This window comes from Spodoptera frugiperda, chromosome 24 (assembly GCF_023101765.2).
Source record: "Spodoptera frugiperda isolate SF20-4 chromosome 24, AGI-APGP_CSIRO_Sfru_2.0, whole genome shotgun sequence".
NCBI classification, from domain to species: Eukaryota; Metazoa; Arthropoda; class Insecta; order Lepidoptera; family Noctuidae; genus Spodoptera; species Spodoptera frugiperda.
In genome coordinates, this window is record NC_064235.1 from 1,084,879 (window position 1) to 1,363,303 (window position 278,425).

The 278,425-nt window shown below is 40.5% G+C and overlaps 10 protein-coding genes and 1 long non-coding RNA gene across 17 annotated transcripts; 7 read left to right on the forward strand and 4 right to left on the reverse strand.

The window, feature by feature from the left end:
• Positions 1–2,189: 2,189 nt before the first annotated feature.
• On the reverse strand, positions 2,190–95,938 carry LOC118278394 (leucine-rich repeat serine/threonine-protein kinase 1). Of its 2 annotated transcripts, XM_050703392.1 has the most exons (57): positions 95,617–95,938; positions 94,251–94,442; positions 93,175–93,340; positions 77,869–78,028; positions 76,958–77,123; positions 76,219–76,334; positions 75,245–75,416; positions 73,739–73,858; positions 71,625–71,792; positions 70,991–71,108; positions 69,850–70,013; positions 68,666–68,826; positions 67,869–68,015; positions 62,353–62,503; positions 61,621–61,794; positions 60,297–60,410; positions 59,483–59,589; positions 58,652–58,840; positions 57,810–57,900; positions 56,737–56,904; positions 56,109–56,213; positions 55,487–55,628; positions 54,348–54,550; positions 53,918–53,992; positions 53,060–53,208; positions 52,136–52,243; positions 51,690–51,759; positions 51,107–51,223; positions 50,217–50,295; positions 49,530–49,654; positions 48,972–49,059; positions 48,405–48,527; positions 45,723–45,904; positions 43,161–43,278; positions 42,132–42,301; positions 40,266–40,456; positions 39,443–39,572; positions 38,474–38,573; positions 37,494–37,609; positions 36,583–36,688; positions 35,979–36,154; positions 34,391–34,609; positions 33,275–33,442; positions 31,924–32,064; positions 31,532–31,622; positions 30,428–30,537; positions 28,622–28,744; positions 27,929–28,115; positions 26,848–26,964; positions 26,091–26,181; positions 20,740–20,868; positions 19,640–19,750; positions 17,524–17,675; positions 15,661–15,794; positions 6,553–6,672; positions 5,135–5,239; positions 2,190–4,424 (listed from the first exon to the last, which is right to left on the reverse strand). In XM_050703392.1, the coding sequence occupies exons 1-57, from the start codon at positions 95,665–95,667 to the stop codon at positions 4,350–4,352; spliced, it is 7,641 nt and encodes a 2,546-aa protein (XP_050559349.1). In that variant the 5' UTR covers positions 95,668–95,938; the 3' UTR covers positions 2,190–4,349. The 2 variants fall into 2 exon arrangements, with proteins under 2 accessions (XP_050559349.1, XP_050559350.1); XM_050703393.1 differs by lacking the exons at positions 93,175–93,340; positions 94,251–94,442; positions 95,617–95,938 and adding an exon at positions 78,848–79,118.
• Positions 95,939–96,389: 451 nt separating this feature from the next.
• Positions 96,390–100,395, forward strand: LOC118278696 (protein PFC0760c-like). The gene is made up of 5 exons (XM_050703357.1): positions 96,390–96,542; positions 97,042–98,436; positions 98,851–99,045; positions 99,434–99,670; positions 100,262–100,395. The coding sequence occupies exons 1-5, from the start codon at positions 96,398–96,400 to the stop codon at positions 100,393–100,395; spliced, it is 2,106 nt and encodes a 701-aa protein (XP_050559314.1). The 5' UTR covers positions 96,390–96,397.
• A 134-nt stretch (positions 100,396–100,529) lies between these two features.
• LOC118278376 (uncharacterized) lies at positions 100,530–173,798 on the forward strand. The gene is made up of 25 exons (XM_050703358.1): positions 100,530–100,716; positions 101,300–101,386; positions 101,731–101,863; positions 102,266–102,385; positions 102,745–102,921; positions 104,809–104,904; positions 105,487–105,585; positions 106,067–106,161; positions 106,626–106,718; positions 107,939–108,007; positions 111,370–111,609; positions 145,624–145,823; positions 146,617–146,685; positions 147,490–147,560; positions 148,222–148,354; positions 149,159–149,228; positions 149,709–149,886; positions 151,348–151,464; positions 167,146–167,262; positions 167,634–167,741; positions 168,285–168,353; positions 168,828–168,968; positions 169,817–169,918; positions 170,703–171,026; positions 172,772–173,798. The coding sequence occupies exons 1-25, from the start codon at positions 100,631–100,633 to the stop codon at positions 172,832–172,834; spliced, it is 3,057 nt and encodes a 1,018-aa protein (XP_050559315.1). The 5' UTR covers positions 100,530–100,630; the 3' UTR covers positions 172,835–173,798.
• A 9,493-nt stretch (positions 173,799–183,291) lies between these two features.
• On the forward strand, positions 183,292–215,771 carry LOC126912295 (uncharacterized). The gene is made up of 2 exons (XR_007706925.1): positions 183,292–183,392; positions 215,572–215,771. It is a non-coding gene; the product is annotated as an uncharacterized LOC126912295 (long non-coding RNA).
• On the forward strand, positions 198,473–209,414 carry LOC118278375 (uncharacterized). Its single transcript, XM_050703780.1, has 8 exons — positions 198,473–198,546; positions 201,777–201,875; positions 204,795–204,923; positions 205,573–205,647; positions 206,351–206,421; positions 206,943–207,036; positions 207,849–208,008; positions 208,627–209,414. Exons 1-7 carry the CDS (start codon positions 198,475–198,477, stop codon positions 207,984–207,986), a joined length of 678 nt encoding a protein of 225 aa, XP_050559737.1. The 5' UTR covers positions 198,473–198,474; the 3' UTR covers positions 207,987–208,008; positions 208,627–209,414.
• On the reverse strand, positions 211,824–220,670 carry LOC118278397 (pickpocket protein 11-like). 3 transcript variants are annotated; one of them, XM_050703622.1, is made up of 11 exons: positions 220,302–220,670; positions 219,487–219,646; positions 218,489–218,680; positions 217,832–217,959; positions 217,149–217,245; positions 216,408–216,593; positions 215,445–215,535; positions 215,062–215,206; positions 213,613–213,716; positions 212,662–212,810; positions 211,824–212,185 (listed from the first exon to the last, which is right to left on the reverse strand). In XM_050703622.1, the coding sequence occupies exons 1-11, from the start codon at positions 220,466–220,468 to the stop codon at positions 212,075–212,077; spliced, it is 1,530 nt and encodes a 509-aa protein (XP_050559579.1). In that variant the 5' UTR covers positions 220,469–220,670; the 3' UTR covers positions 211,824–212,074. The 3 variants fall into 3 exon arrangements, with proteins under 3 accessions (XP_050559579.1, XP_050559580.1, XP_050559582.1); XM_050703623.1 differs by lacking the exon at positions 218,489–218,680; XM_050703625.1 differs by lacking the exon at positions 212,662–212,810.
• Positions 220,671–224,063: 3,393 nt separating this feature from the next.
• On the forward strand, positions 224,064–234,431 carry LOC118278493 (modular serine protease-like). Of its 2 annotated transcripts, XM_050703627.1 has the most exons (10): positions 224,064–224,146; positions 224,552–224,621; positions 225,163–225,282; positions 225,794–225,987; positions 226,985–227,197; positions 228,193–228,354; positions 229,953–230,071; positions 230,814–230,990; positions 232,402–232,561; positions 233,624–234,431. In XM_050703627.1, exons 1-10 carry the CDS (start codon positions 224,113–224,115, stop codon positions 233,896–233,898), a joined length of 1,524 nt encoding a protein of 507 aa, XP_050559584.1. In that variant the 5' UTR covers positions 224,064–224,112; the 3' UTR covers positions 233,899–234,431. The 2 variants fall into 2 exon arrangements, with proteins under 2 accessions (XP_050559584.1, XP_050559585.1); XM_050703628.1 differs by lacking the exon at positions 225,163–225,282.
• A 1,555-nt stretch (positions 234,432–235,986) lies between these two features.
• Positions 235,987–239,141, forward strand: LOC118278656 (uncharacterized). The gene is made up of 2 exons (XM_035597966.2): positions 235,987–236,345; positions 238,335–239,141. The coding sequence occupies exons 1-2, from the start codon at positions 236,075–236,077 to the stop codon at positions 238,877–238,879; spliced, it is 816 nt and encodes a 271-aa protein (XP_035453859.2). The 5' UTR covers positions 235,987–236,074; the 3' UTR covers positions 238,880–239,141.
• A 1,169-nt stretch (positions 239,142–240,310) lies between these two features.
• On the reverse strand, positions 240,311–244,317 carry LOC118278628 (uncharacterized). The gene is made up of 2 exons (XM_035597927.2): positions 243,910–244,317; positions 240,311–241,689 (listed from the first exon to the last, which is right to left on the reverse strand). Exons 1-2 carry the CDS (start codon positions 244,238–244,240, stop codon positions 241,145–241,147), a joined length of 876 nt encoding a protein of 291 aa, XP_035453820.2. The 5' UTR covers positions 244,241–244,317; the 3' UTR covers positions 240,311–241,144.
• A 9,061-nt stretch (positions 244,318–253,378) lies between these two features.
• LOC118278497 (uncharacterized) lies at positions 253,379–254,953 on the reverse strand. The gene has a single exon (XM_035597713.2). The coding sequence runs from the start codon at positions 254,813–254,815 to the stop codon at positions 253,889–253,891; it is 927 nt and encodes a 308-aa protein (XP_035453606.2). The 5' UTR covers positions 254,816–254,953; the 3' UTR covers positions 253,379–253,888.
• Positions 254,954–255,523: 570 nt separating this feature from the next.
• LOC118278781 (uncharacterized) lies at positions 255,524–275,925 on the forward strand. Of its 3 annotated transcripts, none has more exons than XM_050703505.1 (15): positions 255,524–256,261; positions 257,914–258,038; positions 258,450–258,565; positions 259,281–259,397; positions 260,807–260,926; positions 261,807–261,922; positions 262,748–262,975; positions 263,845–263,979; positions 264,437–264,574; positions 265,797–265,909; positions 267,326–267,437; positions 268,682–268,775; positions 269,445–269,527; positions 271,112–271,180; positions 272,301–275,925. In XM_050703505.1, exons 1-15 carry the CDS (start codon positions 255,830–255,832, stop codon positions 272,430–272,432), a joined length of 2,130 nt encoding a protein of 709 aa, XP_050559462.1. In that variant the 5' UTR covers positions 255,524–255,829; the 3' UTR covers positions 272,433–275,925. The 3 variants fall into 3 exon arrangements, with proteins under 3 accessions (XP_050559462.1, XP_050559461.1, XP_050559463.1); XM_050703504.1 differs by having other exon boundaries at positions 255,525–256,261; positions 267,317–267,437; XM_050703506.1 differs by having other exon boundaries at positions 255,525–256,261; positions 267,317–267,437; positions 271,116–271,180.
• The last annotated feature ends 2,500 nt before the right edge of the window (positions 275,926–278,425 follow it).

Sequence of the window (278,425 nt, forward strand, 5' to 3'; positions counted from 1 at the left end):
TAGTTTGTTTTGGGTGATTTTGTTTTTAGATTTGAGTAAAGATATTTGCCATATTTGGGTAGGTAATAAAAAATGCTAAGGAAGGCCCTACCTAGGAATGCTAAGGTGACTCCACTTTTTTTAAACGAACGAAATAGCTAGATAGAATTTGTTTATTTTTAGTTTTCGGCCAAGTTCCTCTTTAATATGTTATTAGTTAGTTTAGCTAAGACTGCAATTAGCAGTTATGGTTCCAACATGGAGCTGTGGACTGCCTAGCAGGTTTACCGGAACTCCGGCTCGAAAAGCAGGAGTAGGAACGGGGTGGGTTTTAGTCACCAAGAGTTTGACACTCTTTCGCCTCACCCAAGACAGGAAAAGGCATTGTATAGATTTTACCGCTTTAAAAAACGGATGCTTACACACTCAAAAAACAAGAAATAAAACAAAATTTTAATTTGATTAATTTATTATTATGTATTCATCTTTGGTTTTTAAATATTATCACTTAATAACTATTACAAAATAATAGAATAAATACAAATAAAAATGTGTTATAAAGCTGTTTGTTCATTTACTGCTAGCGGGACGGTAACGACACGACAACGACTTATTACAGGACTAAAATATACATTTATCCCCACCATTACTCTTCCCGCGGGTGTCATATACCCGACTAAGGGACTACACATTTGATAGAGACCGGGCAGCAGCGCTCTCTGATAAACCTGAACCTTTTACACTGCGATCTGCTGGTCAAGCGAGATTATGGCAAACCCCTCTTATGTAGAGGAGGCTCATAGTCCAGCAGTGGACTGTCACGGACTATTCCCTTAGTACCAGTTTGTTTTACGGCGAACGAGACCGCGTTCGGCGCTCTGATTGGCCATCTCAAATGAATCAACCAATCAGTACCCTTAGTACGAGTTTGTTTTACGTTTAACGAGATCGAAACGAAAGCGCGTTCGGCGCTCTGATTGGTTGATTCATTCGCGCCAGCCAATCAGAGCGCCAAACGCGCTCTCATTTCAATTACTTTAAACGTTAAGCAAACTCATACTAAGTGTACTGCTTGGTTGGTTATGAGGTGCTGGCCCATCTGAGCGCCGAACGCTTCATTCGATCTCGTTCAACGGAAAACAAACGCGTACAAAGCCTTCTGTTGATATGTGATATGTTTGATCTACCTTAAAAGTCCCTTCCGATCCTGTATATTAAGTCGTCTAACGAATAGCCAGTTTCAAATTCATTAATATTTTGCCACATTCATTCAATTCATAATTTTCGTCAGACATAATAAATTAATTATGACGTTTTTCGGCTTACACACGTAATTAGTAGCAGTGCGACAGTCGCGGAAAGCTGCTTATGAATATGAGTCTCTAGCATGGCTTGAAACTAGTCGAGTTCCTCGTCAAACAGTTACGTGAGTAAGCCGATAACATAATAATTAACAGTGTATTTCTAGTAAGCCAATAGATAGATAGGTTAACTAAAAATCACGGTTTTTAATGGAGAAATGCTCTACTAGTTTCAAGTCACAAAGGGACTCTTTATCATGAGCACGCGTAGGCGCGGCGATGTCGCTTATAGCTTAGCTCTGGTGGAAACGCATCTTTTCATATAAAAACATAGCTTAGCGTCTCAGCTAAGCTATGTTTTTTGTGTGTGCTCTGGATGCGTGCTATGGATGCGTGACGTCTGCGCACGCTTGAAGCATGTATAGTACCTCTGTGACTCGAAACTAGTAGAGCTTTTCTCCATTAATGTACGTGAGTAACCCGTGATTTTTAGTTAATTTAGTATGTCTCACGATAGTTATTATAAAGATAGATAGGTCATTAAAATCAGCCATAAGTCGTATATCGATCCGTTTTGTATATAAAAAATGCACAAATAATACATTATTTTGTCCAGTGACGATTGATTACATACATACATAACTTCACGCCTGTCTCCCATGGGGGTAGGCAGAGACAATGGAACGCCAATTGCTACGATTCTTACACACCTCTTTCACAATTGCTTATTAAACTAAAAACCTGATACATAATATCTAATTAAGTTGTTATTAGCATAACTGACATATTTCATAATGAAAACTATTTTTTATTAGGCAAACGAGCAGACGGATCACCTGATGGTAAGCAATCGCCGCCGCCCATGGATACTTGAAACATCAGACACGTTGTAAGTGCGTTGCTGGCCTTTTGAGTGTTAGACATTTGAGGATTGTTGGGGAATCGGGGTTTGGGAAGATGGGGGAAGGGTGGACTCACACAACGCAAGCGTTGTTTCACGTCGGTGTACTGCTCGGCCGTGGTATCACTTCGGTCGAGCCGGCCCAGCAGTGCCGAATTATGGCTCTCCCATACTTGAACTTGCACACTTGTAGGGTGGAACAGCATGTATATTTGCCACCGATAAGCAAGTTCGAGCTGCCGATTAGATCGCTCTCTGGTTTATTCGAGCCGGCCAATCATAGAGCCGAACGCGCTCTCGTTTCGATTAGATACTTTAAACGTAAAGCAAACTCATACTAAAGATACAGTTAGTTGGACTATTAGCAACTTTATTAGATATTTTGTAACAGGTCCTCTAAGGCAAGTTAAAAAGCTTCGCTAATATTATATAAAACATCTCATTATCTTTTTCCTATTTGAAAATGTTTTGCTTAACCCGTGAATCGTACCCCTTCGATTTATCGATGAAAATCATGAACAAACCTTATAATAATTTGGCCAATTCGGGAATTGAACCTCTTTACATAGTCTTTAAGACCAGTCTGCACAACATTTAATACATATAGTTAAAAAACATAAGAATAAAAAAAAACATTTTGCAAAAAAGCGATATTTGATCCAAAAATCACATGATTTGTTCTTTATTACTTAAGCAGTAAGGTTGAGATTTACAAAGCAAGATTCTCCTAGCGACCTAGTATTAAAAAAATGAGATCTGAATTTTCCATAAAATTTACAGATTTCCGAAACTACATACTTACAAAAAAGACAATACTAGGAAATTCATAATATTTGGAAGTTGAAAAACTTAATAATACTTTTTTTATCGACTCGGGAATCGAGTCTAGGACGACGTGCTACCATACTAGACTAATTTAAACAGTCTAATAGTTTTATTCATAATGTTCATATTTATAAAAGTCCATTTCAGTTATAGAGGACAGCGACATCTATCGTCACTTACACTAAAACAAGGTTTCGAGTTAGTTCGAGCAATAAATCAATAGATGGCGCGCTTAACAAATTAAACGCTACACATAAATACATACATAATTATCGTCACGCCTGTCTCCCATTGCGGTAGACAGAGACAATAGATAGCTAAATGCCACAAAACTGACATACCTCTCTCGCTACATCTACATTCATCAATTTTTTCATGCATGCTTGTCGATTGAGTGCAAAAATCTCCTCTATAACTAAAATACACTTAAAAACAGGTAATTAATAGTAGACAATACAGTGTAAATAAAAAAAAAAACACTTTAAAAAATAATAACACAAACACATACACAACCTAATTTACAGCAAAATCACAAAATAAATAAATACAAAATTAGTTCATAAATCCATACGATAGATGGCGTTATCCCATCTTTTCAAATATACATATATTCTGTTATATCTCATCTTTAATTTAGAAAGGCGTGTTACCTTTATTGTATAATTATATACTTTATTTGGAGTTTACATTTTAGCAATGTAGGCATATTTTCACCGAACAAGATGTAAGAATATTATACCCATAATCGATATGAACGCCATCTATGGAAAGCAAAAAATATTATGCACAAGTTCTAAAACACGTGCGCGATAACTTGAGACACATCTAGTAAGAAAGTTGAGATTGCTCTAGTAAGAAAAGTAAGGCAATGTCTTACTTTTAGAAAGAAATAAAGAAAAACTGTTTATTACGTCAGGATACGGGAGAAAATCTTAGTGTGGGGCAACGTTAAAACCAATATTATTATAATACTAGCGACCCGCCCCAGCTTCGTATGGGTGCAATGGTGATATATTACACATGTATTATACATATAAACCTTCCTCTTGAATTACTCTATCTATTAAAAAAAACCGCATCAAAATCCGTTGCGTAGTTTTAAAGATTTAAGCATACAAAGGGACATAGGGACAGAGAAAGCGACTTTGTTTTATACTATGTAGTGTTTCAAAGTTATCACACACGAATTACGTTAAAATTCGAACCAAAATACTTATATGAAACAAAAAATAACTCCATATTGTTCTTCCTTTATCTACTTCGCCCATGTCTTACCATCGATGCCATTACTATGCGCATGGGCAACGCTTTGATATTTAGTCCAGCGCTGGGCTGGTGTCTGTTTAGTCGGGCAACCAATGCTGTGTCCGCCATAGTAAGCAGTAGTAGCCATTATGTGTGTTTGTGGTGTTGGAATTCTGAAAAAAAAGAAAAAGATAGTTAAATTCGAAGTATTTATTTTAAGTAGACCATATATGGGTAATTTTATTTTGACGTTAAATAGGGTGACTGGTAATTAGTGAACGATATTTAAACACGTGATTGTATTCATGATTACAAACAACTTTCCCGAAGAAACTTTTTTTGTATAGTCATTAGTTTTATTTTTATCACAATAACAAAACAACAAAATTTCGCGCGCGTGCTTTCGCATGATCAGCTGTTAGCAGCGAGGCGCCCGCGTTATCGGAAGACTAATAACTAGATAGATATTTTAGAACTTAACACGCGCGTCCTAATGAAATTTTATTTACAAAGTACAGTGACTTAGGTCGAGTGCGTCTACTGAGCAAAAAGTCTCTGGTTCCATTCTGGATCTTCTCCATTTTCTAACCGGTTAAAGCGATACTTAACTTTTCCGACTTTTAGAAATTCTTAGTAGTTTTAGAAATTCTTATTAAAATTGTGGGTTTAAAATTCAAGAACCAACAAATCAGTGATAAAACAATCGAATTTTAAGTACCATTTTTTTTAATGGGGTCAATTAATGTCATCCGTTCAGTTCTCAACTGTTCAACAGTTCATCCGTGATCATGGCGCTTGCAACAGTGCCGAAATATCGGAAACTCATAGAAATAAAATAGAATATCCCGTTTTGAGTTCTATTACTAATGACTGTTTTACTTACATGTGGCGCATACCGCTGCAACAGTGGTCGGTACCCGTGTCCGAATGTGGCTATCATACCGGGCTCCTCTTCTCTATGTGGGTGTAATGGGATGATCAATTTTACCTGTAAACATAATTCACTTTTAGTTTTATACAGCTGAGCTGATTGTAAACTGACACATGCGTGCTGCCACCTGAACAGGTCCGCTCAAACTGCTGTGGTTCTTTCCTGTAAAGACCACTACAGAATCAACTGGCACGATTCGCTCACATTATCCTCTATATCATTGTCTGGACTTTAAAAGAGACTATGACCTCTGAGTTTGTTTCGGCATTTCTTCTCATAGTAGTCGGATAGGAAATGCCGGTCTCATCTAACTATTTGAAATATTGACGTGTAAAAGTGTTATTTAATAATCTATTTACAGAAATAAATATCACTTATCATTTAAGAGAGGTGAATGGGTACAGGGAAATTCTTCATAGTATCTATTCACCCCTCTTCTGTCCCTTTTCACCTCTCGATCCCTATTCACCCCGTTTTACTTTTTACTGTAATTGTCTACTGCTGACCAAAGTCCTCTTCTCACGCGGAGAAGGTTTGAGCATTAATCACCACGCTTACTAAATACGGGTTGGTGATTTCAAACTTATAATCGGAAATTATAAGGTCAGGTTTCCTCGCGATGTTTTCCTTCACCGTTTGTCAGTGGTGTCTAAATAATCTTAGAAAGTACATATAACTTGGAAAAAGTCACACCACGGCCTCACAGAAAACCGACGTGAAACAACGCTTGCGTTGTGTTTCGTTGTGTAAGTGAGGTTACCGGAGACCCAATTATCCCTTCCCAATCTCCCCAATCTCCGAATTCTCAACAATCCTCAAGTTCCTAATAAAAGCATAACTTTCTGCCTCGCACAGCGAAACTATGGAATGAGCTGTCGTTGGCGGTATTTCCGAACCGATACGACCTTCAAACCTTCAAGAAAAGAGCGTATACCTTCTTAAAAAGCCTGCAACGCACCTATGTCTGCTTTGGTGTTGCGGGTGTCCATGTTAGCTTACCATCAGGTGACCCGTCTGCTCGTTTACCACTTATACCATAAAAAGAAAACTTGGCTGGCTGTACATTGGAATATAGCACTTACGTCCTCCTCATAAGGTCGGAACACGGTGAGCGGGCGCAGCGTGGTGGATGTACATTGGAATATAGCACTTACGTCCTCCTCATAAGGTCGGAACACGGTGAGCGGGCGCAGCGTGGTGGATGTACATTGGAATATAGCACTTACGTCCTCCTCATAAGGTCGGAACACGGTGAGCGGGCGCAGCGTGGTGGATGTACATTGGAATATAGCACTTACGTCCTCCTCATAAGGTCGGAACACGGTGAGCGGGCGCAGCGTGGTGGATGTACATTGGAATATAGCACTTACGTCCTCCTCATAAGGTCGGAACACGGTGAGCGGGCGCAGCGTGGTGGAGTCGGCGACTATGATGCAGCCCCAAGCCGTGCCGATGTACAGCTCGCCGCGGAGAGCGCACAGCGCCGTCACCTGGGGGGGGGGGTGTAATATAAGTATACAATATTAATAAAGCTAAAAATTTATTGTATTCGAAATTAATCTCTCTTTCTCTTACTCTCTAACTCTCTCTCTCTTACACTCTCACTTTCTTACACTCACTCTCTCTCTCTCTCACTTTCACTCTCTTACGCTATCACACTCTCTTACTATTTAACTCTCTCTCAATCTGTCTCTTACTCTCTAACTCTCTTTCTCTTTCTCTCTAACTCTCTTTCACTTTCTCCCTCACTCTCTAACTCTCTTTCTCTCTCTCTCTCACTTTCTTTCTCTTTCTCTCTATCACTCTCTCTCTCTTTATCTCTCACTCTCTCTTTCTCTTACTCTCTCTTTCTCTTACTCTCTCTTTCTCTTACACTCTCTCTCTCTCTCTCTCTCTCTGCCGACTCACCCTGCACTTGTCCTCGGTGAGATGTTCGTCGAGCGCGATGGACTGCAGCGACTCGGAGCACGGCACCAGCTTGCTGCAGTCCATCGCTCACTCTCTTTCACTTACTATCTCTCTCTCTCTCTCTCTGCCGACTCACCCTGCACTTGTCCTCGGTGAGATGTTCGTCGAGCGCGATGGACTGCAGCGACTCGGAGCACGGCACCAGCTTGCTGCAGTCCATCGCTCACTCTCTTTCACTTACTATCTCTCTCTCTCTCTCTCTGCCGACTCACCCTGCACTTGTCCTCGGTGAGATGTTCGTCGAGCGCGATGGACTGCAGCGACTCGGAGCACGGCACCAGCTTGCTGCAGTCCATCGCTCACTCTCTTTCACTTACTATCTCTCTCTCTCTCTCTCTGCCGACTCACCCTGCACTTGTCCTCGGTGAGATGTTCGTCGAGCGCGATGGACTGCAGCGACTCGGAGCACGGCACCAGCTTGCTGCAGTCCATCGCTCACTCTCTTTCACTTACTATCTCTCTCTCTCTCTCTCTGCCGACTCACCCTGCACTTGTCCTCGGTGAGATGTTCGTCGAGCGCGATGGACTGCAGCGACTCGGAGCACGGCACCAGCTTGCTGCAGTCCATCGCTCACTCTCTTTCACTTACTATCTCTCTCTCTCTCTCTCTGCCGACTCACCCTGCACTTGTCCTCGGTGAGATGTTCGTCGAGCGCGATGGACTGCAGCGACTCGGAGCACGGCACCAGCTTGCTGCAGTCCATCGCTCACTCTCTTTCACTTACTATCTCTCTCTCTCTCTCTCTGCCGACTCACCCTGCACTTGTCCTCGGTGAGATGTTCGTCGAGCGCGATGGACTGCAGCGACTCGGAGCACGGCACCAGCTTGCTGCAGTCCATCGCTCACTCTCTTTCACTTACTATCTCTCTCTCTCTCTCTCTGCCGACTCACCCTGCACTTGTCCTCGGTGAGATGTTCGTCGAGCGCGATGGACTGCAGCGACTCGGAGCACGGCACCAGCTTGCTGCAGTCCATCGCTCACTCTCTTTCACTTACTATCTCTCTCTCTCTCTCTCTGCCGACTCACCCTGCACTTGTCCTCGGTGAGATGTTCGTCGAGCGCGATGGACTGCAGCGACTCGGAGCACGGCACCAGCTTGCTGCAGTCCATCGCTCACTCTCTTTCACTTACTATCTCTCTCTCTCTCTCTCTGCCGACTCACCCTGCACTTGTCCTCGGTGAGATGTTCGTCGAGCGCGATGGACTGCAGCGACTCGGAGCACGGCACCAGCTTGCTGCAGTCCATCGCTCACTCTCTTTCACTTACTATCTCTCTCTCTCTCTCTCTGCCGACTCACCCTGCACTTGTCCTCGGTGAGATGTTCGTCGAGCGCGATGGACTGCAGCGACTCGGAGCACGGCACCAGCTTGCTGCAGTCCATCGCTCACTCTCTTTCACTTACTATCTCTCTCTCTCTCTCTCTGCCGACTCACCCTGCACTTGTCCTCGGTGAGATGTTCGTCGAGCGCGATGGACTGCAGCGACTCGGAGCACGGCACCAGCTTGCTGCAGTCCATCGCTCACTCTCTTTCACTTACTATCTCTCTCTCTCTCTCTCTGCCGACTCACCCTGCACTTGTCCTCGGTGAGATGTTCGTCGAGCGCGATGGACTGCAGCGACTCGGAGCACGGCACCAGCTTGCTGCAGCATCGCTCACTCTCTTTCACTTACTATCTCTCTCTCTCTCTCTCTGCCGACTCACCCTGCACTTGTCCTCGGTGAGATGTTCGTCGAGCGCGATGGACTGCAGCGACTCGGAGCACGGCACCAGCTTGCTGCAGTCCATCGCTCACTCTCTTTCACTTACTATCTCTCTCTCTCTCTCTCTGCCGACTCACCCTGCACTTGTCCTCGGTGAGATGTTCGTCGAGCGCGATGGACTGCAGCGACTCGGAGCACGGCACCAGCTTGCTGCAGTCCATCGCTCACTCTCTTTCACTTACTATCTCTCTCTCTCTCTCTCTGCCGACTCACCCTGCACTTGTCCTCGGTGAGATGTTCGTCGAGCGCGATGGACTGCAGCGACTCGGAGCACGGCACCAGCTTGCTGCAGTCCATCGCTCACTCTCTTTCACTTACTATCTCTCTCTCTCTCTCTCTGCCGACTCACCCTGCACTTGTCCTCGGTGAGATGTTCGTCGAGCGCGATGGACTGCAGCGACTCGGAGCACGGCACCAGCTTGCTGCAGTCCATCGCTCACTCTCTTTCACTTACTATCTCTCTCTCTCTCTCTCTGCCGACTCACCCTGCACTTGTCCTCGGTGAGATGTTCGTCGAGCGCGATGGACTGCAGCGACTCGGAGCACGGCACCAGCTTGCTGCAGTCCATCGCTCACTCTCTTTCACTTACTCTCTCTCTCTCTCTCTCTCTCTGCCGACTCACCCTGCACTTGTCCTCGGTGAGATGTTCGTCGAGCGCGATGGACTGCAGCGACTCGGAGCACGGCACCAGCTTGCTGCAGTCCATCGCTCACTCTCTTTCACTTACTATCTCTCTCTCTCTCTCTCTGCCGACTCACCCTGCACTTGTCCTCGGTGAGATGTTCGTCGAGCGCGATGGACTGCAGCGACTCGGAGCACGGCACCAGCTTGCTGCAGTCCATCGCTCACTCTCTTTCACTTACTATCTCTCTCTCTCTCTCTCTGCCGACTCACCCTGCACTTGTCCTCGGTGAGATGTTCGTCGAGCGCGATGGACTGCAGCGACTCGGAGCACGGCACCAGCTTGCTGCAGTCCATCGCTCACTCTCTTTCACTTACTATCTCTCTCTCTCTCTCTCTGCCGACTCACCCTGCACTTGTCCTCGGTGAGATGTTCGTCGAGCGCGATGGACTGCAGCGACTCGGAGCACGGCACCAGCTTGCTGCAGTCCATCGCTCACTCTCTTTCACTTACTATCTCTCTCTCTCTCTCTCTGCCGACTCACCCTGCACTTGTCCTCGGTGAGATGTTCGTCGAGCGCGATGGACTGCAGCGACTCGGAGCACGGCACCAGCTTGCTGCAGTCCATCGCTCACTCTCTTTCACTTACTATCTCTCTCTCTCTCTCTCTGCCGACTCACCCTGCACTTGTCCTCGGTGAGATGTTCGTCGAGCGCGATGGACTGCAGCGACTCGGAGCACGGCACCAGCTTGCTGCAGTCCATCGCTCACTCTCTTTCACTTACTATCTCTCTCTCTCTCTCTCTGCCGACTCACCCTGCACTTGTCCTCGGTGAGATGTTCGTCGAGCGCGATGGACTGCAGCGACTCGGAGCACGGCACCAGCTTGCTGCAGTCCATCGCTCACTCTCTTTCACTTACTATCTCTCTCTCTCTCTCTCTGCCGACTCACCCTGCACTTGTCCTCGGTGAGATGTTCGTCGAGCGCGATGGACTGCAGCGACTCGGAGCACGGCACCAGCTTGCTGCAGTCCATCGCTCACTCTCTTTCACTTACTATCTCTCTCTCTCTCTCTCTGCCGACTCACCCTGCACTTGTCCTCGGTGAGATGTTCGTCGAGCGCGATGGACTGCAGCGACTCGGAGCACGGCACCAGCTTGCTGCAGTCCATCGCTCACTCTCTTTCACTTACTATCTCTCTCTCTCTCTCTCTGCCGACTCACCCTGCACTTGTCCTCGGTGAGATGTTCGTCGAGCGCGATGGACTGCAGCGACTCGGAGCACGGCACCAGCTTGCTGCAGTCCATCGCTCACTCTCTTTCACTTACTATCTCTCTCTCTCTCTCTCTCTGCCGACTCACCCTGCACTTGTCCTCGGTGAGATGTTCGTCGAGCGCGATGGACTGCAGCGACTCGGAGCACGGCACCAGCTTGCTGCAGTCCATCGCTCACTCTCTTTCACTTACTATCTCTCTCTCTCTCTCTCTGCCGACTCACCCTGCACTTGTCCTCGGTGAGATGTTCGTCGAGCGCGATGGACTGCAGCGACTCGGAGCACGGCACCAGCTTGCTGCAGTCCATCGCTCACTCTCTTTCACTTACTATCTCTCTCTCTCTCTCTCTGCCGACTCACCCTGCACTTGTCCTCGGTGAGATGTTCGTCGAGCGCGATGGACTGCAGCGACTCGGAGCACGGCACCAGCTTGCTGCAGTCCATCGCTCACTCTCTTTCACTTACTATCTCTCTCTCTCTCTCTCTGCCGACTCACCCTGCACTTGTCCTCGGTGAGATGTTCGTCGAGCGCGATGGACTGCAGCGACTCGGAGCACGGCACCAGCTTGCTGCAGTCCATCGCTCACTCTCTTTCACTTACTATCTCTCTCTCTCTCTCTCTGCCGACTCACCCTGCACTTGTCCTCGGTGAGATGTTCGTCGAGCGCGATGGACTGCAGCGACTCGGAGCACGGCACCAGCTTGCTGCAGTCCATCGCTCACTCTCTTTCACTTACTATCTCTCTCTCTCTCTCTCTGCCGACTCACCCTGCACTTGTCCTCGGTGAGATGTTCGTCGAGCGCGATGGACTGCAGCGACTCGGAGCACGGCACCAGCTTGCTGCAGTCCATCGCTCACTCTCTTTCACTTACTATCTCTCTCTCTCTCTCTCTGCCGACTCACCCTGCACTTGTCCTCGGTGAGATGTTCGTCGAGCGCGATGGACTGCAGCGACTCGGAGCACGGCACCAGCTTGCTGCAGTCCATCGCTCACTCTCTTTCACTTACTATCTCTCTCTCTCTCTCTCTGCCGACTCACCCTGCACTTGTCCTCGGTGAGATGTTCGTCGAGCGCGATGGACTGCAGCGACTCGGAGCACGGCACCAGCTTGCTGCAGTCCATCGCTCACTCTCTTTCACTTACTATCTCTCTCTCTCTCTCTCTGCCGACTCACCCTGCACTTGTCCTCGGTGAGATGTTCGTCGAGCGCGATGGACTGCAGCGACTCGGAGCACGGCACCAGCTTGCTGCAGTCCATCGCTCACTCTCTTTCACTTACTATCTCTCTCTCTCTCTCTCTGCCGACTCACCCTGCACTTGTCCTCGGTGAGATGTTCGTCGAGCGCGATGGACTGCAGCGACTCGGAGCACGGCACCAGCTTGCTGCAGTCCATCGCTCACTCTCTTTCACTTACTATCTCTCTCTCTCTCTCTCTGCCGACTCACCCTGCACTTGTCCTCGGTGAGATGTTCGTCGAGCGCGATGGACTGCAGCGACTCGGAGCACGGCACCAGCTTGCTGCAGTCCATCGCTCACTCTCTTTCACTTACTATCTCTCTCTCTCTCTCTCTGCCGACTCACCCTGCACTTGTCCTCGGTGAGATGTTCGTCGAGCGCGATGGACTGCAGCGACTCGGAGCACGGCACCAGCTTGCTGCAGTCCATCGCTCACTCTCTTTCACTTACTATCTCTCTCTCTCTCTCTCTGCCGACTCACCCTGCACTTGTCCTCGGTGAGATGTTCGTCGAGCGCGATGGACTGCAGCGACTCGGAGCACGGCACCAGCTTGCTGCAGTCCATCGCTCACTCTCTTTCACTTACTATCTCTCTCTCTCTCTCTCTGCCGACTCACCCTGCACTTGTCCTCGGTGAGATGTTCGTCGAGCGCGATGGACTGCAGCGACTCGGAGCACGGCACCAGCTTGCTGCAGTCCATCGCTCACTCTCTTTCACTTACTATCTCTCTCTCTCTCTCTCTGCCGACTCACCCTGCACTTGTCCTCGGTGAGATGTTCGTCGAGCGCGATGGACTGCAGCGACTCGGAGCACGGCACCAGCTTGCTGCAGTCCATCGCTCACTCTCTTTCACTTACTATCTCTCTCTCTCTCTCTCTGCCGACTCACCCTGCACTTGTCCTCGGTGAGATGTTCGTCGAGCGCGATGGACTGCAGCGACTCGGAGCACGGCACCAGCTTGCTGCAGTCCATCGCTCACTCTCTTTCACTTACTATCTCTCTCTCTCTCTCTCTGCCGACTCACCCTGCACTTGTCCTCGGTGAGATGTTCGTCGAGCGCGATGGACTGCAGCGACTCGGAGCACGGCACCAGCTTGCTGCAGTCCATCGCTCACTCTCTTTCACTTACTATCTCTCTCTCTCTCTCTCTGCCGACTCACCCTGCACTTGTCCTCGGTGAGATGTTCGTCGAGCGCGATGGACTGCAGCGACTCGGAGCACGGCACCAGCTTGCTGCAGTCCATCGCTCACTCTCTTTCACTTACTATCTCTCTCTCTCTCTCTCTGCCGACTCACCCTGCACTTGTCCTCGGTGAGATGTTCGTCGAGCGCGATGGACTGCAGCGACTCGGAGCACGGCACCAGCTTGCTGCAGTCCATCGCTCACTCTCTTTCACTTACTATCTCTCTCTCTCTCTCTCTGCCGACTCACCCTGCACTTGTCCTCGGTGAGATGTTCGTCGAGCGCGATGGACTGCAGCGACTCGGAGCACGGCACCAGCTTGCTGCAGTCCATCGCTCACTCTCTTTCACTTACTATCTCTCTCTCTCTCTCTCTGCCGACTCACCCTGCACTTGTCCTCGGTGAGATGTTCGTCGAGCGCGATGGACTGCAGCGACTCGGAGCACGGCACCAGCTTGCTGCAGTCCATCGCTCACTCTCTTTCACTTACTATCTCTCTCTCTCTCTCTCTGCCGACTCACCCTGCACTTGTCCTCGGTGAGATGTTCGTCGAGCGCGATGGACTGCAGCGACTCGGAGCACGGCACCAGCTTGCTGCAGTCCATCGCTCACTCTCTTTCACTTACTATCTCTCTCTCTCTCTCTCTGCCGACTCACCCTGCACTTGTCCTCGGTGAGATGTTCGTCGAGCGCGATGGACTGCAGCGACTCGGAGCACGGCACCAGCTTGCTGCAGTCCATCGCTCACTCTCTTTCACTTACTATCTCTCTCTCTCTCTCTCTGCCGACTCACCCTGCACTTGTCCTCGGTGAGATGTTCGTCGAGCGCGATGGACTGCAGCGACTCGGAGCACGGCACCAGCTTGCTGCAGTCCATCGCTCACTCTCTTTCACTTACTATCTCTCTCTCTCTCTCTCTGCCGACTCACCCTGCACTTGTCCTCGGTGAGATGTTCGTCGAGCGCGATGGACTGCAGCGACTCGGAGCACGGCACCAGCTTGCTGCAGTCCATCGCTCACTCTCTTTCACTTACTATCTCTCTCTCTCTCTCTCTGCCGACTCACCCTGCACTTGTCCTCGGTGAGATGTTCGTCGAGCGCGATGGACTGCAGCGACTCGGAGCACGGCACCAGCTTGCTGCAGTCCATCGCTCACTCTCTTTCACTTACTATCTCTCTCTCTCTCTCTCTGCCGACTCACCCTGCACTTGTCCTCGGTGAGATGTTCGTCGAGCGCGATGGACTGCAGCGACTCGGAGCACGGCACCAGCTTGCTGCAGTCCATCGCTCACTCTCTTTCACTTACTATCTCTCTCTCTCTCTCTCTGCCGACTCACCCTGCACTTGTCCTCGGTGAGATGTTCGTCGAGCGCGATGGACTGCAGCGACTCGGAGCACGGCACCAGCTTGCTGCAGTCCATCGCTCACTCTCTTTCACTTACTATCTCTCTCTCTCTCTCTCTGCCGACTCACCCTGCACTTGTCCTCGGTGAGATGTTCGTCGAGCGCGATGGACTGCAGCGACTCGGAGCACGGCACCAGCTTGCTGCAGTCCATCGCTCACTCTCTTTCACTTACTATCTCTCTCTCTCTCTCTCTGCCGACTCACCCTGCACTTGTCCTCGGTGAGATGTTCGTCGAGCGCGATGGACTGCAGCGACTCGGAGCACGGCACCAGCTTGCTGCAGTCCATCGCTCACTCTCTTTCACTTACTATCTCTCTCTCTCTCTCTCTGCCGACTCACCCTGCACTTGTCCTCGGTGAGATGTTCGTCGAGCGCGATGGACTGCAGCGACTCGGAGCACGGCACCAGCTTGCTGCAGTCCATCGCTCACTCTCTTTCACTTACTATCTCTCTCTCTCTCTCTCTGCCGACTCACCCTGCACTTGTCCTCGGTGAGATGTTCGTCGAGCGCGATGGACTGCAGCGACTCGGAGCACGGCACCAGCTTGCTGCAGTCCATCGCTCACTCTCTTTCACTTACTATCTCTCTCTCTCTCTCTCTGCCGACTCACCCTGCACTTGTCCTCGGTGAGATGTTCGTCGAGCGCGATGGACTGCAGCGACTCGGAGCACGGCACCAGCTTGCTGCAGTCCATCGCTCACTCTCTTTCACTTACTATCTCTCTCTCTCTCTCTCTGCCGACTCACCCTGCACTTGTCCTCGGTGAGATGTTCGTCGAGCGCGATGGACTGCAGCGACTCGGAGCACGGCACCAGCTTGCTGCAGTCCATCGCTCACTCTCTTTCACTTACTATCTCTCTCTCTCTCTCTCTGCCGACTCACCCTGCACTTGTCCTCGGTGAGATGTTCGTCGAGCGCGATGGACTGCAGCGACTCGGAGCACGGCACCAGCTTGCTGCAGTCCATCGCTCACTCTCTTTCACTTACTATCTCTCTCTCTCTCTCTCTGCCGACTCACCCTGCACTTGTCCTCGGTGAGATGTTCGTCGAGCGCGATGGACTGCAGCGACTCGGAGCACGGCACCAGCTTGCTGCAGTCTAACCGTGCGCACTGCTCCTTCGTGCGCACCGACCATTGGTACACGCATACTCCTGTGCATGGGGGGTTTGTGAGTGTGGATGTTTGGTGGATGATTGGTGGTTGATAGTAGAAGATGTTGGATAATATATATATACAGTGTAGTCCGTTTAGTACGACTTCGCATATAGCGACCGACCGTTTTTAGCGACGAAAGTTTAGGCATTTGTTTGGTTTTAGTATAAACTTGCATAAATTTTTTTTTTTTTTTTTTTTTTTTTTTTTTTTATAAAAACGTTGCCCCACACTAGGATTTTCTCCTGTGTCGTGGGTGCGTTTACAAACATATAAGTTCACATACACATGACACCCAGACCCGAAACAACAATTTGTGGATCACACAAAGAGTTGCTCCGTGCGGGAATCGAACCCGGTACCCGTTGCGCGGCAGCCAGTTGCCCAGCCATCGCACCAACCGTGTAGTCAATCGTTTATTACGACTCCGGTTACAACGACCGTCCGCTTTTAACGACCGAATTTCACACATAATTGTCCGGTTACAACGACACAACGACGAGGGTTGCCGTGTTTACAAATAATTCATACAAAATAATGAAATAAATGAATAGCTATCTCAACTCTCGCCCCGCGCGACGCCTCTGATTGGAAATTGACTGTTTATTTTATGGCAGTACGAATTTGTAGGTAAATCCAAGTGACGCGATATAACGCGAATAAAACCAGAAAACAAACAAAAATTACAGACTTTTTGCATTAAATGTAAAGTTGTTAGAATAGATTTACACTTACATATAAGAAAGCGGTACATTATGTACCTACGAACATTACACATTCTTACATAATTTGAATCTCGCTAAAACTCGAAAAAGGCTGGATCGGTTTGGTTATATTTATTTGTTAAACTCCAGGGAAGGTTTAAAAGGTGTGAAAATAATGTTTGAGGCGGTACGAAGTTTGCCGGGTCCGCTAGTAATTAATAAATAACTATTTTGATTAAAATGAATTTTCTTTTATCTGTTCATCACCTAAACGGGCATTTAACTGTAATATCTGTTATATAAAAACAATTTTTTTCTGTTCGTTTAATACGACTTCCGGTTAGTACGACGTAATGTCACCGGTCCCTTGGCAGTCGTTATAACCGGATTCTACTGTAATATAAAAATAAAAATTTTGAGTGGTGTAGAGTATGACTGTGGATGTTTATGGAGACGTTTGATGGATGATTGTGGATGTTGTACGTATGATAGTCGGTATCCAACATACAAAAATTTACGATAAAAATCCGTCCTGTCAGTAAGCGGATTGGTGGCCAAACGCAGACTTATTGACGTTAAAAAGAATGTTTGGGTATCAATAGGCCTCCTCCAATGACATACAAATTGGACGCCGATGGAATAATGAATTTGATAGTCTAAATAATACACGTTCGTGTATGATTAATATAAAAACTATGGTGGATTTACATCCAAATATCAACAACATCCAAATTAACCTATGTTTTCATACATACTATAGATTGTATGTTGTGGTGAGTTAGAAATGAGTTTGGATGTTTATATAAAATGAGTTGATAATAAGTTTTACGAATCGCTATTAATGACTTTGGATATTTAACAAACTTATGCCTGTTTTCACCGTCCTCCCACAAATTTTAAGGAACCCCCAAGGATAGGTAACATTTAAAGATTAATTAACTCGCATTAAGTATCTCTTATTTGAGTAACTCTTATATAAGAGATGGTGGGTGAAAATAGCTATAAATATAGCCCATATACATACCAGGATCACAATATACGACAACAAACGGCTCGTCATCGGAGGCAGCGATGAGAGTGACGCGGGAGGACGCAGGGAGGACGTCCGCCGCGCACACTCCGCCCTCGTTCACTGAGTACGAATACAGGCCGTCCCCTCCCGCCCATACCTCCCAGCTGTAGGATAAAGGGGGTAGGTAGAAGAGACTAGTTTTTGGTAGTTATTTGGTAGCTTGGTTCGACTTTTGAGTTCAATCCTGACGCCCCCATTTCCAATTTCCCAATCTTCAAATTGTATCCTACCTCTAAAAGGCCGTAAGTGTGGGAGAGCCATGCTTCGGCACTACTGGGCCGGCTCGACCGGAGTGATACCACGGCCGAGCAGAAAACCGACGTGAAACAACGCTTGCGTTTTGTTTCGTTGTGTGAGTGAGGCCTAATTATCCCACTTTCCGATTCCCGATTCCCCAACAATTTAAGGGTTTAAATTCCTAACCCCCAAAAGGCCGGCAACGCACTTGTAACGCCTCTGGTGTTTCAAGCATCCATGGGCGGCGGCGATTGCTTACCATCAGGTGATACGTCTGCTCGTTTACGGGCTTATAAAGGGTTTTTCAACAAGAACTTTGTTTTTAATTAGGGCAACACCAAGAACGTGGCAGTTCTTGACATTTAATTTTTGGCGGTATTCGTAGTAGGTGCTTTGGCAATTGCTACAATAAATTCAATTTCGCTCCAAAATTGCATTAAAATATTTCAAATTCACTATGAAAATGGTCGTTCTGTTAAAGTTACATTTTGTAAACTTCGTGATATTTTCGGGCAACATAATCGTCCTTCTGAGATTGCTATCAACAGACAGGCTCGGTACAAAATGTGCCAACACCTACACGTGTTCGACCGGGTCGTTCAACAGAAAACATCGCTACCGTGAGCCACAGTGTTGAAGAAAATCAAAAGTTATCAATTTCACGATGTTTTCAACAACTGAGGTTATCCAAAAGCACAACATGGCGAATTTTGCATAAGGATTTGGCTTTGAAGCCTTACAAGATTCAACTGGTGCAGGAATTGAAGCTGACCGACCATTCAAATCGCCGTAGATTTGCTCAGAACAACCTGCTGGTTTTTCTCAAAAAATCATTTTTTCAGACGAAGCACATTATCATTTGTCAGGGTATGTCAATAAGCAAAATTGCCGCATTTGGGCTTCTGAAAATCCTAAAGCAATTATTGAGAAGCCTTTGCATGCTCAACGTGTCACTATGTGGTCTGGAGGTGTGATTGTTAGGAAAGTGATTAAAAATTTTGATGAAAGAATCAACACCTGTCAGCGTGGTCCTGGTGGACATTTGTCAGATATCATTTTTTATTCATAATTGCCAAACTTTTCTCTTTTTAATACAATAAAAATTTTATTCATTTTCCACCAAATTCTTTATTTTATTTTGTTTTAAAAAACAAAGTTCTTGTTGAAATACCCTGTATCATCAAAAAGTTAGTTAGAGAATTCCAAACGAGTAACGTTGTCAAACATCCGCTAGCCCCAATATTTAACCCCCATCCCCTTAAAAGGCGTCCTCGATATGAAATAAGAAAAAACGATCACTACATAGTATAAAACAAAGTCGCTTTATCTGTCCCTATGTCCCTTTGTACGCTTAAATCTTTAAAACTACGCAACGGATTTAGATGTGGTTTTTCTAATAGATAGTGATTCAAGAGGAGGGTTTATATGTATAATACATAATAAATAGTTTATTTCCAAAAACTTAGTCACAATACATAATACATACATAATGCCTTTTTATCCCCGAAGGGGTAGGCAGAGGTGCACATTACGGCACGTAATACACAATGTACACCCACTTTTCACCATTTGTGTTATAAGTCCCATGTAATAGGGGGTGAGCCTATTGCCATATACTGGGCACAATTCCAGACTCCAGATTTAGTCACAATGTACTTAAATATAGCATCTTCCTTAAAATAAACACACATCTTACAGGGGTAATTTGCCTGAACTAGGTAGTCCTGTGTTTCAGGCGATATACATGCATAACATATCACCATTGCACCCATGCGAAGCTGGGGCGGATCGCTAGTAAATAATATAAGCAAAACAAGAGTATTGAACTCACCCATGCGGCGATGGTACGGCGGTTAGACAGCAGAGCTCAGTAGCCGTTCCCAGTTCAGTCAATACGAAGCTGCCCTCAGCCTCCGGTCGACGAGACGATACTAGGAAGAGTCTGAAAAATACAACACGACGTCACGCCTTTTTATCCCAGAAGGGGTAGGCAGAGGTGCACTTTACGGCACGTAATGCCGCTATACAATGTACACACACTTTTCACCATTTGTGTTATAAGTCCAATGTAATAGGGGGTGAGCCTATTGCCATATACTGTACACAATTCCAGACTCCGTGTTACTAATGAGTTCGAAAAACCGAAGAAAGCCTAGTAATACTTTGCCCGACCCGGGGATCAAACCTGAGACCCCTTGTCCGGCAGTCGCACTTGCGACCACTCGACCAATAAGGCAGTCCTACTCTCATATAGTCGTCCCGTTTACCGACGTACACCATAAAAAAGTTAGAGATTTTTTTGATAATATCGGAATCCTGTAGCCAAATAGACTAATTATTATTATTTTACCGGCTTACTGACGTAACGGTTTGACGAGGAACTCGACTAGTTTCAAGCCATGCTAGAGACTCATATTCATGAGCAGCATTCCGCGACACACGACGCGGCGACTGTCGCGCTACTACTGTCTACTACTACTAGCATGACTTAAAACTAGTCGAGTTCCTTGTCAAACAGTTACGTGAATAATGCCCGAATACTAAAACGCTACTCAATTTTAAGACGCGCTCAAGAATAGTTCTGTCCCTATCAATTCTTTATAAAATGACAGAGATAGCACGATATTTAAGTGCAACTTAAAATTGAGTAGCGTTTGAGTAGTCGGGCGTGAGTCGATAACATAATAATTAATTTAGTATGTCTCACGAAAGTTATGATGAAAGCCAAATAGACTGTTTGAATAGTATTATAATAGTAGTGTTACCTCCGGAGCTGCGGACAACGTAAAAGGTTACCGGGGCTCCGGCTCAAAGCAGGAGAAGGACCGGGGTGGTTTTTAGTCAGTAAGAGTCTGACACTCCTTCCCGCCTCACCCAAGGCGGGAGAAGTCATTGGATGATTTTCAAAAAAAAAAAAAGAAAGGGGGTTACCTGCCACAAGCGAGTGCGAGCGCGACCCTGCGTAGCTGTTGTAGCGGGTGTAGCGCCGCCACCGGGGACGGAGACCCTCCCACCGACTCCTGTACGCGGACCGACCACTCCTGGGCACAACTGGACGCACTGGGTAGGACAAACATACATAAAAATCGATATAACATATTACGTATACATATCACAATAGGAGTGGAATTCCTTGCCGGAGTCTGTGTTCCCTGATGGGTATAACCTGGGTGTCTTCAAAGCCCGAGTGAATAGGTTGCTTATGGGCAGACGTGCTCCATCGTAGGCCGCATCATCACTTACCATCAGGCGAGATAGCGGCCAAACGTCGACCCATCAAATATTAAAAAATAAATAAATATGGTAATGTCCAACTAGTCAAATTCAATATTTTATGAAATGTCAAAAACATGAAGCAAATGCAAAGAGATGTAACTGAATTTCCCTTTAACATAACGCGTGACGTTGTACAGAGAGCGCGAGACGTTACAAACCTTCCCCTCTTTATTCTCCTTCAAAAAGAAGAAGCAGTCATTTTAATTTACTTTACAGAGCTCCGGCTCAAAGAGTAGGAGTAGGAACGGGCAGATACTATCATACTCAAAAGACATTTAAAGATTACTTAAACTATTCCTTAGTAACGGTTTTGTTCTGTAAACTTTTGCTAAGAACTGAGTTAAGTCCTTGTTATTTATTGATATCGAAATAATATATTTAATTCAAGTACTAGCGCCATCTGGTGGCAACACTAAATAATTTGGTTATGGCTAAAATAACATTTGTCCAAGTTTATAATAATTTTTTTTTATCTATGCTCTCTCTGTTCTCTGTATTCCGTTGTGTGTGAGAAAATATAAGCTGCGTGTTTTACTTACTTACTCTTTTGTTTTAATTATAAATAATAGGTTATGGGCCCAGCTTGGCAATAATTTAGCTAGGGACAGTCGTAATTTCCAGTTTAATTCATTTTTTAGCGTAGGTAGCAAGTGATAAACAAAAATATGTCGACAAATTACTTGGTGAATGTGCCCAAGCTAAAAGGGCGGGAAAATTACACTGAATGGTGCTTTGCCGCGGAGAATTTTCTGGTCTTGGAGAACATGGAGCATTGCATAAAACCTGTTCCCGGGAAGATTACAGAAGCCGCTGATGATGCAAGGACTAAAGCTAAATTGATTCTCACAATCGACTCAAGCTTGTACGTGCACATAAAGGATGTCAAAACGTCGTTGGAGCTGTGGAATAAGCTGAGAGCTTTATTCGATGATGCGGGTTTTACTAGACGCATCAGTTTATTGAGAAATCTTATCTCAATTCGTCTCGAAAATAGCAGTTCTATGACAAGTTATGTGACACAACTTGTAGAAACCGGGCAAAAGTTAAGCGGAACGGGTTTCGCAATAAGTGATGAGTGGATCGGATGCCTATTGTTAGCTGGCTTAACAGATAAATATGCGCCAATGATAATGGCGATCGAGCATTCGGGGATCGCAATTACCACCGACGCCATTAAGACAAAGTTAATGGATTTGGATGAAAACAATGATGGCGACGCTAGCGGGGCATTCGCAAGTTTTAAAAAATACAAGGTTGGCAGCACTTCCGGTCAAGGCGGAACCAAAGACAATGGACATTCGCAAACGTCAAAGTCGAAGAAGGTACCGCGGTGTTATAAATGTAAACAAACCGGCCATTATCGCAATCAATGTACTGTTGAGAAGGATTCATCTAATACCAAATCAAATGTGCGTAAACAAACAAACGCATTCAATGCCGTTTTTCTTAATGGTAGTTTTTCGAGAAATGATTGGTATGTTGATTCGGGAGCGAGCGCCCACCTAACCTCAAACGAAAAATGGATGAAAAATGTCTCGACTGAACATGTTATCAAAGAGATTGTTGTGGCGAATGAAGAAAAGCTCAGCGTGAAGTGCTCAGGAGACGTGCAAATTGCGACGGTTACTGACGACAGTGAATACGACGTGATTGTCGAAGGAGTGTTGTGTGTGCCGAAGTTAACCACAAACTTATTATCTGTCAGCCAGTTGGTTAGAAAAGGTAACCGGGTGGTGTTTACTACCAGTGGATGCAATATTTACAACCGAAATGAGCAGTTGGTCGCCATGGCGTCATTGACAAATGGTGTTTACAAGTTGCGAAGGCCTGAGAACTCACAGGCTGCAACTTTTATATCTGTAGATACATGGCATCGGAGATTAGGCCATGTAAACAGCATGTATTTAAATAAGATGCCTGATGCAGTGAGTGGCATGGAACTTGAGAAGAAAAGTGACATTTCCCAATCTTCATGTATTGTCTGCTGTGAAGGCAAGCAGTCACGCCTTCCTTTTGGACATGCTGGTTCAAGAAGTGGTGAATTATTGGGTATAGTTCACAGTGATGTATGTGGTCCAATGGAAAATGAATCGATTGGTGGAAACAGGTATTTCATTTTGTTCATTGATGATTATAGTCGGATGACATACATATATTTCATGAAACAAAAAGGTGAAGCTTTTCAACACTTTCAGAATTATAAGGCGAAAGTAGAGAACCAGTTGAACAGAAAAATCAAAGTACTACGCACTGATAATGGGAAGGAATTTTGCAACAGAAGTTTCGATGATTTTTTGAGGAAAAATGGTATTTTGCACCAGAAGTCTAACCCTTACACACCGGAGCAAAATGGCCTGTCAGAACGTTTCAATCGCACTATAGTTGAGAAGGCTAAGTGTCTATTATTTGATGCCAAGCTAGGTAAAGAATTTTGGGCTGAAGCATCAAATACAGCTGTCTACCTGCATAACCGTACTGCACTTCCAGTATTGAACAATAAAACATCTTATGAAATCTGGACAGGATGTAAGCCAGATATAAGCCATCTGCGTATTTTTGGCAGCCGTGTCATGGTACATGTGGCAAGGGAAAAGCGCCAAAAATGGGACAAGAAGTCAGAGGAGCAGATACTTGTGGGCTATCCAGAAGACATAAAAGGATATAGAGTTTATTGTCCTATCACTAAAAAGGTCAGCACCAGTAGAGATGTCATTGTAATGGAAGAAGTGTCTATGCCTGTTGCAGAACACAAAGAAAGCACTGAAGAGAGCCTAGGTTCAGTGGGGGACATATCTTCATGTGATTCAGAAGATACTATGATTGAGAGTTCTGTTGACAAGTCTGATGTAACTTATTTCCCAAGTGAGCATGAAGGTTCTGAATCTACTGAATCAGGTGAATTTGAACATGTAAATGAACAAAAACCTGTCAGGTTACGGAAGAAACCAGACCGGTATGGATATTCAAATATGTGTGCTGAATCTACTGTGGTAGAGTTGGAGGATTCTGGTGATCTGACTCTACAGGAAGCATTGGCAGGGCCAGAAAAAGAGCAGTGGTTGAGTGCTATTAGGGAAGAACTGGACTGTTTTAGTGAAAATGATGCGTGGGAGTTGGTAGATGCTCCTAGTGCGGGTACAGTAGTGAAGTGCAAGTGGGTTCTTAAAAAGAAATATTGTGATAAACAAGTGAGATATCGTGCACGGTTAGTCGCGAAGGGATTTACGCAAAGACCTGGTGTGGACTATGACGAGACATTCTCTCCTGTTATAAGACATTCAACTTTACGTTATTTATTTGCATTAAGTGTACAGCTTGATATGGACATTACTCATCTTGATGTAACTACTGCATTTCTTAATGGTCATTTAAAGGAAACTATATTTATGCAATTACCTGAATGTTTTCCTAATGTTGATTGTAATAAGGTTCTTAGATTAAAAAGAGCTATATATGGCCTAAAACAGGCTTCTCTAGCCTGGTATGATAGAGTAAATGAAACTTTATGTAATTTAGGTTATGTGAAGAGTGAAGTTGAGCCTTGTGCATTTTTAAAAGATTGTAACAATGGTAAAAAGGTGATAGTTGGTCTTTATGTTGACGATTTCCTTATTTTTTCAAATGTAAAGTCGGAAACTAATAAACTTATTGAAACCTTAAGTGCTCAATTTAAAATTAAAAATCTTGGTGATGTAAAACAGTATCTAGGAATGAGAGTTAATGTTGATAGAAAAAATTGTGTAGTAACCCTTGATCAGGAACATTATATTGAGCAGTTGATGCAAAAGTTTAACATGACAGATTGTCACACAGCAGAAACACCTATTGAATGTAAACTAAATGTTGAAAAATCTAGTGAGTGTAAAGATAATATTCCTTATCAAAGGTTAATAGGATGTTTAATGTATCTTGCTGTGTTGACTAGGCCAGACATAGCATACTCTGTCAGTTACTTATCACAGTTTAACAATTCCTATTCAGATGTTCATTTTACTTATGCTAAAAGGGTTCTAAGATACTTGTATAAGACTAAGAATTACTGTTTGAAGTACTCCCAAGGAACAGCGGATTTGATTGGTTATGTAGACGCCGATTGGGCTAGTGACGCGTTAGATAGACGGTCATATACAGGTTTTTGTTTTCTAAAAAATGGGTCTGCTATTTCTTGGGAAAGCAGAAAGCAACGCACAGTGGCATTAAGTAGCTGTGAAGCAGAATATATGGCTTTATCGGAAGCGTGTCGAGAGGCCATATATCTGCGTAGATTAGAAACTGAGATGGTAGGGTCTTGTAATAAAATAATTTTGTGTAATGATAGCCAGAGTGCGTTAAAACTTGCTAATAGTCATCAGTCTCACAAGAGGTCCAAACATATAGATGTACGTTATAATTTTATAAAAGAAGTAATTGATAATGAGATTGTTGAAACTAAATATGTTGGGACTTCTCAGATGCCTGCTGATTTATTGACGAAAGGTTTGCCGAGGGCGAAACATTATAAATTTATGGAAACTTTGGGACTTGTAAAAATTTAATTTTGTTCTTTGTACACTTTTGAGTTGTAAGTTTCTATGTTATTTCTTTATCTTTTATTTCGATATAGTGGGGGTGTTATTTATTGATATCGAAATAATATATTTAATTCAAGTACTAGCGCCATCTGGTGGTAACACTGAATAATTAGGTTATGGCTAAAATAACATTTGTCCAAGTTTCTAATATTTTTTTTTATCTATGCTCTCTCTGTTCTCTGTATTCCGTTGTGTGTGAGAAAATATAAGCTGCATGTTTTACTTACTTACTCTTTTGTTTTAATTATAAATAATAGTCCTGACACTCCCTCTCACCTCACCCAAGGCGGGAGAAGGTATTATATTATTTTTGCCCCTTAAAAAAAGGGGGATATTTGATTACAATATTTTTCAAAGTTCACACTAGGATTTTCTCCTGTATTGTGGGTGTTTTTTTTCTTAGGGAACTTTACTCACTGTTCCCTAAATACTCACGAATATACGATGATCCTGCCGGCGGAGTCGCCCAACCAAATCTTGTTGCCGACCCGACATATTGCGCTCACCATCACGGGGTCCGCTTTATCTGAAAACAATATGAGTTTACACTAACAATACAGTAAGTTTTTCTATAAGCGGAATAAAAATTAAAAAATCTTACTGTATTGTTAGTGTAGCTTGGATTTCCGCAAAGTAACGCCTGATTCTTTCTATATATTATGTGTTTAATTATGAACAAAACCGCCGCCTCCACCACAAACTCATACAAAGTTTGTGGTGGCGGGCTCGACCGGAGTGATACCACTCTTGACACTCGGCTTGACAGAAAACCGACGTGATACAACGCTTGCGTTGTGTGATTGAGATTATCGTGGGCCCAATTACCCCCATACCCAATGTCCCCAATCCCCGATTCCCCACCAACCCTTAAATTCCTTATCCCTAAAAGACCGGTAACGTACTTGTAACGCCTTTGATGTGTTTCAAGTGTCCATAGGCGGCGGTGATTGCTTACCATCATGTGATCCGTCTGCTCGTTTACCGGCTTATTCCATACAAAAGTTATGAAGCTGATTATAAAAGAGCTACAGTAATATCGGGTTTCTTTGACCCAAGGAGGTAACTTAAGCCCAAATTCTACAACCAATAGGAATCCAGAATAAAACGTATATTAGTTTTTCATTGGTCTAAAAGTTCGGATCAATGTTACCCTCTAGGGTCAAAGAAACCCGATGTTACGGTATGTAGTTACCCGGCGGCACCCTGACGGTGTGGTGGTGCGTGAAGCTGGTGGCAGTACTCAGCAGGGTGTGGGCCCGCTCCGGCTCCCCCCCGCCGTACCATATCTCCCAGCCTGGGACGCCTTCCTCTGGGGGATAACGTTAATTTTGCATAAACACACATCAACAGCCTATAAGTGGTCACTGCTGACCAAAGGCCTCTTCTCACACGGAAGGTTTGAGCATTAATCACCACGCTTGCTCAATGCGGGTTGGCGATTTTAGACTTATTATTACAAATTATAAGCCCAGGTTTCCTCACGATGTTTTCCTTCACCGTTTGTCAGTGGTGTCTAAATAATCTTAGAAAGTACATATAACTTTGAAAATGTAATATTGGTACTTAAAGTTGGTAGGTTTCGAAATTTACTCTCGTTTATGAGAGGCGGGCGTCTTAAACCTCCGGGCCACCTAGCATAGTAATAGTAACAAATCAAATAAGACTAGAGTCATTTTTTTTTAAGGGACACACACACACACACAACGTCACGCCTTTTATCCCCGAAGGGGTAGGCAGAGGTGCACATTACGGCACGAAATGCCGCTATACAATGTACACCCACTTTTCACCATTTTGTGTTAAAGTCCCATGTAATAGGGGGTGAGCCTATTGCCATATCCTGGACACAATTCCAGACTCCGTGCTACCACTGAGAAATTTTTCGAAAATCCGAAAAAAGCCCAGTAATACTTTGCCCGACCCGGGAATCGAACCTGAGACCCCTTGTTCGGCAGTCGCACTTGCGACCACTCGACCAACGAGGCAGCAATAAGAATTATTCAATTCGGACCAGTAGTTCCGGAGATTAGCGCGTTCAAACAAACAAACAAACTCTTCAGCTTTATAATATTAGTATAGATTTAGTACAGATATATAAAAATCAATTGCTGTACGTTTCTCTCGTTAAAACTCGAGAACGGATGAACCGATTTGGCTAATTTTGGCCTTGAATTATTTAAGTCCAGGACAGGTTTAAAAGGGCAGAAAAGATGTTTGAGGCGGTACGAAATTTGCCGGGTCAGCTAGTCATCAATAATAGTATGGCCAGTTACCGCTAACATTCCGTATGGGCGTCCCCGCGGCGGCGGCGGCCCGCCTGGCAGCGGCGGCGTCGGCGAGCGCGCAGTACTCGGGCGCGGCGGCCACGCTGACGAGGGCGGCGGCCGAGGGGCGCAGCGCCGGCGCGCCCGCCCAGCACCGACGCATGCTCTCCAGCATGCAGCACGGGTACTCCAGGTCCTGGTGGTGGGTACCATGATACATATTATAGTAACGTCAGATTTTTTATGTAAAGGGTAGTATTCTTCAACCGACGAGCATGGATAAAAAGACTGAAGACTACTGATGAAACGAAAGAGTGTAGAATGTAAGATTCGTAGCAATTGGCATTCCATTGTCTCTGCCCACTTCCATAGGAGACAGACGTGATGCTATGTATGTATGTATGTTTGTATGTAGGTGGTATTCTAATTTAACACCCATTTTTTATCAATTATAAGATAAATAAACTTGTTTAAAAAAAGGATCCATTTTTTTAAGTCAGCCTAATATACCAGTGATCATGGCGCTTGCAACAGTGCCGAAATATCGGATACTCATAGATATTGAAAAACATGGTAAATATCGGCGTTTCAAGTTCTAATACTAGATAATCGCGCACAAACATCCATACAAATCAAACATCAAACTGAAACCCTCCTCCTTTTCCGAAGTCGGTTAAAAAATCACAAGACACTTTAACTCACCCTAGGAGACAAGGAAGGCCTGGCTCCCTCTAGAATGGCCTCCTTCACCGCCTCATGACCTTCGAAGGGCTGCCGGACGGTCACGATCTCATACAACAGCATGCCGTACGAGAAACAATCCACCTGCAGACCAAAATCACCTTTATGTCTTATTTAAGAGAACTAATCTACACACACATAACGTCACGCCTTTTATCCCCGAAGGGGTAGGCAGAGGTGCACATTACCGCACGTAATGCCGCTATACAATGTACACACACTTTTCACCATTTTGTGTTATAAGTCCCATGTAAAATAGGGGGTGAGCCTATTGCCATAATATACTGGACACAATTCCAGACTCCGTGCTACTACCGAGAAATTTTCGAAAATCCGAAAAAAGCCCAGTAATATGTTGCCCGACCCGGGAATCGAACCCGAGACCCCTTGTTCGGCAGTCGCACTTGCGACCACTCGACCAACGAGGCAGAACTAATCTAACGCCCGAATACTCAAACGCTACTCAATTTTAAGTTGTACTTATATATCGTGCTATCTCTGTCATTTTATAAAGAATTGATAGTGACAGAACTACATTTGAGAGCGTCTTAAAATTGAGTAGCGTTTGAGTATTCAGGCATAAGTGTGGGAGAGCCATGCTTCAGCACTGCTGGGCCGGCTCGACCGGAGTGATACCACGGTCTCACAGAAAAACCGGCGTGAAATCGTGGGTTAAGAACTAGAGTAGCGTAAGGGCAAAAACGGGCTTTTTTTTTCACTATTCGCTTTTTCAATCCCCATATTTGTATGTGCCGAAAAACTGGAACGATGTAGTGTGTAGATTGCTTAGTACAATAATAACGCATAAAAAGAAAAGAAGTTTGTTTATTGCTAAAAGGAAGTATTTCTACTTACAATAATCTTGACATTATTTTGTCAATAAAGTTATGAGCACAACGATTGTAACTCGACTTACGAGCGAATAGGACACCGAATTATGCCTTCAATGTAATCGCTCAAATGGCGTATCTTGTCATACGTTATTAACGCAGAAAGTTTGATTTTGTAGCCTTGTAATTTTTCTCCGTGCCAAAAAAACGTAAGGGTGGGTTACGCTACTATTGCACTAAATAATTAAAGTAATGCAGTCCGTTATTATGACGTATGTCAACCAGTTTTAGAAAAAATATATTTTTAAATGAAACCGTTTTTTTATTGACCATGAATTTACAGTATTCTGTAGCCAATAAATAAAGCTTTATTTTAAGTAAAAAACAGATATACAGATACTATAGATTTTGCCAGAAAAGACCTACAAGTTGACGGTAGGTAAATTTGAATTGTTTTTCGGCTCTCCTGAGAAGTTGTCATTTTGCCCTTACGCTACTCTAGTTCTTAACCCACGAAATAACGCTTGCGTTTTGTGTTGTGTGAGTGAGGTTACCGGGGCCCAATTCCCCCCCCTTTTTGAGGTGGGAAAATCATCCAATAACTTTTCCCGCCTTGGACGAGGCGGGAGGAAGTGTCAGTCTTACTGACTAAAAACCACCCCGTTCCTCCTCCTGCTTTGAGCCGGAGCCCCGGTAACCTTTAACGTCGTCCGCAACTCCGGACCCATTACCTCCATTCCCAATCTTTCCAATCCCTGATTCCCCAACAACCCACAAATTCCTAACCCCCAAAAGGCCGGCAACGCACTTGTAACTCCACTAGTGTTTCGAGTGTCTTTTGACGGCGGCGATTGCTTACCATCGATACAGGCGATCAGTCTGCTCGTTTACCGGCTTATACCATAAAGACGCTTAGGTATTTTATTCAAAGACCCACCTTCTCATTATACTCCTCTTCACCATTATACCTCATGATCTCAGGAGCCATGAAACCTTCAGTTCCACCGAATCCCTTGGTGCCTGATGGGGGAGCTAGTCTACTGATACCTGTAAGAAAAATATATAAAATTTATACTAATATATAAAGCTAAAGAATGTCGTTTGTTTGATCGCGTTTATTTTAGAAAATACTGGTTCGATTTGAATAATTCTTTTTGTGTTAAATAAAAACTATACTATACCACATACGTTACTAGGGTAAGAGGTCTTTCATACAACACGATACGTGACATAAAAAAATATTATTAAGAATAGCTAAAATGGGATTATGAAGGACAAAAACAAGATAAAAACTATAGCATAACGTTTTGCAACTTTAGGGTAAAAAGGGGGTAAAGAATAACGTTCCGTTGCGTCTTGAGGGGCGGGGAAGGGGCGGGGTCGAAAATCTTCAAATTTTGTGTAACGTAATACATACTTGAAAACTCCCTAGTGCATTTATCGAGTAAGGTTAAAGGGTATAAAACATCACGCTACGACCAATAGGAGCTGAGCAGAGCGAGAAACCGAGCTGGAGTATCTAGTGAATAAGTGTTTGTATGTTTGTTACTCAAGCACGTCAAAACGTCTGAAGCGACCGAGATGAAATTTGGAACAACGCGGGCAGAAGCTTATAAATTTATATAACACCCTTGCAACGTCACGCCTTTTATCCCCGAAGGGGCAGGTAGAGGTGCACATTTCGGCATGTAATACCAATGTACATCCACTGTTCACCATTTGTGTTATAAGACCCATGTCATAGGGGTGAGCTTATTGAGACGAGAACGATAAAACTATTCTATGTTTAAGTAATCACTGACTGTACAAAGTACATAATTTTGCTGAATTACATTTTTCTACATATTGCAATACATTTTACTTAGCAAGAACCAGTTCTCAGTTGACCGTACAAGTGTGCACACAAGTTATTTTAATACCTATCAAGTTGAATTCTAATTAAATTACTCTATTTTCTGCAAGTCATCAAGTTTTATTTATCAAGTGTTACTCCATCAAGATGATCAATACTTCAAGCAAGAGCAACAGCTCCAACACTGACCGTAATCTCCCAACTTGACGTGTACGTTGAGCGTAGTACCGTTGACTTCTTCTCCCGGGCGAGGCATCTTCCACACTAGTACGTTTTCAGACTGCAAAGGAATAATAAATTTGTAATGAATGCTTCGGCATTGCTGGGCCGGCTCGACCGGAGTGATACCACGGCCGAGTAGAAAAACGACGTGAAACAACGCTTGCGTTGTGTGAGTGAGGTTACCGGAGACACAATTCCCCTCTTCCCAGTATCCCCAATCCCCGATTTCCGAACTACCCACTTGTAACGCCTCTGGTGTTTCAAGTGTCTATGTGCGGCGGCGATTGCTTACCATCAGTTGATCCGTCTGCTCGTTTACCGTTTTATATAAAAAAACATCCGTGTATATTGCTACATACCTTGAGGTCCCTGTAGACCACCCTGCGCGCGTGCAGGTACTCCAGGGCCCGCGCCACCTGCAGCGCCAGGGCGCGCGCCAGGCGGGGGCCGCAGCGCGCCCCGCACGAACGGTAGCTGCGGAGCACGCCGTCCAGGGCGCCCTGGGGGGAGGGGGGGGTTATAATTAGGCTTAATGAGGTTGAAGCGTCTGTATGTTATAAGTCCCATGTAATAGGGGTAACCTATTGCCATATACTGGGCAATATTTTCGAAAAACCGAGAAATTTTCGAATAGCCCAGTAATACTTGTCCGATCTGGGAATTGAAACCGAGACCCCTTGTGAGTAATACGGTAATCGCACTGGCGACTATTCGACCAACGAAGTAATAGGTGAGCCTATTACTTCGTTGGTTGAGTGGTCCCTTTGGGGATAAAAGGCGTGTCGCTGCATTTATATATTACTAGCGACCCGCCCCAGCTTCGCATGGGTGCAATGTTGATATATTACGCATGTATTATACATATAAACCTTCCTCTTGAATCACTCTATCTATTAAAAAAACCGCATCAAAATCCGTTGCGTAGTTTTAAAGATTTAAGCGTACAAAGAGACATAGGGACAGAGAAAGCGACTTTGTTTTATACTATGTAGTGATAATACAATTTAAACTTCAAATACTCAAACACACAGTATTGTTCTTATTTTTTTTATTATCGATACGTCCACGCTTGACCGCTATCTCACCTGATGGGAAGCGACGATGCGGTCGACGATGGAGCGCGCTTACCTAGAAGTAACCTATTCATTCTAGATTTAAAGATTCCAGGGTTGTAGCATTCAGGAAACACAGACTCCGGCAGGGAATTCCATTCCTTAGCTGTACGTATGATGAATGTACTTCCAAAACGTTTTGTGCGTATACAATGTGATAGGGGTGGGACTTCTAACCCGTTAAGGCTGAATACTACATCAAATTTTATCGACAAAAAAATAATAATATGGGGTGTTGAACACCCAATTGAAAATATTGAAAAATAGCGATTTTTTCGGTAAAAATAATTCAGAAATTATTTTTTTTCTCACGCAAAACATTATAAAACATATGAAAAGAGTAATTAAGTAGTTAGCTAAGGTTATTAGCTACCGTTTGTAGTTTTTTTGTTTCTGCGACATACATCCTTTGATAGCACATAAAGTAAAAAAAATATTAAAATAGCCATAATTTTTAGGGGGAGAGGGTTCAACCCCCCGTATTATTTTTTTTTGTCGATACAATTACATGTAGTACTCAGCCTTAACGGGTTAGAAGTCTCACCCCTATCACATTGTAGATAGGATATCCAAACCAAATAAAACACAGTATACATACAGCGGGCGCCAGTGCCAGCAGTAGCGCGAGCGGCGCGGCGCAGACAGCCAGCAGCGGCAGCACGTGCTGGTGGCGCAGCTGGCTGAGGATGCTCAGCTCCTGCCGCAGCCCGCAGTACGCGCGGCACGCCGCCGCCGTTGGTTCACGCTCCCAGCGGGATAGGGCGGCCTGGGGGGAGCGAAGTAAAATCATCAGCAATTTTTTTTTTTTTTATAACGTTGCCCCACATTAGGATTGTCTCCTGTGTCGTGTGTGCGTTTACAAACATACAATTTCACATGCACATGACACCCAGACCCGAAACAACAATTTGTGGATCACACAAAGAATTGCTCTGTGCGGGAATCGAACCCGCGACACGTTGCACGGCAGCCAGTTGCCCAGCCACCGCGCCAACCGTGCAGTCAGATTGGATGAGATGAGGATTGAGTATGATAAGAGAAGTAGGGTATGATAATATCCCAACTTCTCACCTAATTTTCATCTTGTCATTCCTAATGCTCATTCCATCCAATCTCAATTCGCATCCCATTCTCACACCAACCAGCCCCAAATCATTTCTTAATTTAATGTGTACTGTTAGGGGTCACTTATATAGGTTGGTGAAAATTAAAATGTCGTTAAGTATCGCCTATCATTAGCTTAGGTATTGCTTAAAACTTCAAAGAGGTTGGTGAAAACGGGCATCTTGAACTGAAATAAGTAAGGAAGCCCATTTATTCCCCTCATCAATCTCTTCAATCCCCAAATCCATATCTCCAATCTCCGAATCCCTCTCCCCAACCTGTCCAATCCCCGAATTCCCCTTCCCAATCTCTCCAATCCCCGAATCCCCTCCCCAACCTCTCCAATCCCCAAATCCCCTTCTCAATCTCTCTAATCCCCAAACCCTCCCCCCAATCTCTTCAATCCTCGAACCCCTCTCCCCAAACTACTTAGTTTACCCAATTATCTCATAAAAAATATCGACCTAATAAAAGCGTGTCTAACAGGGGCCTTAGTCTGCTATTACAATAGTGTCACAATGGTCGATCACTGAGCAGTGCAAGAGGGACGGAGCTATACAACATACATAGCTCCGTCCCTCTCGCACGCTCGCACATGCGTTTTACGTACCTTATAAGCATGATGAGCAGCGGTATCACTACTAGGCGGCGGTGGTACAGGCTGCAGGGCCTTCAGAGCTACGTGTACAGGTTCCCCGGGCCCCTGGGCTCCGGGCGGGGCCCGCCAGGTGGCCGACAGTACGGTCCCGAAGGCGCCCCGGCCTGCCACAGCGCCCCGTTGTATGTGTTCCCAGCGCGCTCGCTTTGATTCCTCTACGTCTAGTAGGAGCTGGGATTTAGAAGGGGGAAGGAATTAAAATACGTGTTATATTCAATTATAGTTACTTAATAAACATTAATTTATACTTAAATAATAATACCAAAACATACTTAATAATTTAACTAAAAACTACGCTAAAACCAGGAGTGAATCTCCTTCTTTTTTTAAGTCGATTAAAACTTTTTTGAAGGGGGAATATCATCCAATGTCTTCTCCCGCCTTGGGCGAGGTGAGAGGGAGTGTCAGACTCTTACTGACTAAAAACTACCCCGTTCCTACTCCTGTTTTTCGAGCTGGAGCCCCGGTAACCCGCTAGATAGTCCGCAGCTCTGGAGTCGTTTAATACTAAAACCGCATCAAAATCAGTTCAGCTAGTCGCGAGATACTCCCGGACAAAAACACATACATACATACATACATGTCAAACTAAGAACCGCTAATTGGGTAGTATCCTCGGTCAAAAATAAATTATTACAACTTTTCAATACAATAAAATATTAAAAAATAATCACACTCTCATTCATAAATTTTATGAACTATTTAATTTTCGATTTTTTCTAGCTAAATTTCTAGAAATAAGTCTGCTATTTGACGTAAAAATCTGATGACGTCATAACGCACTATTTCATACAAAGTTCATAGAAAATATCGTTTTTGACGTTTCGAAAAAAGTATTGAATTTGATTAGTAGGAAACTAGCCTATTAATTTGGAACTATTGATACTATTATGGCCTTTACTCACTCACTTTGACTGAATATTAGTTTTATATTGTTTTCACTTGTTCTACTACACTTTGGAACGAGCATATAGAGCAACTAGAGGACTGACCGGCAGACAGACGTTAGTAATATTACAGTAGAAGCTCCTTATTCACGCTTCCTTCATTCGCGTTTTCACTATTCGCGGATTGAAAAAATGCGATCCAATTCCCACATTCGTGGTTTAGATTTCTTTATTCGCGGATCGTAACCTAAAAAAATACATTCGCTATCCTTTGTCAACGCGTCAGTAGAAGGATTCAAAAATAAAATACACCTTATTACAGCTACGTCTAGATTGTGACTTCTGCCTAAACCTAGTGTGACCTAAACCTGATGATAATAATATTATCATCAGGCAATCTGTATGATCAGAAAGTTCAATTAAATATTTTTTTTATCTACTATTTGCTTCTTGATTTCGTCATCTAGGAACGTATCCCCTATAACCCCATACAAATTACCATTCCATATTCACGGTTTCTGTATTCGCGGCATATTTACGGAACGCATACCCCGCGAATAAAGAGCTTCTACTGTATTTTATTTGCTTTGGCGTTCAAAAGTGCCTTCCTGGTCTAATTGAAATAAATGATTTTGACTTTGACTTTGACTCACGGTATCAGGCGCCACCAGACGGAGCTGCACGAGACTGTCGTTGTGCAGGGGGCAGTGCAGGCGGGAGTTGGTGCAGGCCGCCAGGATGCACTGCTCCACCGTCCACGCCGTGGCCAGGGTATACGGGGCCGGCTCGTGGGGGGCCACGCCCTCCACTGAACCCAGGCGGGAGGACGCTGGGGGGGATTGTTCAAATAAGTAAAGTAAAAATCTTGAGTATGAGTTCAGACATGGCTTGAAACTAATCGAGCATCCTTTGATATTACAATATGAATCTAAATAGACCCGTCTCCACCATCGCACATAATTATTAAGAGGACGTCCATTAATCACATGAGTTTTTTTGGGTGTTTATTTCGCTTCCCCCCCCACCTCGTTGGGGATAAGTGGTGAGGTTTTAGATCATACCTCAAGTACCAGTTAAGGTTAAGTAAAGGTAATGTAAAAAAGAAAAACACCTGATATTTTATTAAGCCCCCGTCGCTCCTTGTAATGTCTCGTGATTTTGTGTCAACCCCCCCACTCATAATTGAACTTTAAAGATCAATGGACATAACCTTACAAGTACATAAAAAAAACCTTTTCAAAAAATTATAAAACTGACCATTAGACTCGGCCCCGACGCCGCTGTCTCCGTCCGAAGTCCTGGACTCCTCGGAGAGACGCAGCCGGCGTGGTTCAGCTGGACCCAGCTCTAGGCGACGGAAAGCCTGGGGAATGTAATATTATGAGTTTTATACTGAACAAAAAGGGTGGATGGTGATGACATTTACGTAGAAACGACAGAACCTTTAAAATTTTGAAGTAAATTTGTAGCAAAAAATATGAGAGGTTATGCATGAGGGTAAACCTGGCAAGTACTAAAGTGACGTTTTCCAACTTATAGGTATGTAGTTTATTTATAATAACTATAGTTTTCTTCCCCTAATAATATCTTCTGATTTATTCCGTTGCGGGATCTAACACAGTCATTCATGTCTCTGGGACGTTGGACTTCAGTGTTCCGCTATTTCCATGGTTGTATCTACTGTAGATCCTGGTGCACAGGAGTTGTAGCGGTATGGGAGGTTGTGGCGGGCTTGTCCCAATAAAAATAAACTATCGTGCGACATACTAAATTAACTAAAAATCACGCTTAGTAGGCTGCGCGACGTCGCTGCGTCTACGCACGCTGCTCATGATTCGAAACGCTTTTCTCTATTAATAATACGTAATTCATGATTTTTAGTTCATTTATATGTACTTTCTAATATTATTTATACAGCACTGACTAACAGTAAAAGAAAACATCATGAGGAAACCCGAAAAGTTTGATATCACCAACCCGCATTGAGCAAGCGTGGTGATTAATGCTCAAACCTTCTCGCGAGAAGAGGCCTTTGGTCAGCAGTGGCCACTTATAGGCTGATGATGAAGTGATTCATGGGCAGACGTCCATCGTAGGCCGCATCATCACTTACCATCAGGCGAGATAGCGGCCAAACGTCGAACCATCAAATATATAAAAAAGTATACCTGTGCGAGATGGTCGTGTTCCTGTGGCGGTGGGGGGGCGGGCTGCAGACACTCGGGGCACGGCACCACGCGGGTGATCAGGCATCTACCCTCCGACGTGTGCACGAAACGGGTGCCTGGGGGGACACGAATGTAATGTTGAAACAATAGGGATGATGACTGGGTCAAAAATAAATTATTACAACTTTTCAATACAATAAAATATCCAAAAATAATCACACTCTCATTCATAAATTTGATGAACTACTTAATTTTCGATTTTTTCTACCTAAATTTCTAGAAATAAGTCTGCTATTTGACGTCAAAATCTTTGAGGGGGATGATTTTCCAATAACTTCTCCCGTCTTGGGCGAGGCGAGAGGGAGTGTCAGACTCTTACTGACTAAACACCACCCCGTTCCTATTCCTGCTTTAAGCCGGAGCCACGGTAAACCCGCTAGGTAGTCCGCAGCTCCGGATCGGCATCAGCCCTACTGGGCCCCATCTGTGGTGGTCTGATGGCTCTTTGAGGCGCGCGCAGAACGCTCGGCGCCGCACGCACGAGTTTGCAGACCCTACTCTATGATCGTCTCCTGTATCGTGGGTGCGTTCACAAACATACAAGTTGGCCGGCAACGCACTTATAACGCCTCTGGTGTTTCAGGAGTCCATGGGCGGCGGCGATTGCTTACCATCAGGTGATCCGTCTGCTCGTTTACCGGCTTATACTATAAAAACAAAATCACTCCGGTCGAGCCTGCCCATTGTTGACGTATGACTCTTCCACGTAAAAATATTATGACAATAAAGCTAAATCTAAGAAATACTCTATATTTATATTACTCTGTATTTCCTGATGGGTATAACCTGGGTGTCTTCAAAGCGCGAGTGAATAGGTTGCTTATGGGCAGACGTGCTCCATCGTAGGCCGCATCATCACTTACCATCAGGCGAGATAGCGGCCAAACGACGACCCATTAAATGTAAAAACATATACTCACCAAGTGAAGGGTACCAGTCTTCAAGGAGTAGGTCTACGTGGTCGGAGACCAGAGCCAGTACCTTCGCCAGTACCTCAGGACTTGGCTCCAAGCTGATGCTCTGGAAATAAGGAGTGTTTTAATATAACAATTACCTCCCTTCCTAATCTTCTCAATCCCCGATTCCCCAACAACCCCATAAATTTCTAGTCCCCAAAAAGCCGGCAACGCACTTGTAACGCCTCTGGTGTTTCGGGTGTCCATGGGCGGCGGCGATTGCTTACCAACAGGTGATCGGTCTGCTCGTTTAAACGCTTACACCATAAAAAAAGAGATATATAATAATAACATAAGAATTGTCGTCGTCGTATCGTCACACCGTTTACCCTTGAAGAGGTGCACATTACGGCACGTAATGCCGCTATACAATATATACCACTTTTCACCATTTGTGTTATAAGTCCTATGTAATAGGGGGTGAGCCTATTGCCATATACTGGGCACAATTCCAGACTCCGTGCTACTACTGAGAAATTTACAAAAAACCGAAAAAAGTCTAGTAATACTTTGCCCGACCCGAGAATCGATCCCGAGACCACTCATCCGGCAGTCGCACTTGCGACCACTCGACTAACGAGGCAGTCATACCTTCTTTTATAAGCAGCAGTTATGTTATAACCATAGGTCGGAGTTAGGTAGAGTTATTTATGTACTTGCATCGAAATGTGGATATTAATGTGGATCTTCCTGAGATTTCTAATGGGCAACAATATTACAACTATATAAAAGTTTAAATTGTGTAAAAGTAAAAAACTTTTTATTAAAAAAAATAAGGGATTCTTTTTCTGCTCTTTAAAATTAATCTCGGGATTGAGGCATATCTACTTTATTGTTTCGCTGTATGAAATCAGTGTAAGTACATGAATAACTCTACCTAATTCCGACCTCTGGTTATAACTTTATAAGTCCCGTGTAACCAAGGAATCGTACCTGATACCCGGCGATGGGCAGCCCATCATCCCTCCTGATGACACAGACTTGTGCCGGCAGCAGTATCTCCACGCAGGCCGAGGACTGCACGTCCAGCTCGCTCCAGGCACCTTCTTGGCGGACCCTGAACCTAGGGGGGGGGGGGAGAAAAGTATGCTTTAGAAAACTGACTGACTGCACAGTTGGCGCGGTGGCTGGGTAACTGGCTGCCGTGCAATGTGTAGCGGGTTCGATTCCCGCACGGAGCAACTCATTGTGTAATTCTGGGTGTCATGTGTATGTGAACTTAAATGTTTGTAAACACACCCACAACACAGGAGAAAATCCTAGTGTGGGGCAACGTTAAAAAAAAAAAAAACACTAGAATTTGGGTTCACTTGTGATAATACTTATGCCCGAATATTCAAACGCTACTCAATTTTAAGTTGTACATAAATATCGTGCTATCTCTGTCATTTTATAAATAATTGATAGTGACAGAACTACATTTGAGAGCGTCTTAAAATTGAGTAGCGTTCGAGTATTCGGGCATTAGAGTTTTAAAATAACTGTATTTATTAAAAGCCTTATTTTCTTTTAAGACTGGTAACATCGCTAAATCCTTTTCTTAAGTTTATAAAACACTCCCCATGGATTTTCCCCCCTTGAAATAGGGGGTTAGTTATGCTGAGTAACTCTTAGTTACGGGATAGTTTAGGGGTGGGCGGTGAAACGGCCATCACTGTTTAACACATTGAACGCCGTGGTGGTCACCGGTGACCGACGTTAGCGGAGGATTTGTCTTCAACAGTTTTCTATTGGCAGTCAAAGACTTAATTTTTACCTAATATTATGATACAGATCATCGACAGGTTCATCGTCAGCGGGTCCTGGCAGCAAGGCGTCCCTCCTGGGAGGGAGTTCCCTCAGCGCCAACATAGTGAGGGCTCCCGTCGACACTCGGGCTCCGCTGCGCCACAGTCTCCAGCCCCAGGACAGTTCTAGAGCCTTCGTAAGGGTGTCGTCTAGTTCCATCTGGAAAAAGTAATACATACATAGAAATATTTTCAAGTGTGGGAGAGCCATGCTTCGGCACTGCTGGGCCGGCTCGACCGGAGTGATACCACGGCCGAGCAGAAAACCGACGTGAAACAACGCTTGCATTGTGTAAATGAGGTTACCGGATATAAATCCCTAACCTTCCCAGTCCCAGATTCCCCGATAATCCTTAAATTCTTAACCCCAAAAGGCCGGCAACGCTCTGGTGTTTCGGTTGTGAATGGGCGGCGGCGATTGCTTACCATCAGGTGATTCGTCTGCTCGCTTACCGGCTTACACCGTAAAAAAAATATTTTCGATATAATCTCCGAAGGCGAATCAAATATTCAATTGATTTACAATTATGTTATAAGTTCCATGTAAAACTAGGGGTGAACTTCCCTTCACAATCCCTAAATCCCCAACTGCCTCAACCCTTAAAAGCTCATAAAGCGGTGGTAACTCCACTAGTGATTTTTTTTTCGAGAGGATAAATCATCCATTGTCTTCTCTTGCCTTTGGTAAGGCGAGAGGGAGTGTCAGACTCTTACGGAATAAAAACCACCCTGTTCCTACTCCTGCTTTTCGAGCCGAATCTGCAGTAGTCCTCAGCAATTCCTCTAGAGTTGCTTGTATCTCTAGTGGGCCGTGGCCGACGTAAAATATTTATTTCTGCTATGTGAAAATCCATGGACGGTGCCGTTTGCTTACTATCAGTAGGGCTACTCCGGTTCTCGAATGAGAAGTTTCGTTTAATCTTCGGCCGTAGATTTTAATGATTTACTAATGAAATAACTTAAAATAACGTTTTAATTTAATTTTTGTATCAAAGCCTATTTATTTATCTTCATTTCATTTGTTCATTTTTGTTTACAAAGGTTCGCAATAAACGGAATTGTAGTTTCGAAGGAAATTGGCTTTTCGTTGAATTAGAGTAGACCTCCAGGTGATCCGTCTGCTTTTTTACCGACTTATAACACAAAAAAATCCTAAGAGTCTAAACACACTATGCCGAGGATACGCGATCGAAGTTGGGCATGATTACGCCTGCAATGCTATTTGAATTACTGGTGATATATTATGCCGAAATTACGTTGCATTATGGCGTAAGTTCAGTGGCAATTTGGTAGCAACGTATTCTGTAGAACAAGAAATCAATCGACTATAGAAGAATATACGCACAAAATCGCGCAACTGAATTTCTGCCGCGTAAGTTCGGCACTTATGGTGTGTCATATCAGCCGAATACGTTGGAACGTAAAATCAGCCGCGGAACTTCGGTGGCGTACGTTCGGCATAGTGTGTTTAGGGTCCGTTCACACAGACCGGCTCGGAGAGGAGAGCAAATTTTTGTCACGTTGAAAATAGAGATTTAAGCATTTGTATTAAGGTTTATTTTTTAATGTGCACTGATTTTTTGTTTAAAAATGCTTGACGGCGCTTGGTGTGAAATAATAAACGGAGCTGATCGGCTCCGATCGCGTGCTCTTTCTCGCTCGTGCAGCCTATCGGCTCCGAGCGCATCCGCTTCTAGCCGGTGTATGTGAAATAGTTGGCGACTCTAAGCGACCGACTCCAAGCGTATATGATCCGGTTTGTGTGAAAAGAAAAATGCGCGCCGATGCTCTCCGAGCCGGTCTGTGTGAACGAACCCTTAGACACTAGAACGTACCTCAGCGGGCAGCTTATACAGCGAGTATGGAGCGTCAGCGAGTTGCTGGTCGGCCAGTAGTCGCGCACACAGGCGCGGCCAGAACCCGCACGGCACGTACGACAGTAGCAGCAGGCGCCGCAGGGGGCGGCCCCCCCGCCCGGAGACACATAGCTTGGGGGCGCTGTCCTCTGCAAGTTTAGGGGGGAATAGGGATGATGACTGGGTCCAAAATAAATTATTACAACTTTTCAATACAATACAATATTCAAAAATAATCACACTCTCATGCATACGTAAATTTGATGAACTACTTAACCACTTGTATGTCGGTATATAAGACACAATAGAAAACACATTGTGTCTCGCGTAGATTTGCGTTCCGACAGACAACGGGTTAATTTTCGATGTTTTCTAGCTAAATTTCTAGAAATAAGTCTGCTATTTGACGTCAAAATCTGATGACGTTATAATAGAGTATTTCATACAAAGTTCATGGAAAATATCGTTTATGACGTTTCTAAAAAAGTATTGAATTTGACTAGTAGAAAATATACCTATTTAGAATAAGAATAAGAAAGTGTACAGCATACAGAATGAAAAAAAAAATACATGCATGTGAGCTTGAATAGTATCGGATTCCCGATGCGTGAGTTGGGATTGGATTCCCAATACTTGATCTGGATATATCGGATACCGTATGCATGATCCCAAAGATCAGTTTCCCGGTGCGTGATTTGAAATCGGGTTTCCAAAACAAGTTGTCGTCAGCAGTATTTCCGAACTGATACGACCTTCAACCCTTCAAGAAAAGAGCACACTCCTTTTTGAAAGGTCGGGAACGCATCTGTTACTCGTCTGATGTTTCAAGTGTCCATGGGCGGCGCTGATCGCTTATCATCAGGCATGTTATTTATAAACTGAATAATGTATCGAAAATCCGATCCTTAATACAAGTAACATTATTATTCCCCGATAAAAATCACAAATTTTTGATCTCTAAACATACATACAAACAAACAAACAAAAATATAAAAACAATTTACTCACGTATCAGTGTAGGGGAGTCAGTCCCCCTGCTGTCGGGTAGAGGGGTGAGCATCGGAGGCCAGGCGCGGCGGGGGGTGCCGCGGTTGGAACTGCTCCAGGAACGGGAGCGGACTGGCAGCTGAGGGGAGATAAATGATGAACTGACGTTATACAGGTTAATTATTATGTTAAAGTCAAAGTCAAAATCATTTATTTCAAATAGACCAGGAAGTCACTTTTGAACGTCAAAGCAAATATAATAATTTTAATAACGTCTGTCTGTCGGTCAGTCCTCTAGTTGGTCTATTTGCTCGTTCCAAAGTGTAGATTCCTATGGAGAAGAACGAGCAAGAAACTCCATAGGTTACTCTTTTTCAATCAGGTTCACAATACAATACTTGGTTACATTGTTTCGATTACTTCAACTATGTTAATTTCAAGCCATGCTAGAGGCTCATATTCTCCTATGCTGACCCTCTAGCCTCTAGCATGGCTTGAAACTAGTCGAGTTCCTCGTCAAAACATTACGTGAGTAAGCCGATAACATAGTAATTAATGTAGTATGTCTCACGAAAGTTACAATAAAATTATAGTTATACAGGTTGTTTGAAACTCAATAGTTAAGTTTCATTAAAAACATTACATTAAATAATGACTAAATCATTAGCTACTAAAAGATTTGTAACTCGAATGAAGAAAAAAATATCACAGTCTAACGTAATATATTATTTATTCTCTTTATAAACATAAAATCATAGAAAAACCAAAATTAGCTAAACCAAAGTAAGCTTGCCTATCATGTAGAGAATACAATCCCGAGCATGTTTTTCAATCCCGGGATTACGGGATTTTAAATGTGTAATCCCGGGATCCCGGGGCTATCCCGGGATTAGACTTTGTGGTTTCTAATTGGGCTCAAATGAAAACAGAACTTGAGTTATTTAAAAAAAATGATTTTAATATCGTTGCACAATATAAATCACATCACAACACAATACAGTACGAAACGAAAATTGACAAAACAATCAAAATACTTTTGCAAGAAATTTAAAAGACAACACAACAAAACTAATTAGAATTTCGAAAATACAATCGCGGGAATATCAAAGCATCCAACGTTTCACTTCCAAGCCTGCTTCGTAGTTTATTGCCAATATAAGCAGCAGCTGAAAACGCTCGCTCAGGTTCTACGCTGGTTGGAGGAATAGACATTAGATATTTATTTGCTATTTCTAAGTGATATCCACGAGTTCCTCCATTTTCGAACAGGCTCATTTCACGTCTAATACTATTTGCCAACCCTGATTCATTTTGTATTTGTACTTTAGGATCTGGGGAATTCATACTCTTATCAATTTCCAGCTGTAACTTTTCCTTTAATGTCAATCCTAAAAATCCCGAGATTAGCCAAGTACAGTCCCGGGATTTTCGGGTCAAGAAAACGGCCGGGATCCCGGGATCCCGAGATTCGGGATCCCGGGATTGTATTCTCTACTATCATGGCTTATAAAACAACGGATAAATGAATAGATTTTAAAAATGCTCGACCTCTATAATATCTCAAACTCAGGCATATGACACCCACGGAAACAATAGAGTTGCCTACAAAATGTATACAACCTACCATCACTGTACGACCAGCCAATAAAAAAGAAACACAAAAAATACCAAAAGTTAAGCATCCCCAACCCAAGGCATAGAATCGGATGGGTGACCAACCTGAGGAGTAGCAGGCTCCAGGGCCGGCAGCAGCGGCGGCTACCATCACTGTACGACCAGCCAATAAAAAAGAAACACAAAAAATACCAAAAGTTAAGCATCCCCAACCCAAGGCATAGAAGTGTGGGCTCGCCATGCTTCGGCACTGCTGGGTCGGCTCGACCGGAGTGATACCACGGCTGAGCAGAAAACCGACGTGAAACAACGCTTGCGTTGTGTTTCATTGTGTAAGTGAGGTTATCGGAAACCCAATTCCCCCTCCCCAATCTTCTCAAACCCCGATTCCCCAACAACCGTTACATTCCTAACCCCCAAGAAACCGGCAACGCACTCGTAACGCCTCTGGTCTTACCATCAGGTGAAACGTCTGCTCGTTTACCGGCTTGTCCCATAAAAAAGGCATAGAAAAGGATGGGTGACCAACCTGTGGAGTGACAGGCTCCAGCGCCGGCAGCAGCGGCGGCTACCATCACTGTACGACCAGCCAACAGAACAACAAAAAATACCAAAAGTTAAGCATCAACCCAAGGCATAGAAATGGATGGGTGGCCTCACCTGTTTTTTTTTGAGGGGGGAAAATCATCCAATGACTTCTCTCGCCTTGGGCGAGGCGAGAGGGAGTGTCAGACTCTTACTGATTAAAAACCACCCCGTTCCTTCTCCTGCTTTTCGAGCCGGCGGAGCCCCGGTAAACCCGCTAGGTAGTCCGCAGCTCCGGATCAGGCATCAGCCCTACTGGGCCCCATCTGTGGTGGTCTGATGGCTCTTTGAGGCGCGCGCGGAACGCTCGGCGCCGCACGCACGGGTCTGGTTCAAGTTAAGCAACCCCCAACCCAAGGCATAGAAACGGATGGGTGGCCTCACCTGAGGAGTGGCAGGCTCCAGCGCCGGCAGCAGCGGCGGCACCAGCAGGAGCCGCGCGTCCCAGCACAGCGCCAGCTCGAACTTGTTCAGCAGGGACACGCCCAGGGAGCTCGCCTCGTCGCCTCGCGCCAGCATCGGGGATGCTTTGAACACGTGGGCCAGGTCCTCTATCTTCATTATGCCTGGATAAAGAAAGATGGGCATACAATAATGTATCTTCAAGTCTAGAGAGAATAGGCTCTTAGGCCGCGAACGCACAGGCAGGTGGCTTGCTTAGCGCCTAGTGTCTAGCGCGTCACCTAGCGAGTAGCCCTGTAAAACGAACGTTCTAAAATGAACGCGACCGGCTGCACTGCGCGCTTAGCGCCTAGGTAGTCGCTTGGCGTGCATCCATGTTCATTTTAGAACGTTCGTTTTACAGGGCTACTCGCTAGGTGACGACCCCCTAGGCGCTAAGCAAGCCACCTGCCTGTGCGTTCGCGGCCTTAATAAACTAGTGCGCCTCACCATCATCGATTACATCACTACTTACCATCAGGTGGGATTGTAGTCAAGCATTAGTTTCTATCAAATAAAAAAAAATTACATGCTTTTTAACCGACTTCCCAAAATGGAAGAGGTTCTCAATTTTTTATTTATATATATATAGGGTGACTGGTAAATTAGTGAACGATATTTAAACACGTGATTGTACTCATGATTACAAACAACTTTCCCGAAGAAACTTTTTTTGTATACTCATTAGTTTTATTTTTAATAGCACACATCCATAGCACGCATCCATAGCACACATCTATAGCATGCATCCATAGTACGCATCTATAGCACGCATCTATAGCACACATCTATAGCTCGCATCTTAAAAATATATAAAGAAAGAAAGAAAAACAGTTTATTTGCACCATTAAAGAAGAAAAAAAAAACAATAAACATAAAATTAATAATTATGATAAAAACAACATAAAAATATAAAACATAGCTTAGCTGAGTCCGTTTCCACCAGCGCTAAGCTAAGATGTACCAACGAATATGATTGGTGGAATCCAAACGCATCCACAGCAACGTAGCATAGCACATCTCTGGTGGAAAAGCAGGCTAAATCTTGACAAGAAACGGTCACCAATCAGAACCCGACCTTAGCTAGCATTGCTTAACCTACTCACTCCCAAGCTACTTTACTAACTCCTAAGCAGCAAACATTACTTTTTAATAAATCTAACCCGTATCAGTAGCAGCGCGACAATTGCCGCGTCGTGTGTCGCGGAATGCTACTCATGAATATGAGCCTCTAGCATGGCTTGAAACTAGTCGAGTTCCTCATCAAAACAGTACGTGAGTAAGCCAACATAATAATTAATTTGGTATGTCTCACGAAAGTTACAATATTTTTTTTTTTTACATTTAATGGGTCGACGTTTGGCCGCTATCTCGCCTGATGGTAAGTAATGATGCGGCCTACGATGGAGCACGTCTGCCCATAAGCAACCTATTCACTCGGGCTTTGAAGACACCCAGGTTATACCCATCAGGAAACATAGACTCCGGCAAGGAGTTCCACTCCCTAGCAGTTCGCACAAGGAAAATCATAAATCTAACCCATCTAATACGTGTTGCTTACCATTGTTAGCGAACGGGTTGATCTCCCGGACGGTGACGACGTGCGCCAGTACATCACACAGCCACTGCGGCTTCAGGAAGTACAGCTCCTTGAGGGTCGCGTCGTTGTTATAATGACCCATCTAATTCCAGTCCTCGCCTAGCGTTGCTTACCATTGTTGGCGAACGGGTTGATCTCCCGGACGGTGACGACGTGCGCCAGTACATCACACAGCCACTGCGGCTTCAGGAAGTACAGCTCCTTGAGGGTCGCGTCGTTGTTATAATGACCCATCTAATTCCAGTCCTCGCCTAGCGTTGCTTACCATTGTTGGCGAACGGGTTGATCTCCCGGACGGTGACGACGTGCGCCAGTACATCACACAGCCACTGCGGCTTCAGGAAGTACAGCTCCTTGAGGGTCGCGTCGTTGTTATAATGACCCATCTAATTCCAGTCCTCGCCTAGCGTTGCTTACCATTGTTGGCGAACGGGTTGATCTCCCGGACGGTGACGACGTGCGCCAGTACATCACACAGCCACTGCGGCTTCAGGAAGTACAGCTCCTTGAGGGTCGCGTCGTTGTTATAATGACCCATCTAATTCCAGTCCTCGCCTAGCGTTGCTTACCATTGTTGGCGAACGGGTTGATCTCCCGGACGGTGACGACGTGCGCCAGTACATCACACAGCCACTGCGGCTTCAGGAAGTACAGCTCCTTGAGGGTCGCGTCGTTGTTATAATGACCCATCTAATTCCAGTCCTCGCCTAGCGTTGCTTACCATTGTTGGCGAACGGGTTGATCTCCCGGACGGTGACGACGTGCGCCAGTACATCACACAGCCACTGCGGCTTCAGGAAGTACAGCTCCTTGAGGGTCGCGTCGTTGTTATAATGACCCATCTAATTCCAGTCCTCGCCTAGCGTTGCTTACCATTGTTGGCGAACGGGTTGATCTCCCGGACGGTGACGACGTGCGCCAGTACATCACACAGCCACTGCGGCTTCAGGAAGTACAGCTCCTTGAGGGTCGCGTCGTTGTTATAATGACCCATCTAATTCCAGTCCTCGCCTAGCGTTGCTTACCATTGTTGGCGAACGGGTTGATCTCCCGGACGGTGACGACGTGCGCCAGTACATCACACAGCCACTGCGGCTTCAGGAAGTACAGCTCCTTGAGGGTCGCGTCGTCGTAGTGCAGGAGGACGCCTGAGGAGGGAACATTGAGTGTGAAAATGTATTTTTAAAATAAAGTCAAAGAATTGGAACATGAAACGGGATATATTATATTACCATGTTTTTCAATTTTTATGAGTTTCCGATATTCAAAGTAGAGATAATAAAGTCAAAGAAATCAGATTTTTATTATAAGCATTAAACTATTTAGAATAGTTAGTGTATAGGGTGACTGATAATTAGTGAACGATATTTAAACACGTGATTATACTCATGATTACAAACAACTTTCCCGAAGATACTATTTTTGTATAATCATTAGTTTTATTTTTATTGTTTCCCATCAAACTTTTTTTAAAAGGGGGAAATCATCCAATTACTTCTCCCGCCCTGTGCCAGGCGAGAGGGAGTATCATACTCTTACTGACTAAACACCACCCCGTTCCTAATTTTGTGTAAGTTTTAGTTATGTCGTACCGTTTTCATGCAGGAACATAGTAGCTTGATGCAACTCTGCAGCATCACGGAACATGCGATGATTCTTCTGTTGCATGTATTGAGTTACCTGGGACAAAAGAAATAATTAAATAATTGAAGAAATGTGGTGGCCTTGAGGTTTAAGACGTCCGATTCTCATGCATAAGGGTGCGGGCTCGAAACTTAGCAACAGCAAGTATTAATGAGACTTTTTCCGAGTTATGTGTAGTTTCTAAGACGTACTAAATTAATTACTATGTTATCGGCTTACTCACGTAACTGTTTGACGAGGAACTCGACTAGTTTCAAGCCATGCTAGAGGTTCATATTCATGAGCAGCATTCCGCGACACACGACACGGCAACTGTCGCGCTGCTACCCAACAAGAATGTGAGCATGAATATGAGCTTCTAGCATGACTTGAAACTAGTCGAGTTCCTCTTCAAACAGATACATGAGTAAGCCGATAACATATTATATTAATGAAGAATTTTGTTTCTTTCCTTTTAATTAACTTTTCTTAGAACAGCTAAACAGACAGACAGACAGTATACCCACCAGCTTCCTATACTCGTCATGCCGGAGGACCGGCTCCCGGAGGTCGGCCGCGAGGGAGGTGACACACTCCTCCAGCGCCAGGTACGTCGCCGGGATACGCTGCTCTAGCAGGGGCTCCTTACTGCCTGGGGGGAGGGGGGGATATATTCATAATGGATGGGGGGGATATGTAAGTAATAATAATAATTTATAAATTTCACATTATTATCATCATCACCATCAGCCGTGCAACGTGCAGCGGATTCGATTTGCTACACGTTGCACAAAGCAAATCTTTTTGTGATCCACAAATTGTTGTTTCGGGTCTGGGTGTCATTTATGTGAAATTGTATGATTGTAAACACACACACGATACGGGAGACAATCCAAGTGTGGCAGAGTTTTATTAAAATAACTTTTTTTTTTAATGGGAACCTACTCCTTTTTTAAGTCACGTAATATACCTAAAACTTTCTTCTAAGTCTTCTAAGAAAACCGCATCAAAATCGGTTAAGCCAGACGCGTTCGGTCAAACTGAGATCCCCCGAGAGAGATTTTTTTAATTCGTTTAAAAATGCCTACTGCGTTGCATAAAGTAGAATAGTCAATACTAATGCTCATGAGCCAGCGTGGTGATTAATGCTACGCCTTTGGTCAGCTGTGGCCACATATAGGCTGTTGATGTGATGATGATTAAAAGTTGCTTACCTGGTGGTTTGACACTGAATGCTACCGAGTAGATGATGTCAGCTAGTAGTCTGATGTTGTGTCGAGTGCTGCAGGATACCTGTAACAAGCATACGTACACACATGTACAGACAATTACATTCAGCATAATGTAACTACCCTCATTTCTCTTTAGCAAATGCAATTTCAATCTAATAAAATCTCAATAAATATTTATTAATTCAATGTCAAAACTATATAACCCAAATCGTAGGATTTTTTATGGTGTAAGCTGGTAATTGAGCCGACGTATCACCTGATGGTAAGCAAGAAACACCAGAGGCGTTATAAGTGCGTTGGCGGTATTTTGGGGGTTAGGAATTTAAGGGTTTTTGGGGAATCGGGGATTGGGAAGGGGGTAACTGGGCCTCCGGTAACCTCACTCACACAACGCAAGCGTTGTTTCACGTCGGTGTACTGCTCGGCCGTGGTATCACTCCGGTCGAGCCGGCACAGCAGTGCCGAAGCATGGCTCTCCTACACTTGAATTCAAAGCCAGTTATTGTAGTAAAACTTGCACCTATTTGTAACACATAGTTTTCTAAAAACCGCATCAAAATCAGTTCGGCCAATCGTGAGATAGTCGTACACAAACATACAGACATACATACAGGCCAAACAGATAAGCTCCTTCAGTGCCGGTGTAAGGGCCACTGACACCCCGGGCGAAAATATTGTGGCGCCCACTTGAGGGAAGCAATATCAAGTGTTAGTTTTTTGCGGATCCCATCGGCGGCGGCATTGGCGCCCCCAGAATTTGTCGCCCTGGGCCATCGCCCCATCACGCCCCCTCCTAACGCCGGCACTGCCTTTGCCCTCCTCTCTCCTCCTAAACTATGGATACTGTTGTACTGTCTGCCTGTTGTACTTACCTCAACAGAATCCAGTACGCGAGGCAGTCCAAGTTTGTCGGCATCGGGAGCGCCCATAATGGAAGACCTGATCAGGCGTTGGAGGACCTCCGGACTCTCACTCTCTGGGAGATTGCTCTAGAAGGAAGAAAGAAGAAATATTAAAAAGAATAAAATAAATGAAGAATTTCTTGAGTTTTAAACGTATACATGTTATGCTTTTTCTTCTATTCTAATAATTATGTTCTGATTTATTTCGTTGCGGGATCCAAGACAGTCATTCATGTCCCTGGGACATTTGGACTTCAGTGTTCCGGTGTTTTCATGGTTGTATCTACTGTAGATCCTGGTGCACAGGAGTTGTAGAGGTGAGGAAGGTTGTGGCTTGAGTGTCTCAAAAAAATCTACATATTTTGCCGTGCCAATAAGACAATCGGCGGCCCTCATAAAAGGCTAGATAAATAGTGGTAAACGAGCAGACGTAACACCTGATGGTAAGCAATTGCTGCCGCACACGGATAAGGACATCCATAGCTCTAAAGGAGTTACTGCGTTGCCGGCTTTTTGTGGGTTAAGGAGTTAGGGATTGTTTTTATATACTTACGTTAGCAACTTGATCGTAATGTGTAGCTACCATGATGACAGGCGAACCCGGAGCGCGAGCTTGTATAGATCTGCCAATACATCATTAATAATAATTTTACTTAGTTTCGGAAAAAACATGCTATTTGTATTTCATGTAAGTTTTAACCATCAGGAGAAATAGATCTATCTAATGAGCCCAGATTGCGGAACTTAGGGCTCTCGGGTTCGATTCTCAGGTCGAGCCAAGTATTGCTGGGCTTTTCTCGGTTTTTCGAAAATGTCTTAGTAGTAACACGAAGTCTGGAATTGTGCCCAGTATATGGCAATAGGCTCACTACCTATTACATGGGACTTATAACACAAATGTTGAAAAGTGAGCATACATCATACAGTGGTATTTATGTGCCGTAATGTGCACCTCTGCCTACCCCTTCGGGGATAAAAGGCGTGGCGTTGCATATATACCTGAGCCAGTTGAGTGCGCCGGCGAGTCCCTTCCTCCCGTCCGTGACCCTCCACACCACGAGGTACAAAGACCTCCGGGAGAGGAAGTACTGGTGGGTCGCATAATACCTGTTTTGTGAGATTCAATATTTATAATAGCTTTTTTTATTATAACTTTCGTGAGACATACTAAATTAATTATTATGTTATCGGCTTACTCACGTAACTGTTACAATCACTCAGAGTAGCAGCGCGACAATCGCCGCGTCGTGTGTCGCGGAATGCTGCTTATGAATATGAGCCTCTAGCATGGCTTGAAACTAGTCGAGTTCCTCGTCAAACAGTTAAGGTGCTCCCACACAGCAGTTGTATAACGTTAGAGACTGACTTAACATTTGTGTTTAAACAAATTATAAGTAGTTGTAGAGTATGTTACACGCTATTGCAAATATTATATTGTTACACATTGTTGTATATAACGTTATATAACCGCTGTGTGGGAGCACCTTTACGTGCGTATTTATGTTATCGGCTTAAAGCCGATAACACAATTATTGTTTTGTAATAGCCTTTTTCCTACAAAACAGCTTTTTCCACCAGAGATGTGCTATGCTACGTGGCTTCCACCAATCATATTCATTTGTACACATAGCTTAGCATTGGTGGAAACGGACTCAGCTAAGTTATGTTTTTTATATGGAAAGATGTGTGCTATGGATTGCTTCCCTACTATCGATACATCACATACTCGAGCTGCACATCTTCCTCACACAGCTACATAGATTATTTATCAGTGGAAACGGTCACATACTTTCATAGCTTAGCTATCACATCTTCGTAGAGGACATCTCTGGTGGAAAAGCACCCTGAATCTCACCAGTGCTATCTTAATCTCTCTATAAAATTGTAAACCTCTATATAGATAAATAGATTGTCAATACTCACTCCTGCTGCCCCCCGAAGTCCCAGGTGCGGAAAGTGATGGGTCCCCGCGTGGAGCGATGCTTCTCATACACCCAGGTGCCGATGTCCACCCCCACAGTGGACACGTTGCCGCGGCGGGACGACTTGTTGCCCATACGCTTTGCCCAGTGCTGGGCAAAATAGACAAAGTAGTAGTTAGTCCAGTTTGTCGCAACGGTGAGTGCAAAGCAGTGTTCGATTCCCGGTTCGGGCAAAGTATTAGATTTATATTTCAACCATGATCGTCCACTGCAGGGGAAAGGCCTCCCTACCCTCCTTATACTCCTCAAGTAAAGGCCAAAGTATTGCTTTTTGAGTTTTTCCATATTCTCTGTTATAGCACAGGGCGTGGAGTCTGTAATTTAAAATCGGTATTTGGTAACAGACTCATCCCTTATTACATGGGATATATAACACCACTAATGAAAACTGGGTATAACATTGTATTATTGGGTGATATTATTAAGCACATTCTGTCTACCCTGTTTTAGATTAAAATTGAAATTATACAAATAAAATATGTTTGCAAATAATAGTATGTGAAAGTCAAATCAAAGTCATCATTTATTCCAATTAAACCATAAATAGGTACTTTATGAAATGTTAACAAAATATATACAACCATGCATAGCATCACACCTATCTCCCATGGGGGTAGGCAGAGACAATGAGACGCCAATTGCTATGAATCTTATAAAATGTCAACAATTAAAAAAATGAATAATAGTCTGTCAGTCTATCCGTCAGTGAAGCTGCTGAAGGTGCTCGTTCCAAAGTGCCTACCTAATCTTTTAAAACAATGTGAATGTAGTTTTATGTAAAAAATACAATGTGACATACCTCCGTAGGTTTCCTTCGATGTTGTATAGAAGACTCTTGCCTCAGACATTCCAGTAAGCTCGTCTTGCCGATACCCTGGGTATATACAAACAAAACATATACAACGTGTAACAAAATTACCATATACATACATCAAATTCTACACGGAGCTTTAGCTTAAAATATGTTTTAAAAAAATTGGCATCAAATACTTGGTGTCGCATGGTCCCAGATTTCAAATCATATAATTGTGTGACAACACTACAAGGGTCACTCGCTAATATTACGAAACATTGCTTCTGTAAATCTGATCGCCTAGTACCAGTATCTACCTAATTTTGATTCGCACGGCGGCGCGAATGGAAAAATTCATAACTTCGTTGTGGACTATCGTCTATCGTTCGATTTGTATGGTAGCATCCTAAAAAAACAATAGCCAACCGAATCTCACCTGTAATCCAACGAACATAAGCTTCATTCTCGTGTACGGCCGGGCCTCCTGGAGGACGGATTTGAGGTACCCCACTATATCCATGCTCTTATACCGACCACATTGCAACATGGAGCGCAGAGGGTCTTGGAGGGAACACCCCACCGTGTTGAGGTTCCACAGGCGGGATAGGAGGCCCATTTGTGGGGGGAGGTCTGTTATATCTGTTAATAATATATTAATTAATAAATACAAATATGTATTGTGTTTATGTCGGTCTATCTGTTTTGGAGTTACGGTGTCTTAGTAGACTAGACTAGTTACGGTGATAGGTAGACAGACAAATATCTCGTTATCTTTCTCTCTCTTTCTCTCTTACTCACATACTTTGCTCGCCTCATACTTTTTCACTCACTCTTTTTTCTCTCTATCACACACTTTTCTCTTTCTCACACACTCATTCTTTATCTTTCACCATCTTACACAGAGTAACACACGGGGAGTATGATAAATAAGATCAAAATTCAAGTAGGCCTGGAAGAATCCTCTGTTTTGGGTACACTGATTGACTGTCATAGGTCAGTCAAGTCTCACTCTCACCATAAAGTAACGAACAGTCACTAAAAACCCCATAGATCACCAAAAAGCCACATAACGTCACCAGGAAGTCACCAAAAGTCATATCATGCAAAAATCACCAAAAACTAACAAAAAGTCACGAAATCCCCTTAATATCACCACAGAGTCACCATCAGTGTTTGCCTCCTGCCCCGTAGTGTGACTTAATCCTTATTAGTTATTACGTATTTAAGTATTTAATCCTTATTATATATTAATTAAGTGGTTTTTTAAACAGGCGTTTTCATATATGAATTCATACACTGAATGTTTTCACTCATGTTTGATTGAATTGGATTTGGCGTTAAGGTATATTTTCATGTGGACACTATTTTGGACTATGTATTATTTAAATTGCATGTAATTGTTGTACATAATTCTGTTTGTTTCCCAAATAAAATAAAATCATGTCACTAGAAGCTATAAGAAAATCACTAAAACCCCTCAAACATCACCAGAAAGTCACAAAACCCCCCACAATTCCACCAAAAACATACAAAAAACCATCACACACTTACAAAAGTCTATAAAACGTCACTAACCTTTATTCCCGCTGATGTTGAGTACGGACAAGTTGGTGAGTTCATGTATAGCTGGTGGTATACCGCGGAGCAGGTTGCACGAGACGTCCAGCATCGAGAGTAGGGGGAACAGGAGCCGGCCTTTGAGGGGGGAGCCTGTGTTCTGTGGGGGGAGAGAAGTCAATTATTGATGTTTATCGGCTTATTAAGAATTTGATGACGGGGTAACTCGATTAGTTTCAAGCTAGGCTAACGTCTTAAAGAAGAATTATTTTTTTCATTAAATGTCTTCTCCCGCATTGAGCGAGGTGAGAGGGGGTGTTAGAATTTTAAAATAAATAAATATATCACTAGATTTTTCTCGCGATACCGTTCGCACTGAATTCTGTCGTTCTGTCGTTCGCCCTAAACTCATCCGTGTCGCGCTTTTTCGCAGGAATACAAAATGTTCTTTATGTCTATATCCTATCTCGTTGTCTAGTCTATCTCTGTATCAAGTTTCATCAAAATCAGTTCAGTAGTTTACGCGTGCTTGTAACGCCATAAGCGGCCGAATATTTGGTAGCCAGATATCCGGCCTCGCAGCTAACCGAATATCCGGTATCGGGGCCAAAGCACTATCATTTTCATCCCTAAATCTCACCCATTCATCGTCATCGTCAGTAGTGGAGTCCTCCTGTGCAGCTGACGACAGTCCATCGTCGTCTGTCGTCAGTTGGATACGAGTCAGGAGGTTATTGGCTAGGATCTGGAACAAACAGATTTTTTTTAACATACAAGTTTCGGGTTTGGTTGTCATGTGTAGTCTACACATACACAACACACACAGACCCGAAACAACAATTTGTGGATCATACAAAGAGTTGTTCCGTGCGAGGATCGAACCTGGTACACGTTGCGTGGCAGGCGGTGTAGTCAAATTATAAATACCAATCAGTTTGATGACAGCCAGACCACGCATCGTGTAGTCAAATTATAAATACCAGTTCTTGTAGTATGTAAATAGTCCAAAACATTCATAGTATCATAGATATTTATCAGGAAGATCATTTGGAGCGTAAAGAGGGAGGGGGTAGCGCAGAGAGTTAGAGGTAAAGTTCCTCCCCCTCCATCTCTTTTTTCTCGCCTTCCACTTCACTTACACTATCTCCCTGCCATTTCCTTCAAACAATCATCTCATTTCACACACATTCTCCTCAACCCCCGTCCCCTATTTCAAACCCCATTCCCCGTCACCCCTATTTAATACCAACAACAACTTCTCTACTCACTAACGTCCTCAGTCCCTCCAGCCTGAGGTGTCTCCTGGCGACACATGCAGCGCTGAGTAGCTGGGACCTCACGGAGCCTCCGGAGCGAGGTCGGGACCTCACATTGTTGCCCGAGTTGGGGCAGAAACAGGCCAACGGATCCCCCTCCGTCGAACCGAAACTTTCCACCTGGAAACAGTCAAAACATTTATTTCAAGTAATTTATGTGTTGCCAACTAGTTTTGTTGTATATTAATTTAATAGGTTAGTAATACTGTTGTTATAAAACTAAAAAAGTGTGTGTGTGTGTGTCTCTTCAAAACTACTGGATCGACTTTAATCATTTTTTCAGCGAGTGACATAGGCTATATATGTTATACCCTTGCGAAGCCAGAGCGGGCTGCTATGTTTTTATATGTATACAACGTTACACAGTTTTTCTGTAGTATATTTAGTATCAAGATTGCACCCGTGCGAAGCCGGAGCGGGTCGCTAGTTTGAAATAAAACAATATAGCTCTAAACTGTTTTCACGTAGTTTTACTTATATTTCAATAAGTTTAATTAGTCATTCAACTGACTGACTAGCCATTTGATTGAATGGCTGAATTTCTCGTTCAGGCTGTTAGTTTAAAAAGTGTTATTAAGAATCGAGTTGTTACTAGTATGATAAATCATCGAAATAATCGCAATAAAAAATAAACAGCTATCACAATTGTACAGCGACGCCATTTTTACCGGCAATTAAATGTCTTATTAAGCGTTCTCTTTTGTACTACAGTTTTAATACATCATGCATTTTTACTTTTTATTTTTTTAAAACTTTTCCTCACATTAGGATTGTTGTAGATGTGTCGTGTGACAAACATACAAATCCACATACACATCACACCCAGACCCGGAACAACAAATGTGGATAACACAGAGTTGCTTCGAACGGGAATCGAACCCGCTACACGTTATTTGCCGGTTGTCCAGTCACCGCGTCCACCGTGCATTTGTAACAACATCGTCCAACAAACACGATTCCATACAAAAAAACAGCTCTTTCAAACGAAATACAACCTTATTATAACTACAACATAGAGTACTTACTTGCGGCAAACTGGGCCAGCATGTAATCTCGTTGTGACTAAGATCCAATTGCCGTAGACTAGTAGGGTATGACGTCACATAGGACATAGATCTGCGAAATAATGAAAAAAATATCAATTTCTTTATTTATTTAATTCAAAAGTTACAACGGTAGATCGGTATCCAATTATAGCAACTTACATACATAACTAAAACATAATTAAAGAGGAATTAACAGCATTCATAAGTTCCCCTCGTAGTACTTCTGGCATTCCGACAAAATCTCCTTCCATCCATCTATTACTTACTTACAATAACTGACACGACAAAAAAATATAGATAAATTATTTTCAGGGAACAGAGAGTAAAGCTCCCTAAGTAAAGCAGTATCCTCCGACCAGGCGAGGTGATCGTGTCTGGCGGGCTTTCTGCCCAACTGTTGTTCGTTGGGATTTTCTATCCGTGTTTATTCGCATGTAAACTTCATGCGATGTAGGATTTATGACGTCATCCGTTGATTTGTTCATCGATCATCTATGTGCGACTTCTGTCATCAAGTGCAGAAAAAAATCTGTTTCATTTAGGAAATTTTCAAGACTTTGTTTAAAAATCAGACGAAACGTTAATTTACGATTTGACGAAAAATTAATACACTATAAAGATCCCCGATCCCCTTGTGATATGTCATGATTTTTTATCGCATTTTTTAAATCGGTTCAGTAGTTTCGGAGCCTATTCAACGCAAACAAACAATCAAAACAAATATTACCTCTTTATGCAAATAGAAATTTATCCAATTTGGTCGAGTAGTTCTGAAGTTACGTGCTCACATACATTTTCAATTATATAGATTTTTGACTTACCTAAGCGAATTATACGCCATATTCAGCCTGGTCAAGTTGGGAGCCCTACAGGCCAAGGCGACGGGTACACAGGTGAACTGATTGTGTGCTAGGTTGAGGGCGGTGAGGGCGGAGCCCCCGCGGGCCGTGGAGGGCGGAGCGCCCTCGACTACACCGCGCCACGTGTGAGCACGACGCGCTTCCGACCAACTGGGGAAAGGTGATAAGAATTAAGATGTTAGTAGTCTGGTTCAAAACATATTTCGACAAAAGTTTTTAAACTGACATGGTCACTAACACTAATATTATGAATGATGAACCAGTTCATCCGTGATCATGGCGCTTGCAACAGTGCCGAAATATCGGAAACTCATAGAAATAGAAAAACATGGTAAATATCCCGTTTTGAATTCTAATAATATATTGCGATAAATTTCTAAGCATTTTGTATGGTAATGGGGGTGTGAAAGAGCCATGCTTCGGCACTGCTGGGCCGGCTCGACCGGAGTGATACCACGGCCGAACAGAAAACCGACGTGAAACAACGCTTGCTTGTTGTGTGAGTGAGAGCACCGGAGGCCTAATTGCTCACTTCTCAATCTTCCCAATCCCCGATCCCCCAACAACTCTTAAATTCCTAACCCCCAAAAGGCCGTCAACACACTTGTAACGCCTCTGGTGTTTCAAGTGTCAATGGGCGGCAACGATTGCTTACCATCAGGTGATCCGTCTGCTCGTTTACCGGCTTATACCATAAAAAATGGCCTAATGACATCTTGCTTTAAACGAAAATCAACCGTCAATTATATTACTCGCGAGCTTCATAACTTTGTTTCAGATATTTATACTTACACAGCATTCCCAGCGCGGTTGGCCAGCACGGGAATCGAATCGTTCTCATCGTCGTCCGCTGCCTCCGACTCACTGCGCTCTATCGACGGGCTTCGAGATGATGATTTCTGAATAAAGATTGTTTTGATATTTAAATCAATTTTAGTTCCTGTTATGGGTCTCACTCAGTGACTCACTCATACACTCAGCCATTCATTCACTAACGCACTCACTAATTCACTCACACACACACTTATTTACTTATACAATCACCCACCCGAAGTTAAATCATTTATTTCAATTAGACCAATATAAAACAATTTTGAACATCAAACAAAATATTGAAAGACATGTCTATACAAGACATCGCTGCCGCCGGCTGGAGGCGCTGGACTCGCTAGCGTCGCTGCGCACCAAGCTGCGCACTTCTCTTTCTTTCCACGGCGGTGACGCAGCAATTTTGTTATAGTTTCTTTTATTATTCTATAATAAATACACAATTGTCTTATTTGCTCTATATTTCGAGTTTTATTCGCTGACGCTATCGAAGAATATCATTAACAGACAATAAATTGTCATTCAGTGTCTCAGTTAGTCCTATAGTAAAGTTGTTTTTCTCATTCCAAAGTGGAGATTACTATGCAGAAGAAGAGCTTACTTATTCACTCACTTCACTCAATTATTCATTCACTCTCAAAGACAAAAAATGACAGTCAGTCTTCAAGTGAAGGTGTTGATATAAAGTTTTAAAATGAAGATTTTTATGAAACAAAAATTACTCAATCCACTCACTCAGTTCACTTCACTCACTCACTCACATCACTCAGTAACTTACCGACTGCATAGCCATAGCGAACTGCGCGCTTCCAATGGAGGGCGAAGCGCTGAGCTGGGGCGAAGTCTCCGAGGGAGACGCCAGCTGCTGCGGGCTGCTGCATTCTGAGTTACTCTGTACAAACATAGTTTTACTAATACATATTATAAATGCGAAAGTTTGTGTGTATGTTTGTTACTCAATCACGTTAAAAGGGCTGAAGGTAGGATCACATACCCATACCATAGGTTTGATACACATAACATTTTTGCGTATTAACTAAAATATGAAATTCAAATTTGAATTTGAATTTTGCTTGCGTTGTATTAGTGAAGTTACCGTAGGCCCAATTGTATTGTTGTTATTATTTGAATTAAACAACTTGATTTTGTTTAATTAATATTTTACTTAATGTTTCACAATTCTAGTTTTTTTTTAAGAGATGCGACTGCACTCCACACATACCAAGAATGACAGTGCCGTCGACTTAATATACTGTTGAAGAAGTGTATGAAGGGGTATAACATAAAATAAAGTGTATACAAGAATAGTATGATGGTAAGCACAATCCCTACCTGAGGTCCAGTAGGGAGGTCCCGGAGGTGGTTGAGTGCGGCGTTGAGGTCCCGGAGTGCCGGGGCGGTCCACAGCGCGGCGGGACCGGAATAAAGAAGACTGTATGATGGTAAGCACATAGTATCCGTACCTGCGGTCCAGTAGGGAGGTCCCGGAGGTGGTTGAGTGCCGCGTTGAGAGTGATGAACACAGCGCGGCTACCGTAATAAAGAAGACTGTATGATGGTAAGCACATAGTATCCGTACCTGAGGTCCAGTAGGGAGGTCCCGGAGGTGGTTGAGTGCGGCGTTGAGGTCCCGGAGTGCCGGGGCGGTCCACAGCGCGGCGGGACCGTAATAAAGAAGACTGTATGATGGTAAGCACATGGTATCCGTACCTGGGGTCCAGTAGGGAGGTCCCGGAGGTGGTTGAGTGCGGCGTTGAGGTCCCGGAGTGCCGGGGCGGTCCACAGCGCGGCGGGACCGTAATAAAGAAGACAGTATGATGGTAAGCACATGGTATCCCTACCTGAGGTCCAGTAGGGAGGTCCCTAAGATGGTTGAGTGCCGCGTTGAGGTCCCGCAGTGCGGGGGTGGTCCACAGCGCGGCGGGACCGTAATAAAGAAGACTGTATGATGGTAAGCACATAGTATCCGTACCTGAGGTCCAGTAGGGAGGTCCCGGAGGTGGTTGAGTGCGGCGTTGAGGTTCCGCAGTCCCGGAGTGACCACAGCGCGGCGGGACCGTAATAAAGAAGACAGTATGATGGTAAGCACATGGTATCCGTACCTGGGGTCCAGTAGGGAGGTCCCGGAGGTGGTTGAGTGCGGCGTTGAGGTCCCGGAGTGCCGGCGCGGTCCACAGCGCGGAGGGCAGCGCGCGCAGTTTATTGTTCGACACGTCCAGGGTCGATAAGGAGGGGAGACGGAATAGGGATGCTGGGAGCTCTTCTAGGCGGTTGTCCTAGGTAACATCATATGGGTTTTTAAACTGACATGGTCACTAACACTAATGCTAGAAGTTAAGACGAGCTATTTAGTGTTTCATTTATGTCTATGAGTTTCCGATCCAATACAATCCGAGATCAAATCAAAAATTAAATAAAACAGCACCGAACTTAACCGACTGGTCATTTGGAAAGGAAGTATACAGGTCAAACTGACTACCGTATGTATTTAAAACCCTTCCCTAATTGAGCCTCACGTAGTACGGTAGTTTCTAACTAGTCAAATTCAATATTTTTATCGATATATCAAAAACTATACTTTTCTATGAATTTTTTGTAGGAGATCGCTACTACGTCATCAAATATTTGCGTCAAATATCATACTTACTTCTCTAAAATACTCACCCTCCTTCTGGCGCAGTCGGGTACTTATGGGAACAAAAATGATGAAAATTTATTATGTCATCAAATTAATAAATGAAAGTACGGTTATACGGGCCGTATTCTATTGTAATGAAAAGTCAAAATAATTTATTTTTGACCTAGGAAACTACTCAATTAATGAATCTCCTCACCTGCAAGTAAACTTCTTGCAACACAGGTGCGGAGTACACCTCAGGTCTACTCTTCTGTTTCTTTTTCTTCTTCTTGCTGTCCAAATCTTCTTCGAAGGGATCTTCTGCTGTGGGCAGACGTTCTAGCTTGTTCTGGGCTGCGTTTAAGTACCTGTAGGGTTTTGGAAATTTGGTTTTTTAGAGTCTTGAAAAGCCTCTTTTTTGACGGGGGCTTTCTGGGGATAAAATACTAGGGCGTGTGAGATTTTTACCTCATTAATCCACCCTGGTGACCACCCCCAGTACAAGTAAGGGGCACTGGGTCCTCTAATACACCTGCTCCGAAGCCCACACGATGCTTTACCAATCTTGAAGAGTCTAAAGACTGAGGAGTCTGGATTAGTCGAGACTTAGTCGGTTATAAATAACAAACCGAGGGGGAAGAGTAAGGGTTGTCAAACTCTGACTCATCGTTATGCATGATGTTTTTTCGCCACTCACCTTGAAACTTTAGCTTAGTGTTTACATTACATCCCAACCTCTACACTTACCATGAGTGTTACATACCAAAAGTCTCTCGATGCACTCTATGACACCCAGACCCGAAACAACAATTTGTGGAACACACAAAGGCGTTTTGTACGAGAATCAAACTCACTACACGTTGCACAGCAGCCAGTTGCCCAGCCATTGCATAGTGCGTAGAGCGTAGTCAAGACCATTAATAAATAATAATGATAAATGATATTTATTTTTGCAATGTAACTCTTTTACACGTCAATAATTGATGATGATGACTGTGAAATTTGTATCAAAACAATATTATTAATTACTAATTTAACAGTATTATATTACTTGCGTTCCTACAACAACATTGTTTACTTAGTGCTAAAATGGAACGTTAAAATAGTATGTATGTATGTTGTGTAAATTGGAATGTCTTTTTAATATATTTTTCTATTGTAACTTTCGTGAGACATATTAAATTCTTTATATTTATTTAAAATTCTCTAAATTTACATTTTTAAATAGTATACATACAAAATAAAATATTATTTAAAAATATAAAAATAGGAGCCGACCAGTAGCGGGAGCGTGGCCCAAGCCACCGGTGGTTAGGGCTCCAGAGACAGAAACCTCCTCACAATACGTGCCGTTTCGAGGAGTACTGCCTTCTGCATCAGGCCCTTGATCCATCCGCCCAACCCCAGCCTCCTAAGGTGGTTGTCAAGGCTGTTGGGTATTAATCCGTTGGCCGACACGACTATCGGCACAACGATAGCCGAATCCACATTCCACATGTCGACAACCTCGTGAGCCAAGTCAAGATATTTTATTTGTTTATCTTTTTCAGCTTTCACGAGGTTCTCGTCATGAGGGATGGTGATATCGATTATCATCGTGCGGCGCGCTTGTCGGTCTATCACCACTATATCAGGTTTATTGGCTACAATAGTCCTGTCAGTGATGATAGATCGATCCCAGTACAACGTGATATGGCCGTTTTCGAGAACTGGATCGGGCGCATACTTGTAGTATGGAACCTCAAACTCAACAAGTTGGTAGTGCAAAGCAAGTTGCTGATGGATAATCTTGGCCACCTGATTATGTCTATGCAAATATTCACCATTAGCCAAACGACCACAACCAGAAATTATATGTCTTATGGATTCACCAGGACTATGACATGCCCGACATATGTCAACGGTCCCATCCCTAATAATATATTTCCGGTAGTTATTCGTAAGGATAACTTCGTCCATAATTGCACAGACAAATCCTTCAGTTTCTCCAAAGAGATTACTGAATCGTAGCCAAGATACGGACGCCAGAAAATCTACACTGGGTCCATGTAGGGCCCGGAAGAAGCGTCCGTGGAGCTCTTGCATGCCATACCTCCTTGCGGTCATTGACGGTTAGTACCACAGGTTTGCGCCAGTTCTCTTTTGCTAAAGATAGTGGAGTGAATCCATTGTCCACTGCTGCTACTTCTCGATGCATACCCTCGTTTACTTTCAGGAAATATTCCCTGAGGTTGCACACCTCACGGTTATGAAGGGTCTTAGCATTTAATAAGCCTCGACCCCCACACTTCCGCGGGATGTACAACCTCATGATCGATGAACGAGGGTGATGCATACGATTTGCAGTCAGCAGTGTTCGGACTCGCCTATCCAGGGTGTCAAGTTCAGTCTGAGTCCACTTGAGTATACCAAAAGAATACATCAGAACCGGCATGACCCAACCGTTATAGGCTCGCACCTTGTTTCCGCCTGATAATGAACTTTTCAGCACTTTATTCAGGCGGCCAAAGAAGCGTTCCCGTAACGATTGTTTCATGTCCGGTCCATTAATGCCTAATCCCTCTGACATACCCAGGTACTTGTAAGTATCATTTGCGGAGAGCGCTCTTAGTTTTGTGAAATCTGAGAGTTCTAGACCCTCAGATTCCACAATCCCTCCTCGCTTCACATGCATGACCGCACATTTATCTACTCCAAATTCCATTCTGATGGAACTACTAAATTTTTCAGTTATTTTCAGTAGTTCCATCAGTTGTTTGTTATTTGGAGCAAACAACTTGAGGTCATCCATGTAAAGTAAGTGGGATATGACTAGACCCCTTCTCCGCAAAGGATAGCCTAGCCCTGAAGCCTCCAATAAAGTACTGAGAGGATTCAAGGCCAAGCAGAACCATAGTGGGCTCAGACTGTCACCCTGGAATATTCCTCGCACTATCCTTACAGGTTCTTCACTCCCTTGGATTTGTCTACATCCCGGATAGCAAAGCACAGTACTCCATTGCCTCATACATGACTGCAAGAAGGCGCGTAGAGTTGCATCTATTTTATACAACTCCAGCACCCTCATGAGCCATGTATGTGGCACAGAGTCATATGCCTTTTTATAATCTATCCAGCATGTAGACAAATTCTTTCGGGACCGACGAACCTGTTGGCTTACAACCATATCAATGAGGAGTAGCTCCTTAGTTCCACGAGACCCCTTCCTACATCCATTTTGAGATACAGACATAATGGAATGTTTTTCAATATGTTTTGTTATTTTTGTTCTCAAAATAGATGTAAGAAGTTTATAGACCGTTGGTAAACATGTTATTGGTCTATAATTTTTGGGTTCAGTGGAACTACCTGATTTATGGAGCAGATGGGTAACGCCTGTTGTTAGAAATTGGGGCAACGATCCAGCTTCTAAAGCTGCCTGGAACTGCGATGCTAAGCGAGCGTGTGAACTGGTGAACCATTTGAGCCAGAAGTTGTGCAGCCCGTCTGGCCCCGGTGATTTCCAATTTGGGACCGAACAGGCTGCACTGCTCACATCAGAGGAGGTGATTATCACCTCCTCCATCTCTGGCACAGTTTCACACCCTCGCTCAACATCACAGATCCAGTCATCCTCTGTGTGGCTGACAGGCACCGACCAGATGTTGCGCCAAAATGTGTTAGTGGCTTCATCATCCGGTCGCCGCCCATCAGTCACATCTTGGTTGGATCGTTCCCAATTTCTATATACCCATCTCTGATCTCTTTGGAACATGCGATTCTGAGTATATCGCTCAACTCGCTTTTTGTATCGCCTGATACGATTTGCCCATGCGTAGACTTTTTGCTTCAGGAAGTCGATGCGCTCTGTAACACGTGACATGTATTCATGAGGACTGGTTTCAGTCCCCACAAATGCACGTCTTACAAAGCGCATCACTCTAGGACGAGTATTGCCCTCCCTGAAGCAGGATAGTTTGCCGATAAGCACCCTGGCCTCACCGATACGACGCTCAATCCTGCACTGCCAGGCTGGTACTGCTGGTTTTGGTCGGACTGCTGCGTCAAGATTCGAAAATCTGACGTTAGCCACTCGACAAGCTGCTACCGCCCCACAGTACAGAATCGAGTGTGTATCATAGAGGTTTTCGCTACTTTCAAAATATGTTTTAAGTAGCGAATCCAGAGCACTTACCAGTGCCCTATTTCTTCCACACATGGGCAAACGTGGCAGTTTTGGTTTTAAAGGAGCAAATCTATACTCACGAATCGCATCCTCCAAAGCACTCCTCAGTCGTTCATTGTACTGAGTACTTACTTGTTCAACCCTGTCGTCCTTCACTCTAGCGGTAGGAGTGATTGGTATCACATTTTGTGACACTGTAGGTGTTTGTGCCACCTCTTGTGGTGGGACGGGGACGACACGGTTGTGCAGTGCTTCTGAGCGTAGCCGATCAAGTGCAGCCTCATCCAATCTACGATTGCGTTGGATGACCCGCACCTGATCCGAGAGTCGTTGAGCCGAGACGTTGACGGATGGCTCGAGTACCTGAAACATCGACAGCATCCTTTCACGGTACGCAGTGAGGTTGGTTCCTCCCTCCGTAGCACCGTAGTACGCGCGCATGACGTTCTCATTTATTGTTTGAGACCATTTCATGCGCCGCGCACAACCACCGGCAGCGGGGACCCGTCCCGGGGTCTGTTGACCCCTGGCTCCCAAGCCCGTCGGTGGCCGGCCTCTCCTCGGCCGACGTACAGGTGGCGGCGACGTCGGTGGGGAGAAATATTCGTCGCTCGAGCTCGACGCTACTGCTGTCACCGGTTCGTGGTTGGGTTCCGGCGACGGCGAGGCGGAGCTGAGCGACGAGTCCGGGGATGGTGGGGGTGCGCCTCGTCTCCTCCTGGCTCTCGTCAACATGGTTTTATATAGTTTTCTTCATTTTAGTATATAATATTAGGTTTTTCTTATTTTTGTCACTGTCACTGTGATGTCACTGTTTATTATTATTTTTATAATGGTTTTTTTTTGATTTTGTAAAATATTTATGGGTAGTATAAATAGTTCTGAAACGGTGTTGATTTGATTTGATTTTAAAAACAATGTATAAATTATAAATATAAAAAGCAGACAGAATTTTTCCATGTTGACGTCATGGTGTTGCCAGGCGTTATTATTATTATTAAATTAATTATTATGTTATCGGCTTACTCACGTACTGTTTTGACGAGGAACTCGACTAGTTTCAAGCCATGCTAGAGGCTCATATTCATGAGCAGCATTTCGCGACCCACGACGCGGCGATTACATAATAATAATAATAGTAAGCCGATAACATAATAAATTAATACTAGTGGTCGCCTAGTGGTCGAAATTCAACCATATACGATTTACAATACCACTTAACATACTTTCAAGGATAATTTTTATTTGACTAAAACTCAAACAAACTCTTTTATAAAACTCTTTTCATATGAGACGTGAGAATATCATCGCAATGTCTATCGATTTTGACGTTTTGTCAAATACGATCAGATACTATGCATGTGTGTGTAATGTTTTATTTATTGATTTAATGTACTTTATAAGCATTATTTTTGAAAAATATTAGCGTTCTGCACTTCTACACAAAACTATAAGTGTACCAACTTTTATGCTCCTACGTCCGCGCAATTTTCGTAAAAAGCGGTCCAAAGTTTTTGCATCACATATTAATATGTAGATGATGATGATGAAGAAGCTCCCCGACTGACCTGAGACTCAGCATGGTGAAGAGTTCAGGCGGCAGCAGGCGCAGGTCGTTGCTGGACAGGTCGAGGCGCGTCAGGCCGTGCAGCGCCGCCTCGCTGCTGGACAGGCGAGAGTTCACGCGGAGACAGGCTGCGCGCACCCACGACATGCTGGGGGGAGGGGGGTTAGATTTAGGGGGGATATGGTTCATTTTTGTCTAGAAGGATTGTGTTGAAATTACCAGTACCTTTAGTATAATTTCTCAGCTCTGATTGGCCGGTGCAAATGAAACAACCAATCAGAGCGCATACTGAGGTACTGATTAGTAAGTGCGAATGAACCAACCAATCAGAGTGAAAAACGCGCTCTCGTTTCGTTTTCGTTCAACGTAAAACAAACTCGTACTAAGGGTACTGGTAACAATGAATAATGTGAAAACAACCTAGTTTTTAGAGAAGCAGGGTTCAGTCGGTACTTTTTAATAATCATTCATAGACTTCTCCCGCCTTGGGCGAAGCGAGAGGGAGTGTCAAACTCTTACTGACTAAAAACCACCCCGTTCCTACTCCTGCTTTTCGCACCGGAGCCCCGGTACACCCGCTAGGTAGTCCGCAGCTTCGGATCAGGCATCAGCCCTACTGGGCCCCATCTGTGGTGGTCTGATGGCTCCTTGAGGGCGACGCGCCGTACGCACGGGTCTGGTTTAGGTCGGGCGGCGAGCTACCCTTGCTCGCCGTCCGCAGGATCGCACACTTTTGGAGATGGTAAAGGTCATAGTAAGGGTACTAAAGACCCAATGACCTAACCCTATAGCACATACCGTATAGTAGCGAGCTGGGCCCGCAGCTCCCTCCAGTTGAGCATGACGGCGGTGGAGGGGCAGAGCGCCGAGTACGTGAGGGCGGAGTCCCCGGCGCGCTCCGCGAACAACGCCTCCGATATCGTCGACTTGTTCAACTTGTAGTCAGGGTCGGGGTACGCCTGGGGGGATAAATGGAGTGTTAAGTTTTTTTTTTTGCCCCATACTGGGTTTGTCTCCTGCGTCGTGGGTGCGTTTACAAACATACAATTTATGAATCACACAAAGAGTTGCTTCGAAAGGGAATCGAACCCGCTACACTCTGCACGGCCTGTTTATAATCTATCTAAATGCACATCACACTCAGACCCGGATCAACAATTTGCGGATCACACAAAGAGTTGCTTCGAAAGGGAATCGAAGCCGATACAGTCTAAGCGTAGTCAAAGTATACAATGTGATAGGCGTGGGACTTCTAACCCGTTAAGGCTGAGTACTACATCTAATTTTATCGACAAAAATAATAATATGGGGGTTGAACCCCTAATTGAAAATATTGAAAAATAGTGATTTTTTTCGATAAAAATATTCAGAAATGATTTTTTTTCTCACCAAAATATTATCAAACATATGAGAAGAGCAATGAATTAGTTAGCTACCGTTTGTCGTTTTTTTTGTTTGTTTATACGACGCATATAACCTTTGATATCACATAAAGTAAAAAAAATATTAAAATAGCCATAATTTTTAGGGGAGGGGTATAACCCCTAAAATTAGATAAAATTAGATATAGTACTCAGCTTTAACGGGTTAGAAGTCTCACCCCAATCACATTGTATAGTCTTTCTACACTAAAATATATGAATGTTGGAACGCGCTAATCTTCGGAATCACTAGTTCGATTTGAATAATTCGATTAATACATTTTCTGTTGGATAGACCATTTATCGAGGACTAAGCATTTCAAGATTATCAGTAACATGTAGTTCCTCAATCGGGTATACTACACCCACGGTAATAAAAAAGGTAGTGAGATTGAAGATCTCACTTTAAATGGACTAAAGGATATCAGAAATGTGCACTGTATAAGTCGGGTATACGACACCCACATGTAGAGAGGCGGTGGTATAATGTATAATATTACTCTCTTAATCGGGTATACGACACCCACGTCTAAAGAGGCGGTGGTATAACATGTACAGTACCTTGGTAGCCAGCAGTTTCGCCAGTAGCTCAGTAAGGCCATGGCGTGCACACTCCCTGATGGCGCGGCAGTGAGGGTCCGTGGCTCCGTGCTGCAGGAGTAGCTCCACCACCTGGATGTTCTTCGCGCGAGCTGCTATGGCTAATGCTGTCCAGGGGCTGTCTCCTGTGACAGTAACTTCAAGTTAGTAAACCAAAACTGCTAGAAGGGATTACAATGAAAGGGGATTGACCAACTTGTATGGGACTTTGGCTATTTTTGAACAAGCACTTCAGCTAATAATATATGTTTGATTTATTAGTTCATATCAGTAAGAATGAAGATACAAACTTAGTTTTGTATCAAGATTTATATTTAGATACTTTTTTACATTTTATTGAAACTGGTTATGCATGAAATAAAAATTTTTTTTCTATTAAAATGCATTATTAATCCGATTCATATGTAATTAAAATATGGTCAAGGAACTTAGCAGGTGGATTCATAATTTTCTGGTACCTTGCCCAGCTTAAAAACCAAATAATAGTTATTATATGTGCACATCAACCTACTGTTCTATGACCCACCATGCAGTTGCAGCAATAATGTTTTATGGCTGTCCTGCCTTTAGTGTTATTTTCATATAATATATATACAAAATATGTTTTCCTACTAATGTGTCTACTTTGTATTTTCTCACGCAATAAATTGGAGTTTCAACACTCACAATGCAAAAGAACAAAGCGAATAATATTTTGACGAAATTTTGACGAAAAACACAACAGATTGACAAATAGCCAGATTTGGACAATCTCCTTTGGCCTGGAATAACAAACAGGGCACTTTTTATCCCACAGAATCAAGGGGCAAAGCCGCTGGCAAAAGCTACTGAGTTGTAAATACAATACTATGAAATACTAAAAATTCTACGTCTTGAAAGTCTATCAGAATTAGCCTTAAAAGTCTTGTTGAATTTAACGTGAGGCGACACATGACAAATGACAGATAACAGAAGTCGCACATAGACGATCGATAAACAAATCAACGGATGACGTCATAAATCCTACATCGCATTTGTGAAGTTTACATGTGAATAAGCCTACTTTTTAACCCATGGGAACAAGGGTAAAGCCGCTGTCTGAAGCTAAATATATAATACTCACTATCATTATTGTATCCCCCCCTTGCAGGGGAAGGTCCGGAGGTCCCCCTCGCGCCTGTCATGGCGGCGGACGCCGAGCGGGAGCGGCGACGGTCGCGGGACATGTCGCCGCTACCCATCTGGTGAGACACATGTTACATTTATATGGTATAAGCCGGTAAACGAGCAGACGGATCACCTGATGGTAAGCAATCGCCGCCGCCCATGGATACTCGAAACACTAGAGGCGTTACAAGTGCGTTGTTTGTTTTTTGGGGATTAGGAATATAAGAGTTGAAGAGAAATCGGAGATTGGGAAGATTGGGAAGGGGGGGGGGGGTAATTGGATCTCCAGTAACCTCACACACACAACAGATGACGAAAGCGTTGTTTCACGTCGGTGTACTGCTCGGCCGTGGTATCACTCCGGTCGAGCCGGCCCAGCAGTGCCGAAGCACGGGAGCCTCAAAAGGCCAGCAACGCACTTGTAACGCCTCTAGTATTTCGGGTGTCCATTGGCGGCGGCGATTGCTTACCATCAGGTGATCCATCTGCTCATTTAGCATAAAAAAGAGCCGGGCTTTGCGATGAGAGGTGATTTTATCTTTTGCCAGCAGTAGCCACTTATAAGCTGTCAATGATGACGACCAGCTTACCAGGTCGCTAGGCGGCAGTGCCTCTGCGTTGGCATCAGCCCCGGCGGCCAGGAGTCGCCGCAGCAGCCGCAGGTGTCCCCCGCGCGCCGCGCACGCCACGCACGAGTCGCGGCCGCGCCCCGCCTCTACGATCACTGGGCGGATACGACGCTCTGAGGGGTTGCGCTCCTAGGGGGGACATGTCAAAGTCAAAATTATTTATTTCAAACTAGCTACTTCCGCGAGCTGCGGACTACCTAGCGGGTTTACCGGGGCTCCGGCTCGAAAAGCAGGAGTAGGAACGGGGTGGTTTTTAGTCAGTAAGAGTCTGACACTCCCTCTCGCCTCGCCCAAAGTGGAAGAAGTCACTGGATGACTTTTCCCCCTCAAAAAAAAATTTTGTTTGTTTGAACGCGCTTATCTCTGGAAATACTCGTCCGAATTCAATAAGTTTTTTTGTGTTAGATAGTCCATTTATCGAGGAAGGCTACAGGCAAAACATCACGCTATGACCAATAGGAACCGAGCAGAGCGGGTGAAACCGCGCGGAAGTAGTTATGTATAATACATGCATAATATATCACCATAGGGGCGGGTTGTTTTGGATATTGTTAAATATTAAATTGTTAAACAAAACTAATTTTCACAAATTCTCATGTTAAAGCTACAAAAACTACACTCATTAGCACTATACATTAAAAAATCAAGCATTAATTAATGCAACGTCACGCCTTTTATCTCCGAAGGGGTAGACAGAGGTGCACATTACGGTACGTAATTGCCGCTATACAATGTACACCCCCTTTTCACCATTTGTGTTATAAGTCCCATGTAATAGGGGTTGAGCCTATTGCCATATACTGGACACAATTCAAGACTCCGTGCTATTACTGATAAATTTTGGAAAAACCAAAAAAAGCCCAGCAATAGTTCGCCCGACCCCGGAATCGAACCCGAGTCGCATTTGCGACCTCTGAACCAAAGAAGCAGTCATTAATTAATATAATATTTACAAAGAAAACCCAAATTTCTCAAACTCAAATAAAATATCATACTGTTCCTTCTTGCACAGGAATCGAACCCACATCTTGCTCGTGCGAGTTCTGTCGCATCACTGCGCCGTAGGGATAGCTAACGAACTAGACATATAAGGAACGTTAAAAGTATCTGCCACGGCTTTAATGGGAGGTAGTGTTGTGTTTGAAGATTACAATAGTGAATGTAAATTGTTGATTATGAGTATTTTTTCATACAAAAGGGCTATAAAAAAAGATATCAAAGTTCCTGCAACCATTTTTCGTTAAAATTTAATTGTTTGCAAGATAGACGCTTCCAAAGTTGTAAAATTTGTGTCCCCTCTAACTTTCAAAATAAGAGAGTGAGAAAACTAAAACAATATATGCTGTAGATTTCAATAGCGACTTTCAACGAAAGTCGCGGGCAGAACTAGTACTTCTGCCCGCGACTTCGTCTGCGGTAAATTAAAAAAAATAGGGTTGTACTACCCCTAGCATTTAGGGGGATGAAAAATAAATGTTGGGCGATTCTCATAGAGATACCGGATAAGCACAAAAAATTTCATCAAAATCGGGCAAGCCGTTTCGGAGGAGTATGGCAACGAAAACTGTGACACGAGAATATTTAATCGACCGTTAAAAGGAAATAGGGTATAAGCGAAATTTTGGTCAAAAATGAGTTTATTATGCTATCCTACGTAAAATTTTCCGCTCTTTCGAATGCGCTTACTCTCATGGCTCTACGACGACATTTTTGGCGTTTATACCCTAGCAAAAAAAAACTTTTTCCTAGTATTCTTTCGACGACCGACGAGTTTAAACGGCTCTCCTGAACATTTCATTTTTGTCGCTTATACCCTATTTCCTTTTAACCGTCGATATATTTTATTTTCATTTTGTTTCTGTATGTGTTTAAAAATATTAGTTTTTTTTTAATTTGTGCGATCTGCGATCAGTCGGCTAGACTATAATCAGGTGAGTTGAATGATTATGAGGTTAAGCGAGGCAGAGCCATTGTTCATTCTCCCCATATTAAGGCAGCACGTCTGCTCTCTTGAGTCTCTTAATCTGGTTTGGTTGCAAGAGAAAAATATAAACTTAATTTAATAAAATACTCACATTATTCGCCGAAGACCCAGTCAACTTGCTGACAATAGCATGTATACCTAGAGATATACCGCCACGCTGTGGACTGAGCGCCTGACTGGCTGGGCTGGTGGTGGGAGCATCTTCTGGTTCCTGAGGAAAGGAAGTAGAAGGGGAAGTTCCATTAGAGAAGATATTCATACGGCAAGGATTAACACGTTGAACGCCATGGTGGTCACCGGTGATCGACGTTAGCAGAAGATTTGCCTTCAACAGTTTTCTATTGGCAGTCCAAGACTTAACCATTAGAGGAGACATTAAGTCGGGTATGTCACACCCACATAGATATAGCTTAACTAAAAATCACGGTTTACTTACGTAAATTATGATAAAGAGTTCCTCTGTGACTCGAAAATAGTAGTGGGGTCTATCTTTATTAGCAGATAGACCCCACTACTAGAATAGTAGAATTTTGTTGGTCGTAATTTTATTTTTCATAACAACGCATGACAGAACCTTCATTTCGCAGAAAATCATTTGGTATACCATCATTTCGCTTTCCATCAGGTGCCCCGTCTGCTCGTTTGTAAAAAAACCCATAGAAAGAGTAGGTGTTGCTAAATTTTCTGTACTACTTACTACCTTCGATGTTAGATATTAGGAGATCTTATCGTCGGGTATGCGACACCCACGACAAGAGTAGCGGTGGTTATATTAACTGACCTGGTGTTACTCGGGTATGCGACACCCACTTGAAGAGTAGCAGTGGTTACACAAACTGACCTGGTGCGTGTCCCCAGTGTGAGCCGGCGTGGGTATATGACACCCACGACAAGAATACCGGTGGTTACACAAACTGACCTGGTGCGTCCCCCCCGTGTGTGCGGGGGTGGCGGGGACGGTGTGTGCCAGTAGCGCTGCGCCGGCGTGGGTATGTGACACCCACTTGAAGAATACCGGTGGTTACGTAAACTGACCTGGTGCGTCCCCCCCGTGTGCGCGGGGGTGGCGGACACGGTATGCGCCAGTAGCGCGTCCACGACGGCCAGGTTGCCGAGCGTGCAGGCCACGTACAGCTCGCTCTGGATCTTACTCGGGTATCTGACACCCACGTCAAGAGCCGCGGTGGTTATATAAACTGACCTGGTGCGTCCCCCCCGTGTGCGCGGGGGTGGCGGGGACGGTGTGGGCCAGTAGCGCGTCCACGACGGCCAGGTTGCCGAGCGTGCAGGCCACGTACAGCGCGCTCTGGATCTTACTCGGTTATGTGACACCCACGTCAAGAGTACTAGTGGTTAAATAAACTAACCTGGTGCGTCCCCCCCGTGTGCGCGGGTATGCGACACCCACTTGAAGAGTAGCAGTGGTTATATATATTTTTTTTTTTTAATATAAACTGACCTGGTGCGTCCCCCCCGTGTGGGCGGGGGTGGCGGGGACGGTATGCGCCAGTAGCGCTGCGCCGGCGTGGGTATGTGACACCTACTTGAAGAGTAGCAGTGGTTACATTTTTTTTATTTTTTTTTAACATAAACTGACCTGGTGCGTCCCCCCCGTGTGCGCGGGGTTGGCGGACACGGTGTGGGCCAGTAGCGCGTCCACGACGGCCAGGTTGCCGAGCGTGCAGGCCACGTACAGCGCGCTCTGCCCCGACACGTCGCGCGCGTTCACGTCGAACGCCGCGCGCCATTGCCACTCCCCTGTCGGGTCACTGGGGGGAGGGGGGTAGAATAAATTAATTTGGTTTTTTAGACACTGCCCCATACAAGGGTTGTGTCTATTATGTTTGTAAACGCACACCCACGACACCGTGGTGTTCTAAAAGTATCCGTCACGGCTTTCATAGGAGGTAATGTTGTGTTCAAAGATTGCAATATTTTATAATTCAATCCCTTCAGCCATTTTGACGTGATTGAGTAACAAACCTATACACAAACACAGGAACAATCGCATTTATAATATTATTAAGAGAAACACATTAGGTAATTATTAAGCACAACTAATTGTAATATTGTTTTCAAAGTAAAAGTTAAAGCATTTATTTCAATTAATCCTCAATTAGGCACTTTTGAAACGTCAAATTGAATTGTTCGGCAGTCTGTCAATCAGCGAAGCTCGTTTCAAAGTGTAGCTTCGAATAGAGAAGAACGAGTTTAATTATTTTGTTACTGGCTTACTCACGTAACTGTTTGACGAGGAACTCGACTAGTTTCAAGCCATGCTAGAGGCTCATATTCATGAATAGCATTTTGCGACACACGACGCTACGAGCAGTAGCAGCACGACAATTGCCGCATCGTATCGTGAAACTAGTCGAGTTTCTCGTCAAACAGTTACGTGAGTAAGCACACAAATAATTAATTTAGTATGTCTTACGAAAGTTATAATAAAACAACGAGTTTGTAATGTATGTATAGCATTTATAAATTTTAAAGTATTAGTTTAAAGTATTTGATATGGGTTTGTGAAGCCTGAAATAAATGAATAAATAAACACATAAAACCTCGACTTACGTATAAGTAGTGAGCACTGTCTCAGGGTACGGATACTCCAGCAGTAATGTCACCAGCGCAGCATGACCGCCGATACACGCCGCGTGGATGGGCAGCCATTTCTCCACTGTCTCTTGCTGATAATGGGAGAAAAAGAGAGAAGATTAGATTGTAGGTGTGGGAGAGCCATGCTTCGACACTGCAGGGCCGGCTCGACCGGAGTGAAGATTAGATTTCAAATGTGGGAGAACCATGCTTCGGCACTACTGGGCCGGCTCGACCGGAGTGATACCACGACGGCCGAGCAGTAAACTGATGTGAAGCAACGCTTACGTTGTGTGAGTGAGGTTACCGAAGGCCCAATGCCCAATTGCCCCCCTTCCGAATCTTTCTAATCCCCGATTCCCCAATAATTCTTAAATTCCTAACTTCTTAAAGGGTGGCAACGCACTTGTAACGCCTCTGGTGTTTCGGGTGTTTATGGGCGGTGGCGATTGCTTACCATCAGATGATCCGTCTACTCGTTTACTTATACCATAAAAAAGACTAATATTTATAGGTGAAGATTGGAAAGGTGGATATTTGGGCTTCCAGTAAGCTCACTCACATAACGAAACACAAAGCAAGCGTTGTTTCACGTCGGTTTTCTGTAAGGCCGTGGCATCACTCCGGTCGAGCCGGCCCAGCAGTGCCGAAGCATGGCTCTTCCACACTTAAAATTTATTTATATTAAATATTAGATATATCTCCAACTCCTCACCTGGACAGCTTCAGGAAACGAAGCCAACAGTAGCTTAGCAATCTCCACGTGTCCATGGTAGCTGGCGATGTACAGGGGACAGTACTTGGTGACTGGGTGCGCTCGCCCATCAGCGCCCGCGTCCAGGAGTGAGGAGACCGCTGCTGTTAAACCTGCTTCCGATGCCCTGCGGAAGAGTTGTGGTGGTGGTTTTCAAAGTGTCGTTATAGGATATCCGCTTGAAATCATGGTGTTTGTGACCGGGTGCTGGTTCGAAACTACACGTACCAATGTGACTTTTCTTGAGTTATATATAAGTCTAAGATTATTTTAGGCACCACTGACAAACGGTGAAGGAATACATCGTGAGGAATTTCTATATCTATCTCTTACTTGCACAGCTACATAGCTTAGTATCTATGGCAACGGTTATATAGTTTCACAGCTAATCTTCGTAGCATAGCTACATAGTACATCTCTGGAGGAAAACCCCCGTAAAGATGGTTATAGTGGAAAATCTATCGATTTTCAAACTTTTAATTACAGTTAATTTATCAAAACAGGAAAAATGCCGTTTCAAAAGAGCCACTCCGATCCTACCCATCCACTTTCAAACCTTTACTAAAGGTAAGCGTCCACAGGCCCGCATCGCACGCATCGTACGCATTCCGTATGACGTCATCAGCACGCATCGCATGTAGGCATTGCCGATGATGCGGTCCGTACGATGCGGATCAGTGGACGCAGTTGTATCAGTTTCTATACAAGACAAACTAAAATCCGTTGCGTACGATGCGTACGATGCGAGCCTGTGAACGCGTACCTTAAAACAGCTTAACTTACTGCAATTTTTTTAACAACGTTGCCCCACACTAGGATTTTCTCCTGTGTCGTGGGTGCGTTTACAAACATACAAGTTCACATACACTTACACATATAACAGAGTATTAGCTCCACCGGGCGTCAAGTTGGCGATGAGGCCGGCGCTGCTGCCGAGCGCGCTCAACCGAGCCTTCAGCTGGACGCAGTCGCCGCGAGACACCAGCTCACGGAGAGCTGCGTGCTGGGACAGACGCTCTCTTTCTAGCGCATCTGTAATGGAGGAAACGGATACATTAAAATTTTTTATCTTATCAGCCACACTCATGCCCGGAAAGGCGAATTAAATTAAAGGCCCGCATCGTACGCATCGCACGCAACGGATTTTAGTTTGTCAACAGGGATGATGAGGGGGTATTAAAATTAAAAATCTATTAAGTCCGACAGTTAGGTAATGAAAAAGGCGCACGGCACTTGACTAGTTTGTTAGGGATAATACGACACTGCATTTCGGTTGTTTTTTTAAATCGTCCAATTACTTCTACGGCCTTGGGTGAAGCAAAAGGTAGTATCAGACTCTTACTGGCTAAAAACCACCCCTTTTAAACTCCTCGAACTTGTGGGAATCTTCTTTCGACCCTGGTAGATTATAATCTATACTTAATATCTATACTAATATTATAAAGCTGAAGAGTTTGTTTGTTTGAACGCGCTAATCTCTGGAACTACTGGTCCGAATTGAATAATTATTTTTGTGTTGGATAGTGCATTTATCGAGGAAGGCTATAGGCTATAAAACATCACGCTATGACCAATAGGATCAGAACAGAGCGGGTGAAACCGCGCGGAAGTAGCTAGTCTATTATATAAAAATAAGTCAAGTTTTCCTTCCTGACACTATAACTCCAGAACGCACGAACCGATTTCCACGGTTTTGCATTCGTTGGAAAGGTCTCGGGCTCCGTGAGGTTTATAGCAAAGAAAATCAAGAGAAAAGCGGGAAAACAGGGAAAATCATTGGTTTCATTCATTATTCAACTCGTAGTTTCCTACTAATGTCATTTAACCAGGTCCTTCAGTCTGAAAACTCACCATGCTGCCTCCACGGATCAGCTACATCATCGCTGAAGTAGTGTGACACATCATACGCAGTGTCTGCCTCGGCTTCCTCCAGTTCCCGCTGCGCGCGCGCAGCCTGGCGGGCGGCGCGGCGGAAACGAGCCAACATGGCTGCTTTACGCGTCCGTATTTATTTTTGTACTTCACTTGTCACATTTTTGTTACTAGTTAGATTTTGCTCGAGGTTTTGAATGCTTTAAATATGGAGTTATTGTTATAAATGTAAACTTTTCACTTAAATCAGCCTACCTATTAAAAAAATCCCATCGAAATGTGTTGCGTAATTTTAAAGATCTAAGTACCTATACAGACATGCACTCGGCGGAAGGCGACTTTGTTTCATATTACATACATACATACACAATATATTGGGGATGGGGGTAATTTGGTCGGGGATTGCGTAACCTCACTTACACAAACAAACACAAATCAAGCGTTGTTTCACGTCGTTTTCTGTGAAGCCGTGGTATCACTCCGGTCGGGCGACCTATTCGTACCGAAGCATAGCTCAACAATTAAAATTACAATTAAATAAACCAATATATTAATACTTGGTAGTTTAAACCGTCGATTTGTCACCAAATACAGCAATCAAGCGTGGGGTATCGGAATTCATTACCGGTTCGAGTCTTGTAAAAGAACCAGTTTAACTTTATGATTTTAGTGTAGAAACTACTAGATATGTATATTTTATCAGATTGTAGAAAAAACTACGTTGGCGATAAACGAGTATTTTGTCTTATTTTGTCATACTAAGGATGCTTTTCTACCAGAGATGTGCTATGCTACGTTGCTGTGGAAGCGTTTGGCTTCCACCAATCATATTCATTGGTACACATAGCTTAGCACTGGTGGAAACGGCCTCATCTAAGCTATGTTTTTTATATGGAAAGATGTATGTACTTCTTAACTATCGATACATCTCATTCTCGAACTGCGCATCTTCCTCGCAAGACTACATAGCTAAGTATCAGTGGAAATGGTCATATAGCTTACTGCCGCACTCAGAGACATTTAATGATTACTTAAACTATTCCTTAAAAACGATTTTGTTCCGAAAACAATTGCTAAGGACTGGGTTAAGTAACCATTAAATTACTTTGAGTATGGCGTTTAGTATCAGTGGAAACGGTCACATAGTTACACAGCTTAGCTATTACATCTTCGTAGCATAGCTACATAGCACATCTCTAGTGGAAAAGCACCGTAATTATTATGTTATCGGCTTACTCATTCAAAAGTGCTATTATTTTTATCGTAAAAGTTGTGCATCTGACTTTTCTCGAGACTTCGAGAGTTATAAATATTGTGACATTATTATGCAAAAACAACTAAATTAAAAGATTTCATTTACATAAAATCAACATTTTAATTGATCAAGATAAAACGGTTTCTCTAAAAATATATTAACATCTGTTTAATAACTGTATTTATTTACATAAGACACTTCTTTCTAGTAAGTAAAGGTCTAAAAATTCTGGACTGATTTGGAAAATTCTTTTTACAGTGTAAGGAAGTTTTCCCACCAGAGATGTGCTATGCTACGTTGCTATGGATGCGTTTGGCTTCCACCAATCATAGTCATTGGTACATATAGCTTAGTACTGGTGGAAACGGACTCAGCTGAGCTTTGTTTTTTTTTATATGGAAAGATGCGTGCTATTGATGCGTGCTATGGATGTGTGCTATGGATGCGTGCTATAGATGCGTGCTAGGGATGCATACTATGGATGCGTATTATGAATGGCTTCCCTACTATCGACACATCACATACTCGAGCTGCGCATCTTCCTAGCACAGCTACATAGCTTAATATCAGTGGAAACGGTCACATAGTTTCACAGCTTAATTATTACATCTTCGTCACATAGCTACATAGCACATCTCTGGTGGAAAAGCACCCCAACTGTCCACGTCGCGTCATTTGACGCTTGCCTGCATCCTTCACAAACAATAAGCGGCCTACAAATAACAAGTTGTTTCACGTCGGTGGTACTGCTCGGCCGTGGTATCACTCCGGTCGAGCCGGCTCAGCAGTGCCGAAGCATGGCTCTCCCACACTTATCTACAAAGTAACTACAAAGTTATTCCTACTTGTAATCATTGTAACCTAATATCGAGCATGTGCGGCTTCTCAATAGCCTAGTTAGGTCTTAGCTTACATAACAAGACCTAGGTATATCCGTAACACTAGATAATCTGACTTCAGACTGTTATGTCATAGGTTTTTGTAATATGTATATGTATTTCAATTTTCGGATAATCAACTTTAAGTGTGGGAGAGCCTTGCATTGGCACTGCTGGACCGGCTCGATCGAAGTGATACCACGGCCGAGCAGAAAACCGTTCCAGCATTCCCGTTTTGCCAGTTTCGAATTGTCTATGAATGAAAAACTCCATGCTACTTTTTTTGGAAGAATCGATGAATTTCACAACAAAATACTCTGCTCGACACACGATTCGAAGCCGTAGTTACGATCTCAAAATCTTAATTCCAAATAAACTCTTTTTTTTTGAGATAATCATCCAATGACTTCTCCGGCCTTGGGCGAGGCGAGAGGACGTTTCATACTCTTACTGCCGCACTCAGAGACATTTAATGATTACTTAAACTATTCCTTATTAACGATTTTGTATTGAAAACAATTGCTAAAGACTGGTTTAAGTAACAATTAAATGACTCTGAGTACAGTGGTTACAGACTTGAAACCACCCCGTTCCAACTCTTACTTTTCGAGCCGGAACCCCGGTAAACCCGCTAGGTAGTCTGCAGCTCCGGATCAAAAACAAAACAAACCTAGAATCTTCGATCCATTTGAGTCTATCAACAAAGGTTAGACCTAGCAATTGACTTGATTGACCAGAATTGATCATTTCCTGATACGAACAAAAAGTACCAAGTACCAAGTACAATGGCATCACGTTATTCTATATAGAATGGTAGGCAGAAAGGGAGGTATTGTGTGTCGCTGACAACTTTGTTTTTTTAAACGGTGGAAGAGCCATAGGTCATGAGCAATCAGCACTATACAATGATATACGTACATACATGCATTAGGATGTTTTTCCACCAGAGATGTGCTATACTACGTTGCTGTGGATGCGTTTGGCTTCCACCAATCATGTTCTGTTTGGAAATGTACGCCGCCAAGATATGTTTTTATATGGAAAGATGCGTGCTACAGATGTGTGCTGTGGATGGCTTCCCTACTATCGATATATCGCATACTCGAGCTGCGCATCTTCTTCGCACAGCTACATAGCTTTCGTATCAGTGGAAACGGTCACATAGTTTCACCGTTTAGCTATTACGTATTCGTAGCATAGCTACATAGCATCTTCAAACACAACACTACCTCCCATTAAAGCCGTGGCAGATACTTTTAGAACACCTTATATAAAAGTTCGTAAAAAATCTCACACATGTCCTATCTTTGACCTTTACGAGAGCTAAAACTAGATTTTAAACCTATAAATACAGATTGTAGATCTATGACGATACGCCATTGGAATGCGTAATGTCTGGATTTCATCTAGACTTAGATTTTATTTGCACTTCCAAGTCAAAACTTAGGTATCATTATCAATAGTCCACGGTCGAACGGGCTTCTTCAATACATACGCAACGCAACGTCACGCCTTTTATCCCCAAAGGAGTAGGCAGAGGTGCACATTACGACACGTAATGCCGCTATACAATGTACACCTACTATTCACCATTTATGTTATAAGTCCCATGTAATAGTGAGCCTATTGCCATATACTGGACACTATTCCAGACTCCGTGCTACTACTGAGAAATTTTCGATAAACCGAAAAAAGCAAAAAATCTATTACCTATACTAATATTATAAAGCTGAAGAGTTTGTTTGTTTGAACGCGCTAATCTCCGGAACTACTGGTTCGATTTGAATAATTCTTTTTGTGTTGGATAGTTATTGAGGAAGGCTATAGGCTATAAAACATCGCGCTATGACCAATAGGAGCCGAGCAGAGCGGGTGAAACCGCGGGGAAGTAGCTAGTAACTTAATATAAGATTAAAAGAAATATGCATAAACTTTTAGAATTGAACTAAACGTATAAGAACTTCTCAAAATAAAGACCCCTCTCAATAACTGATTGAGCAACAGTTATTTAAATATAAGATAAGTTATAAAACAAATATTTCTATAGATAAGCTGCTCACGTGTTTATCATTAGTTTTGGGGTCCTGTATGTCAAAATCGATGAGAACTATCGGGTCTGAGTGATGAGTCACTTGCCCTAATCAGAGTAACTGAAAAAATTTAAAGTCTATCACCTCTCATCATATTGTAAAAAACATTTTAAAAAAGAGTAACGATGGAGTTTCTTGCTCGCTCTTCTCCATTCGAAGCTACACTTTGGAACGAGCGCCTAGCTTCACTGACGGACAGACTGACGGACAATTCAATTTGACGTTTCAAAAGTGCCTAATTTAGGATTAATTGAAATAAATGCTTTGACTTTGACACCATGTCGAGCACTCGCAGCCACTCCGGGCGTCGGGGATCGCGTGACGATCTCCGGCCACCGTAAGTGCGGGTCTGGGGACGGCGAGCAAGGGTAGCTCGCCGCCCGAACAGAACCAGACCCGTGCGTATGGCGCGTCGCGTTCCGCGCGCGCCTCAAAGAGCCATCAGACCACCACAGATGAAGCCTAGTAGGGCTGATGCCTAATCTAGAGCTGCGGACTACCTAGCAGGTTACCGAGGCTCCGGCTCGAAAGGCAGGAGTAGGAACGGGGTGGTTTTTAGTCAGTAAGAGTCTGAAGCTCCCTCTCACGTCGCCCAAGGCGGGAGCAGTCATTGGATGATGTGCCCCCCTTAAAAAAGAGTCTGGATTAAGATACAGAACCCCAAACCATGATCTCCTCTCCAATTTATAATTTGTTTTTTCTTATGATGACACAAGAAATCTTGGTATGTATTAAAATGAGATAAAAATTCAAGATAAAGATACATTCCACTATTTTATGTTTTCGTGATGATATAAATACAGTTGTAGTCATAACATTATGGCTTCTAATTTCTGAAGGGGTAGACAGAGGTGTCTAATTATACAATGTGATAGGGGCGAGACTTCTAAACCGTTAAGGCTGAATACTACATCTAATTTTATCAACAAAAGTGGGGTCGAAGGGGTCGAATGGTCCCCTAAAAATTATGGCTATTTTAATATTTTTTTTTACTTTTTTTTGATATCAAAGGTTGTATGCGTCGTAGAAACAAAAAAAAAACGACAAACGGTAGCTAATAACCTTGGCTAACTAATTCATTACTTTTTTCATATGTTTGATAATGTTTTGGTCAAAAAAATCATTTGTGAATTATTTTTACCGAAAAAATCACTATTTTTCAATATTTTCAATTAGGGGTTCAACCCCCCATATTATTTTTTTTGTCAATAAAATTAGATGTAGTACTCAGCCTTAACGGGTAAGAAGTCCCACCCCTATCACATTGTATACAATACAACATCCACATTTCGTGAGTCCCATGTAATAGGGGTTGAGGCTATAGTTAGCTCTCACTCATATCGTCACGCGTTTTATCCGTAGGCAGAGTACGTAGTACGTACGTACACGTAATGCCACTTTACAATGTACACCCACTTTCCACTATTTGTGTTATAAGTCCTATGTAACACAAATAGTGGAAAGTGGGTGCTATTCCTCAATAATGCTTTGTTAAAATTAGTTTGAAGACCCCTAGATCGATAATCGGAGTTTGGGCCCACTCAAGTACCGAGATGAGACAGTAATTGTTATAAAGTGATAGCTGTTTGCCTACGGCACAAGAATCACTGTAATACCTAAACCCATCCTAAATCCGATAAAAACCGTATGATAATCCGTTCAGCATTTTACCACAAACAGATAGAGGCGACCGGAGACATTAGTTCTTTATTACATGTAGTGTCTAGTATAATATTACAAAAAAAAACCTACAATACATAATACCTATATACCTACCATTGCGACATAAAGCGACTATATAGGTTGAAACGTGATCCATTGCCGGTAATGTGCGCGGTCGTAAACGCTACGGCCTTGAGAGTACCGCAGTGGAACGCGAAGCTATTGTTTTTTATCGTTGCTTTTAAATACATACATATATTTTTATGAAGAATACGTGCGGAGTTTTTTAGTGTGTTATTTTCATTTTCTTTTTCTATGGTATAAGCCGGTAAACGAGCAGACGGATCCCCTGATGGTAAGCAATCGCCGCCGCCCATGGACATGCGAAACACTAGAGGCGTTACAAGTGCGTTACCGGCCTTTTGGGAGTTAGGAATTTAAGGGTTGTTTGGGGAATCGGGGATTGGGAAGATTGGGAAGAGGGGTAATTGGGCCTCCGGTAACCTCACGCACACAACGAAACACATCGCAAGCGTTGGTTCACGTCGCTTTTCAGCGAGGCCGTGGTATCACTCCGGTTGAGCCGAAACACATTTAAATTTCATGTTAAGAAAGTGGTGTGTAGAAGGTCTTTTAAACATTGAAGACACAGGCTTTTCGAAAATTTCTCAGCAGCACGGAGTCTGAAATTGTGCCCATTATATGGCAATAGGCTCATCCCCTATTACATGGGACTTATAACACAAATGGTGCAAAATGGGTGTACATTGTACAGTTGCATTACGTGCCGTAATGTGTACCTCTACCTATCTAACCTACCCCTTTGGAGATAAAAAACATGATGATACACCCAGAGAGAGAATATACTGAAATTATTTCGGAATCGGAAAATACCGTGAACGAGAAACAGACGGGAAATCCGTTTTTTTATAATACCGAAATCATTTCGGGATCGGAAAAACCGTGAACGAGAAATAGTTAGATGGGAAATCCGATTTTTTTTATCACAATAATATGTCACATGCCGATGTTAATAGTCTACAATAAAGTACAGTTTACATTAGTGTTTTTTGTGTGATAACAAAAATAAGTAAATCTATTTCATAATATAAAAATAAGTCGGGTTTTCCTTCCTGACACTATAACTCCAGAACGCACGAACCGATTTCCACGGTTTTGCATTCGTTGGAAAGGTCTCGGGCTCCGTGAGGTTTATAGCAAAGAAAATTCAAAAAAACTTTAACAGTGGTGTGTTTGACTGCCTTGTTGGCCGTATGTGGAAAAATGCGTGCTATGGATGGCTTCCCTACTATCGATGCATCGCATACTCGAGCTGCGCATCTTCCTCACACAGCTGCATAGCTTAGTATCAGTGGAAACGGTCACATAGTTTCACAGTTTAGCTATTACATATTCGTAGCATATGCTGCCTCGTTGGTCGAGTGGTCGCAAGTGCGACTGCCGGGCAAGGGGTCTCGGGTTTGATTTACGGGTCGGGCGAAGGATTACAAGGCTTTTATCGGTTTTTCGAAAATTTCTCAGTGGTAGCGCGGAGCCTAAAATTGTGCTCAGTATATGGCAATAGACTCACCCCCTATTACATGGGACTTACAACATACATTGTTAAATGTGGGTATAGATGGCATTATGTGCCACAATGTGCACTTCTGCTTACCCCTTCGGGGACTAAAGGCGTGACGATACAGGAAAAAATTAAGAAAATACAGGAAAACAGACAAAATCATTGGTGGCGAAACGGAGTTCGCCGGCTCAGCTAGTGTTACATAAAATTGCTGAATACACAAAAACCAATACGGCTTCTATGTCACATTAGGTAGAGTGTGTCGGCAAATGCTTTGTGTGAATTTGCTGAAGGTCACTCCTATATACATTGTCATGTAACCTGACTACCGTGAAACAGTGCGACGGACTGTCAGGGTTATATTTTAACTGGTGTAGTTAACTATTGTATTTTTTAAATGGGACAAGCCCGCCACAACCTCCCATACCGCTGCAACTCCTGTGCACCAGGATCTACAGTAGATACAACCATGCAAACACCGGAACACTGAAGTCCAACGTCCCAGGGACATGAATGACTGTCTTGGATCCCGCAACGAAACAAATCAGTTAATAGAATATGTTATTAGAGGAGAAGAAAAAGAATATAACTATTGTATGATGCCTATGTTACAACATCAACCTGAATGCCAAATTTCAGCCCGATCCAGACAGTCAAAATAAAAAAGAAGTCAGTCAGTCAATAAATCCATAATTCAGTCTGCTCTTTTGCCACCTATTCCATAAAAAAGAAAAAATAAATCCGTCCAGTGGTTTGGGTTGCGCGTTGATAGATCACTATGTCAGTCAGTTAGTTAGTCAGTCAGTCAGTCAGTCAATCAGTCACCTTTGAATTGTATATATTTAGATTAGATAGATATAAAATTTGAGTCCTGTTACTAAGAATTTTCAAAAAAGTACAGTCGACTCAGGAATCGTAAGTTGCTATTTGCTATCTCGTACTCATAGTACCAGTTGTGATTTCTCCTTATAAGAGTATTTAATTTAGGACGTATCTACTTACTATTAACCTAAGCTATTGTATTTTTGTCAAATTTTCATTAGTTGGTGGCCGGAGGTTTAAGACGCCCGCTCTTCATGCATGAAATTGCGGGTTCAAAACTTACCAACGGCAAGTACCAATGTGACTTTTTCCGAGTTATACGTATTTTCTAAGATTATTTAGACACCACTGACAAACGGTGAAGGAAAGCATCGTGAGAAAACCTGGGCTTATAATTTCTAATACCTAAGTTTGGAATCGCCAACCCGCATTGAGCAAGCGTGGTGATTAATGCTCAAACCTTCTCCATATGAGGAGAGGCCTTTGGTCAGCAGTGGCCACTTATAGGCTGTTGATGTTGGCCGATCATAGTACGAAGTTCATCTTGACATAATTAAATACCTACTTGTCTAAAAACTTGTTGATTTCACAACTATAACAAATACGAGTAAGCCCACGCAACCGGTTTACTTTACCGTAGGTTTATGGCATAAAAAGTATTCTAATATGGTACGTCAAATTAATTATTTGATGTCTGACAAGCGTCTGCCAACGGCTTTGCCCGCGTTGCTGTGATAAAAAATGCACCGTGTTATTCTCTGTCTATCTAAACACATAGGTATATAAAATTCAAAGGTGACTGACTGACTGACATAGTGATCTATCAACGCACCGCTCAAACCACTGGTCGCAAGTGCGACTGCCGGGCAAGGGGTCTCGGGTTTGATTTACGGGTCGGGCGAAGGATTACAAGGCTTTTTTCGGTTTTTCTAAAATTTCTCAGTGGTAGCGCGGAATCTGGATATGTGCCCGGTATATGGCAATAGGCTCACCACCTATTACATGGGACTTACAACATACATTGTTAAATGTGGGTATAGATGGCATTATGTGCCACAATGTGCACTTCTGCTTACCCCTTCGGGGACTAAAGGCGTGACGATACAGGAAAAAATTAAGAAAATACAGGAAAACAGACAAAATCATTGGTGGCGAAACGGAGTTCGCCGGCTCAGCTAGTGTTACATAAAATTGCTGAATACACAAAAACCAATACGGCTTCTATGTCACATTAGGTAGAGTGTGTCGGCAAATGCTTTGTGTGAATTTGCTGAAGGTCACTCCTATATACATTGTCATGTAACCTGACTACCGTGAAACAGTGCGACGGACTGTCAGGGTTATATTTTAACTGGTGTAGTTAACTATTGTATTTTTTAAATGGGACAAGCCCGCCACAACCTCCCATACCGCTGCAACTCCTGTGCACCAGGATCTACAGTAGATACAACCATGCAAACACCGGAACACTGAAGTCCAACGTCCCAGGGACATGAATGACTGTCTTGGATCCCGCAACGAAACAAATCAGTTAATAGAATATGTTATTAGAGGAGAAGAAAAAGAATATAACTATTGTATGATGCCTATGTTACAACATCAACCTGAATGCCAAATTTCAGCCCGATCCAGACAGTCAAAATAAAAAAGAAGTCAGTCAGTCAATAAATCCATAATTCAGTCTGCTCTTTTGCCACCTATTCCATAAAAAAGAAAAAATAAATCCGTCCAGTGGTTTGGATTATGCGTTGATAGATCACTATGCCAGTCAGTCAGTCAGTCAGTCAGTCAGTCAATCAGTCACCTTTGAATTGTATATATTTAGATTAGATAGATATAAAATTTGAGTCCTGTTACTAAGAATTTTCAAAAAAGTACAGTCGACTCAGGAATTGTAAGTTGCTATTTGCTATCTCGTACTCATAGTACCAGTTGTGATTTCTCCTTATAAGAGTATTTAATTTAGGACGTATCTACTTACTATTAACCTAAGCTATTGTATTTTTGTCAAATTTTCATTAGTTGGTGCCCGGAGGTTTAAGACGCCCGCTCTACATGCATGAGAATGCGGGTTCAAAACCTACCAACGGCAAGTACCAATGTGACTTTTTCCGAGTTATACGTATTTTCTAAGATTATTTAGACACCACTGACAAACGGTGAAGGAAAGCATCGTGAGAAAACCTGGGCTTATAATTTCTAATACCTAAGTTTGAAATCGCCAACCCGCATTGAGCAAGCGTGGTGATTAATGCTCAAACCTTCTCCGTATGAGGAGAGGCCTTTGGTCAGCAGTGGCCACTTATAGGCTGTTGATGTTGGCCGATCATAGTACGAAGTTCATCTTGACATAATTAAATACCTACTTGTCTAAAAACTTGTTGATTTCACAACTATAACAAATACGAGTAAGCCCACGCAACCGGTTTACTTTACCGTAGGTTTATGGCATAAAAAGTATTCTAATATGGTACGTCAAATTAATTATTTGATGTCTGACAAGCGTCTGCCAACGGCTTTGCCCGCGTTGCTGTGATAAAAAATGCACCGTGTTATTCTCTGTCTATCTAAACACATAGGTATATAAAATTCAAAGATGACTGACTGACTGACATAGTGATCTATCAACGCACAGCCCAAACCACTGGACGGATCGGACTGAAATTTGGCATGCAGGTAGATGTTATGACGTAGGCATCCGCTAAGAAAGGATTTTAATCAATTCCATCCCCAAGAGGATAAAATATGAGATGAAAATTTATCTAAAACTTAATAAATTTTAAACCGATCGAGCTCACATTTTGCATGCATAAAGCTACTATGACGTAGGCATCCTCTTAGAAAAGATTTTGATAAATTCCGTTAATAATAATTAATATTTCTTAACGCGAGCAAAGTCTCGGGCAAAAGCTAGTACTATTAAATAAATCTTAAGAGTTTGTTTGTTTATTTGTTTGACCGCGCTTATCTCCGAAACTACTGGTCCGATTTGAATAAATATTTTTGTGTTAGATAGTCCATTTATTGAGGAAGGTTATACAAATCACGCTATAATCAATAAGAGCCGAGCAGATCGCGTGATCTACATTAATAAATTAAATATTTTAATTGTATTAATATAATAAACGCGAAAGTTTATAAGTTTGTATGTATATTTGTTACTCAATCACGTCAATCAAAACAGCTGAACGGAACAAGACAAAATTTTGGAACAGGAGTAGATTATGGTCTAGAATAACACTAGAGGACTGACTGACAGACATACGTTATTAATATTATTATATTTGCTTTGACGTTCAAAAGTGCCTTCCTGGTCTATTTGAAATAAATGATTTTGACTTTGACTTTGACATAGGCTAACCCACAGAAACGCAAGCAAAGCCGTTGGCAGAAACTAGTATATTAAATAAAAAACTAGTATAGATATAAATGTAGATAGGTTATGTTTAAACACATCACTGGTTTGATACAAATAATAATAAAATTGCACATCACATTTAACAGACTATATTTCTATTATTATTACCACATAAGATTTTAATGACAGACACACTTTGAACAACACTTTAAAACCTTTTAAAACATACTCTTTTAACACTGAAACAGACCGATATTTACACTATATAGTAACATAACTACATTTTAAACACAGATTTACGAAGTTTCATCGCGTATTATTTTTGTTTTATCACACGCGGTCCACACGACCGGTCACCGCGAGGCGCGCGGGATTACTAAATAAACATAGTCATAGTATATGTTGATACATAGATAGATTAGTCATATAATAATATATATTATGTATTTATTGGATTGCTGTTCTCCGGAGCTGCGGACTAAAACTTTCGCTTTAACAATATTAATAAAATAACCCTTATTACATGGTACTCATAATATAACATTTTTCTATGTTATAGCACAGAATAATAAGTAAAGTTATAGTTCAGTAAACGAGACCGCCTGAAACACCAGAGGCGTTACACGTGCGTTGCCGGCATATTGGGGGTTAGGAATTAAACGGTTGTTGGGGAATTGGGGATTGGGAAGATTGGGATGGAGGGGTTTTAGGCCTCCGGTCTTCCAAAGATTGTGCAGAAGTTATAAACCTTCCTCATTTACGTGTTGAAAACTTGAAATACAACGCAAGCGTTGTTTCACGTCGGTTTTCTGTGAGGCCGTGGTATCACTCCGGTCGAGCCGGCCCAGCAGTGCCGAAGAATGGCTCTCCCACGTGTATTTTTTAAACTTTTATGTATGTTAAAGACAATAGATTGATAGATTACAGTTTGCAATGTATTATAGACGCATCGCATCGCATCTGCGTAGGTTTTGACCCTGTAATACTTATTAAAGATACATAAAAAGCCTTAACGTTTCATCATCCGGAGCTGCGGACTACCTAGCGAGTTTACCGGGGCTCCGGCTCGAAAAGCAGGAGTAGGAACGGGATGGTTTTTAGTCAGTAAGAGTCTGACACTCTCTCTCACCTCGCCCAAGGCGGGAGAAGTTATTGGATGATTTTCCCCAAAAAAACTTTTTATCATAGCAATATTAGCTAAAGAATCATGTAAGGATCGTAGTATGTGGCTTTCTTATTCCGTCTACAATGGGACAAAGCATGGAACATCAGCTCTGTAATTTTTAGTATTTCTATTAGAGATTGTTTTGACTGCACAGTTAGTGCGGTGGCTGGGTAACCGGCTGCCAAGCAACGTGTAGCGGGTTCGATTCCCGCACGGAGCAACTCCAGACCACACCAGACCACTGCGTGCAGCGGGTCGCGTTCCACACGCGTCTCGAAAGGCTGAATCTTTGAGGACAAACCACCACAAATGGGGCCCAGTAGGGCTGATGCCTGATCCGCAGCTGCGGACTACCTAGCGGGTTTACCGGGGCTCCGGCTCGAAAAGCAGGAGTAGGAACACTCTCTCTCGCCTCGCTCAAGGCGGGAGAAGTCATAAGACGATAAAATTTTAACCCTCGAAAAAAAATCTGTTACAATAAAGTAGGTATCTATCTTGTCCCTGGGACGTTGGACTTCAGTGTTCCGGTGTTTGCATGGTTGTATCTACTGTAGATCCTGGTGCACAGGAGTTGCAGTGGTAGGGAGGATGTGGCGGGCTTGTCCCATAAAAAAAAGTATCTATCTTACCTCTAGCTTAATCCGGAGCTGCGGACTACCTAGCGGGTTTACCGGGGCTCCGGCTCGACGGGCAGGTGTAGGAACGGGGTGGTTTTTAGTCAGTAAGAGTCTGACACTCCCTCTCGCTTTGCCCAAGGCGGGAGAAGTCAATAGATGATTTTCCCCCAACTAAAAAACCTTTCATCATGGTAATATGGTGATGATGGCGACAATTCCGGCGGGCGCCAAAAACAAAATGTAAAAAAAATATAAAATAAAAAAAAAGAGGAGCTACAAATCTTTCTACGTCCGCGTCGTTAGCTAATATTTTAATTTTAATACTAGTGGTCGCCTAGTGGTTGAAATTCAACCATATACAATACCATTTAACATACATTCAAGGATAATTTTTATTAAACTCAAACTCAAACTCAAACAAACTCTTTTATAAAACTCTATTCATATGAGACGTCAATATCATCGCAATGTCTATCGATTTTGACAAATACGATCAGATACTATGCATGTGTGTGTAATGTTTTATTTATTGATTTAATGTACTTTATAAGCATTATTTTTGAAAAATATAGCGTTCCGCACTTCTCCTACACATAAACTATAAGTGTACCAAATTTTATGCTCCAACGTGCGGGCAATTTTCGTAAAAACTGTTACAAAGTTTTTGCTTCACGTATTAATATATAGAAGATATTTCTACTTGGGATCCGCAAAAAACTAACACTTGATATTGCTTCCCTCAAGTGGGTGCCACAATATTTCCGCCCGGGGTATCAGTGGCCCTTACGCCGGTACTGAAGGCGGGAGAAGAAGTCATTAGATGAATATTACCCCTCGAAAAAAAATCTATGTTACAAATAAAGTATCTATATCTTACCTCTAGCTTCCCTGAGCACGTTAGCAGCATGTCTCCAGCTGTTCCTCTCGGCCAGGGCGAGCGCCGTGTTGCCGTGGGCGTCCAGGGTGGCCAGGCTGGCTCCGGAAGACAGCAGGGTCTTCACATTCTCCACGTGGCCGCGCTCCGCTGCTATGTGGAGGGCTGTCTGTTGGGTGGTAGATGGGATTAAGGCCGCGTTTAAACTAACGCGGAGCGGGGTGGAAAGGAGCTTAGCGGTGCACGAATTGACCAATCACTATGCTCGAAATCTCCGCTCCGCTTCAATGGAAACAGCATGATTGGTCAATCCTGATCAGGCCCAGTGGAAACGCGGCCTAATATTTTTATAATAACTATCGTGAGACATACTAAATTAACTTAAAATCACGGTTTACTCAAGTACTTTAATGGAGAAAAGCTCTACTAGTTTCGAGACGCAGAAAAAAAAGAGAAAGAGTGAGTGTATTGCCATATATTGGCTAAAATTCCAGACTCCGTGCTACTATTGAGAAATATTCGAAAAGTCGATTAATTAAAAGTTCAGTAGCAGTACTTTGCCCGACTCGAGATTCGAATCCTACCTCCTGTCCGATCAACGAGTCAGTCCTCGTCAGTCAAAGTCGGACAAAGTATTATTGTACAGTTTTTAGTAATTTTCTCAGCAACTAATAGAGTGGTTTTTGCAAGGTTAGGGCACATCCACGTACCCTCCAAAATAAAACTACCAAAATCCCCTCGTCCCCTCCTGACGTCGCGGCAGGCCCAGAAGGAGATGGCGGGATGAACTCGACGCCTATGAAAAGGATTGGCCGCAGAAAGCTCTGCATAGAGACGAGTGGAAGGAGGGTAGCTCCGGCTCGATACCGGGGCTCCGGCTCGACGGGCAGGAGTAGGAACGGGGTGGTTTTTAGTCAGTAAGAGTCTGACACTCCCTCTCGCCTCGCCCAAGGCGGGAGAAGTCATTGGATGATTTTCCACCCTAAAAAAAAAAAAAAAAAAAAAAGGGAGGCCTTTGCCCTGCAGTGGGACGATCATGGCTGAAAATAAATATTAAATAAATAATAAAATCCTCTCACCTTGCCCCCAGTAGCCTCATCAGACTTGGCATCAATATCAGCGCCGGCAGCACACAGCGCGGACAGACAACGGCTGCGCTCCGCCAGCGCTGCAGCGTGGAGCGCGCTGCGGTTGGAGCCGTCGCGAGCGTCCACTGCTGCTCCGCTTGCTATTAGCTCTTGAAGGAGCTCTAAGTTGTCCCATAGGGCAGCCTGGTGGAAGAAGAATGAGTTATTATAGAGAAATAAGTCGGGTTTTCCTTCCTGACGCTATAACTCCAGAGTTAACGACCCATTTACTCGGTTTTGCATTTCTTGAGAAGGTCTCATGCTCCGTGAGGTTTATAGCAAAGAATATTCAGAAAAAATTTAACATTGGTGGCGAAATGGAGTTTGCCGCGTTTGCTAGTTATATATAAATAATAACCTGTAATTAATAGATATCTCTAAATAATAAATAAAACAATAAATGCTGTTCATTCTTTAGTTTCGCTAAAACTTGAGAACGGCTGGACTTGCAGGGCAAATTTTGGTCTTGAATTATTTATGGAAGTCCAAGGAAAGTTTAAAAGGTGAAAAATTTTAATATTTGATGTGTTACAAAATATGCCAGGTCAGCTAGTAATATATTTGAACATGTTAATCTCTGGAACGACTGGTCCAATTTGAATAATTATTTGTGTGTTCGATAGTGTATTTATTGAGGAAGGGTATAGGCTATAAAACATCTCACTATGACTAATAGGAACTGAGCAGAGTTAGTGAGAGTAGCTATAAGATATATAAAGCAGAAGAGTATGTTCGTTTGAATGTGTAAATCCCCAGAACTACTGAACTACTGATTTGAAAAATTATTTCTGTGTTCGATAATAATGTATTTATCGAGTAAGGCTAAAGCCTCACTTTATATAGCCTTTAGGCTATAAAACATCACACTTTAGACCAATAGGAACCGAGTAGAGTAGCTAGTAAATAATAATATGGAGACACCAATATGTTTGTCTCCATTCAATCCATCCTATTCCATATGTTATTGAAATAAATTAATATTACTGAGTATTATATACTTATTATATTTTATTTAAAACTCAAAAATAGTTAATATTTCTTACCATTTTAAGTTTACATTTAATTAAATACGATAGAATAAATTATTAGGTAAATACTTAACATATTTTCATAAATAAAACTTTTACAAAATACTTTCAGGCTTTGTAACTCGCATAATTAGTATATATTTAATTTTATAATATACTACAAGGCCTTGTGCAGCCAAATACATTCACAACACATAAGTTACAGCAACGAAAACTGAAAAATACCGCTGTTTTCACAGCTCAATGCCGAAGTGTAACAACTAGAACATATTACAGAATAATTAAGATACCTGATGCAGCAGACGCCCTTGGAAGTTATCCTCGTCCGGAGACAAGTCCATTGCGTTCTTATTTAAAAGAAATACACGAATCAAGCCAACATTTCCGGCCTAAACAGCCGCTCAAGCGTTGCGAGAACTACTGTAAATTAAAACGGCTACACACACAAAATTCCTCACTAAAACTACATTTTAAATGCAGTAATGTGTGCACCATATAATTTTTTCAACCGGCATTGCGGATAGAAAACGTTAATTAATTCTAAATAGCGAATTTATTATCGAATACGATTTATTGATTTTGTGTTGACAGCTGTACGAAACTGACAGGTTTTGACAGCAATTTGACACAGGATTTCGTTCGTTAACGAGATTAGAAAGATAAAACAAAATGATTTTATTAAAATATATCTTTATTCAATTCTAAAAAAAGCTAAAATGCAGCAGATAATCTTGAAAATAATGAAATTGTACACAAAATGAGAATTACGGTTATGTTTTGTGCTAGCAGTTACTTTCTTCAGTGAATCACGATTCACCCGTGCCCGTGAGAACGGGGTGAAACGAAATTGCATTGTTCCTTGGTATAAATGTTATTAGTCATATTTTCTCAAATATTTAATTACTTAAGTGATATGCAGAAAAGATTAGATTTATTACAAGTTAGAATAGATATAGAAGATAACTTACCAAAAACTAATATTTTGTACCATGTGAACCTAATTTTGTAAACTCTCTGTGATTTTCTGAAACTACCCACCAGCTACTAAAATATAATACAAAATAACCTAATATGAATATATATTACGCACATTGTGCAGTGTTGATTAAAATAGCTGAATTTAATTTGAAAATGTCTCGAAGCTACTGCAGGTACGATGAAGACTGGCAAAGAAGAAAATCGATATTAATTCGGAGTCTCTTCCATGATCTTCCAAGTAAGTTTTACTTAACACTTTGAACGCCGGTGACCGACGTTAGCGGAGGATTTGCCTTCAACAGTTTTCAATTGGCAGTCAAAGACTTAAATACTTTATTCTTGAAACGTTTTAGCCATGCTTCGGCACGAATGGGCCGTGTCGTCTGGAGTATTACGGCCTCACAGAAAACTGACGTTGAATAACGCTTGCGTTGTGAGAGTGAGGTTTCTGGAGGCCCAATTATCCCCTTCCCCCCCTTCCCAAGCCCCGATTCCCCAACAACCCTTAAATTCTTAATCCCCAAAAGCAACGCACTTGTAACGCCGCTGGTGCTCCGAATGGGCCTCCATGTGTGGCGGCGATTACTTACCATCAGGTGATCCGTCTGCTCGTTTATCGGCTTAATATCATAAAAATTTACATCAGAATCAAATACAACCCTAAAAAAACAAAACGTTATCTAACAAAACTACTTTTAAATACCTACTTTACTATGAAATTTCTTTTTCTATTTCAGTTCTATCTCCAGTCACAGAAGAACCTGATGACTCGTTCCCTCCAGTGAGGTCTTACGAGCCTCTGGAGGAACCACAAAGACCTTACAGTCCTCTCCCTCCTCTAATAATAGAAAGAGTACCAAAAATAAATAAACACGACGAACCAGAAGAATACTACAAGAAACTTTTAGTAAAAATCAAAAGAATATATCGTAGATTGTTCATTTTGAATAGAAATTTAAGTAGTGATGAAGAATTCTTTAATGATAGTTATATGACTGATGATGATGATGATTTAAACATCTCTCTTGCTAACAAAAATGAAAATAATCATGATTTAAATAGCCCAGACAACCCTATTGCAGCCAATACTAATGATCATGGTTTAGACAGCCATATCATTGATGATATCAATGACCCAGTTGATCAACCTGAAGAATTCAATGTTTTAGATGACAATAAGGATGATAGTCAAAATCAAGTTAATGATAATACTAATTCGAATGAAGACAATGTAAGGAAAAGTTCTGATTCTAACGTGTCTAATGGATATAGAGCTGATTCCGAATCTATAGACACTGTTATTGTTGATATTTTGAATTATACTAAATCTACCGATGGAGAGGCTTCTACAAATACGAAAGAAGATTCAAAAGCTTCCAAAGATTTGGAAGAAGAATCAGAATCAATAGGTTCAGAGGGAGAAGATGAGAGTAACACTGATAATAATGAAGAAAGACTAAGTGCTAATGAGAAGGCAAGTGATAATGAATCATCTAGCACAACCAAAGAAGATTATAGTGAGGAATTAATTGTAGAGGAAGAAGTAAATGTATCATCAACTTCTAATCAAGAAACGAATGAAAACTTTATTACTGCAAGAAGAAATAAAAGTATCATTGGTAATATACAAGAAGTAAATGAACAGGAGATGATTGGAGAAGAATCAGACGATAAGTCAATTACCAATCAAGGAGTAAAGACTAAATCTAGCAGTAATACTGAAGAAAATATACTAGAAAGTCATCAACAAGAAGAATTAATAGAAATCAGAATTGAAGAAGAAATAAGAGACAAAAGTTCTAAATCTATTCCTATTACAGAAGAGAGTAACGTATCTCATCAAGAAGGAAGTAATACTCTAAGAAAAGAAAAACAAAATAGATTTGAAGACTTAAACAAATCAAGAATGAATATAAAAATAGCGAACGAAGAAGAAACTGACAATTCTTCTACAAGTGACGAAGAGTGGGATGGAGAAGAAAGCCTCGAAGTAGAGATCAGTGTAGAACTAAGTGCTTCTGCTCTAGAAGAGATAGAGAACGCACAAGAATTAGAAGGAGAAGGAAGAAGAATAGCGGTGGTGTCACCTGAAATAATGGATGACGATGCAGTTGAAGTCGTGTCAGATATAGGTATGTATTTATAAAACTCTGTAGGTACAGTATCTTGTGACGTCATTGTTTCCATGCCTGCATAGTCGGATGCTTGACTGCTAAGCAAGGAGTATTTATGGCATATTGTTCTGTTACGTCTGTTAATTTCTGCTTTGCCCTTTAGGAACAAAAAGTGTTACTTTTATGATGACTACACGATTGGTGCGGTGGCTGGGCAACCGACTGCCGCGCAGCGTGAAGCGAGTTCTAATCCCGCATGGAGCAACTCTTTGTGTTCTCCAAAAACTGTTGTTTCAGGTCTGAGTGTGATGTCTCTGTGTGAATTGGTATGTGTAATCGCACCCACGACACAGCAGAAATCCTAGTGTGGGACAACGTTTTATAAAACAGAAAGAAGGAAAATGTATTATACATATTTTGATTTATTCCCAGGTTCACACTACAGGCAAATCACAACAGTAGCAATGGTCCACGCCGCTGTTTCTCCAGATCTACACGACATAGAGAGTCAGGTCTATGAAGGTTCTCCAAAGAGTATCATACTGCCCGTGCGACGGATGAAGAGGACTGCAGCTCAAGCTGTGCTGGATAGAAGAGAAGAATCAGTGGGAAATGGAGGAAATAAAGGTAAAAGTGCTACAATCTTAATATGATTCTTCTGCTTTCGTAACTCTGATGCATTTAGTCATTCAAGTATTGTTTCACGTCGGTTTTCTAAGTTAATTTTTATAGCACGCGCGTGTAAAGTTCCAAAATACCAAGTAGTCTTCCGATAACGCGGGCGCGGGTGCCTCGCTGTTAATAGCTGATCATGCGAAAGCACACGTGCTTGAAATTTTGTTGTTATAAAAATAAAACTAATGAGTATACAAAAGAGTTTCGTTTGGGAAAGTTGTTTGTAATCATGAGTACAATCACGTGTTTAAATATCGTTCACTAATTACCAGTCACCCTATATTTAAGTACCTGACGTCTTCGTCATAGTTTTATTAACTGTTTTTCTTTTTATCCTTAGAACCTAGGGCTGCAGCCACAACAAACAGCAACGGCGAGTCTTCTGAAAACATTGAAGAGATGAGAAGCCATACTCGAAAATTGTCGCAAGCGACAAACCCAGAAATATCTCAAGAAAGCGTTTCAGAAAAAAACAATGAATTTATTAGAAGTTCACATGACGTAACAGACGTGACGACATCATCACAAGATGGCGGCAATTTCAACATTTCTAAACGGAAGACATCGGATGATTTAGGTGATATTTTAGCACGAATCTTGAATGAAAGTCGAGATAATGTTGAAAATATTAATTTATGTAGAAAAAGAAAGTATTTTGAAGATATTTCCGTTCAGACTAGTGAGAGTGTATCTTGGGATGATATTCGTAAAGAGTTGTTTGTTGGTGCGCCGAAGATAATGCGACTTTGCTCCTGTGTTGATCATGTTTGTCAGTAAATTTAAATTAGAAAGTACTTTGGTACATATATTACCCATCTGAATTATGTTTTGAGAACATATTATCAAGTTTAAAAACAATTATTTTATTAATTATTTTTTGTTATAACTATATTTTTTATGTTTTATTTGTTTTAATTATGATACAAGTTACTAAATTATGTTATGTTATAATATGAGTAGCTTTTGTGTTTTTTCTTTATTATACAATAAAAAGTAAAGATTGTTTGATTTTTTTTTAGCCCCTTAAAAACGACCAAGCATAATAGAATAAGCTAATGCTTACTAATTAACGCTGCTCCTTGGCATCCGCAACACAAAGAGTTCAAGTGCTGCAGTAAACTTTTTGCCATGACAATTAATTAATTGTCTGATATAAATTTATCTGCAGGGCCAAAGATTCCAGACCCTCCATCCCCGCCTCTCTGTTTAAAGCTTTTTGTGGTCAATCCTTGTCGTAGATGTCGAATTCGTCCCGTCACCATCTCAATGCCTTACGGTGGGAAGATCATGGCTGAAATCTAAATCTAATTTCTAAATCTAAATAAAAGGGCTCATTCAAGATGAGAACAGCATAGGAACAGGCTGATGATGATAAGCCCTCTTAGACGTTTCTGAACGACTCACCTAAACGTCATTTACGTCATTAATAAGTAAGGTTATGTTGTCAAATCTAGATTCACGTATTATTTTTTGTTTAATTCTATGAACGTGCTATATTTCCTTAACAAATCTTAATTTAATAGTATAAATACTAAAAATGTTTCTCTACCAAGGCCCTGTGAAGGAATTAGACGATAAATTCGTCACTTTGATTGGGAAATTTGTAGCTGACATCAAACATGGGTAAGTTGTTGAAAAAAATCTCTTTTGTAATAGTTTTACTGAGTAAAGTATGATATTTGTGTATGTAAACAGTATTTTTGTACTATCTGTCGTCCTCACTAAACATAGATACTTCTTTTAAACGCATAAATATAGCTTTGTTAACTATAAATATGTACTATAAATATGTTTTCTCTCATTGATTGCATCAGAAAATTTATATTGCTGTGTCAGCAATAATATCTACAGACTGAATAATGCCAATTATATCTTAAAAATAGCAAATATTGTAATTTTAAGATGAAAATAAAGATATTATCTGAGTGTCATATGTATGTAAACTTGTATGTTTGTAAATTCACCCACGACACAGGAGACAATCCTAGTGTGAAACAAAGTTTATTTAAAAAAAATGCAATATTTACTATGTCTCACTATAGTTATTGTAAATATATAAACCTACAACTTAATATTTCAGCAGTTGATAACCCATTCATCTACAAAATGATCAATACCTAGTCTATTTTGAGTGAACATTAATTTTGTGCAGTTGAACACAGTACTTATAACTATAGTCAAAGTGCAAGTGAATTTAATGTTGCAGCAAGATCCGAGGGTCTACCAACAGAGTGCTGGCGATGGTGACACTCCTGGAGACCATCATCACGGAGTCTCAGTATACCACAGCAGTGTAAGTGACTCGACTTACAAAAATAGAGACTTTTTTTATGATATAAGCCAGTAAACAAGCTGACTGATCACCTGATGGTAAGCAATCGCCACCGCCCATGGACACCCGAAAGACCAGAGGCATTGAGGGTTAAAAATGTAAGGGGTTTTTGGGGAAGGGGGAGTAATTGCGCTTCCAGTATCATCACTCACACAACGAAACAAAACGCAAGCATTGTTTCACTTCTGTTTTCGGTAAGGCCGTGGTATCCCGCTAGGCAGTCCGCAGCTCGAGATCGGGATTCGGAAACTCCTGATTTTATTAACCTCTATGTGTTGATTTATGAAGAATAACTTTTTCTACAGTGAACTATGCGGCGCCATCCGTGCTGCTGGTCGGCAGGTGATGGCTGCTCTGCCCAACGAGCTGGTGATAGCCAACGTGGCCAGGAGGCTGCTCCGAGCCATCCGCGACGAGAACAGAGCCCAAGGGAACCAGGTATAATATATAACTACAACTGGTATTACTACTGTCTTAACACTTTAAACGCCATGGGGGTCACCGGTGACCGACGTTAGCGGAGGATTTGCCTTCAACAGTTTTCTATTGGCAGTCAAAGACTTAAGTGTGGGAGAGCCATGCTTCGGCACGAATGGGCCGGCTCGACCGGAGTTGAAAGAACTCTATGCTGTGCAGTGTACACCAGTGTATAATATAAGCCGGTAATTGAGCAGACGGATCACCTGATGGTAAGCAATCGCCGCCGCCTATAGACACCCAAAACACCAGAGGCGTTACAAGTGCGTTGCCAGCCTTTTGGGCTAACTCCCAATTTAAGGTAAGGTTTGTTGGGAAATCGGGGATTGGGAAGGAGGGTTAATTGGTCATTATAATTTCCAGGGCATAGAAGGGTCTGGAGAGAGTCTGCAGCGGTTGGTCCTGGCGGCGAGCGCCCGTCGCGCCACGCTGGGGTCGGCTCAGCATGACCTGAGGGAACCCTTGAGAGATTATATTGCTGAGGTAAGTTCACTATATAATATACATAATTACTTAACCTGCTACATAATTTTAACTAGGTATACTAATGTAATGCCTTTTATCCCTATGGGTGCACGGTACAATGTACACCTACTTTTCACAATTTGTGTTAAAAGTCCCATGTAATAGGGGGTGATCGATACCATGGACGAGTCCAGATTCCGTGTTACTACTGAGAAATTATCAAAATAAGCAATACTTTGCCCGACCCGGGAATCGAACCCACTACACTACACGTTGCACGGCAACCTGGTTGCCCAGCTATCGCGCCAAGACAACCAAACGCCTACCTATCACCAGAAAAAAAAACAAAAATAATAAATCCACATCCCCCTCTCCAGCTCCGAGGCGAGCTAGAATCCAGCATATCCAGCATATGCGGGCAGGCACGGGAACACGTGCACGGCGACGAGCTGATCCTCACGTACGGAGCCAGCGCCATCACGGAGCGGTTCCTCCGCGCCGCAGCCCCTCGGAAGTACAAGCTGATACTGGCTGAAGGACCTGATCCTACTGAGGTATGTGGTTATTTTTTTTTAAGGGGTTTAGAGTGAGTGTCTGGAGTTTAGAGCAAGTGTCTGGAGTTTATATTGTATGTTGGGATACCTGATCCTATTGAGATATGTGGTTATGTCATATGTGTTTATTTTTAGGTGTTTTATTGGCGGCGCATTCAATGTTACGCTACTTAACCTAGTGCTTAGCAAGTCGATAATAATAATGACCATTACTAAGGATCAATTAAACGCTCTGAGTGCGGTAGTTAAAGTGAGTGACAGGAGTTTAGAGTGAGTGGCAGGATGTTTAGTGTATGTTTGGATTAGTAGAGCATTTGTCAGGAGTGTAGGGCGAGTGTCGGGAGCTCCGAGTGTCAGGATTTTAGAGTGAGTGGCGGGTGCGTATTCAAGTGTCAGGAGTGTAGAACGGGTGGAAGGACTTTAAGAGTAAGTCTGGATATTTAGAGCGTTGGTCGTAGAGTACGGCGACGAGCTGATCCTCACGTACGGAGCCAGCGCCATCACGGAGCGGTTCCTCCGCGCTGCAGCCCCTCGGAAGTACAAGCTGATACTGGCTGAGGGACCTGATCCTACTGAGGTAACTATGTGGTTATTTTTTTTTAAGGGGTTTAGAGTGAGTGTCTGGAGTTTAGAGTGTATGTTTAGAGACCTGATCCTATTGAGATATGTGGTTATGAGTTTATAGTTAGGGGTGTTTAGAGGGAGTGTCAGGTGTTTAGAGTGAGTGGTAGGATGTTTAGAGCGTTTGTCAGGAGATTAGATCGAGTGTCGGGAGTTTAGAGTAAGTGTAAGGAGTTTAGAGTGAGTGGCGGGTGCGTATTCAAGTGTCAGGAGTGTAGAACGGGTGGAAGGACTTTAAGAGTATGTCTGGATATTTAAAGCGTTTGTCAGGAGTGTAGCGGAGACGAGCTGATCCTCACGTACGGAGCCAGCGCCATCACGGAGCGGTTCCTCCGCGCTGCAGCCCCTCGGAAGTACAAGCTGATACTGGCTGAGGGACCTGATCCTACTGAGGTAGGTGGTTAGTTTATTTGGGGGTGTTTAGAGTGAGTGTCTGGAGTTTAGAGGGAGTGGCTGGAGTTTTAGTGTGTTTGGATTTTTGGAGTGTTTGTCAGGAGTGTAGAGCGAGGCTCGAGTATCTAGAGTAGGTCTCAGGAGTTTAGAGCGAGTGTCGGGAGTTTAGAGTAAGTGTCAGGAGTTTAAAGCGTGTGTCAGGAGTTTAGTGTATGTTTGGATGTTGAGAGCGTTTGTCTGGTGTGTAGAGCGAGTGTCTGGAGTTTAGAGTGAGTCAGTAGTTCAGAACTAGTGACAGGAGTTTCAAATAAGTCTGGATTTTTGGAGCGTTTGTCTGGAGTGTATACCGACTCTCAGGAATATAGAGTATTTGACTGGAGTTTAGTGTGAGTGGTCAGTGGCAAGAGTTTAGAGTACCTAAATCTGGATGTATAAAGTGTTTGTCAAGAGTGTAAGTCTCGGTAGTCTACAGTAAGTTTCAGTGATTTAGATAGTGTGTCAGGAGTTTAGGGTCCGATTATGTGATGTCTTGTAGTTATGCTTGTTGTATGTTTTTTTTTTTGTATTAGTTGTTGGTTGTCTTAATATAAAATTAATATCTATGGAGGTATGATCACAACACATGAACACATGAGTGTCTTCCAGAATGTATGTCACAAGCATCATTCGTATGCTCCCGAGTGTCTTATGGTAGTTTAACAATACTTGTAGATGTATTGTCAGCATACGGTGTGCCCCCACCTAATAAAACTAATTAGTATACAAAAAAAGTTTCTCTGAGAAAGTTGTGAGAAATCATGAGTACAATCACGTGTTTAAATATCGTTCACTAATTACCAGTCACCCTATATAGTTTTTATGTCTCCCCCACAGAGCCATGCGATGGCCAACCGATTGAGTGCGGCTGGGGTACCTGTGACCGTCATCAGCGCCGCTTCCATCTACGCTGTCATGTCGCGAGTTAATAAGGTAATGCTTAACAACATCACTACACTACACTACACTACACTAGACACAGCTCACACATAGAACCCACTTAGTTTTGAGTAAAATTTCCGTGTTGCTTGGCGATTTGGCTTGCCCCAGTTGTGCAGTCTCTTTTGTTATTTAGGTTAAGCCTAGGTCATTCTGTCTCCTGCATTAAATTCACCGAGGGAAGTGAAAACTATCGTTTTCTTTTTCTTCTCTTCTAATAATATCTTCTGATTTATTTCGTTGCGGGATCCAAGACGGTCATTCATGTCCCTGGGACGTTGGACTTCAGTGTTCCGGTGTCGGTATGGGAGGTTGTGGAGTTTTAGATACAACAGCGGTATGGGAGGTTGTCATGGTTGTAACTGTAGATTCTGGCTTATAGGAGTTGCCGAAGAGTTAGTTTATTTGAACGCGCTAATCTCCAGAACTACTGGTCCGATTATAATAATTCTTTTCGTGTTAGATAGTGCATTCATCAAGAAAGGCTACAGGCTAGACATACTTAGATTCATTACAAACATACACCCCTTTTATTAGTTAAATTGTTTTTAACTCTTTCCTTGCCATAATCCCCAGGTGGTGATCAGCGTGAAGGCAGCGCTGGGCGGTGGCGCCGTGCTGTCTGAGGCTGGCCTGTTCTCCGTCACTCTAGCCGCCAGGCATTACAGGGTGCCTGTAAGTAGTCTAGTATATATTTGCTTTTTTAAATTCCTTACATATTATTTAGTGTGGGAGAGCCATGCTTCGGCACTGCTGGGCCGGCTCGACCGGAGTGATACCACGGGCGAGCAGAAAACCGACGTGAAACAACGCTTGTGTTGTGTGAGTGACTTTACCGAAGGTCGAATTCCCCCTTCCCAATCTTCGCAATCACCGATTCCCTAAAAAACCTTAAATTCCTAGCCCCCAAAAAGCCGGCAACTTAATATCTTATATAAGTATTATTGTAATAATTTTTTTTTGTTGGATAGTCTAGTTATGGAAGAAAGTTATAGGCTATAAAACATCACGCTACGATCAATAGGAGCCGGGCAGAGCGGGTGTATGCGCTAGTGTATGCATGTATGTCAAGAATTAAATCACCCTTTAGTCTTTGCCATTCGGTACTTATTTATATAATCTATTAATAACATATGTCGTCTGTCTGTCTATATAGGTGCTGGCACTAGTACCGCTGTACAAATTATGTCCGATACACGACTTGACTCCGTTCAACTCATCCGGCTCGCCTCATACCGCATTATCTTATGAGTAAGTATTTAATTATAATACTAACTAGCAAACTAGGCGAACTCCGTTTGGCCACCAATGATTTTAAGCCCTAAGTAAAGCAGTATCCTCCGACCAGGCGAGGTGATCGTGTCTGGCAGGCTTTCTGCCCAACTGTTGTTCGTTGGGATTTTCTATCCATGTTTATTCGCACTTAAACTTCTTATTATGTGGAATTTATGTCGTCATCCGTTGATTTGTTAGTCGATAGTCTATGTGCGACTTCTGTCATCTGTCACTTGTCGGTTGTCGCCACACCTTGTTTCATAGTTCTTCCTTAATTTGCTTAGCCATAAACCTCACGGAACCCGAGACCTTTCCAATGAAATAAAACCGTGGAAATCGGTTCGTGCGTTCAGGAAGGAAAACCCGACTTATTTTTATATTATAGATAGCTTATTTTTTTATAAAGCCGCTAATAACATTATAAATGAATGTGCTTGCAGCCGGCACGAGGCGACGAGCGACAATGTGCACGTGTACGCTCCGATGTACGACTTCGCCCCGCCAGACCACGTCACGCTGTTTATCACCAATCTGTAAGTATGCCACATTAATCTGACACTCCCTCTCGCCTCGCCCAAGGAGAGAGAAGCTATTGATAAATGATAAATGATATTTATTTCTGTAAATCTTTATATATATAATTCTTCTGTAAGTGTGTATGTCACTGAACTTCTCTTAAACGAGTGGACCGATTTTGATGAACTTTTTTGTGTGTGTTCAAGGGGATCTGAGTATGGTTTTGATTCACAATTTTGTCCGCTGGACAATGTTTTTTTAATTAATTTTTAATTTATTAGTAGTTGTTGATTTTGGAATGTTTTACATTGGATCCGACAGACGGCGCTACCATCGCAGTGTCAAATATTAATGACGTTAGATATTGTCATAACATTTGAATAATAATTTTCATCAAAAAGGTCCAGAATGTTTTAGCTTATTAAAAAAAGTTTAAAATTTTCAAATTAAAGACGTGTAGACAGGACAACGTCTGTCGGGTCCGCTAGTAGGTTATAAAATAACACTTTTACACGTCAATCTCTTAAATAGCTAGATGAGGCCGGCATTTCCTATCCGACTACTCTGAGAAGAAATGCCGAAACAAACTCAGAACTCTTTTAAAGTCCAGACAATGAAATAGAGGATAATGTGAGAGAACCGTGCAAGTTGATTCTGTAGTGGTCTTTAGAGGAAAGAACCACAGCAGTATGAGCAGACCTGTTCAGATGATTCATCATCATTGGTTGATTTTCTCCCCTTAAAAAAAAGAAAAAAGAAGTATGCAATATGATGTTTAGGAGGGTAAACGAGTAGACGAATCACTTGATGGTAAGCAATCAACCCATGTACGTCCGAAACACCAGAGGAGTTACAAGTGCGTTGCCGGATTTTTTAGAAAAAGAAAAAAATTGAGAAATTCACTGTTTTAAAGCTTGAATTTTTATTAATTAATTCGTTGTTAGATCCATTTTGTGTCAAGTTAAACTACATATTAAATTCTGAGCCTAAAATTAAATTGGTTAGATTGAACTACGACTTTATCACGTAACTATTCGATGATGATACTCGATTAGTTTCAGTTAGTTAGCTGCTCATAGTTATGGGCCCCGTGCGTGTTTTGAAATTGGTCGATTTGTTTTTTATATTTTGTTAAAAAAAAGTGTTTTAAACAATAAATCTTCACTTTTTAAAATAGATGGTGTATTTAATGTATGTATTATGACTATTAAATAATAACTCTATTGCTTGTCCACAGCGGCGGCAGTTCTCCATCGTACATGTACCGCATGCTGTCAGAATTATACGACCCGAGCGACTACGCGTTGTAGCCGACTTCCTACGCCGACCGACTTCTAGACGACTTCCAACGAAATTGACTGACTTCTTAATGTATTGGGTGACTTCTATACCCTTAGTACGAGCAGGGAAAGAGATACAAGAAAGGTGTGAATAGATTCAGAAGAGGGGTAAAAAATGTTGGGTATCTATTCATCCCTTTCCTGTATCTATTCACTCCTTTTCTGTATCTGTTCACTCCTTTCCTATTTCTATTCACCCTTTGAATTCTATTCATCATGTTTTACGGTAGGTACTATGGAGTTTTTGTTAAAAACTTAGACATATAGAGATATTTATATAACAATCGACTTAGTTTCGGCAGTAAACGTAATCGGATGACTTCATTGTAAAATCGGATGACTTCGTGAAAAGTCGGAGGAAGTCGGAGTGCTTTCGTTTAGATATATGAATTGATCCATCTTATACGTGTTCAATGATTACTTAGATATTAAATAAAGGATATAGGCGTTAGATAATTTTATTTACTAGTATAAAGTAGTATACAACGTGTAACTAAAAGGGGGTGAACATATCAATTGCACGGTTTCTAGATAATTATCTTATCTTATAACATAATAAAGGATACGGGAAGGGTTTTTTAAATTCATGTTTTCATGGAAGGAAGTTATGAATTTTTCCAATACATAAAATTCCAGAAACCGAACATCAAAATTAGGTAGACGGGTACTACTAGGCGATCAGATTTACAGAAGAAATGTTTCGTAATTAGCGAGTGATCCTTGTAGTGTTGTGACACGTTTGTATGATTTGAAATCTAGAACCATGCGATACCAAGTATTGGTACTATTTTTTTTAAACGAATTTTAACATGATACTTCGTATAGAGATTCTATTCAACCTGTATTCATTAGTGCTTCTTCTTGATGTATATGTTCATTTTGTTACACGTTGTATATACTAGGTGGGGAGACCACCTGATATAGGTTTTTAATTTTCATACCCCGTCATCATCCCTATTCTATAGGTGGACTCGTGGGTTTAGTATTTAGTAAAATTTATCTTTCGACCTATAAATATTTCCATTGTACATAATAAATGTATAATAATAAATATATGTTTTTTTATACAATATGTTGTTTTTTATTTTACCTAGTATTAGACGCATTAAGGTTTACACAGGGAGGAGTGGAAGGAGGGTAGGGAGGTCTTTGCCCTGCAGTGGGACGACCATGACTGAAAACTAAACAAAACAAAATAGTAGACTGTCTTTTTTTATGAAACACGCCGGTAAACGAGCAGACGTATCACCTGACGGTAAGCAATCGCCGCCGCCCATGGACACTTGAAACACTAAAGGTGTTACAACAAAAGCGTTGTTTCACCTCGGTATACTGCTCGGCCGTGGTATCACTCCGGTCGAGCCGACCCAGCAGTGCCGAAGCATGGCGAGCCCACACTTGAAGTCCCAAACTTTGTCTTAAACATAACTGTCAAGTAAGATTCGTTTTCGATTTTTAGCATGTAAAAATCGGATTTATAAATGCGTTTAGGACTTATAATAATTATTAAAATTAGGTATGGAATACGATAGAGGGCGCCCTAGACATATAGTAATTAACAGATTGGCGATATATTAAAAAAGGGCCAAATTAAAAGTACCCTTAATCGACGAGCATGCATGAAAAGACTGATGACTGTTGATGAAGCGAAAGAAGTGTGTAAGATTCGTAGCAATTGACGTTCCATTGACTCTGCCTACCCCTATGGGAGACAAGCGTGAGGTTATGTATGTATGTATGATACTATAATGCTACTTTTTATGAGGGAAAATCATCCAATGACTTCTTCCGCTTTGGGCACGGAGACGAGACGAGAGGGAGTGTCAGACTCTTACTGACTAAAAACCACCCCGTTCCTACTCCTGCTTCGAGCCGGAGCCCCGGTAACCCGCTAGGTAGTCCACAGCTTCGGGTCGGGGGCCATAATGTTGTTCTTTGTCCTATATAAAAATTAGGATATATTACGTCATTTTTAAGTATATATTTGTTAAAGCAAATTTGTAATCGTAAGTGTTGGACATAGTTTTACGAAGTGACCTCATAAACAACTTGACCGAATTAGATTAAATAGTTGAGTAGCTACTTAAATAATTATTTAATTAATAAAGAAACAAATGAGGCTATCTACGGTACCCAATTACAAACGAGTACATCGATTATTATAACATTTTTTATTCGTAAAATGTTCGTTTTTAAAATCTTATAAGATAACGAATTCTATTTAAACTGGATTCTAATAAGAAAAATACCGTAACTTTACAATATTGGTGCCCGTTATAACAGTCACCAGTCGCTTCTGTTGCAAAATAAGACGAAATTAAGTGAAAGTCGGTCTCGCAGTTGTGTCATCGCAAAAATAGCATCGCGAACGCTGCATGGGTTGATAGGCGCCATAACGCGAGCGAGCCACGCACGCCGCGCCCCTACACACAAGAATACACCGCCTCGCTCGCTCCCATTGGCGCGACAGAGACGCAACACGTGGCCACTCGTCGCCAACTTCACACTGCACTATGTGCGTCATGTTGGCTGCATTATAATAACAATGGGCGGACCAATCCGTCCCTCAAGCGCTACAGCGCTACCCACTCACACCAGTCCAATAGGAATCGTCAAAACACGGCTGAATACAGCGAACAAATCGCACAAAACACGAGTTGTGTAAACTTTTTTTAATGAGGCTTACGTATCGGTCGTCCGGACTGGGCGCATAGCGTTACATTATCTCGGATTTTTTCTTGAAACTGCTGGGTTTTTGTCGTTTCTATGTTCTGTTTCTTCATGGAAAAACTGTTTTGCGTTAATAGTGTGCGTTTCGCGAGATTGTGGTATGCGCCAGTGCGTGACGACCGAGGCGAGATCACCGAGCCTGATTCACATTAATTATGTGAACGGTGACGAACCATTTTAAGTGCGCGATAACACGCCCGTTGTTCTCGGACATCCAGGACATTTTATTATTAGCTTGTGAAGAACTATAATGCGATGCATACGTGCCGCTAATATAAAATCAATACTGTCTGAAGTGTTAATCCTTACCTTGCTTTGAACTGGATTCTATTGCACTAACGCATTAATTATTCTTAAATGTTAACTCCAAGCAGTGCCATTTCATTTTGTGACTATTGTGTGTATCAAAAAAATATTTTTAACAAAATCATGAATTTCGCGGTCGTTTTTGAATGTAGTGCGTGGCGCATACACTAGGCGGCGCTGCCGACATACAGACTTGGTGCGCTTGCGTGAGCTCAGTCCGCGCGAGCTTCGCGTCGTTGCAGTAGGTTCCAAAACAAGAGCGTAGGGCTCAGTGGGAGTCCTAGAAATAATAATTTGAAATAATCATTGTGCTTGTAAAAGTGTCGCAGTGCAGTGTGTCAGTGTTGTGTTGTTTGGTGTTAGTGAGGCGGAGCGGAGCGTTAGGCTCCGGCGTGTCGGCGCGGATCGATAAAACGAGCTGGTATGGCGCAGAGGTCATGAGCCAGGGGGGCTCAAGAAGGCCCTATTCGCGCGGGGGCCCGCGCTGGCACCCGCGCTACAAGGACTACTGGGACTACGAACAAAACTATAGGTACAGTCTTTACCAATAGCATATTGTTACCTCGCTATACTCGTTTCTAATATGTCACGTCGCATCTGGCCACTTGTGTGTTTATCACCGAGGCATGTACTCAGGGCCGGACTGGGCTAGTTGGATTTCGTCACGGAACCTTACAAAACACCATGCTGTTTACATAAACCACGTTATTCAGTGTTTAAAGTTTACGTAACTGCAATGACGTAGCTACTTAAGTTCTCAAGAACGCTGATCATTCTATCATGCAAAGTTACAATGAAAAATCGTAAATTTTATACTTCAAAATGCGTGTCTGTACATGGTAATTTTTGTGTCGATATTTAGACTTATTGGAATTCGATGTAGCGTAGTTTTAATACTTGATTTTCCCCTGGTTTTTCTCGTATTTATGCAAACGTTTTTCATAAGACTGGTTTGCGGGAGTTTACCTTAGTTTCCTGTTCAAATTTTAAGTATTATTAAAGAGTTATTAGTTTTATTATTTATAGTCACTATTGTGATTTGTAAACAATAGTGTTACACGTGTTTTTTTTTAATCCAGTAAGAATTTTATAGTTATGGAAACAAGAATATGTTATAAATAGCAAAAAATAGGTATTCTTGTTGAAAATATTGTTATTTCTTTATAGACAAAATGGTAGGTAGGTATCTTATTTTTACACAAAACTAATACTTTTACTAAAAAGACATACACACAGACTGACTGGTTATCTAAGAAAAATAAATAAAAAACATTTCTTCATGCCTACTCGAATCTACAGATTACTTGTGGGATTACTGGGACTCTGTCTCGAAGAGCAGGAGTAAGAACGAGATGATTTTTTTTTGTCAGTAAGAGTCTGACACCCACTCTCACCTCATACCCTAGGCGAGAGAAGTGATTGGATGATTTTTCCTCCCTCAAAAAAAAAAAAACATATTATCTTCACAATACAAATAAGGAAATACTGTGAATCAGATTTAATCTTTAATGTTAGATTAATATAGAATTTATTTAATGATAAAAGTGTGAACTCATATTTTATTCTAAGAACACCTGTTTTTATATGACTATGATGAATTTTTAATGGTATAAATAAGCAAACGAGCAGATGGTTCACCTGATGGTAAGCAATTGCCACCACCCATGGATGCTTGAAAGACCAGAGGTGTTACAAGTGTGTTGCCGGCCTATTGGGGTTTAGAAATTTAAGGGTTGTTGGGAATCGGAGATTGGGAAGGAGGTAACTGATTAATTGATAAATTTATAAAAGTCCTTTAGATATTATATATCTATGAGCTATAAGCTATTCTAATAAACTTATGTCTATCTGACTTAAAAAAAATGGAGATGGCAAAGAAAATTTAAGACAAAGGAAATAAAAACCTTGTTTCATTCCTAGATTCATTTTACCTATGACTTAGGTAGGTACTTCCCTACAAAACTCAATTGAATCTTATCCTTATGCCCATACCAATAGAGGTGCCATTCAAGTGGTGTCTATTTATCATTCGTATAAAGATGACCTATGCTTTTTTCGTCTATCTAATCTTTATGACATTTCCTCTTTCTGTTTTTGAGTTCGTAACATCACATTATGTCTTGTTTCCCTTGAAATGATAAGCAGAAAGTTTATAGAGGAAGTTCCTAATTTATTATGAATACATACGATACATAACTTCATGTCTTTTATCCCCATAAGGGTAGGTAGAAGTGCACATTACAGCAATGCCACTATACAAACTACACCAACTTTTTCACCATTTGTGTTGTAAGTCCCATGTTTCTTTTTATACCACAACGGTGGTAAAGCACACAGCCCACCTTTGCCAGTGGTTACCGTGGCCTATGGGCTTGCAATGCTTTTCTGACTCCTTAAGAAACCTACTTCTTGAAGTACTTCTTCCAAAAGCCTATTGCCATAAAAACAATTCCCGACTCCATGCTACTACTGAGAAATTTTCTAAAAACCGAACTTTAGAGAATCGAACCAGAGATCTCTTTTCAGCAGCATAGTATGGCTACCAAACCAAAAACCGTGAACTGAATTTCTACCTTATATCATGATACAGTAATATCTTTTTTGCTTATCACAATCTTTAAGATTACTAAGTATCTACTCGTTTTTATCTAGGCAGGTTGTACTCATAATCTTTAAACAACACCTGGTATACACAATCGTCATTCAGCCATCATCCCTAAGAGGATTTAAATATGAATCATCAATAATTAATGATTGTATTATCTTTCTACAATAGGTAATCAGCCCACGGTCGCCAATCATAGATAGGAGGCGTTGCAAAATAAATTATGCCTAGTCATTATTGCAACATGCGTGTCAATCTTTTGCTGAAAAGGTTTCGAAAAAACCTTTACCCACTATCAATGATATGTTTTTAAGGGGGTCAAAATCATTAAATGACTTCTCTCGCCTTGGGTATGGCGAGAGTCGGACTGTTAGACTCTTCAAACCGGAGCCCCGGTAAACCCGTAAGGTCGAAGGCAGAAGCGGTTGTGAAAGCAACAGGGTAGTAAACAACAGCTCATGTAATGTACATTTCCAGTCAACTGATGGTAGCGAGGTTCACTGTCCAGTGACACACGTACGCTGGTATCGTCATGAGCTAATGTTGCCATGTAAACTGTGACTCGTGTAGTGTAGATGACCAGTCAACTGATGGTAACAAGGTTGTTACACTTTCAGTCTGCTGAAAAGCTATATAAATGACAATTATCAGTTTTACGCTGTTTGCAAAACAGCCACCCATGACCAAACTCCTTAATCATCGGAAGTTAAACTCTAAAGTTCCACATATAAAGTGCAAATTGATATAACAATATTTTTATAACCTTTTCACACTGCAAATTTTCATCAAATCGACTTTATATGTTTTTGTTTTGAGTCTATATTTGTTTGACTGCTATTATTATGCATGGTTTTCGCACTGTAGAGGTTATCAGCCTTCTCTACATTGCCCTCTAGACGTAGGTATAAACGCTTATATGTTAGGTATAAACAATTATTCCAAAGGTGACTCGATAAGGTCAGTTGTACGGAAGCGTTCGCCGCCCGACTACCAAAAGATATCAAGAAATATACGTACGAATCGTGATAAAAACATATAACTATAAACATTATCTAATATATAAAATTCTCGTGTCACAGTTTTCGTTGCCGAAACGGCTTGACCGATTTTGATGAATTTTTTGATGGTATCTATGAGAATCGGCCAACATCTATTTTTCATCCCCCTAAATGTTAGGTGTAGTACAACCCTATTTTTTTTAATTTTCCGCGGACGAAATCGCGGGCAGAAGCTAGTATACATATATATAACTATATGTATACATATACTCCTCTCGTCATGTAGTAAAAAAAAACCAGCTTGCCTTGTTTTTAATGTAACTAGTGGCTTTAATTTGCGGTAGGAGTTGGTGTTTTAAGTACCTAGTTTCTGCTGCCAAGCTCTGTACTCTTAGTACGAATTTGCTTTACGTTTTAAAGTAGTCAATCGGAACGAGAGATGATTGGTTGGTTCGTTCGCGCGGCCAATCAGAGTGCCGAACGCGCTCTCGTTTCGTTTTCGTTCAATGTAAAGCAAACTCGTACTAAGGGTATTGGTATCACACTAATATTATAAATGTCACATCAGCAACAATAGAAAAGCTAAAGGTGCGCTGCCGCCGGAGCTGCGGAGTACCTAGTGGGTTACCGGAGTTCCAGCTTGAAAAGCAGGAGTAGGAACGGGGTGGTTTTTAGTCAGTAAGAGTCTGACACTCCCTCTCGCCTCGCCCAAGGCTGGAGAAGACACTGTGTGATTTTACCCCATAAAAAAGTGTGTTGCCGACCTTTTAGGGGTTAGAAGTTTGTGGATAGAGGAGATTGGAATGAGGAGGAATTGTAAACATGTCTTTGACCTTATAAAACTCCTCATAAAGGTGTCTTTCCGGAGCTGCGGACAACTTAACATGTTACCGGGGCTCCGACTCAAAAAGCAGGAGAAGGAACGAGTGGTTTTTAGTCAGTAAGCGTTTAGCACTCCCTCTCGCCTCGCCCAAGGCGGGACAAGTCTCTGAATGATTTGCCCCCGTAAAAAAACATCAAAATTCGTCAGATCACAGATTTCAAAGTAAGTTTGACCTACCATGTGATTAAAGAAAATGTAATCAAAAAGTGGGCGTATCCCTCTAGGTACAGACTTAACAAGTGACCTTTTCGTAAATGTAACTGTCATGTAAACCCTGCCCACATACGATTTCATTTTAATGTAGTTTTTTGCCCTTTTTAATATAGATTAAATAACTTATTTTAGGTACTAGCGACTCTGATACGGTTTCAACCTTTCTACTCGGCTCCTATTGAACGTAGCGTGATGTTTTATAGCTTATAACTTTCCTTGATAGATGGGCTATTCAACACAAAAATAATTATTGAATTTCGACCAGAAGTTTCGGAGATAAGTGCGTTTAAACAAACGAACTCTTGTCAGCGTTCTTATAATAAAAGTATAAGATTCCATTTCCAAGTTCCAATGTTTTTTTCCTATCCTTACTAAGTACTTACTTGCTTAAATAAGTACTTATCCCAAATGAGAACATATATTGTATTTTTTGATGTCTGGATTGGGTCTGGTATGGTCTTTCATTAATCGGTTTTGTTGGAAGATAATTCTCTGCCTTCCATCTACATTTTAAATTCTTATTAGAAAACTTATAGAGGACACGTGCATGCATTGTATTAAAATACCAATATAAAGAAAAATATGCTGCATCGACCACGAATAATAGCGATCGACGCCAACCGAATCAATCCTTTGTCCGTCCAAAATACCTATTCACCATCTTACAGCTTCTCTGTATAGCCACAGCTTTAAATGTCCCAGGCAAAATTATAAGAAATAGCACACGCATGTGTGCGTAGGGAACGAGTGCGTCGGCGCAGGTAGCGACCTTCGAGTTCAACGTACTACCGCCCTAAAATATACGCGGATGTCGCGGCGATACGGACGGGTGCGGGGTAAGGGGGGGAAGTACACATAGTGCACAAAAACTGTGCACAGGTGGCCCCTGCCTCTGCAGCTCTTTTGAGACAGTTTTTTATGTTCCTATGTGTATTTTAAATAGGTGATTTTGTAGGAAATGTAGTTTTTGTGTCATATTTTGAGGTAGGGTCTTTTTCTGACTAAGTTTGATGGAATTTGGAGCCGTGAATGCTTGATTTTTTTTTTGATATTGCATTTTTGGTGAGAGATGGTTTCGAAAATTTTGGGTTGTATTTATTAAAAATCACGGTTAAGTCTTTGACTGCCAATAGAAAACTGTTGAAGGCAAATCGTCCGTTAACGTCGATCACAGGTGACCACCACGGCGTTTTATGTAAATAACATAATGCAAGCTTTGTTTCACGTCGGTTTTCTGTGAGGCCGTGGTATTACTCCGGTCGAGCCGGCTTATTCGTGCCGAAGCATGGCTCTCCCACAGTTTTGCATGTAACTATAATACATATTTGTTAGTAAGATATAGTCACCAAAAAAACTTGACCGCAAAAAGTTTTACCTCCAAAAAGGTTGAATCCTGACATGAGGTCATTCTTTAAAAATGCTGCAAGCAGGAAGCAAGGATATCTACACTACATCACGTCATATCGGAGCTGTCGACTACCTGGCGGGCTTACCGGGGCTCCGGCTCGAAAAGCAGGTGTAGGAACGGGGTAGTTTTTAGTCAGTAAGAGTCAAAGTCAAAGTCAAAGCATTTATTTCAATTAATCCTAAATTAGGCACTTTTGAAACGTCAAATTGAATTGTCCGTCAGTCTGTCTGTCAGTGAAGCTAGGCGCTCGTTCCAAAGTGTTGCTTCGAATGGAGAAGAACGAGCAAGAAACTCCATCGTTACTCTTTTCAAAAAATGTTTTTTACAATATCTCTGATACATTATTTGATCATTTACCTATTGTATATATATGTAGGAACAATGTAACGACAATACGACGTCAAAACTATGGGACAATAAAACCAATTTGTAAAGCATATAAATTAAAAAAGCGGGTTGTTTCAAACATAGTGCCCACATATGTACACTTACAATTTGGAAATAATGCTTCTATACAAATAAAAAATAATCATTAATTTAATTTTTCACATAATAAAAACAAAAATAACTGCTTGATGCCACAGGATCCCTAGACTACATTGGAATAAATTACTACTTTAATTTAACGTGTAACTAGTGATCGTATTAGAGCATTGTCTAGTGTGAGCGAGTGTCCAGTGGAGCCGGACCAACATGCTGCCACACATTTTTATCTTCAATATAATCTGACAGTTTATAATATGCCTGTTTACACAGTTCACGCTTTATACAAGATTTAAATTTTTTCTCGTTCAGATTCAGTATGGTGGTTGGTAGTTTATTGTAACACTTAACACAAAATCCCATGAAGGATTTCTGCACTTTGGACAATCGGAATTGCGGTATAGCCAACTTATTTTTACCTCTCGTATTAAAATTGTGTCTGTCGCTTCTTTTTTCAAACAATTGTTGATTTTTTCTCACGTACATAATATTTTCGTAAATGAATTGAGAAGGCACTGTAAGAATGTTTATAGTTTTAAATAGTTCTCTCAAAGATTCGCGACGGGGCAAGTTATATATTGCTCGAATAGCTCGCTTTTGCAAAATAAAAATTGATTCTACATCCGCTGCTCGCCCCCACAGCAAAATGCCGTAAGACATTATGCTGTGAAAATAACTAAAATAAACAAGCCTTGCCGTACCTACGTCCGTTAGCTGCCTAATCTGTCTAACTGCATAAGCAGCTGAGCTTAGTCTCCCCGAAAGTGCTTTTATATGGGGCCCCCATTGTAACCTGTCATCTAATGTGATACCCAAAAATACAGTCTCCTTAACAAATTCTAACTTTTGTCCGTTCAAAGCAACATAACATTCATTATTTTGTACGTTTGGCAAGCAAAATTTAATACATTTGGTTTTTTTCTCATTAAGCGCCAAGTTATTAATAGTAAACCACTCATAGACTCGAAGAATGGAGCTGTTCACGTCGTCAAAATTATTCGTACGTCGACCTATTTTAAAAATCAGTGATGTATCATCTGCAAACAGAACCATTTTTGGTTCATTTTCGAATATGAGTGGCAAATCGTTTATGTACACTAAAAAGAGGAAAGGACCCAATATTGAACCTTGAGGAACGCCCATTTTTATCTCAGACCCTTGTGAATTAACACCGTTAATATGAACTTTTAGCTGCCTATCTCCTAGATATGATTTCAATAGACGGAGCGCAGTGTCTCTAATCCCGTAATGATTTAGTTTCAGCAAAAGTGTCTCGTGGTCAACGCAATCAAATGCTTTTGAGAGGTCACAAAAAACACCTATGGCATCCTGTGCTTCCTCCCAGGCACCAAATATTTCTTTCATTAAAGTAACACCGGCGTCAGTTGTACAACGACCTTTAGTGAAACCATACTGCTGATGGTGGAAGATGGAGTTTTTATTAAAATGATGAAGCATCTGAGACAGTATCAACTTTTCAAACACTTTGCTAAGGACCGGCAAAATAGATACAGGCCTATAATTATTAGGTTCTGTGGTTTCGCCGCTTTTAAATAGTGGGATAACCTTGCTATATTTCATAAGGTCAGGAAAAACACCGTCATCTATACTTTTATTAAAAATCATAGCCAGATAGGGCGCTATAGTTTGAATAATTGTTTTGCAGACTTTCACTGATAGTCCCCAAAGATCTTCAGTTGATTTTATTTTAATTTCTTTAAAGACCTTTACGATCTCTAGAGGATTCGTATATTGAAAAATAAAGTCATGTTGACATGATTTTACATTTTTTTTAAGCAAACTAGCTGAGAGTGTAGCTGAAGAATTTAAATCTCTAGTTATTTTAATAGGAATATTAGTAAAAAAATTTTCAAACTCCTGTGCTACATCACATTTTGAAGAAATTTGTCCAATTTCAGATCTTAATTTAATTTCTGAATTATGTATTTTTTTCCTACCAGTCTCATTTTGTATAATTTTCCAAGTTGTCTTTATTTTGTCATCAGCTGATTTTATTTTATTGCTGATATAAAGACGTTTTGCGGCTTTGCACACTAATCTAAAAGTCTTTGAGTACGATGTTACATATTGTTGAAAATGGGGGTCGTTATTATATGGTTTCATGCCATAAAGATCAAAAAGTTTATTTCTACTCTTTCGAATACCTACAGTAGCCCAATCGCTAAATACAAATTTGGTATGAATATCTTTATTTTTGAGTGGCAAAATATTGTTAAATTCCTTGTTTAATAATTCAAAGAAATCGTTGTACAACTTATTCACATTACTAATATCAAATGTTTTTATACTTAATTTACTAGCTAAAGAATTGTTCAATTTCTCCAAATTTCCAAATGTAGTTTGTCTAAATCTTATTTGAGTTTTTAGCAAAGGTAAATAAGAGCTACACGCAACCATCAGTCCACAGTGGTCGGATGGCAAGCTATTTATAATATGTTTTTCTTTGTAATCACAATTACAAAAAACATTATCAATGCAGGTGGCGGTCGAGGATGTTATTCTAGTTGGTTCTAAAAAAACATTTTTTAAATTAAATGATCCAAACAAATTTAACAATTCCATACTGCTTGTACTATTTTCTAATAAATTAATATTGAAATCGCCACAAACAATTATTGACTTGTGACTAGTAGAAACCTTTCTTAAAACATCCTCCATGACAGAATCAAATAAAGGAAGATTCTGATAATTAGGCGGTCTATAAACACAAACTACAACATGTCTATCCAGCTCAACACAGGACAACTCAATGGTGTGTTCAACTGACAGTGCTACAATGTCTTTCCTTTCTTTAGATTTAATACTATTTTTAACTAATATTAGGGACCCACCATGTAATATTTGTTTTCTACTGAAATTACTAATTACATTGTAGTTTTCTAGATTTAAAGATGTTAATTGGTCCTCCTTTAACCAATGCTCTGATAGACAAATTAAATCAAACTTAGTTTTTTCTAAAAACAGCTCTAATTCTAAGATTTTTGAGGAACAGCCTTGAATGTTAATATAAAATAATTTAAGGTTGTGCTGCTCCTGTGTATAATTATTTTGAAATAGTTTTATACTGCCAGAATTTACCTTATCATTCATATGATTTATAAAGGTACCTTCTGTTGTCTTATAATCTAGTTTAAACCTAGTGTCTCTGTGCTGTTAGACACTCTAGACAGCACAGATTTGTCACTACAACTACTATCTGTTATATTACTTATAACAGTGTTAATATTATTTGCTATAAGTATAGCAATTTTCTGTCTACATTTTTTTGAAAGGTGTATACCTTTCTTGTTAAATATAAGATTACTAATAAATTTATTAGTATCAAAAAATAAAAGTCTGTCATTTTGACATGTCATTTTGTGTAGTATGTTATTGAGTACACCTATGTACTTATTCTTTGAAGAAGAAAGTGTATTTGAATATGGGAAAGCACACACAATTATTTTCCCACTATTTGATTTTAATAAGGTGTCCACACCATTCACAACATCCCCCTTGTTCAACCTAAACTGTTGCCTACCATTAAAACTAAAACTGATTCTTCATCCAAGTCAGTATGAGTTATTTGTTTTATAATTTGAGTCTGACACTCCCTCTCGCTTCGCCCAAAGGAGAAGACATTGGATTTCCCCTCTTTAAAAAAAGTATACTTTTTTAAATTATTGCTACGACGCGCAACAGAAATTGTAGAACTTACTAAGTTAAGTCTTTGACTGCCAATAGAAAACTGTTGAAGGCAAATCCTCCGCTAACGTCGGTCACCGGTGACCACCGCGGCGTTCAATGTGTTAATATACTTACTGAGGGATCCTTTAATCTAACATGGTCCTCACATATACATACTGACAATCTGAAAGAGTGCTTCTATACAAAAAAAAAGAATCTCTCTTTCAATAATATGTTACGTACAATATTTTACACCATTTTTTTCTAACCGTTATTCAACAACCTTTCGAAATAGGGAAAGTTTACCCCTCTTTTGTTAACCGAAATGAAAGGATATAAAACAATAAAAATTAACATTTGTAAAGGATATTTCAACATTTCAACAAAGTTTTTCAAAATTCTATAGGCGTTATGCCGCCTGACTTGAAGAAAACCTACAAAATTGTTTGAAGGCATTGTATAAGCTAACTTTTCATACGTTTCTTTAAGGTTCCAAAAAGGTTAACTTGTTTTTCTTTACCATTTCTTTTTTGTGAAGGTTGTTTCTGCTGTTGGTAAGCGAAATTCAATCTTGAATAGTTTACGTAAGGTTTAGTTATGAGTTTTGTGTTTGTTATTTGAGTGATTTTCCACCAGAAATGTGTTATGCTACGTTGCTGTGGATGCGTTTGGTTTCCACCAATCATATTTATTGGTAGCAAGGTATTAAATTGATTAGTAGGTACTTGGCATGCGAGTATGGATACCAAAAACTTCTATCCTTAAAGATTATCATATCCGCCAGTAAAGAAATGAACCCAACAAACCCTCAGGGTTCTTTTCCATCCACCAGAGATGTGCTATGTAACTAAGCTGACGTAATAGCTGAGCTGTGAAACTATGTGACCGTTTCCACTGATACTAAGCTATGGAGCTGTGCGAGGAAGATGCGCAACTCGAGTATGCGATGTATTGATAGTAGGGAAGCCATCCATAACACGCATCTTTCCATATAAAAAAAAACATTACTTAGCTGAGTCCGTTTCTACCAGTGTTAAGCTATGTGTGCCAATGAATATGTTTGGTGGAAGCCAAACGCATCCACAGCAACGTAGCTTAACACATCTCGGGTGGAAAAACACTGTAATACATATTTGGTGGGAGCTAAACTCATCCACAACAACGTAGCATAACACATCTCTCGTGGAAAAACACTCTAATAACGCTTCTATCAACTCCTATACAACCTAAAAGCATGATGATACATGTATACATACACACTTAAATAAATTACGTCAAAATGTACATTTTAGAGGTTGTTCAAAACCCGGCAGCGATAGGCGTATGCATAATTTGTGTGTGACCTCGCTGATACTTTATACTCCGTACCTCCCAGAAACGTATTAAATTAACGAATTCCACTTAAATTTTGTAATTAATTCTTTTAGCTGCCACATGCTCGGCTCCTTTTGAACGTGGCGTGATGTTTTATGTGCCATATTCATCGTTGGTTAATGGGCTATCCGATGCAGAAAGAATTTTTAAATTCGATCTAGTAGTTTCGGAGATTGGCGCGTTTAAACTAATAATGAAATTCTAGCTTTATAATTTGAGCATAGATTAGTATATAGTTATTTAGTTGCCTCGTGGAAACTTAGTCGAAAACAGTCTCCAAGGTCCCACCTATATCTGTGTCGAATTTCATCGAAATTGGTATAGCGGTTTTGGAGCGAAAGCGTGACAAATTAAGTTGTTTTTTTTTTGTCGTTTAGATTAGTTTGACATTTGCTGCGTTGGTGCTATGCTAGTGTGAGCTACTGCTTCATGTGTTGAGAATAGTAATATTGCGCTTTTTATAACTATTGTCAGTTAGGAGCTTAGAAATGAGAGTTTTTTTCACTCCTGGTGTGGTTTAGGGTCATATTTCCCAATATATTTTTTTGCTAATTACATTAGAACCTGTTTGGTTCACTCTGGTTGACCCAGCCTACTTGTATGGCACTCCCACGTAAAAAAATAACATTAAAATGTCCCCGGTCCCAGAATGATGATAATTAATAGCTTATCCTATAAAGCAAATTTTATCAAAATCAGTCAAGCCGTTTTCGCGTGAGATAGTAACAAACATCCTCAGAAACTTTCGCGTTTATAATAGTAGTAGGATAAGTTAATAACTTAATGATGTATGAGTAGCTAAGCTAGCTAAAAATGCAATTGACTGCGCAGGATTTGAAACTGCGACCTACAGCGTAGTTACTTATCAAGTTCATTTTTTTTATGTTAAAAGTCGGTAAACTAGCAGACGGATGACCTGGTGGTAAGCAATCGCCGCCGCCTATGGACACTTGAAACACCAGAGGCGTTTTTGGGGGATTAGGAATTCAAGAGTTGTTGAGGAATCGGGGATTAAGAAGGGAAGATAGGTAATTGGGTTTCCGGTAACTTCACTCACACAACGGACGGTTCGGTTTTTTGTGAGGCCGTGGTATCACTCCGGTCGAGCCGACACAGCAGTGCCAAAGCATGGCTTTCCCACACTTCAATACTTACATACTTCTTTAGCTTCAATCATATTCAAGCACCTGGTTATACAAGCACGCCGGTTAAGGCGTAAGGGTGCTCCACACCTGGCTTTTTATTTGTATCACTTCTACGTAGCCCGCATACGTTTTTCAAAGAAATCAAACATTAAATAACACCTTGTTTGAACACAACTAGACGGTTTAACCGCTTTTTTTAAACACCACGCGTACTTTACTAGGTTTTCTCTTGTGTTTGGAGTGCTTTTTATCGTCAGTATCACCAGCTTGCGACTAACTATTCCGCAGCTGGCAAAGACCTCTCGTCACATGGAGAAGGGTGCTTTTCCACCAGAAATGTGCTGTGCTACGTTGGTGTGGATGCGTTTGGCTTCCACGAATCATATTCATTAGTACACATAGCTGGTGGAAACGGACTCAGCTAAGCTACGTTTTTTATATGGAAAGATGCGTGCTATAGTTAAATGCGAGAGACGCTTCGTACGTTTCCGACCTCTTTAAGAAACTCGTCTCGAAAGATACGCTTCGTACGTTTTTGACCGCTCTTACTCCTAAGAATTGTTCAACTTGCTTCTACACAGCAGTTTTCCAGTCACACCACTCAACCGGCTAGTAATAAGTATTTATTATTATTATTTAGAACAATGCATTCAGAACAAACAGTGAAGATATGCAAGTGGCATGGCCGGAGTGCAATACATTGTATACTGACCCTAGTTAACCGATTCGTTGCGGATGGCACGACAGGCGTGCCATCCAATTTTTACATATGGCGTATGACACGCGTGTCGTGTCATTAAATGTCTTTTATCTCGCTCAAATCGAAATTTCTCGAGGTGCTTCTTGAAAAAAAGAAAAAGAACATTTTATTCTGTACATGGCTGATGGCACAATAGGCGTGTCATCAACTGATATGGCGCTTGACACGACTGTCGTGTCACGAAATATTTGTTCGTCGCCACGCATAAAAGTGCACCAAAATGGGCGTCGCAACGAATCGGTTAAGATAACACACACTTAAATGGAACCCGTAATCAGTACTTAACTCTTCCGTTACTGACTCGGTGACTGAGAGACTGCGTACAGCTGAAATGAATAGCTATAGCAAGCTATGCGACATGTAGAATGAAACGACATGATAAAAAGCGTAGTAGTTAGGTGGCACTCTGTAATTAATTTTATACCCCTATTTGATACTAAGCCCAGGTGCATCAAACGAGGAAGTAGATAACTACATAAACAACATAGTTTCATTACCCCCTACGACAATGCCATTTACTTTAACCGTAGAAATAGTTCGTTAAGTCCCTACATAGTTAAACACATTCAGTGCCACACGCCCAGAGAGTCCACGTAAATTTTATTCCAGAACCGTAGAGTCGCACCCTCTATGCAATTCTTTAGATTAGGGTATCTTTAGTCTTCAGTATTATTTTAAGCATAAAATACACCATGCATTTTGCAAAGAAAGAGCATAAACACTGAACCCGCCGGGCATGACTACGGCACTGGAATAAAATTTACGTGGACTCTCTGGGCTTGTTGGTGGCACTGAATGTGTTAACTATGCAGGGACTTAACGAACTATTTCTACGGTTAAAGTAAATGGCATTGTCGTAGGGGGGTAATGAAACTATGATCTTTATGTAGTTAACTACTTCCTCATTTGATGCACCTGGTCTTACAATCTAATGGGGGTATATCTCCGGGCGAGTCGGTGGTACTGAATGTGTTAAACATATTTTCTACCCGACTATGCGGGCGTACAACATTTTATCAGCGCCACTCAAGTGGGGGCCACGATTGACTGGTTACCGATACAAAAACGCCTGACATCTGTTCAAACAGGAAACTCGAGCGACATGAAAAATAAACTACGGCAGAACGGAAAAAATGTTAAGAAATTTCACACCGTTTGTATTCGTATTCGTTCAACCGCCATGTTGAAATTTCTGGTACCACCTTTTGTGTGTGTTGTTCGGATATTTTCGATTCGGATATGATTTTTGTAAAATTGAGAGTGATAACACGGCCTCACAGAAATCCGACGTGAAACAACGCTTGCGTTGTTTTTCGATGTGTGAGTGAGGTTATCGGAGGCCCAAATACATTCATACAAGTGTGGGAGAGCCATGCTTCGGCACTGATGGGCCGGCTAGACCGGAGTGATACTACGGCCAAGCAGAAAACTGACGTGAAACTATGCTTGCCTTGTGTGAGTGAGGTTACCGGAGGCCCAATTGCCCCACTTCTCAAAATTCCTAACCCCCAAAAGGCCGGCAACGCACTTGTAACGCTACTGGTGTTTCGGGTGCTCATGGGCGGCGGTGATTGCATACCATCAGGTCACCCGTCTGCTCGTTTACTGGCTTATATTAAATAAGAAAAGCATCGTGAATTATTTTTTTCTCTCACCAAGCGACAAAGAACATTACTGCCACAACTATCTCTGCCTACCTCCCTAGCTGTGTTTAGTTTTAATTACCAACATACTCTGACGCAGTGCAGAGCATACATTTGTTTTGAAACGCGTTATCTCTTAGATTGTAGTACACACACTGGTCGTTGTACTGGGGCCATGGCAAGCTGAAAGGATAAGGCAGAAGTCCCAGTTGTATTACATACTAGCTGGCCCGGTAGACTTCGTACCGCTTCAAACATAAATTGTTCTTACCTTTTAAAGGCTCCCCCACACGGTTTTATTGCGATATATATTCTGTATTAGGATGGTCATGTAGTTACACACTGCTGCGATAATAACGCCGCAAGAAGTAGGACGTTGCGTTTCTCCGTCCTGCGATATTCCGATATGAGTTCTAGAATGTTTTGTATCAGGACGCAAACGACCGTACACACATCTGCGAGAATAACACGCTCTCTCGTAAGAAATATCGACTGATAATAATGAGCCTTAAACCTTCCGTGGACTTTCTCAAATAATTCAAAACCAATATTAACCAAATCGGTCCAGCGAAACTCGAGTTTTAAGGAGACTAACGAACGGCAATTGCTTTTTACTATATTGAGATTAACTATACGTTTTTTATACTAGTTAGCCAAGTTAGAGATATAGTTCCATTAACCTCACTCACATAAAGAAACACAACACAAGCGTCATTTCACGTCGGTTATAAGCGTACCTAGCGATTTTGTTCAGAATTGGTCTTCTGTATTTTAACTGTTTTGTAAACGGAGAGGAAGGATATACGGTCGACATCAGGCATACCCAGTTTGTTGTATTTATAATGTAACATAGCATTGCGCTTGTTGTCCTCAAAAGGATAGGCAGACAGAATTCCGTTTTAAACTTCCTTCCAGTCATCAAAAATTGCGGCCCAGCGGACAACCTAGCGGGTTTACTGGGGCACCGGCTCGAAAAGCAGGAGTGGGAACGGGGTGGTTTTAAGTCTATAAGAGTCTGACACTCCCTCTCGTCTCGTCCAAGGCGGCAGAAGCCATTAGCAGATCTTGAGCTTTCCCTTTCGACTTAGGCTAGACTTGTCCGATAGTATAATGTTTATAATGATCACATAACTACTTTAATTCCTAAATTGACATAGACATTCCAAGAAATCCTCAGGCTAACAGATTTATTTCCTCTACCTTCATAACCCTGGGGCCTAGGGGAATAACACTTAAAAACTTTTAACACAACTTATTTTGTAGTAACTAAGTTTTTCATTCCAATGAAATACTCAGCTTAAACGAGACGAAAGTCAGACTCTTACTGACTAAAAACCACACCGTTCCTATTCCTGCTTTTCGAGCCGGAGCCCCGGTAAACCTGCTAGGTAGTCCGCAGCTCCGGTTTTAACACAACTTCGATCAGACAACAACTTAACACAACACAAAATAACGCATAATAAACGATACGTCCTACCGATGACGTAGACCGCGGAAGCGCACACAAGGCCGAGTCTCTCAGAACAATGCGACGCAGCGTGGCCTGATCGCGAGGCTTGCAACATTGTATTGTGGTGTGAAGGTCTTGAGTAACGCTGTGCATGACACGCAGGCGCTACTGATAAGGCTTCTGTTCTGTGTGCCTTTCTTTGGAAATTATAAATGTGACACATCTCTCTATAATATAAAAATAAGTCGCGTTTTCCTTCCTGACGCTATAACTCCAGAACGAATGAACCGATTTTGGCGGTTTTACATTTGTTTGTCGAGTGGGTCTCGGGCTTGATTTCAGGGTCGGCCAAAGTATTTTTCGGTTTTTAGAAAATTTCTCAGTAGTAGCACGGAGTCTGGAATTGTGTCCAGTATATGACAATAGGCTCACCTATTACATGGGACTTATAACACAAATGGTGAAAAGTAGGTGTACATTGTATAGTGGCATTACGTGCCGTAATGTGCACCTCTGCCTACCATTTCGGAGATAAAAAGGCGTGAGTTTGCGTTGCGTTTTAGCCAGGAAGGCTGGTTTTCTGCTTTTCCTGGATGACGTGCTATGGATGGCTTCCATACTATCGATACATTGGAACGCATGATGTTTGCTCGCACAGCTACATAGCTTAGTCGTATCAGTGGAAACGGTCACATGGTTTCACAGCTTAGTTAGTAACATCTTCGTACCAAGCTACGTACAAAGACTTGTACCAAAGACGTATAAAACAGTTTCTCTAGAGTCTAATGAGCCTGTCATTTAAAGGTGACATTTATAATGACGTCAAACAGATAAAAAATAATGTTTTCAACACAGGTTTATATGATTTTTCTCTTTGTCTAGTTTATAGGCACGTGTGAGAATTAGTAATGTGAATCTTAATCGTTAATTGATATGCTAGAATAAATATTCTGTAACTTGTAACTGCCATTTTTTTTTAATTTTTTCTGAAGGTAAACATTGTTTTTGGTTTTAAAGGACATAGTTTCCTATGTTTATGGGGAGAATCTCCGGCCAATTCCTCCCGCTTCGAGCGGGTGTTACCAACGAAGTGATGTTTAGTCAGTAAGAGTCTGACACTCTCAACATTTTGCAAATTCAAATCATATTCCCTGTAAACACGACGAATACTATGGTTTTGATTTCTAGTTAAGTAAGCTCCTATCCTATAACAAAGTCTAGTCGCAAAAATACTTTTTTCTACTTAACATGAGCCAAAAACACCAGTTTTTACACGCTTCCAAACAATGCCATCTTTGTAATATCACATTACACTGCCAAAAAGCAGCTGAAAGGTAATTAAGCACCACTCAACACCGACCAAAAAGCGAGACCATACAGAGACAGATACATTATGTTGAACAAAAGTTCGCTCGACACGCTGTGCGCGGACGCAGAAAAGAAAGCGAGTTTTTTGTTCCAAATAATGCTAATTTTCTGAGTCATGGTTGTGATTTTTGATGATTTTGATTGTAGTTCGCCATTTTTTTGGTCGTTTGCAAAAATTTTGGCGGTAGATTGTGTGTTGTGGTGATTTAAAGGAAGTTGGTGTGACCATGGGGAGAAGGTAATTGTGGTTCTAGACTGGGTGCTTTTTCCATGGTCTGTGTAGGACCAGAGACATTGGAAAGTTACCAACGATGACAAGCTTTCGTCCAGTAGCCTAAGTACGAGTTTGCTTTACGTTCAAAGTCTTTGAAACGAGAGCGCCTTGGGGGACGGGCTCTGTTGGTTGGGAACTTAGATTCGAAACAATCAAGCTGTCAGGCTAGGCCGTTTACTTTAAACGTAGGGACCAATCTTAAACTAAGGGTACAGTTGGTTTTAAACTACAGTGCTCTAGGAACTTCATAGGCAAAGGATAGTTGTGTTTCATTGATTTGTGAGTCGATAGAGTTTCACCGGAAGCGCCAATTACCCTTCCTAAGACCCGATCCTGTTGAGACCAACAATCCTTAAATTCCTAACCCCCAAAAGGCCTTGAACACACTATTAACGCTTCTGGTGTCTCAAATGTTCATGGGCGGCGACGATTGCTTACCATCAGGTGATCCGACTGCTCGTTTTAAAAAAACTCGCACTGCGTTAAGGAAACCCAAACCGCTGAGCGAATGTCCTACATACCAAAAACTACGATCAACCGTAGTGCTTGGCTACGAGTGATCGTGCCAGGCTAGACAATCGTCCGCACACCGGTCAGGGTCAGGTCATTGGCGGTACGTACCTGATGAATTGAGAAATATACTCGACCCACTTCGAAGGTATTAGTCATAGATTCATTAGTTTTAGTTGCCTAGCGGAGATACCGGACTTTCTTGGCTGATTGTTTAGCCTGGTTATTTGGGTTTGGTTTCGAAATTTTTGGTGGACTATTGTCGTCTAGGGTTGCTTATAAGGAACTGACCATGACAACTGATGTAGCAAGCCGTTTCCCATGTTGCTTTCCTTTAGGTGTATAAAGAAGCACTAGGATTTTTCCGATGCACGAAATAGGGATAATGACGGGGTATGAAAATTAAAAATCTATTTAGTCCGTTTGTTAGGTAATGAAAAAATATTAGACACGTACTTTTTTATTTTGTCATATAAGATAACAATATCTACTTAGATAAACGAATTAAAGTTTGGGAGTGGGAGCAAATACGTCATTTCTACGTACTTCAAATCAATATATGCAATATGACATGTTATATGACCTTGTGTCTTCATCTTGTTTTTTTATTAATGTTGGTGTTTATTCTGTTGATGTAGCTTAATAAATAAATAACTATATCTTCTTCAAAAATACGTGTCCAATATTTTAAAATAATCTACAAGACAACAATAAAAATTTGTCATCTACCGTATTCTAGTAACCTTTTCAAGTTCTTCCTAAAGTTGTACCAATAACAACTACGTATAACAGGAAAAAATAAGACCTTGCTTAAAACTTTCCATTTGGAGGAAAACGGTTCTCCTTTATCTAACTATGTCAACACGACACCCACTCTAAACTTAAAACTATTAATCTAAACGCGAAACAAGACCCCTCAATTAATTTCTTTTTTTATATCAAACACTTAATCACGCCCGCAGATATTTCGACTGTGCATCCGAACAGGCTTACAAAGGCCAGTAGGCGTCGCGCTGGCGTTAACCTTGTATCAGTTACAACTGACATACTTTGCCGTACGCCGAAAGCCTTATGATTATCACCACCGGCTATTTTATAAGCCGTGGTGTGATGGTGAAGGAGAATGGTTTTGGGATCACCCCTCATTCTTGTTTATTAGAGGCTAATGAGTACCTATCATTTCATATCCCACGGGTGTCTATAGGAGATGATGGAGTATCTACATTTACTAAGGTATAAGCCGGTAAACGAGCAGACGGATTACCTGATGGTAAGCAATCGTCGCCGCCCATGGATACCTGAAACATCAGAGGCGTTACAAGTGCGTTGCCGGCCTTTTGGGGGTTAGAAATTTAGGGGTTTTTGGGGAATTGGGGATTGGGAAAATTGGGAAGGGGGTGTTGGGTCTCCGGTAACCTCACTCACATAGTGAAACACAACGCAAGCGTTGTTTCACATCGGTTTTCTTTGTCTCAAGGGAACGTCAAAGACACACATTTGAAATAACACTTTTAACCAGTTATCTGTGGTTTATAAGTCCAATTTAATAGAAGCTAATTGCCCCAGAAAAGTCACGAACCAATTCTCCATGCCTTCAAAGACTATCACCGAAAACACCAATTCTTTTTGTTTTGTCCCATATTTTTTTCGCATTGCCAAATTGGCGCTTGTTGCTTAGTAGACCGTAAAGCCAATCAAGTATACATTGTTACGCCAAGGTAATGGCGTTACAGATCTCCTTACAATTACGTCAGATCCCATGGACAGTCAATGACTAAGTGACTATGGGCATCCTCTTCCCTTAGCGGGTTAAATATTGCAATTTAAGAGGTTCGGCTATATCAGAATTGACGTGAAACAATGCTTGCGTTGTGTGAGTGAGGTTACCGGAGGCCCTTTCCAATCTTCTCAATTTCTGATTTCTCCAAACAATACTTAAATTCCTAACCCCGAAATACCGGTAACGCACTTGTAACGCCTCTGGTGTCTCCATGTCCAAGGAAGGCGGTTGCTTACCATCTAGTGATCTGAACGCTCATTTACCAGCTTATAGTTACCATAATAAAAAAAGCAAAGTACTCTACAGTAGCGTCTTTTCGGTGAACAGAAGCCACATTTTATCATCTTACTTTCTTATCTCAGTACCTAAATAATATTATCATGCATCAGTTATAACAGTGTCGATACAAAATTCTATACGACTTCCTCGCCCACGGCTCTTAACATCGTGCCAACTGCCAATCAGCATTCATGTGGCACTATGCCTGTATACATACCAACCTATATGATATTTCCACGTGTATTGGTAAACTACATAGCTGTGCTATGACAATACTATGTATTATGATTGGTATGGCAAATTAAATAGTTACTTAATATTATGTGGTTCGTATTATATGTGTAATCTTAGTCGTTTTGTACGTTTATCTTGGTATGGTCTACATACTTTTGATGTATGGTATAAACCGGTAAACGAGTAAATGGATTACCTGATGGTAGACAAGCAATCGCTGCAGTCGATGGACATCCGAAACACCAAAGGCGTTACAAGTGCGTTGCCGGCCTTTTAGGGGTTAGGAATTTAAGGGTTCAATTCAATCGGAGATTGGCAAGATTGGGGAGGTAATTAGGCCTCCGGTAACCTCACTCACACAACGCAAGCGTTGTATCACGTCGGTTTTTGCCAGGTAAAAGTTTAAAAGGTTTCATGCCATTCCTAAGATTTTTTGCGTAATGCACGCAACACACCTGGTAGTTACATTCAGCCTGCTCGAAAAGCATGAGTAGGAACGGGTTGGTTTTTAGTCAGTTAAGAGTCTGACAGTCTCCCTCTCTCCCTCTCGCCTCGCCCAAGGCGGGAGAAGTCATTGGAGTTTAGTTATAAGACTTTCTCAATAATACATTTACAGTCAAATGCTTTTAATCTTTTTCTCAAATGCAACTGCTATAATTCCAATGCACGTGCAAACAAACAAACGCTTCAGCTCACTCAGTGTTTACATCTAGCACAATATGCAGACGCAGTTATTTGAATTGTCTATCTGTCTGTTGATCTTATACTATAAAATGACTGGTTTCCAATAGCAGATTTTTACGTAGAAGAATGTTTAATGAGTTTCACGGTGACATTTTTAAATCACGGATTTTTTTCGTGTTCTCTACCCTTAGTACGAGTTTGCTTCACGTTCTCTCATTCTTATTCTGATTGGCCAGCTCAACAGAAGCAACCAATCAGAGCACCGAACGCGCTCTCTTTTCGATTAGGCTTTTAACGTAAAGCAAAGTCGAACTAAGGGTACTACTGTACAGAAATTCATGTTGTCTTATGTGACAACAATGTCATGAGACATCTACAACATTTTAAACCTTACCACATCGCAATAAAGGTGCCACCAACAAGCAAAATAATCATAGACGCTCATACACAACAAAGAATCTTTATTTACTACCGTGACGTCACTCTACAGACGCAGAAAGCATCAAAACACATTCGAAACATGAAATGAAACTACAGACGTTCGTTAACATGTGTGTCCTATAATACGGTATCAATATTTCTGTATGTGTGCGTGTTTACAAACACGCAACACACGTGTATTAGTTCACACGTGCGCGCGTCGTCGCGTGGCGTCGTGTGTTCGAGTTGGCGTGTTACGTCATCGCCCATTGGCTGTATACTGTACATACGAACGTGCGTTCTCGCCTCGCGTTTTTAAAAAGTTGTTCTCTTAGCAACTATGGCGGACTCGGTTTTTCAAGATGGCGGGTTTTTGTTTTTGTTTTTATTAACTGTATATTTTGTTTTTTCGCATATTTTGAGTTGTGATAGGTGTGTTTTGAAATTGTTTTTGGTAGATATTATTATGACAAATAATTAATTATGTAAATAATTACATTTAAATGTCACCAGTTGTTCCAACAGCCTTTGTTTTGCTTTTTTTTTATTAAGTATGTTTTTCCTTTCGTCTTTTTCTAACTTTTGTGATCTTCTAAGAACTTCTCTAGTGAATAGGTAATAAGTAGGATTAGTCCTGTCATTCTTGAGTTTTATAATGTTGCAATTTCATTTAAATCCCGAGGACTAACGGGGAGGCCTTTGTTCAGCAGTGGACATCTCTCGACTGATGATGATGATGATTTAAATCCTGAAGGTGCACAATGAACATTTTCTATGTTACCTATTGCAGTGGGCTTGTTGTGATACTAGACACCCGGTACAATTCCGGACTCTGAGCTATATCCGAAAAAAACTTATTAATAATTTACCTGATCCGCCATCAATCCCGATGTTTTTTTTCAGGGGGGAAAAATAATCCAGTGACTTCTCCCGCCTTGGGCGAGGCGAGAGCGAGTGTCAGACTCTTACTGACTAAAAACCACCCCGTTCCTACTCCTGCTTTTCGAGCCGGAGCCCCGGTAACCTGCTAGGTAATGGTCTGATGGCTCTTTGAACCTCGCACGGGTCTGGTTCTAGTCGGGTGGCGAGCTACCCTTGGTCGCCGTCCGCAGACCCTCACACCAGTTGAGCTTGCGATCTCTCTACCACAGCGCTTCCCAAACTATGGGTTGCGTTGCGACCCATTGGTGGGTCGCAAGTGAATTTTTTGTGGGTCTTGTATGTAGAAAGACACTCTAACCAACCGTTCTGTATTTTATTTTTCATAACTATTGGTAACGGTTTAATTCCCTAAAGGTGGGTCCTGAGTTCAGGAACCTAATTTAGATAGGTCGTAAGCCAGACAACTTTGGGAACCACTGCTCTACCAACATGACAATCACTAGCTCAAATCAATTTCTATTTACTCGTGTTGCTTCATGCAATATCTCATGACTCGTTGCCGATTGCTAAACCCTTAACCTTCAAGTCGACCTTGGTTCAGCTCTTGATCTACTTTTATACGTAGTTCGACCAGTAACATAGTGACTTTAAGCTATTCGTTTCAAGTTCATACTATGTTACGTTTTAGAAACGTCACGGTTGATGTGATCGGCGGTGGTAGGTGGGCTGAGTGGTATTAAACATTCAAAAAAATATTTGACAAAGATTTTCTCTTATACAGAGCTTTTCGTCATCATCAACATTTTATTACTGTCCATAGCTGCACTGAACTTTTGTTTTATGGTATAAGTCGGTAAATGGGCAGACGGATCACCTGATCCCTATATGATGATGGTAAGCAATGCCGCTGCCCATGGACTCTTGAAACAACAGAGGCGTTACAAGTGCGTTGCCGGCCTTTTGGAGGTTAGGAATTTAAGGATTGTTGGGGAATCGGGGATTGGGCCTCCGGTAAACTCACTCATACAACGAAACACAACGCAAGCGTTATGCCACGTCGGATTTCTGTAAGCCCTTGGTATCACTTCGGTGGAGCCGGTTAATTCGTGCCGAAGCATGGCTCTCCCACACTTGAAGGGTGGTATGGTAATTGCCAATTGGGCCCCTCCGAGCTTGGCCCCCAGCGCGCCTGTCTAGGGGGTCATGTCAAAGTGGCTGACGAAAATAACATTGAACACAATAATTATTTTACATTTGACTGCCTCGTTGGGTTCGATTCCCGTGTCGGGCAAAGTATTACTGGTTTTTTTTCGGTTTATCGAAAAATTCTCAGTACTACTGAGAAATTTGGGTTGGGCAAGGAGTTGGGTTTAGGAATTGTGTCCGGTATATGACAATAGGGTGAGCCTATTGTCTATTACATAAGACTTATAAAACAATTGGTAAAAAGTGGATATACATTGTATAGCGGCATTACGTGCCTTAATGTGCACCTCTGCCTACCCCTTCTGGGGTAAAAGGCGTGACGTTACTTTTATGATAATTAATTTAGTATGTCTCACGAAAGTTATCTTTAAAAACTAGATTCGTTATCAATAAAAAAATGATAGGGTCAATGACATCATTAGTATTTTCAATATCACCCAACGATAACAACTACGGAAGTCTGTCGGCTATAGTAATTAGATAATTTATCAATGTAATGATAAAAACACAATACTGATTACAATAAAATAACTATAGGTAGTTACGAAATTGATACTTTTCCTACTGGCACATGTTAACGGAGGACCAATTATCCCCACTTCCTTATCTTCCTCAATTCCCAACAACCCTTAAATTCCTAACCCCCAAATGGCCGGCGATCGCCGACGCCTCTGGTGTTTCAAGTGTCCATGGGCGGCGGCGATCGCTTACCATTAGGTGATCCGTCTGCTCGTTTACTGGCTTATACCATAAAAAATCATTTTGTACATAGACAGTATACTAGTTATTATTGTACAATTGTGCACCTATGTTTACACCCTTACAGTACAGAATGCGTGTTATATGCATACATGCCCAAGGTTTTTAAAAGTAATACGCAGTACAGTGAAGGCGCAAAAGATCTCTTCGAAAGTCCCCTTTGTATTCCATACGAAAAGAGATAAAAATGAAAACCTCCGCAGTTTCCTACCATCGCTCCCTCTCACTCCCTCACACAACATCACCCTACTAGGAAAAGAGACGGCAAGCGTTCACGAATTTCGCTATTTATGTCAAACTTTGTCAACGAACGCAAACTCTGTACCGCACACGCGAATTTATACCTTATTTCTAACATGTTAAAATTTATATTTGCTAAATTGCACTGCAACAATAATGTACTATTTTTCATTATTCACACGTGATTATCATAAGAATGGGGAACTTTTCGCCGTTGGGATAGAGTCCACATTAGCATGGCAGGGTTTTTGTGCGAAATAGCAGTATTGCAGTGCGTTGAGCGATATGATGCTTTATTCTTATACGAATAGAAGTGATTATGGCATTACAAAGGGTGAGATTAGGTCCCGAAAACAGGCAAGGTCGTTGACCGTTTGAGTTTCGAAATGAGTATTTAGAGGGTTGGTTCTCTGAGGAGGTTCGGTTCGAGAATTGGCGGAGAGTGCATATTTGAGAGGAAACTATGCTTTTGTACCTCTCGGAGGACTTATTTCGGTTAGGTGAGGTCTTTGATGAGTTGTTAGGAGGATGTCTGTAGTTTAGATGTGTGTTTATACACACTTATACGTGTAATGTGTGTGTTTTTAAGGGCTTTTTAGGAGTAATACAGTTATTTTTCCTTAAAAAATATGGTTCCGCACCTAGGTTTTTCTCTTATGTAGTGTCGTAGGCATGTAAACTGATTCGGAGCTGCGGACTACCTAGTGGGTTTACTGGGGCTCCGGCTTGAATGGCACGAGTAATTAGGAACGGGGTGGTTTTTAGTCAGAGTCTGACAACTAACTCTCATCTCGCCCAAGGCGGGAGAAGCCATTGGATGATTTTCCCCCCTTAACAAGGCATGAAACTGTACTGCCTTTAATTTGCTCGTAACTTATACAAAATAAAGCATTTATTCCAATTAAATCGTAAATGGGTACATACATACTTTTGAAATACATGAAACCTAATGAATAGTCTGTCAGTCTGTCCGTCAATGTCGTTAAAACAACCTGTTATTTTTACATGTAGTCTATCTTTATATATATAATTCTTCTGTACGTGTGTATGTCACTGAACTTCTCTTAAACGACTGGACCGATTTTGATGAATTTTTTTGTGTGTGTTCAAGGGGATCTGAGAATGGTTTAGATTCACAATTTTGTCCGCTGGACAATGTTTTTTTAATTCATTTTTAATTAATTAGTAGTTGTTGATTTTGGAATGTTTTACATCGGACCCGACAGACGGCGCTACCATCGCAGTGTCAAATATTAATGACGTTAGATATTGTCATAACATTTGAATAATAATTTTCATCAAAAAGGTCAAGAATGTTTTAGCTTATTAAAAAAATTTTCAAATTAAAGACGTGTAGACAGGACAACGTCTGTCGGGTCCGCTAGTTCTATATAAATTCTCAAAAACAACTTTTTAATAAGTCAAATAAATGCCGAAAGAACTCGACCTACAATTTAATATTACACAAAAACAGTTCCTTTCAAAAAACTCCTTATTTACCTTTCTACCATTCTCCAGTCTTATGTAAACTGAACACATGAAATCACATGAAGTTACACACATAACGTCTTATATATAAACTGAATACTCCACATCAAGTTACACATTACCACTGTAAACTGACCGTCTAATATACAGACAGATCCTGCAAGGCGAGGCCAAGATAAAATGGTGATGTATAACTCTTTCTGTAGTAATGAAACCAGTATAAACTGATCTTCGAAAGTGTAGACAGGTCATACAAAGCCAGGCCACGGTAAAGTGGTCGTATCACTACATAGTATAAAACAAAGTCGCTTTCTCTGTCCCTATGTCCCTTTGTACGCTTAAATCTTTAAAACTACGCAACGGATTTTGATGCGGTTTTTTTAATAGATAGATTGATTCAAGAGGATGGTTTATATGTATAATACATGTATAATATATCACCATTGCACCCATGCGAAGCTGGGGCGGGTCGCTAGTAACTCGAAATTTAGTAATCGAAGTCAAAGCATTTATTTTAATTTATCCTAAATTAGGCACTTTTGAAACGTCAAATTGAATTGTCCGTTAGTCTGTCTGTCAGTTAAGCTAGGCGCTCGTTCCAAAGTGTAGCTTCGAATGGAGAAGAACGAGTAAGAAACTCCATTCGTTACTCTTTTTTTTTTAAAAATCCACTATAAAATAACCGTCGACTGTACAGACTGGTCATACAAAGCGAGTTCGAGTTATACTGGTCCTGTATAACTTGATCTGGGGGCTCTAATTCAACGAAAAACGAAATTTCGTCCGAAACTTCGCAGATTGCATACTACAATTCTATTTATTGCGAACTTTTGTGAACAAAAATGAATGAATGAAATGAAGATAAATAAATAGATTTTGATATGAAATTAAAAATAAAACGTTATTTCAAGTAATTCTATTAGTAAATCAATAAAACCTACGGCCGATTAAACGAAACTTCGCATTCGAGAACCGGAGGCCCCTGTAGTATGTATTTTTCGAAAGTACACAATCATCGACCCTTGAGCGAAGGAACAGGAAAGCGGTGGTAAACGGGTTCCCTATAAAAACTCGTCAAGTTTGATCCACGCTCCGGTGTAAGGTACCGTACTTATTGCGAAATTACCTAACTTGTTTTATGAGAGACGAATCATAAACAGCAAGGGTTACCGGGCTCAGACCACCACAGATAGGGCCCAGTACGGCTGACGTGACGCCTGATCCGGAGCTGCGGGCTACCTAGCAGCTTTACCGGGGCTACGGCTTGAAAAGCAAGAACGGGGTGGTTTTTATTTAGTCTGTAAGAATCTGACTGTGTGTCAGACTCTTACAGACTCTCCTTCTCGCCACACCTTAGGCGTAAACTTAAAGTCAAAGTATTTATTTCAATTAGTCCTAAATTAGGCACTTTTGAAACGTCAGATTGACTTGTCCGTCAGTGAAGCTAGGTGCTCGTTCCAAAGTGTAGCTTCGAATGGAGAAGAACGAGCAAGAAAGTCCATCGTTAGTTTTTTGTAGAAGTAGTCCATATGTAGTCTCGCAAGACTCCACGTCTTGCAGTTTATTGATCTGAAGGAACCCTTCTCTCGGTACCCTAAAAAATGCAACTTTCATGAGCTTATTTCGGCAAAAAGCGAACGGTACTAACTTGTTATGCCGAACTCGTTATGTAAGCTAAATTGGTGCAGAAAGCAGCAAGCCCAGTGCATTGGGGCTTTAATGAGTTCAATTTTGAGATCAGAATTGGTATTTTGGTATAAAGGCAGATAATGCGCGTGGGAGAGCCATGCGGCTCGACCGGAGTGATACCACGGCAAACCTCACTGAAAACCGACGTGAAACAACGCTTGCGTTGTGTTAGTGACGTTAGGTGAGGTGAGGCCCAATTACCACCCTTCCTTATCTCACTAATCCCCGAACCCCCAACATTTCACAAATTCCTTACCCCTAAAAGACCGGCAACGCACTTGTTACGCTCTGGTGTTTCGGGTGTCCATGGGAGGCAAACGGTGTTATGTAAAAGGGGCTCATGGCAAACGCAAACTATGTCGTGATCAGCAAGATATAAGTTTCACTTTACCACTTTATTAATTTCTAATTAAATACCATTCAATAGCTTTTTACCTGAAAGATGATATACTTACACTGTAAACGTACACACAGTTATAACAAATTATATATTTAATTCGCAGGATGTGATTCCCATTAATTGAAAAATCACAAGACCATATAGTTAAATTATAGTAAATTGTATAGTAGCATGTAAGCGTTGATCCGGAGCTGCGGACTACCAAACGGGTTTACCGGGGCGAAAAGCAGGAGTAGGAACGGGGTGGTTTTTAGTCAGTAAGAATCTGACACTCCCTCTCGCCTCGCCCAAGGCGGGAGAAGTCATTGGATGATTTTACCCCCTCCAAAAAAAAGCATGTAGTATCCTTTGTTGGGAGTCCAAATAAACAAAATACAAATAAATAAAGTATTTTTTGGCACAGGAAACATTTACTACACGCATTTGTTTACGTTCAGCCTTACGCGCATATTTATCTTAGATTGTATCTCTCATTGGAGTCTGCGTCCGCACAAAATGTGTGTGACCCTGGCCGCCGCGAGGTCGAGTTTCAAAGACCTTCAGTCGAATACAACACTTGTACTAACTATTGTCTTTTGATGATTTAAATCTAAAACTAGTTTTTAAACGCAGTTTTGGCTGTGGTCCTTCTTTGTAATTATCACAGCTAGTTCACGCTCACTACACATCAGGACATATGTCCTGAGCCTGCCACGGCGGGAGAAGTCATTGGATGACTTTTCTCCTCAAAAAAAAAAAGTTATTTGCACATGCCCACGTTAAAAGGCCTCCATCTCAGCATTGTGTTAAGCGTATGAGCCCAACGCTTTAGGTCTACTCCGGTTCTCGAATGCGAAGTTTCGTTTAATCTTCGGCCACAAGCATTAGTAGGTTTTATTAATTTTCAAAATAAAATTACTTAAAATATCGTTGTATTTTTAATATCAAATCTAAACCACAGTTCACAAAAGTTCGCAATAAATGGTATTGTAGTATGAAATCTGCGAAGTTTCGGACGAAACTTCCTTTTTCGTTGAATTAGAGTAAGACCTCTTGGTTTTCGGATGGCACCCTGACAAACAAATAAACAAACTGTTGGTTATTTATAATATTAGTTGGTCCATTGGAGTCTGCGTTCTGCACAAGGCAGTTGTTTATGACCATGGCCGCTCCGAGGTTGACTTAGAAAGACCTTGAGTCACTTACAGCAGTCTTACTATTGTTTTTGACGTGATAACTAACTATTCGTTGGTCGAGGGACCGCAAATACGACTGTCGAGGAAAGGGGGTCTCTTTGTCTTCCTTTTATCCCCAAAGAGGTAGACAGAGGTGCACATTACGGCACGTAATGCCGCTCTACAATGTACACCCACTTTTCACGATTTATGTTTTAAGTCTCTTGTAGTAGGGGGTGAGCCTATTGCCATATAGCCGGGCACATTTCCAGACTACTCTACTGATGCTCATGAATGAATCATTGAAAGTTTTCAATGATTTCTCCCATCTTGTCGACGTGAGAGGGAGTGTCAGAGTCTGACTAAAAACCACCCTGTTCTTACTACTGCTTTTCGAGCCGGTGCCCCGATAAACCCGCTAGGTAGTCCGCAGCTCATACCTGCAACATTAGAGGAACTACAAGCATTGTTGCTGGCCTTTTGGGGGATTTGGGAATTTACTAGTTACGTTGGATTAATAAGCTTAAAGGAAAAGGGTCCTTTGATCACGTGCGGAAAGTTACTATATTAAAATTCCTTAGTAACTAGTGAACTATGTACAAAATAACTGCATATATAACATAAAATAGTAACTACGGTTTCCATTGTGGGAATATATTTTTGGTTATCACGAGGAAATAATGTGAATTAACAGAATGATGTGGTTACGGTTAAACCAGCTTTTAATTATTGTAATTATAGAGGTGATGTAATTTAAAATAATGTATTTATAAATAGTAGTTATTGAGAAACCCATAGATTTTTATGTGGGAGCCATGCTTTGGCACGATTGGGCCAGCTCGACCGGAGTGATACCACGGCTTCACAGAAAATTGGCTTGTAAGAAACAAATGTTGCCTGCCCGGCTTTAGAGTGCTTTTCCACCAGAAATGTGTTATGTAGATATAAGATGTAATAGCTAAGCTGTGAAACTATGTGACAGTTTTCATTGATACTAAGTTTGTGCTCAGCTGTGTGAGGAAGATGTGCAACTCGAGTATGCGATGTATCGATAATAGGAAAGCCATCCATAGCACACATCTATAGCAAGAATTCATATAAAAACATAGCATACCTGAGTCTGTTTCCAGCAGAAGCTAATGGCTTTATGAAAACATTCGAAATTATTTTAAACACATTGAACGCCGTGGTGGTCACCGGTGACCGACGTTAGCGGAGGATTTGCCTTCGACAGTTTTCTATTGGCAGTCAAAGACTTAAATCGTCCACCGTGTTACACAATCATATTTTAGCCATCTTTTTTAGTTCACAATTTACATAACACTGCGTTTCTGGTCCGCTGTGTGGCGTAATGGAAAGCATGACAGTGAAAGCCGCTGCACTGGTCACTTCGAGCTGGCTGGGTGAGGCTACGTAGATATAATATAACGACATGAGTTGTAGCTCAATACTGGGGACGGCAGAGTGCATTTGTTACCAGTGATACTCTTCTTGTTGGTATTATAAGATTTTATGCTTATGCACTGCTGGGCCGGCTTGACAGGAGTGATATTTACAGAAAAACGGCATAAAAATACGCTTGCATTGTGTGAGTGAGTGTGAGCAATTACCCCCTCCCCCTTCTTAATCTTCCCAATCCTCGGATCCCCAACAACCCTTAAATTCTTAGCCTGAAATAACCTAAACCTTAAGAGGCACTTGTAACGCCTCTGGCGTTTTAGGTGTGCATAGGCGACAGTGATTTTTTACCATAAGGTAATCTGTCTACTCGTTTACCGGCTTATACCATAAAATGCGATCTCCAATCCTCTTACCAAGCGTGGAGATTACAGCAAGTTATCCTATTTGTAGAGGAGGCTGAAAGTCCAGTTATAAACTGTGCGGAACCGTTGGATATACTTAATTAGGTTTAGTACATAGATATTATTAAAATCAATGAACCTAACTAACACCCCAATTTTCGGCACTTAGTTATGTGTCTGTATGGTATGCGTATGAACCTATTCCGAACTTTTCTATTTTTGTATCTCTACCTACCCCTTCGGATATTAAAAAAGCTTGAATTAACTAAGTATATTATGTAACCCGTAAATTCACATTTCAACTCATCATACTCTACGACAAGAAAATCACCCATCAAACAAAGAGGCGTGACGTGTCGCATGACGTCACGGCTCGACTCGACTCAGCCGTGCATGCGACGCGAGCTTGAAGGCTACACGTGTTTCACACAAGCTATATAACACTAGTCTAACATCAACAGCCATTTTTTTTTTTTGAGGGGGAATATCATCCAATGACTTGAGGGAGTGTCAGACTCTTACTGACTAAAAACCACCCCGTTCCTTCTCCTGCTTTTCGAGCCGGAGCCCCGGTAAACCCGAGGTAGTCCGCAGCTCCGAAACATCAACAGCCTATTGAGTGGCATTGGTACTTGCTGTTGGTGGGTTTCGAATCCACGCCCTAATGCATTGAGCTGCGGACTATCTAGCGGGTTTACCGGGGCTCCGGCTCGAAAAGCAGGAGTAGGAACGAGGTGGTTTTTAGTCTGTAAGAGTCTGACACCCCCTCTCCTCTCGCGCAAGGCGGGAGAGGTCATTGGATGATTGTAGTGCCTTCGTGACCTTCACACCACAATACAATGTTGCAAGTCTCCAGGACAGTCAGTATTTTATAGAATACACTAGCAAACCCGGCGAACTCCGTTTCGCCACCAATGATTTTCCCTATTTTCTTGCTTTTCTCTTGAGTTTTCTGTGCCATAAACCTCACGGAGCCAGAGACCTTTCCAACGAATGCAAAACCGTGCAAATCGATTCGTGCGTTTTGGAATTATAGCGTCAGGAAGAAAAACCCGACTTATTTTTTTTATAATAATACACTATAAACACCAAGTTTCTCATTTCACAACTCCTATACCTACACAAACCCCGTTATCAGTTCTTTACTCCTTATCTCACCTTTGTCCAGTGCCAGTAAATCTCGCGTGAGCTGAACAAAGCCATGTCAACGGCGTAGTGTATCGTGACGTCATCCCGTCATGGTTTACAACGTGCGAGTGGGGGACGAGTGCTTTGTGTTGCAACCAAGTTACTACGCACTTGCTTACAGGCAGTTTCCATAAATTATTATCTTCGTTTTTGTGATGATGGGAGAGTATCGAATAACTTTTTTATTGTATAATCCGGTAAATGAATAGACGGATCACTTGATGATAAGCTATCGCCGCCGCCCATGGATACACGAGAAGCGTTACAAGTGCGTTGCCGGCCTTTTAGGGGTTAGGATTTTAAGGGTTGTTGGGGAATCGGGGATTGGGAGGATCCGGTAACCACACTTACACAACGCAAGCGTTGTTTCACGTCTATTTTCTGTGAAGCTCTGGTATCACTCCGGTCGAGCCGGCCCATTCGTGCCGAAGCATGGCTCTCCCACACTTAGACTCCTCTCGACTTAGGTGAGGCAGGAGGGAGCGTCAGACTCTTACTAACTAAATAAACAGGGTGGTTGTTTCACATCTTGCCCCGATACGAGGCCATAACCTCGCCCGCTATCTTGACCACTAATAATTACGCTATTTCTTGAGGTTGTTGATAGTTTCTTGTCATTGTCATGTTATGATTAAGAATTAACCGACTTTAGTTTTTTTTTGTGATGGGAAAATCATCGAACGACTTCTGCCGCCTTGGGCGAGGTGACAGATAGTGTCAGACTCTTACTGACTAAAAACCACCCCGTTCCTACTCCTGCTTTTCGAGCCGGAGCCCCGGTTAACCTGCTAGGTTGTCCGCAACTCCGGATCAGGCATCAGCCCTACTGGGTCTCGTCTGATTTTAACCGACTTAAGTGACTGACTTATATCAGACTTGTAGATATGGATTGAAGACTTATATGAGACTTGTACATAGTTATGAGTTATCAACTCTCCACTCTTTGTCTAGCACCAGTAAATCTTGCGTGAGCTGAACAAAGGCTTGTCAACAGCGTAGTGTAACGTGACGTCATCCCCGTCACGCTTTATTATGAACAAGTGTTGCTTTGTTCCAGACAAAGTTCTTAATCGAATAGTCACATGTGTGTCTGCCTACTGAGGGGTTTCCATCAGGTCGGGAAAAGCATATTATATTTGTGTTACGAAAATTTGCATGGATTTTTTTGAATAGGTCGGTGAATATCAGGCTATTGGACTTCTTTCACCTTTTATTAGGCAAGTGACTTTTCGTTCAAATGTACATAGCATAACTTCACGCCTGTCTCCCATGGCGGTAGGCCTCTGCTTTATCTCTACTAATCGGAACGCCAATTAAAAGCGTTACGATTTTTTTACATACCTCTAAGCGCCAAGTCATCAACAGTCTATGTCAGTTATTTTTTAATTATTAGTGTACTCCAAAATAACATATTCTTTTGCCTATTTTTAAGCATGCCACTATATATCATCATATTTTGACGTACCCAAAAGAACATGTTCCTTTGCCTATTTTTAAACATCTATCATACATAACTAACATAACACCATCCTTGTTACAGCGATGGCAGCAGTGCAGGCAGTCCGAAGGAGGCGTGCGTGGCGGCGTCCCCGCCCCCTGCGCCGGCGCCGGTGAAGCGCGACGTGCGCCACCACCACCCCCACTCCCACCCCCAGCATGTGCAGCACCAGCCGCATGGACAGCACGTCCAACATCCACAGCATATGCACCATGAACAGCATTCGAGACCGCTAAGTATAGGTAGGTACAAGATCAGCTATCTATAGCTGCCATAAAATAAAATATTTAAATCGTATAAAATTTAGTTCAAAATGCGACTTACTTCATTATTTGAAAAAAAAAATCTGGAATAGAATTCTTGTGCTCTCTTGAGCTGCTCATGGATATAAGTCCCAGTGTTATTTAAAACTAACTAGTAGAGTTTTTCTCGAATAGTCCACGTGAGTAAGTATCTTCCAATGAACTTCTAAACACTGTGTCTTGGTGCATAGTGTAATGAACGTTAAGGTATCTATGATCAGGTCTTGGAGTGGGAAGGATGGTGATGGCGATGATTAGATCTCTGCTTACCTCACATTCACATTCTGCCTTTTTTATGGATCACGCCGGTAAACTAGCCTACGTATCACCTGATGGTAATCAATCGTCGCCGCCTATAGACACTTGAAATACCAGAGGTGTTACAAGTACGTTGCCGGCCTTTTGGGCGTTAGGAATTTAAGGGTTGTTGGGGAATCGGGGATTGGAAAGGTAATTGGGCGTCCGGTAACCTCACTCACACAACACAAGCGTTGTTTCACGTCGGTTTTCTATGAGGCCGTGGTATTACTCCGGTCGAGCCGCCCATTTGTGCTGAAGCATGGCTCTCCCACACTTAAAATCATCATCATCAGCCTGTTCTCGTCCACTGCTGGACATAGGCCTCTCCTCTCCTCTCGATCTTCAGCTCTACGCATCGAATCGCACATCGCACCTTGCGGATATCGTCACTCCAGTTTAAAATGTATATAAACTATAAACTATTGTTCCGAAGGCGGCGGAGCAGGCGGGTCTCGACGCGCCGAGCGTCGGGCCGCCGGTCCCTCCGAAAGACGCCGCACAGGTACTGATACTCCTTGCACACCCTCAATGCCACCCTCAACACACAAACATGGCTTTTAAGACTCTAGTGACAGAATTGCTTTTGGAATAACTGCTGTACCCTTAGTATGAGTTTGTTTAACGTTTAAAGTAATCGGAACGAGAGCGTTCTGCGCTCTGGTTAGCCGGCTAGAATAAACCAACCAATCAGAGCGCCGAAGACACTCGTTTCTTTTACTATAAACGTAAAGCAAGCTAAGGGTACCGATTAACACATTAAACGCTGTGGTGGTCACCGGTGACCGACGTTAGCGGAGGATTTGCCTTCAACAGTATTCTATTGGCAGTCAAAGACTTACTGGGAGGGAGGGTGCTTTGGAAGCATCTGTATATGTGGTGTGCTGTTCTGAAGATATTCATATAAAATAGTTTTATAAGTGATCCGTAAATTGTTGTGGATTTGAGAAACAAAACAGTGAGGGTTGCTTTTTCACCAGGGATGTGCTATGTAGTTATACTACGAAGACGTAATAGCTAAGCTGTGAAACTATGTGACCGTTTACACTGATACTAAGTTATGTGGTTGTGCGAGGAAGATGTGCAGCTCGAGTATGCGATGTATCGATAGTAGGGAAGCCATCCATAGCACGTATCTTTCCATATAAAAAACATAGCTTAACTGAGTCCATTTTCACCAATGCATATGATTGGTGGAAGCCAAACGCATCCACAGCAACGTAGCATAGCACTTCTCTGATGGAAAAGCTCGCTAAAAAAGTTTTTAGAATGTCCTGTGTTATAATAATTTTATTATGTTGAATTACAGAGATGCGCGTCAGTCCAGGAGGCGCCGGTCCGTCAGCGGATCCTCCACATATGATGCATCATCACCATATGGTAAGTCCACCTCCAATTATTACCTCACAATAGATATTTAACTTTATTTCTCCAGATTAAACTCCATTCGTTGTCAGCAAAAGAATCTCCTGTGTAGATACTGTAGATTTTTTTATTGTTTCTGATTAGGCTTTAAGCAACTGGCAGTCACCCTAGACTGCCAGCGAAATACAATAAGGAACATAGCAAATTTTTGACAAAATTCTGTGAAAATGATCCTTGAGAATTCCAAGTCACCCTGACACATCTTCTGTTCTGTAAAAATCTAGTGGTTGCAAGTAAAATTTATTGACCTAAAGTCTTACATTAGATACACAGCTCTAAAAAGAATAAGATTTTAATTTTCATTCAAAGAAATTAGTATGGATTTATCTCAGGCAGGGCTTTATTAAAATGGGACACAAAATAACATTTTAACTATTGTGTCAGCGTTGAGTGTTACTGTTACCGCACTCAACATAATGCTGAGGTGGAGGCCTGTTTAGCAGAAAATAAGAAATAAATGCTTTTTCTTTCTTCTTTTCTTTCTTTCTTTAACTAGGATATCCCATGAACTCTCGTTCACAGAAAATTGTATGGATTTCTCTCAGGTGTTTCCTTCCAGACCTCTTGTCACTAATGAAAGAGAAGTCTAACACATATTTTGTTTACCCCTTTTTAGGACACCAACCCCCTAGAAGGTTCAGTGGAGTCCATGGTGAGCGGTGCAGGCTCCTCAGACGGGGAGCTATCCTCAAAGGCTGGAGACAGCCCCAGTAGAAAGCGGAGGCGGATCTCCAGACATCTGTCGTCAGGTAATTTATAGTGGAAACTGTATTTTTTTTTATGGTGGTGGTGGCAAATTATCTGACGGATCACCTGATGGTCAGTAAATCAGAGTGCCTAGTACGAGTTTGTCTTACGTGTAACGAGATAGAAACGAGAGTGTATGTAGATTCAGAATGGTTGGTTCATTCGCGTCGGCCAATCAGAATGCCGAATACGCTCTTGTTTCGTTTTTGTTTTACTTAAAGCAAACTCGTACTAAGCCCTCAGAGGTCGAAGCGGAATGAGACTACGTTCGGCGCTCTGAATGGTTGGTTCATTTCATTAGCACGGCCCATCAGAGCGCCGAACGCTCTCACGTTTCGTTTTTGTTCGCCGTAAAGTAAACTCGTACTAAGGTCGCTGATTGGTCTGCTCTAATAAACCAACCTATCAGAGGGCTAATATCTTGTTTCGTTCGTATATTATGAATAGATCTCGTTAAGCTATGATAACTGATTGAGTTTTTAAACTGACATGGTCACAAACACTAGTATTAGAACTCTAAACGGGATATTAACCACATTTTTCTATTTCTATACGCCATGATCACGGATGAACTCAGTTCTCACTTCATCCGTGATTCTGGCGCTTGCGCCAGTGCCGAAATATCGGAAACTCATACACATAAATAAACATTGTAAATATCCTGTTTCGACGTTCTAATACTATTAATGATAACTGATTGAGTTTTTAATATACGACTATTCATATAACAACTGTCCAATGTTTAAAGTACCTAACTAAATTAAGATAGGTACACAATTTAATGTGTATGGTGATTACGATTACAGGGGAGAGCAACGTGTCAGTTTCTGCGCCGGCCGTCGAACGACGCACGCCCAGACATCACTATCAACCTCCGTGAGTAACTTCCAGTTATTTACACACTGGATTAATAGTATTTCTCCTCTAGAGATGTGCTATGCTACGTTGCTGTGAATACGTTTGGCTTCCACCAATCATATTTGGATAGATCATAATGGATGCGTGCTATGGATGTGTGCTATGGATGGATGCGTGCTATGAATGCGTGCTATGGATGTGTGCTATGGATGGATGCGTGCTATGAATGCGTGCTATGAATGCGTGCTATGGATGCGAGCTATGGATGGCTTCCCTACTATCGATACGTCGCATACTCATATCGCATCGATACTGCGCATCTACCTCGCACAGCTACATAGCTTAGTATCAGTGGAAACGGTCACATAGTTTCACAGCTTAGCTACATAGCACATCTCTGGTGGAAAGCCGCTTAAAGAGCACAAATAGGATATCCTATTGTATTGTATAGGACAGAGCATTAATCATCATCTATCTAACTATATGTGTATATTCCAGCCGGCGGATGCGATACGTGAACAACGGTGCGGGCACATGGGCGGAGAGGCTGATAGAGCCTCACGCGCATCCCGCGCATCCCGCCCATCCCGCGCATCCCGCGCATCCCGCCCATCATACGCATCACACGCATCACGCACACCCGCATCACACGCCGCTGTTACTCGATATCAATCAGGTAAGTGAATGATAGAGCTTATAAAATTGATCTACTAAATGGAAAGGAGAGATGGATGTTGCCCCAATTTTTGGTATTGATGTCAAAGTCAAAGTCAAAATTATTTATTTCAAATAGACCAGGAAGGGACTTTTGAACGTCAAAGCAAATATAATAATATTGATAACGTCTGTCTGTCGGTCAATCCTCTAGTTTGCTCGTTCCAAAGTGTAGATTTCTATGGAGAAGAACGAGCAAGAAACTCTATAGATGAAGAGACTTTAGGGAGTTACTGAATGCAAGTTGCCTTCAATCTCGTGATGTGTAGTTATTGGGGGAGGGCTGTGGGATGCGGTGGATTCAGTGGGGCTGATAAATATAATAAAGAGACCTACCTAAAATAATTAGATGGATTCATTTATGTATGTCAGTAACAATTATACCATACCATTTACCACCTTACACCATAAAAACCACCATACTAACCTTATACCATAAAATAAATTAAAAGACGTGGTGATTATTGTTATGACTTTTAATAAGCCTTCGATTACGTTAATCACTATATTTTGTTAATAATTGGATATAAAGCAATTCAATTTCTAAGGTACAAATTATATTTGATTTCAGTACTCGTTTGCGTTTTCATATTATTACAATAAAATATATTTACGTCGAACAATCTAGAAAAAATGTGTGGTGTTCCTCAGGGTACTTTATTAGGTCCTACGTAAATTAGGTATAGTTAAATATTGAGTCAACATTTATGTAATTATTTTTTGTTTCAATTAAAAAGATACGTAGTGCTGGCTTACATAAGATTCTCTTACATTCAGTAGAGCTGACGGATCAGCTGATGGTAAGCACGATTGGGAAGGGGTAATTGGGCCTTCGGTAACCTCACTCACACAACGCAGCGTTGTTTCACGTCGGTTTTCTGGTCGACCGTGGTATAACTCCGGTCGAGCCAGCTCAGCAGTGCCGAAGCATCTCTCACACTTTAAACGATATGGTTATAGAAATCATAGTACCTAGTACTTATATCTCTTTCTTTTTCTTCTCCTCTAATAATATCTTCTGATTTATTTCGTTGCGGGGTCCAAGACAGTCATTCATGTCCCTGGGATGCGCCGGACTTCAGTGTTCCGCTGTTTTCATGGTTGTATCTACTGTAGATCCTGGTGCACAGGAGTTGTAGCGGTATGGGAGGTTGTGGCGGGCTTGTCCCATTTAAGAAGTACCGTAAAACGGGGTGAATAGAAACAAATCGGGGGTGAATAGGAACAACATTTTGTTGTGTTTTCACGTAAATTAAAACTGTTTACACCATTTAAATATTTTTTTATGAATTCAATATTAAAATCAAAAAATGCGTTATTCAAACCAAAAATATAAAAACAAACTAATAATCCTAATATGTAAAAAAATTGATTCTATTCACCCCGTTTTACCGTTACTTAAATCTCTACACTACCTTTCCAGATGTCAGTCCGCGGCACCCGTCTGGGCGCGCTGGGCGGCGTGGGCTGGCACCACGCGCAACACGCGCAGCACGCGCAGCACGCGCCGCACGCGCGCGACCACGCGCAGCGCACGCAGGTATACTATACACGCCGCACTGGGGCCGGCAGAATTATGTTGTAGGGACACGGTCGCGAGCGGTTGTCGAAATATTATGATACGTGTATTATTAATATATTTTGGATAGGAGTTGTGATATTAAGGGTTGTTCAAAATTCTTCCGAAACAATCTCGTGGTATTATAAATATAAAATTCTGTTTAAAATATTAGTAGAATTCTCATTTTTATACTCTTCTAAAAAGAAGAATTTGTAATAGCTGTTTTGAAATATGTTATATATTTATAAAATGTCAAATGATGTTGATGTTATACTATTGGGTGGTTTCCTAGGTCAAAAGTAAGTTATTTTGACATTTCAATATAGCAAAATATCCCAAAATAGTCGTAGTTTCGTATTAATTAACGATTATATATTAATAGGAAGACGACGATAAACTAACTTTTTGATTTTTTCGAGAATAGGAGCTTACCTAAGATATTTGACGCATAAATATAATAACGCCATAAGTAGTGATCTCCCACAAAATTCATAGAAAATGATCGTTTTTGACATTTCGATAAAAGTATTGCATTTGATTAGTAGGAAACTACCGTATTGGCTAGGTTTTCGTGTATTGGCAAGGTATTTCCTTACTTTATATCTGAAGACACGAGTGATTAATTCTATTCAATTTAACTTAACACCATTATTTGTTATTGGTTTTGTCGACACCGAATTCGCATTAAGAGTTCTATTGCTATTTGCTTCCAACGATAGGATTAAAGCCTTCAAATTTTCATAAAAAAACTGTTATAATTTTCAACTTTTTGACCACATTTGTCAGCCAATGTGACTTAAAAAAATCCTATTAGACATTATCGTTTTTAAAACGACTACTTAAACAAATATTTATTAATAACTACTACTTAAAAGAATAAACAATTTGATTTGATTTGAACAAACATCTTCGCGCCGTGTCCCTCTAAAACCGATCGAAATAATAATAAATACAATTTCTTTCAGTTAATAATTAAGTAATAAGCGATTTCGTTTAAAACAACGCCTAAACGTATTACTAGGTACGAATCAGACGAGCTAGTGTTCACATTACAAACACCAATATTTGTACAAACATTTGTTACCAACACACACACATACTAAACACTTTGGGCCAATGTTTGTCACCAAATCTTTTGACCCAACACACAGTCAAACACATAAAAAAACTACATTTTCTTAGGCATTTTATGAAATAAAACCTTTCAGTACCTCTATCATGAGTTTGAAGCAATAGTATTTGTCGGTAGTCGCTAGCGACGACGTAAATTTTTTCTATGGCAAATTTTACAACGCCTCTACCTGTTTGACTAAAATTTGTCATACAAAAAATTACGTCGTCTCTACAAATAATATTAGAACTTAAAACGGGATATTTACCATGTTTATTTATGTCTACATATAATGCCCGAATACTCAAACGCTACTCAATTTTAAGACGCTCTCAAATGTAGTACTGTCACTATCAATTCTTTATAAAATGACAGAGATAGCACGATATTTAAGTACAACTTAAAATTAAGTAGCGTTTGAGTATTCGGGCGTAAGTTTCCGATATTTCGGCACTGTTGCAAGCGCCATTATCACGGATGAACTGATTAATAAACATGGTAAATATACCGTTTTAAGTTCTAATGACCGTGTCAGTTTAAAAACTTATATATTGACAAATACTATTGCTAAAAACTCTTAGTAGAGATACTCGTGTTATGTGATGGTATTTCTAAACTACTTATATTAAGTAAAATATATATTAAATAAGGTAGTTTGGAAATTTCATCGCCTATATAGGATTTTTGGGGCAATTTTTCTTTTAATTGTATGTCATTTTAATTGTATTATCTATGAAATATTGTAATAAAAATTACTATTTCATAGATAATTATAAATTAGGGATGATGACGGGGTATGAAAATTAAGAATCTATTTAGTCCGTCAGTTAGGTAATGAAAAATATTAGACACGTATTTTGTCGTTTAAGATAAGAATACCTAGATAAAATGAATCCAAAGTTTAGGTGTGCGAGCTAATACATACGTTATTTCCACGTATAAAACGTACCTAGAATTGACGTCACGCGATATTTCAAATCGATATATCTTCGAAAGTATTTTGTTCCGTCGGAAAATAAAAAATACGTGTGTAATGTATAAAAATTATCTACAAGACGGACATTGAAATAAAAGTTAGTCATCTTCCACTAATTGCTCTATGGTTAAAATGATACATTTAAAGAAAAAATTGACTCAAAAATCTATTTTAAGATATAATATTTTTATATCATTCATATATATGTTATTCTGGGCATTGCATATGATTATATGAAGACAGGCTCACTATATAGGTATCGTATTGTTATATGATAATATAAAATTATAAGTATGATAGTTTATAAATCTTAGTTTTTAAGTTATGGCGGTATTCGAATCGAACTAGTTAAGATTTGCTTTGAAATTTATGGTATTATCATATCTAGTTTTTATAATGGGTTTTGAAGATTGATACCTTGACATTTCTACTCATTTGAATGGGGTAACAATCTTTCCATTATTAAGAAGTTTTTATAGAGGAAAATATCTTAAATAATGTTTATCATTCCTGTACCCTTAGTACGAGTTTGCTTTACGTCGAATGAGAACGAAACGAGAGCGCGTTCGGTGCTGTGATTGGCCGGTTCCAATGAACCAACCAATCACAGCGCCGGATGCCCTCTCGTTTCGTTTTCGTTCAACGCAAATTCGTACTAATGGTACTGAAATTTTCTTTTTGCATCTCTGCTTAGTCCTTCTGTGTTTTAAGGGGTGATGATTTTTTTGCGAAATTTTGGTCAGTGTCAGAATCATACATGATTCTACCCGTGAATCCCCAGCAACTATTTTCTTTATACATATATCTTCTATCTTTATATATTTTGGAATATTAATTATAATATGGTATGATGATACCACTATCATGTAAGTTCGATTCGAATCCCGTGCAATGCTGAGGTGGGTCGGACGTAGGTGACCGCGGCCGGCGTTGGAGCGCCCGAGCTCTGGGGCGCCGCCGTCCTGCCGCCATTGCCACACCTGCGCTACCAGGTACAATAAACAACCCGTATCAATCGTGTACGCGTTTTGCGCAACAAACAATGTGGCTAAAAACGTGATTTTTGTATGAAAATTTTGGTTTTTTTTCGAAAGAAATCTGTTGAAAATGCCTTAAAATCGTCAATTTTTTTGGTTTTTAAAGCAAATAAGGGCTAAAATTACCGAATTTAATAGAAATATACAATTTTTTTAAGTAAAAGTTACTTGGTTTTGAGCTAAAATTACCGAAATCATCAGATAAATGCGCAATAAACAGGTTTCTTTAGAAAAAAATCTTAATTTTTATCAAAATTTTGTACGATGCTGCCATGTTCCTTAAAGCTATAGGGTTTGGTTGCTCCGATACGATCCTGCTTATGTCTCAGTTAACCTAACTGTAAGTTTGCTAGTTAAATTTAACTGTTACTGGTGTTTGTTACCCCTCCAATTAGCTAAATGTTGCGCTTAAATTTGCGCAAGTTAGCGCAAGTGCTATAAACACATTTAAAAATCATTTTGGGCTTAATAATAAAGTTCAATCATGTTATAATAACTCATTTTGGTCATTTGTAATGCGCTTTTAAATATAATATTACTAACCATTCAATTGGTCTAATATTAGTTTTAACATTTATGATATAAAAATCTTTAATACATTAATTACGGTGTGCATATTTGGCAAGGTTACTCGATTAATTTCAAGCTACGTTAGGGGCTTATAATGTATAGCGCTTTAGTTTAACGACTGTAATGTTATACTATTTTACGTTAAAATAAATAAATAGTTATGAGCAATATTCGCGACTGCCAACAAACGAGGGTCGGCGTCGCGCAGCCAACTAAGCTCTTGACATAATTATGAGCCCCAAACGCGGCTTGAAATTAGTCAAGTCACCACATCGAACCACCTGAGTAAATGCGTATCTACGAAAAAAAAACAGTAATATAATATGTACAATAAATGTTTAGCATAAATTGAAGGGGATGCATAACCAACCAAATACTTGTATATTTTGAAAATATTTTGTTAATAACATAATTATAATCCTGGTCGTATCGGAGTGTCGGTTTCTTCTTCGTTCTAACAAAATGGCGCGTGCATGTATCTAACACCATATTAGTCCGAAAACTAATGTTTTATCACATCACCAATAAAATAAAAACAGTAAAAATCCATCGGGTAAACGAATGATATTTATTTCTGCAAGTTGGTTACAAAATAACACTTTTACACGTCAATCTTTGAAATAACTAGATGAGGCAGACTACTCTGATAAGAAATGCCGAAACATACTCAGATTCCGAGGAGAGGGTGTTCCTCGCTCCTCCCCCTCCCACTATGTCACACACAGCTAGCTATGTATAGTCTGTCTGTATTTTTCTATGTAAAAATGTCGTTGGGCAGCGCTGATCGCTTACCATCAGGTGACATGTCTGCCCCGCCCCATAAATAAAACAAAGTCGCTTTCTTTGTCCCTATGTCCCTTTGTATGCTTAAATCTTTAAAACTACGCAACGGATTATGATGCGGTTTTTTTAATACATAGAGATCACTCTCAAGAGGAAGGTTTATATGTATAATACATGCATAATATATCACCATTGCTCCATCTATTCTATAAAAAAGTATTTTATAGAGATATATTAACATACAACAAAATCTTTTAATAATAATTACTGATTACAAACAACTTTCCCAAAGCAACTTTTACTAGAAGAATAAAATAATTGGTTGGTTCATTTGCGCCGTCCAATGAAAACGCCGAACGCGCTCTCGTTTCGTTTTCGTTTAACGTAAACCAAACTCGTACTAAGGATACTGATCCGCCTACTCGTTTACCTCCCTATTTTTCCCCCATATATTTGACTAGCTCCTTCCGCGCGGTTTCACCCGCTCTGCTTGGCTTCTATTAGTCATATTGTGATGTTTAATTACCTATAGCCTTCCTTGATAAATGGACTACCCAACACAAAAATAATTATTCAATTCAAATCAGTAGTTCCGGAGATTAACGCGTTCAAACAAACAAACTCTTCAGCTTTATAATATTAGTATAAATATTAGTATAGATAAAGGACTATGGTAATGTGATCTAACATTGGTCTAATCGTCATGTGGGCACGATTTGTCTCCGCGTGGTGCCTGCGATACCTGCTTATACCACTGTATACTTAGTTTTATGATACGTTCAGCTGATGTACAGGCAGACAACCCTATAGTTAGTATGTATTTGTTGAAGAAAAGTTGGTTGGTTTCGGTGTTAATCGTGATTTGTTTATGCGATTTAGGTATTTTTTACTTTTGTGTAGCAAGAAGTGTGGCCTCATTGGTCGAGTGATCGCAAGTGCGACTGCCGTACAACTGGTCTCTGGTTCGATTCCCAGGTCGGGCAAAGAATGACGGGGCTTCTTTTCGGTTTTCGAAAATTTCTCAGTAGTAACACGGGTGTGGAATTGTGTCCAGTATATTGCAATAGGCACACCCCCTATTACATGGTACTTTGACACAAATGGTGTAAAGTGGGTGTACATTGTATAGCAGTATTACGTGCTGTAATGGGCACCTCTGCCTACACACTTCGGGGATAAAAGGTGAAAATCTCAGTTTTTCTGTTTTTCGCATTATTATAATTTGCGAGTCTCCTCTAAAGTCTTTTGAAGATTAGTTTATAGTTAACAAAATCATACAACAATATAGATTTATGTTTGGGCTTCCAAGGAAAAGCTAATTATGTTATATGGCCAACTGGGCTGGGGCCCAGTAGGGCTGATGCCGATCCGAAGCTGCGGACTACCTAGCGGGTTTACCGGGGCTTCGGCTTGAAAAGCAGGAGTAGGAACGGGGTGGATTTTAGTCAGTAAGAGTCTGACACTCACTCTCGCCTCGCTCATAGCGGGAGAAGTCATTAGATGATTTTTAGTGATTCCCCACTCAAAATAATAGGATAGCATTCTCATAAATCATATTACATCTAAATCAATTTACTATTTTTTTTTTATATATTGAAAAAATATAATGTTTTCTTCAGAATTCGAATCTAAGGATTAGCGTTCTCATAAATCATATTACATCTTAACCAAACAACCCAGGAATTTACAATTTTTTTTTAGTATTGTATCTGTACATCAGCTACGTGTCTATGGTTTTGGTACTACTCTTAAGTTCTATGGTCTATGGTCCGACAGCTTGCCGGTTCGTCTCGATAACTCTTACTATAGTGTTCAGTCTGATTACTTTTCTATTTAGGTAATGGGATAAGGATCTGGATAGCGTTATTTTTATGTGAAATTGGATTTTATGTGTAATAGTAAAATGTTGTTTGAGAATGGTACGGTAATTGATAGGAAGGCTTAAAGTATTTGCAATTATTGACTATTTAAGTCTTGACTGCCAATAGAAAACTGTTTAAGGGAAATCTTCCGCTAGCGCTGGTCGCTTTTGCTCCCCATAGCGTTTAATGTGTTAATTTTTATAATAAGTTTTTAAAATACTAGAAGGCAAATATAAGTTGCGATCTCCTACAAAATTCGTAGAAAAGTATGTTTTTAATATTTCGATAAAAGTATTGAATTTGACTAGTTAAAAACTACTGTATTTATTGGCATATAATACAGGATAGGTATAAAGTCAAAATTATTTCTTTCAAATAGACCGTGAGCGCATTTTAGAAAGTCAAATCAAATATTACAATACAGAAAACACAATATCAGTCAGTCCTCTAGTTGCTCTATTTGCTCGTTCCAAAGTGTAGATTCCTATGGAGAAGAACGAGCAAGAAACTCCATAGGTTAGCCTTTTTCAATCAGGTTCACAATACAATACAATAGAACCGTTTTCAACCTTACTGCTTAGCAACAACACATGTTTTAAGTCCATAAAATTAAAAAAAAATATGACCCAGATCCGATCCCAATACCTAGAAGTTATAAATGTAAGCGTAAGACCCCACAGCGCTTGGTTTGTCTCTAGTTATAATTAATACTTCTTCATGTTACGTCACAACTGTCTAATGGGAAACGACCCCTTTTTCGAAATAGATTTTTTCGAACTACCCGCAAAAAGTTGAATATTTGACATGTGGGTAGTTTTGTAAAACAAATACATATTATTATTTTTAAAGTAAATAAATTATTGTTAAATAGTATTAATTAGAAATACAGAAATAGTATTTATTAAAAAAATATAATTCTTTTTTACTAATTTTACTTCAAAGAATAACACGAATAAGAATTAATGTCGTTAAAAATATAAATTCCACATACAGGGTGTTAAAAATAATGCTTAAATAATAATCAGAAAAATTTAGTATGATAATTAAAATGTTAAAAATAAACATTGGCCTTTTAAAGGACTAATCTAATTATAATACAGGGTGTTCCCAGACGGTTTTCCACAACAACTTGTACATGTGTCAGCACAATATGCATGCCCAGATGGTCCAGTGTTCTAGGGGGCTAGGCAGCGTTAGCAGCTTGTAATGTGTCGCTTAGATCTAATTTACATAGCCTTCGATATTCTTGTAAAGGTGCTCCCACACAGCAGTTATATAACGTTATACAACATTGTGTAACATTTATAATAGCATGTAACATACTCTACAACCACTGTTATAATTTGTTTAAACACAAATGTTATTGTTACACATTGTTGTATAACGTTATATAACCGCTGTGTGGGAGCACCTTAAGACAACAAAACAACCTTTCTTTGTACCGGACGATGCTTTGACGGAAACCCCTCCCAAGCTATATACAGGGTGCTGGTGTTTTTTCCCTCCGCTTTGATTGTTAACACCCTGTATATGTCGGTGATTTTTTTTTTCGTTTGTTTGTTTGTTGTAGAGCTTCTTGTATAATATTATGGTCGTTCTTTTAATTTTGACAAGGTTCTGTTTATGGCAGAAATATAATATGTTATCAATTAATTCAATATATGTATATTTTTGACCGTATACAGTACCCTTAGTACGAGTTTGATTTACGTTCAAAGTAATCGAAACTAGAGCGCGTTCAGCGCTCTGATTGGTTGGTTTATTTGAGCCGGCCAATGAGTACCCTTAGTTCGAGTTTACTATACGTTAAATGAAAACGAAACGAGAGCGCGTTCGGCGCTTTGATTGGTTGGTTCATTCGCCCCGGCCAATCAGGGTGCCGAACGCGCTCTAGTTTCGTTTTCGTTTAACGTTAAGCAAACTCGTACTAAGGGTACTAATTGGTTGGTTTATTTGCGCCGGCCAATCAGAGTGCCGAACGCGCTTTCGTTTCGATGATTTTAAACGTAAATCAAACTTGTACTAGAGGTACAGGAGGTCTACTCTAATTTAACGAAAAACGAAGTTTCTTCCGAAACTTCGCAGATTGCATACTACAATTCTATTTATTGCGAAATTTCGTAAACAAAAATGAAAATAAAGATAAATAAATAGGTTTAAATTTGAAATAAAAAGTAAACCGTTATTTTAAGTTATTTATCTTAGTAAATTAATAAAACCTATAAACGCTTGTGGCTGAAGATTAAACAAAACTTCGCATTCCAGAACCGGAGTAGACCTACAAGTCTTTGTCAATTTTTTTTTCGAACGGCAATCGATTTATTGATGGTAGTCAAAGCATCATCTGAGCTATTTAGCCCGGGAGCGGTACTAATTATGGTAAATAAAGGCTTAATATCATTGATTTGACTGTCTTGTCCGCGGCAGTATGTTCTTATATACTGATATAAATTGATAGTTGACTTGGAGTTTGGAGGTATGGGAGTACCTACTTTATTTTTTGAGGTATTATAGACTGAAAATGTGTGTTTTTTGAGTGGTGCTGTTGCTAGTGTCTGTCTTATGCTAAAGTGACGTCGTCATTCTGTTTTATATATAAAAATTAATTGATGTCTGTTAGTCTCGCTTAAAAGTCGAAGACGGCGGGACTGATTAGGTTGATTTTCGTCTTGAATCATTTGTAAAAGAGATTTTTAGAAAAACATGTTTGACACGTCAGCTAGATAAATAAATCAATGTTTAATGAAATAATTCTACTAATTTTTAAATTTGCCAATGACCCATAATTATGGGCAACACTGCGCGGTAACAAAGACTGATGTATGCCGCGTATAATCTCGCCTTTTATCATTTGAGACTGATATATCATAATTGGCGATATCTCAGTATAGCACCTAACTCCGTCGAGGAATAAAATCTAACCTTTTACAACAGTGGCGCCATCTATATAACTCACCCAAAGGACACTTCTCCCTACTCGAACAGTACTTCCACATTTCCAACCCCCACGATTTAAAGCCTGTAGGCCGCGCTCACGTCACACACTTGATGCTTCACCACTTTCTATCGACTATTCCATACTTCTCTCGCTTCTGATACACGCGTCTATAATCCTGGGGAGCTAACAGTCGATTTCAGTTCGAAATAAGACGTCGATAATACTTAAGAGTAGCTTTTGAGAGTTCTTTTATACTGATAATACTTAAGACTAGCTTTTGAGAGCTCTTAAACTGAAGAGACTTACTAAAATGCGTCACTTTTTAGGCTCTAGACAGACGGACTGCATTTCAACTGCAAATTGCAGTTTGAATGCAGTTGACACGACTGCAATAGAACTGCAATTGACACGACTGCAATAGGACTGCAAATCAAACGTGCAGTCCGATTGCAGTTGAATTGCAGTCTGCGTGCAGTCGGTGTGCAGTTCACATAATGCTGGGCTGCACGGTTGGCTTGCAGTCCTATTGCAGTCGTGTCAACTGCATTCAAACTGCAATTTGCAGTTGGATTGCAGTTTAAATGCAGTCCGTCTGTCTAGAGCCTTAGTATTAAAACTCGGTGTTTTAACTCATACTCGTATATGGGTCAGTTTCTAGTTTAACACAAACTCAAATTTGCCATTTGTCAAAATTTGCATCGCCTGAAGAAGACCGGGTCTTTTCAAGGTTAGAGTGAATAGGTACTTTCTAAGTCTGTGTGCCCCGTCTTCGGCCACATCTTCGCTTCGCCGTCCTGGCAGTAAGCGGGTTGGTGGCCAAACGCAGACTTAGATTTAGATTTCAGCCATGATCGTCCCACTGCAGGGCAAAGGCCTCCCTACCTTCCTTCCACTTCTCTCTGTTTAAAGCTTTTTGCGGTCAATCATTGTCATATCAACGCTAAAAAAGGCCGTTAAGCTGTTCATAATATTTAAATTAAGACCTGTAATACCATAACATGCAAATAAAGAATTTGAGTTTGAGTTCGAACTAGAAACGTTGAACGCCAATAGAAGTCACCGGTGACTGGCGTTAGTGAAGGATTTGCCTTCAACAGTTTTCAATTGGCTGAATATATGTTGTTGAACTAAAAACGACTGTTGGTCTCAAAATAATGGTGGTTTATAGTGTTTAATGTGTAATTCTTAAGTTGTTTCGTTTAAGACAAAGTACTTTGTAGGTACTAGTCTGTTATCTGCCTAAGTTTAGGCTTTAGACGATGTTTTGGCAAGTGTACACATGATACTTTGATGAGAAAATCCATTTTTTTGCCTAAAAATGATAGAAAAGCGAATTATTTTAAGTGGTTGCTTCAAAAAGTCTTCTTCTTAATAAGATTTATTTGGTTAAAAGACTTAAAACTACACTAGCGCCACCACTAACGCGAAAATTTACATTGAACTATAAAACTCTCCAAACATCGCCTAAAGCCTCCAAAACTTTACTTAAATTAGTTCTAAAATAAACCTTATGCTAATATAATTATAGAGTGTAAATTCAAGTGTATGTTTGTGGGCGTGTGCTAAATAGTGCGATGTTTTGTGGATGCCCGACATGGTCAGCACTTGTTAGACATTACCGCTTTGTACCTACGGCTTGGTGCGTGCGATTATATACATGTGATTTGTTTAGTAAGATCTTTTACTAGGAAAAGTAAAATAATAGGTTATAAACAACTTTGACTAGGAAAAGTAAAATAATAGGCTATAAACTACGACTTAAATGTTATAAGCTCTTCAATGATATAAAAATAAGTCAGATTTTTCTTCCTGACGCTATAACTCCAGAACGCACGAACCGATTTCCACGGTTTTGCATTCGTTGGCAAGGTCTCACAACAGCAAAGAAAATTCAGAAAAAATAGGGAAAATCATTGGCGGCGAAATGGGGTTCGCCGGGTTTGCTAGTAGGATAACAACGATTTAAATGTTAGAAAAATGTAACTAAAAACCACGGTTGCATGTCAAACTGTAATTTTTTAGTTAGTTTAGTATGTCTTACGAAAGTTATAATTTACTGACTTGGTAAATTAATTTTTAATTAGGTAGAAAATAGGGATAGCTTTAGTTAGCGTTTTCATTTTTCTTATAAATCACATGTTAAATTGTCGCACGTGTCTAGGACACTGTTAAAGTGAAATACATAATATTAGTTCGCCATATTTTTCTTTGAAGTCAATATAAAGTTGGGTTAATATATGTTTCTAAAAATATAGTAAATTAACATTGACAATAAAACATCATACTGTAGACACATTTAAGTGTGGGAGAGCCATGTTTCGCCTCGACCGGATTGATACCACGGCGTCACAGAAAACCGACGTGAAACAACGCGTTTTGTTGTGTGAGTGAGGTTATCGGAGGCCCAATCAGCCCCCTTCCCCATCTTCCCAAACCCCGATTTCACAACAACCCTTAAAGTCGAAATCCCAAAAGACCGGCAACGCACTTGTAACCCCTCTGGTGTTGCAAGTGTCCATGTGCGGCGATTGCTTACCATCAAGTGATCCATCTGTTCGTTAACCTATAATGAACCTTTTTTTGGAGTCAGTATAAAGGATGAATGGTGATTATACAGGCTGTGTTGAATATCAACATTTATCAACCAAACTTTAAAAAAATACTTCAAGAAAACCTCTTTAATAAACTATTATTATGTATTTACCTTTACATAAGCGAGGTGGCGGTGCCTTTAGTAAGTGTGCATCACTCTTAATACATAGACATGCACAGTGCTTGATTGAGTAGGTACGATGCGTGCGCGCAGACGTGGACGTTATTGGGAATATTTTAAAGTTATACTTAGTTGACTGGTATATGTCGATTTGTTGATGAAATTGTGAATTAGACTGATTTAAACTTTATTTCTTAAATGGGAGAATTTAGTTTGCATTGATAGTTAGATCTTTTGGTATTAAAACATTAAGATAGGCTTCTGATTTTAACTAAGGGATTATCAAACATTCGTTTAGTATAGAGTTACCTAAAGGATATATTATCAATTTTATCAACAAATTGATTTTTTAAAGCTTTTAAATACAAATCGGTTTCCACTAACGTCCGAGCGCGCACGGCGTCAAAATGCTCTTAATTAACTACATTAAAAAAAAATCTCGATGTTTTATCCATGCAACACTCCTGACTCTGTTTGTTACCGATTTATCTTACACACAATAACAGCGCCGACGTGCGGACGACACGCCTAACAGCGGGGTGTAGCGCTTCCCTCACACGCTTCGGAACACTCATTAATCATTAAAAAAAAACATGTGTTCAATGTGGGTATTTTTTAATGACGGTTTTGGTAACACACTGTATATGGAGTGTATTTCGGACGTTTAAAAAAGTTGAGGCTACGTTTCTCGTAGCAGGTTTGCTACGCCGTAGTCAGTGCTACGTCGTAGCGGTTTGTTTGAGAGGGGCGGGCGGGGGGGGGGGGGGTTGTGGTCTGAAGTACACTCTGTATGTCAAGTAGGAGAGCGAGCTACACCCTAGCGCGCATGTCTTCACTCGGCGCGCGCATGCACTCAGCTCATACCGTTGTACATACGTACTGCAAGGTTTAGTCGCTGCATAACACATGTCTTGTTCGAACCCCCCGCCTCACCCGAAGTAGGGGGTTCCATACCCCCTCCGGTCCGAACGACCTTCCCAAATATTTTTTTTTGGCCGAACTAACCCCCGTCACTTGAAATTTTCTTATTCGTGTATCGCATGCAACGATTTTCCTCACTTTTCGATACCTTGTGTATGTGTTCCGTGTTTTCTCGTGTATATGGGAGTTTAGGTTTCGCCCCGTGTGGCGCGCGCCGGCCGCGCGTCGTCGACCAATGGCGACGCGGTACGCGGCCGCCTACGCACGCGCCGCGGCCCACACGGGGCGAAACTGTTGACTTTGCAACACTGTTTATTTAAGATTTTTGCCGCTAGCAACTCAAGCTTTGGTATTATGTAGAGAATAATGATTAAAAAAAATATTTGGCTGGTCGCTTTGATTATTAGAACTTGGCTGTTTCCTAAGATGCATATCTTTTAATGTGAACAATATTATTAACACTGTCATGGCGCCTAGTGAGGTATTGTGTGTCCAAGTTACACTAGCAGCAATGAGTTTTTCTCTCGTTCTTATAGTTTATTATTTATATTATATTATTATACATATAATTTTTTATATAATTTATCCTTTATTCTGCGATTTTTATCTAAGTATATAAAAGAAAAATCAATAGAATTGTTAGACCACCGTAGCGTTGTAGTCCCTAAATATATCACTTAAAAATTATGTTTTTTTTGTCAATATATTTTCTATATATGTTTAATTTATTATACGTATATTATATTGTTTTTTTCTTGAAAAAATGTGAATAGTTTTGGCACATATTTAATTATATTTCTAATAGTTTCGACACGTGTGTGGGTATATATTTATTTTTTCATAGGACGAGTAGAGAATACTTTAAGCTTTTTCGTACAAACGCTGTTCCAATATAATCCTCCTGGTACTTTGGGCTCCATTTTTTGACGTTTTTTTTTTCTTTTTTTACTTTTATAAATAGCTTACGTCTTGAATTTTGTCCCTCTATGCTAAATTTCTATCTGTTTTTGAAAATTAATGAGGATTTTTCAGCTTTTTCTAAAGTTCAAGATGTATGCTGTTTTTAAAATTATCTTTGATTGAATGTAACGCGGTTTGGTTTGTGTTTCTTTGATAAATTAAGTGCCTGTTTGGTATTTTGGTTGCAAAGATTCGGTAAATCTTCTTAGGTCGTAACTGACTGCATGGTTGGCGCGGTGGCTGGGTAATCGGCTGCCGCGCAACGTGAGCAGGCTTACCGCACGGAACAACTCTTTGTGTGATCCACAAATAGTTGTTCCGGGTCTGGGTGTCATGTGTATGTGAACTTGTATGTTTGTAAACGCACACACGACACAGGAGAATAGCCTAGTGTGGGGCAATGTTTTAAAAAGGAAATCATCAGGGATTTGTGTTTATAATGCATTCCTTTAAAATTTTTAGTTTGGGATATAATGTAAACTGAAAAACTTATTTGTTTATCTGTTACCTAGATAAAGGAACATCAGTATACCACTTTTTCCCCCAGTCATTTTACTTGTCCCATATAGAACTTGAAAAAAAAAGTAGTTCTTTGAATAAATAAACAAAAAATGATGAATTTTTATTCTAACTATGAATAAAACTTACACTATTTGCCAATATTTGCAACCAATGCACCAAACAGGCAGTACCTATATAAGAATTAAAGTAATAAAACCGTGATATATTCAATCTTATATAATGCGAAGGTGGATTGCAGATTGTGAGTGGCACGCAATGACGAAGATATTGGATAATATTAAAAAAAACATTAATTAATATGACTCACCTACTTGACATGAGGTCCCGTGTCCCCTGTGCGCCCACAGAAGTTCTCTATCACGACCTGTCTTGAGCTTTACGCTTTGCCTCGCTCCACATCATTCTGATTGCCAATATGGTACGACGCCAGGTCTGGCGTGGACGGCCACGTTTTCTTTTCCCTTGGAGATTCTATTCTAAGGCTTGCTTGGGTATGTGGCCCATGCACCATTAATTAATATATTATTCGTAAATAGTCTCTACAAGCTATGGACATTTCAGTAACGTAACTGGTTACCGGGGCTCCGGCTCGAAGCGGGAAAAGAAACGGGGTTATTTTAGTCAGAGTCTGACACTCTCTCTCGCCGCCCCCAAGGCGGGAAAAATCATTGGATGATAATATTATCCCACAAAAAAAGAAAGCTGTAGACATTCATTTCATATACTGCCTTTACCTGCGATGTAAAGTGGTTTTATCCACATGCTGTCCCTAAACTTAATAGTCCAATGGCAAAATATGGTCTCAAAAATAAGGCTGCAACCACAATACGCGCTCCCACCATTTAGAGCGCCGAACGAGCTCTCTTTTCGTTTTCGTTCAACGTACAGCAAACTCGTACTAAAGGTACCGAGCCATACAAAAATTAAAAACCCTCATCTTTTTCCAATCTTCATCATATCAGCCGTAAGATATCCACTGCCACTGCAGTAGGTCTTCCGGAGCTGCGAACTACCTAGCGGGTTACCGGGGCTCCGGCTCGAAAACCAAGAGTAGGAACGGGTTGGTTTTTAGTCAGTAAGAGTCTGACATGCCCTTTCGCCTCGCCCATAGCTGGAGAACTCATTGGATAATATTCCCTCCTTAAAAAAACTGCAGTAGGTCTCAGCTAAAGCCTTCTTCATCACAGTAAACTAAGTCATTGCGTGCCCCTCTCAATCCTCAAATCCCCCCCCCCCTTTACCCCCTACTGACGTGTCTCGGCCATAGATGGGCGGCGTGTACGCCGGGCTCCAGTACCACGGGAGCTTCGCCCCGCCGCCTCCGCCCCGCGGTCCGTTCGCGTCGCCGCCGCATCCCCACACACACTACATCACTAATTCTCAGGTGAGTACACTTTAAACCCTTAAATTGACTGCAGGGTTGACGTGGTGGCTGGGCACCTGGCTGCCGTGTAACGTGTACCGGGTTCGATTTAATATACGTCTTGTAGATTATTTTAAAACATTAGACACGTATTTTTATATTCTTACGGAAACAAATACTTTCGAAGATATATCGATTTGAAATATTGCGTGACGTCACTTCTAGATACGTTTTATACGTAGAAATGACGTATTTGCTCCCACTCCTAAACTAAAGTATTGTTATCTTATATGACAAAATAACAAAATACGTGTCTAATATTTTTTCATTACCTAACTCACTGAGAATATAAAACTTAACGTTATATATTAATGTTATGTCTACTTATTTAGCGCGCTGAAGGCGGTCGGCTAGAGATGGTGGGGGGCGGCGAGGGCACCCTCTCCCCCCTGCAGCCGGCAACCGACCTGCATCACGCGCCGTTATTACTTGCCACTGAGGTAAGCACCATTATACTTTTTTATGATATAAGCCGGTAAACGAACAGACGGATCACCTGATGGTAAGCAATCGCCGCCGCCCTTGAACACCCGAAACACCAGAAGTGTTAGAAGTGCTTTGGAATTTAAGAGTTGTTGGGGAATCAGGAATTGGAAAGATTAGGAAGGTGGATAATTGGGCTTCCGGTAACCTCAATTACACAACAAAACACAACGCAAGCGTTGTTTCACGTCGATTTTCTGTGATGCTGTGGTATCACTCCGGTCGAGCCGGCCCATTCGTGCCGAAGTATGGCTCTCCCACAAAACTGACGCGTGGGGAACTTCATATTATCTTTTTTGTTATTTATTATTATTATTGAAAAATAAGATATTGATCTTGTAGTCGCGGTGGCCGAGCAAAGATCATGTTCGATTTATCGTTATGCAAAATATTGTCGAGTATCTTTTCATTCGGTGAATGTTACGTTTTCAGAATTTGCGTCTGGTGTATTAGCAAAAGGAGAGAGTAGTATGTTATTATAACTGTGTACGTGTGTACAGGCGCGAGGGGCTCCCATCGAGCTGATGGCGCCTCACCACGCGAGACACGCGCTCTCCCACCACCACCATGTAAGTATTGAAGCACTCGTTGGGCCATCGAATCTTATTCATTTGTCGAGTTTGCTTTACGTTGAACGAAAATGAAACGAGAGCACGTTCGGCCCTCTATACTTTTAGCACATCTTTAAAGTAAACTTGAACGAAAAAAGAGCGCGTTCGGCGCCCTGATTGGTTGCTTTATTTGAGCTGGCCAATCAGAGCACCAAATGCGCTTTTGTTTCGATCACTTTAAACGTAAAGCAAACTCATACTATTACTTATAGCGTTTTCGTACAACGTAAAGTAAATTAACTAATAGATTTTTTTATCAAATACATCAATAATATGCATTCATTGTGTATTCACTACAGATTTGTTTGAATTTTTGAAATCTGTTTGAGTTATATTTTCGAATTTTACCGTTAAAAACAATATTTTCATCGACCAAACATTACGAGACATCTTATGATAATGATGTAACATTCCAATGTATGGTATCCCCAGCGTCGCAGCGGCGGCGGGGTGGGCGTGGGCGTGGGGGGCGGCGTGGGCGTGGGCGTGGTGGGCGGCGGGGCGCGCGCGCGGCCCTACGTGCGCCACGCGGCGCGCTGGCCGCACCACCCGCTGCACCACCTACACACGCAGGTACGCGGGTGTAGTGTACCCCATGTATATTCAACAAGCGTTATTTTTTAGTAAATAGGACATAAATCAACATGGTGGGTATAACCTAGGTGTCTATCAGAGAGCGCTGCTGCACTACCCGCTGCACCACCTACACACGCAGGTACGGGGGGAGGGGGGACTACAGAAGCTATGTTCAAACTTACAATTAGCTTATTTCAGCCATTAATACACCCATATATAGACAAATAATGGAATTAATAACAAACAAAGTAATACAATTGGGCAGTATCCTCGGTCAAAAATAAATTATTACAACTTTTCAATACAATAAAATATTCAAAAATAATTCTCATTCATACATTTGATGATCTATTCTAATTTTTAAATTGATCTAGATAAATTTCTAGATGACGTCATAATAGAGTATTTCATACAAAATTCATAGAAAATATAGTTTTTGACGTTTCGAAAAACTATTCAATTTGAATAGTAGGAAACTAGCCTATTAAACAAAATAAAAAAGTAAATATTTAACTAGCAGTCTTTTGCAGTGCAAAAGCGCTTTAGAGTATCTTTGACTGCATGGTTGGAGCGGTGGCTGCCGAGCATCATGTAGCAGGTTCGATTCCTGTACAGAGCAACTCTTTGTGTGATCCACAAAATTGTTGTTTCGGGTCAGGGTGTACTTGTATGTTTGTAAACGCACATACAATACAGAAGACAATCCTAATGTGAAAAAGAAAACAAAAATAAATATTGCTTACCTATCATCAAGCGATCCGTTATTTGTAAAGTAAACCATAGAAGAGATTATGATATCAATTTGTGAGAATATAACATTAATAACCTTGTATGTTGTACAACAGGGCGGCGGCGGGTTGGTGGGCGCGGCGCTGCCGGCGCACGTACAGGCGCAGCTACACGTCGCGCAACCACTGTCTCTGCCGCCTCCACCGCCCACTTACCAGGTAACGTAGTCACCACGGAAATATTTCTTTATTTATTCAAGTTACATGGAGATGAAGATTAGGAACAGAGAGTTGGACTGTCAGCCAATAACAAGTCCTCATTTTAGTGTAATCAGCTAATCACCACTTCATTTTCATATAAACACTATCCTACTTCATAATCACCGCTTTCCTACTAAATAATGACAAATTTCCCTTTACGTTAGCATCATTTTAATATTTCGCACATAATTTTCTCATCATGAAGTAACCTTCCTTCTACTTAATAATCATTTCTCCACTACAATATAAATCATCACCATCACAATCTTCCATAATCACCGTTTTCAATTAACAATTCCACTATCCTACCACCAATTTCCCACTCCTTAATCGCAATCATCCCACTACATAATCCCCATTCACATGCTTGTTGATTTTGATCAACGTGTAACCGAAATTGGTCGCATTATAACTTAAAATACCACCGTATAAGTCAAAGTCAAAAATTATTTATTTTAAATAGACCGGGAAGGCACTTTTGAACATCAAAGCAAATATTACAATATAAAAAAATGTCTATCTGTCGGTCAGTCCTCTAGTTGCTCTATTTGCTCGTTCCAAAGTGTAGATTCCTATGGAGAAGAACGAGCAAGAAACTCCATAGGTTACTCTTTTTCAATCAGATTCACAATACAATTATTCTTGGTTACATTGTTTAGTTGGTTCAAATAAGTATGTCCATAGGTTACAGTACTAATACATAAAAAGACCTCTAAAATAAAATCATTCTTCGATTCCACAGGTGTTCCTAAACCTCCTGGCGATGTTCCCACTATCCCCCTACGCGGAAGCAAGAGGCACCGGCGAAGAAGGCGCCGAGTCCACTGAACCAGAAAACTACGAAGCCCTATTATCGTTAGCGGAGCGCCTGGGCGAGGCGAAGCCCCGAGGCCTTGCCCGGCATGAGATCGAAGCGCTACCGAGCTACAAGTTCGCGGCGGCGACCCACCGCGGTGAACAGACTAGCTGTGTAGTGTGTATGTGCGAGTTCGAGGCCCGGCAGATGCTGCGGGTACTGCCCTGTGCACATGAGTTCCATGCTAAGTGCGTGGATAAGTGGCTTAGGGTAAGGATTTTTAATTTTTTTACATAATATAGTTCCAAAACCATTTTTTGCTATCCCTAGGTGGCGCTGTAGTATTTTTAAGGAGTGGGTTGTATTCGTGTTGATTTTTTTTGTAGGTTTTATTTAATTAAGTTTAGCCCCCTCAATTCAACATGATCCCGTAATAAACATAATTCTTCAACGTGCTGTTATTTGTGAGATACAGGGGTGAGGGAGGGAAGTTGGGAGAGGAGGATACACTGCAGCACTTTTTATACGACGCTATCAAAAGATTTACCTCTCCGCCGCCGCATTCAGACCTCTGCCGTCAAAATTTTGCGGAATTCTGAAACAAACTTTCACCCCCTAGTTTAAGGGGTTGGGGGTAAAAGTTCCAAGTTTTAGGATTTTTTTGTTGTTTGGGTACTAGTACTAGCTTACATACCAAATTTCAGTTTTCTAGGACTTCAGGAAGTACCTTAAGAATTTTGTTGATCAAAGTGAGTGACGAAATCGGGGTATTTAAGTATATGGTAATAGGTCTACCACTGACATCACATCCTGAAAATTTTGTTTATCTGGTATAACCCAAACTCAAGTTAAAAATACGACGAACCGCTTCGAGAAAAGGTAGGTAGTGCCCTTGCGCTCCGCTTGGCTCGTCTTGGCGGGGGCACTCCCGTGCCCCCAGATACATATTTATTGCTGGGCTTTTTTCGGATTTTAGAAAATTTCTCAGTAGCGGCCCGGAGTCTATAATTGTGTCCAGTATATGGCAATAGGCTCACCCCTATGACATGGGTACAACATAATTGTGAAAAGTGGGTGTACATTGTATTACGTGCCGTAATGTACACCTCTACCCCTTCGGGGTTTAAAGGCGTGACGATATGTATACATACTATTAAACCCGACGTGAATGATTTTCCCTCTTTTCCTGCTTTTCCTGAATTTTCTTTGCTATAAACCTCATGGAGCCCGAGACCTTTCCAACGAATGCAAAACCGTGGAAATCAGTTCGTGCGTTCTGGAGTTATAGCGTCAGGAAGGAAAACCTGACTTATTTTTATATTATAAGATTATAGTTCCAAAACGATTTTTCGCCATCCGTAGATGGCGGTGAAGTATTTTTAAGACGTGGGTTGTAGATTTTTTTTTCAATGGGTCTTGGGTTCGATTCCCGCGTCGGGCGAAGTGTTATTGGGCTTTTTCGGTTTTATCGAAAAATTTCTCAGTCATAGTACAGAGTTTGGAATTGCGCCCAGTATATGCATTAATCCCTTCGGGGATAAAAGGCGTTACGATGTATAGCCACAAACGGTCTTACATTTGATTCCCGTTTCAGCAATAACATATACAATCTGTAACATAATCAACGCAAACTGCCTGATTCATGAATGGAATTTTGCGATTTCGGAGTTGGCCCCATAGTAAAAGTTGTTCACAATGATGAGTACAATGACCCCTTAAGACAGTGTTAATAATAATGATGTTACAGGTTGTATATCAACTAGCAATGTAAATAATCAAATAACATTTTGACGAGGAACTCGATTAGTTTCAAGACACACACACGACGCGACGATTGTAGCAGCGCGACAATCGCCGCGTCGTGTGTTGCGGAATGCTGCTCATGAATATGAGCCTCTAGTATGACTTGAAACTAGTCGAGTTCCTCGTCAAACAGTTACGTGAGAAAGCCGATAACATAATAATTAATATAGTATTTCTCACGAAAGTTATAATAAAATTAATATTTGTTCCAGTCAAACCGGACCTGCCCGATATGCCGCGGCAACGCGTCAGAATACTTCAGCAATACAGAGTGACTCTCACAAGACGACACATCTACATATAACCACAGCAGACTGTCCGTCTATCAAGTTGTTATACAACGACTCATATAACATAACATTACTGGAGAAATTTGTGTTCGTAACATTACAGGGGGGCCTACTCTAATTCAACAGACGAATGAATGAACGAAAAAACTTCGCAGATTGCATACTACAATTCTATTTATTGCGAACTTTCGTGAATGAAAAAATGAACGAATGAAATGAAGATAAATAAAAAGGTTTTGATATGAAATTAAAAATAAAACGTTATTCAAGCGCATCGAAGCGTCTATCCAAAACTGCACATAAGAAATTCAACCTTAACTCCACAGAGTAAGGGTAAATTTATACTAGCGCAGAGTAGAATCGTTGTTTGCGCGCAGACGCGCGATTTACGAAGAATGCGCGCGCTTTTTTAAAATCTCAGAAGTAATGTGTGCGTTACGCTGTTGAGTTAAGGTTGCATTTGTTATGTTCAGTTTTGGAAAAACGCTTCGATGCGCTTCGACTCTGTGCTAGTATAAATTGACCCTTAATAAATCAATAATAAAACCTACGGCCGAAGATTAAACGAAACTTCGCATTCGAGAACCAGAGTAGGCCCCCAGGACTGGTGAAAACTAGATGTTACATTTCATAATTATTTTGGTTGAATACTAAATTATTTGTAACTGAATTTGTGTTTGTATATAAGGTGTTTTAAAATTATATATACATGGGACGTATAACACAAATGATAAAAACTGGGTGTACATTGTATACCGGCATTAGCCGTAATGTGCACTTCTGCCTACCCTTTCAGGGATAATAGGCGTGATGTTTTCTGTCACATATTTAATGGGAGGTAGTATTGTTAGAAGAGTACAATAGTGAAGAAATTTCGTACCCCGCACCAGTTAATTCAATTTGAGAACATAAAGAAGTTAAATAAACATTGACTCTACTCTGCATATCGTGGTTCACTAATGCGTCGCTTCTTCAATGAAAATAATTGATAGCAATTATTTTCATTGACAAAGCGACAGAGACAGTGAAAGAGATAGCTCTTTCATAACAAACTCATACGTAGTTTTAATAATCAATAATTTATATTCACTATTGTAATCTTCAAACACAACACTACCTCCCATTAAAGCCGTGGCAGATACTTTTAGAACACCTTATATACCTGCACTTCTGTCTACCCCCTATTGCAAACTTATGTTTTTTCGAAATTTTCAATACTTTCAATAGTTTTTAAATACCCTATATATTGATGTGTCGTTCTATATGTGAAAAACTCGTTAACAAAAAGCGTATCTGATTTTCTTAATCGTAAAAGATTTTGAAAAATACTTGTTTTAAAAAGTATAACTGATAAATGCTGTTTTGTAGATGAAACTTAGGTGTTTTGCTTTGAAATTTGACGTGTTGGTTAAACGATTATTGTGTTTTTACTTAAGTTAAATTCTTAGTTGTTACAATAGGGATGATGACGGGGTATGAAAATTTAAAATCTATTTAGTCCGTCAGTTAGGTAATGAAAAAATATAAGACATGTATTTTTTTATTTTGTCATATAAGATAACAATACTTAGATAAAACGAATCGAAGTTTAGGAATGGGAGCTAACTACGTCATTTCTACGTATAAAATGTACCTAGAAGTGACGTCACGCGATATTTCAAATCGATATATCTTCGAAAGTATTTTGTTCAGTAAGAAAATAAAAAATACGTGTGTAATGTTTTAAAATAATCTACAAGACGGACATTGAAATAAAAATTAGTCATCTACCCCTATAGTGTCCAGTATATGGCAATAGGCTCACCCCCTATTACATGGGACTTATAACACAAATGGTGAAAAGTAGGTGTACATTGTATAGCGGCATTACGTGCCGTAATGTGCACCTCTGCCTACCCCCTTCTGTTATATAAATGGTGTTTGTTTTTTAACCTTGTCACTATACAGGCTGTTGCTTTTTCGTTTTTCAATATACAGAGTGTTGCTTTTTTCATTGTATAAGTATACAGGCTGTTTCTTTTTAATTTTTTTTGATATAGAGTGTTTCATAAAGCAAATATCTTAGTTTCATCTACAAAGGGTGTTATAAATTTAGTTACCCCGTGGCAGAGTACCCTCTAGCCGCGACTTATACATAATAAAATATATAGTATGTCCGTTTTGTCGTTCGTTTCTCGGCAACGGTGCGTGTATATATAACTAGTGTTAGGTGATTATAGCGTGTGTGCGTATGTGTGACGTCATTAAGATAGCTACGTAAGGTATGGTTTTAATTTTTTTTTCTTCTGTTTTTTTTTTTTCAATTTTGAGACGTTGGTTCGAGTTTTTTGTGCTCTGGGAGTTGTTTTGGTTGGAATGCGCAAGAGTTGATAAAGCTGATTAATATCAATTTCTTTATTGATCGTAAATGATAATCGTGATGGGTTTTAAGTTCGATTCCCGAATAAAGTATTAATTCAACTATAAAGGTTGTTGCAAGTTTACACTTCCCAGGGTACAAGGTTCGATTATTTATGCAAGGAATGAAAAATTTTAGTGTAAAAGTGTAATTGACTAACATTTTTATTTTTAATTCTTGCTTCGATTCGCTTCCTGTGGCACCTAACAATGCATTATTATCTATATGTACGGAAATGGGACAGGCAGAGTGGTTGCATATACGAAGACTATATAAAAAAATATGTTAAACGGCTTAATGACCTTAAATTGTATGGTCATCAAGCTTAAGAGTGTGTTGAAACGCTGGCAACGCAGTTATAACTCCTCTAGTGTTGCGGGTGTCCTTGGCCGGCACTGAGCGCTTACCTCCTATCCCATGCTTCGGCACTGACCGGAGTGATACCACGGCCTCACAGTACACTGACGTGAACGTGGGTTGTGTTTCGTTGTGTGAATGAGGTTACCGGAGGCCCAATTAACCCCCTTCCCAATCCCCGATCCCCCAACAACCCTTAAATTCCTAACCCCCGGCAACGCACTTCTAACGCCTCTAATGTTTCAAGTGTTCATGGGCGGCGGCGATTGCTTACCATCAGGTGATCCGTCTGCTCGTTTACCGGCTTATACCATAAAATACATATAGTTCTGCCTATCCCGTTAATGTAACCACTCTGCCTAGTCGGATGCTGATTTAAGCTAACGAAACATGGTTTTGCTTGTGCAATATAAATACGACTCTATTACTTTAGTTATAAACTTCAATTTAGCTCGAATATGTCCCTCTGTGATGAGTGAAATTTCCAAAATATATTTATCGTCATCTTCAGCCTATAGAGGTGTGTAAGATTCGTAGCAATTGGCGTTCCATTATCTCTGCCTATCCCCATGGGAGACAGGCGTGAAGTTATGTATGTATGTATGTCACCCTATAAGTGGCCACTGCTGACCAAAAGCCTCTTCTCACATGGAGAAGGAATAAGCATTAATCAATATCGCTTGCTTAATTCATGCTAAAATATCGAAATATAAAGAAAGTCAAAAGCTGTTCGTCAGTCTCGCTAAAACTCGAGAACGGTTGGACCGATTTGACAAATTTTGGGCTGCAGATCGAAGTGTAAAAGGTCCAGGTTTATCAGAGAGCGATGCTGTCCGGTCTCTGTCAAATGTGTAGTCCCTTATTTTTGTATACGACTGTATTTCTGTGTTTCCTGATGGGTATAACCTGGGTGTCTTCAAAGCCCGAGTGAATAGGTTGCTTATGGGCAGACGTGCTCCATCGTAGGCCGCATCATCACTTACCATCAGGCGAGATAGCGGACAAACGTCGACCCATCAAATGTAAAAAAACGACACCCGCGGGTAGAGTAGAGGCAGTGATGACTGTATTCTATTCTACAATAATTATTTTGGAAAATAATCACACAGAGGGACACCCCCTTAGATGCAATTTTTTTGAAAAATCGTTGACCGTTATCTCAATATGTATTTATTAATTAAAATTTTGTTAACCGACTTTCGATAAAAGGAGGTATTCTAGTTCACGTTTCGACACGACACTACTTAGTTTGGATGTTATTGAGCTATCGTTATTTTGGGGGTATATAGATAGTTGATGTGGCGATACATGACAAGTGACAGATGACAGAAGTCGCACATAGACGATCAACGAGCAAATCAACGGATGACGTCATAAATCCTACATCGCATGAAGTTTACATGCGAATAAACACGGATAGAAAATCCCAACGAACAACAGTTGGGCAGAAAGCCCGCCAGACACGATCACCTCGCCTGGTCGGAGGATACTGCTTTACTTAGAGAACTTTACTCTCTGTTCTCTAAAATAATTAAAATTCTACTATTAGTACTTAGTATGTTTCAAAAAGTTATAATAAAATTAATATAACTCAATAGTAAAAAAATATGTATTTCAAATACAACGAGGAAGCACTCTTGAACGTCAAAGCAAATATTACAATATAAAAAAAACGTCTGTCTGTCGGTCAGTCCTCGAGTTGCTCTATTTGCTCGTTCCAAAGTGTAGATTCCTATGGAGAAGAACGAGCAAGAAACTCCATAGGTTACTCTTTTCCAATCAGATTCACAATACAATACTTGGTTACATTGTTTCGTTAGTTACTGTTTATATACCCCATAAATAGATAGAACAATAATCAGCCAATATATAATAGGAATGCTAATGTATATGTTTATGTCTTCCATATAAAATTATCAAGAGATTGGTATACCATCAGGTGTGGTTTAAAATGCAAGGTACATACAGCATAGTAAGTTATCCTCGAATATCTGTCAAATTTTTATGTTAAGGAAATTTCTCAGTAGTAGCACGGAGTCTGGAAATGTGCCTAGTATATGGCAATAGGCTCACCCCCTATTACATGGGACTTACAACATAAATTGTGAATAGTGGGTGTATATTGTACAGTGGCATTACGTGACATAATGTGCACCTCTGCCTACCCCTTCGGGGATTAAAGGCGTAATGATGATATGTCTTTTAAGGAACGTTGCCCCACACTAGTATTGTCTCCTGTGTCGTGGGTGCGTTTACAAACATACAAGTTCACATACACATGACACCCAGACCAGACCCAGACCTGAAACAACGTTTTGGGGATCACACAAAGAGTTGTTCCTTGCGGGCGTCATTCTTTTGAATTAAATTTGGTTGGTAAATGGGGTCGCCGATTCTTGGGTCGGGTTAGTTATTATTGCATTTTTCAAACTTTCATCCCCTATTTCACCCCTTGGGGGTAGAATTGATCAAAATCCTTTCTTAGCGGATGCCTACGTCATAACATCTACCTGCATGCCAAATTTCAGCCCAATCCGTCCAGTGGTTTGGGCTGTGCGTTGATAGATCACTTTTCCTACTCAGTCATTTAATGATTACTTAACCCAGTCCTTAGCGATCGTTTTCGATACAAAATCGTTACTAAGGAATAGTTTAAGTGATCATTAAATGTCTGTGGGTGCGACACTCAAAGTCATTTAATGATTACTTAACCTAGCCCTTAGCAATTGTTTTCGATACAAAATCGTTACTAAGGAATAGTTTAAGTAATCATTAAATGTCTCTGAGTACGGTAGTATGTCAGTCAGTCACCTTTGAGTTTTATATATTTGGATTTTCGAAATTTGACAGTGTTTTAGGATAACTTAATATGCTGTTTTTCTTTTAAAGAGTCGATTCCCAAGAAATATGTTTTAAAAAGCAAAATTTGTGTGTTCATTTGTTTTTATGTATGTTAGACGTTAACTCAGTAATTGCTCATCCGTTTTCGATGATCCTTTCTGTTATTTATAGCTTAGGTTTTCTTTTATTTTGTTAGGTTTTTTTAATTGGTTAAATTGGTACCCGGGCTGTTATACTGCAGTTTAGAATTATTGGGCTGTTTAAAAATGTTTTTTTTTGTCAAAATCTCTCCATTATAACGTGTTTTATTTATTACTCTTACATTAATTTTGAAATTAAAAATTACATTTTATTTTATAAATATCAGGTGCAATACAAAAAGAACTTAAAAATATTGGTATATAGTAACTTTTTGTTTGTATGTTTGTGTGTTTGACATTTTACCGGTCCCCTTGGTTGAGTAGTCGTTAAAGCGACCGCCGAGCAAGGGGTCTCGGGTCAAACGAAATAGCTGTTGAAGTTTTTTTCAATCTTTCTTATAACTATCGTGAGACATACTAAATTAACTTAAAAATAACGGTTTACAAACGTAAATATACTGAACTACATCTAAAAAAACGACGACTTCAAATGACCATAAAATAAAAAAACAAGTGTTGAAGTGCGAACCTCAATTTTTTAAGTCGCGTAAATTATTAAAAAGCTTTCTCCTAAATTTGAAAAATACTATGCTGAAAATTGCATAAAAATTTGCCGCATAAAAATCGGTTCAGCCAAACGCGAAATAATCGCGCACAAACATACATACAGGTTGTGGCGGACTTACTTCAAAAAATAAGAGTCCCGTTGTAACTTGAAACCAGTCGAGTCTTTTTCAATTAGTGAGCCGTTATTTTAAATTAATTTAGTATGTCTCATGATAGTTCATTCTATTGGAATTCTTGGTAAAAGCACGGAGTATGGGCAATAGGCTCACTCCTTATTACATGGGACTTATAATTAAACAGGTAGACGGGAATCGACTCTTTCATATTATAGTATTTTAAGTTCATAGTTTAAAAATATAATTGTTATAAACTTTTAACATCAACTACCCCTTAAATCATCTCTTAAGTAAGTAGCTACTTAGTGTGAGGGAGCCTGGAGCTGCGGACTACCTAGCGGGTTACCGGGGCTCCGGCTCGAAAAGCAGGAGTAGGAACGGGGTGGTGTTTAGTCAGTAAGAGTCTGACACTGCCTCTCGCCTTGTAAAAGGAGTCATTTGATGATTCTCCCCTCCTCCCTGCCCTTAAATAAAGCGTGAGGAAGTACCTAAACGAACCCCTTACCTTTACCGTTAGGTGTCACTTATAGATTGGTGAAAATCAACCGCCGATTGCTTACCATCAGGTGATCCGTCTGCTCGTTAGCCAACCTATTTTTCTGAATGATAATATTGGAAACTTTCTTTCTGATTTTTCAGAATTATAATTGGTTTTTCGAAAATTTCTCAGTAATAGCTCGGAATCTAGAATTGTGCCCAGTATATGGCAATAGGCTCACCCTCTATTACATGGGACTTACAACACAAATAGTGAAAAGTGGGTGTACATTGTATAGCGGCATTACGTGCCGTAATGTGCACCTCTGCCTACCCCTTCGGGGATACAAAATATTTTTTTAACTATGAACTTAATATACTGTCAGTTCTCTAAGTAGTGTCGTGTCAAACAATTTCTATTTAAAATTCTTAACGTTGATATTTTACAAATTGGCAATGGTTTTATATAAATAAACTTGTTCTTACACCGTTTCTGATATGAATTTTAATTCATTCCATTAAATAAACGGTTTAAAAATACATTACTAACTATTACCAATCAATAGTTAAATATATTTACTTCAACATATTTGACAATGAGTTTCTTTCACATGTTCATATGTGGTTAGCCAAATAGCTGAATGAGCCTTGTAATTAATATCCTAAGTTTTTTTTTACATACTCATTTATATAAAGTTATTTTAAAAGTATCTGCCACGGCTTTAATGGGAGATAGTATTGTTAGAAGATTACAATAGTAAAGAAATTTCGTACCCCGGACCAGTTAATTCAATTTGAGAACATAAAGAAGTTAAATAAACATTGACTCTACTCTGTATAAAGTGGTTCACAAATACAAATGATACAGAGACAGTGAAAGAGATTGCTCTTTCATAACAAACGTAGATTGTTTTACATGAAAATTAAAACTCATAATCAATAATTTATATTTACTATTGTTATCTTCAAACACAACACTACCTCCCATTAAAGCCGTGGCAGATACTTTTAGAACACCTTATATAAATATTCCATACATTACTTTTCTTAGCTTGTCATAACCTACCACGGCCTCACAGGAAACCGACGTGAAACAACGCCTTACACTTTGGTCCCTAGATAAAATACATAGCTTTATAATATAAGGCTAATTTAGTCATTTGGCTATTAACATATTATAATCTTACAGCATGGGTATCCAGTATTTAGCATGAGGTTATCGTTGATAAAACACTTACTACCGCACTTAAAGACATTTAATGATTACTTAAACTATTCCTTAGTAACTCGATCGATGGTAGAATGGATTAGTCGACGTCGATCGATAGTTTCTACCACACCAATCGATCGATAGCCGATAGATACCATCGATCGATGGTGGAATGGATTGGTCGATGTCGATCGATAGATTCCATCGAGGCATCAGTCGATCGATTGGTAAGTCGACCGGTATCCGTCGATCAATTAAAGCTACCACACCAATCGATTAATGTCGACCGATGTCGATCGATGGCATCGATGGACTATCGATCGATAGGTGCGGTAACACCCTAAGACGCCCACTTCTCATGCATGCGTGTTCAAAACCTACCAACGGCAAGTACCAATGTGACTTTTTCCGAGTTATATGTACTTTCTAAGATTATTTAGACACCACTGACAAACGGTGAAGGAAAACATTGTGAGGAAACCTGGGCTTATAATTTCTAATTATAAGTTTGAAATCGCCAACCCGCATTGAGCAAGCGTGGTGATTAATGCTCAAACCTTCTCCGTGTGAAAAAAGGCCTTTGGTCAGCAGTGGCCACTTATAGGCTGTTGATCTGATTCCTTAGTAACGATTATGTATCGAAAACAATTGCTAAGGACTGGGTTAAGTAATCATTAAATGACTCTAGAGTATGGCACTTAAAATAAACTTACAGTCAGTTTTAATAACCTATCTATCTGTAGTTTTGCTTACTGGCAACACATGGTTGACATAAGCTCTATACAGAATATGGCAACACTGTATTTCTAGTAGACAAATGCATAGTACCCTTAGTATGAGTTTGTTTTACGTTTAAAGTAATCGAAACTTGATTGGTTGGTTTATTCGAGCCGACCAATCAGAGCGCCGAACGCGCTCTCATTTTGTTTTAAACGTAAAGTAATCTCATACTGAGGGCTTAGTACGAGTTTGTTTTACTTTAAACGAGATTGAATCGATGCTTTGATTGGTTGGTCCATTCGCGACAGCCAATCAGCGCCGAAAGCGCTCTTGTTTTGTTTTAAACGTAAAACAAACTCGTACTAAGCGTACAGATAGATAGGTTAAAAGAAACTGTGAATTTTTTACTCTTCATTAATGAAATGCAATAATAAGAATAATAATTTTGTTTATTTAGTAATTTTTTACTTTAATATGTTGTTGTGAGTGGCGGTTGTGATATATGAGTGGTTTTACGATTTCCTTTAAAAGTATGTAGACTGTCTTATTTGTGTAGTAATTGCTACTGTACCCCTTAGTATGAAGTTATCGAAATGAAAGCGCGTTGCTCTGATTGGTTGGTTTATTTGAGCCGGCCAATCAGAGCGCCGAACGCGTTGTCGTTTCGATTATTTTAAACGTATAGCAAACTCGTACTAAGGGACAAAAATTTTAATTTTAAATGACTTCTCCTGCCGTGGGTGAGGCGAGAGGGAGTGTCAGACTTTTACTGACTAAACACCACCCCGTTCCTACTCCTGCTTTCGAATCGCAGATTCAGTTTCACAGAAAACCGACGTGAAACAACGCTTGCGTTGTGTGAGTGAGGTTACCGGAGGCCCAATTACCTTCCTTCCCAATCTTCTAACCCCGATTCCCCAACAAACCTTAAATTCCTAACCCCAAAAGGCCGGCAACGCACTTGTAACGCCTCTGGTGTTTCAAGTGTCCATGGGCGGCGGCGATTGTTTACCATCAGTGATCCGTCTGCTCGTTTACCGGCTTATACCATAAAAAAATCAACCAGACAGTCTGCTTATACCTTTTTAAAGGAAATATAGTAAAATCCTCATTCTATCCATCCGCCTATGCGTGCCATTGTATGAAACCTCTTCCATAGCAGTTTTCTAAGCTATATTTTAGTTTTTTTTTACTTCTGTTATGTTGTACTGTAATTGAGCGTAAAGTTACTTTATCGTTGAAGGTTTAGAGTCTAAATTTGTATAAATGATATTTATTTCTGCAAGTAGGTTACAAAATAACACTTTACACGTCAATCTTTGAAATAGCTAGATGAGGCCGGCATTTCCTATCCGACTATTTTGAGAAGAAATGCCGAAACAAACTCAGAGGTCATAGTCTCTTTTAAAGTCCGGACAAAATCAAATAAAAATGTCGGAGAAGAGCGATAAGACGGCTCTGAATCAGTCTAGTAGTTTCGAAATCTAATCATCAATACATACAAACAATCAATTATTTTCTCTTTATACTAGTTTTGATTGATTTTAAAAGGCGATAAAGTAATTTTATGAACGATTACATATATATTTTACATAGTAAGCATATAATGTATAATGTTTTTAATATGTACAGAACTATCAGTTTTTGGCAATTGAGTTACATGGGACTCATAACATAAATGGGGAAAAGTGGGTGTGCATTGTATATAGGGTGACTGGTAATTAGTGAACGATATTTAAACACGTGATTGTACTCATGATTACAAACAATTTTCCCGAAGAAACTTGTTTTGTATACTCATTAGTTTTAATTTTATTACAATAGCAAAGTAAAAAGTCAAAATACCTACCTAGTTACTAGTCTTCCGATACCGCGGGCGCGGGCGCCTCGCTGCTAACAGCTGATGATGCGAAAGCACGCACGCGCGAAATTTTGTTGTTTTGTTATTGCGATAAAAATAAAACGAATGAGTATACAAAAAAAGTTTCTTCGGGAAAGTTGTTTGTAATCATGAGTACAATCACGTGTTTAAATATCGTTCACTAATTTACCAGTCACCCTATATGTGCATCTCTGTCTACCCCCTAATTGTACATTATATACTTATTTATGTAAAACGCGAGGCCGGAGGCAGATTAAGGAATATTTTATTAAAAAAACATAACCTACTTATGTATATCTACCAAAAATGTTATCGGTTTTTTTTAATGTAAAATTAATAAGTGGGTAGTAGAATATTAGTATGTGACCAATTTTTTTCAGACTACCCTCATTTTTTTAATTGTTTTTTTTTATGATTATTAATTTGTGTATGTAATGAAATCCTTTGGTTATTGAAAGGTTTAGTGGTTTGGTTAAATTTAACCTTGTCTTTCAGTACCTTAGGTTAAAAAGTTAAAAGTTGCTGCCCTCGTCTCGTTAACGTTAAATTAGTTAAATAGTTATTTAGTTATTATTAATTTCGTTAGTATTAATTTTTAACGTGCATTTTTTTCTATACGTTAAGGCTGCATTGCGCGATAGTCGCGCAACTTGTCGGCGATTAGTCGGGCAACAGTTGCGCCACTGTCGCGCGTGTGTTGAGCTTCTTCCATAATCGTGTCGCGTTTTGTTCACCCGCCTGGTTTTTTAGTGGTTATGTTTGGTGTTTTTTTCTAACGGATCGACAGTATTATAACTAAACGTTGTTCATTGTTTTTTGCACAGAAAGAGATAGCTATACAAGCGTTGTCTCTTTCTCTCATTCACACAGCGCTGTCGATTCTAAAAATTTTTCGTTGCTCAATATATATTACTTTTTTTCTTTATTTTTTTTTTGTATTTAATGACTTAATTGTTTTATTATAACTACAATTACTCGTACATTTTTACTTTTTACTACTTATTATAATTATTGTCTTAAAACCGCTGTTTATGTAATCTTTCGATTTATTTAATGTAACGTTCTCTCACCACTCGACCCCCCTTTTCATAGCTTGCATGCGTTTGACAGCTGTCAAAAGTGACAGCGAGCAATAGACGATACCACATACTGTTTTTACTTTATACTCTGTTTCACAAAGTGACAGCTGTCAGTTGTCATAATTGACAGGTGTTGCTGTTTTTGCAAAATTGTCTCGTTCCCTGGTGATGGGCGTACGCGTCCGCCGGCCGTTTTACCAAAGCATTGTACTACAAACATAGAAATGTAAATACAGATGTCGTTGCAGACGCGGCAACACAGATATTGATAAAAGAATTAAAAGAACAAGTGTATAATAATATTCTACCGATTTAGTAGGTTATTTTTTTCTTATGGCAACCCCAGTTTGTTAATGTCATTGTGTTGCCAGCGTCTCAGCGGCTTCGCAGTCCGCCTCAATGTGCTCAGTCGTTTTATTTTTATTAAATGCACTGCTAATTTAATTTTTTGGTTTTTTATTTTTTTGATTTTCCTTTCTTTTACTGGTTATGTTTCTTTGAAAAAGAAAATATTGGTTATATTTATTTTGTTGATTTTATGCTTCAATATCAAATAGGGTTGTTTTCTAAAATTTAATTAAAAAAAAAACCTGTATACGTCAATCCCTGATCCGTCATTTGACCGTCTCGATGATAATTTGATTCAAATTATTCAATGTTAATAATGTATGAAGAAATATGACAGAAAATATTTTTAAAAGCGTTCGTTCTTATCCCTTGATTCATAAAATGTCGTATTACGCTGAATACTCTATAAATCGCTCAAATTTTAGTTCAAAATGTCTAAAATTACGCGTTTTTTAATATATTTTCGCAATCTTTCAATAATAAGTGTGTTGAATAAGAAATTGATATAAATGTGATGGTAAGCGCTTTTTTACGAATCTGTTGGTAATATAAAAAGTATTATAAAATTATATTTTTGAATTATCGTGAGAGTCTTAGAAGCACGTGTGTAATAGCTACATATCACTGTCCTTCCTTCGGCTAGGAATATTTGTACTGCTACCAATCCCTATCTAACTCCCATTTTAATAAAATTTAGGTAAAAATCTTCCAAAAAATACCTTAACTTTGGTCTAAAAAACCAAGAGTTCAAACTATAAAAAAAAAACATTTTGACAGTGACAGTTGACTTGACGTTGACAGATAAATTGGCGCGAAAGAAAAATTTTATGAAATGGGATTTAGATGTATTGCTCACTTAAAATTATAAAATTATTGTAAAAAAACATGTCGAAATTGTAATAATAATTAGTCGGTGCCTAGAATTGACGGTTCTCTCACAAATTAAGCTGTGTATAAGAATGTTTTATATATAAAAAAACGAAATATATGATAAAAAAGTTCGACAAAATCTAATGACGTTTGGACGCCTTTTCGCTTGTTAAGCCGCTGTTCCACTAAACGAGTGTGGTCCAACTAAGTTATATTTTCTAGATTTAGCTAGGTATAATGATTGTTACCTATAGATGTATTATATAAACAAAGTATTATACATATTAATATACATAGATTCTTATTTGCTGTCCTAAAAGCCGATTTATCTGCGCAGTTAGTGAACTAGAACAGTTAGTGAATGTGCGGGGGATTTGCACAACTTGATTCCCCCTCGTCCTTTCCATCACCGAACCACAAGACAATCGGCAAGGCGTCACCCTTTCATGGTAGATATCCCACCCACTCGCACGAAGCGCTTCGCTTCAAGCTTCCTTGTGCGAACTGCTAGGGAGTGGAACTCCTTGCCGGAGTCTGTGTTTCCTGATGGGTATAACCTGGGTGTCTTCAAAGCCCGAGTGAATAGGTTGCTTATGAATGTAGAATGTGACAAAATAAGTCGTATTGAGTGTTTTTTTGCAGTTAATGATTCCTTGCAATAACCCGACCTTATAGTTATATAGATTTCTTCATTAGATTTTCGCTTCTACAACTAAATAAATAAAATTCACAATCTATTGAAAGGTAAAGAGTAACTTGATGTGCCTATCGACGAATCATTTCGCATCATTTTTAATTCAGTTTTTTACTCACAGCTGAGCAGATAAAAATGGCTTTATCCCCGTCAAACGTCATTATTTTAAAACCGGACTCCAACCCTTTTGTAATAAAATTGTTAATACGTAAATGTCAATTTCGACGTCCTAACAAAGTATAAAGATTAGATATTATTATTACAAAAAAGAAAATGTATCTATAGACCTATACTATACATAATATATATACAATCATTTCATTTACAAAAAAAAAACGCTTTTTGTAATAATTGTAAAAAAATGTGTATAAAATGTAAAATACTTTCAATTATTCACGTTGTATTTAAAAAAAAAACCTTGCCAAAACTTAAACTTAGTGTTACCAGCTGTGTACGTTGAAAATTCTACCAAAAAAAATGACGTTTGAATTTGAAAATTTTTGACAACGTCACTTTTGCCACCGCTTTTTGTAAACACCAGTCCATTATTAGGTAGTTGTAGAGCGTGTACATAGCGGATGTATGTACCATATATAGACATACATAGGATATTATATAAAAGTATTTTTGCATGATTATTGTAAAGTGATTGTGTAGGAGTCTGTGGTTTACTCAAACGTTCCTTGTGTTCATATTATCTTAATAATGTGTGTCGATTTAGTATTAGAGTTATATACCTTCGAGTATTTCGCTGAATTTCCTTGCGAGCGGCCGTTTTTAGTAGCTAATCTATGTCAAAGTCAAATCATTTATTCCAATTAAACCATATACTTAGGTACGTCAACAAAGAAAGAAATAAACAATAGTATGTCAGTCTGTCCGTCAGTGAATACGTCATTTCCACGTATAAAATGTACCTAGAAGTGACGTCACGCGATATTTCAAATCAATATATCTTCGAAAGTATTTGTTTCCGTAAGAAAAAAAAAATACGCGTCTAATGTTTTAAAATAATCTACAAGACGGACATTGAAATAAAAATTAGTCATCTACCCTATTGAGTTTACTAGACATTGAAAAAGCTAGGTGAGGCTCACTCCTTATTCCATGAGACTAAATATGCGTACTTCTATCAGTTCATCTGCATGTCGGACGAGTGGTGAGCAAAACTCACTACTGAGTGGAGCCCGCTCAACGTCCACAGACGTCGCGGCAGGCTCAGAAGGAGATGGCGGGACGAACTCGACATCTATGACAAGGATTGGCCGCAAAAAGCTTTAAACAGAGAGGAGTGGAAGGAAGGTAGGGAGGCCTTTGCCCTGCAGTGGGACGATCATGGCGTTGGTTCTAAGATAACACTTTTACACGTCAATCTTTGAAATAAATAGATGAGGCCGGCTGAAAATCAAATCAAATCTGGGGGCACGGCAGTGCTACCGCCAAGTCGAGCTCTATCATTTCTCTGAACGTTTCTTTCATAAAGATTAGTTACTAAAAATGACCGCAAATCTAATAAAACCCAGCTGCAATATCACTTAGTTGTTAGAATATATTTTTAATTGTTAACATAATAAAAATATGTTGTTTGTTTCATAATTTTAATATTAAATTAAAAAACTAACGTTCAGTAAACCACGCTGTCAATGAATCAATATACTATATGTAACGTTTATATTGACACTAGCATATAAAGAAGCTTTAAAAACTGATTTCCAACCTTATCTTATTAAGATAAAGGTTGAAATTCTCTTTATATGCTACTACTAGTATATAAAGAAGCTTTAAAAACTGATTTCCAACCTTATCTTATTAAGATAAAGGTTCAAATTCTCTTTATATGCTACTACTAGTATATAAAGAAGCTTAAAAAACTGATTTCCAACCTTATTTTATTAAGATAAAGGTTGAAATTCTCTTTATATGTTAGTGTGAGTATGTAGGCACGCGTTGAAACGCCTTTGGGCGTCGTATGCAATAACTTTTCTATACAAATTAAATATAAATTTAATATTAAACGAATCGTGAATGGTTTCGGTAGTGTGCGCAGGATAGAGCGTGCCCCGCGCGATATATTCACTGGTTACATTGGTGTTTTTGTCTTCGCAAATATTTATTAAATGTAGTGGTCATTCGCACTTAAATATTTATTTATTTAATTTAAAAGTTACAACGGTAGACAACCAATTAAAGTAACTGTCATTATACACAACTTAAACATAATTAATCAGGAGTTAACAGAATTCCTAAGTTCCCCTCGAAGTACTTCAGGCATTCCGACAAAATCTCCTTCCATCCATCCACGAACAGATCATTTGTTGGATTAGAATCCAAGAGACCATTGAGCGCGGCCAGAGTGGCAGATGGCTGTCCAGCCCCCGCGCCAATCGTGCAGTCCTTATTATCAGTTACAAGAGTTTCAACCGAAATATTAAAAGTGTGGAAGAAATAATAGAAAGTGAGAAAACAATTCAAAACATGCCTTAAAATACTTTTACATAGAGTAAATACATAGTTTAACATAGCATTATACATAATAATACGCAAGAAATATAAAATATTTGCGAAGACACAAATACTTCAGACAAACAGATATACCTACAAAAAACAAAAAGTATAAATAAAATAATAAAAAGTGACATTTTATATATTTTTATTAAAAATAGAAGATGGAAAAAGAAAATATATTCAAAACTGACAAATTAATTATAAAATAAACGTATTAATTGTAATGAATAGGGCCTTTCGGGACGTCTGATTAAGTTTCTGATAGTTTTAACTGATGGATAATTTGACGGATGCTTAATTATCTAACTTATCCCCAATTTTCAAATCTTTAACCCTTAGTATGAGTTTGCATTACGTTTAAAGTAATCGAAAAGACAGCGTGTTTGGCGCTCTGATTGGTTGCTTTTTTCGAGCCGGCCAAACAGCGCAAAATGCGCTCCCAAAATAATCGAAACAAGAGGGCGTTCGACGCTCTGATTGGTTTGTTCATTTGCGCCGACTAATCAGAAAGCGTTCTCGCTCGCTCATTTTCATCTCGTTAGACGTAAAACAAACTCGTTCTAAACCTAATTGGTTGGTTTATTCGAGCCGGCCAATCAGAGCACCGAACGCGCTTTCGTTTTGATTACTTTAAACCTAAAACAAACTTATACTAAGGGTACAATCGGCAACGCACTTGTAACTCCTCTAGTGTTGTGATTACCCATGTGCGATGCCGATTGCTTACCATCAGGTGATCCATCTGCTCATTTGCCCCCATAAAAAGCTAAATGTATAAAAATATGTTTTTAGTTAAAGCTAACGGTAACTTAATCAGACGTTTAGAAACAGACCTTTAATTAAAATAATGATTTCTCTTCCTCTCTTGAAGTATTAGAATAAAATTCCAATTCTCAGTTCTTTAGATGTGAATGTAGCCACTGTAAAGGAAACTGGTTCTTTTTATTGCGAAACTTGATGGGGAAATGAATATTCAGTACAGAGACAGTAACGATTAATGATTACAAAAATATGAAGGATTCAGTAGAGCTATTTTCTCTGTACCTAGTATACACATACTGACTGTTGTTTTCACACTGACTATTTTTTATAAACTTTACCCACACTAGTATTTTCTCCCGTGTCGTGGGTTCGTTTACAAACATACAAGTTCACAAGGGTATTTCTTCAAAAAACTTTAACGTTTATTTAACAAATCATTCATTCATAGTAGCTTATTATCATCCTTATTTTTATTGGATTGGTTGAGAGCAGTGTCACAGGTTTATTGAAACCAACATTTGGTTGAGGATAATGACACTGTTAACTTTTTCTCACCGTCGTACGCATGACATTCAGACCTGAAACAATTTGTGAATCACACAAAAAGTTGCCCCGTGCCGGAATCGAAAACGATACCAGGCCTGTAATTAATATTAGAATCAATATTTATTGTCTTGCTTAAGTACCTAATACTGCAAAATCCTAATTATTTATTCTCTTAAGAACCAGTCTTCTTCCAGTGGTTACATTCATGTCGTAAAGAATACTGTCTTCAGAACAATTTTCGACAAACGTTCTAATAAACAATTCCCTGAATTCTCTGCGGCGGGCACTGTGTTCGATAGCTCAATGTGTTTGTGAAGCTGTGTGTTGTTCCATTAGTGTTGTTACGTGCGAGCCTCCACCTGACACCAACATTACGGTTTGTGAAAAGTTTAAAGTTAAAATCTAAACTAACAGCACTTCTTGTATCGTCTTACGGCGCATTCCAATGAAACTACGGATCGTTAAATTTGCTTACGAGCCGTAGAATTTTGACATAAGCTCCATACAAAATGTGTCAAAATTCTACGGCTCGTAAGCAAATTTAACGATCCGTAGTTTTTGAATGCGCCGTTAATGAAATCGATGGTCAGTTTTGTCGAAGTTAAAGATGAAATACGACTTGAAATAATTTTTTTTAGCTTTAACCTCATTCATATTATAGCATCATGAAAAAGTCCTCTTAGACTATACTAGATCAGCTACAATAGTTACACCTGTTCTGCTCGTCAGGTACTCAAATTGAGATCGATTTTGATCAATACCATTAATACGAGTTTGCTTTACGTTTAAAGTAAACAAATCGAGAGCGCGTTCGGCGCTCTGATTGGCCGGCGTGAGTAAACAATTTCTTAGTATGACTTTATTTTCCGTTTAAAGAGATCGAAACGAAAGCGCCTTCGGCACTCTGATTGGTTGTTGTTGTTTCATTTTCGTTCAACGTAAAGCAAACTCGTACTAAGGGTACCGGACCGTCCCCTTTTAAGAATATAATTAAATTACCCTTGATGATAAAAACAATAAAATAATATCTTTCAACAACCGTAATTAAAGTGTCAGGCAACTAGTCTTATATATCTTTTAAAACCGCATTTAGCTCTAAAAATGTTTGGCAAAGAATTTTGTAATAATTATTATTAGAAAATTTTAGACAATAGAATGCATTATGCGTTACCAAACTACCTCTACGCTACTGCGTCGAACACCAAAACATAATGAATTTATAATATATTATATATACTTATGTAATTTATTATAATCTGTCGAAAAATAATGTTTTATTTTTACTTGTTAAAACGTGGTATTGGACTACACCTAAGGTGAAAGAGATGGCGATAACTAAAAGCTTTGTCTCCCTCGCACTAAACCTTTGAGAAATGTCATAGTACTGTTTATAATTTACGCTTACAGTTTAAAGGTAAACGTCCACAGGCCCGCATCGTACGCATTTTGTATGACGTCATCAGTACGCATCGCATGTAGGCATTGCCGATGATGCGGTCCGTACGATGCGGATCAGTGGACGCAGTTGTATGAGTTTCTATACAAGACAAACTAAAATCCGTTGCGTGCGATGCGTACGATGCGGGCCTGTGGACGCTTACCTTAAAGGAAGCCTAACATAACTATCAAAAAGGAACAAAGATTTCAAGTTTCTAGCGTAAATTATAAGCAAAAATAACATAGGTATTAATCACACATTAAAATTGTGAAAATAAGTCTTATTGCAATGGAATAAAGATTGTATTACAATATGTGTGATCTACTATGTACATCTATACTACAATAGGGATGATGACGGGGTATGAAAATTAACAATCTATTTAGTCCGTCAGTTAGGTAATGAAAAAATATTAGACACGTATTTTTTTATTTTGTCGTATAAGATAACAATACTTACATAAAACGGATCAAAGTTTAAGAGAGGAAGCAAATACGTCATTTCTACGTATAAAACGTACCTAGAAGTGACGTCACGTGATATTTCAAATCAATATATCTTCGAAATTATTTGTTTCCGTGACAAAATAAAAAATACGTTATTTAAAAAAAAACCTGCGTAATGTTTTAAAATAATCTACAAGACGGACATTGAAATAAAAATTAGTCATCTACCCTATTGTAGTAAAGACAGAATATACTTATGTTAAAAACAGAGTCCAAATATCCGAATAAAAGTATTAAAAATAGTTTAAAACCCCTTAAAAATAAGTATAGAAGAAAAAAGCAATACGTATAAAAAAAATACCCGAATTTACCAACGTGCATTATTTAAAGAAAAAAAAAACGAAAACAGTGCTACCAACCTAATGTAGAATAAAAGTTTTGACGGCAAATCGCTTGTGTTGCCAATTTTTAAAATAAACTACCAATTTGGTAATTTTTCGTGTGTTGTATTTTGCTTGCTAGGATTTGTTGGGGGGCTAAGATTGTGTGTCTCGACTAGGATTGGATGTAAGGTCGCTTACACGATGATGCTGTACGGTTTAATGAGCTGAACGCAGCGTGGTACCACACTACTGCAATTAAAGTCATTTTGAATAGCGAATTTTGTGTTTTATTTATTTTTTATGATATCCCCTTTTGTATAATGTATTGCAGTGAAAGTTTGTTCAGTGGGACCTATATTTTAGCCTGTAAACGAGCAGACGGATCACCTGATGGTAAGCAATCACCGCCGCCCATGGACGCCAGAAACACCAGAGGATTCTGTTCTTGGGGAATCAGGGATTGATTAGATTCGGAAGGGGGTAATTGGGCTTCTGGTTACCTCACCCACATTACGAGTATCATTCTGGTTGAGCGTCGGAAGCCTGGATCTCCCAGTAAATAACTATGTATGCCGTCATGTTCTTATATTGGCTATATATCTACTATCGGTAACTATAAAGCAAAACTTACGATAGTTCTGTATGGTATGCAGACACCATAGCTTAAGAGTAGGTACCTGCAACACTGGGTCCGAGAGAACCAGAGGTATCACGGGTCCGTTGACGACCATGTAAAAAATGATGTATAATATAACCACCTTATCCAGTGGGGTAGTTTCCTCAGTCAAAAATACTTCTCGATACAATAAAATATTAAATAAATAATCACACTTTAGATTTCATGATCTAGTTAATTTCAAATTGTTCTAGCTTTTTTAGAAAACTGTCTGCTATTTGACGTAAAAATCTGCATAACGCAGTATTTCATACAAAATATCGTTTTTGATGTTTTGAAAAACGTTTTGATTTTGACTAGTAGGATACTAGCTTATTGCTTTGATTGTCGGAGAGTTAATTTACATTCCGTAGTGCAATAAGAATATCAAGGATCGAAAATATACAATCTGGGAAGTGAACTCTAAATCAGCGATATAGGCGCTTTTTCTTGCTATTGTTTTATAAATAAATGGCAAGTAACAAACTCTGCTCAAAGTTTGAACAGATTTTTTTATGATTTTATTGTAACTTTCGTGAGACATACTAAATTAATTATTATGTTATCGGCTTACTCACGTAATGTTTTGACGAGGAACTCGACTAGTTTCAAGCCATGCTAGAGGCTCATATTCATGAGCAGCATTACGCGAGCGATTATTATTTGAGCGATTCGAGCTACGCGCCCATCGCGCCCTCTGCCTGGAATCGCGCGTACTATCCGGCGCGCGCGACGATGTTGGCTCGTTAGACTCGTTCGCCGGCGGCTGCGCAGGTGTTGGGTTCGATTCTCGGGTCGACGCAAAAACGGTGTTACATACCGCGCTCACTGTGTCACACTCCAGACCCGCAACATTGTAGGCTGACGCAGATTGCAGACTTGGCTTCCAGGCAGGAGGTAATGCCCAGCCACCGTCTCTGTTGAAGTTGGGACGACGACTTATTTCGATGGCCTCACGTACCTTCGGGGTACGAAGTATTTCTCCCTCGCTAGTACGGAGACATTGTCGAAACGAAGGAAGTGAGTCGTGCCCGCGCTACAAGCAGGATCGGCTACTGCCGATGTATGAGTGTCCATGTTCTTCACACTGCGTATGTGTTCCTTGAGTCTGGTTCTGATGGTAAGCAATCGCCGCCGCACATGGACACCCGAAACACCAGAGGCGTTAGGAATTTAAGGGTTGTTGGGGAATCGGGGATTGGGAAGATTGAAGACCTCACTTGCACAACGGAACACAACGCAACCGTTGTTTCACGTCAGTTACCTGTGAAGCCATGGTATCACTCCGGTCGAGCCGGCCCTTCGAGCCGAAGCATGGCTCTTCCACATGTTTCGGGTCTGGGTGTGATGTGCATGTGAACTTGTATGTTTGTAAACGCACCCACGACACGGGAGAAAATCCTAGTGTGGGGCAACGTTTAAAAAAACATGTTGGAACAAAGTTTGTAAGTATGCTACTTTAAGTCAAAGTCAAAGCAAAATTATTTATTTCAAATAGACCAGGAAGTCACTTTTGAACGTCAAAGCAAATATAATAATATTAATAACGTCTGTCTGTCGGTCAGTCCTCTAGTTGCTCTATTTGCTCGTTTCAAAGTGTAGATTCCTATGGAGAAGAATGAGCAAGAAACTCCATAGGTTACTCTTTTTCAATCAGGTTCACAATACAATACTTGGTTACTCTTCACAATATCATACAACAAGTAACAATCTAAATACACCCCTGTTTTTGCCGCCAGTTTTCAGCGACGAAGCTTTCAGTCACTTTCAGCGCGCCACGGCGAACGCACGTCGCGTCTCATCAAAATTGGACACGATATTTACGTGAAACATGTAATAGGTACCTTGTATACAACTTGTGTTAAAAGTTGGTGAAATATTGTTAAAAGTGGAGTTTTTAAAACATATTTTCAGTAAGGGGTAAGTGTACATATTATTTGATTTTATTTGAAGTAGTAAAAGTTCTTTTTTAACTTGTGACGGCTTTAAGGCTCCGATCCGGTCCTATATTCCTCTAAATAATTTTGGGTTTGTCACGCTTTTTATCCTCGAGACGTAGGCAGAGGTGCACATTACGGCACGTAATGCCGCTATACAATGTACACACACTTTTCACCATTTGTGTTATAAGTCCCATGTAATAGGAAGTGAGCCTATTGCCATATAGGGCACAATTCCAGACTCCGTGCTACTACTGAGGAATTTTCGAAAATTCGAAAAATCCCAGCAATACTTTGCCCAACTCTGGAATCGGACCTGAGACACCTTGCCCGGCAGTCTCGTATTTGTAAACAGTGTTCAAATTAGCTCTTAGATTATTTCGCTCATTTTTCGTATGTCTGCCAAGAAGATAACAATTAATATGTGGTTTAAATTAAGTCCTAAGAGGTTTCTCCATACGATATATTTTTACTGGTCTAATATTTGTTTGAAAATGAAAGTATTATTATCATCAACAGCCTATAAGTGGCCACTGCTGACCGAAGGCAAACTATGCTTTGTTAAACCCGGTATGAACTCATAAATTCACCCCATGGGAACTCCAGGCCTGGTTATATTTAATTCAATTGTAAGTGTCCACGATATACGGGTCACTCAACCGCTGAAACCTGAATTATTCATAAAATAATTGCCTTTCCCGTTCATAGAACGATGGTAAATGCATTCGCTTTTGTGTCAGGACATAGGGTGCTTTTCGCTATGTGCTACGGTATCTATGCCGCGATGTAATAGCTAAGCTGTGAAACTATGTGACCGTTTTTACTGATACTAAGCTATGTATCTGTGCGAGGAAGATGCGCAGCTCGAGTATGCGATGTATTGATAGTAGGGAAACCATCTATAGCACGCATCTTTTCGAAAAAAAAAAACATAGCTTAATAGAATCCGTTTCCACCAGTGCTAAACTATGTGTACGAATGAATATGATTGGTGGAAGCCAAACGCATATACAGCAACGTAGCATAGCACATCTTTGGTGGAGAAGCAGGATTTATTTCTTTATTTTCTTTCTTTTTAAAAAAACGTTGCCCCACGCTAGGATTTTCTCCTGCGTCGTGGGTGCGTTTACAAACATACAAGTTCACATACACATGACACCCAGACCCGGAACAACAATTCGTGGATCACACAAAGACTTGCTCCGTGCGGGAATCGAACCCGCTACACATTGTGCAACAGCCGGTTACCCAGCCACCGCGCCAACCGTGCAGCCAAATCAAACCTTGGTCGGGTATACGAAACTAACGGGAAGAGTTGGAGTGGTGTATTCTAGTGTAACACACGGCAAATAATATATATAAAAAAATAAGTTTGTCCCACTTTTTTAATGATCTTTCGATATCATCAATGACATTATTATAGTACCTAGCTTAGTAAAAAGTTACCAATATAAATTGACCGTCAACTGTGGGGAAAGGTCCTACTAAGGGGGATCAAGATAAAATGGAATTCGTATAGCTATAATAAACCAGTATAAATTGACCGTCGAATGTGGGGAAAGCTCCTACAAGGCGGGATCAAGATAAACTGGTTATGTGTTGTCCTATGACATATTATGAAAATCTGGGTTAAACGCATTTCATGCTTTACATGACATTACTGATTGGTTATCTATATAATAATATAATTGGTTAATCGGTCTGTCTATCTTCTATTTTAGTGTTTTTTAACCAATTACAAAAAATATAGGTTATGAAATAGACACGAACGAAAAATTATATCAATAAAACTTATTTAAAACTAGCTTTTGGCCGCGGTTTCACGCGCGTTAAGAAGTGTGCATTTTATTATTGGATTTTATCAAAATCCTTTCTTAGGGGATGCCTACATCATAGTAGCTTTATGCTTGCAAAGTCTCAGCCCGATCGGTTTAAAATTGACAAAGTTTCATACAAACTTTCATCCCCTATTTTATTCCCTTGGGGGTAAAATTGATCAAAATCCTTTCTTAGCGGATGCCTACGTCATAACATCTACCTGCATGCCAAATTTCAGCCCGATCCGTCCAGTGGTGTGCGTTGATAGATCACTATGTCAGTCAATCAGTCATCTTTGAGTTATACATATATTTAGATTGCCCTGCGGCTGCTGATCGAGTGGTTCCAAAGGTGCGGCTGTAGAGCATAGTCTGTCAGTGTGTCTGTGTCTGTTTTATTAATTCATACACAATTATCTTATTTTCTTTATATTTCGAGTTTTAGGTACTCGGCTGACGCTATCGAACTACATTAATAACATTGGTCTTTCGAGTTAACAGTCTGTCAGTGAAGCTAGGTGCTCGTTCTAAAGCGTAGCTTCGAATAGAGAAGAACGATCAAGAAGTTAGTTTTCCGAATCAGAATTCTTGGGTACGAGCAAAGTTTACAAACATACAAGTTCACATACACATGACACCCAGACCCGGAACAACAATTTTGTGGATCACACAAAGAGTTGTTCCGTGCGGGAACCGAACTCGTTACACGTTACACGGCAGCCAGTTACCCAGTCACCGCGTCAACCGTGCACTCAATTGTATATGCGACCTCTATCTACCCCCTCCGGGGAATAAACAGTACCTATGTTATATATTAAAGTAAATACAGTCTATTTCTATTTTTATGTCTGAAACACGCGATGTCCAGCTGTGTATATCATGACATATCAATGAGGACACGTGTTCCTACTGTACTTCGTTCTATATGCAAGGCTTTTATGAATTACTCATTTAGGTTTGTTTCAGTCATTCTGTCTGTTATACAAAGAATAGGCTTTTTTAAGGGGTGAAAATCATCCAATGAATTTGATCCCGCTTTGGGCGAGGCGAGAGGGATTGTCAGACTCTTACTGACTAAAACCTTACCCGTTCCTACTCCTGCTTTTCGAGCCGGGGCCCCGGTACACCCGCTGGGCAGTCCGCAGCTCCGTTCCAGCATTAGCCTTACTGGAGTCCATCTGTGGTAGTCCACGGATCGCAATGTGCCGTACACTCGGATCTGGTTCTGGTTTACGATGGCCGAAGATCGTCTCGCGAACCCCGACGCCCAGCAGAGTGTCTCTCGGGACGGCTGGGGCGTGAGGAGGTTTGTTCCCTTATGGCGCCCCTCCTTTCTTCCCCTTACTGCTTGTCACTTAGTCGTGGCTTACGAACGAATCAAAATAATTGTATAAGATGTTTATTATTTTCGTTTTTCTATTTCTCAGGTAAACAATGGACAAATCAACATCGAAAGCATCTAAAATAGCAGCTTGGATACTGATGACAATTAACGCTATATTCATGGTGAGTGGATTGTAATTACTTACTAGTTTACACTGCCCGGCGTCACGCGGGTGCTATACCTCTATGTCTCGATGAATTAATCAAATATGGCTTCCATACAAACACTAAGGACAACACGGCGTCATCATTTTCGATTTCAATTACCTCAATCGCCGATTGTCCAACAACATGAATTCCTAACCCTCAAAAGGTGAACGCACTAGTAACGCCTATGGTGTTCCATCACATTGCTTACAATCAGGTGATACGTCTGCTCGTTTAACGGTTTACACCGTAAAAAATCTTCATCACCAGCCTATAAGCACCCATTACGGACAGTTTTCTTCACCGTTTGTCAGTGGTGTCTAAATAATATTAGAAATTACATATAACTCAGAAAAAGTCACATTTGTACTTGCCGTTGGTAGGTTTCGAACTCTAACCCACATGCATAAGAAGCGGAGGTTTCTTTTTTTATGTGATAAGCCGGTAAACGAGCAGATGTATCGTATCTGTTGGTAAACAATCACCGCCGCCCATGTACACTTGAAACACCAGAGGCGTTACAAGTGCGTTGCCAGCCTTTTGGGGGTTAGGAATTTAAGGCTTGTTTTGGAATCGGGAATTAGGAAGGGGCGTTATTGGGAAGGGGCGTAATTGGGAAGGGGCGTAATTGGGTCTCCGGTAACCTCACTCACACAACGCAAGCGTTGTTTCACGTCGGTGTACTGCTCAGCCGTGGTATCACTCCGGTCGAGTCGGTCCAGCAGTGCCGAAGCATGGCTCTCCCACACTTGAAGCTCCGGGCCACCACGACATAATTTCCATTACCACAGTTATACTTATATTTCCAACCGCTTTATATTCGATTACATAAAGTCGTTTTCATTACAAGTGCGTAAGTCAAGGACAAGGTTCTGTATTCGACCCTCGAGTCGAGCAATGTCCTTCTATTATTCGGCATTTCAAATATTTCAATGCGACTTACCACGAAGTTTAGTATTACGTTTAACATGAGTTCAGTACCCTATTACAATAGTATTTTATAACAACTGGGGGCCTACTCCGGTTCTCGAATCCGAAGTTTCGTTTAATCATCGGCCGTAGGTTTTATTGATTTACTAATATAATTACTTGAAATAACGTTTTATTTTTAATTTCATATCAAAACCTATTTATTTATCTTCATTTCATTCGTTCATTTTTGTTCACGAAAGTTCGCAATAAATGGAATTGTAGTATGCAATCTGCGAAGTTTTTTCGTTCGTTCGTTAAATTAGAGTAGGCCCCCAGAAAACTGTCTCTTTGGTCGAGTGCGTGCTATGTATGCGTGCTATGTATGCGTGCTATGGATGCGTGCTATGGATGCGCGCTATAGATGCGTGCTATGCACGTGTGCTATGGATACGTGCTATGTATGCGTGCTATGGATGCGTGCTATGGATGTGTGCTATGAATGCGTGCTATGGATGTGTGCTATTGATGCGTGCAATAGATGCGTGCTATAAATGTGTGCTATGGATAGTTTCCCTACTAAATTAATTATTAGGCGATTGTCGCGCTGCTACCATCATCATGCATCAGTAGCAGCGCGACAATCGCCGCGTCGTGTGACGCGGAATGCTGCTCATGAATATGAGCCTCTAGCATGGCTTGAAACTAGTCGAGTTCCTCGTCAAAATAGTACGTGAGTAAGCCGATAACATAATAATTAATTTAGTATGTCTCACGAAAGTTACAATAGTTTCCCTATTATCGATACAGCGCATACTCGAGCTGCACATCTTACTCGCACAGCTACATAGCTTAGTATCATTGGAAACGGTCACATAGTTTTACAGCTTCTATTTTATTACAACTTCGTAGCATATCTACATAGCACATCTCTGGTGAACTCCGTTTCATCAAAAAATATTTTCCCTGCTTATTAAACCTCACGGAGCCCGAGACCTTTGCAATGAATGCAAAACCATGGAAATCGGTTCGTGCGTTCTGGAGTTATAGCGCCAGGAAGGAAAACTCGACTTATTTTTATATTATAGAGTAGACAGACAAATTCAAATACTAAAACAATTGAAGGACAATTTCCTTTCCCCACTACTGAATGAAGGTCAAGATTGGTCGTTAGACATCGTTAGGTACAAGGTTCGATTCAAGGGCAAGCAACCATCGGAGTTCACGGTCTTGAGAAATGATTACAAACATGAATATTTAACATTATGAAATCATATAATTTTAGTGTTTGGAGATTGGAGATTGGGGATTGAGTGACTGCTCGAGGTCTGAGCTGTTCCATGTTTTTCAGGGTTACATGAATACTGTTATAATTACTATTGTATGCATTGAAATTAATAGCATAGATACTAGCGCCACTCGGTATTTACTTGTACTACATGTAATATGTTATCTGTGGAGATGAATAAAGTTAGTCTGTGTCAAGCACTTCCCGCGTATATTATTAGGTTATGGGCCCAGAAGGCTCAGCGGGCTTAGCTTGGCTTAGCTTCTGCTCGCGTCTTCGTTCGCGGAAAATAAAAAAAAATTAGGGTTGTACTACCCCTAAAATTTAGGGGGATGAAAAATAGATGTTGGTCGATTCTCATAGATACCGGATAAGCATAAAAAATTCATCAAAATCGGTCAAGCTATTTCGGAGGATTATGGCAACGAAAAATGTGACACGAGAATTTTATATATTAGATTAATTAACTTTTTTTTTTAACCGACTTCAAAAAAAGGAATTTTAAGTGTGGGAGTGTCATGCTTCGGCACTGCTGGGCCGGCTCGACCGGAGTGATACCACGGCCGAGCAGAAACCCGACGTGAAACAACGTTTGCGTTATGTTTCAAGAAAATGGTATAGTTGGGAAATCGAGGGATTGTATCCCCGATTTCCCAACTATACTTAAATTTCCCAATCCCCAAAAGGCTAGCAATGCACTTGTAACGCCTCTAGTAAACGAGCAGTCGGATCTGAGTCGAACCTGATGGGAAGCAATCGCCGCCGCCCAAAATACCAGAGGCGTTACAAGTGCGTTTGCCTTTTGAGAGTTAGGAATTTAAGGGTTGTTGAGAAATCGGGGATTGGGAATGGTGGTAAATAAGCCTCTGTTTAAATTAATTTATTTTAACACATTGAACGCCGTGGTGGTCACCGGTGACCGACATTAGCGGAAGATTTGCCTTCAACAGTTTTCTATTGGCAGTCAATGACTAAAAAAAAATGTTTTAATTATTGTTTTTTGTTTCAGGTGATCTGTTTATTGTTCGTAGCTCTTGGATTATGGATTCTGTCATCTCCAAGTACTTTGTTCAAAGTTATAGAAGTTACTGGGAACTCTACTGTTAAAGTAAGTTAACATTTTATTTTAAATTCTGGTTTTATAAATAAAATAAAATTCTTTATTTGCTCAAATGTGGTATATAATACAGAAAATTCAGAAGGTAAAATATAAAACCTTGAGTTTGAGCCCACTTTACACAGGAGATTTCACAATTAACACAATAAAGTAGAAAACTTTAGAAACTATTCTGCCTCGTTGGTCGTGTGCGACTGCCGGGCAAGAGGTCTCGGGTTCGTTTCCCGAGTCGGGCAAAGTATTACCGTACTGCGTTTGATTCGGCTTTTCGAAAAATTCTCAGAAGTAGCACGGAGTCTGGAATTGTGCCCAGTATATGACAATAGGCTCACCACCTATTACATGGGACTTACAACAAAAATTGTGAAAAGTGGGTGTACATTGTATAGTGGCATTACATGCCGTAATGTGTATCTCTGCCTACCCCTTCGGAGATAAAAGGTGTGACGTTGAAATAAAAACTATTCTAGACTAGAATTATCGTTAATAGGTTAACGTTTTGTTACGTATGTTTACAATTTCGATTCTAGGGTCAGACAATCTGAAAACTAGTCTACCTAAATTGTGATGGTAAGCAATCGCCGCCGCCCATGGACACTCGAAACACCAGAGGCGCTACAAGTGCGTTGCCGGCCTTTTGGGGGTTAGGAATTTAAGGTAAGTAATTGGGTCTCCGGTAACCTCACTCACACAACGCAAGCGTTATTTTACGTCGGTTTTCTGCTCGGCCGTGGTATTAGTCCGGGCGAGCCGGTCCATTCGTGCTAAAACTTGGCTCTCCCACACTTTAACCAATGTTAACCTTACCGAGCCGCAGTTCCAGTGATCGACTGCACTGTCATTATAATATAGTATGTCAATCGTGACCCAGTTATGTTCACAGTAGCAAATGCTACATTATTCAGATTATACATCGCCTGTCATGGCCGCTCTATCACGAAACTTTGTCATGCTATTTGTTAAGTAAACTGATTTACTTTTATGTAATAAATGATTATAATATTGGATTAATCGATTTATTAAGGCTTACCAACTAAGATACATGCAGACAATCTTAAAAATATGGGGAAATAACAGTTAGCGTATGCTCTTAAATTAAAGGTAGGCTCAAGATTATTTGTAGACCCACTTTTCAAGCAATTTAAGTTGTAAAAACAATTTAAAAAAATAAAGAAATTATTGCCATATACCGGGCACAATTCCAGACTCCGAACTAATGAGGAATTTTCAAAAAGCCGAAAAAAGCCCAGCAAGACTTTTGCCCGACCTGGGAATCAAACCGGATTCAGGAGCCACACTTGCAACCACTCGGCCAACGAGGCAGTTGATGAATAATTTATAGCGAAATAATCTATAATATAAAAATAAGTCGGTTTTCCTTCCTGACGCTATAACTCCAGAACGCACGAACCGATTTCCACGGTTTTGCATTCGTTGGAAAGGTCTCGGGCTCCGTGAGGTTTATAGCAAAGAAAATTCAGTTTAAATCATTGGTGGCGAAACGGAGTTCGCAGGGTTTGCTAGTATTTTATTATTATTATATATGCCTTTTATTTTTCTAGGTTTACGTAGAAATGCTTATGACTGCCTTATTGGTCGAGTGGTTGCAAGTGCGAATGCCGGACGAGGGGTCTCGGGTTCGATTCCTAGGTCGGGCAAAGTATTGCTTATTTCAGGTTTTCGAAAATTTCTCAGTATTAGCCCGGAGTCTGGAATTGTGTATATGGCAATAAGCTCACCCCCTATTACATGGGACTTATAACACAAATTGTGAAAAGTGGGTGTACATTGTATAGCGGCATTACGTGCCGTAATGTGCACCTCTGCCTACCCCTTCGGGAATAAAAAGGCATGACATTGGTAAAAAAATAATGACGTTATGTTACGAAATTAAAATGTTATAATGCTTACGTAAGACTACCTAACTATAATATCCTTATTACATAAAATCATGAACTAAATACCTAACCCAGCAGGTCAACCTACACCTTTTCTGTCAATTTCTTTATTCAATTCTCAACCTTATCATCTAGATATACTTAAAGTTGAAAATCCAATGGCAAATATAGACAGATTAGTGTAGGTTATCATGCTGTTGTCTGGTTATGAGTCGGTAAAGCTGTTGACGTGTCGAATGGTTCAATAGTGCAAGGCACGGCGTGACACGACCCGGTCACCGCCAGGCCGCGCTAACTGTGCCACGCAGCTTGCTGTAATATGAATATGCATATGTATATCACGCTGTTGTTTGAAGGGTGTAAGGGAGAGATATAATAGAAAATTCGGGAGATTTAATGTGTTTTAAGTAGGAAGGGGTAGGCAGAGGTGCACATTACGGCACGTAATGCCGCTATACAATGTACACCCACTTTTCACCATTCGTGTTATAAGTCCCATGTAATAGGGGTTAACCAATTGCCATGTACTGGGTACAATTTCAGACTTCGTGCTACCCGGGAATCGAATCCGAGACCTATTGTGCGGCAGTCGCATTTGCGACCACTCTTTTAACGAGGCAGTCAAAGAAATGACATGAATTAAACTAATCTTGTGTCTTTATCCCCAGGCCCTAACACAGGACACCCTGACTCTTCCGGTGGGTATAGCCATATCAGTCGCCGTATTCGCTATTCAATGTACAAATCAGTTGTCAATTTGGGATTCCGTAAGTGCTATGTACATAGAGGTCAGCCGTTTTTATTGCCATACACTGGGCACAATTCCAGAATCCGACCTACTACTGAGAAATTTTCTACCGAAAAACCGAAAACAGCTCATTAATACTTTGCCCGACCCGGGAATCGAACCCGAGACCTCTTGCGTGGCAGTCAATACACTTGCGACCATTCGACCAACGAGGCAGTCAAAGAAATGACATGAATTAAACTAATCTTGTGTCTTTATCCCCAGGCCCTAACACAGGACACCCTGACTCTTCCAGTGGGTATAGCCATCACATCAGTCGCCGTATTCTTATTCTTCATCAGTTTCATGGGATTCCGTGGAGCCATGACAAGGTCACCGTTTTTATTGTTTATGGTAAGTTCAAATCCTTTTATGGTATACTAGCGACCCGCCCCAGCTTCGCATGGGTGCAATGGTGATATATTATGCATGTATTATACATATAAACCTTCCTCTTGAATCACTCTATCTATTAAAAAAACCGCATCAAAATCCGTTGCGTAGTTTTAAAGATTTAAGTATACAAAGGGGCATAGGGACAGAGAAAGCGACTTTGTTTTATACTATGTAGTGAAGCCGGTATACGAGCAGATGGATCACCTGATGGTAAGCAATCGTTGCCGCCCATGGACACTTGAAACACTAGAGGCGTTATAAGTGCGTTGCCGGCCTTTTGGGGTTAAGGATTTTAATGTTGTTGCGGAATCGGCGATTAGCAAGATTTGGAAGGGGGTAATTGGGCCTCCGGTAACTTCACTCACACAACGAAACACAACGCAAGCGTTGTTTCACGTCCATTCTCTGTTTGGCTGTGGTATCACTCCGGTCGAGCAGACACTGCCGTGCCCAAGTATGGCTCTCCCACACTTATACTACTTATATGTATTAAAATCTGTGCTATTTCTGATATTTTTCGAAAAAACCTCTATATTAATATGCTCCACCCCAGAGCGACTCCCTTTTTCCACTTTAACTAATAATATCTCCTGATGCTGTGTTCCAGTACTCGGCGCTGGTGCTGCTACTCTTGCTACTGGAGTGCGCACTGCTCTACTACTTCTCTAGCAATCTGGTTGAAGTAAGTCAAAAAATAACTTCATCATCATTTTGTGTCTGAAAATAGATGTCATCCAATGACTCTCGCCTTGGGCGAGGAAGTGATGGATAAGTTTGGTTTCCACCAATCATATTCATTGGTACACACAGCTAAGTACCGGTGGAAACGGATTAAGCTAAGCTATGTCATTTATATGGAAAGTTGCGTGCTATGGATGTCTTCCCTACTACCGATAAGAATTTTATTGAGAATTGAGAATTGACATTGCATACTCGAGCTGCACATCTTCCTCGCACAACTACATGGCTCAGTATCAGTGGAAATAGTCACATAGGTACAGCATAGCTATTAAATCTTCGTGGCATAGTTACATAGCACATCGTAGATACGTGAAACGGTTCCACTGATATTAAGTTATGTAGCTGTGCGAGAAAGATGCGCAGCTCGAGTACACGATGTATCTATAGCAGGGAATCACCCACCCATAGCACACATCCGTAGCAAGCATCCATAACACGCATACTTCCAAATAAAAAACAGCTTAGCTGTGTCCGTTTCCACCAGTGCTATGTTATGTGTACTAATGAATATGATTGGTGGAAAAGCACCCTAATTTTAGATAAAGACTTGACTAACTTAAAAATCACTTTTAGTAGTAGCTAAGTTGGATGACAATGTAATTATTGTAAGCAAAGGTTGTTGAAATGATGTTTTTATTTTGCAGAAAGGACTACACAAAGACGATGGGTTATGGACCCACGCTATGAGGCTCGCATTCCGATGCTGTGAACACAAGTAAGTATCTAAGTGTCCTTACACAATAGGGTAGATGAATAATTCTTATTTCAATGTCCGTCTTGTAGATTATTCTAACACACGCGTGACGTCACTTTTAGGAACTTTTTATGTAATGACGCATTAGCTCCCACTCCTAAACTACGTAGAAATGACGGATTTGCACCCTCTTATATGACAAAATTAAAATTATGTGTCTAATATTTTTTGTTACCTAACTGACGGACTAAATAGAATTTTAATTTTCATACCCCGTCATCATTCTCTATTAATGTGGATGAAAATAAGTACCTCACCTCAGAAATAATAAAAATCTGTTTATTTGCGGTATGATGCTTGCACTACGTGATAACTTAGCAGCTAGCTTAATTGACAGACAGACTGACAAACAATTATATTTGACGTTTCAGAAGTGCCAAATTTAGGATTAATTGAAATAAATCCGCTGACTTTGAGTTTGACTTAGAAAATAATTATTCTAGTTAATACCTTTAATTTATAGATAATATTATTTCCCACAGCACTTCAATACCAGAGACCAGAAAGCCTCCATGGTCCTGCTGTGGACCGGACACGTACCCAGACAATTGTACCACTTCTCTAATGTACCAGAAGGTAAGACTGACACACCATTCGTCTTTAGAGAACTGCAGTGAGTAAAGTTCTAAGACTTTACACTAGTAACGCCTCTAGTGTTTCGGATGTCCATGGGCAGCGGCGATTGCTTACCATCAGGTAATCCGTCTGTTCGTTTTTGACGATTGGGCTTCTCCCAGCTATGCAGTTCTTATGTGCTTTTAAGTCTTTGACTGCCAATAGAAAACTGTTGAAGGCAAATCCTCCGCTAACGTCGGTCACCGGTGACCACCACGGCATTCAGCTTAAGTGATTAATTTTGTCTCCTGTATTAAATTCACCGATTTCTTTGCCAAGACTGACATTAATTTCCCTGGGACGCGCCAGACTTCAGTGTTCCGGTGTTTTCATGGTTGTATCTACTGTAGCAGCGGTTTTGGGAGGATGTGGCGGGCTGGTCCTATAAAAAAAAAGTTACACATGTTTTTTTTATTTTTGATGGGTCGACGTTTGGCCGCTATCTCGCCTGATGGTAAGTGATGATGCGGCCTACGATGGAGCACGTCTGCCCATAACCAACCTATTCACTCGGGCTTTGAAGACACCCAGGTTATACCCATCAGGAAACACAGACTCCGGCAAGGAGTTCCACTCCCTAGCAGTTCGCATAAGGAAGCTTGAAGCGAAGCGCTTCGTGCGAGTGGGTGGGATATCTACCATGAAGCGGTGGCGCTTCGCCGATTGTCTTGTGGTTCGATGATGGAAAAGCAATTCCCCTGCACACTCTCCGAAATGTATCCGGTAAAAAATATGTATTCTGGTATCGTCATGTGCTAATGTCTTTATTCCAGGATTGCCATGCATCAATAGTAAGCTGGTTGGACCGATACCAGCTGCCGATGTACACGTCACTGGCAGTGTTTCACGTTGTCATGGCAACCTGTGCCATCATACGACGATCAAGTTCTACTTCGCAGCCTTTTAGCTAGCGGTCGCAGCGGCGCGTTAGCGGTGAGTTTCTTTCTTCAGGCAGTTGTCCCACCAACGGCGAGTGAACGACTAACTATCGGCTATTTTCTCGCTCAAGAAACGTACAATAGATATACTTTCCGTGTAAACAAAAGAGATGCTTTTGTTTTCACTCGTTTCTAGTTCTAGCTCTACTCGATACTCGTTCATCGTTGCCGGTGGGACAACTGCCTTACTGGAGTAAGTTGGTCTTGCGATTTTCTATTGGTGATTGCTGCTGATTATGATTTCCTGAGTTTTATTTTGTTTACATTAAGAAAGGGCTTTCAGCAGCGATCTCTGTTTACTATATTCCCGAAGGGATTAGGGAGAAATTTTCGAAAAACTGAAACAGGTCCAGTAATACTTTGTCCAACCCGGGAATCGAACCGGAGACACCTTGTCCGGCAATCGCATTTACGACCACTGGAATCTGGTATAGTGCCCACTATATGATAATAGGCTCACCACCTATATATTACATGAGAATTATAACACAAATGGTGAAAAGTGCGCAGCGGCATTACATGCCGTAATGTGCACCTGTGCCTACCCCTTCGGGGATTCTGTTACTGTAACTTTTTCATCAGAAAACATAACTAATATCTGGTCCCATTTCAGCGTCACCACCACCAGACCCATCAGAGGTCCCGAGGATACGCCCTGGATGGAGCACCCGCGTGGCACCGACAGTGGAGCCCTCTAACGAAGATGTTATAATGCTTGTCGTGGGCAGAGCCAGGATAGGCTGGGTAGATAAATAAACTCTAGTGACTATGCTGGGTAGAACGTCGTGACTAGTCTGGGTAGGACAGCGAAATTTGTGACTAATCTGGGTAGGGTAGCGAAATTTGTGACTTATCTGGGTAATGAAGGGAAATGTGACTTTTTTGGGTGAAGAAATGGAATGCGTGACTAATCTGGGTTGAAAAGTAAATGCTTGAGCATAGTATTTATGTGGATTTAGATAGAGAAAGAAGAAAAGGATTTTACTGATGTGATTATTGGAATGTTGAAGAAGTGTTTTGGAAGCAAAAGGGGTGATTTGTAATTTTGTAACTTTATTAGAAAAATAGTATCTAAGAATTAGAGTGTTTTTCCATCAGAGATGTGCTATGCTACGTTGCTGTGGATGCGTTTGGCTTCCACTAATCATGTTCATTGGTACACATAGCTTAGCACTGGTGGAAACGGACTCAGTTAAATTATGTTTTTTATATGGAAAGATGTGTGCTATGGATGACTTTCCTACTATCGATACAGCGCATACTCGAACTGCGCATCTTCCTCGCACAGCTACATAGCATAGTATCAGTGGAAACGGTCACATAGTTTCACAGCTTAGCTATAACGACATCATAGTATAGCTACATAGCACATCTCTGGTGGAAAAGCACCATTAGCATAAGCTAGTACCTTTACCATTATTTTAATTGGCGTCTTGATCTTTTAAAAAGATTGTGATGCTTTTATTTGCTCACAGCCTTTTGTATTCCTTGTACAAGTTTTATTTATGTTGAAATGAATTGAAATCCTATCAGTTTTTTTACATAAATTTTGATATGAACTTCAACTATGCTATTTTTATGAAGTGCTGTGTTATTTATTATACACTAGCGACCCGTCCCAGCTTCGCACGGGTACAACGGTGATATATTATGCATATATTTTACATATAAACCTTCCTCTTGAACCACTCTATCTATTAAAAAAACCGCATCAAAATCTGTTGCGTAGTTTTAAAGATTTAAGCATACAAAGGACATAGGGACAGTAAAAGGGACTTTGTTTTATACTATGTACTATTGCACCCATGCGAAGTTGGGGCGGATCGCTAGTACTACATAAATTACAATAGGTTTTGTCTTGTGTATCTTTTTTAATTCACGGACCATATTTTACCTTTTGCGGAACGCTGGTGGTCCACGGACCATCAGTTGCGATAGCTCGCTGCTTTAAAACCAATGTAGATATAACAATGTACATATTTACTGTAATTTTAATTGTAGACAATGCTCAATAAATATATTTTACATTACTTTTGGTGGTTTTATTTTCATGGTATAAGCCGGTAAATGAGTCTGCTCGTTTACAGGCTTATACTCATGATATATTGATCACCTGATGGTAAGTAATCGCCGCCGCCCGTGGACACTTGAAACACCAGAGGCGTTACAAGTGCGCTGCTCACTTTTTGGGGGTTAGGAATTTAATGGTTATTGGGGAATCGAGAATTGGAAAGATTGAGAATTAGGCCTCCGGTAACCTCACCCACACAACGCAAACGTTGTTTTACGTCGGTTTTCTGCTCGTCCGTGGTATTCGTATCACTCCGGTCGAGCCAACCCATTCATGCCGAAGCATGGCTCTCCTACACTTAAAATATAGTTAGAACAACACACAACATACATTATGTTAACTAACAGAGGGCGTTCCTGTTAACCCGCAATAGTATAGCATCCATACATGCTAAAAAAATATTACCATTCAAAAACAAAACAACGCAATTTTTTTTTATAATATTAAAATATTCACTAAACATTTTAAATCGATACGTAAAAGAAACACGTAGTTGAAGGAAGGCAACGTTGCAATTTATTGCAAATTTTTCTATGATGATGTTTTTGTTTTAATCTATTAATGATATAGATTAACGAGTTTAAAGGAACCCCCTCTGTTAGTTATAAATGATAAATGATATTTATTTCTGTAAATCTATTATATAAAAATAAGTCGGGTTTTCCTTCCTGACGCTATAACTCCAGATCGCACGAACCGATTTCCACGGTTTTGCATTCGATGGAAAGGTAACGGGTTCCGTGATGTTTATAGCAAAGAAAATTAAAAAAAAACAAGAAAAGAGCAGGTGGCGAAACGAAGTTCGCTGGGTTTGCTAGTTGGTTATAAAATAACACTTTTACACGTCAATATTTCAAATAGCTAGATGAGGCCGGCATTTCTTATCCGACTACTCTGAGAAGAAATGCCGAAACAAACTCAGAGGTCATAGTCTCTTTTAAAGTTCAGACAAAATCAATTAAAGAAAGCCGGACCGTGCAAGTTAATATAATATAAGTTGACATAAATGATAATTCACAATACTATAACGACAATAGCTACGTAGTATCGATTACGTTTGACCCAATTTGTAGAAACAATCGCGTGTCGAACAAACTGCATTTGTCAAACTAGAACACGAAGGGTGACTGGAAACTTTGTTATAACTCGTCAAAGTTTTATGATTAGCCCGGAGTTTGGTGGTAGGGAACTAGGGGAATAGGGTCGCTGTGTTTCACAAATAGGAGCTATAATAGGGATCATGACTGGGTCAACTGCTTAATTTTCGATTTTGTCTAGCTAAATATCTAGAAATAAGTCTGCTATTTGACGTCAAAATCTTATGACATCATAATAGAGTATTTCATACAAAGTTCATCTATACTAATATTATCTATACTATATTATAAAGCTGAAGAGTTTGCTTGTTTGTTTGTTTGTTTGAACGCACTAATCTCCAGAACGACTGGTTCGATTTGAGTAATTCTTTTTTTGTTGGATAGTGCAGTTATCGAGGAAGGCTATATATATATAAAACATCACGCTATGACCAATAGGCGCCAAGCAGAGAGGGTGAAACCGCGCGAATGTAGCTAGTAGAAAATATCGTTTTTGACGTTTCGAAAAAAGTATTGAATTTGACTAGTAGGAATCATGCCTATTGTTCCTTCTATACTTTTTTTTAAGGAATTGGGGACAAACTGTGTACTCGTAGGTACATGGGTCACCTGATGGTAAGCGATTTTTAATAAAAAATAATAAAGTAATTATAGTTTTAATTTCTAATTATTTTATCGTTTACAATAAAAGTAGAAGAAATATAAATATTATGACGTAGGCATCCGCTAAGAAAGGATTTTGATCAATCAATCAATATATAGTATATTATGTGGGGTGGTGTAAAACGTGAGAAGGTGTCCTTAAAAAGTAGTATTTATTTGGTAGGTGCTTATAGTAAGGGGTTATGTTTGCTCTTCCTACTTTATTAATTAAGAGTGAATTAAATTATATTTCAGTGATAGTACTGGCTTGGTGTGCTGTCATATTTCTTCTGGTCTTCCATCAATACGGCGGTCAGGTACTGGATACGAAGAGTTTCATGAGACACTCCAGCCTGTTTTACCTGAGAAAAATGAAGTTAACTTTAAACACTTTTATTTCAGGAAACCGACGTGAAACAACGCTTGCGTTGTGTTTCGTTGTGTGCGTGAGGTTACCGGAGGCCCAATTACCCCCCTTCTCAATCCCCGATTCATCAACAACCCTTAAATTCCTAACTCCCAAAAGGCTGACAACGCACTTGTAACGCCTCTGGTGTAACGCTCGTTTACCGACTTATACCAGATAAATGGGTCTAGTAAGGCATCGAACGTTTTATTTTTCTTCTCCTCTAATAATATCTTCTGATTTGTTTCGTTGCGGGATCCAAGACAGTCATTCATGTCCCTGGGACGTTGGACTTCAGTGTTCCGGTGTTTGCATGGTTGTATCTACTGTAGATCCTGGTGCACAGGAGTTGCAGCGGTATGGGAGGTTGTGGCGGGCTTGTTCCATACAAAAAAGGTATCGAACTAAGTAATAACGAAATATTCAACTAACTTGAGTCACTGTAGTAGCAGTAGTCTTATTCTTATTATCCTCAGCACCAGAAATATGGCTGAACAGCCTCGCTGCTACGAAGTACAGGATCTCGACAAAGCTGATGAAGCTTGCTCCGAGGAACAAACCTGCCGCACCACCGAATGATACTGTGAAAATGAAAATAATTTAGTATTATAATAGGACATAATAAAAAACTAAGCAACGTCACGTCTTTTATCCCCGAAATGGTTGGCAGAGGTGCTCATTACTACACGTAATGCCGCTATACACTTTTCATGTACACCCACTTTTCACCATTTGTGTTATAAGTTCCATGTATCTAACAAGGGATGAGCCTATTGCACTATACTGGACACAATTACAGACTACGTGCTACTGCTGAATTTTGCGAAAAACCGAAAAAAGACCGGTAATACTTTGCCTGACCCAGGAATCCGAGACTCCTCCAGGAATCAGAGATCTGAAAAACCCGAGACCCCTTGCCCGGCAGTCGCACCTGCGACCACTTGACCAACGAGGCAGTCACATATAGGACTAAGGATATATAAACTTTAAACAAGCATTGTATAAGGTCCCATTTGGGCGCCACAAATCAGAAATGGCGCCCAACTGGGACTAACTGTTTTGATTTTTAAACTATGTTTTTTATTTTTGATTTTTTTTATCGACTGTTGTTGCTACTCATCAATGTTATATGATGTATGACTAGTTTCAAGAAATTTTAGAAAACCCGAAACATGCCCAGTACTCTTTGCTTGTCTCGGGTTCGATTCCCGATCGAACCCGAGACCCCTTGTCCGGCATTCTCACTTGCGACCACTCAACCAACGAGCCAGTAGTTATATTTTTATAGCAACATCATGTATAGCAACGTCACGCCTTTTGCCTTCGAAGGGGTAGGTAGAGTTGCACATTACGACAATTATATTTTTATTAATTTAAACCCACCAACTAGATCCTGGAAGTGGAACACGATCTCCCTGGTGTACCTGGTCTGCGGCGCCTGCACGGAGTACTTGATGGAGCCGTGCTGGTTGAACGGGGGGTTCTTCCTGGAAATTTATTTATTTATTCATTTATAAGAAAACAAACGGTCACACAGTTTTCATATTCTAAATCTAAACATTACATAAACAGACCTATAGTTTCCTTAATTTAACAATATATATTAATAGCATGAACAGCTTAAAATTATAACAAGAACAAGAGAAAATGATACAAATATTGGAGATGTTGATAACATGGTAAAAGTGACTAATTACAATTATCAGTCAAAAGCTTTTTTAATGGAATTTAATGTACAACAGAAAATATCAATGTCAGACAGACTGTCACTATCATTATAAAGTTTACATGCACGCCTTATAAACATGTTTTTACAGTAGGATGTTTTACATTTGGGGATACAAATATATAACCTTATACATATAAAAGTGTTCTAAAAGTATCTGCCACGGCTTTAATGGGTTTAAACGAGGAACTGAGAGTAAAGTTCCCTGTCAACTGGGACTGGTCAGCTCCAGACTGCATTGATTTTGTTGTCCTCAAGGTTATTTTCTTTTTCTATCACTTTGACTGAATATTAGTTTTACATTGTTCTCACATAGTTGAAGCAATCGAAACAATGTAACCAAGAATTGTATTGTGAATCTGATTGAAAAAGAGTAACCTATGGAGTTTCTTGCTCGTTCTTCTCCATAGGAATCTACACTTTGAAACGAGCAAATAGAGCAACTAGAGGACTGACCGACAGACAGACGTTATTAATATTATTATATTTGCTTTGACGTTCAAAAGTGCCTTCCTGGTCTATTTGGAATAAATAATTTTGACTTTGACTTTGAAGAAAAGCAGTATCCTCCGACCAGGCGAGGTGATCGTGTCTGGCGGGCTTTCTGCACAACTGTTGTTCGTTGGGATTTTCTATCCATCACGTTTAAACTGTATATGTATGATTTATGACGTCATCCGTTGATTTGTACGTCGATCGTCTATATTCGACTTCAGTCATCTGTCACTTGTCATGTGTCGCCATATGGGCTGTAACTTCATACCAGTAGTTTATCGGTAGTTTATCATAAAGATTTTGTAATGACAGAACTAGTTTTTAGAGAGTATTAAAATTAAATGGTTGTGTGTTTGAACATAAAACTTTAGTAATATAGTTATGACTGCACGGTTGGCGCGGTGGCTATGCAACTAGCTGCCGTGCAACGTGTCGCGGGTTCGATTCCCACACGGAGCAACTCTTTGTGTGATCTACAAATTGTTGTTTCGGGTCTAGGTGTCATGTGTATGTGAACTTGTATGTTAGTAAACGCACCCACGACACAGGAGAAACTCCTAGTGTGGGGCAATGATTTTTAAGAAAAAAATGGTGTGCTAATAGGTACCTACCACACCTGTTCCTCAATAGTCATCTCCTTATAGCTGGAGTCCATACACTGGGGCACACAGGCACACTTCCTCTCGTCATTCTTCAATAGTATATGTGCATTCTTGGCTAAACACCACATGCCCTTCGGAGTGCAGGGCGGACCATCTGAGGAAGGAAGAGGACCTTTAAGTCTTTGACTGCCAATAGAAAACTTTTAAAGGCAAATTCTCCGCTAACGTCGGTCACCGGTGACCCCCGTGGCGTTCAAAGTGTTAAGGTATGTGTCCACAGGCCCGCATCGCACGCAACGGATTTTAGTTTGTCTTGTATAGAAACTCATACAACTGCGTCCACTGATCCGCATCGTACTAGTCTGCAGCTGCAAAAGAAGTAGAATGCTCACCGTCATAAAAATAGTAGAAAGGTACACAATTGCATAGATCTTTAGCCAACTGGCTGCTGCATGCGAGCCGACACGTATTTGTACTGTGGACCTGAAACACAAAAGGTTATTATTAATAGGATGACAGGTAATTAGTGAACGATATTTAAACACGTGATTGTACTCATGATTACAAACAACTTTCCTGAAGAAACTTTTTTGTATACTCATTAGTTTTAGTTTTATCACAATAAAATGACATTAGCACGCGCGTGTAAAGTTCCAAAATACCTACCTAGTTACTAGTCTTCCGATAACGCGGGCGCCTCGCTGCTAACAGCTGATCATGCGAAAGCACGCGCGCGCGATATCTGTTCGTTTTGTTATTGTGATAAAAATAAAACTAATGAGTAACTAAACTAAAGAATATTCATTAATTACCAGTGAAGCATATTTAAAGTTTTTTCGTTTCACAGTTTATCTATTGCATCTTCGTCGCATAGCTATATAGCACATCTCTGGTGGAAAATCACTCTAATAGACCCTGAGTGCCTTTTAGCCTACCATCATTCTTTCAACCTACCTTTCTTCCACTCAATCTTGGCTCATCCATGTAGGAGCATCCTCGCCGGGAGGGACTGAGGTCCTTGACTCCCGCGCCGCAGCGGGACTCCATGACACTCAGCTCAGTGGTGCGAACCAGCGTCAGTCTGATGGAGTCCCGGTGCATCGATAGTAGGGAAGCCATCCATAGCACACATCCCTAGCACGCATCCATAGCATACATCCATAGCATGCATTCATAGCACGCATCCATAACACGTATCATTCAATATACAGCAAAAAACATAGCTTAGCTAAGTCCGTTTCCACCAGTGCTAAGCAATAAATATGATTGGTAGAAGCCAAACGCATCCACAGCAACGTAGCATAGCACATCTCTGGTGGAAAATCACCCCACCTACTACACCTCTTTCAACCTACCTTCCGCCCACTCAATCTCGGCTCATCCATGTAGGAGCATCCTCGCCGGGAGGGACTGAGGTCCTTGACTCCCGCGCCGCAGCGGGACTCCATGACACTCAGCTCAGTAGTACGAACCAGCGTCAGTCTGATGTCAGTCCAGCCCACTGATAGATCCATCACATCGTATGGGGAGTGGATGTAGAACTGAGAGGGGGAGTAAAAAGGTTGTATAGTTCACAAACGTGTTTTATGACATTAATATTCAAAATACAGTGGCCTGACAAACCACCTAGCTCCCCCACAAAAAAAAAACAAAAATAAGCTTCACTGACAGACAGACTGGCGGATCATTCAATTTGACGTTTCAAAAGTGCCTAATTAAGGATTAATTAAATAAAAATGATTTGACATTGACGTTGACATTGATATTGACATCGACGTTGACTTTGTGATAATACCGCTGGTTACGAGGAGTAGGAACGGGGTCGTGTTTAGTCAGTAAAAGTCTGACACTCCCTCCCACCTCGCTCAAGGCAGGAGAAGTAGGCCGCATCATCACTTACCATCAGGTGAGATAGCGGCCAAACGTCGACCCATTAAATGTAAAAAAAAAAGAAGTCATTGGATGATTTTTCCCTCTTAAATAGACCCTATATACTTAGCTCTAACTCTGAGAATAACTAAGGCAAACTGTGAGCAAAATACTGTTTTTAAACCCTCACTCCTTCATGGAACAATATATCTATGCGTTCTACTTACCCTCCCGTTGGCTGGTATGTCCGTGATGATGAAGCAGCTCAGAGATGCGTAGGCGCAACTACCTGGCCAGTCTGCCGTGGCGTTCGGTCTCACGGGTCTATACGGAGACGAAAAGATCAGTAAATTGACTGTGCAGTTGGCATAGTGGCTGGGCAACTGGCTGCTAGTGCTATGCAATGTGTCACGGGTTCCATTCATGCCCGGAACAGTTTGAAGAAAATACTACCGTTGCAGAAGATTCGTAACAACCGATTCCCCAACAACCCATTTATTCACACATTCCAGTATCCACCCAGATTTATTTCATAAATCCCTAAAAGTACAAACGCCTCTGGTGTTTCGGGTTTTCATAGGCGGCTTCTATTTAAATATAAGTTTTCCCTAGTGAGAGTGATGCGTACATGTAAGGAAAGAAAGGAGATAATTTTATTTTTTTTTCTTTATTTTAGTTTTAAATTATCGTACCTAAAATTGTACATATTGTTTATGATTTAGGTAGTGTAAATATGATACTACAATGTATAATGTTATAATGTTTAACTTGATACTCTAACCACATAATAAAAAATAAATTAAATATAGATATATTAAATATAGTAAACGCACCCACGACATCCTAATGTGCCCAATTTCTAATGTGCCCCAAAATTTAAGCAAAAATATATTATTTCATAGTAACTTACCCGACAGCTACATCGGCGACTGCTAAACAGTTGGTAGTATGACAGACTCCGGCCTCAGTCATCACGGGGATCCAAGGGTAGGAGATGTCATCTGATGACTTCGTCTTTATCACGTAGTCTGGCATTATCTGGTGATGATTGCCAAGAGGTAGTTTAGTAGGTCTTTAAAAGGATGTATTTAAAAATTAAATTACTTAAATTCCATGGATGGCGCTGAACGCTTACCATCAAGTGATCCGTATGCTCGTTTGCCTATTACATAAAACATTTCTTGTATAAGATTTTTCTTAAAGTAAAGCATGACTCTCCTAAGTCATGCTTAGGCACGAATGAACCGGCGACCGGCTTGATACCACGGTTTCATACTACACACCGACCTGAAACGACGCTTGCGTTTCGTTGTGTGAATGAGGTTACTGGAGACAAAATTACCAATCTTCCCAATCCCCGATTCCCCAACCACCCTTTAATTCCTAACCCCGATTGCTTACCATCAGGTGATCCGTCTGTCGGCTCGTTTACCAGCTGAACACAGAAAACTGTGAGGTCGTGGTTTCACTCCGGTCGAGCCGCCCCACCAATGCCAAAGCATGGCTCTCCCACACTTTATAACGAATACCTAAATAACGAAAATATCATAATCAGTTAAGCACTTACATCAACAGCTACACCAAACATATCGACGCTGGTCTCCAAGTCTCCAAACTCCTGGAACCCCTCAAGGTGGAGGATGTCGGAGTTGGCGATGGCTTTCACCAGCCTCACATAGTACTGGTACTGGTCATCCGAGGGATCCACCTCGAAGTACTTCTTCACCACGGCTGGTAGCTTCTTGTTGTCTACGCGGTTCTGGGTAGCATATTGTTTTATGGATCATTCTGTGAAAATTCTTAAACGCGACTCGTTTATGAAGATAGTCTTACTATCAAAAATATTTGTCTGTGGAGACAAAAATATCTCTATATACAATGTGATAGGGGTGAGACTTCTAACCCGTTAAGGCTGAGTACTACATCTAATTTTATCGACAAAACTCGGGGGTCGAAGGGTTCGAAAAAATTATGGCTATTTTAATTTCTTTTTACTTTTTTTGATATCAAAGGTTGTATGCGTCGTAGAAACAAAAAAAACGACAAACGGTAGCTAATAACCTTGGATAACTAATTCATTACTTTTTTCATATGTTTGATAATGTTTTGGTGAGAAAAAAAATCATTTCTGAATTATTTTTACCGAAAAAATCGCCATTTTTCAATATTTTCAATTGGGGGTCAACCCCCCATATATTTTTTTTTGTCGATAAAATTAGATGTAGTACTCAGCCTTAACGGGTTAGAAGTCTCACCCCTATCACATTTGAAAATATATTGACAAGCAATATGCTATCTTGTTAGTCTCGATTAAGAAAAATAAAATGAATTTAGACTTTGTAACTGATTTGCCGCGTCACGGGTAGCGGGTTCGATTCCCGCACGGAGCAACTCTTTGTGTGCTCCACAAATTGTTGTTTAAAAAAATGGGTGTCATGTGCATGTGTACTTGTATGTTTGTAAACGGGCACCCACGACACAGGAGAAAATCCTAATGTTGGGGAGATACTCACTTTTTTATTTAATTAAAACGCATTAGGTCTATTAAATTAAAACACGACTTACATTAAAACACAAAGTTAGAGCTGGTAGGTAGAAATCCCAGGACCTGAAGTCTTTCTCCAAGGTCACAACCGTTGGAGACTCATTGTAGCGCTGCAGCTGACCTAAAGCCACGTCCAGAGCACCCCAGACACATAGGGCAGTCACCACTATCCATAGGAGCCTGGAAAAGAAAACCTGGCTACCATCAGCTGCTTTATTAGTTTAAGTGTGATGACCGGAGTGATACCACGACCTCACAGAAAACCGACGTGAAACAACGCTTGCGTGGTGTTTTGTCGTGTGAGTGAGGTTACTGGAGACCCAATAACGCCTCTTTCCAATCTTCCCAACCACGATTCCCCAACAACACTTAAATTCCAAACCCCCAGAAGGCGGGCAACGCACTTGTAACGCTTCTGGTGTCTTCTGAAATCGGGGATTGGGAAGATCGGGAAGGGGGGAATTGGGCCTCCAGTAACCTCACTCACACAACGAAACACAACGCAAGCGTTGTTTCAAGTCGGTTTTCTGCTCGGCCGTGGTATCACTCCGGTCGAGCCGGCCCAGCAGTGCTGAAGCATGGCTCTCCCACACTTTTTTTATGTTTAATGGGTCGACGTTTGGCCGCTATCTCGCCTGATGGTAAGTGATGATGCGGCCTACGATGGAACACGTCTGCCCATAAGCAACCTATTCACTCGGGCTTTGAAGACACCCAGGTTATACCCATCAGGAAACACAGACTCCGGGAAGGAGTTCCACTCCCTAGCAGTTCGCACAAGGAAGCTTGAAGCGAAGCGTCTTGACTTGACATCTACACTGCAAGAGGATCTTACCTCTCGACCCAATGTCTTCGTGGTGCTGTTATGTGGATGAACCCATGCATGCTGGTCTCTTTGCAAAAATCTCTGCTAAAACTGATGATGGGCTTCGTCACTGAGGACATGCATTTGGTCTTCATCTTGGGCTGGTTCTCATGGTGTGGTGGGTATCTGGTGTTCATCCTTAAGTCTTTGACTGCCAATAGAAAACTGTTGAAGGCAAATCCTCCGCTAAAGTCGGTCACCGGTGACCACCACGGCGTTCAATGTGTTGAGCTGCATATACGGTGACTGGTAATTAGTGAACGATATTTAAACACGTGATTGTACTCATGATTACAAACAACTTTCTCAAAGAAACTTTTTTTGTATACTTTTTTTTTATTTGGGACAAGCCCGCCACAACCTCCCATACCGCTGCAACTCCTGTAAGCCAGGATCTACAGTAGATACAACCATGAAAACACCGGAACATTGAAGTCCGGCGCGTCCCAGGGACATGAATGGCTGTCTTGGATCCCGCAACGAAATAAATCAGAAGATATTATTAGAGGAGAAGAAAAGAAAACGATAGTTTCCACTTCCCTCGGTGAATTTAATGCAGGAGACAGATTAAGCCTTAAGGCACAAAGAGACTGCACAACTGGGAGAAGCCCAGTCGCCAAGCACCACGGAAATTTGACTTAAAACTAAGTGGGTCCTATGTGTGAGCTGTTATACTTGCTTCCAATAATAGGTATGGCAAAAACGCCTAAACGCACGGAAATTCGTTCTAGACTCCACAAGGTCCGTATAATAGACAACACCTGATGAAATAATTAAATTATCTATCATAGTGTTACGCTCAGATTGCCAGAGACCACACTCCCAGAGTATGTGATGGGCGGATTGCTCATGTTGCAACTCCGTCTGTTTTTGTATACTCATTAGTTTTATTTTTATCACAATTAACAAAACAATTAAATTTTGCGCGCGCATGCTTTCGCATGATCAGCTGTTAGCAGCGAGGCGCCCGCGTTATCGGAAGACTAGTAACTAGGTAGGTATTTTGGAACTTTACGCGCGCGTGCTAATGAAATCTCAACAAAAGTAAAAATACCTCTTGTTTTGTGAAAACCAAGATTGTTGTTTCGGGTCTGGGTGTTACTGTCAACTGTCAGACTCTTTACAAAAACACATTACAATGTATTTATTGTAACTTTCGTGAGACATACTAAATTAATTATTATGTTATCGGCTTATTCACGTAACTGTTTGACGAGGAACTCGACTAGTTTCAAGCCATGCTAGAGGCTCATATTCATGAGCAGCATTCCGCGACACACGACGCGGCGATTGTCGCGCTGCTACTGTAAACTAGTCGAGTTCTTCGTCAAAACATTACGTGAGTAAGCCGATAACATAATAATTAATGTATTCATTTTAAAATGACAAATTAGTATTATTAAGTATTGTAATATTCCTAGAAGGTAAATTATAGTAATTTTCATAGGTAGATAATTGTCATAGTGTGACTTAATTTATTACACAGTGACAAACAAGTGAAATGCATTAGTGAAATTGTTTTATTTCAAACTATAAACATTTTAAAATCCATTACTTTGGCTTAATATTGCAAATCTAAGCCTTCTTGACCAATTATTTTAATGGTATCGTCACGCCTTTTATCCCAGAAGGGTGCACATTACGGCACGTAATGCCGCTGTACAATGTACACCCACTTTTCACCATTTGTGTTATAAGTCCCATGTAATAGGGGGTGTGCCTATTGCCATATACCAGGCACAATTCTAGACTCCGTGCTACTACTGACAAATTTTCGATAAACCGAAAAAAGCCCAGCACTTTGCCCAACTCGGGAATAGAACCGGGGACCTCTTGCCCGGGAGTCGCACTTGCAACTCACTCGACCAACGAGGCAGTCTACTATAATTTATGTTTTTGTTAAATAGATATAAAGATTTCTCCACAACGTATGTTTTATTACTTTTTATTAATAAGAAAGATATGTTATCTTGTATAGTGAATGACCTTTTAACATATATAACCGCCCCGCCTCCTCCTTAGCTAGCATGACTGCTTCGCAGAAGGAGGAAACGGCATCCCAGCACCATGGCTTGTACCAGTGCCGGGCGCGAGAGGTCGCCGTCGCCGACCACATCCCTGAGGACTTGGCGGTGCTCAGTTCACGCAGGGCACACCGCCATCGTATGTTCTACCGTGTCTTCCGGGCGGTCCTCGCAGTGATGACACCCGGGCGTTTCCTCCCGCCCAATAAGGAACAGGAACCTACCGAAACTCCCATGTCCGGTAAGCACCTGTGTCAGGCGGTAGGTGAGGACGCCGTGGCGCCTCTCTAGCCACTCCTCAAAGAGGGGACTTACCGCTGCGATGACAGCGAGCCCAATGCATGAGAAGCTGGATTTTAAATCTCCGGGCCACCATGACCACATCTTCCATTCTTAAACCGACACAGAAAATGTTCCCAAGACCCCTTGCTGCTTGCTCATCAGTTACCAACCATTTTGTCCTATTTTTTTTTTTATGAAACACGAACAATCGCCGCCACCCATGGACACTTGAAACACCAGAGGCGTTACAAGTGCGTTACCTGCCTTTTGGAGATTAGGAATATAAGGGTTCGGAAATCGGGGATTGGGAAGATTGCGAAGGGGGGAATTGGGCCTCCGGTAACCTCACTCACACAACGAGACACAACGCAAGCGTTTATTGACAATTTCCGACCACGAATAAATGATGGTGATTCATAAAAGGATACTTGACTATATACAATCGTAATAGCCCATTATATGTGAGCGCCATGCTTCGGCACTGCTGGGTCGGCTCGACCGGAGTGATACCACGGCTTCACTATACACAAAGCCTGACACAACCAAAGTGTTGTGTCCACAGTCTTGCGACTGAGGGCAATGAAGGACAAATCACACCTCAAGGCCATCAAAGCACTTGTAACGCCTCTGGTGTTTCGGGTGTCATGGGCGGCGGCGATTGCTTACCATCAGGTGATATCGTACACTAAATAAGGAGAAGCAATCGTGTGAATAGAACTATACAATCGTGCATGTTCTCTGTCGCAGCAATACGATATAAGCAGTAGAGACACGGAAATATGTATATGCGACTCAGGCGGTTAAAGGGTCAAAAAAGTAGAAAAGTAACTGCCACACTCAGAGTCATTTAATGCTTACTTAAACTATTCCTTAGTAACGATTTTGTATGGAAAACAATTGCTAAGGACTGGGTTAAGTAACCATTAAATGACTCTGAGTGCGCGAGTAAGACTTCAAATCAAGTTGTAATAAATTTAACGTCCAGTGTCACTCCATTTTGACCTTACAAACAAACATGCGAATTTAATATTACTAGTGGTCGCCTAGTGGTTGAAATTCAACCATATACGATTTAATTTACAATACCACTTAACATACGTTCAAGGATAGTTCAACTCAAACTCAAACAAACTCTTTTATAAAACTCTATTCATATGAGACGTCAATATCATCGCAATGTCTATCGATTTTGACGTTTTGTCAAATACGATCAGATACTATGCATGTGTGTGTAATGTTTTATTTATTAATTTAATGTACTTTATAAGCATTATTTTTAAAAAATATTAGCGTCCTGCACTTCTCCTACACATAAACTATAAGTGTACCAAATTTTATGCTCCTACGTCCGCGCAATTTTCGTAAAAAGCCGTCCAAAGTTTTTGCATCACGTAGATTAGGTACAAACACAGACACAATAATATGAGTTGATAAAAATACTCCGATAGTTGTCGCGTGTGTTGTGATACAATAACATGTGTTTCTTGTTATGTGTTTGTTTTATTTTCGGTATGTATTACTTTTTTCTTTTAAATTATATAATTAACTTTGTGGTAGATATTTTAATGTTGCTCTTGTTTGGAAAACATCGTCAATGAAATCATTGCATGTGATGCTCAATTTCAAAAACAAATCATATCATTTTCCTTATTAGAAGAAGAGTTTGTCCTGCGAGGTTATTTTTTGGGAGAAATATATTTATTAACCAAAATACTTAATTATTAATTAATTCTTAATTCGCCCCATGGTTCCCTCACAAATGCTGAGGGACAGTTAGCCATGCGTAATTTTTTAACTTGAATTGAATAAACCTTCAAGTCTAGCATTTCATTTAAGGTCTATTTTTGAATATCAACCATAAGTATTTTTAGTAGTAGTTTAGTAGTTAACTCCAAATGTTTTCTGTGATTACAGCCAGCTGTTTACTACATACTCAAGACGTTATTGCAGCTACTATTAATGGAAATCCGACAGAAGCGAATATGTAAGTAACGTTTCGCCATTTTTCATAATTAATTATGAAAGAGAGGGCGTTTTAGCCCATCAACCCTTAGTAGAGCGTAGTACTATGTAGCGATGCGTAGTACAGCGTAATACGGCGTAGTACAGCGTAGCACTACGTAGCGAGGCGTAATACTAACAACAATACGTAGGTATAATCATAATCAGGGTGCTTTTCCACCAAGAACGTTCTATATATGTTACTATGCTACGAAGTTATATTAGCTAAGATGTGAAACTATGTGACTGTTTCTAACTTAGCAAACTAAGCATCATACTTCTTATAGCTCGCATCTTTTCATAAAAAAACATGGCTCAGCTGAGTCCGTTTCCACCAGTGTTAAAATATGTGTACCAATGAATATGTATATGTAGTGGAAGCCAAACGTATCCACAGCAACGTAGCATATCACATCTCTGGTGGAAAAGCAGCCTATATAATAATAAAACCTTTATGAATACAGGAATTTTGAAGGTAAGGTTTTGACTGAAGACTATTGTAACGGCACGGTTGACTGTTCCAGCGCTGGTGATGGAATCCTGGAGATAACTGGAGATGTTGGGTGTAAGGACAACTCGCTAAGATGTGGTGATGGAGTCAGAAATACAACAGCTTATGAACCCTTGGCACCGAGGCATAAGAGGTATATTACCTCTTGTTTTAATTTTTTACCATAATTTCAACTTATCTATCTCAACGTTTTTATAATTTATTGTGTTTTAATTTATTAATAAATCCAAATATTAGATATAAAAACTTAAATGTGTAATAAATAAATAATGTGCAACTTACTATCACTTGATGGTAAGCAATCACCGCCGCCCATGGACAATCAAAACACCAAAGGCGTTATAAGTGCGTTGCCGGCTTTTTGGGGGCTAGGAATTTTTAGGTTGTTGGGGATTCGGGGGTTGAAAAGATTGGGAAGGGAGGTAATTGTGTCTCTGGTAACCTCGCTCACACAATGCTTCGGTTGTTTCACGTCGGTTTTCTGTGAGGCCGCGGTATCACTCCGGTCGAGTCGGCCCAGCAGTGCCGAAGTATGGCTCTCCTAAATTTAACTGACTTCAGGCATATATTTTCGTTGGCCACCTCTGCCTACCCCTTCGGGATTAAAGGCGTGACGATGTTTTATTTTTTTCTTTTCATTCTAGATCCAGTGCCTGCGGCTTACCACCACAACCAGACCACGGAGCGTATACCGAAGCTCCCTACCCAGCAGCCTTCCCTCCTGGTCTGGATATTAAGATTCTGGAGTACACCTGCTTCCCCCCCTACAGATTGGTGGGGAAATCACCCATTTTCTGCAACAATGGACAATGGACAGGGACATTTCCAACTTGCAAACGTAAGTTTTCAGTGTTGGAGTAAGTATTTTTTTGGTATTTTTTATGGAATATAAAAAACGAACCGACGGATCACCTGATGGTAAGCAATCGCCGCCGGCCATGGACACTTGAAACACCAAAGGCGTTACAAGAGCGTTGCCGGCCTTTTGGGGGTTAGGAATTTAAGGGTTGTTGGGAAATCGGGGATTGGGAAGGGGGAAATTGTGCCTCCGGTTACCAGATGGCGAAAATGTCGGAAGAGTTTTTTTTTCCAATCACAGCTACTGGCAAATATTGAATGCCCAATGACGTGACACTAGCTCTATTGGACGAAGAACGAGAGATAGGTACACACTAAGGCCATCTGGTGAGCAAAAATATTGTAGGCCCCTAATGACCAGTACGCGACAGAGGTTTTTTCTTCTCAATTGTAAAATGAGTGATGATTTCATTCTTTCCCTATTTTTTTTTGTATCATTCTGTTCATAGCTGTATATTTTGTTCTCGTAGTATTAATTGTCAATCACTACATAGTATATAACAAAGTCGCTTTTTTCGTCCCTTTGTATGCTTAAATCTTTAAAACTATGCAACGGATTTTGATGCGGCTTTTTTAATAGATAGAGTGATTCAAGAGGAAGTTTTATATGTGTAATACATGCATAATATATCACCATTGCACCCATGCGAAGCTGGGGCGGGTCGCTAGTAAATAATTAAAATATAAATTAAATAAATAAATAATAGGCTAGTTTCCTACTAGTCAAATTCAATACTTTTTTCGAAACGTCAAAAACAATATTTTCTATGAATGTTGTATGAAATAGTGCGTTATGACGTCATAAGTTTTTGACGTCAAATAGCAGACTTATTTCTAGAAATTTAGCTAGAAAAAATCGAAAATTAAGTAGTTCATCAAATTTATGAACGAGAGTGTGATTATTTTTCAGTATTTTATTGTATTGAAAAGTTGTAATAATTTATTTTTGACCGAGGATACTACCCAATTCATTACAGTGTTCTGCAAGCTAGCTCGTTACTATGACATGGACTTTCGCTGCCTAGTCTCCGAGGACCCAGCAGATGGTTACACCAAGTGTGACTACTTGATACCTTCGGGAGCCAAGGTCCAACCGTTTTGTAAGGTCCACTACTACTCTCGGGTCCCTTTAAATATAATGACCTGTGTCAACAGAACCTGGGACTATATGCCTGATACTTGCAGGCCTGGTGAGTTTTGAGTTTTGAATTGACATTGACTGCACGGTTGGTGCGGTGGCTGGGCAACTGGCTGCCGCGCAACGGGTAGCGGGTTCGATTCCCGCACGGAGCAATTCTTTGTATGATGCACAAATCGTTTTTTCGGGTCTGGGTGTGATGTGTATGTAAACTTGTATGTTTGTAAACGTTACCACGACACAGGAGAAAATACTAGTGTGGGGCAACGTTAAAAAAAAACTCGGACTGGGATATTTACCAAGTTTTTTGAGTTTTATGAGTTTCCGATATTTAGATCGATCCGAGTTCATCCGTGATCATGGCGCTTGCAACTGTGCCGAAATATCGCGTTTCGAGTTCTAATACTAGTGTTAGTGACCATGTCAGTTTAAAAACTCGGATCGATCTAAATATCGGAAACTCATAAAACTCAAAAAACTTGGTAAATATCCCAGTCCGAGTTTTTTTTTAAACGTTGCCCCACATTAGTATTTTCTCCTGTGTCGTGGGTGCGTTTACAAACATACAAGTTCACATGCACATGACACCCAGACCCGAAAAAACAATTTGTGGATCACACAAAGAGTTGGTCCGTGCGGGAATCGAACCCGCTACCCGTTGCGCGGCAGCCAGTTGCCCAGCCACCGCACCAACCGTGCAGTCATAGTTCTAAAACTAGAGTTCTAATACTAGTTAGTTACTTAGTTTTACATTGTTCTTACATAGTTGAAGCAATCGAAACAATGTAACCAAGAATTGTATTGTGAATCTGATTGAAAAAGAGTAACCTATGGAGTTTCTTGCTCGTTCTTCTCCATAGGAATCTACACTTTGGAACGAGCAAATCTATTTGCTCGTTCCAAAGTGTAGATGCAACTAGAGGACTGACCGACAGACTAACGTTATTAATATTATTATATTTGCTTTGACGTTCAAAAGTGCCTTCCTGGTCTATTTGAAATAAATAATTTTGACTTTGACTTTGACTAATATCTTCTGATTTCCAGAATGTGGGACAGTAATACCGAAAGGCACACCTCTCATGTCTGGTGGTAGACCTGCGAAGCACGGTGAACTACCCTGGCATGTCGGCGTATATTACAAGAAGAATAAGCCGTATGAACAGATCTGTGGAGGGTCCATCATCAGTAGAAAGGTTGTTCTATCTGGTGAGTGAGTTGGTGATCCTTTAATTCTAGGTGGAACATCATCAAAGAACGGTTTTAATCATCATCATAGTTTTACATTGTTCTCACATAGTTAAAGTAATCGAAACAATGTAACCAAGTATTGTATTGTGAATCTGATTGAAAAAGAGTAACCTATGGAGTTTCTTGCTCGTTCTTCTCCATAGGAATCTACACTTCGGAACGAGCAAATAGCTTCATTAGAGGACTGACCGACAGACAGACGTTATTAATATTATTATATTTGCTTTGACGTTCAAAAGTGCCTTCCTGGTCTATTTGAAATAAATGATTTTGACTTTGACTTTGACATCCACAAACTTCTCTCGCTTTCGGCGAGGCGAGATCAGGGAGTGTCAGACTCTTACTGACTAAAATCAACCCCGTTTCTACTCCTGCTTTTCAAGCCGGAGCCCCGGTAAACAAACTAAGTAGTCCGCAGCTCCGGGTTTGTGAGGTGGGTAGGAGTTTCAAAGTCTTACTGACTAGAAACTACCACATGTTCAAATTTTTGCTCCTTGCCGGGGTCTTCGTGCTTATATGACGTCTTATCTGGTATCTTGTCAGAGTCTGTGGTGGGTTTAGGGTTTTTATGATACCTATAAGCCGGTAAACGAGCATACGGATCACCTTATGGTAAGCAATCGCCGCCGTCCATGGACACCCGAAACACTAAAAGCGTTACAAGTGCGTTGCCGGCCTTTTGGGGATTAGAAATTATGTACACCCACTTTTCACCATTTGTGTTATAAGTCCCATGTAATAGGGGTTGAGCCTATTGCCATATACTGGACACAGTTCCAGATTCCTTGCTACTACTGAGAAATATTCGAAAAACCGAAAAAAGCCAAGCAATATTTAACCCGACCCGGGAATCGAACCCGTCACCCCTTGTCCGGGTCGCACTTGCGACCACTCGACCAACGAGGCAGTCATACTGCATAACCATAATCATATAGCAATATCTCTTTTTTTCAAATCGTTTTCTTTTCTTCTCCTCTAATAATATCTTCTGATTTATTTCGTTGCGGGATCCAAGACAGTCATTCATGCCCCTGGGACGTTGGACTTCAGTGTCTTCTGTAGTTGGGTGATTTTCCGAAAAAAATCACAAAATGTTAACGGCGTCATTATCCTCAACCAAACGTTAACAATTCTGCCGATTGAAATACAAAATTTGATTTCAATATATTAAGCTGTGACACCGCTCTCAACCAATCCAATAATAATAACGATGATAATAAGCTAACATGGCGGGAGATTAATGTTTTGTTAAATAAAAGTTAAAGTTTTTTGAAAAATCACCCAGATCCTGGTGCACAGGAGTTGCAGCAGTGAGGGTTGAGGTGGGCTGGGCCCATTAAAAAAATATATAGAAACTAGCTACTTCTGCGCGGTTTCACCCGCTGTTCTTGGTTCCTATTGATCGTAGCGTGATGATTTAGCCTCGATAAAGGCGCTATTCAACACAAAAATAATTATACAAATCGGACCAGTAGTTCCTGAGATTAGCGCGTTCAAACAAACAAACTCTTTAGTTTTATAATATTAGTATAAATAAGTACTTTGTCTTTCTCAAGCTGCGCACTGCTTCTGGAAGCTAGAAGCTATGGAGCCGCCCTGCAGGTATGCGGTCCAAGCAGGGAAGCTGTTCAGGGATTGGAATGATGAGCAAGATGAGGAGGTTCAGCAAAGAGATGTAAGTGGTACCTACATACAAATGTAAACTCCTGGTTTTTCCCATCCCCAATCGCAATTTCAATAACCTATACCTATCTGTAGATTTGCGTACTTTTTTTGAGAGGGGGAAATCATCCAATGACTTCTCCTGCCTTGGACGAAGCGAGAGGGAGTGTCAGACTCTTACTGACTAAAAACCACCAAGTTCCTACTCCTGCTTTTCGAGCCGGAGCCCCGGTAAACCCGTTAGTCCACAGCTACGGACCAAGCATCAGCCCTTTTTAAAAAAAAAAAAAAAAGCCATCAGCCCTACTGGGCCCACTCTTACTACCTAAAACGCCGGCAAAGCACTTGTAACTCCTCCGATTTTACTCATGTCCTTGAGTGATGCCACATACTTGGATTTTTTCTGTGTCGTGAGTGCGTTTACAAACAAATTGACATACACATGATACCTAGACCCGAAACAATGATCCGGGCTGCGGACTACCCAGCGGGTTTACTGGGGCTCCGGCTCGAAGGGCAGGAGTAGGAACGGGGTGGTTTTTAGTCAGTAAGAGTCTGACACTCCCTCTCGCCTCGCCCAAGGCGGGAGAAGTAATTGGATGATTTTCCCCCTTAAAAAAGACCCGGAACAACTATTTGTGGATCACACAAAGACTTGGAAGTCCGGAAGGCTGCGGAAAGAAGTAAATAAGAGACAAATATATTTCGCCTCTGCTACCACCACATATAATACAATTTCCCCCCTATTTTTACAGGTAATAGACATAAAAATCCCGCCGCATTACCGCGGAGTACAGACAAACTTTCAGTATGACTTGGCAATAGTTATACTAGAAAAAAGTTTGTTTTTCAAAATGCTGGTTCAACCTGTATGCCTGGATTTCGGACCTGAAATGGATAAAAGACATTTGAAGCCTGGGAGTATGGGAAAGGTAGTGTATCTATCTTTATATCGTGTTAGACATACGTAACTTCACAACTGTCTCCCATGTGGGTAGGCAGAGACAATAGAACGCCAATAGGGTAGATGATAAATTTTTTATTTAATGTCCGTCTTGTAGATTATTTTAAAATATTAGACACGTATTTTTTATTTTTTTACGGAAACAAATACTTTCGAAGATATATAGATTTGAAATATCGCGTGACGTCACTTTTGAGTTAGCTCCCACTCCTAAACTTTGACACGTTTTATGTAAACATTGTTATCTTATAATTATGACAAAATAAAAAAAACGTGTCTAATATTTTTTCATTACCTAACTGACGGACTAAATAGAATTTAAATTTTCATACCCCGTCATCATCCCTATTGCTACGACTTTCACATACCTCTTTTGCTTCATCAACAGTCATCAGTGTTTTCATGCATGCTCGTCGGTTAAGGGTACTTTTAATTTGGCCCTTTTTTAATGTATCGCAATATGGTCTCTATAATATGTCCATCTAGGACTCTTATTAAGGTGCTAAGTAACCTTAATAATATGAAAGAGTTGTGTTATGCTACGTTGCCGTGGATGCGTTTGGCTTCCACCAATCATATTCATTGGTACACATAGCTTAGTACTGGTGGAAACAGACTCAGCTAAGCTATGTTTTTACCCGACTGCGCCAGAAGGAGGGTTATGTTTTTTATAAGAAAAGATGCGTGCTATGAATGGCTTCCCTACTATCGCATACTCGACCTGCGTATCTTCCTCGCACAGCTACATAGCTTAGTATCAGTAGCAACAGTAACATAGTTTCACAACTTAGCCATTACATCTTCCTAGCACAGCTACATAACTTAGTATCAGTGGAAACAGTAACGTAGTTTCACAGCTTAGCCATTACATTTTCCTAGCATAGCTACATAGCTTAGTATCAGTGGAAACGGTGACGGTTGCGTGCAGTTACACAGCTTAGCCATTACATCTTCCTAGCATAGCTACATAACTAAGTATCGGTGGAAAGAGTCACAGAGTTTCACAGCGTATCTGTTACATCTTCGTAGCACAGCTACATAACTTAGTATCAGTGGAAACAGTCACAGAGTTTCACAGCTTAGCCATTACATCTTCCTAGCATAGCTACATAACTTAGTATCAGTGGAAACAGTAACATAGTTTCACAGCTTAGCTATTACATCTTCGTAGCATAGCTACATAACTTAGTATCAGTAGAAACAGTAACAGACTTTCACAGCTTAGCTATTACATCTTCCTAGCACAGCTACATAACTTAGTATCAGTGGAAACAGTAACGTAGTTTCACAGCTTAGCCATTACATTTTCCTAGCATAGCTACATAGCTTAGTATCAATGGAAACCGTCACATAGTTTCACAGCTGTTTTCCCCCCCTAGGTAGCTGGTTGGGGGTATACTTCAGAAGCTGGTGAACCCTCACCTTACCTGAAGGTAGCTGACCTTCCGAGCGTGGGCATACAGCAGTGCCTGAACGAGACTTCGTTTGCTTTCAAAGTTTACATCACTGTCGACAAGATTTGTGCAGGATATACCAATGGTAAGTTTATTTATTTATTTAAAGTAAAATAGTATAACATTACAGTTATTACACCAAAGCGTTTCATATTATTATACCAAATTAAATTCGGCAAAAAATAATAAAACCATAAAAGACAAATAGTACAAATAAAAAGAATACAAAAAGAACAAACAGTAAAGGAAAAAAAAAGATAACTTAAAAACTAAAATATACCAGTTAAGGCCAAACTATACAATAAAAAATTAAAAAACATAATTCAAAATAAATAAAGTTACTGGATACTAAGTTAGTAACGTCACGCCTTTTATCTTTTTTTTTTTTATTGGGACAAGCCCGCCACAGCCTCCCATACCGCTGCAACTCCTGTGCACCAGGATCTACAGTAGATACAACCATGCAAACACCGGAACACTGAAGTCCAACGTCCCAGGGACATGAATGACTGTCTTGGATCCCGCAACGAAACAAATCAGAAGATATTATTAGTGGAGAAGAAAAAGAAAACGATAGTTTCCACGCCTTTTATCTCTGAAGGGGTAGGCAGATGTGTACAGTACGGCACGTAATGCCACTGTACAATGTACATCCACTTTTCACTATTATTTTGTGTTATAAGTCCCATGTAATAGGGGGTGAGTAATCGTAAGATAGTTCAGTTAAAAACGTAGTGGAGGCCCAGAGGTTTAAGACGCCTGCTTCTTCGTGCTAAAGCACCGACTATTTGCCGTGCCTTCATGTCGTACTATCTCACGTGCTAAAATTAAACCACCGTAGCGTACCGTAGCGAGACAACGCGACGAACACGACGAAGCGTGGCGTAGCGTGGCGTAACGAGGGGTAGCGAGGTGTAACGTGGCATATAGTAGCGTAGCGTTGCGTAGTGTGACGTATTGTGGCATAGTGTGGCGTAGTGTTCCATAGCGAGGCGTAGCGTGCCGTAGCAAGGTGTAACATGGCGTAACGTGGCATAGCGTGGCGTAGTGTAGCATAACGTAGCGTAATAAGACCTGATTGAAGTTAAGTTAAATTCTTAATTATTTAGTAACCAAAAATATCAAAAATATTTATTTCTACCACCAGGTACAGCAACAGTCTGCAAAGGCGACAGCGGCGGAGGCTTATCGTTTCCTGAACAAGAAAATGGAGTCACGAAATACTACCTCCGAGGAATCGTATCCACGGCCCCCGCGGACGGACTGACATGCAACACTATTACTCTAACGACATTCACTCATGTCGCCAGTCATAATAATTTTATTAAAAGCTATTTTGAAAATTCCGACCGGTTAGGTTTCCGACATTTGAACGCTAAAATGATTGCGTTTTATAATGATACTAGTGTTTGTTTTGATTAGGTCTTATTATATAGGGTGACTGGTAATTAGTGAACGATATTTAAACACGTGATTGTACTCATGATTACAAACAACTTTCCCGAAGAAACTTTTTTGTATACTCATTAGTTTTATTTTTATCACAATAACAGAACAACAAAATTTCATTAACACGCGCGCGTAATGTTCCAAAATACCTACCTAGTTACTAATCTTCCTATAACGTGGGCGCCTTAAAAATATTAATTAATCAGATTTTTTTAATTTACCTATCACAGGCAAGAATACAAAATTATATATGATAAGCTTAAAAATTACTAAACGAATAGGGTAGATGACTAATTTTTATTTCAATGTCCGTCTTGTAGATTATTTTAAAACATTACACACGTATTTTTTTATTTTCTTACAGAAACTAATACTTTCGAAGATATATCGATTTGAAATATCGCGTGACGGTATTCATCACTTCTAGGTAGATTTTATATTCCGGAGCTGCGGACTACCTAGCGGGTTTACCGGGGCTCCGGCTCGAAAAGCAGGAGAAGGAACGGGGTGGTGATTTTCCCCCCTCAAAAAAAAAAAAAAAAACGTAGATTTTATTGGTAGAAATGACGTATTTGTTCCCACTCCAAACTTTGATTCGTTTTATCTAAGTATTGTTATCTTATATGACAAAAAATACGTGTCTAATATTTTTTTTTACTGACGGACTAAATAGATTTTTAATTTTCATGTCCTGTCATCATCCTTATTCTAAACTATTTATTTACTAACGACATTGAGACCACGTGTTCGATGAACTACTCATTAATTATTTAATTAATTCAACCATAATACATCGATTTAAAGTCGTTTTATGTAACAGAAATATTATAAAAATAAATAAATATTTGTTACCATAACATTATTATTCTTTGTTATTTATTCAATGTTTTTTTTTTATGGAACACGCCAGTAAACGATCAGACGTATCACCTGATGGTAAGCAATCGCCGCCGCCCATGGACACTTGAAACACCAGAGGCGTTACAAGTGCGTTGTCGGCCTTTTGGGGGTTAGGAGTTTAAAGGTTGTTGGGAAACGGGGATTGGGAAGATTGGGAAGGGGTAATTGGGCCTCCAATAACCTCACTCACACAACGCAAGCGTTGTTTCACGTCGATTTTCTGTGAGGCCGTGGTATCACTCCGGTCGAGCCGGCCCATTCGTGCCGAAGCATGGCTCTCCCACACTTAATACAATCACTCAATATAAATAAATAAATAAATATAAACTTTGAACCTACATGATAACATTAATCACAAAGTAATATTTGCGGACAGCAAATATTGATACTAATTACCGCGCATACAAAAACGTCATTTCTATAAACACACTAGCGCCACACGCGACGCATTTAATAACTTGGTATTTCTTATCTCTTATGTAGTGTTGGGTAGTTTCCTAAGTCAAAAATAAATTATTTTGACGATACAATACAATAAAATATCCCAAAATATATCGTACTTTCATTCATTAATTTGACGATTATACTTATTTAATTAATTTTTCTAGCTAATTTTAGAGAAGTAAGTATGCTATTTGACGCAAAAAAAATATGACGTCATAACTTTTTTTTTTTTGAGGGAGGATAACCATTTAATGACTTCTCTTGCTTTGGGCGAGGTGAGAGTGAGTGTCAGACTCTTACTGACTAAAAACCATCCCGTTCCTACTCCTGATCTTCGAGCCGGAGCCCCGGTAACCCGCTAGGTAGTCCGCAGTTCGCATGATGACTGGGTAAAAAATAAATTATTACAACTTTTCAATACAATAAAATATTCAAAAATAATCACACTCTCATTCATAGATTTGATGAACTACTTAATTTTCGATTTTTTCTAGCAAAATTTCTAGAAATATGTCTGCTATTTGACGTCAAAAACTTATGACGTCATAATAGAGTATTTCATACAATATTAATAGAAAACTATCGTTTTTGACATTTCAATAAAAGTATTGAATTTGACTAGTTGGGAAACTACCGTATTACATTTTTAAATTAGTAGCTTTTTCATTTTAACCTCTGGCCACATTGAACTTATTAAGGAAAATAGAATGTACATAAAAAAACCAATGACAAACGCAGTTGCATTACTCACGAACGCAGTTGCAGTGTTATTAACAATTAAATTTTATAACAAAAATCAAACAAAATGGAGGACGTATATTTCGCGCCATCGCTGTTTTTAAATCATGGCGGCGGTCCGTACCCCGTTTTGGGTGAGAAGAACAATTTGGAGATCGCTGACGCGTTGAGAAATGTCTCGAATTATGTGGATTTGGGTCGTTTGGGGGCCATAGTGGTGGTGACGGCGCATAGGGAGGAGGATGTGGTCACTATATCGTCTGCGGAACGACATTCCTTGGTCTATGATTATAATAATTTCCCACCTGAATGTTATAAGTACCAATATAACGCGCCAGGTATGTTTATTTTTATTATTTTTTGTTTTGTTATTGACTGCCTCGTTGGTCGAGTGGTCGCATGTGCGACTGCTGGACAAGGGGTCTCGGGTTCGATTACCGGGTCGGGCAAAGTATTACTGGGCTTTTCGAAAATTACTCAGCTGCAGCACGGAGTCTGGAATTGTGCTCAGTTTATGGGAATTAGGGTCAACCCTTATTACATGGGACTTGAAACGTAAATGGTGAAAAGGTGTGAAAAGTACATTGTATAGCGGCATGCCGTACTGATAATGTGCACCTCTGCTTACCCCTTCGGGGATAAAAAGGCGTGATGTTTTTTTGTATATTAGTTGTTCTTTTATCACTAGATTTTGCATAAAGAATCAAAATTAACTTTAGATACACGAAAATGCCTTTAATTAGACAAAACGTTGTGGTTATTTGATTTAACTTAACATACGACACGCCTTTTATCCCTGAAGTGGTAGGCAGAAGTGCACAATACGCCACGTAATGCCGCTGCACAATGTACACACACTTTTCACCATTTGTGTTATAAGTAACATGTAATAGGGGGTGAGAAATGTTGAAAAAACCGAAAAAACCCCAATGTTACTTTCCCCGACCCGGAAATGGCATCGCACCACTCGACCAACGAGGCATTCTTATTTATATTTCCAACAAAATTCTAGGCAGAAGTACGTGTAAGTACCTCTGTCTGTATGTCACTTAGGAGAACAAAAGGTCTTTTTTTTTTTACATTTAATGGGTCGACGTTTGGCCGCTATCTCACCTGATGGTAAGTGATGATGCGGCCTACGATGGAGCATGTCTGCCCATAAGCAACCTATTCACTCGGGCTTTGAAGACACCCAGGTTATACCCATCAGGGAACACAAACTGTCTGTTGTTGACTCATGATACGAGAGATAAAACGGAATTTTAACATAAAAAAAAAATAACAAAGGACAGATAAGGCTAATTACCTATTATGTCATTTGTTAGTACAAAGCACACAACTGTTGATAAGTTTAAAGCATATTTACTTATATATTAGTAACTAGCTTTTGCCCGCGGCTTCGGTCGCGTAAGAATTTTTAATGATAGAATTTATCAAAATGGGGGAAATCATCCAATAACATCTCTCGCCTTGGGTGAAGCGAGAGTGAGTGTCAGATTCTTACTGACTAAAAATCACCCCGTTCCTTCTCTTTTAAGCCGAAGCCCCGGTAACCTGTTACGTTGTCCGCAGCTTTAGATCGGGCGCAGCCCTATTGGACCCTATCTGTGGTGTTTTGGCTTTTTGAGACCTGCCGTTGTTGAGAGATTAGGAAGCCGAGTAATTGGGCCTCCGGTAACCTCACTCGCACAACGAAACACAACGCAAGCGTTGTTTCACGTCGGTTTTCTGCTCGGCCGTGGTATCACTCCGGTCGAGCCGGCCGGAGTACCGAAGCATGGCTCTTCTACACTCGAGTTTTAAGCATTGTATTATTTTAATAACAATAAATGCGGGTTAAACGTAATAAATTATGGCAATTAACACAGCAGGAGTAGGAACGGATTGGTTTTTAGTCAGTAAGACTCTGAAACTCCCTCTCGCCTAAGTCGCCTAACCCAGAACGACGGGAGTCACTTAAAGGCTTACTATATTAGCTGTACATAGTAAGCCTTCTCTAACTAAGAGTGCTTTTCCACTAGCGTTGAGCTATGCTACGTTGCTGTGGATGCGTTAGGTTAGTTAATTACACATCTTCGTAGCATAGCTACATAGCATAGCTACATAGCATATCTCTGGTGGAAAAGCACCCTACGGTTTGCTATATGTAATTTACAGATATGGCAAACAGTAAAAAAGTTAAGTTTTATCAGAGAGCATTGTTACCCCTATGTAAAAATTTGGATAAATTCTACTCACGGCTTGTCCCGTAGAAACAAGACAAATAACTAAAGAAAAATAACTTCCAAAACAAACATAATAAATCCAATATTTTCTCCTTATTCCAGGCGATCCAGTATTAGCGACAAGAATACACGAAGCGTTCAAAGCCGCGGGCATCGCGTCCCGATTGGACGACCAAAGAGGCTGGGACCATGGCGTCTTCATACCGATGATGTTGATTCACCCCAAGGCAGATATACCCATCATACAAGTCTCTATATTGAAGAACCAAAACGCGGCACAACATTACGAAATAGGACGAGTCTTGTACCAATTCAGGAAAGAAGGAGTCGCCATATTTGGATCAGGATTCTCCTACCACAATGAAGATGGATTCCAAAGAGCTAAACGTTGTAATGATAGCTTAATTGAAAATGTTGATTTTGATAGTTTTTTGAATGAAGTGTGTACTGGGGATGAGGGGGAGAGAAAGAGAATAGTGTTTTGGGAGCAGGAGAAGGGGGGGTATGAGAGTCATCCTTTGGGAGAGGCTGACCATCTAATGCCGCTGATTGTCAACGCAGGAGCTGGTGGGCCAAAGTGCGGGAGAAAGATTTTTGATTCTGTGTACGCAAACAAATTCAAAATTAGTGGGTTTATTTGGGAATAGATTAGCTGTGGATCTCATGTCCGAATACTCAAACGCTAGTCAATTTTAAGACGCTCTCAAAACTAGTTCTGTCCCTATCAATTCTTTATAAAATGACAGAGATAGCACGATATTTAAGCACAACTTAAAATTGAGTAGCGTTTCAGTATTCGGGCGTCAGTCTCAGTATTATAAATATTTTTATATACCTAATCATGATTCATTCCATTCTATTATATTTTGTTTTATAAAATACTCATACTCATTGAAAATAAAGAACGATTAATATTTAGTTTGTTTTATTTATTCACTAGCGACTCGCCCCAGCTGCGCATGGGTGCAATGGCGGTATATTACGCATGTATTATACATATAAACCTTCCTCTTGAATCACTCTACCTACATAGTTATTAATTGATATTGCCGTTTGGTGATGTTGAAAAAGAAATAATCCTTTTTACTCGTATCACCACTCTGATTCTTCGGGTGTCATAAGGGCTGACTATGGTACGGTGTCTATAGATGGATTATATTTATTGGTCTACTACCAAGTAGGCGCTTGCCCGCTATCTCGTCTGATGGTAAGCGATGATGCAGCCTACAATTTAAACAACCTATTGCAACACGAGCGAACCTATTAACGGGAGCAACTCATGATTTGAAGCCACCCAAATTGTACCCATTGGGAGACATGCTAAATTAACTAAAAACAACTTACATAACGGTTAACGGTAAACGGTTTCCTCACGTAAATATACTACGCTGGCCAACGAGCAGACGGGTCACCTGATGGTAAACAATAGCCGCCACCCATAGACACTTGAAACTTCAAAGGCGTTACAAGTGCGTTGCCGGTTTTTTGGGGGTTAGAAATTTAAGGGTTGTTGGGGAATCGGGGATTGGGAAGATTGGGGGTAATTGGGTATCTGGTAATCTCACACACACAACGCAAGCGTTGTTTCACGTCGGCATTCTGTAAGATTTATATTTCGATCTATGCTCGAAAACAATGAAACGACTTCCACCACCTTGTGTGAGGATATCTCTCTCTCTCTCTCTCTCTCTCTCTCTCTCTCTCTCTCTCTCTCTCTCTCTCTCTCTCTCTCTCTCTCTCTCTCTCTCTCTCTCTCTCTCTCTCTCTCTCTCTCTCTCTCTCTCTCTCTCTCTCTCTCTCTCTCTCTCTCTCTCTCTCTCTCTCTCTCTCTCTCTCTCTCTCTCTCTCTCTCTCTCTCTCTCTCTCTCTCTCTCTCTCTCTCTCTCTCTCTCTCTCTCTCTCACTCGAGAGAGACTGAATGAACATCACCCTGTTCCTACTCCTGCTTCGAGCCGGAGTCACAGCAACCCGCTAGGTCTTACGCTGCTCAAGACAGACTGCATACCCTGAAGATCGCTTCCTATGGCGATCATCGGAAAGGTCACACACACGATGATTTTTACAATAATACAAAAGTATTTCTTAGAATATTGTTATATTTCACTTGAGTATTATGTGTACAAAGTTAAAACTTACATGTAGGTATAAGGTAAATCAATTTCCTTGTTCTGCAGTCATTCTACAAGTAGGGTAGATGACTAATTTTTATTTCAATGTCCGTCTTGTAGATTATTTTAAAACATTAAACACGTATTTTTTATTTTCTTACGGAAACAAATACTTTCGAAGATATATCGATTTGAAATATCGCGTGACGTCACTTCTAGGTACGTTTTATACGTAGAAATGATGTATTTTGCTTTCTATCCTAAACTTTGATTCGTTTTATCTAAGTATTGTTATCTTATATGACAAAATAAAAAAAGTACGTGTCTAATATTTTCCATTACCTAACTGACGGACTAAATAGATTTTTAATTTTCATACCCCGTCATCATTCCTATTATGGCGTGGCAAACAATCCAGGAATTATACCCTTACCGCCGTACTCAGAGTCATTTAATGGTTACTTAACCCAGTCCTTAGCAATAGTTTTCAATACAAAATCGTTACTAAGGAATAGTTTAAGTAATCATCAAAATAATGTCTTTGAGTGCGGCTAACTGCCGCGCTACAAATATTTCTAAATGAACATTAAGAATCTATATCTATACTATACTAATATTATAAAGCTGAAGAGTTTGTTTGATTGTTTGTTTGTTTGAACGCGCTAATCTCCGGAACTATTGGTCCGATTTGAATAATTATTTTTGTGTTGGGTAGTGCATTTATCGAGGAAGGTTATAGACTATAAAACATCACGCTATGACAAATAGGAGCCAAGCAGAGCGGGTGAAACCGCGCGGAAGTAGCTAGTCCCAAATAAACCCACTAATTTTGAATTTACCCAGAAACACAGAATCAAAAATGTTTCTCCCGCACTTTGGCCCACCAGCTCCTGCGTTGACAATCAGAGGCATAAGATGGTCAGCCTCTCCCAAAGGATGACTCTCATACCCCCCCTTCTCCTGCTCCCAAAACACTATTCTCTTTCTCTTCCCCTCATCCCCAGTACACACTTCATTCAAAAAACTATCAAAATCTTTATTAACAATGTCTTTTTCAACATCAGGTATTGCTTTACGAAATTCTTTCATATTGTGGTAAGATAGTCCTGATCCAAATATGGCGACTCCTTCTTTCCTGAATTGATACAAGACTCGTCCTATTTCGTAATGTTGTGCCGCGTTTTGGTTCTTCAATATAGAGACTTGTATGATGGGTATATCTGCCTTGGGGTGAATCAACATCATCGGTATGAAGACGCCATGGTCCCAGCCTCTTTGGTCGTCCAATCGGGACGCGATGCCCGCGGTTTTGAACGCTTCGTGTATTCTTGTCGCTAATACTGGATCGCCTGGAAATAGGAAAAAAAAACTGGTATTTAAGTTAAATCTAACATTAGGTAAGTAGCTTTTTCATTAGACTTTAAGTGTGGCAGAGCCATGCTTCGGCACGAATGAACAGAAAACCGACATGAAACAACGCTTGTGTTGTTTCGTTGTGTGAGTGAGGTTACCGGAGGCCCAATTTCTCCCTTTCCCAATCTGCCCAATCCCCGATGCCCCAACAACCCTTAAATTTATAACCCCCAAAAGGCATCGCACTTGTAACGCCTCGGGTGTTTCGAGGCGAGAGGAAGCGTCAGACTCTTACTAACTAAAAACCATCCCGTTCCTACTCCTGCTTTTCGAGCCGGAGCCCCGGTAAACCCGCTAGGTAGTCCGTAGCTCCGGGTCGGACATCAGTCCTATTGGGCTCCATCTGTAGTGGTCCATCGAGACGCATGCATAACGCGAACGCGAACTGGTTCTTTAACTTTAGTACGAGTTTGTTTTACGTTTAACGAAAACGAAACGTTCAGCGCTCTAATTGATTGGCGCGAATGAATCTACCAATCAGAACGCCGAACGCGCTCTCGTTTTACGTAAAATAAAGTCATACTAAGACCTCTAGTCGTCAGCCGTCCGCAGACCCAAATAATACCTACTTAGAGAGTCAAACTTACATCCGGGTTAAGCTGGTCAGAAGTTAATGAAAATAAATGCTAAAATATGCACCCAGTATCTAAGTAAGTAGGTAATAGAATTCTAAAACATTTTTGTTTACGTCACGCCTTTTTTCCCCGATGGAGTAGGCAGAGGTGCACATTACAGTACGTAATGTCGCTATACAATGTACACCCACTTTTTCACCATTTGTTTAAGTAGTCCCATGTAATAGGGGGTGAGCCTATTGCCATATACTGGACACAATTCCAGACACCGTGCTACTACTGAGATTTTTTTCGAAAAACCGAAAAAAGCCCAGTAATGTTTTGCCCGACCCGGAAATCGAACCCGAGACCCCTTGTCCAGCAGTCGCACTTGTGACCACTCGACCAACGAGGCAAATAATGAAAATAAATGCTAAAATATGTACCGAGTAAGTAATTAAGTAATACAATTCTTAACACTGACTGCAATTAAGAAAATTCGGTCAAGAACATTAAAATTCATTCTGATTTATTTATAAAACGAATCGTGATTTCTAGGTGATTGCATGTTTTGTCGGCATAAGGATTGATAAATTATTAATTATTGCAACGACTGCACGGTTGGTGCGGTGGCTGAGCAACCGGCTGCCAAGTAACGTGTAGCGGTTTCGATTCCCGCACGGAGCAACTCTTCGTGTGATCCACAAATTGTTGTTTCGGGTCTGGGTGTCATGTGTATGTGAACTTGTATGTTTGTAAACGCATCCACGGCACTGGAGAGAATCCTAGCGTAGGGCAACGTTTTATTATAATAAAAATACTTTTCTGTCTGTCTGGAATTATGCCCAGTATATGGCAATAACCTCACCACCTATTACATGGGACTTATAACACAAATGGTGAAAAGTGTGTATACATTGTATAGCGGCATTACGTGCCGTAATGTGCACCTCTGTCTACCCTTTCGGAGATAAAAAGGCGTGACATTGTGTGTGTAATTAATGTAATGCCAATACGATATCAATATTATGACAACTGTTATCTCTTACAATGAGGACAGTGACAAACAGAATCAATCACTGTAAAATAAACACTGCAATATGGTAGATGACTAATTTTCATTTCAATGTCCGTCTTGTAGATTATTTTAAAACATTACACACGTATTTTTTATTTTCTTACGGAAACAAATACTTTCGATTTTAAATACCGCGTGACGTTACTTCTAGGTACGTTTTATACATAGAAGTATTTGCTCCCACTCCTAAACTTTGATTCGTTTTATCTAAGTATTGTTATCTTATATGGCAAAATAAAAAAAACGTTTCTAATATTTTTCCATTACCTAACTGACGAACTAAATAGATTTTTAATTTTAAATATCATAAATGATATTTATTTTTACAAATGTAACTCTTTTACACGTCAATCTCTTAAATAACTAGATGGGGCCGGCATTTCCTATCGGACTACTCTGAGAAGAAATGCCGAAACAAACTCAGAGGTCATAGTCTCTTTTAAAATCCAGACAAAATCAATTAAGAGTCGGAGAATCATCCCTATTTTCAATTAAAAAGCAAAATAAATGAATAAAATTATTACCTGGAGCGTTGTACTTTAGTTCATAACTTTCCGGTGGAAAATTATAATAATCATAGACCAAGGAATGTCGTTCCGCAGACGATATAGTGACCACATCCTCCTCCCTATGCGCCGTCACCACCACTATGGCCCCCAAACGACCCAAATCCACATAATTCGAGACATTTCTCAACGCGTCAGCGATCTCCAAATTGTTCTTCTCACCCAAAACGGGGTACGGACCGCCGCCATGATTTAAAAACAGCGATGGCGCGAAATATACGTCCTCCATTTTGATTTGTGTTATAAAATTGAATATAATCACTGTTAAGATTATTTTATTTATCGTCATTATTCTTATTTAACTACGTAATATTATATATTATACACACTACACGATGTTATCTTTAAATGAGTAAGTAAATACTGTTTTGTATAGTCATTCTACACTCTGCATTTGCAACAAACTTACGTTTTCCGTTGTCAGTGGCGCTAGTTTCTTCGCAAAAGATGTCCAATGTTGACATTTTTGTTTGGAACTTTTATTAGTTCTAAGTTTTGCCGTCTGCATTTGTAAGTTTGTGGTATAGTCATGATCGGAGTAGGGTCTGAGACTAGCGCTTTTATCCAGGGTTTTCTTTGAGAAATATATTTTTTTTTTTATGGTAAAGTCGGTAAACGAGCAAACGGATCACCTGATGGTAAGCAATCGCCGCCGCCCATGGACGCTTGAAACACCAGAGGCGTTACAAGTGCGTTGCCGGCCTTTTGGGGGTTAGGAATTTAAGGGTTGTTGGGGAATCGGGGATTGGGAAGGAATTAAACAGTCGTGTAATGAATAATCCATTGGATCAAATACTAACTGCGCGACAGATGAGCACAGGTCTCGGGTCTCGATTCCTGATGACTACAGGAACAAGAACCTCGCACCGTGTTCTTTTTTTCGAGTATCTCTCGATTGTTTTCGAGTAATGCTTGATTGTTTTTGAGTACCTAATTCTCGATTGTTTTCGAGTAATGCGATAATGCGCGTAATGCGAATCGACACTCGATCGTTTTCGAGCGACGCTCGCCAGTAACACTTGGCCTGACCCGGGAATCAAACCCCTTGTGCGGCAGTCGCACTTGCGACCTTGAGGATTCAGTTATAATAATGAATTACTAATAATAGAATCCTCTAGCTTTGCTACAAGAATGAATTATTGATATATTTCCTGTTGTTTACCTACAAGTTCTTACCTATATTTATGTGAATTATTCATATTTATACATATACAATAAATAATATTTTATTACATGCGTGATTTTATTACTGATTCATTTAATTATCTATGCCACGCAAGAAATACATAGGAATACTAGGTATTTATATAATTATAATCTAGAATCTAGATTGTCTGCGCACAATGTATAGGGTGACTGGTAATTAGTGAACGATATTTAAACACGAGATTGTACTCATGATTACAAACAACTTTCCCGAAGAAACTTTTTTGTATACTCATTAGTTTTATGTTACAATATCAAAACAAAATTTCGCGCGAGCGCGTGCTTTTCAGTCGCCCTATATGTATAAGACTAGATTTAAATAAAAAATACGTAGACATCCTGAGATTTGGGTTCGCTGCACCGGAGTGATGCCACGGCCTCACAGATAACCGACGGAAGCCCAAAAATCTCTGAACACGGATCACCGACAATCCTCAAATTCAAAATTCCCCAAAAAGTCGGCAACGCATTTGTAACGCCTCTGGTGTTTCGGGTCTGGGTGTCATGTATATGTGAACTTGTATGTTTGTAAACGCACCCACGACACAGGAGACAATCCTAGTGTGGAGACACATAATTTAAAAATAACCATACATTTAAAGACTAGCTAGTCATCCTGCCATTGAACACAGTTTTATCAATTTTGATAAATAATTGTTTTTAATTTTCACATGGATAATAATTATGGTTGCATTACATTGCAAGATAACGGGTTGACCGCAAGATAAGCACTATAGCAAATTAAAAAACAAATAGGTACCTATCTACTTATGACTACAGTCCTACGAGGCAGATTAGAATAAATATTTTTGTCACTCACCATCGCTCTCTCTTTCCGCGGATATACCATACCCGACAAAGGGACTATACATTTGACAGAGACCGGGCAGCAGCGCTCTCTGATAAACGGATACATAGATCACCAATGATCTCAAAGCGCCCGTCATCACAGTCGGGAGTTGGTGCAGCGGCCAACGCGCGTGTTCTCATATGTATCAAACCGGTAAACGAGCAGACGGATCACCTGATGGTAAGCAATCGCCGCCGCCCATGGACACTTGAAACACCAGAGGCGTTACACTTACAAGTGCGTTGCCGGCTTTTTGGAGGTTAGGAATTTAAGGGTTGTTGGGAAAACGGAGATTGGCAAGGGGGGTAATTGGGTCTCCGGTTATCTCACTCACACAACGCAAGCGTTGTTTCACGTCGGTTTTCTGCTCAGCCGTGGTATCACTCCGGTCGAGCCGGCCCAGCAGTGCCGAAGCATGGCTCTCCCACACTTAAATTTGTAGGCGCATTTTGATTAAGCGTGTTCAACCCTTGCCATATGAACATGGCCTAATAGCACAGCAGCTGTGCTATTAGCTGCTAATAGTCTGTCAGTGAAGCTAGGTGCTCATTCCAAATTGCCTTGTTGGTAGATTGGCTGAAAGTTTGATCAGCAGGTTTGAAAATCAGTTGCGCGCGGGCGCGTGTTATCGTGGTGATTTCGAACCGGTTTAACCACTTGCGCTCGACCGTGCAGTTGTTTAATTGTATAGAAATGCTTATCAGTAATGGATAGTTACGAACAACAATATGAACAATCAAGTGAGATAGCTATTGAGAATAATGAAATAGAAGCGTGTAGTGGGACTATTAGTAATTGTGAGAATATGGAGATATTAGGAGAATCTATGCCAATTAATGGAGAAATTGAAGGAGTAAGGTGCAGTAAAAGAACTAGACAGATGGATCATGACGAAATGTGGACAAACATAACGAGGCGGGGTAAACGTTTTGCCCGAACAAGTCTGGTGTCCGATGAGATTAGAGTACCCGAAGATAAAATTGAAGTCAGTATAACCTCTGTTGAGAAAATACCAAAACAGTTTGGACTTGCCAAGTTACTTAAATTAGAGAACATCCCGGACATTACAAACATTAAATATATTAACGCATTCAAAGTTCTAATCCAATTCAATAATGAAGAAAGTGCAAATAAATTAATAGAATCCAAATATTTTAAAGAAAACGGTCTAAAATGTCAAAAAACTCTAGAGATAAAAGAAAGCTACGGCGTTATTAAGGATATAGATTTAGATTTATCGGACGAATTAATATTGGAGAGTTTAACTTGTGATACTGAAATAACAGGTATTAAAAGATTAAAACGCCGTAATACAAATAGTGGCCATTGGGAACCTGGAGAAGCTGTCAGATTAACTTTTAAGGGGTCCTCCTTACCTACCTATGTATACATATTTGAAACTAGAGCAAAAGTTAGTCCCTATCAGTTTCCTGTAACTCAATGCTCTCGGTGTTGGAGATTTGGGCACACAGTTCGAGTCTGCTCATCTATCAGAGAGATATGTCCTAAATGTAGCCAGTCTCACCCCAACTGTGATACTGTAAGCTATAAGTGTAATAACTGTTCCGGCAAGCACATGGCACTGTCTCGTACATGCCCAATTTATTTAAAAGAACGGAAAATAAGAGAGTTAATGGCAGAGTTTAATTGCACGTATAAACGAGCTCTAACACTTTACGTCCCTCCTGAACCAAATAACGTACAGAAAGCACAAGGAAGAATACAAGAGACGGAAAGAGAATATCAGGAACTAAGTCAAAGTACAAGCACAGGAAAAGATTCTACATCACAAAATAAAGACACATATGCTGACACACTTAAGAAAGCAAAGAAGAAGGCTACTATAACACAGAAATACAATAATAAAAAGGGGGATCCGAAGAGAAAACAGAAATCAGATACAATGTTTAATTGGACGACATTGACAGATAGTGATTCCGAAATATCACAGGAAGATACAGAGAAAGTGGCTGAATTAAATAAGGAAAAGAATAACAGTAATTGGAAATTGGTGTGGATTAAATTAAAGGAAAAAATCTGGAACAGCGAAGCTTCTTTGGAGAATAAAGTGATGGATTGTGTGAAGGTCTTATTTAATTGGGTTTCATCTTTCATCATGGAGTTTATAACAGAAATACCTCTTATGTCCAAAATTAAAAAATGGATAGTTACAACAGGCACATAAACCTCAATGTGTTACAGTGGAATGCCCAGAGCTTACAATCAAAGATGACGGAATTTGAAACTTTATTAAATCAAGAAAAAATTCATATAGCTGTAGTCAGTGAAACTTGGTTTGATCCTGAAAAGGCTATCAGATTGAGTGGTTATAATATATACAGAGCAGATCGTGATGATGGTTATGGTGGTGTGGCTGTTTTCACGCATCACTCCATCAGAGCTACACAGTGTAATGTCAATCTAACAAACTCACAAATAGAAATTATTCATATTAAGCTGCACAACTGTAGCCATCTAGAAAACGTCGTTTCTATTTACTGTCCCTCATCTGTGAGGACAAGCAGAAGTGACTGAGATCAAGTATTTTCAGTAGCACAACATAAAGCTCTTGTTGCCGGTGATTTGAATGGCCACCACTCAAATTGGTCTTCCAGAACAGATACAAGAGGTAACCAGATTTTTGATTCAGCAATGGAGAGCAACCTTTGTACTCTCAATGATAACACTCATACACGTATTAAATTAGTTAACGGAGCTTTACAAAAATCCTCCCCAGATACAACCTTTGTGTCAACAGATTTGGCTTTAAGATTTAAATGGCAGGTCATGAATGAAAATCTGGGGAGTGATCATATGATAATTAAAATCAGCTTACAAAATAATAAATCAGATAGTTTCAAAAAACGAAGAAATTTCAAGAAAGCAGATTGGCAAAACTATAGCCGGACGATAGAAGAACAAATAACAAACTTAGAGTTGCCTTTAGATCACCAAGCCGCTTATAATCAATTCATAAATATTTTAAACGCTGCAGCTGATGAATATATTCCCACGATTAAGCAGTGCACTAATCCTCTTCATTCAGACAAATTCATACCAAAGCCATATTGGAATCAAAATCTATCGCATATTGTTGCACAAAGACGACTAGCACTAGCTACTTTCAGAAGAAATCCCACCCCACATAATCTTGAAGTTTTACAGCTAAAAGTGAGTGAGGCGCAAAGACTTATACGACAAGCCAAAAAGGAATCCTTCCGGTCATTTTGCACCAGCATCGACAATGTGACTTCTTCTGCAGAAATGTGGAAGCGCATGAAATGGGTCAAAGGATACAGATCGTCTTCATCCTATGTTGATCAAAGTAAAGCTGAAACATTGTTGCGAAGTCTGGCCCCCGATTACGTTTCACCACCAACTCCTACATTCACGTCGTGTAACTCTCAATTGTGTATACCGGTTTCGATACAGGAAGTAAGTAATTCAATTAAAAATACGGATTCAGCCCCGGGACAAGATAATGTATCTTATTCTATGATTAAATATTTGCCTTACAATGCTAAAATCATGCTAACTTCCCTGTACAATAGGTTTTTTTATCCGGATTTGTTCCAGAGCAGTGGAGAAAGGTTAAAATTGTTCCTATACCGAAACCGGGTAGTGTCTTGGGCTCAAGTGAAGGTGTTAGACCTATTGCTCTCATATCCTGTCTTTGTAAGATATTTCATACCATTATTACACGTAGACTTGAATGGTTCCTTGAGAAGAATAATTTACTATCTCATGACACTACAGGTTTTCGAAGATCCAAGTCATGTTATGAAGGACTTTCTAGGTTGGTTACACGCATTCAAACAGGTTTTTCCAAAAATGTGGCAACGGTAGGTTGTTTTATAGACATTGAAATTGCTTACAACAATATAAGTCTAACGACTCTTTTAGGCATTTTGGATGACATGGGTGTTGGTTCTATCCTTTGTGAATATCTTTGGAGGTATCTTCATCAAAGACACCTATTTATTGAACTGCAAAATAACATCCTAGTATCTCGTATTACCGGTACAGGCATAGCTCAAGGAGACCCCTTGTCCCCCTTACTTTTTAATGCAGCCACAAGTAAAGTTTGTAGAAGTATAAGTAACGTTTACGTCTCACAATACGCGGATGATTTTGTGGTGTATGACATGCAGAGGAAATTATTGGATTCTGTAAGTCACATCCAAAATGCATTAGATATTTTTCAAAGTTTGATGACAGAATTAGGTTTGAATATTTCCCACAAGAAAACAAAGGTGTGCATTTTTAGTAGGGGGAGGAGAAGGAACGCTATTCAACTAACTGTTGATAATAATCCTATCGAACAAATTAGTTGTGTTAGGTATCTTGGTATGTGGTTAGACAGTTCCTTAAAATGGGGTAAACACATAAATGAAGTTCGGGAAAAAGTCAGTCGCTATTTAAATATTTTTAAAATACTAGCTGGGGCGGAATGGGGTGTACATCCCGTACATCTCAGAAGGTTATACATCGCTTTAATTCGAAGTAGGATGGATTATGGTTGCTTTTTGTACGAAAATTGTGTAAACAGCCACCTCCAAAAACTTGACAGAGTACAAAACCAGGCAATGCGGGTAATAGGGGGATTTATTAGAAGCACACCCATCCACGTCATGGAAGCTGAGCTATGCCTGCAACCTTTGACAATTCGAAGATTGTTTCTTGCGTGTAAGTTTTACTTAAAATCGAGGTCTGATTGTAATAATATTCTTATTAGTATATTAGAGGAGCTGTCTGACCTTTGCCATGGATTGTCCTGGAGAACTAAAAAACTACCAGTTTTAGTAGATGTCCATAGAATGTACTCAGAAATTCCTCTGTATACTAGTTCATTATTAAGTATTTATTTCCTGGACACTTGGGTAACCAATGTAGATCTAACTAATATAATTTGTGATACGGTTGACGGTATAAATATGGCAAAAAGGTTAATTAATATAAATGACCTCCGTAACAAGTGTGATAGAATGATAGGTGATAAGTACAATCAATATTATAAAATATTTACAGATGGGTCCAAAAATGGGTCAGACTTGGGAGCTGCTTTTTTTGATTTTCAACTTAACGTTAAAGCCCAGTTTAAAATTAATTCTCAGATTTCTATTATGTATTGTGAACTTATAGCTATTTCTGAAGCCTTGTCGTATGTACTTAATATCGATCAGAATAATTTTGTTATATTTTCGGATTCAAAAAGCAGCCTCCAACACTTGGCTCGAATACCTTCGACTCTTCGAGGGTTACCGATAGCCATGCATATTTTAGAAAGCATCCGCAAGATGCAGTTTCTGAATAAAAATATATCCATTCAATGGATACCCTCTCATATTGGTATCATGGGTAACGAGGTAGCAGACACAGCGGCCCAGCAGGCGTCTTACGAAGGGATTATTTACACATGTACACCGCTATACTCAGATTGGCAGGGTCATGTTAGAGAACTATGCAGGCAAAGATGGCGTGAATATTTTGATGAGAGGTCTCGACTTAAAGGTATCTGGTATAATACTATCCAGCCTGAACTGCCTCGATACCCATGGTTTGAAGGTAGGGAGATAGATAGGAAATATGTGGTGGCTTTATTGCGAATGCGATCTGGTCACATCCCATCCAACAAATTTAAATACTTAATGGGTAAAAGTACCTCTCCAAACTGTCAAGTTTGTGGAGTAATAGAAGATATCTATCATGTTCTGATGGAATGTGACCGGAACGTGCAGGAAAGACACTTCAAATCGTCTGAATTTGAAGTAGGAACTTGTAACAGCATCTTAGCTGTTCCTCTGTCAGAGGATGCTAGGATTCTGTGTCGACTTCTAAATGTAATTTATGAGTAGCAGGGATATATTTGTACTAAGTAAATTTGAGTATAAGCTTAACTAGTTCATAAGATACCCAATGTATTATTAGATAAGATTTTCGTTGTAAGTCACGGGGTGACATTATCGCTATGTGATAAAATCCCTTAAATAAAGATGAAAAAAAAAAAAAAAAAAACAAGATTTGAAAATCAAATAGCTGAGATAAAAACAAAATGTAAAATAAAAACACTTTAGAATCTTCATTAAATGTTATAATTTAGTTAATTTACTTAAAAATAAGCAACCCTTATTGTTATTTAGCGAAATGGTCCCTTAATTATAAAAAGCTTATTGCATCTCTTTATTTTATCAAATAAATTACTAAGTAGACATAAAAAGCAAAATTTTCCGGTACCGTCACTAAAGGTAAGCATCCACAGGCCCGCATCGTACGCATTCCGTATGACGTCATCAGTACGCATCGCATGTAGGCATTGCCGATGATGCGGTCCGTACGATGCGGATCAGTGGACGCAGTTGTATGAGTTTCTATACAAGACAAACTAAAATCCGTTGCGTGCGATGCGTACGATGTGGGCCTGTGGACGCGTACCTTTACACGGCAAAACACCACGCAAGCGTTATTTCACGCCGTTGTACTGTAAGGCCGTGGTATCACTTAAGCCGGGATTAAATAAAATATTAAATAATCTAGAGGGCTTAGCACAAATTAGTTACGTTTTACTAGATCAAACTGCTTTACCGCGTCACTATACCTTTAGTACGAGTTTGCTTTATAAAGTAATCAAAACGAGAACGCGTTCGGCGCTCTGATTGGCCGACTTAAATTATCCAAGAACCAGCAATAAATCAGAGTGCCGAACGCGCTTTTGTTTCGATCTCGTTCAACGTAAAGCAAACTCGTATTAAGGGTACTGATTGGCCGACTCGAATAAACCAAGAACCAACCAATCAGATCGTCGAACGCGCTCTCATTTCTTTTTTCTTGACGTAAAGCAAACTCCTACTAAGCTTTCTGATTGGTTGGTTCATTAGAGTAGGCCAAAAAGCAAACTCGTGAGCCCTCAGATAGGTAAAATCAGTTCGACTTTTTCGTATACAATAAAATTTATACATGATACAGTGCAAGAGGGACGGAGCTATGTAGATTGTATAGCTCCGTCCCTCTTGCACTGCTCAATGATCGACCATTCTGACACAATTGTAATAGTAGACTAAGGCCCCTGTTCTGTACTATGTACTAGCTAAAATAAAACAACCATTTTGTGTATCAGACCAAAATTCAATCAAAAATACGTACAAAAACATTTTTACAAAAAAAAAACCTTGACAGACATAATTTGAAATAAATTAACATCAAATAAATAAGTATTTAAAAAAAACTAGAAGTAAGTAACTGTTTGACGAGGAACTCGACTAGTTTCAAGCCATGCTAGAGGCGTCAGCTGTAGCAGCGCGATAATCGCCGCGTCGTGTCGCGGAATGCTGCTCATGAATATGAGTCTCTAGCACGGCTGAAACTAGTCGAGTCAAACAGTTACGTGAGTAAGCCGATAACATAATAATTAATCGTATAATGTGACATAATTTTCTTACACAAGCCAATTTACACATACTTTTAATTATGCAAAATAATGTTGCAAAATAATGTTTATACATAAAATTAAAAGCATAATTTAATGATAAATCTCTCTTTATAAATGTATTTGTGACCACAATCTACTGATTATATGAAAAACAATTATGTGAAAATGCTCTTATGCCAAAACCATTATACCAAAATATATTATGTGAAAAATAGGATCCTAAATAGTTATAATATCTATACTTATTACCTCAGCGTATCAAGCTTCCACCTCAAAAAATTACCCTTTTTATTAAGAAATATATAAAACCTTCCACTTGTTAGGTTTTTAAAATATTGCATTACTGTAGATATGAAAGTTCACTTGCATTCTTAAAAAAAAATGCCTGCATCACGATTACGCAAACAATATTCACGAGATACTGACATAATCTAGAATATTCTAGAAAAATTCAATCACTCATCTTTCCATACGAAGGCACTTAGTCGGAATACTCCACTCATGTCCCAATTGAAGATACGTTCACCAGGTTTGGAGCCTCCAGCGCCCGCAATAACTATCAACGGCATAAAATGCTCGGCTGCCCTCATCGGATGAGCTTCCGTAGCCCCTTTCTGCTGTCTCCAGGACACCAAACCTTCTTTTCGTTGAGCCTCATCCTCCGCAGTGCAAACTTTGTTTAAGTATTCATCAAATTCTTTGTTTACTACGGACGATTGGTGTCGGCCTAGCATGAATTCTCTCATGTTGTGATACGACATTCCTGAGCCTAAAATGGCTATACCTTCTTTCCTAAATTCGTATAACGCTTGCCCAAGTTTATAATGCTGTTCCGGATCCTGATTGGACAAAACTGATATTTGTACTATAGGAACACTGGCTGCAGGGTTAATCAACATCATTGGCACAAAAACTCCATGGTCCCAACCTCTTTTCGGATCCAATTTCGATTTTATTCCCGCCTTTTTCAACGTATGATGTATTCTTTCTGCTAAAGCCGGATCTCCGGGCGCGTCATACTTATATTTGTATGTTTCTGGCGGAAATCCGTAGTAATCGAAGTATAGATCGTGATGCTTACCAGAAGATATAGTAACGACACTCTCTTCCCAGTGGGCAGTCACAAGAATAATACCTTTTATCTCCTTTAAATTCAAATGCTTTTGGACGCCGTCGCGCAGGAAATTCGTCAGTCCTGCGTGGTCTTTGTCCCCCAGAAGCGGCATAGGACCTCCTCCGTGGTTAACGAACATCGCAGGAGCAATTAAAGCCATTTTCTTAACACCACCAGTAAAATATCGGATTATATTCATGGACAGTAAGGACATAGACACTATGAACGCTACTTGTAGCAAAATCGTAAGTGTGTTGAGGATAAGCATGTAAACTGGTTTTGTATGACCTTATCGCACATAAATAATGTTTAATTAACCTCGAAGGTTATTGTTTTCGTCAGAATAATACAAAAAAATAGGTTATTTACTTCTTTTGACGATCAACTGACGTTTCGCGAATGAACTAAAAGTCATGATGACGGAAACGATCAGATGATGCGTCACAGATTCGAAATACACGATGACTGAACATTTTAGTGCAAGTTCAATTGTTCAATGTTAAGTTTTGTTTGGTCTTGAAAGTATTAGATACATGTTTTTGTTTTTGTGCCAATAAGCACAATCAAGGACCTTGAAGAAAGCACGGTTTTGTCAGATCTTAAGAACTAATTCATGACTTTAACCGTACATAATCCGACATAATCCGACATCATTGTGCAGTATAAGAATAACTAGTTTGAATATTTGTACACCATGTAGGAAAAACTAGCGAACATAAAGTTGGTAAATAATAAATCAAAGAACTTATGAATAAATACTAAAAACTTATAGTTCAGAGTTAGTTTATATGACCGTGAGCGCGAACAGATTGACTTTACCTACAAAAAATATTGTTTAACACAAAATCAGAATAAACTTAACAATAACCTGCTGCACCCTTCCTACAGTCGGGTAAAAATTTAAAATTAAAATCATTCACTCTTTATAGTTTCAGAACGAAACTGGGGCTGGAGAAAGGGATGCCACGACTGCAAGAAAGAGAAAAAAGCTTGCCGCCATTTAAAAATGGCTTCCTTTTGAGTTGTCTTTTTCCTACTGGCATAATTTTGAAATTATCTCAATTATCCGGTAACAAAACAATAAAATACTTTGTTTATTTACTGTAGATAATGTTATTATAGATCTTTGTATGAAATAAGACTTAGTATAACCTTGTATAATTGCAAAAAAGTGTTAAAATGTCGTGCCTTGGGCGAGGCGGTTCGCCCAACAATAAACCACAATATTTAGCGTCGAAACGCTCGTTTTAGTGTTTAAATTAAAACAAAAACAATAATAAAAATGGACAAGAAAAACAAGAAGAAAACTGTGATTAAGAGGAAAAGTGATGAGAGTGGCGAGGGTGAGAAAAAACAAAAAATTATGGTGAACAGAAAAAATGTTCAAGAGGAGAAAGAAAAGGTTGAGGTGGTGAATCAGGTGGTGGAAGTTCCTGTGGAGCAGGGCCAGCAGATCGTGCACACGGGGCAGCTGGTTGAGGGTAACTTCGAGCAGCCAGTCTTCGTAAATATGAAGGGGGAACCAGTACAATTGGGGCCTAATACCGTCATACTTTACGAGCAGAGTGGCAACCCTTCTAACTTCGCTTTCGGTGGTATGTGGACCATGGATTCTTCTGGAAGGATCGTGATGGCAGAGACGATATATGACGTGAAAGGAGAGCCTGAAGAAGAAGGAGCTAACTTTGTCCAAAGCAACACTGAAGTTACTACTGTGAGTTTGTTATTTTTAACTACAATTTTGCTTCTTTCCACCGTGTTATTGGGGTAAAAAGTATCCGTTATGCTATTCTAAACTATAATCCGTCTTTGTACCATATTTTATCCAAATCCAATCAGTAGTTTTTGCACAAAAGAGTTGCAAACATACTTTGAATGTGGAACAGATGTTTTGAATTAGATTTTTTTTTTATTTGACAAAGTTGGAGGGAAAATTAATAATTAGTATCAGTGGAAATGGTAGAACAGTTTCTCAGCTTAGCTATTACATCTTCGTATCATAGTAACATAGCACATTTATAATGGAAAAACACACTTATGGCTGTGTGATCAGCTGTTTTATAATGTATTTAATTTGATTTGATTCTTACTTAAAACACATAGGTACTTTTGTATGATCTAAAAACATGTTGAATGTGTTAATTCATCTTGACTAATAACTAAATAAAATTGGAGTTTGTTTCTAATAACTATTGAAATAACTGCTTTTGATGGAACTTTTCTTGGTAGGCAGCTTATGTAAAAATAAATAAAATAAAAAAGCCTTTTATTTCCAGTTAGTATAAATTTTCTTTCTTTACTTATTTCTATATGTATCTTTATTTCTATGTATTTTTATAACATTTATTTTTAATTTAATCTACTGGAACCCCAAGTTGGGTGAAGGCCTCCTCCAGTGACGCCCATTTGTCTCTGTCTTCAGCTACTTTTCTTTAATTTGGACCAGCTATTGCTTTAATGTCGTCTTCCCATCGTGTAATAGGTCTTCCTTTTGTTCTTTTGCCTAGTGTGCCATTCCAGAAAGTTACTTTTTTGGTCCATTTTTGGTCAGTTAGCCTTCCATTTCAATTTTTTTGTGTTGTACTAAGGAGTAATTACTACTTTTATTAGTCAAAATGTTTCAGAATTCATGCTATTACTGTGGGATTTTCGAAAACAAAAAATCCTAATAGTTCTTTTTATTCAGGGAATTGAGTTATTCCTTGCTTTGCATTTCTTTGTAATAAGTTAATAGATCTTCGCTTTTCACCATTTGTAACACCATATACTGTACGATGCCAGATATTCTGTGACCGATCCGGGAATTAAACCCGAGATTGATCAGTCACACTTGCAACCACTCAATCTACGAGTCAGACTTAGGGTACTTACTTAGGGAGCACTAAGAGAGGATTCCCACGAGCATGGGAATAACCGGGATCATTCAAGTCACTGGCAGAAGCCAGTCATCAATAAAACTCGCTTTACCTGACCCGGGAATCGAATCCAAGACCCCGTGCCCGGCAATCGCACTTGCGACCACTCGATCAACGAGACAGTCAATGTTCTTTATTTGGTAACTGCCACATAGATCACCGGTGACCTACATTAGTTGAGGATAAGTCTTCAACAGTTTTCTGATGGCAGTTAAAGGCTTTAACGCAATTAAAACAATATCTCACCAAATTAATTATTATATGTTATCGGCTTACTCACGTAACTGTTTGACAAGGAACTCGACTAGTTTCAAGCCACGCTAGAGGCTCATATTCATGAGCAGCATTCCGCGACAATCGCCGCGTCGTGTGTCGCAGAATGATGTAACATAACAATTAATTTAGTACATCTCACGAAAGTTACAATAAAATAATATCTCACAATTTTCAGCAACCAGTAGAAGAACAACCGAACACATATCAACAGTTTGAACTCAGCAGCGGCACACAGGTCGATGGACAGCAGGAGTATGAAGTGGCCATCATTGAGAACCCACCCGCCGAGACCACTGAGAAGTAAGTTTTTAATATAATAAACAAGGGCTCGAGTCCGTGGAGATTAATTTATATGAAAAAATAATAATAACAAGCTGATAAATGAGCAGACGGATCACCTGATGGTAAGCAATCGCAGTTGCCCAAGGACACTTGAAATACCAGAGGCGTAACAAGTGCGTTACCGGTCTTTTGGGGTTAGGAGCTTGAGGGTTGTTGGGCAATTGTGGATTGGGATACCTTCTTCCCAATCCATGATTGCTTGATTGTTATAGGGCGCGCGCGCATTTTGTTATTGTAATAAAAAGAAAACTAATGAGTATACAAAAAGAAGTTTGGGAAAGTTGTTTGTAATCATGAGTACAATCACGTGTTTGAATATCGTTCACTAATTTACCAGTCACTCTATATATTGTATTTTCTTCCTTCCAGCCCTGAACCCCAAGTGGTGACAAATGAAGACCAGCTAGTGGCCACAGGAACCGGCGCGGTGCGCTGGCTCAATCAGAAATATGACTTTGTGGTGCGGAAGCTGCAGTTGAATTATGGTAAGAAACTATTGAATTGTCTTTGAAACTAGTTTAAAGTTTTTTTTTTATATAGATCACCTCTATTTAGGCGCCTAGCTTTTTGGGCAGAAAGACTTGTGAGGAAGATGTGCAGCTTGTATGCGATGTATCGATAGTCATCTATAGCACGCATCTTTCCATATAAAAACATAGTTTAGCTGAGTCCGTTTCCACCAGTGCTAAGCTATGTATATGATTGGTGGAAGCCAAACGCATCCACAGCAATGTAACATAGCACATCTCTGGTGGAAAAGCACCCTTATGCTTGAGAAGCGGATTATCACAATATAATGATAGAAAGAAAAAAAGAAAGAAAAGAAAGAAAAAATGTTTATTTTGCACTGGACACGATGCACCAAAGAAAAAAAAAAACAAAATGAAAATTAAAACAAATATAAAAATAATAAAAACATTCACGAAATTCAATAGATACACTACCTTTCCCATACTCCAAATGTAAGAGACATTTCAGGTTCAAAATACATGCTGATTTATGTTTTATATTTTTATAATTATTGTGAGACATACTAAATTTACTAAAAATGATAGCGTGGCGTGCGAAGATTCGGTGATGTGCAGTAGGCTGCATGACGTTGCCGCGTCTGCACACGCTGCTCATGTGACTCGAAACTAGTAGAACTTTTCTCCATTAATTGACGTGAATGTTTACTTAATGTTATTTCACTCGTTCCAGACGCCGGAGTGAAGCTGCTGCACTCGCCGACCGGGTGCATACAGTGCGTGTACCTCACCACGCCCAGCATGCAGCTCGCCTTCAACGCCGTGCCGCAGTTCCTGTGCATCGAGACTGGTGAGTGTCACTACTAATACCACTACATATGAGTTTATTACTACTAATATATGATAACATATGGTTTTATTATAACTTTCGTGAGACATACTACATTTTTTAATACTTATTTACCTTACCCGTTAGTTACATTTTTAAATGTTTAATTAGAAAAAAAGAAAACGTTTAATAATATAAAAAGCAGTAGCCCACCAGTAAAAATACTAAAAAAAAATTATAAAAATACTAAATTAATTATTATGCTATCGGCTTACTCACGTAACTGTTTGACGAGGAACTCGACTAGTTTCAAGCCATGCTAGAGGCTCATATTCATGAAAGTAGCAGCGCGACAATCGCCGCGTCGTGTGTCGCGGAATGCTGCTCATGAATATGAGTCTCTAGCATGGCTTGAAACTAGTCGAGTTCCTCCTCAAACAGTTACGTGAGTAAGCCGATAACATCTATACTAATATTATAAAGCTGAAGAGTTTGTTTGATTGTTTGTTTGTTTGAACGCGTTAATCTCCGGAACTACTGGTCTGATTTGAATAATTCTTTTTGTGTTGGATAGTGCATTTATCGTGGAAGGCTATAGGCTATAAAACATCACGCTATGATCAATAGGGATCGAGCAGAGCGGGTGAAACCGCGCGGAAGTAGCTAGTTACTAATATAGGGTGACTGGTAATTAGTGAACGATATTTAAACACGTGATTGTACTCATGATTACAAACAACTTTCCCAAAGAAACGTTTTTTGTATACTCATTAGTTTTATTTTTATCGCAATAACAAAACAACTAAATATCGCGCGCGCGTGCTTTCGCATGATCAGCTGTTAGCAGCGAGGCGTCCGCGTTATCGGAAGACTAGTAGGTATTTTACAACTTTAACTTTTGCCATATTTTTCAATTAATCATGAGTATAGCAAAAAATATTTATTTGTACGTAGACTTAAAAAATACGTTGCTCCATACTAGGATTTTCTCCTGTGTCGTGTGTGCGTTTAATTACATACAAGTTCACATACACATGACACTCAGACCATGTCAGTCTGTCACCTTTGAGTCATATGTATTTAGATTTGTAGTAACAGAATTACTCTTGAGAATGTCTTACAATACGGTAGTTCACTACTAGTCAAATTCAATACTTTTATCGAAACGTCAAAAACGTTACTTTTCTATGAATTTTGTAGGAGATCGCAACTTATGACGTCATATTTTTTTTGCGTCAAATAGCATACTTCTCTAAAATTAGCTAGAAAAATTAAATAAATAAGTATATCGTCAAAATAATGAATGAAAGTACGATTATTTTATAATATTAAAATGTCAAAATAATTTATATTTAACCTAGGGAACTACCCAATTGAGTAGCGCTAAGTGTCTCACCATATTTAAACAAAAACATTCTCTATAATTACAGGCATAGAGTTCAACAGTACTATACCGACAGTGGGAGGCACGGGCACTCCGTCCCTCAAACACAACGTCACTCTGTTCCTCGCTGAGGATGGCAACGGGAAATCTGTTATTGTTAGTGCTGGTAAGTGAATTTTATTTTATTTTCTTTATGGTATAAGCCGGTATACGAGCAGACGGTTTACCTGATGGTAAGCAATCGCCGGCGCCTATGGACATTTGAAACACTAGAGGCGTTACAATTGCGTTGCCGGCCTTTTAGGGGTTAGTTATTTAAAGGTTTTTGTGGAATTGGGGATTGGGAAGGGGGTAATTGGGCCTCCGGTAACCTCAGTTACACAACAAAACACAACACAAGAGTTGTTTCACGTCTGTTTTCTTTGTGGTATCATTCCGGTCAGCAGTGCCGAAGCATGGCTCTCCCACACTTTTACTTTATTATACGATAGTATTCTATCACATATCTTCGGATAAGGTTTTTTTATGGTATATGTCGACAAACGAACAGATGGATCATCTGATGGTAATCATGCCCATGAACACCCACAACACTAGAGGAGTTACAAGAAGGGGAGGGGGGGATTGGGCCGTAACGCTAGAGAAGTTACAAGAGGGGAGGGGGGATTGGGACTCAGGTGAACTCACTTTCACAACTGCGTGTTATCCAAGAGTGCTAGAGCATAAAATTTTGAGAATATCTTTCTTTCCTTAAAAAAAAAAGTCAAAAGTCAAAGCATTTATTTCAATTAATCCTAAATAAGGCAGTTTTGAAACGTCAAATTGAATTGTCCGTCAGTCTGTCTGTCAGTGAAGCTAGGCGCTATTTTTAAAAATATATCTTTTTTTTTATTCGATAAAAACTAATGCTTGACTACAATCCCACCTGATGGTAAGTAGTGATGTAATCGTTGATGGTGAGGCGCACTAGTTTCTTAAGAGCCTATTCACTCTAGACTTGAAGACACCCACATTGTAACCCGATGGAAATATCTGTTTTTCTCCAGGTATCTCGACCCTAATCGGCGAAGACCTGACCTGGTTACTGGACACGTTCAAGTCCTGCAACCCTGCGTGGCGACAGGTCCGGTGTGTGGTCTGTGACCCTACCAAGTGTCAACAGGTAAGATAAACATCATTAATTAACTTTAAATAATGTATGTTGATAGAGAAAAGCTCTATTAGTTTCGAAGTTACAGAGGGACTCTTTATCGTGAGCAGTCTGCGCAGATGCGGCGACGCGCGCAAAATAATCATCAAATTGTAATATAGCTGCTCCCTGTATAGTTTAAAATAGTTTATATCGTCTTAGTATGCAAACTCATACCAAGGTTAAATTTTCTTAACTATCAAAATCTGGACAAAAAATGCTTTTTCACGATGTCTCAGACGGACAAAGAAACACACCTGGGGCTTCGCGGGCGTTAAGAAGTATTTATTATGAATGGAATTCATCAAATTCCTTTCCTAGGGGATGTTTACGGCATAGCTTTATACATGCAAAGTCTCAGCCCGATCGATATAAAATTGACTAAGTTTCATCTTCTATTTTATCCGCTTGAGTGTAGAATTGATCAAAATTCTTTCGCGGGAAGTCTTTAGACGTCGTTTTAATATTTTATTTTCATAGTCTGTGACTTACGCCCGAATACTGAAACGCTACTCAATTTTAAGTTGTAATTAAATATCGTGATATACTGTCTTTTACAAAGAATTTGTAGGGATCGAACTATTACTTGAGCGCGTCTTAAAATTGAGGGACGAATATTTGACCATTAATATTATAATATCATCATAATATCAGCTACAAGACGTCCACAGCTGAACAAAGGCCTCCACCAATGACTTATTTGATGTGAAAGACGGCTAGCTTTTGCCCTTGGCTTCGCTCGCATTAAGAAGTATTATCATTATTTTGTATACTAACTACTACATCTTTAATCCACAGGCAGTCCGCACAGCGTTCCCCTCAGCGCACGTAACATGCTCAGTATGGCAGGCCGCCCGCGCCGCCGCCAGACTGTGTAGTGCCGCGGGACACACGACACAACCCACGACACACACGACACAGCCCACGACACAGCCCGCGCTCTCCCCCCACGGGGAGCTAGCGGCGCGCTGCAAGACGTATGCACTTGCATTGCTAAGGGGGGACCATACTTTGACGCAGTTACAAGTAAGTTAATGCAAAAGAAATGCTTATTTAAGTGTGGGAGAGCTAGGTTGGGTCGGGTCGACCGGAGTGATACCACGGCTGAGTAGAAAACCGATGTGAAATAATGCTTGCGTTGTGTGAGTGAGGTTATCGGAAGCCCAATTACCTCCTTTCCAATCTACTCAATCCCCGATTCCTCAACAATCTATTAAATTTCTAACCCCCAAAATGCCGGCAACGCATTTGTAACGCCTCTGGTGTTTCGGGTGTAATTTTTTTCGTATAAGGCTCTTTGTTTCTTCGTCTTTGCTTTACTTAGTAAGTAGATAGTAGATACAGCGAGGAGAGATAACCAACTTACTTTGCCATCGCCAAGCTGGACTCGTGGCATATATAAAAATTATTATATTCAAAATTATTCATTCACTGAATAGGGATGATGACGGGGTATTAAAATTAAAAATCTAATTAATCCGTCAATTATGTTAAAATGACAATACTTCGATAAAACGAATCAAATCACGCAATATTTCAAATCAATGATCATATCTTCGAAAGTATTTGTTTCCATAATAAAATAAAAAATACGTGTCTAATGTTTTAAAATAATCTACAAGACGGACATTAAGTGCGAGTCGGACTCGCCCATGAAGGGTTCCGTAACAGCAAGTAGATGACACAATATAAAAGTTATAAAATAACTTAGTTTTACATAGCGTTCCATTGTCTCTGCATACCCCCGTGCGAGACAGGCGTGAGGTTATATATGAATGTTTTACATACTATTTGTATGAGCGATAAAGTTATATTTGCGTTTTTTGAAAATGTATTATTTCTTAAGAACTAAAAATGTACTATCTACTACTAATCTACCGTATTCCCTCTGCCAGGTCCTGAAGCGCAGTATAATAGGCACGGGCGCGGGCACGCTGCGCCTGTGGGAGCTACTGTCGCGGCCCAACGGGGCCATCGCCAAGCTGGACTCGTGGCTCGAGGCTGATAACTACACCAATATACTGCATAAGGTAAGTGCTTTGAGTTGTATTTTATTATACGGACCTTGTAGAGTCTAGAACAAATTCCGTGGGTTGAGGCGTTTTTGCCATATTTATTATAAGTTCACATACACATGACACGCAGAGCCGGAACTATAATTTATGGATCATATAAAGAGGTGCTTCGTGCGAGAATCGAACCTGCTACACGCTGAGTGGCAGCCGGCTGCCCAGCTATGGTGACAACCGTGCAGTCAATTGGCTTTCTATTGTAGGATTCATTATGCTGTTCATTAATAGTGGAGTGAGCCTTCTTAACTTATGTAACTTAAAAAATAAACTGTTGAGTTTCCTAAATAAATAAATAAATAAAAATAAAATAGTAAATTGTCTCTGCCTACCCCCATGGGGAGACTGGCGTAACGTTACCTATGTATATAAAACTATCTATACAATATTATTAACCCCCTAAACAACTTCGTTCCAGGGCCTAGAACGGCTAGTGACAAAATTCCAGAATCTTGTCCGCAATCCCCTTCAACTGGACGAGTTCGTGTCCATATTCTTCAACGTGGCCAACCAGCTCGAGAACGACAGGCGGACCTTCGCGCTCAGCAGGCTACGGGTGAGTACCACGTTACACCATCTCTACTCTTCCCCTGGGTGTCGTATACCCGACCGTTTGATCCTCCATATTCTTCAACGTGGCCAACCAGCTCGAGAACGACAGGCGGACCTTCGCGCTCAGCAGGCTACGGGTGAGTACCTTGTTTACACCGTCTCTACTCTTCCCCTGGGTGTCGTATACCCGACCGTTTGATCCTCCATATTCTTCAACGTGGCCAACCAGCTCGAGAACGACAGGCGGACCTTCGCGCTCAGCAGGCTACGGGTGAGTACCACGTTACACCATCTCTACTCTTCCCCTGGGTGTATTATACCCGACCGTTTGATCCTCCATATTCTTCAACGTGGCCAACCAGCTCGAGAACGACAGGCGGACCTTCGCGCTCAGCAGGCTACGGGTGAGTACCACGTTACACCATCTCTACTCTTCCCCTGGGTGTATTATACCCGACCGTTTGATCCTCCATATTCTTCAACGTGGCCAACCAGCTCGAGAACGACAGGCGGACCTTCGCGCTCAGCAGGCTACGGGTGAGTACCACGTTACACCATCTCTACTCTTCCCCTGGGTGTCTTATACCCGACCGTATAATCCTCCGTCCGTCCATGCATGCATGGGGAGCCACTGGATGTAGGTGGCGGCTTGTTGTTCTACGTAGAGGACTAAGAGGAAAGCCTTCGTTCAACAGTGGACGTCTTCCGGCTGATGATGATGATGATCCCATCTAACTACTTCCCCTCCCTATTATTGCCCCCTCACTTCCGTTTGCACCATTCCTTTACCCCTTTTGTTACTCCCTCGCTGCCCCTTACCTCTCACAGCGTCCCTGTTACTACACCCTCTCCCCCTTATACCTCCGTCTCTCGCATTATCTTTCTCACTTTTTCCTCTCTTCTACCCCTGCTTCTTTCCTTTACCCGTTCCCCTCTTTCGTTTAATCCTCCCTGTCACCCTCTCACTACTACCACTTTACCATTTACTACTCCTACTTTCCCCCACCCTCCACTCTGACTGTAAACTTGCATTTTAATTTAAATAAATACCTTAGTATTACAACTTGAGACGGGATATTTACCATATATGTATATTTATGTCTATGAGTTTCCGATATTTCGCCACTGTTACAAGTACCATGATTACGGTTGAAAAAAATAAATAAAAATATTATATATTTCCTCTTTCAGCACAATATATTTATGTCTAAAACCCTTGTTCCCAGGACACGGAGACGCTGAAGCAGTCCCCTACGGACACGATCACGCAGTACGCATACAACCTGATGTCGCACCAGACCAAGTTGGCGCAGAAATGTCTCGACGATAGAGCCGGCAGGTAACTGTCTCAACTGTCCTATTATTTCATATTTTAATATACACAGTGTAACATAAAGGGGTTTTTTTTATCCAATGACTTCTCTCGCCTTCGGCGAGGCGAGAGAAGTGTCAGACTCTTACTGACTAAAAACCACCCCGTTCCTTCTCCTGCTTTTCGACCCGAAGCCCCGGTAAACCCGCTAGGTAGTCCGCAGCTCCGGATCAGGCATCAGCCCTACTGGGCCCCATCTGTGGTGGTCTGATGGCTCTTTGAGGCGCGCGCGGAACGCGACGCGCCGCACACAAGGTAACAAAAAGGGGGTATACATATCAAGTGCACGGTTTCTAGATAACATAACAAACGATACGGGAAGGGTTTTTTAAACTCATGTTTTCATGGTACGAAGTTATGAATTTTTCCAATATTTTTATTTTTCATGCGAATCAAAATTAGGTAGACAGGTACTAGGCGACAGATTTACAGAAGAAATGTTTCGTAATTAGCGAGTGACCCCTGTAGTGTTGTGACACGTTTGTATGATTTAAAATCAAGAACCATGCGACACCGAACCTTTTTTAAACGTATTTTAAGCTGAAACTTTTTGTAGAGATTCTATTTCTTCAGTGCTTCTTGATGTATATTATGGGTTTTGTTAAACGCTGTATAAAATATAAAAATAAGTCGGGTTTCCTTCCTGACGCTATAACTCCAGAACGCACGAACCGATTTCCACGGTTTCACATTCGTTGGAAAGGTCTCGGGCTCCGTGAGGTTTATAGCAAAGAAAATTCAGGAAAAAATCAAGAGTAAAGCAGGAAAATAGGGATAATCATTGGTGGCGAAACGAAGTTCGCTGGGTTTGCTAGTAATTTTATAATAACTATCGTGAGACATACATTAGTATGTTATTATTCAGTTTCGGTTCGGTAGTATTATTTGTTATTGTTGTTTAAGACGCTCTCAAATGTAGTTTTATCACTATCAATTCTTTATAATATGACAGAGATAGCACTTTAGGGAACAGCGAGTAAAGTTCCCTAAAAAAAGGAGGATCCTCCGACCAGGCGAGGTGATCGTGCCTGGCGGGCTTTCTGCCCAACTGTTGTTCGTTGGGATTTTCTATCCGTGTTATTTCGCATGTAAACTTCGTATGTGCGATGCAGGATATTTATGACGTCATCCGTTGATTTGCTCGTCGATAGTCTATGTGCGACTACTGTCATGTGTCACTTGTCAGAGTGACAGAGATAGCACGATATTTTAGTACAACTTAAAATTGAATAGCGTTTTTATTTATTTTTTCGGTTGTGTGTTCGGGCGTAAATTAACTAAAAAATCACGGTTTACTAAGCTCTACTCTTAATGCTCAAACACACGTAACTAGAGCGGACATAATTCCCGAATAAAAGTGTTCTGACGTTGCAGGAAACACAGTAGTGCCGCCATCTGCAAGTACGGCACGTCGACCCAGGAGTGCTCCTGTCTCTTCAGCAAGGTGTTCCGGCTGCCCTGCAGGCATATCCTCATGTTGACCACGGAACTCAAGGTATGTTTTTTTTTCTGTAATCGAGCAGACGTATTACCTGATGGTAAGCAATCGCCGCCGCCCATGGACACTTGAAACACCAGAGGCTTTACAAAAGCGTTACCGGCTTTTTGGGAGTTAGGAATTTAAGTTTTGTTGTTCGGGAATGGGGATGGGGAAGATTGGGAAGGGGGGAATTGGGCCTCCGGTAACCTCACACACAACGAAACAAAACGCAAGCGTTGTTTCACGTCGGTTTTCTGTGAGGCCGTGGTATCACTCCGGTCGAGCCGGCCCAGCAGTGCCGAAGCATGGCTCTCCCACACAAAAATGTTGCATTTCATTCTGATTTTATTTTATTAATTTATTTCATTTATTGTCAGCCATGGTCGTCCCACTGCAGGGCAAAGGCCCCTTAATATATTTCATTCTTAACCGACTTAACAAAAATAGTTACTGTGTGTGTTATTTAAGTCAGTCGAGCGAGATTAATAAAAAATGAATACTTACGTAGGTTGTATTAATTTTCTGTTCAAAAAAACTTTCAATCTTCAATTTTCTTTACTGCCTCCATTTTTTTAAGTCAGGTAATATCTTAACTTCGTTAGTCTGAAAAATACTATGCTGAAAACCGTATCAAAATCTCAGAAGATGTATCTCATAATAATTATTAATAAACATTGATTTTCATTCATATGTATTTGTTGATTTTAATAAATACGTAACATCGTATGTACAACATAAAATGTTAATTATTATGTTATCGGCTTACTCACGTATTGTTTTGACGAGGAACTCGACTAGTTTCAAGTAGCAGCGCGACAATCGCCGCGTCGTGTGTCGCGGAATGCTGCTCATGAATATAAGCCTCTAGCATGGCTTGAAACTAGTTCCTCGTCAAAACGTTACGCGAGTAAGCCGATAACATAATAACTAATTTAGTAGTGTCTCACGAAAGTTACAATAAAAACATAATATGTATGCACAAAATTAGCTTTTCTTCGTAAATTCGATTATCCGGATTTTCGATTATCCGATTGCCTAACATGGACAATAATTAGTCCCAATCGAGTTTCTACTGTATAAGATTTTGGGCAAAATAGTTTTTTAGACTGCCTCGTAGGTGAGTGGTTGCAAGTGCGACACCAGACAAGGGGTTTCGGGTTGATTCCCGGGTCAGGCAAAGTATTATTGGGTTTTCTTTTTGGCATTTTCGAAAATTTGTCCCATGACGATAGTTATACAAAGTTTTTCTTCAATTTCAGGTTAAGACGCACATCCCGTTCGAGCCGCGGTGGACGGTACAACACTGCCTGTTCGGCTGCGAGAACCTCAACTCCGCCACTACTAATAACACCGGTAAGTGGACAGACAGACAGACAGACAGTAGGCACCACCCATAGAGGCTATCCATTAAATTAAGGGGGGGGGAAGTGGTCGACAAAGTGTGACTTTATGTGACAAGGGCGGAGGGGTTAAATTTCGTGACGTCACATTTCATTTATTATAATCTAACTATTAAAACAGTCCCTTGAAACTATTATCGAAAAGCTTAAAAAAATGCAGATGTTAAATTATAAAATGTGACGTTACACTAGGAAGGGGTCTCACAAATGTCAATGTCACTATTTTTGACCTGTTTGGAGATTAGTTGGTCCGAATATTGGGAAGATTGGGGATAGGGGTTATTGGGCTTCGAGTAGTATATTAATTTTTACTATAATCTCCGAATTACTCGCCAAGCATTGGGATTATGAATAATCTCCTGAAAGTAAGATACGTTTCTTTGGTACCTACTGTATGACTGGCTACTCCTACTGTTTCACCCACTCTGCTCGGCTTCTATTGATCATAGCGTGATGTTTTATAGCCTACAACCTTCCTCGATAAATGGACTATCCAACATAATAGGAATGATTAAATTCGCACCAAGTACTTCCGGAGATTAGCACGTCCAAACAAACTCTTTAGCTTTATGTATTCATATAGATGATATATATAAGATGAGTTGTATTGTTGTGTGTACAGGCGCGGGTTCGTTCCTGGAGCAGGTGGTGGTGGAGGCGGAGGACGCGCCGCGGCAGACCATGCAGCAGTCCGCCGTGCATCAGGTGCGCAAATTGTTGATGAAATTCCCAATATTTACGTTAATTTGTCATAGATTTTATCTATATATTAATACGTGAACTTTGGACCCCTTTTTACGCGAGCATAAAATTTGGTACACTTATAGTATATGTGTAGGAGAAGTCCAAAACACTAATATTTTTCAAAAATAATGCTTATAAACTACATTAACGGCGCATTCCAATAAACTACCGATCGGTAGATGTGCCTACGAGCCGTAGAATTTTGACACATTTTGTATGGAGCTTATGTCAAAATTCTACGGCTCGTAAGCAAATTTACCGATCGGTAGTTTATTGGAATGCGCCGTAAATCAATAAATAAAACATTACACACACACTACCATGCATAGTATCTGATCGTATTTGCCATAACGTCAAAATCGACAGACATTGCGATGATATTCTCACGTCTCATATGAATAGTTTTCCTGTTCATGATGCGCCGGAATATATTAATTTGAATTTTACAAAACTAATAGCAATTCGTTAAATAAAAATTATCCTTGAACGTATGTTAAGTGGTATTGTAAATTAAATCGTATATGGTCGAATTTCGACCACTAATTATCAAAAATATTCGAATTCTGTTTAAATATGTTTTTCTTAACTTAAAAAAAGGAGGTTCTCAGTTTAACTTTTTTTTTTTTTTTTATCGTTGCCCCACACTAGGATTTTCTCCTGTGTCGTGGGTGCGTTTACAAACATACAAGTTCACATGCACATGACACCCAGACCCGAAACAACAATTTGTGGATCACACAAAGAGTTGCTCCGTGCGGGAATCGAACCCGCTACACGTTGCACGGCAGCCAGTTACACAGCCACCACGCCAACCGTGCAGTCTGTTGTATGTTTAATATGTATGTATGTTTGTACGAGATTATCTCGTGTTTCACTATACCGAATTTGATGCGGTCATCAGCATAGTATTTTTCAGACTTAAAAGAAGGTTTCAGGGAGACTGTTCCTTTTCCTTTTTAAAAATAAATTTTAAATGCGAAAATCGTGTAAATATTTCGATACACGCTACACGAGAGGAGTTACAAGTGCGTTGCAGGAGTTTTAGAGTTCTTTTCTCTTACAAAAAGCTGACTACGTATTTGGAACTCCACTAGTGCTTCGGGTGCAAATGGACGGCGTTAATAGCTTACCATCAGGTGATCCGTCAGCCCCTCTAGATGGTCCCACCTTCTTTGCATGTTTTTTTTTATTGGGACAAGCCCGCCACACCCTCTCAAATCCGCTACAACGCCTGTGCACCAGGATCTACAGTAGATACAACCATGAAAACAGCGGAACACTGAAGTCCAACGTCCCAGGGACATGAATGACTGTCTTGGATCCCGCAACGAAATAAATCAGAAGATATTATTAGAGGAGAAGAAAAAAGGAGCCGCGTACTACCTTGCGGGTTTACTTGAAAAGCAGGAGTAGGAACGGGATGGTGTTTAGTCAGTAAGAGTTTGACACTCCCTCTCGCCTCGCCCAAGGCAGCCCTCTCTAGCTTGTCCCCCCTGCTTTGCTTGTGTATGTAAATGTAGTAAATAATGTTTGTGTTTGCTCCAGGTAGGCGGCGTCAGGCAGCAACAGTATGTTCTAGCCACCGCCGGCCAGCCCGCCACGCCCGTCTCGCAGGTACCCACATACACACGTTTCTAATTAAGCTTTTATAACATACTAGCGGACCCGAAGACGTTGTCCTTTTACACGTCTGTTGGCGCGGTGGCTTAAAAAAACATTGTCCAGCGGATAAAATTGTGAATCAAAACGGGTCTCAGATTCCCTTGAATACGGTCAACAAAAAAATTCATCAAAATTCCATTCGTTTCCGAGAAGTTCTGACATACACACTTACAGAAGAATTATATATATAAAGACTAGCTACTTCCGCCCGTTCACCCGCTCTGCTGAGCAATATTGATCGTAGCGTGATGTTTTATAGCCTATAGCCTCTCTCGATAAATAGACTATCCAACACAAAGATAATTATTCAAATCGGACGGAGATTAGCACGTTCAAATAAACAAACTCTTCAGCTTTATAATATTAGTATAGATACCGTATGGGGAAACCTCTTATGACTTAATTAAAATTTAAATCACATATTTGTTATCATCTTGTCTGACGATATACCAAATATGATCTAAGTAGGATTATTTTTTGAGCTAATTTGAACACTCTTTACCTTTACGGCATTATAACAGCCGCGCCGCATGTCCGTGACATTCTTAGACAACCTACAACATTACAGCTCTACTGTGGTCAAGGAAGTGGAGCTGTTCATACAGAATTTAATACTTGCCGGGCAATAGATCTCGGGTTCGATTCCCTCGGTCGGACGGAGACTGGAATTGTGTCAAGTATATGGCAATAGGCTCACCCCTATTACATGGGACTTACAACATAAATTGTGAAAAGTGGGTGTACATGCTGTAATGTGCACCACTGCCTACCCCTTCGGGGATACAAGGCGTGACGTTGCTAAAAAAACCTTTTCTATGTAAAAAAGACAGTAATATTAACCTAATCCTCTTTGGGTTTGCTCCTTTATGTATCAGAATACACAAACCTCACAATATTCTGTGTATATAATCAATAATTATTGTGAGACATACTTAAATTAACTTAAAATAACGGATTACTCACATAAATTATTAAAAAAAGCTCTCGACTAGTTACAAGTCGAAACGGGATTCTTATTCGTAGATAAACTTTATTTTCAATTACCTAATTCTCCCCTAAAACACTTCTCCAGGTGATATTCTGCGGCGGCGGCGTGGGCGGCGTCTCGGGCGTGTCCAACGTCGGGGGCGGAGCGCCCGTCATCACGTCGGTGCTCTCTGCGGGGGGCGCAGTCCTAACCCCACACCACTCGCTGCATCACTGACACAAACTCACAAACCCCGGGAAACCGCCATCGAACGATAGTCGGACCCGTGTTGTACCTAAGGCGAATTAGGCAAGTGTTTATGGCGCCACGTTATAGAGGGCGCTGCGGGTCGCGTGTACAGTGGGGGCTACTGGGTTATTGGTCACTATATGGTGATAGTGTGAATGTTTCGTTCCTTCCATTCAAATATCGGAAACTCATTAAAATTGAAAAACATGGTAAATATCCCGTTTTAAGTTCCAATTCTAGTCTCATTCGTACCACTAACATTTACTACTCCGCCGTCCCCCTTACTACCTCCCTTTCCCATTACGACGCACTTTTTCCTTACTGTCCCCCTTACCCCTTATTCCCCCCTCCCCCTTATACCCCCCTTACACATTTTCACCTCCCACTTTATCCCCTTAATAAGCTAGTTTCCTACTAGTCAAATTCAATACATTTATCGAAACCTCAAAAAAATAGACACCCGCTCCTCATACATGAGAAGCATTTGCGCCATTAGGGGTGACCATATAAACAGTACCCCCTACTGCCCATAGAATGACAGCGGCCCCTATAAAGTTAGGGGCGCCTATAAGGTACTTGCCTAGGTAACTCTTTAGGTAGAATCCGGCCTCCGATGATAACTAACTATATATAATTGGCTACGGGGTTTCTGTGTGTTCATTTCATTGTTAAATGGGCCCTTTTTGAGTGTGTATTAAATGTAATACGCTAACGTCCGAATACTCAAACGCTACTCAATTTTAAGACGCTCTCAAATGTAGTTCTGTCACTATCAATTCTTTATAAAATGACAGAGATGGCACGATATTTAAGTCCAACTTAACATTGAGTAGCGTTTGAGTATTCGGACGTAACTGCCGCACTCAGAGACATTTAACGGTTACTTAAACTATTCCTTAGTAACGAGTTTGTTCGGAATACAATTGCTAAGGACTGAGTTAAGTAACCATTAAATGGCTAAGTACGGCAATAAGTCAAAGTCAAATCATTTGTTCCAATTAAACCATATACTTAGGTACTTAAATAAAGAAAGAAATGAATTATTATATTATCGGCTTACTCACGTAACTGTTTGACGAGGAACTCGACTAGTTTCAAGCCATGCTAGAGGCTCATATTCATGAGCAGTATTCCGTGACAACATAATTACTTTAGTATGTCTCACGAAAGGTATTAAAAAATTAAAGAAATAAATTATAGTCTGTCAGTCTGTCCGTCAGTGAAGCTAAGTGCTTGTTCCAAAGTGTAGCTTCGAATGGAGAAGAACGAGCAAGAAACTCCATTCGTTACTCTTTTAAAAAATATAGTATATTGCTAGTTTCCTACTAGTCAAATTCAATACTTTTTTCCGAAACATTAAAAACGATATTTTATATGAATTTTATATGAAACTAGCGACCCGCCCCAGCTTCGCATGGGTGCAATGGTAATATATTATACATGTATTATACATATAAACCTTCCTCTTGAATCACTATCTATTAAAAAAAACCGCATCAAAATCCGTTGCGTAGTTTTAAAGATTTAAGTATACAAAGGGACATAGGGACAGAGAAAGCGACTTTGTTTTATACTATGTAGTGATGTTGCGACTCTTATAATGCGAATTACATTTAATACATATTATTTAAAAATAAAAGGCCCATACACAAGTCATTTTCAAATAAATATGTCTCAGCTTACTACACTACGTATGTATCGTCACGCCTTTTATCCCCGAAGGGGTAGGCAGAGGTGCACATTACGGCACGTAATGCCGCTATACAATGTATGGTTGTTTATATTTTATTGAAAACTCATGAATACTGCCTCGTTTGTCGAGTGACTGCCAGGCAAGGGGTCTTGGGTTCGATTTTCGTCTCGGACAAGGAATTGCTGGGCTTTTTTCGGTTTATCGAAAACTTGTGTCCAGTATATGGCAATAGACTCACCCCCTATTACATGGGACTTATAACATGACTGATGAAAAATGGATGTTATATCATATAATATGTGCACCTCTGTCTACCCCTTCGAAGATTAAAAGGGGTGACGTTATATTTTTTTGAAGTTTTTCGAAAACAGCTCTTTTTAGACGACTCAATAGAACAAAAGCTATGTATAGACTATATAAATACCTCGGGTTTGACCGTTTTTATCACTACAAAACCCTTAGTATCGAGTTTACTTTACGTTTAAAGTAATCGAAACGGGAGCGCGTTCGGCGCTCTGATTGGTTGATTTTTTAGGGAACAGAGAGTAAAGTTCCCTAAGTAAAGCAGTATCCTCCGACCAGGCGAGGTGATCGTGTCTGGCGGGCTTTCTGCCCAACTGTTGTTCGTTGGGATTTTCTATCCGTGTTTATTCGCATGTAAACTTCACATGTGCGATGTTTTTTTTTTTATGTTAAATGGGCCGACGTTTGGCCGCTATCTCGCCTGATGGTAAGTGATGATGCGGCCTACGATGGAGCACGTCTGCCCATAAGCAACCTATTCACTCGGGCCTTGAAGACACCCAGGTTGTACCCATCAGGAAACACAGACTCCGGCAAGGAGTTCCACTCCCTAGCAGTTCGCACAAGGAAGCTTGAATGTAGGGTTTTATGACGTCATCCGTTGATTTTGCTCGTCGATAGTCTATGTGCGACTTCTGTCATCTGTCACTTGTCATGTGTCGCTACAGTTTATTCGAGCCGACCAATCAGAACGCCGAACGATTTCGTTTCAAATACTTTGAAACGTAAAGCAAACTCGTACTAAGGGTACAGGGGAGATTTCATTAAAATCTTTATTACCATTGTAAAATTAAAGTCAAAATAATTTGTTCCAATAGGGATGATGACGGGGTATGAAAATTAGAAATCTATTTAGTCCGTCAATTAGGTAATGAAAAAATATTAGACACGTATTTTTTTATTTTGTCATATAAGATAACGATACTTAGATAAAACGAATCAAAGTTTAGAAGTGGGAGCAAATACGTCATTTCTACGTTTAAAATGTACCTAGAAGTGACGTCACGCGATATTTCAAATCGATATATCGTCGAAAGTATTTGTTTCGGTGAGAAAATAAAAAATACGTGTGTAATGTTTTAAAACAATCTACAAGATGGACATTGAAATAAAAATTAGTCATCTACCCTATTAATCAGACCACCACAGTAGGGCTGATGCCTGATCCGGAGCTGCGGACTATCTAGCGGCTTTTCCGGGGCTCCGACTCGAAAAGCAGGAGTAGGAACGGGGTGGTTTTTAGTCAGTAAGAGTCTGACACTCCCTCTCGTCTCGTCCAAGGCGGGAGAAGTCATAGGATGATTTTCCCCCCATAAAAAAGCCCTATTGAGATAGGTTTTTAATTTTGGCTTTAAATTGAAAATGGCTAAAGATTTTATGAAATACAGACCTGAAAATTAGCTAATAATAGGCTATTACTACATAAGTTTTGTAAATAATATAATAATTATTATAATAAATAGCAATAAAAGTGTATCTACGGTGCGTTGCATTTTTTTTTTCTATTTTTAGTTCAATTCTCTCATGTCCGAATACTCAAACGCTACCCAATTTTAAGACGCTCGTATCGTTTGAGTATTCGGGTGTAAAAAGTAAACTAAAGGTTTACCGCCGTACTCAGTGTCATTTAATGGATGCAAGCGTATAGGGTGACTGGTAATTATTGAAGAATATTTAAACACGTGATTGTACTCCTGATTACAAACAACTCTCCCAAAGATACTTTTTTTGTTTAGTTTTATTTTTATCACAATAACAAAAAACTATTCTAGTGTAGTCTCTTAGTCGGGTACATGACACCCGCGATGAAGATAGTGTCAAATGAATTCTACATTGCTATCACAAAATGTCATATTTTAGTAAAAAACGCATAGTTTTTTAATAAAAAGAAATTCGCGCCCGCGTTATTTCACATGATCAGCTGTTAGCAGCGAGGCGCCCGCGTTATCGGAAAACTAGTAACTAGGTAGGTATTTTGGAATTTTACGCGCGCGTGCTAATGAAATTTGTTATTGTGATAAAAATAAAACTAATGAATATACTAAAAAAAAATCTTGGGAAAGTTGTTTGTAATCATGAGTACAATCACGTGTTTAAATATCGTTCACTAATTACCAGTCACCCTATATATTTTATGCTGCGCGAGAAAGAGATGCAAGCATATATCTGACCCACACGGTATATTTTTCTCAAGAAAGCGTCGGAAAACGCTTTTTTAAATCGATTAGTACATTATGTGTAATTTATTAAAAAAAAACACCTTAGACGTATTTTAAAAAAAATATTGTATGAAATAAAAAATAATGAGGTAGGGTCAGGTGGGGTAAGTGAAACTCAGGGGGAAGTGAAACACCCATTCATAACTCTATAAGTAACAAGTGTATCGATACTTCGCGCTTAGTCGGTAAAACAGAATGGCGATGTGGTTTTATTGATAAAACATAGAAGTCGCTATTATCATTTTCTACACCAATAAACAAAAAAGAAATTTTTCAACTGTCAGTTGTCAAAACACGAGTTGGAGGTGTGACGTTTTCGGCCTTCGTGAAAGTTTTAAAATAAGTGTTTTAAATGTACCTAATGGTAAGTACTGAGTAAAAAGTATGTACTTTCTAGTCCAATGATTATATTTCGATAATTCCTAAGGATAATTGAGTTTTGGCTTTGGTAAAAACTAAACCTAAAAAAGTGTTAAGTGGGGTAAGTGAAACTTAATACACGGGGAAAGAGAAACATATGTTTCACTTCCCCCGTATCAGAAATCACAAACGTTTTTACGTGATTAAAAATGTTGGTAATCATAAATTTACTTGTCGGCGCACCGTTTTAGAAGGTGCATCACATCAAATGTTGCATCTGAAATGGCGCAGGAAGGTATTGAATTTATTTTCACGCCTGCATACAGCCCTCATTTCAATTCACTGGCTGAAGCTGCTGTGAAATCCTGCAAGCACCATCTAAAACGATTGCTCAGTCTTACACATTTTACCTTTGAGGAGATGTCGACTTGTCTCACTCACATAGAGGCAGTGTTGAACTCACGCCCTCTTACGCCCCTCTCTTCTGACCCTAACGATTATTCAGCACTCACACCTTCTCACTTCCTAATTGGACGACCACTCTTATCTGTACCACACTCTCAGGTGACTGATGCCAACATCACGAGCCTCGATCGCTGGAAGAGGATCCAGTACATCAGACAGCATTTCTGGAGACGCTTCCATAATGAGTACACTTCTCTGCTGCAGGCCAAATCAAAGTGGTTCCATTCCAGAGGTGAAGTTAAGCCAGGGTCCTTAGTCCTAATCAAGGACAAGACGACGCCACCACTGCTCTGGTCCCTGGGTCGGGTCACTAAGACCTATCCCGGCGTTGACGGAGTTACGCGGGTGGTGGAACTGAAGACAAGGAGGGGCACCATCCGTCGTGCCTTCAACTGCATCTGCCCTCTCCCTATTGAAAATGTTTGAAGTACGAGCATCCTTCAACCCGGGGAGTATGTCGGCGCACCTCGTCGAGCAACTACGACGGCCACCGAAGGGAGTGCTGCTGCTGGGGGGAGGGCCCCGGCTGGCGAGCCCGCGGCCGCCTTCACTCGTCACTTCACTCATCTCATCACTTCACTCATCACCGCGCTTGAATACGGGCACTTACTTGTCTTCTTGTTTGATTCGACCATTTTAATTTAATTGTAATTCTTAACGGCATTAAAGCCTATGTTTATATATACAGTCCACACGTTTTATTTATAAGGTCCCATTAGGGCTCCTACATACTATTTGTGTCTAAATTATATTTGCGAAATTCTTATAACTTTCTTATTTTCAGATTGCCTTCACAAATATCTCGTAGAAAGAGTGGACACGGATACAGACTTAATAAATCGGTTACTAATGACATCAGACCCCTACATTGCAAGCTTACGTGCCGCTCCCAAAACTAGACGTAGCCAAATGACTCCTGAAGTCTGTGAACTTTTACAAAT

Coding starts and splice junctions, on each gene's coding strand:
- LOC118278394 (XM_050703392.1), bottom strand. CDS start 95,667: ATGGACTTGTCTCCGGACGAGGATAACTTCCAAGGGCGTCTGCTGCAT. Junction 59,590..60,296: donor TCGCTATGGCTATGCAGTCG/GTAAGTTACTGA, acceptor ATCTTTATTCAG/AAATCATCATCTCGAAGCCC. Junction 36,689..37,493: donor AACACGACCATCTCGCACAG/GTATACTTTTTT, acceptor TACATTCCCCAG/GCTTTCCGTCGCCTAGAGCT.
- LOC118278696 (XM_050703357.1), top strand. CDS start 96,398: ATGAATATATATTACGCACATTGTGCAGTGTTGATTAAAATAGCTGAA. Junction 99,046..99,433: donor GGGAAATGGAGGAAATAAAG/GTAAAAGTGCTA, acceptor TTTTATCCTTAG/AACCTAGGGCTGCAGCCACA. Junction 99,671..100,261: donor GAAGACATCGGATGATTTAG/GTGATATTTTAG, acceptor ATTTATCTGCAG/GGCCAAAGATTCCAGACCCT.
- LOC118278376 (XM_050703358.1), top strand. CDS start 100,631: ATGTTTCTCTACCAAGGCCCTGTGAAGGAATTAGACGATAAATTCGTC. Junction 111,610..145,623: donor GACTACGAACAAAACTATAG/GTACAGTCTTTA, acceptor TCCTTGTTACAG/CGATGGCAGCAGTGCAGGCA. Junction 168,354..168,827: donor CGCTCTCCCACCACCACCAT/GTAAGTATTGAA, acceptor TGGTATCCCCAG/CGTCGCAGCGGCGGCGGGGT.
- LOC118278375 (XM_050703780.1), top strand. CDS start 198,475: ATGGACAAATCAACATCGAAAGCATCTAAAATAGCAGCTTGGATACTG. Junction 201,876..204,794: donor CTGGGAACTCTACTGTTAAA/GTAAGTTAACAT, acceptor CTTTATCCCCAG/GCCCTAACACAGGACACCCT. Junction 204,924..205,572: donor CACCGTTTTTATTGTTTATG/GTAAGTTCAAAT, acceptor GCTGTGTTCCAG/TACTCGGCGCTGGTGCTGCT.
- LOC118278397 (XM_050703622.1), bottom strand. CDS start 220,468: ATGAACACCAGATACCCACCACACCATGAGAACCAGCCCAAGATGAAG. Junction 213,717..215,061: donor ACTATTGAGGAACAGGTGTG/GTAGGTACCTAT, acceptor ATAAATTTCCAG/GAAGAACCCCCCGTTCAACC. Junction 212,811..213,612: donor CCACTTCCAGGATCTAGTTG/GTGGGTTTAAAT, acceptor TCATTTTCACAG/TATCATTCGGTGGTGCGGCA.
- LOC118278493 (XM_050703627.1), top strand. CDS start 224,113: ATGTGTTTCTTGTTATGTGTTTGTTTTATTTTCG. Junction 225,988..226,984: donor GACATTTCCAACTTGCAAAC/GTAAGTTTTCAG, acceptor AATTCATTACAG/TGTTCTGCAAGCTAGCTCGT. Junction 227,198..228,192: donor GCCTGATACTTGCAGGCCTG/GTGAGTTTTGAG, acceptor TCTGATTTCCAG/AATGTGGGACAGTAATACCG.
- LOC118278656 (XM_035597966.2), top strand. CDS start 236,075: ATGGAGGACGTATATTTCGCGCCATCGCTGTTTTTAAATCATGGCGGC. Junction 236,346..238,334: donor GTACCAATATAACGCGCCAG/GTATGTTTATTT, acceptor TCCTTATTCCAG/GCGATCCAGTATTAGCGACA.
- LOC118278628 (XM_035597927.2), bottom strand. CDS start 244,240: ATGACGATAAATAAAATAATCTTAACAGTGATTATATTCAATTTTATA. Junction 241,690..243,909: donor ACTAAAGTACAACGCTCCAG/GTAATAATTTTA, acceptor TCCTATTTCCAG/GCGATCCAGTATTAGCGACA.
- LOC118278497 (XM_035597713.2), bottom strand. CDS start 254,815: ATGCTTATCCTCAACACACTTACGATTTTGCTACAAGTAGCGTTCATA.
- LOC118278781 (XM_050703504.1), top strand. CDS start 255,830: ATGGACAAGAAAAACAAGAAGAAAACTGTGATTAAGAGGAAAAGTGAT. Junction 260,927..261,806: donor ATCTGTTATTGTTAGTGCTG/GTAAGTGAATTT, acceptor GTTTTTCTCCAG/GTATCTCGACCCTAATCGGC. Junction 261,923..262,747: donor ACCCTACCAAGTGTCAACAG/GTAAGATAAACA, acceptor TTTAATCCACAG/GCAGTCCGCACAGCGTTCCC.